Source organism: Rhea pennata, chromosome 6 (genome assembly GCF_028389875.1).
Source record: "Rhea pennata isolate bPtePen1 chromosome 6, bPtePen1.pri, whole genome shotgun sequence".
Lineage (NCBI taxonomy): Eukaryota > Metazoa > Chordata > Aves > Rheiformes > Rheidae > Rhea > Rhea pennata.
The window spans coordinates 2,672,600-2,920,724 of record NC_084668.1 but is presented as its reverse complement, the minus strand read 5'-3'; the positions used below and the strand labels follow the sequence as shown (position 1 = coordinate 2,920,724).

The 248,125-nt window shown below is 39.9% G+C and overlaps 3 protein-coding genes and 1 long non-coding RNA gene across 8 annotated transcripts; 3 read left to right on the top strand and 1 right to left on the bottom strand.

Moving 5' to 3' along the window:
- Window positions 1-8,448: 8,448 nt before the first annotated feature.
- Window positions 8,449-100,622, top strand: KIF5C (kinesin family member 5C). Its single transcript, XM_062578456.1, has 26 exons — window positions 8,449-8,574; window positions 33,731-33,821; window positions 41,615-41,688; window positions 45,609-45,713; window positions 48,608-48,656; window positions 49,487-49,542; window positions 50,444-50,531; window positions 52,489-52,613; window positions 54,011-54,115; window positions 54,469-54,617; window positions 61,636-61,784; window positions 64,217-64,392; window positions 67,205-67,273; window positions 71,480-71,686; window positions 72,882-73,028; window positions 75,459-75,647; window positions 79,869-79,986; window positions 80,994-81,070; window positions 82,465-82,574; window positions 83,477-83,578; window positions 84,222-84,282; window positions 87,139-87,210; window positions 88,375-88,479; window positions 90,631-90,847; window positions 91,538-91,645; window positions 99,054-100,622. The coding sequence occupies exons 1-25, from the start codon at window positions 8,449-8,451 to the stop codon at window positions 91,636-91,638; spliced, it is 2,868 nt and encodes a 955-aa protein (XP_062434440.1). The 3' UTR covers window positions 91,639-91,645; window positions 99,054-100,622.
- A 4,836-nt stretch (window positions 100,623-105,458) lies between these two features.
- Window positions 105,459-160,681, top strand: LYPD6B (LY6/PLAUR domain containing 6B). Of its 2 annotated transcripts, none has more exons than XM_062578943.1 (5): window positions 105,459-105,533; window positions 153,665-153,815; window positions 154,937-155,035; window positions 156,414-156,544; window positions 158,998-160,681. In XM_062578943.1, the coding sequence occupies exons 2-5, from the start codon at window positions 153,701-153,703 to the stop codon at window positions 159,160-159,162; spliced, it is 510 nt and encodes a 169-aa protein (XP_062434927.1). In that variant the 5' UTR covers window positions 105,459-105,533; window positions 153,665-153,700; the 3' UTR covers window positions 159,163-160,681. The 2 variants fall into 2 exon arrangements, with proteins under 2 accessions (XP_062434927.1, XP_062434926.1); XM_062578942.1 differs by lacking the exon at window positions 105,459-105,533 and adding an exon at window positions 152,318-152,369.
- A 33,852-nt stretch (window positions 160,682-194,533) lies between these two features.
- LYPD6 (LY6/PLAUR domain containing 6) lies at window positions 194,534-236,933 on the top strand. 4 transcript variants are annotated; one of them, XM_062579230.1, is made up of 6 exons: window positions 194,534-194,596; window positions 223,071-223,259; window positions 226,220-226,318; window positions 231,734-231,864; window positions 233,447-233,512; window positions 236,543-236,933. In XM_062579230.1, the coding sequence occupies exons 2-6, from the start codon at window positions 223,142-223,144 to the stop codon at window positions 236,555-236,557; spliced, it is 429 nt and encodes a 142-aa protein (XP_062435214.1). In that variant the 5' UTR covers window positions 194,534-194,596; window positions 223,071-223,141; the 3' UTR covers window positions 236,558-236,933. The 4 variants fall into 4 exon arrangements, with proteins under 4 accessions (XP_062435214.1, XP_062435212.1, XP_062435215.1 ...); XM_062579228.1 differs by lacking the exon at window positions 236,543-236,933 and having other exon boundaries at window positions 233,447-235,192; XM_062579231.1 differs by lacking the exons at window positions 233,447-233,512; window positions 236,543-236,933 and adding an exon at window positions 232,296-232,323.
- LOC134142312 (uncharacterized) lies at window positions 227,426-230,605 on the bottom strand. The gene is made up of 3 exons (XR_009958822.1): window positions 230,446-230,605; window positions 229,080-229,400; window positions 227,426-227,896 (listed from the first exon to the last, which is right to left on the bottom strand). It is a non-coding gene; the product is annotated as an uncharacterized LOC134142312 (long non-coding RNA).
- Window positions 236,934-248,125: the final 11,192 nt, after the last annotated feature.

Here is a 248,125-nt window from a genome sequence, read left to right as displayed (position 1 = left end):
GGAAGGGAACGCACATAAGCATCGAGGTGGGGCACTTCTGAAGGGAATTACTTGCAACTATTTTCAGTTGGAAAGCTTGCTTCCTGCAGCACGTACTTTGGAAGAAATGAGTCTCTTGCTATTCCGTCACAGCTCAGTTATGGGAGACAGTGCAAAGGGAAACCTGCAGATTAATTCTTTCTGCTTTATGAATAGTTTATGACTCCATTTGTGAGATTTGAAACAAACTGAAATCATGTCCTATCAAGAGGTGACATAGGCAAAGATATGCGCAGTGTTCTGATGGTCAGTTTTAGCTGGGCTACAGTTAATGCAGCTTTTTTCTCTTGAAAGCATATGAAAGAAGAATTTGTGCCTTTTCTTAAAAAAAACAAAAAAGGTATCATTTGTATTCCATGCCATCAGCGTATTCCTCCTCTTAGCTATTTCTATAAAGAGCTTTTAATCTGTTTTGTATAAATGTTGTCTTATGTTCAGTAAGTTGTAAGTTCTGACAGTTAATCGTTTGCAAAGAAATTCTAAGAGCTTGTCAGAAAATCAGATGACTAACTATTTTAGCTTAACTGATGTTTTATTTTCTTGTCACGATAGTTTTATGAAGTCCCCAAGGGGAGATAATACTAAATTAAATCTATTGCAAATAATTAAGGAAACCCTTGACACTTCAGCGTTACTGCTGTGGTCAGGCAAAATGTGGTGGTGGGGATTTAGGCTGCCTGCACAAGGGAGAGGCACCTGTGCACGGCATGTACATGCCTGTTTGTCATTCTCCCTGCATCATGCCTTTATCAGAATTACTGCTGTCTGGTAAGTTCTTTACAAGTACCTTTTTTTTTTTTTTTTTTTTTTTTTTAAGAATTAAATTTATTACTGTGAATGACTATGATTTATGTAGTCTGAAATCAGTTTCTGTTGTGAGAACTTCTGTTGCAGGAACTGTTGCAAAACTGAGTCTGAAAAAGAGGGGAAAAAAAGTTACCCTCCTTGATGTATAAAAATAGCCTTGCTTCTCTCTCCAATTTAGACCCCAAACCCTGTTGCAATTTAATAAAAATATGAAGTCATTTCTTCTGAAGAGTGAAAGCTATACATTCAATAAAATACCACTATTGAGCTCTGTAGAACAGACTCTTCTCACAACAAATTTGGATAAATTTCATGATAAATTGGACTTAAAGCATCTTTAAAATTGCTATGTAGTGGTGATTTGTTTGTGTGTGTGTGTGTAGTTTAATCCTTATCTAATTACTAGAAGAACCTTTAGCTAGAGTTTCTAACTTTAATATACAATGGAAAGATGTTAGGTAGAGAAAAAAATTCTTTATGAACTCCAAAGGCTATACTCTGTGTGCCGTATGTTGAGTTTCACTTAAAGGATTAGTAATGATGTAGCTTTTCTATAAAGTAGGCCATAATTTTCTTCTTAGGGATTTCTAGCAATAAATTAATACTCTGCCTCAAGTGCCAGAAGAGTGATATATAATAGTGAAGTCCATAAAATCTTCTAAAAAAACAATGCAGGTGTATTCTTGTTAGAAACTCTTCTACTTTGTCTTGGTGTTGAAATAGTTAGGAACGCCAATGATGGAGTTACTTGTGTGCTATATTAAAGGTGTGTGTGTGTTGAGGATCTTTTTTTTGAATTTCCTTATTTGAACAAAATACACAGCTGCAATATAATCTGAGCAGTGACTTCTGTTTTCCTATACACTAGAGAATACTTGGTTAAGATTTAACCATGGCTCTCTTCTTAGCCATTAAGTCACAGTCTGTATTGTCACATTGTAACTAGAGTTTAAAAAAAATCGGAAGAACAAAAGGAATTTGGAATTGGAGTAAAATCTCAAAGCTATATGGGTTATAACAGTGGAATAACTGAACTACTTCCTGAACATGGGCTATGCCTGTTCCTCAGCTTTCCCCTTCTTTGGAAAGAAAAGGTGAATAACTTGAAGCCATGCAGCCTATCTTCCCCATTTTTGCCCCATGTGTAGTACTGCCCAAGGCACTGGTCCCACAGAACTGTGTACTGCGATCCAGCATCCTTCCCCAGTGTCAGGGCAAGTAGGAGCGCAAGAATGGATGAAGAGGTGATGGCCCAAAACCTCCTAGAGGAAAACTCTTGAGCCCTGTCAGTGAGGCAGAACAGCACTTTCTGTGTATGCCAGTTACAGTGCTGCTTTTTGTTTCAAAAATGGGATTGTTCCTGTGACCAAGAACATGAAAAACAGTTTTGTCCAATCTTGGGGAAATCCATTGCACACTGAATTTAATCCAGTACAAATACAGTTATAGAGGGAGGGCAGAGGGGAAAGATCCTTTAGAGGGAAAGGGACAAATGAAGGGGGGAGGCAGTTGACTAAGACAACAGATACTGGTAAGAGAAAAAATTTAACAGGAAATAGATGTATGAGCCTCAATCCTCCTGTCTGGCAGGAGTACACCACCACTGCCTTAGAGTTCTGACATGCAAGACTGGCCACCGGACCATATATATCATACATATTCTGGTGTGGATTTAACTATCCAGGAATGTATGTAACTAGTACTGTGCATTTCAGCTGTTAAACTCTCATAAGGACAGCAGAAAAAAATTAATGGGGCAGAAGATAATCATCTAACCAGGACTGGGCACAACTGATAGCATTTTCAAAACTCAACAGCGGTTGATGCTGCTTTCTGGCAGAGATGATACTGGCAACTCTGGCAGCAGGGCCCTGCTTCAGCAAGCTGTAATGTAGCCCCATATGCCCTGACTTCACCCCTGGGGACAGGCTGGTGGCAGCTAGCTGTGAACTGATGGCAGCCAAGTGCTTCCTTTCCCACCATCACTGTTGATGCTTCAGTGACTGTTCTTGAATTAATGTTATTTCATTGACCCTTGCCCTGGGGATAGAGTGATGCTTAAGCTAACATCACCCCCCATCTCCCTGATGATGATCTGACTAGACTAGTCATTGTGTTTTAAATCAACAGTTTGGGAAATGACACCAGAAGATGGCATCATCTGCCTGTGATGTTATTTAACTCTTTCTGGACCTTACTGCACGAGGTAAGATAATGGACATGTTACTCTCGCACAATAAAATTCAAGGTGTGGAGGGTTTGGGGTTTTTTTAGGGGGGAAAGGGGGAGGGGATTGCATGATTGCCTATAGAGTCCTATAGTTAAGGAAGAGAAATCAAGCTGAATAGATATTTTCGAAGTTATAACTGTATTACGTGGGTTACTTAAGGTATCATATTTTGAGTATTGAATAATCAACTAACAAACATTTTTGGATTTATACAAAGTGATAAAGATCTTTAAAGATCATTTTTTACAGACAAGTCAAGCACATTAAACAGTCATATATATTGTGCTAACACACTTAGATACATGTTTGAAGTAAGCATATATTGAAGTGTTTTGCAAATTGGAAAAAATGGCTGCTTTTAAACTTCTTGCTAGCATATATCAAACATTTTCTGATCAAATATCTTTTGATTGGCAATATTCTATTTCAAAATCTAAACCTTCCATGGAAGCATGTTGGTTTCAATTCCTTTTTTAAAATAACTAATCTGCACTACTGTAAGGATCCTGTGTTCTCTTCCACTCTGAGCTGTACTAAAATTAACTACTCTGTTTCAAGTTTTGTTTTCTACATTATTATATAAAATACAGACCAATATTGTGTGTGTTTATATATAAAGTTATATTTTGATCTGAAATTTTTCCCATTCTGCAGTGAAGGAATTTTAAATTACAGAAATTCCCTTGAAACAAAGTCTTATAAAAATCTAGTGTAAATCTTTGAACTGCATTACCTTCTTAGTTCTTCTGAAGTATTTCCTATTAACTGTTTTAAATCCTCTTCTATGATTTAGAGTAGGTAACATACCAAGATGCTATTACACAGAAATAGCAGGAAATTATCTCTATAAAACTGCATGCTAGTGAATATCTTAGGAGGGCTGGCTGTAATAATAGATAAAATATTAAACAAAAAGAATGGAATACTGATCGTGATCCAAGGTTTTTTTTAGCTAAATTCAGCCCCAGGTATTATGTCTCACTGCTAAATGATTGTGCAACACTTGAATCCAGTCCTGCCAATGTGCTTTGCCTGTGAGGCAAAGAGCAACCTGTATCTATTCAATTAAACATTGCCTTTTATTGCCTTTTGTTACACGCGTCAGATGGCACATGCCTCAAGGACTTTTTTTTCCCCTTTGTAAAATAACACTCCTATATATTATGTTTAATTAAATAACAATGTCTAACAACATTAAAATTCAGGAAAGAATAGTGTGCAATGCATGAAGTGCAAAAGCAAGATAATAAATAGCTACTCAAAAGCTTCCAGTCACTTAAAAACATTGTTTTACATGTTCATGGCCATTTCTTGGATTAAACTGCCAATGGCTACCAAATAAGAAGTTCCGACTGTGAGCCGTGAAATCCACCTGCTGACTCTACTCTTGGTAACTATTACTGCAAGCCCTGGAGCTCAGCACTTCTTAGATTAAGTGGTGCAAGTGTTTCAGTAAAAGGGCTATGACTTGCAGAAAAATTATGTATGTATAAAATCAGTAATTACTGCAGATGTTGTTGGAATATGAAATAAAGAAGCATGTGTTTTAATAAAGACCTGCAAGACGGGAACTACAAGAAAGGAACTTGGGTGGTCAAGATCACTCAAGAAATTATCACCTGTCTGGCCAAGGGAAATATTGCTTACAGGATAATCATCTTGGGTGACTGTTGGGTGTTGGTTATCCAGATTCTATATTTACGCTTTTAAATTATTTGCCTGGACAAATGGTCTGTAGCCTGGTCTCTCGTGAAGTATGCATAGACCGCCTTCCCTTTGATGCATGCATATGCAAATTAGATTAGTTTCTGTATCGCAGTTCCTCCCAACTGTCTTCTCAACATTTCTTTGTTTATTTTGTTGCCTATTCTTCAGTCTTTGGTTTCCTAACTTTTTATTCCCTTTGAACATGTTCTTTTGGCTCTGCAGAAAAGACACAGGTTTTCAGTTGCCCCATGTACTTTATTTCTATGGGATCATCTCTCCGCAAGAACCTCCATTTTGCTGTTGTTTTACCCTGCTATCACATAGGCCTTTTTTGTTGATGTTAGTGTTTTGTTTTGTTTTCCTACAGCCTGAACAGTTTGGCTGTAATGGTGGCTCATCTATATTAAAAAAAAAAAAAAAAAAAAAAAAAAGGAATCTCATTGTTTTTCTTATGGTCAGTTCCTCACCACCACCTTCAGCCTCAGAGGAGAGGATTTATTGTTCCTTTTGGATCTCTTCAACATCCTGGGCTGTTTAGTGAACTGTCACAGCTGAGGGTAGCTCAGCTTGTGAGTTTCTTTAGGAGCAAGCAGAACTTATATAACCCATATATAACTGTGTCAGGGTCATCTGAAGGATGGACTTTGAATGTAGCTGAAGAAGGTGCCTACAGTCTTGAGAAAAGGAGATGATATCAAAACTTTTTTTTTAACTTTTGTGGTGTTGGTAGCATGAAAATTCTCTTGTATCCAAGTGTAGTGTAGCTTAATAAAGCCACGCAGACTCTAATGGTATTTTCTGGAAGTACACCATAAGCTTAAAAAACAACAAAAAACAGTTTCAGAAATGCAAAAGAGATCGATAATATTGAAGATTATAGGAATAGGGTATGAATACTTTCCTGTATCTTCTGAGTTCATGTTTTTTGTGGCAGTTTCCCAATAAGCAATAAATCATAGCTTCCACCATTTACTACTCTATAAGTGAGGTACCAGGGCATTCAGATCAAGGTGAAAGCTTACAAGCTCAGAGACTGCCTGGAAACTAATGTTCCTACTAAGTTGCTTAATACTCTATAGTTCAGTAATAAGTAAAAAGAGCAGATTTATGACAATACAGTATTGTCGTACATTGACAATACAGACAATATATTGTGACTATTGCTAAGAAAAATGTTCTGTGGTGCATTCTTATTGGCTGCACATTATGCCTACTCTAGATAATAGAAATTTGCCTATCGTGATCCAAAATGAGCTCCTGATATTGGAGAAAAATACAAATGAATTCATCGGAACAGTTGTCTTTTATGACTAAGCCCCTGCTTGTCATGAATTATGAATTTGCTATTCAGAGTAAAAGCCTTAAACATGAAAAGAAATAAAAGAGCTAGATAATTGTTAATCCACGGGAATAAATCACATTATATAATAATGTCTTATCACATTCTGCACATTGCTAACTCTCTTTGATGTAATTACTTTTAAGAAGGGCATGAGAGTCTTTTTAACTAGCCTGCTCTTTTCATATCCGCATCAGGTAATGAGGACAACCACTGGGGCTAAAAGAAAGAGAAATCTCCTTAGGAATGCCAAAGAACTGACCATTGTCATCGTAATTATATGACTGAGGCTAATTTAATGCAACTACAACGTTGGTGTTTGGAGGAAACTGATTGCAGGAATTGCTTGGAGTGGCTATAGTCCAGGGAACATCTCCTACTTTCCAGAAAACCTCAATGGTTGTTGCAGACATCTTTCAGCAGTCTAGCTTGCTGGGAGAAGAGGATTGTAGTTTAAAGTATTTCAGAGAACTCTAATCAATTAAATTAACTAACCTTGGTAAAAGTTGGAGGTGGGAGGATAACTTACATGTACTTTCAACAGGCAAAGATGTATGGCCATACTCCTTATCAGAAAGTGAAGAGAGACAACAAGTGTGAAGAGTAGGAACAGGCACTAAGACTTCATTTTTTTCTCAGATGAATGTTCACAATAATGACAAAGTTCTTGTTAATTTAACAAGGTCAAAGCTTTGCTCAGAGGTACTATTTTTTCTGCCCCTTTTCACAAAGATACTTAAGGGTAGTGTAAAGAATGGAAGCACTGACATGACATCTGAGGAGGAGTAAATAAGCCTTTAATGTCTTTATGGATCTGACTTGTATTAGAAGCAAAGAACAACAGCCTTCTCGTCATACCACTTTGCTCCTGCTTTAGTGTATGAAATTGTCCATTTAATGTACAAAATGTCTGCAGAAGAGAGAAGCCAATCTGTGGAGGCCTAATCCAGAAGAAGTACTCCCAGTTGGAGTATAACTGAGATTTGCTTTTTAAGGGAGCCGTTGGGGTGGGGGAGCCTTTGGGGGAGAGGGGAGCTGTTGGGGGAAAGCCACTGAGGGAGAGGAAGCTGTTAGGGGAGGGGGAGCTGTCAGAGGTAGCCGTGGAGGGAGGGAGGAGTGGTGGAGGGAGGGGGGCCGTTGTGGGGAGCTGTTGGGGACAGCCGTTGGGGGGGGAGCCTTTGGGGGGGAGCCATTGAGGGAGGGGGAGCCATTGGGAGTAGCCGTTAGGGACAGTGGCTGAGGGAGAGCGAGCCGTTGGGGGTAGCCGTTGAGGGAGGCACAGCCGTTAGGGACAGCCGGTGAGGGAGGGGGAGGCGTTGTGGGGGTGGAGAGCCGCTGGGAGTAGCTGTTGGGGGTAGACGTTGAGGGAGGCACAGCCGTTAGGGACAGCCGTTGAAGGAGGGGTAGCCGTTGGGGTAGCCGTTGAAGGAGGGGGAGCCGTTGGGGTAGCCGTTGAAGGAGGGGGAGCCGTTGGGGTAGCCGTTGAGGGAGGGGGAACCGTTGGGAGTAGCCGTTGGGGGTAGCCGTTGAGGGAGGCACAGCCGTTAGGGACAGCCGTTGAAGGAGGGGTAGCCGTTGGGGGTAGCCGTTGAAGGAGGGGGAGCCGTTGGGGTAGCCGTTGAAGGAGGGGGAGCCGTTGGGAGTAGCCGTTGAGGGAGGGGGAACCGTTGGGAGTAGCCGTTGGGGGTAGCCGTTGAGGGAGGCACAGCCGTTAGGGACAGCCGTTGAGGGAGGGGGAGCCGTTGGGGTAGCCGTTGAAGGAGGGGGAGCCGTTGGGAGTAGCCGTTGAGGGAGGGGGAACCGTTGGGAGTAGCCGTTGGGGGTAGCCGTTGAGGGAGGCACAGCCGTTAGGGACAGCCGTTGAGGGAGGGGGAGCCGTTGAGAGAGGCACAGCCGTTGGGGGTAGCCGTTGGGGGAGGCGCCGTTGCGGCGCGCGGCGTTCCCGCCCGCCACCTGCCGCGCGGACTACGCCCCCCAGCAGGCCGCGCGCGCGGGGCGGGGCTGGCGTACTGCGGTGCAGCCACAAAGCCCGGGGGTGCGGGAGCGGCGGCCGGCGCTGGGCGGGCATGGCAGCGCCGCGGCTCTGAGCGCTGCGGGGCGAGGGCTCCGAGCCGCCTTCCCCTGGCGGCGAGTGGCGATGGTCGCTGCGCGGGGGGCTGAGGTGCGCTGCCGCCGCCACCACTGCCGTGCGTGAGCCGGTGCCGCCGCCCGCCCGCATGCCCCGCTAGCGGCAGGGAGGCCACCTGCAGCGCCCGCCTCGCAGAGGGCTCGGTGCGGCAGCCGCTTGCCGCAGCTCCCCGCGAAGCAGCCGCCCGCCGCCGCCGCCATGGCGGATCCCGCCGAGTGCAGCATCAAGGTGATGTGCCGGTTCCGGCCCCTCAACGAAGCCGAGATCCTTCGCGGGGACAAATTCATCCCCAAGTTCAAAGGCGAGGAGACGGTGGTCATCGGGGTAAGCGCACCTCCCCCGCGCGGAGCGGCGAGCGGGCGCCCTGCCGGGCCGCTCGCCGCGGGGCTCCTTCACCCTGAGCCCGGCCGCGGAGGGGGGCGGCTGGCGGGGCGCTGGGGCGGGGGGCGCCGCGGGGCCGCTGATGTCATCCGGGCGACTGGGCATGCTCGCCGCCCGCGCAGCGCTCCGCGGCGGCTGGGGCAGGGGGCTCGCTGCGCGGCCGCGGCCCGCTGCGGAGGGTGCCCCCCTCCCGCCGCTTCCCGCTGCGGCGGGGAAACCCGCCCGGGCGCCGCTGCCCTCGGCCCGGCCGTGCACACAAAGAGGAGGCAGCTGTTACCCCCCCCCCCCCCGCCCCGTTTTGCAGCTTCCCCGCTGCAAATGATTTCGGGGGCTGCGGCTGCGGAGCGTGGCTTCGCTGGGCTGCGGGGGTGGCGCGGCGCCGCTGGTGTGCGGCGGGCCGCCCCGGCCGGCGTGCTCGGTACCTGCGCTCGCCCGCTGCCGTGGAGGGAGCGGACCGCCGTCAGAGCGAGGGCCGAGCGCCTGTCCCTGCGGGAAGAGACCCGCGCGTGGTGCAGTGTTTTAATTTTTTTTTTAAAAAAATAAACATCAACTCATTACCGTGCTTCCGGAGGCAGCCTGTTCCCCAGTAGGTCAGTTTATGTTTTTTTTCTCACCACTTTATAAGGGATCGACTACTTGTAATACAGTAAAAGCTTTAAAATCAACAAATCGGGTCCCTTGCTGGTTTGGGATGCGGCTCCGTGGCCGGCTGGTTAATATGGCGCAGCGTGCTTGTCAGGACTGCATGGCTGTTCCTGGAGCTGGAGCTTCCCCAGACTGCCCTCAGCAGAGTCTGCTTTGGAACCAAAAGGCCTTGGAGGGTCTAGATGTACAATACTGGACATGTTAAGGTCATGTCAGCTTGTTGTCTAACTAGTAGTGTCCTCAGTGCTTTGTTTTATATATGCCTAATTTGGTTAAACTAATAATACGACCATTATTGTACTATAATAAAGAGCCCTTAAAACTAGTAATATTAAAAATGTGCTATTACTTACATGTTTTGTCAAAGTTCTTATTGAGGCTATGAGTTAGCAGAAACTTTAAGGTGCTAAATAATTATGGATAAGTGAGGAAGAAATTGAGTTAATTTTGGACATAAATGACTAATTTCTCTGTATTTTTGCTTAACTAATCTGGCTAGAAAGGAAACACTTATTTAGAGGTTATAGTTTTAACACCCACACCAATCTGTTAGAGATAAGAATCTGTTATCAGTCCCAATCAACAGTACAGGGCAATCATTTTGATCTGCAAATGTTTGGAACGATGGAGGAGGAACTGTACCATAGTCATTTGGATGCTTAAAAAGTAAATGTCAGTAAATCTCTTTCCTTAAATAAGGAAATCCTCAGATGTATGAAAAGTAGATTAAAGTGCATCAGTTGAATATCCTTTAATATCATTTTTCAGAGAAGTAGAGTTTAGAATACTCCCCCGCCCCCCATCAGTGAATGTGCAGGTAGCTTAGAATGCATTGTTGTTTGTTAAGTGTCTGTCTAGGAAAATAGTAACTGTGATGTATTGAAAAGGGTATTAGTATCTTGCAGATAGCAGATGCCTTTAGGATAAAGATTAAAAGAGAAAATAACAATTTCAATTTCTACCATGAAAGTTTAGTACGTACATTTCCCTTCTCTCTTTAGTAGTATTCTTTAAAGTATTTTTATCCTTACATATGTATTTTCAGTTTGTCAGGATCATTCTTCAGAGTTGTTATTAGTCATCTTGAAAATCTGGTCTTAAGCTTAGGGTATGCTTTTCCCTTCCGTACATAGGGCAAAGTACATGTTCTTGCTTAGATGCACATCTTGGCCATCGTAATTGGTGAAAAATATCCTCAAGCAGAGCTGTTTTGTTTTTTTTGTTTTTGTTTTTTTCCCCCTTCCAAGAAAAAACATCTGGCTAGGATTCCATAGGGATATTTGTAGCTATTTTCAGTTCTGTAAATATAAACGAAAATAAAAAAATCTTTACATACTCATTGTCATCTTTATTCACATTCGTTGGCTCATGGAGATTTGATGCAACTTGATCTACAGTAGCTGCCACTGCAGTATATTAGTGGAAAGCAGTACCGGTTGTTATTACTTCCTCATTCAGAGTTACTGCTTAGATCCAACAAATAATGTTTAGCTGGGAGAAAGAATATCCTGATTCTGATGCAAGGTACTATCTGAGTGAGCTCCCATCTAGAAAACCAGTGTTTTAGTCTCAAAAAGTTCTTATAAATATTATGTAAAACAAAACAAACATACATTTGTGTTTTATTAAAGCATTTGGAAGAAGACTGCAATGCAGCTTTATTTCAGAAAATATTGGAAAGGAAGATGTTTAAAATTCTGTTTAACATAATTTCTATTGAAAAATGAGAAAATACAGAGGAATTTTTCGTCACAAAAAAACCTGCACAGTTTAGAGGAAATGTCTTTTTTTTTTTTTTTTTTTTGAGATGTCAGGAAAAATAAATCCAAATCTACTTCCCAACAAATGAATGTGGGAGAAAATGCTTTTTCTGGACCTTATACCATCATCTCCTGTATATTTTTCTAGGCCTTAAGCAGATTTTCCAGCAAAGAAATACTAAAGGTCAAGACTTAATGATCTTAGTGTTTTGAAAATAAACAGCAAGGAAGGAGCTTAACAACTTAGGTTTGCCTCGTCTGTCCAGTTCTGGGCTCCCCAGTACAAGAGGGACATGGAGGTACTGGAGAGAGTCCAGCATAGGGCTACAAAGATGATCCGAGGGCTGGAGCATCTGCCCCATGAGGAACGGCTGCGAGAGCTGGGCCTCTTCAGCCTGGGGAAGAGCAGACTGAGGGGGGATCTGATCAATGTGTATAAGCACCTGAAGGGAGGGTGTCGGGGGACAGAGACAAGCTCTTTTCAGTTGTCCTGTGTGACAGGACAGGAGGCAGTGGGCAGAAATTGAAGCACAGGAAGTTCTGCCTGAACGTGAGGGGGAATTTCTTCACTGTGAGAGTGACAGAGCCCTGGCAGAGGTTGCCCCGAGAAGTTGTGGAGTCTCCTTCTCTGGAGATGTTCAAGGCCTGCCTGGATGCAACCCTGCACCATGCTCTAGGTGACCGTGCTTGAGCAGGGAGGTTGGACTAGATGATCTCCAGAGGTCCCTTCCAACCTTACCGATTCTATGATTCTCCAAGATATCTTTTATATTATTAATAAAGCTGCATCTCTACAAAGCTCGTGATTGCATGTTTCAGAATTCTCTGTCAGAAAAATCCTAAGGCAATACCCTAACTCCAGGTAAACACATTGGGGTTGAAATTTGACCTATAGTTTTGCATTTTAGCCTCTTCCATGAATCTCTGTGGTCAGGGCTTTGCATGTGCAGTGAAATATAGACAAACTCTGTGTTGAGCAGTAAGATTAAAATGTCTTAGCTCAGTTTTCCCTGTGGTTAAGAAGATAAAATCCAGTAAATTTTCATTCTACTTCAGTTTTAAATAAAAAGCCTTTTATAATATATCTTGTCTTTAAATGTGAATAAAAGGCAAAAATGATAAATACAGTGCTTTTTCTTTCAGTGAGCTACATAAGTCTCAGTAAACTGCAGTTTCATTTTTGTATTTGTTGGGTTTTCTGCAGCCTCAAGGTGACTCTCTAATTTATTGTTTTGGCTGACATACCTAGAAATGCATTTTCCTTGCTAGCTTACTACTTACGGTCTTGTCAGAGGGTGTGGAGCTGTTGGCTCTAATAAGCCAGTAACTGCCTCAGTTGCTTATGGTTTCTTCTTCCCGTAACCTCCCATGTCCATTTATTCCTGAGCACCTGCAAAGGATGGAGAGGCTCCCTGCCTTGTGGGATTCTGTGCGTGAGGAGACTCTTCCTGCTCAAATGTATGGGGGGACAATGCTTCCTGCCTTTCCCAATATTAAAAAATAGAGGAATTTAATTCTAAATGAGGTGTTTTTTCACCTCCTTTTTCTGGCAGATCTAGAGTGACCGCTTCCAATGTAATTTAGTAAAAGGCTTATCTGAAGACTGATTCTTCAGAGGCAAATGTTTCCTGTTTAGAAGAAGAGCATCTAAAACTAATCTTTCTAGCCAGCTCAGAAGCCTAAGTATAATATTATCAGGAAGAGGATAAAAGGATTTTTCATTTTGGTTGTCATTTGCTTTTTGAACTGTAACGTGAGGGCACATTTGAAGCAGAGCTTTGCCTGAACTTCTGAACGCTGAGCTTGCTGAGCAGTGCAGTTCTCTGCCTGCCTGACACCGAATACACAGTGGAGCAGAGAAGAATGATTCTAACAACACGCGTTCTTGCTGACTGCATTGGTAGGCTTTACAATAATTTTTCCAGTGCTCTCAGCAGAGGTTTGCCTGGGAAAACCGGCAGAAAACTACAGGGTAAATGTGAATGTCTTTACAGGAGCTTGTTTTACTCTCATAGTTCTTCTTGGTTTTTTTTTGTTTTGCTTTAAAAAAAAAAAAACACAGCTGTTTCGTCCCTGAAACATTATACATACCTAGTTTATTGTGCTTAAAGTCCTTTGATGCTCTGGTGCTGTTAGGTGGTTGATGCTGTTTTGCAAGGTCATATTGCATGAAGTCAAATAAAGCAAAAATTGAGAGTCTCCTTTGCAGGGGGTGGGGTAGAACCTGAGCAGTGCTGGGTTTCTTTGTTGGTTTGTTTTTGTCATCTAGCCTTTGTGGCAGACAGTATAGATACTATTTGGTGAATTGTCTTCTGGAGGAATTCTCATTTATTTCCATCCCTGGCATATGAATGTGTTTTATTTGATCTATCCCGGTAAAGTCAACAGTTCATACTATTGTAAAAGAGTCATATTCTTAATTTGCTGTTGGACAGAGATCTCTGTAGCCTGATATGCAGTTGTCACTTGTGTTCAGAGATCTTGAGTTGCTATAAGAGAGACCTACCAAAAAATGTAAGTTATGGGTGAATGACTGATAATTTTAAGAGTATAAAAATTCCACCCTATGCTTTAATAATGGTAAGCTGCGTATTTTTTTCTGTGGGGTGTGGCACACTGTGCTTCCAGCAAAAGCTATACATCTATCTCAAAACACACTACTTAGGTATGCTGGAGTTTCTTCATGATGTAGTCTAGAAATACGTTTTTGTAAAATGACTTTCTGATACCAGTTTGATGTAGGATATGAAGTGGAGATATGACTTCTGTTAGGAAAGCTGGCTTTATTTTACAATTGGAAAAAAAATCTTTTCCCCTTTCTAAATAGCATAAATAGTCTTGATGTAAGAATTCAGTTGATATACAGCATGTCATTTTCTTAGTGGAAGACTTTTTCTGGGAGCTTAATGCTATCTTTGTCACCAAGCACTTTTGATATGTTTTCTGGCTCTGCTTAATTTTTCTATTCTAACAAAGATTAGGTGTGTTTTGTATAAAAGTCTTCTTTGAAGGACTGTTGTGAGATTAGATAAGCATGACTTCTGTATGGAACTGATGACCTCCAAAGACATCAAAATCTGACAGGTACCTGTGTGGGAGTCTTATCTTTCCAAAGTGTTAGGAAAATTTTATGACATGGGAAGGCTACCATGCTCTGACAAAAGCTGGAAACCCTTTTTACCTGCTGTGCTTTCGTGCTTTGTAGGTAAGACAAACCATGATGTGCTGTGCTCATTCCCTTGTGACATTGGACTAAGTTGCTTTTGGGTTAGACTATTTCCAGAGAAGCAGCAGCTCAAGACTGACAGATCTGGCACTTGCTTTTTTTTGTGATTTCTCTCAGTAGTTTAAGCCACTAGGTAGCTCAGGAAGAACAAGAAACTCAGCTTACAGTGCGTTATATATGGTGCATTGTTGTTTATTTGAGTACCAAATACAACAAATGCAGGATTGTTCCACAGAATTAGGATGGCTTTTCTATACCTTGCTGAACAAACTATGTGGTAGCCATCCAGGGAATTGCTCATGTTTTTAGTTTCTAAAGTAGTAATTGTTTTTCCTAAGGCATACTGCTGTGCTTCATACTTATTTTCAGGAGCTTGTTTAGAAGATTAAAATTGTGGGAGAGACAGGATGACTGACTGAGTAGTTCTTTTGTTCTGTTCTTGTGGTGCATTGGCTAAAGTACAAAGCAGTTTGGGATCTAGTTATTAAGAAATAAAATATACTTCCATAAAGCATTGAAGCAAATGGAATGTACAATATTAATTACTTTTCTGTAATACAAATTGGTGGAGAAGATCTGTCTTGTTAAGGACTTGCAAAAGTTTCTCCAACATCTAAGTGTATCTGCCTCTCTATTGTCAGACTTTGTATCTATCCAATCCCGTAATCTAGACTGGGTCTGTATGTGATGGGGGGGGCAGCTTTTTGAGAAATTTTAATACCTCTGCAGTGATGCAGAGTTTGCATGGGGATTTGGTGCACGCAGGGCTTTAAACATTGCGTATGTTTTATTGTGTATATATTGTCTGTGCAGAGGATGACTGATCTATACTAGAATTATCTTTATCCTGCATAGCTTTAGTTTTCCCAAGTTATACAACAGGTGTTCTGGGAAGGGCTGCAGCTGATTCTGCTGCTCATGGTGATCTGCTGGTGTTGAACTAGTTTTCTAGTGTTCAGTTAATGTTCAAAAGAAAATCATTATCTTGAAAAAACATGGCATGGCACCTTCTTTCTATATTTCAGCATGGATAGTTACTTTTGAATGAGTAGAGTGTTTTGGGGGCTTTTTGTCTGTTTCTCTGAAAGTTCCTCTGCTGTTTCCCTTTTGGAAAGGATATTCTTTCAAGCCTATTTTGAAGTGCTGAACTTGAGGGAAAATAAGTAAATGTACACTTTTTGATGAAGCTCTACTTGTATGTGTTTTTCTGCAAATGAAGTGAGCTGCAATTGCGTATGAAGGAATATGGTGTGAAAGTGGCATCTGTTTATTTTTGGTGGTCCTAGAAAGATGATTATTCAGCATATAAAGTTCGTTATTTTCACCAAAGCAATATCCCTTTTGTGTTTCCTCAGGGCCTTGAAGACTTTTTGCATCTTTTCCCAATCCCATTGAGATGTCTTTCTCCAAAAGTATCTTCATTCGGCATCCCTATGGTTATGTCAAAAATATGGATTTGTAATTAAATCTTTGAAACTTAGTGTGGATAATCTATTTCAACAGGGTAGGCTTTAAGACAATTGGGAAATGAATCTCAAACGGCTGTCTCAATGGTGTCCTTATCTTCCTATTTCCTACAAAATTCCTTTCTCTTGAACCAGAAGACGCTGGATTTATTCAGCATCTTTACTTACTTGCCTTCTTCTAGTTTGTTGTGGTCTGTTTTCTTATCCTTTGAAGCTGTTAGTCATTTATGTTTGGATTCATTTCTGGAAATGCCAGTTCAGTCTGGTACAATCAGATATATAAGTATTTGGGGAAGTCTGGGAATGCTTCCCCCCCGCAACCCCTGTGTAGTTTGAGATAACTTCTTATGAAGCTTCCTGCCCTAAGCAAAGGCTTAATTTGCAGAAAAAGAAGCTGTCGGGAATTATGTGTACTCATCTCTTCACGTGTTGTTTCCTTAATATTTCTATTTTCTTTCAAATTGACTGGTTCTTTAATACCTCATGTGTCTCCAGACACCAACATACCTTCCCAGCTCTGTAAGAGACACAACAGTCACTCCTAGAACAGCAAGATGTACTCATAATCCTATACCTGTAGATTATACTACTATATTGTCTTAAAGGTAGGGGCTTTTCCCCTCCATTGAGGGCAATATTAAATGAAAGCTGAGTATTTTATGTCATCAACATTTGTCACTTCTCTTGTTTGAAAACCTGAGTGTGTATAAACTGAGCTCTGTACTTTCACTGGTAATAGAGAAAAGGTGAATTTGATGTTCGTTGGAGAGGAAGTAATAGTACAGAAGAAACAAATGAGTTGAGCTGTCTGTTTGCTGCTTTGGGAAGAAGTATATATAATCCAAAATGGCATCTATTAGCTTTCTGTGTCTTGGAACATTATGGTTGCTGATGCTTTTTTTATTTCATTAAATTCTGGCTGCTTTAGTTGAATACAAAAGTGCATTTGGCATTTCACATTCATGTTTTCATCAAAATTTCTTTTCTATGTAAGAGTATTTATTTAGTTTAACAAAAAAGTCTTGTGCATAGGATTCCTCATGTCCATTTTCGCTAGCTTTCTGAGGTTGAAACGTTGTGTCTTAATGTAGCCAAATGCAACCAAACACAATTATCTACTGAATACTTTTAGACTCTTTGCTTTCCCTCTTTCCTTTACTTCTATGTTGCTGCAGCCTTTTAAAACTCAGATGTCATGCCAAAGTAGCACTCATCCTAAAAATATAATTAGCAAGCCACTCAGATTGAAAAGCAAGTGTGGAAATGAGTCTTGGTTCAGGGTCTGCTCTGATTTTTATCTGTTGCTGAGAACCAGGATGCAGCAGGGTGAAGCAGTAGATTTCTGAGTGCATTCTTTGGCAGTGGGCAGAAAACTGAAAGGACCCTGAGTGCAAGTCATTTGAGACAGTAGCCTGGATGACTATACACTGCGTGTATAGAAGCTAGAGTTGCTCAGTCATTACTCGACACATGACTTGACGGCAGTGTTGCCAGTGTGTGTGGCACATGCTTTTGCTCCCACAGTTCCACTGAAAAGTATGAATTGGATATTGGTACTTTTCCATGGGAAGGTTTTGTGAACTGGGAAAATGTCTTTCTCCAAACTTGCTGGGTTGGGAGTCTGTGTGTGTGTGTGTGTGTGTGAAAACTCCGTGTTTAAACAAACACAACGCTTATCTCAAAACATCCAAAATGGGTTCCTTCAGCAATCTAAAGATGTGGAGTCAGAGGGATTATGGCATTACTCTGATAGATTCTACTTTTATTCATCTACTGGAAACAGCTAGATCGCTCCTAAATATTTATGGCTTTTTCTACCCTTCTCAAAAGGCTTCCTGTAACGAAAACAAGTTCGCTTTATCTAAAATAATGCAGCATTTAGTAGAGGCAGCTTTGGATCTTGACTTTCTCTGGGATGTTCTGGGAATGCATGTGACTGTTATTAGATTCCCCTTATAATGTCGATAATTGGTCCCATGACAACCTCCAAAAATGCGTAGACCCTAATTGAAAACGAGAATGTTGGAAATTCTTCCGCCTTGAGAATTAAGTATTCAAAGATAAGACTTTAAATATTTAATAGTAATCCTCTTCAATGTCTTCGCAGGAAGTGACTTGTTTTTTCAGAGCTTCACTCAGCTAAATGAAATCTTAGTCCACTACCTGGTTATAAAGATGGATAGAAGAGGCAGTTGGTTCATGTGAGAGACCATCTCTGGGTCAGAGAGTAGTAGGCCTCTTGGAAGAACTGGATCTTTTGAAGATATTCTTTAAACACTTCTGTTGCATGAGAAAGATGTGATATTGAAAAACACATCATCTTATTGTAAGTCTTTGGGCCATTTGATAAGTAACTTGGGCTGTATTCCTGAACAAATATTCTTGCATTTATCTTAAATGTTTATAGTTACTCACAGTGGTTGCTGTGACACAGTCTCTTCTATTTAATTGATCTTGCAGCATCCAATGAAGTAAAGAAGACCTGTTACCCTTGTTTTAGGGGCTGCAGATTGACTTTTAAAGTCACACTGGGAATCTGTGGAGAAGCTGTATCTCTTATACACAAGTAACGCTCTTAACTGCTAAATTATTCTTTCAGTTAGTGAAGAATGTGCAAGAGGCCATTATCTGAATTGAGATAACTGGGTTAGTGAGTATTTTTAGCAAAGCTGTTAACAGAACTCTGATTTTTCTGCATTTGTAATCTGTTTTCTTGACGATGTAGTTCTCATGAATTGCTTGTATCTCTGTATTTAGGCCAGTGGTGAGATGTGGGTAATAATGCTCATACAACTTAATAAAGAGCTTTGAGATTTTACATTGTTCACTTATTTGTTTAGAGCAAATCATTATTACTAATGAAAGTTGTGTGGGTGTTGGTTGCTTTTTGAATAAAATGCTCTGTAATACAAGTAGTTGAACACCTGTACTTGCCAGCACTACAGCCTATTGAGGGAAGCAGAGAATACAGCTGGAAGATCTGTAGATCTTGGAAGACTGGAACTAGCTCAGAACGCATGGTGATGTTCCAGCCAAAGGTGCTTGTGGCTAATTCAGCTGGAATGGTGCCTTGTTTGCTGCATACCTGATAAGATTTGTTGATGGCTTGATCAATGCTATGTGCCCTTCTTAAATACAATGACTTCTATAACACTCTGAAGCCACTTTACTTCCAGATTTTACTGCTGGTGCTTTTAGTAGCTGACCTGTTCCACTTGCACTGTAAACCCAGTTGTCTGCACCCATACCATCTCTTTGCTCTCTGCTGACAGCAGTCAATTCCTTGTTAACACCCCAACACTGACTTTACCACCATGCAAATCATGCAAGGTGCCACTACTAAAGATTGACCTGTTGGTCTCAAAATATTATCCCCTTTTTGTATCCACCCTCTACTTTGCACTTGTTTTCTATTAATTTTATAAATTTACTTTTATTCTCAGATTACCTCATGTCTATGTGCATTTTCATTTTCCTACTGCTTTCTGGGTCAGCTATAAATACCCAGTAGAAAATTCTACTGTCATTTGATAAACACATTTGCTTGATTATTTTTCACTGATGGTATCTTTTAAAATTTAACTCCAAAAAGAAAGTAGCTAAATCATATAAATAAAAATCTTAGAATTAATCTTGCTATCCTGAAAGACATGTTTTATATTAGACAAAAATATTTGCTTATATTGGTAATACAGGGTTTATTCTATCCATTACTTTATGTGCAGCCTGGAATTTGTAAGTATTATAGAATAGCCTTAGCCATAAACTTCAAATGAAACTCTTGCCAGCATGAACAGTTAATCATGCCGCATTTCCCTGTTGAGGAGTTCTGAGCACTATGCAGGAATTGCATCCCTGCTTTCCTGCAGAGGGACAGGTAGGACTCCTCTACGAAGAACTGAAGGAAAACAAACCACAGAAGATTTTTATGCAGAGCATTCTTTTTTTAAGCCAATGTCAGAACTAGGAGTAAGAATGAGAAATAGAAAGCACTGGTCTACAGTTCCCACCTCCTTGCTTTGGGCTAGAGTGATGCCCGTGCTGCCTTCCGTGCCTTCGTTGCTGCATGCCCCCGTAACGGGGGTGATCCTGGTGCAGCCCTGTCTGCAGGTGCGTAGCTTCCTCTCCAGCTCACCCGGAATGGCATGTATGAACATCCAAGGCTCCTGCGAAACTGCTTCCCTTTGAAAAAATGCCAAGATGAGTCATTGCAGTCTCCATCCTATCATCTAAATTTTTTGAAGGCTACTTATCTGAAATGGTTACGAATATATCTAAATGCAGCAAATTCAGAGCTGGCTACCTCATTTGCTGCAGTGAAAAGTGCTGTGTTCGGTAGACCTCCAAGCAGTTAATCATCATGATGGAAGGATAGAAGCTACCTGATGGAGAAACCTGTTTCCTGTGTGTGTGCAGTGGGCTGGGCTTTTGTTGTTGTTTTGGCCTTGTTTTTGTTTGGAAGGCTGGTGAGGTCCAGAACTAACAGAATGTGGTTGTTTTCTAGCAGCAGACTGAACCATTACCCTCGTTCTGTATTCACTTTCCTCAGAATTGATGAACAGCCCTATTGTTTGAGATAGGCTTTTTTAATATTAAGTGAGCTCTCACTTTCTTTTATGGTGTGTATGTGTTCTATTTCGATGAAGGCAGTGCTATGCACATGCAGAATTTTAACTCAGATGAGTTCATTCTTTCAGCTTGACACAGATCTCAATCTGTTACATTTATTAAAACTTTGCATTTGGCCTTTTTATATTCAAATGTTGTAGTGGAACTTATAAGAGGTCAGTTGTTTGGTCACATGTTTATACAAAGGAAATTCTTCTCCCCTTCCCCTTAACTGTTACTGGATTTGGTGGTTTAAATTTTAGGGTTTTCTGTACAGGGTTTTTTTCCTTAACTAGATAATATTGTAGTATCTGTGGTAGTTACTAAACTCCCCTTCAGTTTCATTGCGAGAAATTCATTTAGAATACAGCTCTTAAAAAGCTGAAGACTCAGAAGATGAAACAGCTAGTTGTGTGTCTGTAGTCTTGCTAATGTACTTTGCAATTAAGAGTAAGTATTCTTGACTTGGAGAGAGGTGGCTCCTGTCTCTAGGATTGAACTCCTCTGTTGATCTGTCCCTCTTTTCTAAAGAGTTGTCAGTAACTATATATAAATGTATGCTGCTTGCATGCCGTACGCGTGCTCCGGCGGGGCGAATGAGGTAGCCCCTCTGCTCCTCAGACACCTGAGCAACAGCAGGAGTTCCTGCTAACGGCCGTGTGCAAGGAGCAGTGGCAGCACTGCTGCCCAGCTGATTGTCTCTGAAACATCGTGTGTGTGTTTTTGTTTGTTCTTTTTTCTTCCAGGATTAGGTAAGTAGAGAACTGCTAATAAAAATACCTTGTTTGCTCTGGATGCATGCAGTAAGCAATGTTCAGCCTCTCTAGATAAGCAACTGTGAAGGGAAAGCAGGCTGCACATTTTGTTTACTTCTGCTTGAGAGAAATAGAAATCCGAATCATGATTATATAACAGGTAGATGCTGTGTTTGTGTGATTAATATATGATAGATCTTGGCCCTTTTTTAATCTATTTCTTCACCCACTATGGCAAATAAGCAGGAATGCTTTTACTTGCTTTGGAAAGTGTTTAACATGCTCTCTTTTTGTGTCTCGTGACCACTATAGAGAGCAGTGTGGCAGACCAGAGCGTACCAAAATGAGGAAGTAATACATCAGCCTTACTAAATCTGATGATAGAATTACTGCTAGATAATTATAGCCAGACTCGCCTGTGTGTTGACAGTTTAGTGGAAAGAGGGGCCAGCACGCTGATCTCATTGCTGTTCTTGAAGAAGAAATGATGTAAGCTCTATGCATTTTTATCTGCAGTGAAGTCACAGGAAGGGATTATGAATCAAAAATCCATTTCTGCACTTAAAAGAACAAAAATTACTAAAGGAGATCCAAGCACTGTATTTCAAAACGAAATTCCACAGCTCTTTGTTCTTACAAGGTTCATAGGAAGGTATTTGTGTATCTTTTTTTCCAACTAATTCAGTAGTAGTAATAAAAATGTGAGATCAGTAGTACCATTTTTATTCATGTTGTTTGTGTAACTGCTTGAATTGCAGTTTGTATAGTAACTTAATCAGAGCCCCTTTGTCAGCTGTCCAGGAGAGTGCAATTTGTCACTGCAGGTTTCTTAGTATGGGACAGGTTGGCATAGACATTCTCTCTGTACTGAATGCAAAGCCATTTGGAGTCAGTGCCAATTGAATTTTGAATGAAAGCTCAGCAACTCTGGATTTCCTGACCATTGCTTTAAGTTAATGCATTACTGGTAAATCATCAGAATTGTGAAAAACAGGTTCTTAAGCGGTCCATTTTCCTAATGGTAATTGATGCAAAATTATGCAGGAGGAGGTACTTCTCATTTGTAAGGGTTTCAGTATTTTTGTGAGTATGGTATTTATCTCTATACTTATTTCATTACCAGCTGTAATTTTTATGAGCTGAAGGTACATGCAAAAATGCCTCTTCTGGGATAGAATTGCTCGATACTACCAAACAAGGCATGGCAGTATTGTGACTGTGGGGCCACAAAAGCATTGCGATTTACAAGTAACATTGGGATGTCTGCTTAACAGTTTCATACTTAAGCTTCCCTAGCACCCAGTATGTCGGAGATGAAGTTTTTTATTTTTCTTATTAAAAGCTGTGACCCAAAATGTTGGGTCCTGAGAGAGTCTGGATGGTTGTCACCCAAATTATGAGACTTGGACGTACTAATTAAAATTGGGGATTCTTTTTTATTTCTCCAAATAATAACAGAAGATATATCAGGAAACTAGTTTATCAGGGTGTGAGGAATTTGATTCCCCTTTCTACAGAGGGCACGTATCGCAAGGACTCACGCTCTTGTAGATTAGAACTGAAGCTCTACGTGACCTGGTTTGTGCTTGGTAAGTGCTGAGAGTGCCTCGTTCCTCCTGACAAGGATGCTCCTTTCTCTGCCCTCCACCCCTGCTTAGAGAGAAAGGCTCTCTTAAATAGGGTGAAATGACGGGAGGAGAGGAAACTGGCCAAAATGAGAACAGAATCAGAAGAAATGATGACAAATCCAATAAAAGTATTACAGAAGTGAAGAGAGGCCAGATTTTGAAATTGGAATCAAATACCTATAGAACACTGCAGTTCCTGTGCGTTCCTTACTGGATGGTACCACTCGTTCTCCCTAGTTCTGTTTAATAAGCTTTTGGATGTGCATTTTATTTCTGAAGCAAGTACCTCGCACTAATAGTGCGTTGCCCTAAGCAGCGCTTAGTTATCCCAGGTGCCACAGAGTCAATATTACCAGAGCAGAGAGAAATGGCAGATGTACAAAAGCTAATCAAAATGGCTGCACTTGTACGGGGGGGTCTCCTGTGAACGCTGTTCTCGGTCCATGTTTGAAGAGGATTGTTGCCAGGAGCAACTCGTCTGCATCACTTGGTGACAGGGTAATTGCTCTGTCTGCCTTGACATCTGAGTTTCTGTGAAGGCCCTTTCATGCTCAGATTGTAGCTATTGGTATGGTTGTTAAGGTGCAGATCTTGGCGTTCCCAATATGCAACACAGCTGGTTCCAGCTAGCTAAGCAGTATGGTAAAGTTGATACTGGTGTAGCCATGCATCAGATCCCGCTATGGACAAAGCTAGATGAAGAACTGCACTGCTGCCCTTTCAAGTGGGCTTTCTTTTTACACTGTCATTTTCCAGTGGAAAAGATAGAGCAAAATACCTAAATAGTTGAGCTGTAATTATCCTTCATTAATCCTACTAATATGTTTTGAACATATAGCTTTTGATTACATAGCATGTAAGGATGCTGAGGCACACTAATGATAAAAATGTTTCTATTACATTACATGCTTTCAAAAGTCTGCTGAAACATTAGGTTACTGAAACTTCAAGCTCCCAGCACTACTGGAATTTAGTATCTCAATTTGTAGACTGAGCGAGCCCATGGGTTTTTGTTAATGGTTTCCGCAGTGAATCAGTGATGTGATCAGCTACCAATATATGAAGGAGTAAGACTTACTTCCTGGTCTCTGGGAGTATAGTTATTCCACGGGGCAAGTATTTTCTCTCTCTACTTTCTTCAATCCTGCTGGCTTTTGACCACTTGAGACTTCTCAGTTCTGTAAGGGCAGAGGAAAATAATCAACATGCACCAATTTTCACTACTGGTCTGTAGTTTGCTGTTTGTAATTACATGGTGAAAAGAATTCTACCCTGCTTAGTGGCACATGCCACCAAGCTGAGAGCCTCAAACCTCACCTGTACAGGTGTGCTGTCACGCAGGTGGTGTTTTGGCTCCCCCCGGCTTAAGCTTGAAGGGAGTCGCTTTGGGTGATACAGGTGTGCTGGGACTTGCACATGCACTAACTGTTGAAGTTGGGGCTCATTTCTGTTGTGATTGCTGGAAAGCTTTGAGACTCTTGAGTAACGCCATCTTTAGAGTTCAGTCGCACAGTAAACTAGTGGCTTTGAATTAATATATAGGCCAGTTGTAAATGTGGCAGTCGTATACTTTGTGAAATGCTCTTGCCACAGAGCAAATACAGTTCAGTGCAAGTGGTGGGAATGCAAGCATCTCATTTGTTTCTCTTTGCCCGTGTATGTCCAACCTCATGGGACACTCCAGGACGAGTCTGTTCTCTAGTTCCCTTCAACCCTAATTTTTTGTGGAGCATGCTGAAAGGAAAGCTGTTGGAGGAGAGGGCATCGCTAGTCCATATAACTCACTTTGACCTCCGCTGACCTGAGCTGGATTTGAATCGACAAGTGACAGTGCTCGGTATCCCATTACTAATCTTCTAAGCTGTCTAGTTCCCCCATAAATCTGTAATTGATATCTTAAGCAAAGTGAAGATTAACACTATGCTGCCACAGTAGAATTAAGGTGTAGGAATGCCTTGAAGTAGGACTGTTCTATGTTGCACCTTTGTTTTTTCTTTAGGTAGAATTGATGGTTAGCAACTTACTTGAGATTTTTACTTCACTAAAAAAAAACTTTAATTCATATTTTGAAATATATCTCTGTTTTCTTTTTATGGCTTGTATAAATAGTATTATAAAATCCCATGGTAAGGAGAGGTGTCATTCCACTCTAACTTATTCCCATAAATCCACATTCCATGAGACAACGTTGTCTGAGCCCTGTTCCATTGAGGCTGTTAGGAGCTGCCTGAGGATATTTCTAATGTTAAATTATTTTCTGGCTACATGATTTGTTTGTTTAAAAAAATCATGTTATTTAAAAACTTATAGATAGTACTTTTAAAATGGCTTTGGAATAGAAGTTATCTTATGTGGCATTCTTATGAAATAGACAATTAATTGCACTTTCTTTACGTTCTCCGTTGCTATTAAAATTATAAAGACCTTCAGCTAGTGGAGGTCTCAGTCTTCTCGGAAAGTTACACACACTACCTTTTCCTCTATTTCCTTGTACAAAGTGAGTATTTTTCTGTCTCTTCAAACTATTGATTTATATTAGTTCTATATGCAAAAGGAGTTATACCCTATTCTTCAATTCTTCTACCCCATTGATATAACAGAGCAGTTTAGGTTTGGTGAAATGCTGGTTGAACTAGAGAAACTTTGGAAATTTGAGTCAAAAGTCTTTGTTCTGAGTGCTTCTTTACCAGATTTCTATTACTTAAGAACCTGGAAGGATGTTTATCTGAAATGCGAATGTGATAGCAGTATTGAAAGCAGTAGGTTTGAACAGGCCTGAAAAGATCTATTAGATTTCAGTATATTAAATTAAAATAATATTGATCTATTGTATATAATACAGTAATGCATGCTACTGTAAAAACGAGGGATGGAGCTGGAGAAAATTCTTGCTGCTTGCATTGGGACTGTTAAAGTAGCAGATACCTAATTCTTTGATAGGCTGTGATACACATAACAAAGCTGAGAGGTCTGCTGAACTGACAAGTAAATACATAGTTTATTATATATCTAGAATAATCATGAATTATTTTACTTGATTTTGTGAGAAAAAGATGAGGAAGGATGAAATAAACATTTATAACTTACTCTCGCTTACATTTCTTTCACAAAATTGTCTTAATTTCTGAGTCCAAAAATGGAAGCATGACATTCATTCTTGACTAAAGTTATACTGAGCACCAAAAGAAGTCAGTCGGTCTTACCATTCGTTGTTTGATAGCTTCATCTTTTCAGAGATTAATTTAAACTGCAGTGCTGTCCAAATGCCCATTTCTCTACTGTTACGTAAGTTGTTAAGTAATCAAGGCCCAAATCTACAAGCTGCTGTGTGGTGCAGAGTGCCAATGGGCTGGCAGGATATTGATAACCGTCACATTGATAGCATTCACAGAGGAAGCGGTACCGAATGATATGCAGATTATTAAGCGCTGCGGGGAGCGCAGCATCCTTATGCGTTCTGTGTCTGGCTGCAGAGCCCCCAAAGCCGGGAGCTGCTGCACAAACTGCTGTGGTGCCAAGGAGGTGAGAAGGGGGAGGAGCTGAGGAAGGCTCTGTCCCAGGACCTTTCCTCCTCCCTGCCAAAGCTCTGCAGTCAGGCCACTCTGGCCTTAGGAAAGGTCTGTGAGTCCCAGAACAGTCGGATGAGCGAGGCAGTTGCCTTCAAGTAAGGGCCCCCCTTCTCTTACAGTATGGGGGAGCTGGTGGCAGCTCTCAGCTTGTACTGCAGCTTCCAGCACAACATGACCTCCAGCAGTAACAGCGGCTCTAGGGCTCTGGCTGCAGGCCAGAACATTGCTTCTCAAGCCATTAGCCCAAACTTTGCTGCTATCTTCTAAGAATTTGTCAGCTGGGAATTTATTATGTGATGACAAGGCTAGAGACTGGGAGGTGCTTTGCACTGCAGTTTTTGTGAATAGTGTTGTGCTAGTAACATCGCATCTTGCAGTCTGAGAAATGCCGGTTAGAGCTATGGCTCGGTCTGAGCTGACTGATGACTGAGTGCGTCGGCTCCATCCCTACCTCAGGACAGTGGTGACAAGCTTCATGATATTAAATAGCAATGGGGAGCTGCAACTCTGAGAATTGCTGTTTCAGAGCAAATACACATTGTACAAAATACTCTTCAGTAATGTTTATTTGTATATTATTTAATAGTTGGCTTTGTATTGGGAGATTTTTGTAGAAAAAGAAGTTCAAGTGCTTTTTCTATGAGTGAATTTTTCAGGTCATGTGTTTAGAAATTGTTCAACAGCTTTTCTTTCATCTAAAACTTCATTTCCTAAATTGCAGATGATCATATGCTACCAACATAAAACAATACTTTCTGCAAACAGAATTTGTTATGAGGAGTTAAAGATTCGTTCCACTGAGAATGAAAGTTAAAAATGGAACTCTGACTGTGTGCCACATTCCATCCACTCTACAGAAATATTCATAAGGTGGATCAATAATTAAGCCTGCTATGCAAAAGTAATGTTGTGTTCTGTCAGATGCTATTTCATGACTCAAATTGCTCTGAAGTGCCTGTTTATATATGAGTGCTTGCTTTAATTTATTTTTCAGCTGAATTTTAGGAGCATTGCCAAGATTTAGGAGTTTCTCTTGGAGATACTTTGCGATCCTATGTAGTGTATTAAGATTATTCTGAATAAAGTTCCTTAATTTTTTTTATATACCTACCTGCAAGTCTTCTGAATTCTTGTCCACTGGGTAAATTGTTACTGTAATGTTTTTAAAGAGTGAGTTAGAAAATGGCATGGATGGCAGTAGTGTTTCCTTAGCCAGTATAACTAAATAAATAAAAAAGAGAATAACCAAATTACTGTTTAGCCAACATGCACTTATTTTCTGTTTTTAATGTTTTCAGTCTTCTCTAGAAAAAGAGTTTCAGGAGAAAGGCATAGGTCCTGTTCATTTCTTTTGCCTTATCAATGAAATAGCAAACAGCCTTGTAGTTGCATAATCCCTGTAAATGATAAAGGGGGAAAAAAAGAAAACCCTGGATTTTCTGATCCCAGGGCTAATTTGCAGGGGCAACTGTTTATCCTATTTGTGAATGGAATGTTTGATGCAGCATTCAATAAACCTAGTCTCTATGTTTTCAACTGGAATAAAGATTTTATAATTTGCAACTAAGGCTAGAGAGAAGAAATATATTTTATACTACCTTTCAAGGAAGAAACTCGGTGCTTGTATGAGGGATAGGGTCTTGACTGAAAAATTGAATTACCTCTGGTAATGTTTTGCTTTCTTCTCTTTGTAAAATTCTGTCTACCAGGCTTGTAATTATATTTTGTGTTTGTAAAACATCTACAAGAGCACTTGAGGTAGTGAAAACTAGCTTGGAAATAATTTCCCATTAATTAAGCCCCACATGTCACATGATTTCATCACTTGTATACTCATCTATTACATGTACTAGCAATGGTGTTTTGTGTGATGTGTTAAACCCAATTATAGATGATTCATTTTAACTACATCAATAGAACTCTTTGACCTGAATTAGCAGTGAGCCAGAATAATAATGACAAAGTTTCAGCATAGTCATGGTTTGCCAAGTAACTCATCTGACAAAAAATAAGCCACGTGATTTGAAATGGTTTGGCAGTTTGTTTCTGCAAGGCCCCAAAGTTTCCCTGAGGTATCAGTTGAAGATTACATGACTGGAACCTCCTTTTTACTTGGAGGGCAAGAGGATGCCTTTATTTGAACAGGTTGTGGGTAAAGGACAGCGCTTCCTTTAAGGCTCCTGTTTATCTACACAAGTGAAATTGGATTGCAAGAGATGACTGACACACATGGTTAGCACTGTGCGCTAGCCTTCGAGTGCAAGGCAGGCATAACTGGAGAGCTTGTACCAAGAGCCTGTGAGGGAGCCCGTGCAGGTGTGGTGGAGCTCTGGCTTGTGGCCGGTTGTGTTTGGTGTCAGACCATCAGGCCTTTGAATGCCCAGGTGTGTGTGGGTAGTGCAGAGGGATCTGTTTGTTCGTTGCATTTTGAAAACACAGGCAAGCCACCTCTGAGCTCTTACAGTTGCTGGAGAAGGAGGACAGGTTTGGAGCTTCTCTGGATTCGTCAGGGAAGGATTTAGCCATGCCTGTAGGGATTTACATGGAGAGACCTGACATGCTGAAAAAGATAAACTGATGTCTCTGTCTGCAAAAGCTGATTTCTGTGGTTTTTTTCCTCAACATTTTCTTAATGTCAAGGGTGTTAAGGCGAGACAGAAATCTGTTGCCCATTTCAGTGCCCTAGCTATCAGCACATACCTATGCTGACTTAGGAAGTCTTGAATTCTGTGCCGTTGCACAGCTACAAAAGGAAGATAGTGCTGTGCTTTGTACCCAAATACAGCCTATGGCCTCCTGGCTTTCTTAGGAGGTGGGAATTAAGGTTGAAGTCTCCTTACACACAGTGTCAAATCTTGAACTGCTGTCTTAACTGCTGTGCTGCCTTAAATCCTTTGTTAAATCATTTAAAAATGAGCGTGTGACCTTCTTGAGGCTTGAGCAAAATGGTGTCCCCTCCCGAGGATGCGTTGGCCTGAGATTTTGCAGGGAAGTATGAATGTGCTTCCCCTCATATCAGCAGAGCTGGTATGTTTGGGTCAGAACTGTGCTGGTCGTGTTCACAACCACCTGTTCCGTCAGAACTCGCTCACGGCTGCCCTCGCTTGAGCAGAACAAACTTGCATCTGTCTTGAGACGGGTCTGTGTGGTCGCTCTGATTCTGGGAGATGGAGTTGGGCTGTGATTCCTGATCTGAATCGAGAGTCTCCTTACAGCCTCCCAAAAGCAGATCCTGGGGGTTTCCTGCCTTTTGAGATGAGCAAGCAATTGATTCAATCCTAAATGTCTTATCCAAGATAAAGCAATTTCATGATTAGCTCCCTGTTAAGGTTCCTAATTTTTACCCTGTTCCCATAAGCACTGAATATTTTTAATTTCTGTCTATATAGTATTTAGGAGACTTTTTTTTTTTTTTGGTAATAGGAACTGTGCTTGGTTATCTTTAATTGGGACTGTACTAGCTTCAAGCATATTGCTCTGTGATGTTGTTTGTAGAAATAATAGTTTTGATGGTGCCGGGGCTTATTCTTAGAATTATCTTTTTTTTTTTTTTTTGCTTATAAAATCCTCTTTGATTCAAAGATGTTTTTTCTTAAATGCCAATTCTGTAAACTCAAATGCAAACTAGACATTAAGCTGGTGAAATAATAATTGGCAATATGTATGAGTAGCATCATTCTTTGTGACATCCAAGGGCCAGAAGAGAATTTATCTTGCTGTCAATATAACTTCAACAGGAATTGTGTGGGAGTATCTGAGCACTTATCTCAGCCATTATGCAGCAGTGGCATAAGTTAATGGAACAGACTGTCAGAGGGACTGTAGGAAGTAATCACATAGGAAGGAAGATGTGATTTATGTATGAGATAATATATTGTATATAATAAGAAAACTTGAAAAATAATGTGTGGAGAAGGTGCACAGATAAAACTGCTACTATCAGCTCATAAAATAACACTTTATTTTTAGCTGCTTATTTCCTTCCTGAACTGTAAGTTCTAATAAGGCTGAAATCTTTCCTGATTTTGGTATTTAATTCATGTTAAATTGCATTTGGAAAAAAAAAAGTGGTTGTCTTATTTCTGAAAATGACAGTAGGTAAAAATGTACCATTTAGGAACATACCGAAAAAAACAAGTTGACCTCCATACTTGCTCTCCCTGGGTCTCTGTTCTGGAACAAAAGGTTGGGCTTTGTCAGCTTTTTTTATGATGGATGTGCCTTTTGTTAATTTGTGAAAAATTAATGAGCTTATAAATGTTGAAGTGCAGGGGAACACCTCAAGCCCTGCGGTTTGGTCAGGACAAACTTCTTCTGTAGATTAAATGTATTTTAGCAGCTAAATTGCACACAGCTTTCCTTCAAGCTAGATGTATTGCCTTGGCCTAAGGTGCTGAAAAGTGACCCAGCTCCAGGTGCCCGAGAGAGCAGGACGCCTGTTCCTGCACGCCGGCTGCGAGCTCCTGCAGCACGAGTGCAGGCTGGCTCTGCAAGTGGCCCAGCTCAGACGTGGAAAGGTTGAGAGAGAACCCCGTGGGAGAGGTGCCGGAGGTGACAGATTGGGACGAGGAGCCTGGAGCCGGGATGGAGTACTCTGAGACGGAGGGGGGTGGCTGGGCTGGCTGCAGCCTTGGCTGGGCTGCAGAGAGCTGGTGAGATGGGAGAGGGCTAGATAGCTGAACTAGGGTGAGGGGGGAGGCACTGAAAGGCATTTCCCCAACATCAGAACCTCAAGCAGGTTCTTTCTGAGCGAAGGAAGGAGGAAGATGAGAAGCTTGGGGAGTGGAGGTAGCTCTTCACCTGGTGGGAGGAGCATTTGGGGCAGGGGACTGATGGTAGTAGAACAAAAGTCATGTGAACTCTTAAACTGAGAATAGACCACGAAGGATCCGTGTTCACTCATTGTACTCTCCTCTGTGCACTGGAACAGGAGCGCTGAGTTGTCTCTGTCCAAAATCAGTGAGGAGATTGCACACACGTGCGCACACACGTACTGGCTGGGTAGTGAAGCTCTGTCTTGTTTTATGCAGTTGGTGGTAACGGCTTCATGATCCTTCATATTTATTTTCTTTAGATATTGATTGGTGTTCCAGTCTCTTATGTTTTTGCTTATCTGCTGATGCTCAGCTTTCCAGGAAAAAAAAAAATCCAGGAGAAGAAATCTGACTTGTGCAGCACTTCGAATTGCGGCTTTACAGTTGCAGCTTTTCAGTTTGATGGATAAATAACAGCCGCAGCTAGTGCCTTTGTCAGCTGCATGCAGCACAATTATGATGGATTGTTTTTTAAGATTCTTTGACGTTATAGTTGTTGAGAGCTCAGTGGAAGAGCTGGATTGATTGCACTGGAACAGAGTTTGCCTGGAGTGCTGTTTGCCGTGGTACAATGATGCACTGGCATCGCTCTCTACCAGCCTCTCCTATTGCTTAGCTGATATGCCTCAACTCAGGCATGAAGGAAGTGCACTGGGTAAGTGGATAGCTGAGGTTGTGTGTCCATTTGTTCTTTAGCCTCTTTGATTAGGGCTTCTTATCTATTATTTGGAATAAGTGAAACAGGGGTAAGTAGGTAAATGTCCTTTGGAGGAATTATTCCAGAATAATTATGGCAGGGCTGGGGAACCTTTCTAAGCCTGTGTACTAAAAGCCTTGTATAGCTGAGGGCTGCAGAACGTGCATTCGCTGCGGAGCGACAGAATTTGGGGTAGGCGCCGTGTGGCATTCTTCAACGGCCCCGCTGCTCTCCTGGGGAGCAAGGCTGCAGTGGGTCTCGGGTAGCAACGCTGGCCTTGCCCTCTGCAGCCTCTTTGGCTGGCATCTCACCAAGTGCTCGCCCCATGCCAGCAGGAGACCACACGTAACTGTTACCTCAAATTATTTTCTAAATGGTTTAAGTTGTTTTCTTATCCTTGATCTGAAATACTTAGAATCATAGAATCAGTAAGGTAGGAAGGGACCTCTGGAGGTCATCTAGTCCAACCTCCCTGCTCAGCAGGGTCACCTAGAGCATGTACTTGGATAAAGCATTAAGAAAACACATGGCAGGCAAATACTTCCATCTTATCTTTCCCTGTGGCTGTTAAATAGCTGAGTTTTAAGGAGTAGGCAAGTGTAAGTTTATGATCATCTTGTAGTAATATCAGTGTGACAAGAAAATGGCTAGTTGAGCCCCGTGTGTGAACAGCTGGCTGCAAACTGCAGAAATGGCTCATTGGCTGAACAGTGGGACCACTGTGTCGGGCAGAATCCACCCATCGGTTAGCTCTGAGGTCCTGGTACTGCTCTGGGAGCCACTGTTGCGTCTTGGAAGGGAAATCCACAGGCTTTGCAAGATGAGGAAGAAGACTTTCCATATGTGCTTATTGTAATTAAATAAAAGAATCTTATTTTAAACATAAATGTCTAACTTGTTTTTACTGAGTTGTAAGGAACTGAACTGCTGTCTTAAACTGATTTGTCTTTTAAGTACCTTTCAAGCTTATTTTTAGGATTGCTAGTATGTGTTTCTTTTGTAACTGATTATAGTTGCTGCAAAGAGCAATCAGAACTTCCTGGAGTGCATGTGCCTGTTGTTGCATACTGTATTTATGTGAATAAGTACTGCTCATGATGATATCTAGGAAGAGGGGGTAACTAAATGGCTATGGTGAGATTGTGCTGGTTCAAAACCTGGAAATGGCCTTGATTAAAATTTAAAATGTCATTGGAGAGCTCTTTATGTAAGACATCTTGTTGTTTGTTGGTGTTAAGAATAAAAAGCTTAATTTTTGGGGGGAGAGGGGTACCTTAAAATTCAAGTTCAGGACAACAGAATATCCTGGCTGGACTACGTCTTTTTTGTGTTTATCGTATGATTTTACCAACATGCAAACATATTTGAATTTTCTAGCACAGAAAGGAAACCAGGCTGGTTCTGCTGAAGTAACACGTAGTGTGCTGTGCTGCCTCAGTGTCAGCAGAATGGAGCTTCAGCACGTACAGAGCTCTGAATATCTTTGGTTTGAAACACCCTCGCCTCCCCCCCACCCAGACTTTCACTGTTCTGCTGTAATGAACTGCTGACGTCTTTTGCAAATATTTATATGGAAATTTTCCTTTAAATCCTAGTAGAGGGAGAAAATAATCAACTTTCCATTGATATTTCAAGTTATTGTTTCCTGCAGCTGCAGTGTACTGACCCAAATGTGAATACACAGAAAACACATGCTGCTTTTTATTTGCTGACTACAGAAAAGATGTTTTTGGAGAACATGAGATGTAACATCTGTTTAGTCGATGAAATATTGTAGCTTTCATTGCATTGAGTGTCTTCCTTTGCAATAAAGTAAATTCTGTATTTCAGGTTGCCTGGTGTGTGGGGGGGAGGCTGTATAACTTATCTAAAACAAAACATACACAAAAAATCTTTTATCTTATAAAATTTCTGTTTTGTTCCCTTTTCAGCAAGGGAAGCCGTATGTCTTTGATAGAGTGCTACCTCCTAATACAACCCAGGAACAAGTTTATAATGCCTGTGCCAAGCAGATTGTTAAAGGTAGGTGTTGTTCTTGTATTCCCATTTTTAGTGAGGAAAAGAGTACCCCTGTTCCCTAAAGCTATTTAAAGGTAAGATAATAGATGTTCGGTTGTCTATATTGGAGTTTAGTAATTAGTAATTCCAAATGCAGGTGTTTTAGGGGCTTCTTTTTTTGCTGTTTGTTTGTTACTGTTTCAAGGACAAAAACTTGTGTGGAAAAATAATAATAATAAATAGCTGTAGGAACTGGAGTAGTTGTTTCTGAATATCTCCTTCTGTATGACTGTTATTCCGTACTGTATTTGCTTTTGTGGTATATAGCAAGTGACAAAAAAGCACATTTTTCATAAGAGTGTTCAATGGGGTATTAATGTGCAAAAGCTGTGTCTTTGAGTGGAAGGATGAACTACTAAAAGAAAATGTAAAAGGTGCTGATTTTGCAGGTGCTTTGCATGCAGATAGCCTGCCTTTAAAAATGAAATGAGAGCAGAGATGCTTAGTGGATAGCACTCTGAAAGAAAACTTCCATAAGCTTATTTCAGTTTTAAGATTTAACTTGAGAATCAATTTTTGAAGCATTTTAATTGTCCATCATATTTCTTCCCCCCCACCTACCTGTCCCAACATCATCTTCAGATCATCACTGATTCCTGACTGATAGTCAATCCATGATGATACTACAACTGCCACAGCATCTCAGAGGTTTCTAGTAGTACTTGACCAAGTTGTTCTCCAGTCCTATGTGGTATCCCTGTTCTCCCAAGATATGATTATTTGGTTCTCTTTTTGTTTTTAAATCAAAATATGCAAAATAGCAGAGATGGTGTCAAAGCTGGTTGAAGTTGTGCTTTAATAGCAACACAAGGCTGTATATTTAATGCTGTGGGATTTGTGTGGCATGAGAGACTTGGGGTAGCTCAAGGGTGCCAGGGCTACTGGAATAGTGTTGAAGAGCTCTGTAGCATCTTCTGCAGGAAGCAGAATCTCTTGAGACTTTGTATGTGCTGCCTGTGGGGAGGCGTCCCTGGAGTGAACAGTCTTGATGAGAAGTCTTGGATTTTGTTTTGGAGGAAGTTGGGTGGCTTGCTCGGAAAGCCTTAAGCAAATTAACATGCATGCAGTCTAGATGATCTGGGGATCAGGACCAGAAGCTAAATTATTTGATGTTGTAGAGAGAAAAAGAGTTGAGTTGCCTGTTCTCAAGGGGGAGCCTAATGACAGTAATTCTGCATTTAGATGGATAAGCCTTTATTAAAAATTGGTGGAATTGGAACTGTAGAGCTTAGAAATCATTAGTTTCAGATGCAAGACATGAAGCAGTTTCCCAAGCTTCTAAAAATTGAGCTAAAATATTGAAAGTATGTACTAACGTACAGTTGGTGTCAAATAATTATTTTACCCCCCCCCCTTTTTTTTGCCATGACTGCTTGCACAGCTTTTACAGAGAGTGTCTTTGACTTAGAGGCATTGGAAGCCAAGTACGAAGCCACTGTTGCTTTTTGTGTTTTAATTGCAAACGACTGCTGGGGTAGCAGAAGCAGCACGTTGCTATATGTGCACTTGCAAAGGAGGGCATTTGTATCTTCTGTGGAAACTGGTTTCCTCTGAGGCTGCTGAGAGAAATAAAACCCTATTTGCAATCAATTAAAAAGACCTGAATCAGTGTCTAAGTCTTCTTTCATTAACCATATAGAACTCCTAAATTTAGGTACTGGAAGCTGAAGGATGTTTCAAAATTGTATTTCAAGATATGGTTGAAACATACTTTTGTGTGTGGGTTAAGCTTTGTAGATACTTTGAAAGGCAAGTTTGTTATTTGTGTGTGTGAAAATGGGGAGAAGCTACTGAAATGAGATACTTGAGAGCTGGGCTCGGTTTTCCCAGCATGAAAGACTTTTACTTTCTTGGTGAATTTAGGTTAGTCATTTTAATCTCTTTGTTCCTCATCTATGAAACTCTGATAGAAGTACTTCCTTTGCTGTCCAGTCTATTTATATGGTAATGGTTCTTAGTGATTTTGTATACCACTTGCACAGTGGTTATCTATATAGGGCTTGTCTGAAGTTTTTTTGTTTTTTTGGAGGGGAGATATGCTGTTCTAATACAAATATCAGCAGTGCGATCTATACTTAAAAAAAAAAAAGTAGAATTATTACATTATTACCAAGAACTATACCTTGTGTAGACTTTGTTCCTTATATCTTAGGCTTTTTTAATTTAAGGCCTAATAAAGTTATAAATATGGAATTTATGGGCTTATTTCTGTTAGTCTTGAATGATGGAAATATCAGCTGAGTGCATTACACCTAAAACCTTTGAAAAGTTCTTTAGCTAGAGCTTTGATTTACCATATGTTATCAACATTCATTATACTCCCATAAAATGGCTGATGGTTTTACTGTGATTAATATTCTAAAGAATGCCCGCGGGCTTAACAGTCTCTGAAACAATGGTTACAATAACTACGCTGACAACACAAGCGATCTCATGGAGTTAGGAGTAAGCAAATGGCTCAGTAAGTGAGCTGATGCTTTTCATATTCCATGTATGAGAAATGGAAGGAACAAAGACTTTTAGAGCTGGGAGAAGCAACCTCTGTATTAGTGTGATTGCTGGTGGGGTGGGTGTTGGAACTTTGCTCAGGGCAGAGGCTGCTGGGCTGGCAGCTGCTACGCTCAGCCAGCTAACTCCATTTCTTACCTGGCCTTGCTCCTGAGAACTGATCCAGAAGCCTGCATGCTCCTGCTCACTGGTTTCTGCAGCAGGTACAGGGTTAAGGCAGGCTGGGCATCTGGTGACCGGCGCTGTGCTCTGTGGATGGTTTTGCCGTTTCATCTGTATTATCCACTGATCAGCTGAGCAAATGTGTGCCTTTGTGCTGATGCTGCTCTGCGTGTTCTGGGGAGTGGAACTGCACTGGGGAATCACTGGTGCATGCAACCACAGCTTAGGAACTGATGCTCAAAAAAACAAAAACACTCCCCCCCCCCCCCAAACCTTTAAACAACCAACCAAATATTGCTAAATATAAAAGACTATGATAGTGTGTGATTGCAAAATCTGCTGCTATTCTTGCTTTGCTTCCCATGTGAGTCTAGGAAGGTGAAACTGTTTCATGGCACTAATCCATACAGATGGATGTCTGTATCTGGATTTTGCTTTTTTCCTACCTGTAGAGAGGGAAAATATACAATGGCCCAAGCTATTAGTTAGTGCACATGTGAACATCTGTGCAATTGTGTGTTCTGCAGGGAAGAGAAAGTTAATTGCTTTAATGATTTTTTTGGGTGGTGGGGTTGTGATTGATTTCAGAGGGGCTCTCACTGGTTAGCCTATTGATTTTTCTGCTCCAGTTACAAATACAGCACTTGAATGCTTAATCATAGAACTAGAGAATTTGGACATGAGAAAGGTAAGTATTGGACTAAAGTTGGTCATAAAAACAAGGCTGAAAGGACTTGGGTATGTCCATTTGATCTTTCTTCTTGCTCTTACGACTCCTGTACTCATCAGTGGTGCACTTCAAAGGTCTCCAGTGACGGGCTGCACAGGCTTCCTTGGCAGTTTGTTCCACCCCAGGGCTGCTGCTGCTTGATTTTTCTGAATGCTGAATCCAAGGTTGAGTAGTTGGCTTTTGATTTTTGTGGGAAGAAGGTAAATTAAAATTAAAAATCACTGTGGAGAAAGTTCGATCAAGAATTAAGCGCTTGGGCTTTTTGTTTGTTATGAATTAAATAAAAATACCAGTTGTTCTTTATCTGATCACTTGTTCATCTTCTTATTGTTCCCCTTTCTTTCACTCTTTCAATTTTGTGGAGACTATTTGTATTAGGGACAGTCTTCTGTTTTATTCAGTTGGTAGTATATTAATGATCTTAAGGAGGAAAACCTCTCAATAAAAATCCTCTTCTTCATCTGAGACCTCTGACCTTATTAATTGCGGATGATACGAAGGCTTATCGAGTGAGAGAAGGATCATGTCTCGGACATAACCTGTACCTGGCTCTTTGTAGGTGGATTATGCTATAATGCTAAGGATTATTTTGAAATGAATGCCATATTTCACTTCGATTCTAGAGAAGGCTTTAAAATACTAATGATGTTTACAGCATTGCTTTACTTTCATGATATGGCATCTGTAGCAATGTGCATATGCTATTCTAAGTGATGTAAAGTAGTCTGGTGACTCTGTGGTTTGTGGGATGGGAGTTCAGAGTCCATCTCTCTGGTTGCATTCCTCTTTAATGCTCTTTTTGCTCCCAAAGAGCTTTGCCCGAGCGGTGCTGTCTTGTTCGGGAGCTGTGACCCCCTCTTTGCAGCTCCCCCTTTTCCATATCGGGAGTTGCAGTTGACACGTGTGTGGTGTGCCTGTCTTCCGGGCTGCTTTACAGCTCCTTGCAGCCCACTCATTATTAGCTGCTCATCAAGCAGCAGCCTTTATTCCTGACTACAAAAGAGAGCTGTGGAGTTTTCAGACAGCTGCTTTTCCTGGCCTTGTTGGACCTTGCAATAATCTGTGCTTTAACAAAAGTCAGGGGGAAAAAGAGGCTAGCAGGAAAAATGAGGGCATCCGTCCAGGGTGGATTGAATTCTAAATCTTTCTTTTAAATTATTAAGTATTTACGCTTTATTTTCCTAAACGGATAGATTTGTATACCTTATTTTAACCATTAAAATGATGACTTGCATCAAAATGGCTTTCTTTCCCCTTCCCTTAACTGCTGCGTAGCTGCTTGAAGATAGGTAAGAAATGTATCCTAGTATACACTGATACAAATGTTGAGTAATTTCCTTAGGTGACAGTTGATTAATTAGATTGAATGCCAATGTATAACTGGCCCTATACTTTGTGCTTACCTGGAAGATTTTTTTTAATTGAACTATTTCAATTCTTCTTCTTCCTTTTTTTTTTTTTTTTTTTTTTTTTTTTTAAAAAAAAAGTTAACCATGTTTGGCCAAAGAAGAAATCCCCTTAGTACTAGTGAACTCCTAGATTATTTATTAAATGTCATGGGGCAGGATTTAAAAGATATTTGGATTCTAAGTGATAATTCAGAAGCAAATTGGAGTGGCACATATTTATTACTGGAGGACTTTTGAAAATCACTCAGAGAAACTATTTGGTTTTTTTTGGTGCCTAAATATCTTTGAAACTTTGGTTCTGTGTCCCCTCCAGACACTTTAGATAGAAAACAGAAGCTGAGGAAGGTTAGAGGCAAACCAGTAGTCTTCCTAATCCTGTTTCCAGTTGCATTTTAGTTTAGAATTAAAAGTACAAATACATATAATGTAGTATGCAATGAAAAAGTATAAGCTTCCTATTCAAAATATTTCAAATGCAATTGTATTAAGTATTGCCTTGCTATATGCTATTTTGAAATTTAATATTAACCTGATCAAATTTTAAAAAGGAAAATGACAGTATGTATAAAAACTAGATATGACTTTTGTCTGCTGTGAAAGAAGCTAGTAGGGGCTCACTACCCTGCTTACCTGCAGATCCTTGCTGCCTCCCTGATCCTGCACTCCTGTGTTTCTGATGGTTCACCCAAGTGTTACAGTTAGCAGGATTCTTTTTAAGGTTTTAATGATTAACATTCTTCAGGAAATTACTAAGCAGCTAATTTTTTCTTGTTAATACTCCTATATCTTTTGAAGACATTGCCTAATAAACAACAGGGGTTTATCAGGGCAGAGGGGAAAGCCATTAAAATTGCACCCACGAAGCTTCAGCCGAATTGTTCTTGAACGTGGTGAAGCTGGATGATCAGCCTTGAGGCTCGGTGACAATAGGTGGCCAGCTGCAACCGTCCCTCTGGGAAATGGTTTTCTCTGCTGTGTTCAGGCTACTCTTGCTGTAGCCCTTTCTTCCTGCTCAGGTTCATTCTGTGTTGAACTACAAATTAATAAGATGTTCCCTTCAGAAAAGAGATGGTGAATGAATGTTTTGAAATCCCAATAACATGAAACTTGGCTCTGTTTAGGAGCTTGTTGGTGGATATAATGGGTAGAAGGTGTGAACTCAATTCTGTGTTGCCTCTAAAACTTTTCTCCTTGTTTATGAAATTATTATTTATTATTACTTTTTCTAGGCCTTCCTCCCTTAAAGCAAGTATAAGCAATATCTCTGTTTCTGTAAACAGATGAAGATGTTAAGTTCATACAAAATGTTAATAATGGAATGACAGTAATTAGAATATAGTCTCTAACTTTGTCTTTCTCCTAGACTTCAAGGCTTGAAAGATTTACCCAACACTACTGTTTGGAGGACTACACAAGCTCTGTTAATATAGCTCTACGGTCTGTCCTCCTTAGCTCTCCAATATCGTTCCACCACAATTTTAAAAACTACGTTCTGTATTTAACTGTAATAATTTTTTAAAATGTCTTTGTTTCAATTTTAGCCTTATTCAGTCCTCCTACATAGGAAACAGTTGTGGGTCTATGTTGTGGTTGGCTTAGCAAAAGATCTTTTTCTGTTATTTCTATCTACTTACGTTTTCTTTCTAACCTTCTTTATGTATCATTCTGCCCTGCCCCAGCCTCAGATCAGAGGCTGAAGTTGGGATATGGTGCTGCTTAGTGTTGCTCAGTTGCTGGTTCATGTTAGGATTGCAGTCGTTTTTGTAACTGCCTTCCAGCTTTTTGGCAGCTGATGTTTGGTGGCTGTTCTCAATCCCCACTGGAGGCTGGAAGAGTCGATCTTTGCTTTTGCTTTTATTTCTTATCTGTGCCGCTCCCCTCTGCAGCTTTCATGCTTTGTCTCTATCCATTGCTCCTGCTGCGGAGGCAGATGGCAGAGCTTGGGTGCTTGGTACGTTACTGCTGTCTCCTGGCAAGAAGAGTCAGGCACAGTGTTACGTTGTATGTGCTGGTAACCGGTGGAGGGGGAAAGCACACAGCTGCAAGCTGAGTAGCCTGCTTAGCATTCTTACTACTGCATTTAGAGCTCTTTCTGAGGAGGCCGATGAGAGCAGCACAGAGTTATTGCCATGCGCTTTTTTGATAAGATTTTTTTTGCATTCATTATTATCAACTATAATAATGTTACACCTTTTTTTTACATGAAAGTTGCATAAATAGATGGCTCTGTTTAACACGTTCTGAATTCACGTGCCTGGAGAAGGTCCACCATGGCAATCTTTTCAGATGTGTGGGAGTGTGGCAGGCTTTTGATAGAGAACTCTGGAAAATACCAATTGCTTTAAAACGTTTTCTGATCTGCCATTTCCTTCCATCTTTTGAAAGCTTCTATAGACACTATCCTTTGCTAAATTAAAAATAGAAAGTTTTGGTATCTTAATGTAGTATCAAAAATTGTTTATTCTGCCTTGATGGAAGTATCATTTTAATAAAGCAGCTCCACGTTTGTCTGACTTCCTTTCTGCTTTGCTTTACCGCTTTGCAGACAAACTTGGAAGTTACTAAAGCCATGAACCCCGCCAATATTATAGTAGCAGAGAAAGAATAACTGAGGTTATTGAATTTTCTCTTTAGTACTTGATTGTTTTAAATGCAGGTAGCTAAGTCTTCTGATTTCCATGTCAGGCAGATATATTGGATGATGTCTGGTGTCCAGAGAATTTTTTTCTCAGGAAAGTGAAAGGGATGTCACTAATTCTGTAATTATCTAATTCTGATCTTGTTATGAGTAAATCTTTTTGTCCTGAGATTGTTAGATGCATTATATTTTTCTTTCTTAGTGTACAAGCTATTTTTCTAATTCAGCTTATAAGCAAAAGACCTATGAAACTGATAATACAATTTTAAGATGGCAATATGAATTTTAATTATTTTTGTTGTTCTTGCAGATGTTCTTGAAGGCTACAATGGTACAATCTTTGCTTATGGACAGACATCATCAGGAAAAACTCATACTATGGAGGTACAGTGACAAAATTAATTCTGTTCAGTAGTAGCAGGAGAACTGTGTATCAATTGTTTGAACAAACTAGCTCTCTGGAACACTGAACTGTGAGTGGCATATAAAAATCTGTCTAGCTTTTAATGCTTTTTAAGCTGTAATATTTTTTTGATGTGGAATTTTTCCAGAGATATTTAGATATGTATCTCAAATAACAATCGGTGAGTGAAAAGTACTGACTTTTCCATAGCATATTTGTCATAACAATTTAAGTATGTGTGTAAAAAGAGTTGAGTGTGATATGTTAATCCTCAAATTAACAGCAATAGTGATCTGCAGAGATCCTGCCTTGCATGCAGGATTGCAAAAATTCGTGCCTTGGTTATTGGTTTTCTCATTTGCACCCCTCTTCTGGGAATTTCTCTCACATGCTGCAGAGCAGATAAATGAATTTGAGAATTGTTACCCTGGAGGAAAGGAATACCAAATTCCAGTGTCTGTTTGTATTTCCGGAACGCAGAGTGTAACAACGTAGTCCTCTTAGCACAAATTCTCTTAGACTGTTCAGATAGAGACATTTAAGTGATATTTTAGTTTCCTGCTAAAAATGGAGGATTAGCCAAGCAGTAATTCTTCAGTGGACCGCTGTGTAACTATTAGCCTGGGATTATTCAATCACAAACACTATACAAGCTGGGTGTATATATTTTAGAACATCGTAGTTCAACTATGAATTTTAAATAGAAAGTCTAAAACAACATATTACTAAATAAAATGAGAGAAGATAAGAATAAGCTGTACTTCCAGTTGTTCAGCAGTGGCAGACAAATTCACTGCATGATTAACATGGGTGACCTACCTGACCTGAAGGTTAAATTAGAAAGAAAGCAATATTCTCTTGAGCCAATAGGCTCTGGTGAAATCACTATTCAGTTGCCACAGTTGTTCCTTTCCTGGAGGATATAATAGCTGATGCCTCCTGTCTAATTAAGTCTGTCCTTGCTTTCTTTGGAGAGTGAGGATGGAGGAAATCACTAGTTCAGTCCTCACAGATGGCACAATGACTGAGTAATCCACCAGCTCTGAATATAATTAAATCAAAATGTCTGCAGGGCTTGAGCTGGTGCTTCCACATGGCATGGGGAAAGATCTCTTAAAGCCAATTTATAATTAGAATTACAAGCTGTGATAAAGAAAATGACTATAGGAAAATGGCCTTTTTTTAAAAAGCTGTCATTTTAAAGAGGTTTCAAGTCTATATATTGAGTTTTTATCCCCCTTTTAACCCTATATGTTCTTGTAGCACTGCTATAGTATGCTGTGGAAGAAAAAGCTCGTCTGAAGTTGAAGAAATATTAAATCCTCTAGGTAAAGCTGTTACGGAGGATTTTCTGTGAAATGCTTCATGGTATTAGTGTTAAGCTTAAGCAATACATAATAGTATAATATAGCCAAGATAGACTCTGACATACATGGCTCTTTCTCCTGCTAGATAAAACACTTGCCACCCTGTACAGCAGGATAGATACATTCTTAAAACTACATATTTTTTGTCCATAAGGTTACACTGATGGGCTTTGGCCGTTAAATAGTTTGTCCCCGCAGGTTGTAGTTATTACGTCAGCATTCTGAAATAGAGCGCTGTCTCAGCTCTTACACTTCACTAGCTACTGCCTGCTGTGGTTCAATGTGGAAACTGGTGTTCTTGTTAAAACGAAAGTCTTTAATGAGTAGTAAACTCTGTGCTGGTGCTTTAGAGGGGGCTGACTAACTGCAGTATCATCGTGGCAATAGCAGAAGCATGTTTCTGCAAACTGTTTCTGAGGTCACACCTAAATCCATTAGGCGTGGAGTGAGATTTTGTTTTTTTGACTTCAGCTTTCCAGTGAAAGAAAAGGAAAGGAAAAGTGTAAGTATTATATAGAGCTCACTGAGATGAGAATGTTTCATTAAATTCTCTTATATGTTGTCACTTACAGAAGCAATTATTAGGGCATATGTTTACAGAGTGCAGCAGAGCATAGTGCAGACATTCCACAGTTGACGTGCCTCTATGCAGAAAGAAGTCTTTATGGGAAAGCTCAAACTCATACTGGGTTTTGACTCAGCTGATAACTCAGCTTGATTAAAAGTACTACAGAAAAAGGGGTATTATGTAGCTCTGGTTCTGTAGCTACATTTGTCATCATCCTTTAGGGAAAAAAACTGCTTTATGCTCTGGGAATACTGTCTCCAGTAGGGTAACTCCGTGCAGGGTAGCCAGTTGACTTCAGTGAGCTTTTTGAGGACTTTTTCAGTGAGAAGAGATGAATAGCACAAAAACTGTGTTACAGTGTCTGTTCAATAACAGCTGTGAGTGTGTAATAAAACTAAGTGTTGTGCAATGACATCTTTGCTAGCAAGATTTAAAAAATAAAGTAAGTTTTGTTCTGCGTGTGTGTGTATGTAGTTTTTCCCTTCCATTGAGGATTCATTTTATTTGATCATTGTTCTTTTTCATTCTCTTGTTATGAAATAAAGTGTATTGTACAACGAGGACTTTTTAGTTTTTGAGAAGCTAAACAAGATGTTGTATACAGTGTAGCAGTTAATGCTCCCACAGCAGATTGAGTGTTTTGAAGGGAAGGCAGTTAGCAATACAACTGTGCTCATTCTCTATTTCCCCCTATTAATTCCAAGATGTGTAATCCAAGGTCATAAACCTAGTAACTGCCTTGAATTCAAGCTTTGAGATATTGTTAATTCTTCATATTAAGTCTTCATCCAAGGTTAATGTATAGAACCAACTTTAAAATGAAGAAAGTGGTGTCCAGAAAGACTACATTTGAATATACTAATAAAGGCTGACTAACTGATTAAATGTGTGTGTATGACCCACTGCTCAGTCAAACATGCATATTGCTAAGAAAGCCATGCCTGTTGGTATGCTTTTCTTCCTATTTTGCTGAAATTGTTCTGTGTTCAGTAATTCTACTTCTGGAAGTTACTGATCAAAAATAACTTCCCTTGATTAGGATTGTGTGGTCATCCATGATATTTTGAAAATTTCTGTACCAGTATTTGGATTAAGGTGTTTGGTGTGCTGATTATCAGCAGTTACACTTAGATGAGGTTTGAAGATTATATGTTTTCTAGACCATATGCCCTGATGGTGTCTTATGGCTACTGACTGAAATGCTTGCTATGACATCTTTAAGCAGTTTTGTATAGTATGTGGAGGTAATAATACAGAGTATGATTCAGTCAGAAAAAGGTTTTTATTTCATATTTGTGTTTTTTTCAGTACTTAAATAGTGATAGCATTCGACTTCCTCAAAAAGAGGAATGCAACTAAAAGGAGCTATGCAGCCAGGAAATTATTTTTGTTTCGTATTTGGTTCCTCAAAGAATAGAGAAAGGTAGTTGTACAAATTGGTATAGAGAACAGTAATGTTTGTAAAGCACTGCTCTCTGGCAGTAGGCCCAACAAGCTGAAACCAGAATATATTACTCTAATTCCCCAAATCCCCACAACTCAGCTTTCCTTTTAGCTTTCTAGTACAGTGATGAAAGAGAATCAGAATGCTGTAAGACTTTTAATTTCTGACATGTTTTCAAACATTTGTTTTTTTACTTCGAGAACCAGGCCGTAATTTGTAAGTGTTTTGTTTGTGTTTGTTCATCTACCTTAAATCAGGGAGCAACCATGTAAATAGCAGCAGGACAGCACTCTTTACAACTGGTAGGAACTGACAAAACAAATAAGTACTCTGTAGGGTGAAGATTGCTAACATGTTGAGTCATTCTGCCACCTCTTGTGTGCACTTGTATCAAGCAAATCCCCACAGAGCAGCAGACATGTTCGTAGGGCCCATTGCATGAAGATATGTTTGAACACAGCCGCCTCTTCTCCTGTGCCTGAGTGATGCTTTCCAAGTTACAGTTTGCTTTTGTGTCTGTAGGGGAAGCTGCATGACCCTCAGCTAATGGGAATCATTCCAAGAATTGCACATGACATCTTTGATCACATCTATTCCATGGATGAAAACCTGGAGTTTCACATAAAGGTAAATGCAGAATGGCATGTTACGTAATGGGTCAGATGAAGGAAAGTGAGCTGAATGTGAAATCTGCATTCTTTTAACATTTTGCTGCAGGATTTTTCCTTTTTGTAATTCCTAAAACTGTTACATTAATGAGGACATTTATTTGAAAAATCTGATAGATTTTTTTAGCCTAAGGAAAGGACTTTTGACAGAATTTTTGGGGTTATTAACTCAGGTTGGCTAGTCTATCTTAGCTAACTTCAACTAAGATGGCAGTCACAGCAGAATAACTTGAATTAACAGATTAGTTGATCTCAGGTTTCTCTGTAGCGTTTCTCAAGTTGATTGCCATGTCTTCGTCACCTTTTGCCAAAACTGATAGACTAGCCAACACTGTAAGGATATTCTTACCATATCTTCTTACTTTAATGCAGCTTCTCCAAAAGACTGTGCTGCAACCCTTCTGGTTATAACCATAGATGTTACTAGATCACATGGCATTTAATACAATATTGATATTCTGTTCTTATTTCAAAGATATAAACAGTCATCCATAATACAAGGGTTTGAGATGGAGGAAATCACTTTAGGCAATTTTACAGAATGTTTACAGATGTTTAGAAGTCAGTTTTATCTCGGGAGCTTATGCATGGGTTTCAAAAGTTGTGATGGACTAAATTACAATTTGAACAACTAATATGTTTTTTGACCTATCTCTGTTGTGATCCCATACATATGATCTCTCTCAAATTCTTCAAAGTGACCTTTAATTCCTGTCCATCATCCAGTCTCCTAGGGAGTGGCTGCAAAATGCTATCTCAGCTGTCAGCTGTGGGGGGGGATCTCAGCCAGTCTGGCAGAGCTGGAGCCAGGACACAGCTTTCTCCTAAGCAGATATCAGTAAAATTACCCAGTGGATTGCAGGAAAAATGAGTACTCCTCTGTCATCCGTCCCACAAAACACACGGTATATAACTAAAACTGTTACCAGAGAGAGCCAAGAAGGCTTTGGTAAAGCTGAGTAGCTGTGCTCAGCAAATCAAGGTGAAAACTTCTCCTGCTGTGACCTGGTAATGCTCCCTTAGAATGGGATTCTGCTCCTCTGTCCCCCGACTGGTTTGTCTTGTGCCTAGAGATTAGACGATGAGTGACTTTTCGGCACTGGCTGCATTAAAGCCCTTGAAAGTACCTCTGAGTATTATTTTTTTCTAATAATGCAGCATAATCTAACATTTTTACACATCTCTGAACCTGTTACTGTCCTGGAAGTCCTAGATCATTCTGTAAGGAGAGCATTCTTAGCAATGCCTGTTCTCAAGTGGTGTATGCTGAAGAAGAGTAGACAGAAGCATCTTTACAAAGTTGAAATAAACCGTCTATTATTTTAGTGGATCTTGGATTGTAAAATTTTGAGCTCTTTAAGAAGAGACATCTTTGAAGTTGTACAGAAATAGCTTCTGCAAAAGTGAGAATGATTTGTTTTCATGATCTGCAAAACACTCATGTGGCTGTTGCTACTATATGATAATACTTTGATACCAGCAGATGGAGACCCCTTTGTACTAGACACTAGGTGTAGTAAATTCCTGTCCCAGCGGAAGATTATCACTTTATAAATCATGTTCTGCCAGCACTGAATTGTTTCAGTGGTTTTCTATCATAGTTGACACTTTTGAATATTGTAACAGAAAAGCTGCCTAAATAGCAATGAATGAGTGAGTGATTATACAAGAAGCTGTCATCTAGAGAAATGCATGTTCTGTTGCTGAGACCAAGAATTTAACCGAACTGTCAGTCTTTTAATAACGGAGCCAACTTTGAAAATGAGTGAATTTTTTTCTTTTTTCTTTTTTCTTTTCTCCCCTTCTTTTATTAGAGACCCATTAAGAACAGGGACGGGAACATCTCCAGTGCATGTTGTTCCTCAGTACTATGTTAATAGGATAATACAAAGCATGTGAAATGAGTCTGGGTAAACTAGACTGTTGAAACAAGCTAGTCCAGAGGATAGCTTTAAATAGGACACAGCTTAAGTAAATGCACAAAAGCTAAACACATCTGTATGTAATAGCAGCAATCATGAAAGAAGAGCAAATCATCAGTTTTTTAAAAAAATAATGTAACTTACTTTTTCTCATAACATAAAATGATGCTTCATTATCTAGAATTTAGCTGCCTAGTATTTGGCTAGCTAAATAATCCCTGGATAAAACTTTTTTCCAATATACTTAGGCACCATCCCCATAACACATTTCTGTTTACTTCTGTCAGAGTTGGATAACACTTTTAGTCATTCATTCTCCCTCTCCTTAAACATTTTTTCACTCTTTTTTATTTATTTATTTTAAGAACAGTTATCTGTCTTTTCTTCAAGTTCCTCTCTTGGATCTGATTCAGGAAAAAGCTTTACATATGCTTCACTTAATTTCATTTAATGTGTATTGCTTAGGCTTACATAACAGTATGTTAAACCACTGAATATGCCCTTTGGTTTGTGCTGGTGAATATCAGTGCACCTCTTAAGGTTGCCGGATTGCACCCTTCTAGTGATGCTGTAGTGATAAGATTATGCTCAGTACTTTTTGCCCATTTTTCATATTTCAGAAAATATGTAGAATATAAGCTTTGTCCAAAGTTGTTGTTTTCTTTTTTTTTTTTTTTTTTTTTGTTTTGTTTTTTGTTTTTTGTAAATCTTTCCTCATGAATCAATGAGAGATGGAGAAAGACTAAGGTAGTGTCATGTGTAAGTCATTCAAAATACAGGTATTTTTACATGAAAGAGTTGTAATTAAAAATATTTGTGAGATGAGTCTTCATTTTACTTTGGTGCTTTTTATTTTGACAAGCATGGAAATATAAGTACAGTAATTTTTAAATTGCCAAAGTTTAAATATGTACCATTTATGATTAATTAGGTTTCCTACTTTGAGATTTATTTGGACAAAATAAGGGACCTACTTGATGGTAAGTTTTTTCATTTCTTTTACTTAAGTGACTAAGTGGTTTTGCGTTTGTAGTGATTTACACTAGGGATTTAAATTTAAGCTATTTGACTGAGTTTACCAAAGAAAATTTTGCGTTTTAAGTCGTATGATTCTCTGGCTCTTGTGCACCTACTTCTATGATGCTTGATCATAAGATTAGTGAGTATAGAGTTTTTTTACAGAATGGGCTGAATCATATAAACCACCACGGAATTTTAGTGCACCCTGCATGTGTGAGCCTCATTGGTGATGCATATTCTTATGGTGAAATTATAACTGAAAATAAGAAATGCAATGTTTTGTTAAAGTTTTTGGTTAAATTTAGAGTATGTTCAGCTCAAGTTTATTTTTGCTTTACTTTTGCTAGATAGTTACTTGAGCGTTGTCTCTATTTTACCAATTGTGTGTCTATGCATGCTTACTGTATGTTGCAGAAAGCAATTTGTGCTTGTTGATTCAGTCTGAAGTGAGAAATACGTACTAACAGTAACATAAAAAAGTAATGTGCATTGGAGTGGTTTGAGTCCTTGTTCTTCTGTACCTTTTGAAATTCTTACAGACCAATTTGGGTTTCTTTAAAGCAGTATTTAACTTACTGATCTCAGCATTAAACAAAATCTCTGTGCTGTAAGGTTTCTTTAAAGAAAAAAATCATGGTTTCTGTTATGTAAATTTGTATACATAAAAAGTGTAGTCACTTCCCACTCCTTATAAGTTACAAATTTAATACATTCAGATTATCTGTCATGCCTGTAGTTGACACATTTTTACTTGTGGAATATTTATAATGAACTGCATCTTTCTTCCTAGTGTCAAAAACGAACCTTGCTGTACATGAAGATAAAAACAGAGTTCCATATGTTAAGGTACAAGAGAACTTTGATGCTTGTTTTCTGTTCTTTCTCAGATAACCAATATAGGCATTTATATGCAGCTCTCTGTTTGTATCCTGATGTGTTTGAGGTGATTCATCTCAAGCATTCAAAGTCTTGGATGTTGAAGTAATATTAATCCCTGAATTTAGAGTTTCTTGAAATATTAATGGGTTTGAATCATTTATGTTTGCTTTATTTTCCTGACTTGAAACACTTTTGTTATAAAGGTGTTAAGATTTAAGTATTCATATTTCTATTTCATGTTGGTTATGAAAGAGAACATCTTGAAGGATTTTTTTCTTTAATATTATGTTGCGTAGATGCTGTGATCTTACAACATTTTAGAACAGATTTGTTGGGTTAGGAATATGTCAGTTGTTTTATAGCTTCCTGTGCCTTCACTTAGATTGTACATGTAAATGTGAATTGTACTTGTGAACATATGTGACCTTTAATACACATATAATATTGTTTTGTGTATTCTGATTCTCAGGAGAGGGGAAAAAAAATTCCCGTGGTAATACCGTGTTAGAGAAGGAGGACAGTGCGTCTTGTCCTTTAGATTGAGCGAGAAGAACTAATCTGATTATGTTATCTAATCCAAATTAGTAGTCTGAATATATAGTCTTATTCCATGTGTTCAAGTAGTGACACTTGCTTCCACTGCGTATTTGGATTTGACTGACTCCTTCACCCTGTGAAAGAAAACGTTCTCTTGGGTTATCTCAGCAAGTCCTGCTGAAGTTGATACAAAGGCATGTTTTGACCCACTGCCTTACTAAAATTCATATTAGAGGTTACTTCTTTTTTTATTTGTCAGCACTAAATGTTATTCTTGATGGCTTTTGGAGTAGTAGTACACTTACTAACCTTTTCTGTGTTCAATTTTTAGGGATGTACAGAAAGATTTGTATCTAGTCCTGAAGAGGTTTTGGATGTCATTGATGAAGGAAAAGCTAACCGTCATGTAGCTGTTACAAGTAAGTAATCTAAGGAAGCTTTTCTGTCTACTAAGCACTGGTTATTGTTGCTTTGTAATGGTGTATTGATTATTAGCATTCACAAAGTACATAAAATTAGTGCACCATTAGATCTTTCACTCAAGTATATTAACACTAAAAAATGACTAGAACTATATTTATTTTGCAGCAGCTTCACAGCATACAGAAACATTCGTTGAGTTTCATCTTCGAGAACATCCAAATTTAACATGTGCCACTAGATATAAAAAGTCCATTTCTGTTGTTACGCATAGATCCTGAAAAAATATGTATAACCAAACGTGTATACACACACGTACATATGTATGTATATTAACATTCTTTTCTGTGCTATACGTCAAGAGTTCTGAGGAGTTCATTGGTCAAAGTGGCAAGCAAAGATTGCAGAGAAATTACTTTTATTCCAGAACGAAATCCTGTTCTTTGCTATTGTCATACTCCGCCTGTATATCTCTTGTGACTTATCCCAGTGAGGCAGTGGCTTGGGCTGAGCTCCAGTGATGGCAAAACAAACAAATCTTTCTATGTAAATAAAAATCACTTCAGCCTGTGTCAAACTTGTGTATAGCCTAGCTAGCTCTATGATGATAAAAAAGGGCAGATGTCTTTGGCCTTTTGCCCAGTTTATATTGCAAGATGTATTTGATCTAAGCAGTGAGCTTAGCAGAAGCTCAACTTGAAAAGAAAAGAACGAAAAACCCCACAAAATTTGAGTTTGATGATGCACTTGGTAACTCCTTTCTCTTTTCTCTAGTTTTTTACTTTGATAAATACCACGTTGTTTCGGTTTTTCCTTGCCTTTCTTACCATATTAATAGAAATGCAGTCTCTCTTTTCCTGGGTAAGGTTTACTCCTTTGGGTTTTGCTATTGTCCTTAACAAAAAGAATCCAAATCTGTCTCTTGGTGTGGTGTTTATCTGCTGCATTTGACACACACAAGTTCAGACAGAAGTTCGTCAGAGAATGTGCTCTACCAAGACTGAAATTGAGGAGTGGCAAAAAGCAAATTTGGAAGTGCAACAGAAAAACTGAGTTTGGAGATAGAGGAGAAAAGGGGAGTTGAGACTGTGGATTGGGAAGGATGGCAGTGGGTCTATGGTAACTGAGAAAACAGAACAGAGGAAATGGAGGAAAAGCTGTTTTCCCGGTTCTTAATGTTTTTTTCTCTTTGCTGCTTTTTGAAGCTTTAAGCATAGTATGGTTACCACTGAATTTAGAATTTTCTGAGCTGCAGAACACTGCAGCTGCCTGTGTTCTACCTGCCATGTGGGTGAAGGAGGAATTTTTGTTTGTTTGTTTTAACTTACAGAAGCAATAAAAATCACTCTGAAATTCTAATTAAAATCGTATGTTTTTGATGAAAACATTTCCTAAATTTTGGGGAAAAAATCAGTCTCAGTCCAGGATGATGAAATTAATTGCTAATTGTAGGTCTGCATTCTAAATAGCCTCTGTTATATCATAGATGCATTTTCTGTGCAGTGTATCCTTATTAGCAAGTACAAAAGGAGAGAACCTTTATTTTTGCTTGTACCCATGAAATGGCATTTCATTACACTTAATGTTCTTTCCCCTGCCCCTCCTCCCTCTTCTCTCCCCATAATTTCTAGTTAAATTATTAGTCATTTTATTTTCCTTCGGGGAGAAGGAGGAAAAAAAAATCCCAAAACACAATTTAAAAGCTTTTTTCCAAGGCTGTCATTTAACATGAATCTAGTTAAATTGCTCATGTCAGGAAAACGTAAGAGCACATTCTGTAGTGTGCAAGTGTTAGTTGCTGCTCTTGGTGTGGACTCTGCTCTCAGTACAGTTGTACTTATAGGTGAACTCCTTTATTTTTGAGTTCATTAGTCTTCGGCTTGTTAGAATGAAGTAATTTCTTGGCAAATTTAAAAAGTATTTAAACAAAACATTTAAAATGTGATTGCTCTGTAGATATGAATGAACACAGCTCTAGAAGCCACAGTATCTTCCTCATTAATATTAAACAAGAAAATGTGGAAACTGAGAAGAAACTCAGTGGAAAGCTTTACCTGGTAGACTTGGCTGGAAGTGAGAAGGTAATCTTTCTTTTTTCCTAAGCTGTGCTCGGAGATATTAGTGGGGTCACTACACTGAAAATGCAAGTGTGTGTGTCACTGTAAAACTACGCTAAGTATAGTTACAGAAATTTTACAGAAGTCTTGAGTGTTATCATTGGTATGCCTTTTTCTCCAACTCATTTAAAAAACAGAACACCCCAAAAAACAGATCAGAAATGTTTGTGAATTGCAAAACCATGATCTGTAATATCATGAAGTGGGTTGAACTAGCATACTTTCATATAACTGTTCAGTTATACAGCTGAGGTCTACCTGAAGCCCCTGAATAACTCTCTCAGTTGTAGTGACTATTTCTGCTTGCCATTATGGAAAAATACTAACCAGAAAATAATTTGTATCTGTTTATCACAAAAGTGATTCACCTTTCAGAAATGCTCGCTGAGGTGTGGTAGTTAAGTCACTGGTAGAATGTGGAAGCCATTCACGACTGTAATTAATCATATTCATTTTCAATATTAAATGGTAAATTAAAAACTGTTAGTAATGTTTAGAAGATAATACCTAGTCAGATTCTGTTCTTCACTGAAACTTGCACTTTTGCAATTCATTATGTTGGCTTGGCTATTCCGCTGAAAACCCAAAATAAGGATTTCGTTGGTAGATTGTTTTCTTAAAACGTACAGTCATTTTGCCTTTTGTATCATAAGTCAGTCGTTTTTAGAGGAAAGCGTAAAAGTCTAGTTGCAACGTAAAGAAAACTATTTGGCTTTGTCCTATACTTCTGTATAAACCCTACCACCCCTCCTTTCCCCAAGTGGCTGGAGAGAGTGAGAAGGGAGAGAAAAGGTTATTGTCTTCACTGCTGTCTAAAGGAGCATTCTTCGCAGGACACTAAGCCTCTGAACTGGGTGCTTTGGAGTCCAGTTTGTGGACCAGCAAACCTTGCATTCAGTATGAGTAAGATCATGCTTTTTCTGTCCTGACATTCTTGGTCCATGCAAGCAAATACAACGACAAAATACTTGTTTGGTGGCATATACTGTGCCACTGAGCATGCCCTGAAGATATTTGCAAATAATATCGTTTGCAAGTTCCTTGTCTATGTGGACAATCTGGTTTTGAAAGTGGCTTTCAGGTGTCCTCACAAGAGAGCACAGACTTAACAGCTTTTTCTCTAGTGAAGTAAAGGCATGTAGATGAACTTGCTCTGAAACTGGAAGAAAGTCAGAAATATTGCAGCCTTCCATTAACAAAAAGGTGCATATTAAAAACTCACTCTTCGTATTGAGGTTACGTTTGTTTTGTTTATTCTCCAAGACTGTTAATTGTTGTGCTATCTCCATTTGCATTATAACTGCATTTGTACAGGATCTTGCTAGTAGCTGAGCCTTATTGTGGTGTATTCTCTTTGGTAGGTCAGCAAAACTGGAGCAGAGGGGGCTGTTCTTGATGAAGCTAAAAATATCAATAAGTCTTTGTCTGCATTAGGCAATGTGATATCTGCCTTGGCAGAAGGAACTGTAAGTAATCCTGTTTTGTACTGTTTAAGAATGACTTCTTATTTATCTGTTTCTTTGCCATGTGCATAAGAAATAAACCAGCATTCCAATTCAGGAAGGAAAAAATACTGGCTTTCCTACCATAAACCAATGACAATTTTGCTACTCTGCTAAATATAAAGAACCAAATTCTCAGTGATTTCACTTGAATGGTTATCCAGTGTGGTACATCTTAGCACAATCAAAACAATTACACTTCAGAATTATATGCTTCAAAATCTATTAAGTCTATCACTGTAGACTTATAATGAGGGAGAACCTTGTATCATAATTTTTATAAATTTGTTCTTGTATCTGATCTGTATTTTGATTAGAAAACCCATGTACCATACCGAGACAGCAAAATGACCCGAATACTTCAGGATTCCCTTGGAGGAAACTGCAGAACCACCATTGTTATATGCTGTTCTCCTTCTATTTTCAATGAAGCTGAAACAAAGTCTACACTGATGTTTGGACAGCGGTGAGTCTTAGTCATCACTAAGCTAGATAATTCTTTGTACCCTTCCATATGTTCTGAAAGGTGCATTCTTCTCCTTGAATGCAATCTTAGTGATTATGGTTGCAAAAAAATGTCCTCTCAACTGTTAATTAAGCAAAATGTAGAATGTGAACTTAGTATAATATTGACAGCTGTTAAAGATTGCCATGACAGCTCACAGACATTTTTGATTTTAAGATCTTAACAATATAGGAACAAGTCTTCAGAAGCAAGTAAGGAATATACAAATGTGGAAGTGGTCAGGAAAAAATTTCTCTTGTGTGTGTCTTCAGTGGCAATAGTCACTGAGACACTTGAGAGGTTTGCAAAAATAGGCCTAATATAGGCTAATTTAAATAATTACTGCCTTTGTTGTAATTGAACTCTGATACTTTGGAAAATTACTGCATGTAAAATGCATACATACCTGCATGCATAAATGCATGTATATTCGTAATAGGAAAAAATGCTAATAACCTGTGGTCGTTTTTGAGATATAATTTATTTAATTTTGTACAATACATTAGATATGTCTCTGAAAATGGCTTATGTGTTCTGATGTGTGTGATTTTACACTGAAGCCCACACTATTAAGGAACATTTTATATTGGAAAGTAAAATCATGTGTAAGAGATCAATCTGAGAATCTTTTTTTTTCCTCCCGTCCTCATTTTAGTCCTTAATGAGTCCTTTTCCTTAGTTTTTTAGTGAGATAAGGTGATCCCTTCAGTGCGTACCCAGAAGAGTACACAAAAAACCAGAATGGGCAGTGGGGGACAAATAGATGCAGTTGGGTGCAGTCTCTCTTAATGGACAGTTGTGAGGATTAGGGATGATGCAATAGGTTAAAGCTGGGAGGCAGCTCTACAATGTTTTCCCCATCTGGCATGCCAGAAATGGTATTAACTTGTCTTTAACATCTGCTGGGATTTATGGAAGGTAGGGAAGGACCTACATGCTGCAAGCCATGTAGCTGTAAAAAGCATGAATTTGTCTGATCTCTGCTTGCTATAACATTTTCTTCCCTCGCTGTGCAACCATAAACTACTTCTTTAGAACAAAAGTTTGCAGAGAAAAACTCCCCAAAGGGAACTTTGCAGGTCTCTCCAGTAAGGTTTTATAAGAAAGGGCTATGGAAAGAGGAAATAGTTGCTAACCTAACCAGATTAAGTTAGGTTGCTATGCTTTTTTTTTTAATTCACTTTTTTGTAGTGAGTGAACGTAAGATGAAGTTACTAAAGATGGAAGCTTTTAGTGAAATTCCATATATTGTGTGTCAGAAATTTTGAGTAGATGCAAATATTAAGATGCAATAATTATTAAATACAAGGTGTTGCATAATTCAGAAATCTAATGACTTGTGCAGTTTTGTTGACTGTAACAGCTTAAATGTTTTGATAGCTTATTTTTAAATCTCCACCCTTACAGTTTTCTGATTTCAAGTTGATTTTAGTCAAAGGTAAAGCTTACACCTCTGTAAAACAAAATGACAGTTCCATTGCTGCAGCTAACTAATTCCAGATCAGGCTCCACTGCAGTAAAACAGCTGAAGAGACATTTTATTTTAAATAGATGAGTAGGTGTTGTGTTAGGTTTCAGTCTGCTTGGAGTTGTGCTGAACTGTCTCTGTGTCTGCAGGTACAGTTTGAAATGAAATGTAAGCAATGAAATGTAGCAGTTTAGATTAAGGGGGTTGAAAGGTAATGTGGGTTGCTTTTTGGATTTTTTTGTTTTGTTGAGGGCAGGTTGTAATCTCTGGAGTCAAGAAGGGGTTTGCCCTCTGCTTTCCACAGGATAATCACAGTGGGAACTCGTATGCATATGTGCTAAAGGAAGTGTCCAATTTCCATGTTACTTCAGTCTACATTTCTTTTGGCTTCATTCATTCTTCAGTAATCAGCCTTTCAGCTTCTGTTTGGAAGGCAAATCAATTTTGTAACTGACTCAGCACATCCTGGCTGGCAGAGCTTTGACGGATGTGGCATAATTGATGAGAACAGCAGAGTGAATTTATTTGCAATCCATGAAACTAGAAACAACTGAGTTGCTTGCTAAAAATAGTTAATACCTTTCTAAGAGGAGGAATGTTTTTATCCTTTTTTTTTAATCTGTAAAACATTCCTTGTGGGGACCAGGATGTCAGCTGAAAGAATTGGGAGAATAGCTAAGTACTTTGTGAGCATGCTTGTGGTGTGTTGCTGGGTGTTTATTTGCTTATGAGCTGTGGAACTGTCCTCATGGAAAGCATTTAATTGTAAGGAATGAACTACTAGTGAGGCCTATTACTGTATTAGGCCTGCAGAGCAGCACACAACCTTTACATATGTAATGATTGTGAATATTTTAAAAATCATTAAAATCTACAGTCTAAATCATTTTACAGGCTCTTGTGATATTTCATTTTTCTAATGTGACTGTATTAAAGGCTGACATAACATATAGGGTGGGGGGTGTGTGTGTATGTCTTTTTCCCCCTATTAATAAAGAAATGTCATCATTAAAATAAGTGCCAGGAATAAAATTCCTCCTCATAGACCCACCAAGGCTAATAAATATGTGCATGTATTTCTCTCAGTAATGAGTCACTTTCTTCTCTTCCTGTTCCATCTTTTCTTCTATTTCTCTATTGTTTTCTATTTTAGAGCCTTCTGATAGGTACTTCACCTATCACTAGTGTAACGCAGTCAATAAACTTCATCATGTGGCTTTCTCCTTGCACAGTACAGTCAAATGAGCAGAAACTTGAGCTATGTTTCTATTAGAAGAATATGCTAACCATTAGGCATCTGCATATTTTAAGAATATTGTTTGTTTTTAATTCTTCTAAAGTAATAGAACTCTAGCTTGCCACATAGTGCAAATTACCAGAGCAGAATTTGGAGTATGAGGCGCAGCTATGGCAGAGCTTTCTTGCTGACATGAGAACTTCAGCATTTTTAGTAATTGGTCATACTTAAAGTATATTTTAGAATCAATAAGTGGGACCATGAAGAAAATAACTTAAGATCATCTGTCCTCCCCAAAGAACTGTTAGCCACTATATCTGTAGCTGATTGCTAAGGGTAGGTTTTTTTTTTTTTTTTTTTTTTTTTTTTCCTCATGGGCATTTCAGCCTGCACACTTTATGAACTGGTAGTAGGTTTGTTTGTTATTCTGCTACTTAGCCTGTTTTATTTGATAACATTGGATTTGTTTGGAGGGGCTCGGTGTTTGAGCAGTTAAGGGCAAAGATCCAAAGCTTTCTTAATTTGTATTGACTCCTTTTTTTTTTTTTTTTTTTTTTTTGTGGATTTGTTAGAGTAGATGCTATTCATTTTTCTTCTGCTTGCTTTGCATTTTCTAATGCAATCTTTTAGGTTCTGTCGCAACTAAGCAGTTTCACAATAAGAAAATGATAGTTGTTACCACTAGAAGGATTTAAATTTTATGGTTTTGCCTAGAGATGCAGTGACTAGTGAATGTGCGTACGGTGGTACAGATGCAAGTCCAAGCTTTGTTCTTGCTGACAGTCCTCCTCAGCCAAGCAGTAACCCAGTCAGCCAGGTATGCGGTGGAGAGAGTGACAAAGAACCAGCTTCAAGGCTCACCACAGCACTCCCTAACTGGCTGTAGATGGTGGTGTGTTTTTAGCCCTGTTAGCACTGTGACTTTTCTAAAGTAGCAACCTGAGACTGATTCAATTGTGATTTTAGGTTTATAATCAAGCTGATTTTTACTGAAGCACTCGGGACCTTTAAATCACAGAGTCACAGAATAGTTGGCAGGGACCTCTGGAGATCGTTTAGTCCGAACCCCCTGCTCAAGCAGGGTCACCTACAGCACGGTTCCAAGGATCATGTCCAGGCACCTTTTGAATATTTCCAAGGAATAAGAATTCACAACCTCAGAGTAACCCATTCCAGTGCTCTGGCACCCTCACAGTAAAGCAGCTTTTCCTCATGTTCAGGCAGAGCTGTTTGTTTTCAGTGAAGCCTGGGGATAGGATGAGACACAACAGGCACAAACTGAAACAGTCTGGTCCCATCCTCTTTGCACCCTCCCCTCAGATACTTAGACACATTGATAAGATCCCCCCTGAGCCTTCTCTACTCCAGGCTAAGCAGGCCCGGCTCTCACAGCCTTTCCTCGTAGGAGAGATGCTCCAGTCCCAGAATCATCTTTGTAGTCCTCTGCTGCTGGACTCTCTCCAGTAGCTCCATGTCTTTCTTGTGATGGGGAGCCCAGGACTGGACACCTTACTCCAGATGCAGCCTCACTAGGGCTGAGTCTCTTCCTAACGCACCCCAGGATATTGTTGGCCTTCCTGGCCTCAAAGCCACGTTGCTGGCCCATGGTCAACCTGCAGTACACCAGGTCCCTCTCAGCAGAGCTGCTTTACAGCAGGTCAGCCCCTAGCCTGTACTGGTGCATGGGGTTATTCCTCCTTCAGTGCAGGACCCTGCACTTGCCCTTGTTGAACCTCATGAGGTTCCTCTCTGCCCATCTCTCCAGTATGTCCAGGTCCCTCTGAATGGCAGAACAGCCCTCTGGTGTATCAGCCACTCCTCCCAGCTTGGTAACTTCAGCAAACTTGCTGAGGAGGCCCTCATCGAGGTCATTGATGAAGAGGTTGAACAAGATTGGAGCCAGTATTGACCCCCCCCCCTCTCCCTCCCCCCGGGGACACTGTTGTCTGCAAGCCTCTGACTAGACTTTGAGCACAGTGCTCTGAGCTCTGCATTTCAGTCAGTTCTCAGTCCATCTCACTGTGCACTCATTTAGATCCCACTTCCTGAGTTTACCTATGAGGATGTTATGGGAGACAGTGCAGGAAGCCCTCCCGAGGTCAAGGTGGAACACAACCACTGCTCTCCTCTCATCTACCTAGCTAGTCGGCCCATCACAGAAGGCGAACGAATTGGTTAAGCATGATAAGATGGCATCCCAGATAAGCTGTTCCATCACCTTTCCAGAGATGGCAGTGAGGCTGACTGGCCTGTTATTTCCTGGGTCCTCCTTCTTGCTGTTTTTGGAGATGAGTGACACTTGCTTTGAGAGTGACTTCCACCAGCTCCGTCAGCACTCATGGGTGCATCCAATCAGAGCCCTGAGTAGCAGTACTCCAACTGTCACAGCATTTCTGATGATGACCTAAAAATGGAAATTTTGGAATGGAAAGGGAGGTGTGTAGGAGAAAGCATTCATCATATACGTGTACTGGCAATTTTGAGTCAGTAATGCTTTTTGGAAGCGTTGAGATACAGAGGAAGAATTCTAGCTGAGATGCAAAGTCTTTGTTCCTTCTGTTCGTTTGTTTAATTTTGGTTTCCACAGACTATCCTCTTGAGACATTATTCTTGGCATCCAAACCACAGTGCCATTTCCTTCATTTACATTCTGACTTGTTCAAATTTCGCCTGAAAACTTACCTGAATTCCATATTTTTGTGTTACTATGTACAGTTTTATTTTTTATCATCAAAAGCAGTAGATAGCTTGAAGTGTAAATCTGTTACTGACAGTACAGCTCCCCTTGTTTAGGGGAAGAGGGACCAAGAACAGCTAAAGGGAGGATTTTCAGACTGCTGAGATACTATGGTTGTCTAACTTTGTAGAGAATTAAGGTAAGAGGTCTCTAGCTGCCATAGGTTTCCTGGTCAGAATGACATTGTAACTTACAAATTGGATTACATGCATTTTGGATTAAGTTTACATTTTACTTTTAAGTAGCTATAAATATTGGTGATTAGTAAAGCAGAACACACAGAATGTGTTCTTGAACACAATACATGGAGAACCTGTAACTGCATGCTAAGATCTTGAATTTTTCTGGCTTGTAAACTGTGGAAGGCTCCTGCCTCTGTTCTAGACTTCTTCTTTGTGGCACCAGTCTCCTGTGCCAGTCTGTCATGCACTTTACTGCTCTGTATATTCATTCCCTTCCTTGCATACTGCAGAGCAGCGCTTTCTTGCATCTCCAAGATAGACCATAGATAATACTGCTTTCTCATAGACGTTTGGTTGCCAGCAGCAGAGGCATGACAGAGTCCCTTATGGAATATCCTCCTTTATTTTGAAGGTCTTGGATGTGAGAGAAGGTTCAAACCTTTCCTGATGTAGGTTAAACATGAAGGAATTCAAGACTGACCTTTAACTTCCCCCTACCATGTAGAAGGTCTCCAACTCCTCCCAAGGATGCAGGCTGGCGTTTAAAAAATTTTTCTCATTTCTTAGTGGCAGAGGTAGTAGCATTTAGGCCTTCTAGCAGCATAATCTGGTCTCCTTGTTCTCTGCCTTTTGTGGAACTGAGACTTGTTCTGAAAAAAATCATAAAGTTTAGAAAAGCCAAGGAGCCATTGCAGAGCATACAAACACAGGCCACTGCCTGCTTGTTCTGCCTAGGCCCCATGGTTAGATGTAAATCTGTGTAGTTGCACCGATGGTGGTTCTTTTTCCTTTCTCTCCACCCGCAAAGATGTATTTGAAAGTGCTGTTTGGCGTTCCTGAAGGATAGGGTTCTATCCCTCAGCTTCACTGTATTGGCATGCTCCCTGCTGTAACGTGTGAAATACAGCTTAAGTTTTGTTGATAGAACTTAAGGAATGGTTTTAATGGAGTTAGCCTGTGGCCAGACACTTGTATGCCATAGTGTGCAATGAGTCCTAGGCCAGGGGAAGCTGAAAGAGATGACAGGTTATTCAGCGGAAAAATTATGACAAGAATTGTTCTTGCCTTAAATCTAAAAACAATTTCCAGAGCTGCTGCTCTGCTAAAAAATCTCAAGCAGCAGAGTGATTCCTGACTGGCTGCTGGATTTTGATATAGAAAGAGCATTTTAGGCTTGAAGGCCTAAATACTGCTGAGGTTTTGAGAGCAAATTGGATTGTGACATTCCACTTTCGAAAATAAATTGCAAACTTTTATTCGTTTAGCTTTGTGTTACTGAAAAACTTCTGAATCCCTACTGCTGTATTGAGATAAAAGCTGCAAAACAACTGATAGCTTTTATTTTTGTTACACAGAGCTAAGACTATTAAGAACACAGTCTCTGTGAATCTGGAGCTGACAGCAGAAGAATGGAAGAAAAAGTATGAGAAAGAAAAAGACAAAAACAAAAGTCTAAAGAATGTTATTCAGCATCTAGAGCTGGAACTGAACAGGTGGAGAAATGGTAGGTACTGTAAAATGCAATGCGTGTATGTCTTGGTATTAGAGAGTACCCAGACAAGATACTGTATTGCAAGACCACGTAGTAATCACATGGGTAGCAAGTTTGACCTCTGATGTGATAATCTTTGGGTACCTAGTCAAAAATTGTGTTGGACAGATAAGTCTGTTTTTAAACATTGTGGGTGAATTCTCTACTGTGCATGCTTAAGAGGTAACAACTAACCTTTCTAAGAGCAAAAAACTATTCCCTTCTTTCAGCTAATACTCCCTGCCTTGCTTTACTTGCCTTTCATGTTAGGTAATTACCTAGTGATTGCCTTCTGGTGCCCTTCTCTGGAGACATGGACCACTTTAGCACAGGGAATATTTCTCTTTCAGCATAGTAAAATTGCTATGGAAACAGTCTGTCTGTTGTTGGTTTGTGGAGTGCTGGGAATTTGTAATCCTCTAATGTTCTGTATGTTTCATTGTGTTTACTAGATGTGACTGCTTTAATTTCCTTCCCGTTCTAGAAACATAGCTGTCTTGTTTGTTTGTTTTTTGTTTTTAGAGAAGACCATACAGATTCCTGGTTATATGCTGTACAAACAAGTCTTGTAACATGCTGTCCCTATTGTTTTGTCTAAATACACGTACCTCCTTTTCCCCTCCCTCTGTCCTGTTCTCTTCATTAGTGTTACTAAACATTATATTAAATACATTCAAAATGCTATTGATTTCTTGTCTTAGAAAATAGCATTACCTGGGATAAGAGTATGGCTCTTTCCAAATGAAACTGTAGTGGAAACTGCATCTAGAAAATAATGTACAAAATAAATGCATAGATACTCCATAAGCATAGCTTATTCTATAAACTTAGAAAGTAAAATACAAAATGACTTTGTAGTAGAAACTGGATGTGCCTAGTTCTTGTTAAAGTAGGAGTTCAGCAGACTTGCATTGAAATGCAAAATTTGGCCTGTGTTTTACAGTTAGGTTATTGTTGTCCAAGCATTTGTATCAGACTTAGGCTCCCTGCCTCCCTTCATGTGTACTAGACAGAAACAAAGCTTCTGAGTTAAGCAAAACGCAGCAATGAAATGGCAACTTTAAGATTCTTCTTTGGAGGTTACTGAAACATTCTCCGGGGTGTGAGGAGCACTGCCATGTGTGCAAGTTCCCAAAATCTGAATGAGCCCACCTTTCTTGTTCTGCTCAAGTGCAACAATGAAAAATCAATTTGTTTTTCTCATTAATAATAAAAAAATGACATTAAGCCCCTAGTAGCAGGGCAGAGTATTTTGAATTTAGTACTTTTATAGAGGTGCTGGTACTTGATTTGAAGTTACTGTTTTCATGCTTCAAGCTTGAAAAACTTACCTTCAGTTTGCTGATCATGCTCTTTCATGTCCTGTTTTGTTTTGTTTTCTTTTGCTTTCAGGCCTGAATTAGTCTGCCTTTTTGTTTTCCATATTTGCCCTCTTTACTTGTTTTCCTGCCAGTATGATAAATAGTGCCCACGCAGTTTTGGCAAGAGGAATGGCTAGTTAAACTCTACAGGACAAAAATACAGTAGATTTTCACAGAAATGGGCGCAGGGCGGAGAGGGAGAGGGTGTTTCTGCAGATGGGTGGAACGTAACCTTCCCACACCTTGAACAGTGCGGGAAGTATTCAGCAGCTAAGGTCTCTCGGCAGACTCTAATGAATGTAGATTCAATTTTTGGCATGAGCGGCTTGCCTGTCCCTCCTCACTGAACTGCAACAGACTAGTAATTGCAATGCACTTAAGTTATTGAACAAAATATTCCTCAGAGAAAATTATTGTGAAAGAAAATGTGTAGGGGTAGCATCCTGTTTGGTATGCGTAGGCAACATCTGAAAATTGGTCCATGCTATTTAATTTTAGATGTGAAAAGGTAGGACGTGAGTATTGTTTTAAATGCATCTGTCTGCTTGTTGTTCTAATGCTTTAGCAGCTCGGTATGGGGGAGGGAGAGTTGATAAGGCAGTCTGAAGTCTGGAGAGGAAGGAACATTTGATTGTCTGTGGGATTTAGGTTGAAAGTCTGATTTTTTTCGTCCTTTTTTACACTTACATTAATCCACGGAGCTAATCCATCTCTAAAGCGCTTGAGTGAAAGGGGAGTAATAGGGAGTTCAGTCCTCTTAATGTCAGCTGCTTGAACTGTTGCTACAGTTTGTTTATTTGTTTTTCTAACTGTAGGGGACTGAATGGCCATCTTTCTGTACCTGACTTTGTCACCTTCATTTATGGCAGTTGCCTGCCTGGTACCAGATAGCAGGCCTGTAGCTGAATCACAGTGTCAAACAGACATCCCTTCTTTACTTTTCTGAGTGCCTGTCAGCAACAGCTAAGGTCTGTCCTGGGATGTTCCATGTTTCAGTCTGCTCTGTCTCTTGGATTATAATGACCATGAATTGTGTACCTGCAGGAGAAGCTGTGCCTGAAGACGAACAGATCAGTGCAAAGGATCAGAAGAACCTGGAGCCTTGTGATAACACCCCAATTATTGACAATATAACACCAGTTGTTGCCAGCATCTCAACAGAGGAAAAACAGAAATATGATGAGGAGATTGCCAGTCTCTACAGACAGCTGGATGATAAGGTGCAAACACTTGTTTTAATTTCATTTGCTGTGTGTGAATTGACACCTAAGCCTAAATGAATGGGAGGGTCTCCTATTTTTTTACTAGTATTGTGTCCTGGTTATATGTTTGAGCTGTTCTTCCTTCTCCTCCAGACTGAGTACTCCCTTGAGGGCAAGAGAGGCATCGTCCACAAGGGATTTATGACAGCTCAAGCAGGTTATCAAGACAGTGATGTGGTTTTTGCCAGTGTTACTCTCCTGGTCTGCTGGAAGCTACTGTTCCTGTTGCACAGGCAGCAGCGAGTGAGACGTGGATCTTGATCTGAAACGAAGTGGCTAAAGTTAAGATCCTGTTTCACCAGGATCTTCTTCTGTCTCTGAGGATTGTTGAACCCTCCTAGAGAGACCAAACAGATAGCTGATAGCAGCAGTGCCTTAAAATGAGTGCAGTATAGCTGGGCCTCTGTCCTTGAAAAGTGGTCTCATCTAATATCTAAACTTTGCATTACCTACATAGCTGTCAGGAACGTTTTGAAGATGTATCAGAGAGAAATTTCCAGTCTCTAAGTGCTTATATAAGATTTTTGCATGAGGAGCTTGCCCTTCAACCCTGTAACAGCTTCATACCATCCAGTGTAGGGTGCTTTACTCACAGAGTTTGTATGGGAGTCTCAGATTTTGGGTAGCTGTATCTCTTGAGCCCCATAGAGTTGGAAATGCCCCAAAATTCTAGTAATTCAAAATACTACTACTGCATAAAGTTGGATATTGTCCAGCCACATCAGTTACCTGCTTCTGTTCCCTCTGCAGGTATAGTTTATTAGCATTCTCCCTGAAATCAGTGGCAAGTTCCCCTTTCAGGGTCTGATGCAGACTTTTAAACCCTTTCTTAAGTCATTTTTTAAATACCATACCTGCATAGCTAACTGTCATGTTATCTTTATAAGTTATAAGGGGGGGGGAGGGAAACTCTGTCTTAATATTCATTGTATCTCAGAATTTTAAGGAAAAAATATAAACTGTCTTTTGGGTCTCTTCTGTTCATTCTGTTCTAGCAGTGAACACTGTCTAGAGTCCAGATGTCTTAGACACAAGTAGGCTTTTTTGATTAGTACGACTTGAAATATATCATTGGCACTTACAAAAAAGCTATAATCAGTAAGTGTATCAAACACTTGTCATTAATAGCCTTGGCTTGTGTTAAGGTAAAATGTGACAAAAAGATGTGTACAAAAACTTTAACAATAAATTCATGGATGAGAACAGCTTAAAAAGGCTATCTAGCAATAGCTTTAATCTTAAACCTTTTTTAATTGTCAATTCTAGTTTGCAGGAAAATACCAGATGGAGCCTACTTGTATGATAATAGTTGAAGTTTCTTAATAACGTGGGGTGGGGTGGTGGGTAGTTGTGGTAAGTTGTCTGTGTAAGTAAGTCTGACTGCAAATGCAGAAAGCAATATCTGTATCTCGGTATATCGATGGCAATCAAAATAACAGTTGAGCTCTTAAAGAAAATTACAGCTTTTGCCTAATGGAGAACATGTTCCCTGTAGCTCACAGTACCTTCTAGCTGTTGATGTAAATAAAAAAGGGTCAGTCATTCTTTCACTTGCCCTGTCAAAAGTAGCAAAGCCTATCCTGTTATTGGAGGAACTCACAGCACATTTGAGTTTTACCCCAGAAGACACAAGAACCATAATTTGGTACATTACTGTAGTACTATAGGAAATTAGAAGGTGTTTGATCTCCGTGGTACAAGCACAAGATTCTACCTTTTTACCGTGTGGCCCATTCTTTCGCTGTATTTGGCACTATTGTAATATTAGCAAGCAGTTCAATGTATTCTGCTTGATAGCTAGCTTTGGTATGAGAAATCAATCTACTTGCCAGTGAAATAAAATGTCATTTGGCTCTGATAGGATGTGAAAGCAACCACTTAGCTTCTGTGAGCTTTTTTGAGAGAAGGATATTTTTCTCTAAAAGAGCAGAGGAGGTTGACTTTGTCAGTTGTTGCACTTGGTATGCCTCCTGCGCCTTTTCAGAGGAAGGATTCATACAGTGGAGTACGTGGTTTCACTTCTGTAGTTAATAACAGTTCTTAACCCTGAGGATGTTGTCTTAACTATGAAGTTGAAATACCAATAAAATTGAATATTTGGATATATGTTACCAGGCCATATTTCCATCATGGTCTTTGACAGAGGAGGAAGGATATAACAGATGAGGTGCCCAAGTTTTATGCTTGGTTTTCAGCTTCCTCTTTCATTAATGCAGTTTAGAGCTGGCCATAGTTTTTTAATTAGTAAGCTGGTTTCTGATCATCTGTCTTCTGTTGAAATTAAAGGCCAGAGTTTGTGTGTAAACATACATAAATAATTACTGTTACATATTTTTGAAGTTAAACAGCTATAGTGAAGCATTGGACAGATCATTCCCTATAAGAGTAATTTCACCCTTCTGGTACTGTTGTTATCAAGGTTTTGGAACTCAATATGAAAAGGGAAAGACTGGATGTACACATACATCAGAAAAGTCATCTGAACTTTTACAAGTTATAAGATTCAATTATTACCACTTAGTGTCTTATATACGGCCTGGGGTGCATCTGCTTAGCTGTACCCTGCGGACAGCTGGTCATGTATGCATTGCTTTTACTATGTAGCTCTGTGCACGCGTGTGGTTTCTTCCTCCCTCCCCACTTTACCACTCAAACTTGGGCAAGTTGTGCTGTGGCATTATACTTGCTCACTTTTCTGGAAAGGGGAAATAAGTGTTCAAAGCAGAACTATGAGAAGAAACTAAAACCACCCTACCTTATTTCATTGCAGGATGATGAAATCAACCAGCAGAGCCAGTTGGCTGAGAAACTGAAACAACAAATGTTGGATCAAGAAGAGGTAAAAAGAAGGGGGAAAAAAAAGATCTGTGTTTTGCTTACAGAACTCTTATTTTGTGATTATGTAATAGTTGTTGGCTATCTATGGTTGTATTAATTGGCTAAATCTCAGTTGCGAAGAGCAACCTGTGTGGCAGGTAGGTTTGAACTTAAAATTTGATGTGATCTCTCAAGAGTACTAGGCCTTGATAACTCATTGTATTTGCTGAGAAGTAAAGCTGGAGATGAGATACCAAGGAGTTTGGCCAGTATTTTTCACACACACAAAAAAGTGTTTCAGTATGCCTATATCCTCAGAGGTACTTGGGTTCTGTGGATCTGTACTACTAGTACTAGTTAATAGGCTTCCTAATTTGACAGTATAAAAAATACTGCTTATAAGAAGTTACCAGTGTCCATCATTTTGATTTTGCTATGGGTAATTAAAGAAAATATTATCAAAAGAAATCTGTGAGATTGAAAAATGACATACTGGTGCTGCCACAGATTTGCTCTAAAGTCTTGGATTACTCAGTTTAATTATTTCACTGCTTCTATCCATAAAGGGGATATTTTTGCCTTTCTTTTTCTTTTTTTCTTTTTTTTTTTTTTTTTAAGATGGAGAAAATGATCATTCCACTTGCAAATAAGGGAATGACTTGACTATCATTTGTTTGTGAAGATTTTGAAGACACAAAATATGGTAGAAGTGCTAAATTGCTGAGTTCCCCAAATTGTGCTGTGATATTTCTTAGAAGAAGATTTTATGTTGTTTGTTAACCTGGGAAATACCAGAGGAGAAAATTTCAGACCAAAAATATAATCCTGGTGTGGGAGTTTACTTTTCATTAGTGTTCCAGAATATTGGTTTCTTTAGCATGAAAAAATGATTCTTTAAAAGAATACCGGTCCCAGTCCTAGTGCCTGGGACAGTGTGCTCACTTGTGGCTTTTTTTTTTTTTTTTTTTTTGTTATTTTTGGGGGGGTGTGTGTGCGTGCATGTGTTTAAAAAACACTGTTGTAATTGAAAAACTAATATGAAAAATGATTTGGTGTCTAATTCCTCCACTGAGGATGATCAGCTTTATTTTTCTCCTTGGTTAAGTTCTTACTCACTTAGGATAAAGTTGTTCTAATTACTCTCCATACATGTTAGCGTTTTCATGTCCATTAGTATACAAATGTGTCATAGCATTGTAATGCACAAAATATCATTATGCATTCTCAGCCATGTTTTTTTGATGTGTTATTTAGGCTATCTCACTTCTCATATCTTTTCTGTATTGGTGTTCTGATCTGAATCACTTCTTTCCCTCACTTTTTTTTTAATTTTGTCTAATTCTTTTGGAGTATCTGTTGGTGAGGCTTTTTGAGGGGAGAGTGTGGTTTTAATCGTATTTGGGAGCGTGCAGTATGCTAGCTGATTCCCATCTCCCTGGTGTTCCATGCTCAGTGCTTTCGCTGGCCTCTACGCCTTGCCTTACTGAGCACTTTCCCCATTTTGCGCGTGGTCTAGCTTTGCAGTCTGACTGAGCTCTCCGAAGCTAGTGCTATATCACTTGCCCAGAAGGTTTACTGGTTCATCTGATAACCTTACCTAGCTGTTACCTCTGAAAGCTAGTGCAGTGTTCTTATTTTCTCCCTTTATGGGAATTGAATTAAATTTTTCAAGGTGGTGTCTTGTGTGTGTGACCACCAGCACTGTAGGAAGGATCTACCTACTCTCTGTTAGAGCTTGTGATTACCTCTGTGGTGCATGTGCTGCGGAGCAGCTGCCTCACTCTGCTTCCCCCTAATTAGCCAGAGTATTTTTTTCTGGTTGGTTAAACTAGCAAATTAACTGTAAATATAAGGCCTGTGACAGATGGCATTGTAGTGCTGATGTTGGTGTCTTGATACCTTTTTCACTACTGGCTGTTCTTAACCCGTGTGTTGCAGGGGGAATTCTGAGTCTTCCACGCTTGCTTCTGGCGTGTCTGTGAGCCCTCTGCAGCAAACAGATGCGCGAGGTGCTGCAGCTACTGTCCACCTCCTGGTGCGCCGGAGGCTCGAGTGACTTGTCACACAAAGCGCCTGCGCTTTTGGTGCCTCCACTTCAAGCACTTGTTTTCTAATAAAATCCCATTCTCCCTTTGGTTCTTGTAAGGATTCATGGATCCACTTGCTTCTCAAAAGTGGGGAGCAGGGAGACAGAACATGGGAAACTACTTGGAAACAGCTCTTTGCCCAGGAGTTTGGGGTCAGGTTTAGCTCAGTTGGTTAGAGCGTGGTGCTAATAATGCCAAGGTTGTGGGTTTGATCCCTGTACAGGCCACTCGTTTGGGGGTTGGACTAGATGATCTTCAGAGGTCCCTTCCAACCTTACCACTTCTATGAAAGTATTCTATAAAAGCTTTCAGGGTGGAGGGGTCCTCCCTTTCCCTCCCCCAAACCAACCATCAGCATTAGGTGAAATTCCTGTGTTTAGGATGATCAGTAAAAAGTTATGAAGAGCCTGTACCAAGCCTCTTGGTATGCTTTCCAGCAGTATGTCAACAAGAATCTTCCAGGGAGATGTTTGTGCTCTAGGTGGTATATAACACTTCCCTTTCCTGGAAGTCACAGTAATAGTTACGCAGAAATTTTCCTAAATAAATGTAAATAATATTTCCATCTGTGTTTAGTAGAAAGATTATTTTAAGCTATTTTGTTGTTTAAATATTTACATGCCATCTGGCTTTGGTAATTCAGTAAGGTTTTTTTTGTAACTTGAGTGCACTTCTGAGGCTGAATTATTACCAGCTAGATAAATTTCCCTCACATCTGAATCTTCTCTTTGCTACTTTGGGAATGTGCCAGTGCTCACAAGTTGCTTCCCTTTCCCCATTAGCATTTGGCACCTAAAAGCAGCATCTTCTGATAATCTCTTTTTATGTGATCAATTTTAGATGTTTCTGGTGGGGTTGGGATCTCTCACAACTTCAAGGCTTGGGGAGGAAGAGCTAGTGGGCAGCAAGAGGTCGGATCAGGAAGATTCCACCTGATTGTGGTTTTCATTTTGCTCTTCCTGAAGAAAAGCCCTTCTGTCCAGTCATGCTTTAACTGTTATAGTCACTCCTTTGGTGACTAGTGTTCTTCTGGCTAGTTCAGCGCACATCAGGAGTAGTGACTTTGTTCTGCTGTCTGGGGAGGCTACAGTACAGTAACATTATGCTCATCCATATGTTAGAAGGCTTGGAAATAAGTGAGTTTTTTTGGATGATCATCCAAACTTTGCTTTTAGGCTTACCATTGAGCCTGAGAATCCCTTCTTGTATCTCATGCATACAGTGACTAGGTTTTACATGTTACAGTGTTTAAAAACATAAATCATAAAAAATCAGTAAATCCTGATTTTGTAATTATTCCTATAAGTATAGTAGTGTATAATAAGTTCAGGTAGTACCTTTTATTTATTTTGACATTGTTCACTGGTGTGTGACAGCTGTTGAGTCTATTATCCTGTTAAGAATCTCTTGAATTCTTGAGACTTTTTTCTTTTCCTAGTGTCTTTTATGAAGATAGAATGGCATAAGGGCAAAGCAGAGCACCATCAACTGACCTCTTACAGTCTGCACTGTCATTGAGATTTGAACATCTCCCTTACTAGCATGTAAAGAGTGAATTTAATAACTTTTACAAATTGGAAACAATCACCAATATGTGTGCAGTCTGCATTTTCTTTTTTAGTTAATAACTTGCTTCAGCAAATATGAGCAGACAGTCTGTCTTCAGAACCATATTTTGACTGATAACTTAAAACAATCATCATAGACTTGCTTACAAGATATTTGAGACTGCCTCAAAGAGCCTTTCTACTTGGCTCATCTCGAAATTGTGATTATGAGTTTGGTTTTTTTGCCCTAGCTGCAACATTGAATTCAGGGCAGAAAATTTGTTTGGAGCTTATGATACTGCTCAAAATAAGCTTCTGTGCCTCTTTCTTGTGTCATAATAGGATTTGATTAAATTTTTTCTTTTCATTGAAGTGCAGACCTTTTTTTGCTTGCTTCAAATCTACTTGTGCTGAAACTGATACTGTTTCTGGTACAGTACCAGGATTTCTCTCTCTCTCTCTCTCTCTCTCTCGCACACATTTGCTTGCTCATGCTCTCTCTCATGGTCTATTTTTTGCCCTTTTTAAAGTTGTAAGTCTTGAGTGAGTATTTAGAACGTTTATGCATCTGTGTTCTGTGGCATTTGTTTCCAGCTTTTGGCCTCCACTAGGAGAGATTATGAGAAGATTCAAGAGGAGCTGACCCGTCTTCAGATTGAGAATGAAGCTGCAAAAGATGAAGTGAAGGAGGTCCTTCAAGCCCTCGAAGAATTAGCTGTCAATTATGACCAGAAATCCCAGGAAGTGGAGGACAAGACAAGAGCCAACGAGCAGCTGGCAGATGAGCTGGCCCAGAAAAGTGTAAGAACAAGCAGTCTATAGTGCTGGTTCCCTTCCCTCAACCCTCACTGTGCACCTCTTTTAAAGACTTCCTTAGGCTAGCAATTGCATAGGAAATTATATACCATTTCAAAAATCTTTTATATATTTCTGCCAAGTATATTGTTATGTAGTTTAAAATTTGGAGTAACAGAGAAGCTCTTAAAAGATCTGTACTGATGGTACCCTCTACCTTCTATCTTAGTTATAGGATGAAATTAAGACTGCCTCTCTGATAGTTGATGGCAGGTTTTGGCTCTGTTGCAACATCTGTTTTGTACACGAAATCAGCTGCTGAAGTGAATGTGAAGGATGGCCGTTCTTTATTTTGATCACTTTAAAACTGTATGGTACCAGGAATGATGGAAAACCTGCCTTATACAAATTGCATAATGTTGTGTTTCTCTAGACTCTGTGCTGTGAAACAAGGATTTTTATGTAGAGTCAGGGATTCTCAAGGAAGAAATCAATATAATATATTTATTTCAGTTGATGTATCAATCTGAAGGAAAACATCTGATCTGAGAAAAATCAAGATTGGCTTACTAGCTTGACATACCCCTTATTTCTTAATTCTTTACACAAACTAAGAAAGCTGTTGGTAACAGGTCTGTTTTCATGCATGTCTAGCATATAGGACTGTTATCCAGTTCAGTAGAACAAATTTGTATGAAATCTTTCTGAAAAAAAAATGAATTTTATATTCTTGTACACCTGGTTCTCTGTGATTAACTATATTTGACATGTATTATGTGAATAAGATTCTTATAGGATTTACTACCTTTAATAGATCTAAAGTAGCCTTGTTAGGTAGTGAATTGCCAAAGTGGATTATGGCAAGGCTGAGCTGTAGGCTGCTGGAGTAAGTGCTGGTACATTGAGCCAGTAGGCATGTTCAGAAAAATATAAAATACTATCTAGCCTGATCATTGCAGAAGATCTGCTGCCCAAAAGTGGCACTGCTGAACTTGAATAAAGCATGGAGGAATTAAGTATAGAGCTAGGACTATCTTGCAGCTACATATTTCTTTTGTTTAAGAAAAGATACTGTAGACAGTGAGCTGTTTGGTAGGTTTATTCTGTCCAGAGAGGAAACTCAATTTTGTTTAATGAATTTGCTTATGAATAAAGAGAATCCGAGGAGGGGATGGTAACTTTTGCTTTTAAATCTTTTCAGACTGTCCTGACAGCTACCCAGAGGGAGCTGGGCCAGTTACAGGAACTCAGTAATCATCAGAAGAAAAGAGCTACAGAGATCTTAAACTTGCTGCTTAAGGACCTCGGAGAGATTGGAGGAATCATTGGTACTAATGATGTTAAAACAGTAAGTTGGCAACTTTTATTGCTTCCCCCCTACACCTCCCATAATATTTAAAAACTAACAAAACAAAAGTCCTACCAGCTTAATACGGAAGATATGTGATACAGAATTCCTTCTCCTAGGGCACTGCTGTTTAAATTCTAGTTAGAGCGCAGTGTAAGATACTGAAGAGATCTTTGGGGTCAGAGATGCACAGTATCTGTGTGCACAAATACTGTTCTCATTCCTGGCTGGGTTTTTGGGGCCAGACTAATGCAGCCCATCTGGGTAGTGATGCATTTATTAAAATCTACTTGCCCAGACCTGGACTGGGGTTCTCCCAAAACAATATGTACATAGCATTACTCCCTAGTTAAGTGGCATGAGCCTGTATTCCTAGAATCCAAATAGTTGGCTTCTGGGCTGCTAAACCATTGTTTGAAATTTGTCCTGCAACTGTCATATAGCTGGACATGAACTAGTCTTAAAGCCAGAGTTCTTTGCTGTCAGCTGTCTGGTACATCTGGGTGAAAGGATCTGCATGAAGTCTGTTTTCTGCACTTCGTTTTTTCTTACTTTTGAACAGGGTCTGGCTTCATCGAAGAGCCCAGACTTTCTGAGCATAATACCTTCCAAATACCTTCCGAACATAGGATACTTAAATACCTTCCATAATACCTTCCAAACATAGGATGCTTGAAACTACTGCTTTTCAGCACTGGTGCTAAATAACATTTAAATATTATGTGATAGCAGACCAGACTTAACTTTTGTATATTGGCTAATGCTCTTAGAGGAAAAATATTCCAGAAGATCACTTTCCTCTGAAGAAAGAAGGTGAGAATAGGAGTGAATATTGCTCAAGCAGTAGAAGCCTTGGTATCTGAATGCAGCTGAAGATGATGGTGCAAATTTTGGCTGGCTTTGCTTAGAAATTTGCTTTCAGTCTGGCTCTTAAGTTTACAGATATGGTAGAGGAGGCAGCTGCTCACTTTGTCGCACTTATGGTGTAGGTGAACAAAATTGTAATCCTTGGAGAAGGTACTTAGGCAGCCATTGCTAAATGGCACATTTAGAAATGTTCCTTGTGTCATTAATGTTATCTTCTCTGTTCATTCAAAACCATATGGAAAAGAGCAGTTGTTAAAACTCAGTAAGAAGCTTATTCTCAAGATATAAATATCTATAATAACTTGCAAGTTATTTACAATGTACTCTTATTTTCTTACCATTAGTCCTTTTCTCAGTTTTGGAGCTATCTTCTTTTCTGAATTCTTATTTCATACTTCACAAAGGTAAAAGCAGGTATGTGCAGCTGGAATCCTTTGGGTTGATTCTGAGAGTTGCTGATCATCTGCTAAACCCCCATTAGATATACAGATGCTCCAGTCCACTGTTACTACAGGGGACATAAACGTCTCAGAGAACAGGGCTTATGGAGATTCTAGGACCACAAGAACATACTTTGCTAGATGTTACAGCAACCTCTGGTGGCCATTTTAATTGGAAGGATAAGAGGAAATTTTTGCAAATGGAGGCCGTTTGATACAAATTCTTACAGTAAGAAAGATATCAGCATTTTACAGGGACAGATGTAAATGAGGCAAGACTGAAAAGACTTTCGTAGAATAGTTTTGAATTTATTGGCAGTTAGCAGCTTCTCAAAGTGTGTGTGTTGGATTAAGGGTTTTGGAGGCAGTAGCGTTTTTTCAGGCTGTAGGGAAAAGGTGCAGAGCCTAGCACTTTCTCCTTTGCTGTGCTGAGAAAAAGGTGAAGGCACATGAAATACATTATTACCCATATGCTTGTTCTAGGAAAATCATCATGTCATCACAGCAGCACTATGTGAATTATATAGTTGAAAAATTGTGAAGAGAAAGACAAACAGCTAAAAGGCCCAGTGTTAAACCAGGAAAGGCAGTAATGTGTATACATAGAATGATGTTAATATTTACAGAGAGGAGGAGTTGCATTGCTGTTGCTAAATGAGATTTCCAGAACAAGCTCTGTCCTACAGTTCCTTATTGAAGGAACATGAGCCTTCTGGGGAGAAGGGGGGAGGGGGAGAGCTTCTTTAAGGAGTAGTTTGAAAATGCACTTCAGCTTTCAGTTGCTTGAAGGAAGAAAAACCTTCGGTGGTGGTGCATGAGAACGTTTTGCCAAAATATGCTCTCGCCAGGTGGGCTTGATTACTTTAACTGTTAGTCACTAAGTTAATGAAGCACACTGTGACTACATGTCTTAGTTTCTTGCTTTTGAGGCTTAGCAGTGAAAATTCTGAGAAACAGAGTGGTGTAACATCTTTAAAGGTGACCTGAAGATCCATAACAGTGCTGGAGCACTGTTGAGTTTCTGTAGAGGTTATCTAGCTCTAGACAACTTAGAGGCTGCTTTGCATTGATTTGTTTTCTTGAAGAACTACATCTTAAGGATTGCAATCTTCTGTGTGTTTAGTTAGCAGATGTGAACGGGGTGATTGAAGAAGAGTTCACCATGGCACGACTTTACATCAGTAAGATGAAATCTGAAGTAAAATCTCTTGTGAACCGCAGCAAGCAGTTGGAGAGTGCCCAGATAGACTCCAACAGGAAGATGAACGCCAGCGAGAGGGAGCTAGCAGCTTGCCAGCTCCTCATCTCACAAGTATGTTTGTTTTTTCCTTATCCCTTTGAAGTCATGTTTGTCTTTCTCAGCCTCCTTCTCTACAAAATGTGTGTGCAAAGAGTGAAAGATGATGATACAGGGAGTAGAGCAGTGCTTTTCTTTTGTGTTTTTACCTCTCTTCTCGTTTTCCTCACCCTGAAAGTGTTTCAGCATATTCTGTGGTCAGATCATATTCTCCTTGTTGTAGATTTCAATGTTTTCTATGGCATAACACTGAAAATACTCCTCGGAGCTATTTCTTCAACACCTATTTGTATCTTGTACCTTTACTTTAAGAGCAACCTGAGAAAGGAAGTGGTGATTATTTGGTTCACTAGTAAAACATTGAGAGGCCCCAGTATCTGGACTACTAGTCTGCTAACAGATAGCTAGGCAGTAATATGTAAAATAGTACTTTAAAGAAAACATAACCATGTAAGTTAGAAATCCAGATGGTAGGAGGGCTTCACAGTAGGTGGCATGTTAGAAGCAGTGATGCATGCTGCTGCATTCTGCAGGGAGAGAGGGGGCTCACTGCTTTACCCTGCTTAACTTCTTTGATCAATGTGCACACACAGTGCAGAGATGATCTGGGTTTACTATATTTCATTTGCTGCTTGCTAGCCTAAGAAAACCTCAGGCAGGGATAATCTTTTGTCCTGCAATAGAATCTCTGTATTAAGTTCTACAGTAATAGCTGTAGTGATAAGCATGCTTCTCAGGGAGACTAGAATCCTGAAGATATTGGCTGTCCAAAAATGTTAAATAAAACCTACAATTTTACTGCTGTCTTGAGGTATACTGTGAGCTGGTATAACCATTAAAGGAAGTCATCCTTCCATCCTATGATGCTGCCTTTCCTTGGGACTTGCATCAGTAAAGCAGATTAAGATGTGACACACAAAGCAGCTGTATGTATGTGTCTGTTGGCAAGAGTACTAAGTGCATAGAGCTGGAAATAAATGACTTGGCCGTGGATTGGTGGGATGGCTTCTTTCGGTCATGGTGTTGGCTTATGCTGACCAGTGAAAGCCTGACTGCTTGTCTGGGGTTGATGTTTTTTCCCTCTTAGACTGTAGTCATACTGAAGTCTAAGCTCTTCAGTTTTTACAGAGCTCTTCAGTGCTCAACTTTTCGCAAATGTTACTTAACTGTTGTCCTCAGCACCTATTTGCAGGTAGGGAAAGTTATGGAGGTTTGACTTGAGTGACTTATCCAAGGCTGTGGAAAGAGGTGAGAGATAACATCATAGAATCGTAGAATGGGTAAGGTTGGAAGGGACCTCTGGAGATCATCTAGTCCAACCTCCCTGCTCAAGCAGGGTCACCTAGAGCACATTAAACAGGGTTGCGTCCAGGCGGGCCTTGAAGATCTCCAGAGAAGGAGACTCCACAACCTCTCGGGGCAACCTGTGCCAAGGCTCTGTCACTCTCACAGTGAAGAAATTCCCCCCTCACGTTCAGGCAGAACTTCCTGTGGTTCAGTCTGTGCCTGTAGCCTTTGTCCTATCACCTGGCACCACTGAAAAGAGTCCAGCCCCATGCTCTTGACACCCTCCCTTCAGGTACTTGTAAACATTGGTAAGATCCCCCCTCAGGCTTCTCTTCCCCAGGCTGAAGAGGCAACGCTCTCACAGCCGTTCCTCACAGGGCAGATGCTCCAGCCCTCTGATCTTCGTAGCTGTAGGCTGGATTCTATCCAGTAGCTCCATGTCTCTCTTGTCCTGGGGAGCCCAGAACTTGACACAGTTCTCGAGATGAGGCCTCCCCAGGGCTGAGTAGAAGGGCAGCATCACTCCTCTGCACCTGCTGGCAACAGTCTTCCTAATGCACCCCAGGAGACCATTGGCTTTCTTGGTCACAAGGGCACATTGCTGGCTCATGGTCCACCAGCGCTCCCAGGTCCTTCTCTGCAGAGCTGCTCTCCAGAAGATCAGCCCCCAACTTGTCCTGGTGCCTAGGGTTATTTTTCCCTAGGTGCAGGACTCTACACTCTCCTGAAGTCCAGGGTTGCAGTCCTGCTTGTTGCCTTACTTCTTTCCTGCAGTATCCTGAACTCCACCATCTTGTGGTCACTGCAGCCAAGGCTGCCCCCAACCTTCACATCTCTGACCAGGCCCTCTCTGTTGGTAAGGACAAGGTCCAGCAGGACACCCTTCCTTGTAGGCTCCTCCACCATTTGTGACAAGAAGTTATCATCAATGCATGTGGCCCTGCAGTCTTAACCTTCTTAACAAAATTTGCATTATATGTTGTTGTGGTAAAGAAAAAAAACAAACACTCTTAAGCATGTGATCATCTTGTCTTGGCATTTTGGAAGCCCTGCAACTGAGACCACATTAAGACCCATCTATCTTCAAAACCAGGAAGAAGTTGGGTGGTATTATGCTCAAAAACTTGTTTATAGGCAAAGGGGAAACACACTTACATATAAAGCCAAGAATTTATTATTACTATAATTGAAATCTTAGCAGTCTAATTATTATTAGTCCAGCTCAAATTGTTACAGAAAAACAGAATACTTCTATTCAGAAAAAAAATTCATTAGCAAGCCATGTAAAATTGCTATATATGTGTTTTTACATGCAGGGGGTAGTTTCTTCTGCTTTTTCTAATGATATGCTCACCCCCTGTTCATTTGGATCCTTATGTTGATAGCTTCACTGGTGGTGTTGGTGGGGGCATGAATGGTGAGTTGTTGCGTCTGGAGTTCTTTTCCAAGAAGGATATGATATTTATGTTAATCTCTAAGAAAGAAGGAGCATTTGAGAATGCTCCTCACTCTAGGATCCACTTGGGGTCGGTTTTGTTTGCTAGTATGCTTTTACACCGTGCTGTTTTCACTGGTCTGCAGCTCTGCCTTACAACCAAATTTATTATATGTGGTGTCTTTTATATGAGTTAGATACTATTTCTTTGTTCTCTTACCCCTAAGCTAGTTTTATCTAGCTCCTCATCAGCATTTCTTTAACTGACTGTTGATGACTTGTTTACAGACATGGTGTCTCCAGTGCTAAGCCTGTTCCCCATCTCTTATCATCCCCTGCCTGTACTCTTTTATGTTGCATCCTGTATCTCCGTTTCTGAAGGTCTCTGTTATCCTACTAGGCCGGTATTTCTCTATACTATGTTGTTATCTTAGCCATAAAAACATGGTGGTACCAAACAAAAAAAAAGATAAAAACAAAAAACAAATTAGCAATAGCAATCTGGTCAATTAGGAAAAAAAAATATTACAGCTAAACCAAGTAAAACAAAGCTGCAGGTAGATCAAGAAAAATTCAGATAGAGAAAGCCTGACAAGCCTCGGACCTGAGGCTTTGTAGACTCAGTATAAGTTTATGGTCTGTTACTAGCAATGGCAATACCGTGTCACAGGACTACGCAGTTTGCGTTAAGTGGACCCATTAAAGCAGTACCTGCTGCTCAGTACTGTACCAAGAGGCTCCATTCTGGAGCCCGAACATTTGGAAGCGAGCATGGAATGACTACGTTTCTTGTCAGCTTTAGAAATGTAGTGGGACACCTGCTGCCAAAAGCATGCAATTTAGGTGTGTACCCCTCCCTCTTGAAAGACTTGGTGCCAGTAGGGTCTGAACTATTTTAATTTCTACTAAGGATTACGCCTCTCTAAGTCTAATCTTCAGTGCATAGAAGTAACTCTTAACTCAAAGGTCTAAGCCTCTCTCTGCTGACCTGAATTTTTAGATCAGTGAACCACAAATCTTTCAGTTGTGTTATGAAGAGGCTGTAATAATTCCCAGGCAGAATCATAATTTAACCCCCAAATTAGAAAATTTTAAATTTAATTTCTGATGTTTTAGTATATTATTCCCTTGTTTCTATTTAATCAAATGCCTTTCTCTTCAAAAGGATGTTAACAAACAATTCATCAGGATAGCTGATGAAAGTTGATAACTTTTGCCTTATTCCAGCACAGTGTACACTTGGTTCTAAAATGCTCCTGGTGCTCATTTAACACTGATTTCCAATGATGTTATAGAATTATCACTTCTGTTCTTCAGTGTGTATTTTGGACTATTGTGACCTTTAAAAAATTCAGGCTATTTTGATCTGTTAACTTTTTTATCTGATTTTTTTTCTATATTGTCTCCAGTCACCAGCTTTTTCTGTTTTTCTTTCTTTATGTGAGATGGCACTGGAACTTCTAGATAACAGGTGTGGTACTTGCATCTCATTACTATTCCCTATGTTTTTAAAGCATGAAGCAAAGATCAAGTCCCTTACAGACTACATGCAAAATATGGAGCAGAAGAGAAGACAGCTAGAAGAATCACAGGACTCTCTCAACGAAGAACTTGCCAAGTTACGTGCTCAAGGTACAATGTTGAGTCTTGTCTTCTACCAACTATCTTAGAAAACTCTATGTAAAAGCAAGTGTCGTTTATCCAATTCACCAGGGATTGCTCTGTTTGACTTTCCATCCTGTTTTCCTCCTTTATCATAAAAATATCTCAAAATGATAGAAATATGATTGAAGAGACAAGATTTTAGTTCATTTAGCTAACCCTAACCATTACAGTGCACAGATGGACCTGATTGTGCAAGTCATGATTAGACATTGAACTATTTTCTTTGTAGTCCTAGAACATTTTTCTGTTTGTTTAGTATTTTGCAATGAAATAATGAAATCACAATTCAGAGTACTTACCATACTGCATGTGTTTGTAGTTTACACTTAAGATAAAAATGATTAACCCTTTCAGCCTAGTCCATTCACAGAATCCAGAAAAACTTAATTTTTCAAAAGAATGAAAAACTATGTGATGAACTTCACTTTACACTGTAATGCTGTGAGAAATATAAACAAAACTGGCAAAACAGTATCAAAGAACCTCAAAAACAATTTTTCTAGTATTAACTCCCTATTTACTGTATGACCTACAAGTTTTAATGTTATTCCAGACTTTTTGCACAAGGGATCTTCTGTGGCTCCAGGAGCAGCAGGTGGTGACAGAACTTGTTTAAACATCTGCATGAGATTTGAGAGACTTTTTATTCTATCTCCTGATCTTCCTACACTATTTGTAAGGAATGATCCAACTCTGGAGGTCGCTATTTCCCTGCAGAAGGCAAGGAGAATTGCTATAAGGAGGGTTATGAGGAGATGAGCAATTCAGAAAGGTGCTGGGTGGGTTGTAAAGTGTGAGCTGATACAAAAGAAAAAGGTTTTTGGTTGTAGGATGCTGCAAAACTGGCTGTTTCTGTTCCTCCAAAGCTGCTTGTACTTGCCCCCTGAAAAAAAAGGAACTTTTTTTTGAGTGTCTTGATGTAGAATGTTCTAGAGCTGTTTGGTTAATTCTCATCTCTCTTAAACTGTAAACAGAAAAAATGCATGAAGTCAGCTTCAAGGATAAGGAAAAGGAACATCTGACCCGGCTTCAGGATGCAGAGGAAATGAAGGTAGTATTGCATGCTGCAATTTTAGAGTGCATTTCATGGTAAGAGTGTTCATTAAGCTGGCGATTAGGGTGTAATTTTGTCTTCCTGTACACATGCTGTGCCCTTTAAAAAACATTTCCAGATTTTATCAGAACTGCCAACTTCCATTAGAAAACCTGACCTTGTGTAATTGAATGACCTTCTTGATTTGAAAGTATAGAACTTGCTAGTGGTGGTGTTGGTGACCAGATTATAGAAGAAGAGAGGAAATTATAGCCAGATTATCTGAGGTGATTATGTCTTCTGAGATCAGTTTGTAAATTGAGCCAACCTCAAAGAGTGAAGCGGTTCTGTGGAGTGTGCACTTAATCAAAGATATTTGGGTTCCTCAAATCATCACGAACAGAGAACCAAAATATAATACCCGGTATATTACATCCACATTTAGGAACAGTTTCTTTATATGTGATTGAAAAATGACACTGTTTTGTGTCTATTACTGTAATTTTATGCCAGTAGAACTCTGCTGAAGTTAATTAGTTAAAAGTAGTGAATTTGGGACATTTGGGTTGATACAATTTAGTACTGAAATTCAATAAAAAGGCTAGACCATTCCCAGATTTTTTGGCAAGAACTTTGACTATCTTATCCTAGAAATAATAATGAAATATAAACTTGCTCTCAGATATTTTCTGCTATAGAATGTGAGGAAGAAATATTAGGCAATGATATGCGAGTTGTGTTTCTGATGAAAATACAGTTGCACGAAAGGAAAAATAAAGCTTTATGAGGGAATGACAGAGGTTGTCATCTTAAGAAATCTTTGTCTTCAATGTATAAAGTCAAAGTTAGTAAAATAGCCACAAACTTACCACAATTGTGGTGAAAAAAAAGATCTTCAGATTGCTGTTAAAAGAAATGTATGTTTTTCCTACTACTTGAGTTATTTTTAGTCTTAAAAGTTAAAGAACAAGACTGTGGATAAGCTATTCTCTGGGGGATATTTTTGGTTTTTGCTTTGGATTTGACTTATGTGTACAGATAAACTTGTGACAAGTTTTTATTTTTGGTGAATAAACAGGTGGAATAGAGGAGACTGGTAAGAGCAGTTCAATTCTTGACATGCTAAGACCACTGATTTTTGCATGCTGTAGATTTTGCAAGAAATCAAAAGTAGGAATTGGTCTACTTCTATTGCTTAAAAGCTGCATCTGAATCAAATGCTTAGATGAGTAGATGCCTCAGTTTTGTAATCATAAAATGATGCACCAAGCAGATTCATGAATTAACCAGATTTGATAATTTCATTCAAATTCAGAAAGTTAGGTTGATTTAGCTGGTATGTAAAGAGAAAGCTTAGCTGTGAGTTACTTGATTTCTGTTTCATGTATGGCTTTTTTCTTTGTAATCTGCAGAAGGCACTGGAGCAGCAGATGGAGAGTCACAGGGAAGCCCATCAGAAGCAGCTGTCCAGACTGAGAGATGAAATTGAAGAGAAGCAGAAAATAATTGATGAAATCAGAGAGTATGTTCATTTGCTTTGTGGCTTTCTCTGTGCCTTTACTCTTCTGTGACGCTGTAGGACCGTTCTTTTTGGTTGATTTTGTTTGTTTTTAATTAATATCTATATATTTCAGAGTTTTACAGACACTTATATCCTTATATTCAACAGTCAACACTCTATTTTGCACTGTGGATTAAAGTGCCTAGTTCTTTACTGTGAAGCTATTATAGTTCTGTAAAATTATAGATATGAAGAAAGAATAATATTCTATCTACAGGTTGATAGATAATAGAATCTCTGAGGGAAATGGATCTAAAAACCAAAGGTTTAGAGGGTCCTGTCACAGGCTTTCTGAGGGTCTAGGTGACTCAAATGTATCCTGTTTTCTCACCTTGAGAGAGAGAAAATATATTTCCTCCTGACGTGGAAATATATTTCCATTAATCAGATACCCCAAAATGTGTTCAAGTTAATCCTTGCAACTCTCTTGCTAGACTTGCTGGTAGAATATGCTTCGAAAACTGAGATCTTTATTACTACTCTCCTAGTTTTTTAAATGTTTGTCAAATCCAGGCAATTCCAATGTAGTGGTTATTCTTTCATCATATTTATAGCGTGACTGACAACTAATAAGAGGGAAATGAGAAAGCAGGAAAGAACAATTGCAAGAAGGATTTGTTTACTTTAAGATAGGAGAGACAACAGAGGAAAATATATGGAGGACTATTCAATTACCTAATGTTTTTTAAAACAAAGTTACTGCTCCTCAGATTCTTTATGCTTAATTTCTTTCAGAAATGTTCAGTGGGGAGTTACAGCTTTACTTCCTTTGTTTAACCCAGTTCTGTGTATGTAGATTTACCTACCACTTTTTGTGATGTTCAGGACTGAGTTGTATTGACTTTTGTCCTTTTGCATTCTAGTATGAATCAGAAGCTGCAACTGGAACAAGAGAAATTGACTGCTGATTATGATAAATTAAAAATAGAGGACCAGGAGAGAGAAACGAAATTGGAAAAACTCATGTAAGTGAACAGCTTTCTCATCTGCTGTCCTTGAATATAATGTCTTTTAATGTGTCCACAGGAGATGGCCTAGTGAGAAGCACTTATATCAAAATACTCACACTGAAAATAGCATTTTGGTAAAATGCAACCATGCACTGTTAGTAAATCCTTACCAATTACTCCATATGATTGGAGCATAGGCTTATTTACTAGTAGGCTTGGTAGCTCCTGAAAGATGTAGAGATGTTTGTGTGTGTGTGCACGCGCACATATATATACAGGTATTTTTTTTAAGAGGTCCAATTTGATGAAATGTCATAGCAATTCATCAGTCCTCTCTTCCTTACTGCATAATAAAACCAAAGAAGAAAAAAGGTATTTCTGTTTCTAATGAGCTAGATGTGTGAGGAAAATGCTTTTTTGGGGAATGAAAGAGGAAATTTCACATGTGGGCATAAATGCTTGCCAAAATGGAGGTGGTAGCTCAGCCATTATTTGTGAGAAAGCTGCATATCAGTGGATAGTCAAAAGAATAATTAGAGGTGCAAAGAGAGGTACAATTTATTCAAATCAGCAGATGTACTCAAATGTTGGTTGATGTTCTTCAATTTCATATGACTTTCGTACTATTGATTTGTGTTTAATATTATGATCTCTCTAGATTGCTGAATGATAAAAGGGAACAAGCAAGAGAAGATCTCAAGGGTCTGGAGGAAACTGTGGTATGTCTTAATTACAAGTTATTGAGCTACCTCTCAGTCTTCATCACTGATATGTTGCCAAAACACTTGTCTCTGTGCTCAAGAAAATGCCCAACTTATATCAGAATGGTCTAAATTTGTGCATTTACCAAGTTATTAAATTGAACCTCAGAATTTAAGATTAAATATTACTAAAATCTCACCTAAATATTGTTGCCTCCCATGAATAAGCTGTCACTATTAAATCTACTGGCACTATTTGTTTTGCTGTTCTTGTTCTTTGAACTCACCTGGAGTAACCAATGTACTGAATACAGTGTAGCTATAATTACCTGATATATACCTGTCTCTAACAAGACTAGTGTAATGGCTTATAAAGGAATACAATATTGTGCTGGCAGTTTTAAAAGGACACTCTTTTTGATGGATGACTTTAGTCTCAATTTTTGCTGCCCAGTCTTGTTGGAAGCTGTGTTTCTCTGTCTGTAAAATATACAAGCTTTCTGAAAGGTCTCAAAAGTTGGTCAAGAATATAGCTGTTTTATTTATTTATTTGTGCTAGAGTGGTGTGCTAAATTCATGTGTTGATGCTTCAACCTGTGGGGAAAAAAAAAAAGAAAATGGATTTTTCTTCTATCCATTACAGATTTCCTGTTGTACAGGAAAACTTCACTCAAAAATTAGGCTATCAGTTTAGAGCGCACACTGAGAACTGAATGGTGAATTATGTTTAACATCTGCATTTACTTCATCAGTATGAGAAGACAAACTACCTTTATTAAACCCTAATTTTTATTAATAGAACTTCATTTTAAAATAACTATACCTGTTACTGTAAGGCATCCTGATTAAGTATCCAAAATAACATGGTTGTAAACTCAAGAACAGCCTTTTCTCCTCCGCATGATACTTCAAAAAAAAAATGAAGCTCATAGTGGCCTCAGGGTCAATAGGAGTTCAGCACTTACAAAAATCTGATTATTTTTATTCTGAAGCTAAACAATTCTGGTCCTTTCAGCTTTGGCTGCTGATGGCTTCCCCAGACATAAGCCCTGTTTAAATAAATTCCTGTGAGGGAGAGATTTAACTAGCCTTCTGGAGTGAGCAGTGTTCTTCAGCAGCTCATGTAGCTTACGTGTTTTGAAGCCTTTTTCTGACCTGTACACTGAGTGAGTAAGGCAGCTAGAAATCAGAGTTAGGCAGTATGATATAGTCAGTTTGCAGAAACCCAGACTTTTTTTTTTTATTTAAATAAATATCTTTGAACTATCTTATATTCAAAATTTTATTCAATTTGTTAGTGTTTTATTAATTACTGAAACAGGGACAGAAATTGAGTATAACACATTGCAGGGAAACAGGTGCCATTCTAGGTGAAATAGTAACTCACCGAACACACTTGCATAGGGAGGCCTCAGCCTCCTGTGGGAGTTGTGTGTCCTCCAGATCATCCTTGTGAGAAGAACAGGAGGAAGAATAGTTTCTGTGGGGCTGCAAGTGCTGATCTTGCTTTGACTTGTCCTCTTCCCACCGCTGGGCTGGTGAGGAACGGCACTGTCCTTGGAGTCCTCCCGTGAAGCAAAACCAAGGGGGCCCATGGGAGGGAGCTGGGTTCGGGGACCTGCTTGGGTAGCTCATCTGAACCTGAGCTCTCTGGGGGATTCTGTTCCCCAGCTTTGCTTGTACGAGAATGGCCCCCATTACATCTTCTGAATACAGAATCTTTTGTAAATAAATAAGCTTAAGTAAGCTGTGCTTGTAATGTATGTTTTTTCATCATACTTTGTACTCTATGAAGGAAGCTTCTCTTCTGTTCCTATCACAATACTGTCTTTTTTGGATTAGTTTTCTCTTTTGAGATAAAGATAAAAAAAAATAGGAGTTCAAAAGCTTGTAGTCCTGGTGGTGCTTATTGAGTGATGAATTTAAATTCCTGTATGTGAGTAGATAAGAATAAAATGGAAAAGCTGAGGTTGCTGTTACAGTCTTGAGGAAGATGGTTCTGTTCAGTACGGCATCTACAAAATATGGGATTAGAGCGAACTGTTTAACCAAATGGTTTCCTTTCCTGCAGACGACTGAGCATTTTTCGTCCTTCTCAGTGTGCAGGTGGAGGGTTCCTAACTGTTGTAACATATTTCCAATGTGGAATAAGGAGGTTATTTTTGGTGAGCCTGAGAGGTAGATAAAACTAAAGCTACGAAAGCCTGTGTTTTTCCCGAAAGTACGTCAACATCCTAAGTAGCTCTGAATAAGCCTGCAGGCCTGGTCAATGAAATTGCCGTCCAGTGAATCCAAAGCTTTTTCACATTGCTGGATATGTGTAACCACAGCCAATTTACCAGACTTTTGCTGTTTTTTCTCCTTACTGCAAAATACAGTTGATGTGTTTCTGGAAGTAGGCTTGGTGTTGGTAAAATAGCTTATGACAATGCCCTGGACCGTATGGGAGTGGATCTATGAAGAAGAGCGTGTGAGGTACCCGGTTCCCCAGCTCGTGCTTGTTGGACCCATAATACAACGCGGTGGCCTTTTGCGTAGTCATGGAAGGTTCTGCTGATGTGGAAGTGTAATATACACAGGAAGTATAGTAGAGAGGACAGTGTTGTGCACTGATGGTTTCTGCTGCTTTGGGGAAGGTGAACAATATGCCTGTTAAGTCTGAGCTTGTAATTTGGGTCAGCAGTTTTAGCAGCTTTTTTGTAAACTGGTCAGCTGTAGGCTGCTTGAAGAGTGAATGCATACACATAAAGCAGAAATGTATGTGCAGGTACACTACTCTAAGTAAGTCGCATTAAAGTCACAATATCTACTCAAGTCTGAAGAGGATTTTTACTCCACGCCTTACTGTTTGTTTTCCTCTACTTTTGATTCCAGGCAAGAGAACTTCAGACCCTCCACAACCTACGCAAACTGTTTGTTCAAGACCTCACCACTCGTGTTAAAAAAGTAAGTTTAAATTTCATTTGAATTTCATTTTAACAGAAAATACTGTTTTGAACATGATTTTATGCTTTTTTGCTCTTTTCTCATGATTCACTGGAAGCCTTTAGTGCCTGTTGTGCAAAATGAAATGCTGTCTTTTTCAATAACAGTGAGTAGTAAGATTAAGATTGTTTTGACGTTTATGCAGGCTTTAGCTCTTGGTGCTAATTTGTTAAGGAAAAGTCTTAGTAATGAGCTGAAACGGTCTGATGCATTTCAGTTCAGTTCCTGAATTCTGAGAAACAGTATAATAATGGATACCAGAAATCATTCAATAGGCACCAGAAACTTACACTAACATACACTATCCTGATGCCTGTGACTGCTCAGAATTTTCCTGGGCAAAATTGTTGTTTGGCCTATCTCTGAGACGATCTCGGAGCAAAGTGTGCTCTTCCTCAGCAGATTTTCATGTATTTTTAACTGTTGAGGAAGAGTCAAAAGTTACATAAACACTGAAAGACTTCACAGTGCTTTTGAGTTCTTTAGTGTGGCTTTTGTGAAGAGTTTTTGTACCTTCCGTGTAAATGGTTGAAACCTCATTTGGTTTAATTAAAAAACAAAACAAAACAAACGACCCAAAACAGAACTGTTGACTCGGGGCAGAGTCATGCAAGGGGGGGACCACTAACTAGCAGTTGCTTACCTCTGTGCTAGGCACTCCAGTACCTGCTCTGTAACAAGCTGGTGCCAGAGCTCACACAGCCCTGCGGCAGGAGCAGGACGGAGGTAGCATGTGCCACAGGATTACAGAACGTGGGGCTGGAGCCTGGGGGGGTTTAAGCAGGAGCCTGGCAGGTAGGAGCCAAGGGAGTGCAACTGCAATCTGGAGATGTGGGTAGCAAACAGGTGTACTCCAGCTGGAAAAGAGAGAAATTATTTTTTTCCCTTTTAAATCTATCATTTTTCTTATTCAAGATCCTCACGTAATTGTTCTGTAAGAAAGTTTATTTCTATGTAGAGGGGAATGTGGCTCTCTAAATGCAAAATCAACAGGTAAAATTCTTTTTAATTTGAGGTTCTGGAAAACTTTTTTGCCTTTGGGAAACTAAAAATTGCAAAATGTCTGAGTTTCTGGCTGTGTTTCGGCATGGCTTTACTTAACTCTGGAGCGTTCTGTCTGTGCAGAGTGTTGAACTTGACAGTGACGATGGAGGTGGGAGTGCTGCACAGAAGCAGAAAATTTCCTTTCTTGAGAACAACCTGGAACAGCTTACAAAGGTTCACAAACAGGTAGGGGCTCTGTTTTCTTCCCTTTACTGCCTACTTACTGTTAAATCAAAAGCCACTGTGCCTTTTTTTTTTGGACTTAATAGTATAATAATGGTTCCTTCTGAAAATTCAGCCACAGGAACATCTTATACCGTATCATTGTTCTGTAGTGTAAGAAATTACCTTTTATTTCAGCTCATGTTTTTGTGTGTGCAAGAGGGTAATTCTTGATGGTAACCTGTAGTTACTGTCTAAGGAAATGGTACCTGCAGTTCTCCATTAAAATTCCTAGCATTAAGAGTTGGTATTAGAAGTGCTCTTCCCACTACCCCTACTTCACATGAATGTGTTACTTCTTTCGCTAGGATAGGATCTAGCAGTTTTGACAACTGTCAGTATATTGGTGTAATGCACAAAATACAGAACAAAATGTTTGTTATTGTGTTATGTAGTGATTCCTGGGTTTAGGTGCATTGTAATACCCCCAGTTTAGACTCCTGGTCAAAAGCAGCTTAGAGGTACCCTAGGAGCTGACATCAGTAGAGCAATCAGCGGAATATGAAAGCAAAGAAATAAAGGTTCTCTGTGCAGTATAACGGCTGGTACCCTCCAGGAATACTGAGGATGGTTGGCCTGTTCCAGGCACGTTTCTCTTCATCTCCTCCTGTTTCTTATCGTTTCTGTTTCTTTTGAAATTTTGGTCTTTAGAGCAACCAAGGGCTGTAGAGAGCCTTTTGCATTATATACCGACCTAACAAGTGGGAGGTTATTAGCAAGACAGTGGTCTCCAAGTTTTGCTTTATTTATTCCTGTAGAAATGACAAAAAAGCCAACACTACCAGACTGTAGCAAGTGTCCGTTAAGGTTCAGTATTTTAATATTCCTGGTTATCCTAGGTAACAGATGGTTTGAAGACCTCGCTTCTAAATGTGGAAATCAATACTTGTTAATAATGTTTTTCTTTTTACTGTTTTACAGTTTTGCTCATTAGCATATATTTACTCAAAAACAATTAGGAGTCCATCTCTCATAAGAAACTTTTATGATAAAAAGATATCAGACTTGATTTGAATATGATGTTCTACCAAACAGTTATGATTTGAGTTAAAAGCAGGATAAGTGTTCAACACTTTCAGAATCAGCATACTGTGACTTTTTTTAGCTTTGCTTTTGCTTTTCTTCTGGCACTCAGCCTGGAATAGCAGGTGTAAAGCATTTTGATTGTCAAACAATGTGTGAACGTTATGTGCTGCTTTACTGCCCTACTAATAAGGTAGCTTACTACTACTACCTTACTAATACGGTAGCTAAACCACTTTCTTCCTTTCACCCCAGAAAAGGGAGAATCACTTCATTGAAAAAGTTATCTCCCATCTTTAGTAGCAATATTATCTATTCAGTACAGGTTGTACTAGATTTTTCCAAATGAAATTCTGTTTGCATGAGAATTTTAAATTTATCAAAAAATCAGTCTTCCCTTTTGGCTGTTGCTGAAGGCAAAGTTAAGATTTTTCTGACAATCGATAGACTTTGTTTAGGTTCACGTAGTAAAGATATTTCCATAAAAATGAAGTAGTACTTAGCGAGGTTTGAGACACACAAAATTTCCATTTTTTCTGTATGCTTGAACAGGGAAGTGGGTGGCAAGAGTGCCATAACCATTGGGATTGATGAATTTTTGATGATATTCAGTATTACCTGTAAGCTGTATGTTTAAACAGTGAAGTTCTTAAATAATGAGATGATCACAGTACTTGCAAAATGCTGAACACTTCTGCATTCTGAAAAAAATGCAGAGTTTCTGCTATGGCTCTTGGAATCTGGAGAAGTTGATATTATAGTAGTGCCCTGCAGCGACAGGGCTTGTCCTGGAGCCCTCACCCTTCAGGACAGGATCTGTGAAACTTTACATAATGGAATAAACTTTCTCTTTCTCTTGTTCTTTGGTCTTCCTGTAAGATTTAATTTTAATATTGTACCTCAGATGGACAAATATATGACGTTTTTAAAACTGTATCACTCTCACAAGCTTTTTACAGTCATTTCTGGGGAGAAAAAAAAATGTTTCTTTCTTTTGTACTAAATGCCTACAAGGCATGAAAAGGAATAGTGACATGGTAAGGGAGATTTCTCATAGTTTCTCAGACTGTTTTTGAAATTTGTTTCCTGCAGTTGGTACGTGATAATGCAGATCTTCGTTGTGAGCTTCCTAAGCTGGAAAAACGACTTAGAGCTACGGCAGAGAGAGTTAAGGCCCTGGAGAGTGCACTGAAGGAGGCCAAGGAGAATGCCATGCGAGATCGCAAGCGGTACCAGCAGGAGGTAGATCGCATTAAGGAGGCTGTGAGAGCCAAAAACATGGCACGGAGAGCACACTCTGCTCAAATTGGTAAGGACATGGAGCTAAATGGTTGCTGGTTGTTTGCCTACTTCATGGTTGGCTTATTTCTTCTCTTTTTCTTTTTTCTTTTTTTTCTTTTTTCTTTTTTTTTTTTTTTGATGAAGAGTGCTTTGAAAACAGCTGTTCAGGGCAAACCACTGGATGTTCCTCTCTGATGTACAAGATTCTTCAGAGACTTAATTTTTTAATAGAATATGCCCCACCTAAAGTTTGAAGCCCCTCTGCTATTTAACTTGGTGAATAAATGGCATAATGGGTCTGGTGTAATGACCTGAAAACTTGTCTCTTCAAATTAATCTTTCTGCATTCTCCCTTCCACTCCACCTGCACCACACACTCTTGTTTGGCTATTCTTTCTTTCCTTGCCTTTTTGGTCCTTCTATCTCTCTTCCTGCTTACTCCTCCCCACGTTTTAATTTGGGCTTTGTAATTGTATTTTCCTGTGTAACCCAGATGCTTGACACATCTGTGTGTCCTTTGTAGAGGAAGAATGCATGAGATGGTGCATGAGAGCCACGAAGAGCAGTGGAATGCATTTGCTGGCCAGGGCGAGGAAATGTTATGTTCCATGTACCATGTCTTTTCTGGAAAGAAAGGGCTTTGTACTAGAAGAGTAGGTGAGGTGCAAATTTTCTTTGAAAGCTAAATGTCGTCTTGTTTCCCACTTTTATTCCGCAGCCAAGCCCATCCGCCCTGGTCATTACCCAGCGTCTTCTCCAACAGCTGTTCATGCCATCCGAGGGGGAGGGATGTCCAGCTACTATCACACCACCAAATAAACAAGAAGTAAGACCAAAGTAACTTGTTCATCTGTTTTCCAGTGACCACCAAGTTTTCTTATTTCAGTCTCGGTTTTAGAAGACCCAATTTTTTTTTAGTTTTTAGTTTTAGTGGGATTCTTTCCTGCTGACAGCTTATCTGTGAAAATTAGTAGTTTGAGTGCCTTGTTAGAAAGAATGTTTTGCAAGCTGCTGCTGCTGAGACCTCATTTTAATGACTCTTATCACTTTGGACTTGATAAACCGAAATGCTATCGCAAATCTGTACTGAAATTCGCGCATAGAGGCGTGAAACTCATGTAGTAAAGCGAGAGTTCTTAAAAGATTGCCTCTGAAACTACTCTTTTCTACTGCACATAACATGAAAGTTTCCCTCTTTATGATATTCACTCAGAGGTTAGAGAATTCTAGTAAATAATCTAGTACAAGGCAGTAGCCCTATCTAGTTGAAGAGTCACCAGCCACTTCTGTGCTAATGCAGGAGCTGCATTTGGCAGACTATACCTGTGAAGTTGTGAGGATTTCTCCTGGGCCTGTTTCAAAATTAAAAGCATTAGAAGTTCAAATCTTCATGGTCTCAGGGTGAGCTATTACTTGAGAGATGGAGCCATACAGTAAACACGTTTCTTCAGAAGCATGTGCATTCCTTAGGGGACTTTCTGTAAGTGACATTGTGTACAAAGAGGCAGTGGTCATACTAAAGAAAACAGGACAGTTTTGCTTCCAATTGCTGCATCATACATTTCTGCAAAGGCCTCTTTTGTACCTTTCTGCAGAGGTTTTTGTTCCTGCAGCAAAATGGAAGGAAGTGAAGTAGGGCAGTCTGCTTCTTGATGAAGCCAAAGCTAACCCATGGCAAGATGAAGATGGCATTAGATCCAGGCAGCTTGCAAACAGAGCATCTTGGGGAGAGCCGTTCTGTTTAATCTGCACCTATTCTTTAGTAACTTTTTCTTTTTTTTGGCACAATTAATGCAGCCGGCATCTTGCAGTAACCAAAAAGGAAAGCATCATGGCTGTGGACCACTGTCTTGGGCGCAGTCTGCAGTTTGCCTCTGAGAAGGCAAAGACAATCCTAAGTGTGGTCCTTCATATTGAGACTAGCACCATGGGGGAGGTAACGGATGGCAGATTTTAACATTGATTAGGAAATAGGTTTTCTTGTTTCTTTATTTAAAAATGTGAGTGAAGTATTTTGAGGATATCCACTGCTACTCAGAATGTCTGAAGCGGTTTTGTTTTTGGCTGAAACTTGCCCTTTCTAAGTTAATAATTTGCTTCTCTGAAAAACTGTTTAAAAGAAAAACTCTGCAAATTATGCCTTTTCACTTTCATTGGTACTCTAAAGTTTTTTTGTACTGTCATTTAGGACACAAATTGGAAAGAAAAGACAGTTTTTTCAGGTGAGCTGGTTTTCTATACAGCCATAAGGTATGTAAAAACTCAGGATATTTGGTAGACTTGCTTCCCTGCAGTTGTGCTGCAGAGTTATCTTTCATGATTTTTTTTTTCTCCTATGATATGATTCTACCTCTGACTTGTATGTGGCTCTTCCTAAATTCCCCTAATTTTAAACATTTTGAAGTTACCACAATTTGCAGACTTGCTTGTTAGGCTATGACATATTTCAGTTTAGAAAACTCAGTGCATAAAACTAGCATCAAAGCTTTTTTTAAATTTTCTGTTTATTTTCTCTGGTTGAGACCTGAAGCCCATAAGGCATTTTACCTTGTTGTCCTGGAGTGTGCGACAGGTGCAGCCGTGAGGGCCAAGCAGGGAGAGCTGCAGGGCAAGCGAGTTCCCCCGCTTCTCCCTCACCCTCCCTAGCGCCCCCACCCCCCGTGAAGCACAGACCTGCAGCAGCTGTGTTGGTGAGGGCAGGCAGCAGCACTGAGTATCAGCACTTGGCAAACTTTACTTTTGTTTCTTTTACTTGGTACTCTTCTTCTTCTTAGCTCTCTCTTGCTAAAAATTGTGATCATTTTATATTAATTGCAAGAGGCTTGATGGATTTTCTTCTAAGCCAAAATCTCATCCTGAAAAGATGAGCAGCATATTTCCATGAGACTGCTTTATCTCTCCCCCATATATTTCTTTAAATGCTCATTATTTCTGAGATATTTTACCTCTGTTGTTATTTTAGATCATAGCTTGGTTTATCTGCCTTGTTAGAGCATGCTAACTAGCATCCATCTCTTAGTAAGTGGCCTATGAAAAGCAACTACTGGACTGCTAAGTTCTCCCTCCAAGTTTGGCTTTTTTCTGCTCCCAAAAGATTAATTCTGTTTTATGACTCTTTTCTGATAGTACGTTGTTTCCTCTAGGCATTCAGTATTCTTGAGTTTTTTTTCTTTTGGAGAATGTTTCCTGTCATGCATGCAGGCAAATCATCCATCATATCCATTCAGGCTTTCATTCCCTTGTGTGGATTGTTTCTGTTGATTGTGTTTTCCATGAGCCCTGTAGCTGCAAGCAACATATGTTTCCTGTGGATGAATTAGAGTAAGCCTTCGCTGAGTGATTCTGTGCATTAGTTCATTCTTAACTGAAACTTACTTCTTGGTCTCATAAGCAAGATAACCTGTGTTGATCTATTTCATTGCTCCTTCATAGAGGTGAGAATGCAAAGGGAAAAGAGTACAGCAGAGGCATGTTAACTATTTCCAAACATGTTATAACTGCTCTTTGGAGTAAAGCTGCTACCTGCCTGAACTGTGTGCACCTTTAAGACACCATCTACTGTGAAAGTAAAACTGTCAGAATGCAACACACCACCTGTTAGATATAGGCATGTGTCAGGTGAACAACTGTAGATTTTTAGTAAGAGCTATTAACAAAATAGATGAAACTAAAAGCAGATGGGTATAAAACAAGATAGGACTTAAAATGCCAGGAAAGGGCAATCAGAAGATGTATGTCTCTCAAGTGGTTTCAGGTGCAGAGCTTTATATTTGAGGACAGTGGAAGATGAGCAGGTTCAGATACCTCTTGGAGCATGTTGCTGATTAGTTTAGAGATGAAAGAGGTGGAGGAAAAAGAAGGAAGATCCTGGAAGAAACTGACCAGGCGTAGAGATTGATGGTTTCGGAGAAAAGTGGGGGAAAAACATGAAAGCCAAAAGAAAGCACGACAGGTTGGAATGAAACAAGAGTGCACGTGAGGAGAGTGAGCAACGACTGGAAATGGTGGCTTGTAAGAGCAAAGTCTCCATGTCTCCTAGGGAGCTGCCAAATGTCAGCTGCCATTGTAGATCATTAAGTCACTGAAACATCCCCAGTCTGTTGATTGAAATTTTCCCATTTGAATTCCCAGGTGATAAGGCAAGCGTGTTTTGCTCTTCAGCAAAAGTTGTAGCTTGCGTTGGCTTTGGTTTTCTTAATTGAACGTAAGGTTCCTCTCTTGCTTTTATCAATCAGATAGCCTGTTTCATTTCTCACCAGAAGCCTTCAGAGGAGTGCTGTTGGTGGCAGGGGTGACAATGAGTGTAAGGTGTACATATGTATTGCTTTGATATAGAAGTCATTTTAGACTCCAATTCTAAATGACCTGCTGCCATTGTGGCTTCAGAGGACTGTGTCTTAGGCTTTATAATTAGGTTTTTCACTTCAGTCAATGTATAGATTTTTGCACAAATCTATGAAGATTGAATATGTTGAATATAGTAAATTAAGAATGGGCAGTGATTAAAGTCAATTCTCCAAACAGTTTTGGTCCTTCTGCTAAGGAGACTGTTTGCAAATTGCAAATATTTGGTTGCCAGATGATTTTGGGCCTATCATAGTGATCTGAATTTTGACATTTTTGGATAAAAGCCTAGGGGCCTTAGTAAGAGTGTTAGTGAACACTACTTTTGTAGGGCAACTTTTACACAGATTATTTTCATAACTTAGTTGAGTGGTCTTACACTACATTCTTTTGAACACGAAATAGAGCAAGAAATAGAACAGAGCTTTGCTTTATACTCATTTAACAGCAGTGAATTAAAAAATGGGATTTCTAGATAGGGTATGTTATCTGACAGGAAACATTTATCTCTAGAAGGAAAAAATTATACTATAATGATGAGACATTTACCTTAAGTTCAGTCATCATTTCACAGTGAACATGATGGCCATTTATTGCTGTTACTGTTAGATAGTCAGCAGACTACCCATCAGTAACAGTCGGTGTTGCTTTTGCTGTTGACTAAGGTCACTGGTAGATTTTTTTTTCCTGCAAACCTGTGCAAGCCTACAAAGCTAACCTAGACAAAGTTCAGACTGCCAGCTATGGTTGTATTGCTTAGGAGCAGTGCGCATGAAATAAGATTATGATTTCTACCCCAGATAACTTAGTGTTTGATGAATAACAGCAACAGACAGGGAAAAAAAAAATATGGTACTAATAAAATGTAAATTGCTGGTAGCTGGCTTAAACGAAAGTTTCTGTAGGCAAAGGAGTGTCTGTAAATATCTTAGAGAATTATTTACTCCATCCACATTGCAGAAATTTTCACAAATACAACTGCAGTGAAATTGTTACCTGGGGTATATACCAAATCTACACACTCTGAAATTATGACAAAGGAAGTTCACATTGGTGCAGCTAACAGGACACCTGCTGCAGTACAAGTCCTGTTTGACACGGATTGTGGTGTATTTCTATGAGAAGATGGCACTAGTGTTGCTACAACATTGTAGCTGAATTTATGCCAGGATTTAATGGAGATAGTCTTAGGGATTTGAAATGTGTGTTTCTGTAACACAGTTCTGAGCTCTCATAATTCATCTATTTTGTTTTAACAAAAATAGTTGAAATATACTTTTAGCGTAATCTTTTAATGAATTTTTGAAATTTGTGGGGAGAACTGTACTAACAGTATTTTAAAGAACAAATTTGAATTCTGCATAGCTTGCAAATCACATAATGCAGATGAATTTACTGATTAACTAGAGAACTGAATATTATACTGTCGTATTTATGGGACAAAATACTTGGAAATAGTTTTGATGTGTAACTAAACACAATGCAATTTTGAAAAAGGTTAATATTAAGGATTTTTTTCAAATAACATCTGAAAACAGCTACAGAGTGTGCTTGTCTTTAGGCAAAATGAATCATTTTTACTTTCTGCTTCTGCTAATGTGCCACAAAGTTTAGGTCAAAAAATGCACAGAATTGTCAAAACCACTATGCAATCTAGTTTCACATTTTTATATATTGAAGTACTATAGTAGTAATGAGTTTTAGAAATGTAAATAAGCATAAATGCAGGATCTGTGAACTTGAACATCCCACTATTCTAGTTAGTAACTGTCAGACTGTTACTAAAGCAGGGAGGGAAAGCAGATTAAGTGGCACACACTTAAGTTGAATTATGCTTAAAATATGTGGTCAGATTCGTGTTAGTATAAATCTGCTCGTTTTGAACTTGTCCGTACACTCATAAAATGACCTGCTCAGAATTCCCCATCTAGAGGACATGCTTCTGTTTGTCACCTCACTAATGCAGAGGTGAGCCACGGTGGTGCCGTATTTCTGCATCTCCTGATTTAACTCATTCTCTCCAGACTCCACCCCACTCCCCTCTCTCACACACCTAGTCACTGAGTATGAAGAAAGAGACAAAACGTGGATGATACCATTAAACATTTTGTCAGTGCTTTTTCAGGTGCTTTATCCAAACTTACAGGTTTGCCATATTCATTTTTGCAGCACCTTTCTAGATTATTGAACTGTAGTCTGCAGGATGCTCTCCTGGTATTTATATACCCGTAAGCAAACTGGCACAGTGGCTGTGCTTAGGTGCTGTATGGCAACATTGGAGATGTAGACCAAGAGCAGACTTAGACACATCGTCAACATATTTGGTTTTCTACACTATGTTTCAAATCTCAAGGAAGCTTGTTACCTGCCTATCCTGTCCTTCTAATATTTGCTCAGACTTGTCTGATACCTTATTTTGAAAGAGAATGAAACTATTGAAATGAAGATATGCTAACAATATCACTAATGCTCTGTCATGGTCTACTGAAATTAAAGCTACTTTCACGGGGATCTGTATGCATTAATACACTATGCAAGCAAGCTCTTCTCCTGTAATGCATTCCTTTATCCTAAAGTCTCTGGTATGTTCCCAGCACCTCCCCATCCTTGAGCAAGATAAATATCTCTATTTAATCTAGCCAGGCTACAATTAAGTTAGTCAATAAGATACATGAATTAGAAACCATCCTAGTTTTCTTAGAGGTGTTAATGAGGATGACAACTAGGAGCTAGCTACAAATCTCAGCATTAATTCAGGGTAAACTTTCTTAAAAAAACATTGACTGCATTGTGTGTGGGTTTTTATTTAACTTGATCCTGAATGTTAGCAAGTTTTGTTTTATATAATCATACAAGAAAATGAAGAAAATGGTTAATAGGGCAAAACTTTGCTATTTTTATAATGCTGATTTTATATTAGCTAATTAAACTAGTTTTAAGAAAAATACTAGGCAAATTCAGTTACTCTTGTGTCACAGAATCACAAAATATAGTAAAGGTTGGAAAGGACCTCTGGAGACTGTCTAGTGTTGCTTTCCATATGACTAATGAGAAATGTGTAGTTAAAATATATTTAGAAGTCTTTTTCAAATGTTTTATAATCAACTTTAAATCGCTTTTGTACTTAGTAAACTAGCTTGATCTTTGCTTCTGGAAAGAATTACCATTGTCTTAGTGGGGAAGATGTCTGTGTAATATGAATACAGAAATAGATATGTGCACCTCAGGAAAGCACCTCTATCAGGAAACATGTAGAACTGAAGGATTGCTTTGGTTTGTGGGGATTCTTTTCGTATTATTCCCTTCATCTTATAGTATGTTTGAAATGCACTCAAACTCAAGTGCAGTTATGTTCCCTACTCATATTTTATATGTAGTTATTTACAGCTGCTTAATGTTGCATATGTCATTGTGAAGATGCATGTTTAATCGCCAGCATATCCTAGTGCCTTCCCATGAAGAGAAAAATCCTATTAAAAGAATATAGTGATAAGGGGGGGGGGGCAAAGAGAAGCTAGACCTCTAGGTAGTCTGTAAGGATGTATTTAGACAAGCCATAATGCTGTTTTACAGGTGATAATTAGCTTGATGAAACTCAGTCTTTCTTTCATTGTGACTGTGCCAATTTGTGGGCTGGTAACTTTAAAGATAAATTTGACACCATTTTCCTTCAAGAATTGGCAACAGAGACCGTGATTTCATGTCAGTGTCATGAAAACATCAGAAATACACTACACTTGAATCTAGTTTCACTGCTGTTATTGTAGCTATCTAGTTGCTGCATATCAAGTTGCTGTGAAGTACAAGTATTTATTTGCCATGTTGCATATCTGCTTTGTAATCTAAAACATCCACTAATTATTATCACCTTTCTTACTCTCTTTTGACAGGTCAATTCCACTTAGCATGTTAAGAACTGTCATTAAGTCACTAGTTTCTTTTTTCCTCTTCAACTTGATCCACATTCTATTCATCATGCACTTCCTACAGCCATCCGCAATGCACTGGTCCCAGGTACTTTGAGCTTCGTAGGATCTTCAGGTGTACAGAAGTGCTCAGCTCAACTCTTCGACAAATACTTGTACAATGTATTTATCATAAACATCTAAGTAACCATAGGAAGTCTGCCATTCAGAATATTTCACTGACTGCATTTGACTCTTGGCGCTGATTAGGTTGGGGCTTCTACACTCAGATTGATGCTTTTTGAAGTACTCCGTTGCATCCATGAATCCCAACTTCTGGCATCAAAGAATTAATTATTCAATGATCAAGTGCCATCAAAGGCAGGTGATTGTGCTCTGTCATGACTGATTTACTGTATAATATACATATTATTTTATATTTTTAGGGGATGAAAATGTGCTGCTATATGGCTTAATTTTACTGCTTACACTTTCGGAAATAAATTTCCCCAAAGAACCATTTGTAATATCCTGTTAAAATCCTTGGATTGTATAAAATAACCTATATTGCAGTACTTAGTAAAGATCAAATGGGATGCAGAGAAATCTGTTAGTATAGATCTAGATTTTCGAAGTTTGGTAGTTACATGAATATATCTGTGTGACCTATCTTAAAATTAAGATCTGAGCTGCTTATAGTTCTCCCTACGGTGGTGGGTTTTCCTGGAATGTGATGGCTAGCCACATGTTTGTAAGCATTGTTTTTGATGAAATTTTGAAAGCTTTCAGAATGCTGCAGAAATCTTGCCCCTGAAAAGCTGACAAGCATCCCCTCCTTTCCCTAGCCTGCATGCCTTTGGCAAGTCCTGATCTGTTCGCACTGGAATTCAGGTGCATTAGTGAACAGTCTGAGACCCTACCTTAAAAAAAATTATGTATAGAGGGTCCAAGAGGAGGTGAGGGTTATATACTCTAGCTGTCCTTTGCAGACCAAGTTTAGGAATATTTGTTAAGAAATAAAGAGCATATTGCAAGGGAAAATGAATGTATTTGTTGCTTGCATATTGTCAAGTTATAATATGCAAGTTGTTTTATGGATAGTATACTTATGCTCATTGAGTAAATGATGTAACCACTTGCCTTTCTTGGATCTCTTTAGTGCCAGATATAAAGTTTCCACCTTCTCAGCAAGGGGGCACTGGGATCATTCTGGGAAAAGTTACGTCAGCAGACCGAAGTTACTGCCCTAATGTGTGCCTACTGCTTTTGTCACACATACATATCCTCATTTTCAAATGTGCTTATTATGCAATGTTATGTCTTAAATGAAGTGTGGATTTTAGGAAGGTTACAGCTGAGTATACCCCTCTAGCCTTGTTTGGCAGCTGTTTGCTCTTATTTAATTCGAGATTTTTTTTTTTTTTTTAATTTCTGAACGTGGCTATCTCTTAGTAGACATAAAAGTATTTAATCTTTTAATTTAATTGAAATCTTTTGATAGATTGTTAATTGACTTTAGATATTTTTTCTACTGAAATTATTTAAGAGCTCTCAGTTGTTGCCACGTAAGTTAGAATTAATTTAGTTTTTTTTAATGTTGCACTATTTTGGGGAGCTTTTTGCTAAAAATATTTAACAAAATTGCAAATTTGCATGTATTTAATTTATTTTGTATCTTCCGAAGTTTTATATTTTTCTTTCTGTGCATGTGCACTGCCAGAAAAATGAACTGTGAACTTGCCATATGCAATCTTTAACAAAATTGCTAATCCAAAACTATTCTGTACTATCTTATCAGCTGTTCATGGCTGAAATTTCTATTATGAACTAAATAATCCTCTTTCTTTTTGGTTCTAGAACAGTTATCTTAAGGAACACCAAACTGTTACTGTCAAAGATATTGTATTGTTTTCTTGCACAATGAAAATACAAGACTATAAATTTTTGTTCTGTAAGCTGAATTCAAAGTTTATTATAGAATTGCATTTTAAATGCAGCATTAGCTTAAAAAATTTCATGAGTTCCCCATATCATCATCATTAACATCTGAGAGTTCAGACAGTTATCTTGAGCTTGAGGAATAAGTTAGCTTCGACATTTCTTAGTTGTGCTAGTGCTGATCAGCCAGTCAGTTCATCTAGCCAGAACAATGTAAGTTTCTCCAAGCTAACTTCAGATCAAGACTGCAAGAGAACTTCCTATGACTGAAAGGTTGAAAAGATCTGTTATACTGAAGTTCTCAAAGGAACACAGAAGGTATTTACTAAATTGGAAATAATTGTCAATTATGCTTACTCTACTTATAGATTATTATTTTATAAGCCTATTTGGACTAGGCAATTTAAGTTTGTATTGTATAATGTATGTTCAACTTTTCTACCATTTTTTAGTCTTAGACATTTTATATGTAGAAATGAAAACCACACATCTGCTGTAGAGTTCAAAACCTGTCTTGCTATTTTCCAGTACTTGATGCTAATCTTAATTTTTCTTTCTTCATTCTTTGAATGTTGTCTTGTATTTATTCTAGACTTAATTTTAAAATTGTGATTTATATAGTGCGAATTAAATTACACGTCTGAAATCATGCATGGGACAAATTTTGTTGGAAACACTGTTCACAAATAGAAAACTTGCTTAAGATGAAACTAAAATGTATATTGATCTTTTTGCTAATAATTAACAACTACTTCCTGCTCACATAAGCTTCTTTTATTGAATTAGTTCAAATATCTTGTGTTTGTCCTTGAATTTCTCTTTCATTGACTTTTCTTTAAAGCAAGTTTTGTTGTTTTTTTTTTTTATAAAAAAATGGAAAGATCTTGGCTGACACATTTTTAAGTTTTGTACTTCAGTCAACAAGGGTGAGAGTTGATTATCCTGAATATATCTAAAAATAAGAAATAAATCGTGAACTTTATTACAATTTCTGCCTACAGAAGCTGTTAAATAAACTTAATTTGATAAAGCCTGATGAATTAAGAGTCACATTTGCCTGAAAAAAATGATAAATAAGGCTTGGAAACAAATGGTTGGAAGTTATTTTTTGCTTAAATTTGAATAAGTCAAAAGTTAAACCAAATGGTTGTGCAGGTCCCAACTGAGCAGGCCTAATCAGATTTCCACTATTGGAGGAGACCATGAGGTTTGGAGGAGAAAGACTTTGTGAAAATGAAGTAGATATCAATTTAAAGGGCATGAAAAAAATAAACAGGATAATCTTAATCTACCCTTGCTTTGATGTTCACCTTTTAATGTGACTGTATGAATTGAAAAATGCATTGGACAACATCTGCTATACAGGATGGAACACCACTCCACAAGTTTGTGTCTTGCTCTCACAATCTTGTCAATTTGAAACACTTTTCATTGTGGGAGAAATATGGGGGTTGAAGCATTCTGTAGAATTATACATGTCTAGTTTGTAAAGTGTGTAATGTGTACTGCAGATGTGTATTCTCTGGGCTCTATGTATCTTTACAGTAGTGTTCATTTTAGGAAAAAATAAATTGTGGACACGTTTTGGTGGTAACAAGGGGAAATTTTTTGCCATTGCATCAAATGATGCTGAAATGTATTAAACTCTTACTAGCAGATCTGAACCCTTCTTTCCCCCTTCCCTTGGAGATAAGTCTTTTATCTTCGTTCTAAAATTCTATCAAAGACGGATGGATACACTGGCAGACTGCATGATGTATCATTTGAAAACTGTTACAGTGGAAAATAAAATTGAACTAAACTTTCTGTGTGCATATTTGTGACTGGCAGGTGGGCATGAGTGGGTCAAATACCAGTAGAAAGACACTCGGGTTCATTAAAGGTTAAACAGGAGAGGTTTAATAAAAGACTTACTCTCCAAGTTGCACAGGGAACCGCAGGAACCACACTGAGGGGTCATCAGTGAGCATGGAGGCACACAGGTGGGACTCGACTCATATCCTAAAGGCCCCTTAAGTCTGCTATAACTATTTCCTTACTTCAGCTGTGCTAACCTTGAGAAACTACTGTCTGGGAAGCAGGTAGATGGTGATGACAAAACAGAATATGCATGCCTGATCCTCACGGGGAATTTGGTCAGTGTGTAGTTTCACACGCTGGACCTGCTGCCATGTACTCTGCCAGTCGCTGACTCCTTGCTAGATCTTCTGCAGGTGTTCGCATTACAGTGTTGTATGAATGCATGTACAGCATCTTTGACATGGGGGAGTGCTGCCCATGACTGGGTAATGTAAGAGTTGACCTTTAATGGAAACTCTTTAAATGTACTGGAGTCTCCATTCTCAGATCTTGCTTGGATTCTGGCCTCTCCCTAAATATGTGGAAAATAATTAGAAAACCTGAATGACTTGCTGGGAAATGAACAGAAGAGATGGGTTTTATTTTGTGTTAAATAATTGCATTGTCTTTACTACCTTTTCATTGAAATCTTCCTTTTTTCTTTTCTCGGTAACTTAGAGAATGACAGGGAGATTCTTCTCATCCTTTGCATACATTTTCATAGGAATGTTATTTTATACACAGTGTAATGGAGTAGAATTTCTGTATCCTCGCCATTTCCTTAAGTCATGCAGGAGCTTTATAAACCGATTGTTTTCAGTAATTATCACTTTGAGGATCTCTCAATTATTTTCTTGTGTATCTCTACTCAACAATGAAAATTCATGGAACTCCAGAATTTCTGTAAAAATGTTTGTTCAATTTTTACTTTTGAGTGGCTTTTTAATGAGCATTATGTGTTTTTTGCATCATTACTTACATTTGCTCATGTTGTTTTTGCTACTATGAGCCCAGAAGCATCTGAAGCCACTTACAAGTAGGCTCTATCAGTTTTTTTCTTTTTTTTTTTTTTCTGACAATAGGTAGCTGTTGCCTATGGAAGCCTCATGGTCAGCATGACCAATACTGGTCCTCAGTGGCTAAATAAATGCCACTGAGCAACCAGTCATTACACAGATGTGCTTATTTGTTCCTGTTGATTAACCCAGTATTTCTGATATGATAGATCACTTTAAGAGTGGACATGGAAATTAAGTCTGTTTAATTTTGGAGAGTAATGGTCAATTATTTATACAAGTGAGTGTTTTTGATCTTACTATTTTCAGTCCATAGAAGGCACTTCTGTATGCTGGCTGAGAAGCTATTGCGTACAGAATGAAGACCAATGAAAACCTTTTCCTGCCTGCTAGAACTAAATTTACACAGTTTGTATCAGAGAAGCAGCTTGGGAGTCCCAAGCGTTCTGCTCCAGTTTTGCGGACAAAGGCAAATACCATGGAGTGCTACACCACAGAGATTTTTTCCATGACTCAAAAATGCATGTTTCAGATCCCCTAGATAAAGACTGTGCCTGGAGGATGAATTCAATTACAGAGAAGATTATTTGCAAGTGGATCCGAACAATTTCATTTTCAGGACGCTGGATTGCATCAGTTAATTAACTCTGTATCAAAACACAAATTATTGTATCCATTCCAAGCTTCAGCTTACACAAAAGTACAATAAAAAGGATAGAGGTTTGCATCTCTAGAACAATAGTGAATGCTACAAATGAAAATCTATTTTTCCTAAAACTCAGACCTTAAATTTATCCTCTAGTAGTGCAGAACTTGGCCTAAGGGAATTTTATTCATTTGGTTTAAGATGCTTCAATGAGCTGGGGATTGTACTCCATCAGCTTGTTCTTAAAATGCTTTTTGTACTTCAGTCAGACCCCCTCCTTCCCACAGCAGTCCTGCAGCAGGGGTGTCTCAGCAAGCTTAATGCCCAAAAGGCAAAGTCCCAGCTGTTAAAAGCAGCTTCAGTGTCTTCTGAGCATGAGGTGGGTTCTTCACTACCACGCAGGCTCCTGGATGGTCAGAACTTCCTTCTCAAGCACTGAATTCACTTAAAGCCAGTGTTTTCGAGTTACAGTGTCCTTAATGCAGGCACTCAACAGCTTAAGCACTATAAAGCTCCTTCAGTATATGTATATACTAAGGAAGGTGTGTGTGTGTGTATATATGTATCGCACAACTGATTTGCATCTCTTACCTCCTACCTTACAGAAGGAACAGAGCGCCCTCCAACAGACTAGTTTTGCTGCCTGCTTTGCGATGCGCCTTCGAAGAGGAAGGGCGAAGGGGTTAGAGCCTGGCTTTCCTCCGCTTGGCGCCGGAGCCGCCGCCGCGGCAGGGGCCGGCGGCAGTCTCCGTCGTGGCAGGCGGGACGGCGACCGTCGCCTCAGGTGCCCGGCGGCGGGAGCAGGCGCCGGCCGCGCTCCGCGGCGCTGCGCTACCACCGCCCGCGGGGCGGGCGCGGGGCGGGGGTGTCCGAGCCGCCCGCCCCGGCCCCACCTCCGCGGGCCGCAGGGGAAGGGGAGGGCCCCGCCTCAGCGGGCAGCGCCGCCGGGCCGAGGGCTCCGCGCGGCGGCTGAGGAGAGGGGCGCCGCGCCGGCCGAGGCAGCTGGCCCTCCGCGGGCGGCACCAGGTGAGCGGCGGCGCGCCGCCGCCGCCCGCTGCCTCCCCTCAGGGGCGTCGCGCCCGCGCCTGCCTGCGCGGCGGGAAGGGCGCGTGCGGCGGCGGTGCTCCGCCAGCTCGGGCGGGCGGCGCGTGGCCGTGGACCATTGGGCGGGCAGCGGGCGGCGCGCGGCCGTTGGCCGTTGGGCGAGTGGTGGGCGGCGCGTGGCCGTTGACCATTGGGCGGGCAGCAGGCGGCGCGTGGCCGTTGGCCGTTGGGCGAGTGGCGGGCGGCGCGTGGCCGCTGACCATTGGGCGGGCAGCGGGCGGCGCGCGGCCGTTGGCCGTTGGGCGAGTGGCGGGCGGCGCGTGGCCGCTGACCATTGGGCGGGCAGCGGGTGGCGCGCGGCCGTTGGGCGAGTGGCGGTTGGCTCGAGGCCGTTGGGCGGTTGGCGCGAGACGTTGCCAGTGTGGCGGCAGCCAGGCACGGCCTGAGCTGCCTGCCCGCCCCAGGGACAGCTGGGCTCGGCTGTCCTTCACCCCCGTCCCCGCTCCCAGGTAGGCGATGAGGGCGAGCGGAGCTCCTCGAAGCCCCCGCCAGCCAGCCTGGCAGCGGGAGATTAAAGCTGGTTTGCAGAGGGAGAAGTGGTGACACTTAGGAAAAAGAGCGAGAGTGAAATTGTGGGAGGCGCTGGCTATCTGGGGTTAAGTGCTTAAGGCCCAAAATGCAAACCAGGAACCGTGTTTTCTTAAGGTGTGTATATGAATATATGTGTTGCAAAGTTGCAGTTGTTACAAGATCGCACTTCATGATCATGCAATTGTAAAAAAAAAAAAAAAAAAAAAATGCTCTTCATTCCAGTAGAGAAGTCAGTGGACTTCCAGTGTTTTTAAAAAATTATTGCATCAGTCTTTGACATAGAAAATAATAAAGTGTTAAAATGTATCCATGATAAAGCACATAAAAGAAAGTAATAACAACTGTAAAGTTACGAAAACAAGTTTTCTGATCATGCTATGGAAGTTGGGTAAGTGTTACTGTTCACACGGCGTTTCTCCTGAGAACGAGCACCTGCCTCTAATGCCCAATTTGTATATTTGAATATACTTAGGCTGAATTGGGCCATAAAGTCTTTAAAACAATACGTCTCTGTGTCTGCACGGCATGTGGCGCACTGACGGCTTGGTTCTGTTTAAGGCCTATGGGTACTCTGGTAATCTGGGTAATAAAAACAATCCCGGGGTTGTTGATGAGTGTGTGCAGTTCACGCGAATAGACCGGGTTTGCAAGACTTGGCTGGTTGATTCCTGAGGGCAATCTTAGGAAAATATGTTCTTATGCTTTCCCGTCTGTTGGTGGGTAATGCGTGTAGAACTGGGAACCACAAATGAAGAGATCAGAGCAATTGCAGAAAGTCATGTACTGCAACCTCTTCTGTAAGTACAGTACTGGTAATCCTGGATGCTCAGCTAGTGAGTCAAGTAGTCAAGTTTCCCTCCCTCAATAAACACGTTATTGTTTTAAATAGCATTAAATGCTGAGATTGCTGTTTCTCATATAGTTTTTGAACCTTTAAGGTTAAGGTTTTAAAGCTTTCTCCATAATTATGAGCTGAGCTTCCCACCTATTTGTAGAACCCCCTTTTGTCTCTCCCCAGCTGAATTTTTAAGAAAAGGCAAAAGTTTGCAGTGACAAGAAAATAAAGCAAGCCCGTGTTCACATTTGATTATAGATTTGCAAACTAGGGGAAAGAGAATTCAGTGCTAAGAAAAGTCCTAGTTTTGTGAGTTTGTCTTACATAGCTAATGCCACATAGAAAGGGAATTCAGAACTAAAAAGTAACATCCTAATTTGGTGTGTTTGTTTTGCATAGCCAGTGCCAGTTGAGTATCACCAGATCACGTACTAGCAATATAGTTTTGCAGGTGAATTCCAGAGATAATTGCAGATGTATGTTTTATAGTAGGGAGGGAGTTGTCCTGTATTTTAGAGTTGGAAAGGCTTAGTGAGTCATGAATCTTTGCATGGTAATACTTCTGCTCTTCTAGTCAATCCACAATTAACTTAGCTACCAATGTTGCTGCTGAGAGTCATTCGCTCTTCTCATCATGCATTACTTGCTTTAAGTCAATTAGCATTTCCTAGCGTGATAATTGCAGCATGCTGTTCAGAGCCTGCTCCATCTTCTCAATGACATCCTTTCCAGAGGGGATAATCTCAGGGCCTTTTGCATTAGCCTGGTTTTATCAGGGCTGTATCTCCAGCGTTTGACATCTGGCATTCTAGCTGTGCAATGTTAACTGTTGGGAGTCTGGTAAATCCTGTAAGCAGCTTATACAGGATGGGTCCAGTGTGCTGATCCGTGAAACGCTTCTGATGAGCTCCATCCCCTGGCTGGCACCGGATGCTGGACGCTTTATCTGGGAGAGGGGAAAGCATAGTCAAGGTGAGAGTAGGTACAGTTTGTTTGTTGGAGAGGCATGAGGTGCACAGTTGACAAGTGCAACCTGCACCAGGTGCTGCAGGAGAAAGAAGCTGTATTACAAGAATGAGCTCCTTTTTCTGCAACTTGGGAATGATATAGAAGAGACAGCTTTATCCTCCTTATTGATAACTTGATTCATGCCACACAGTAAACTTATCAGGGCCTTTTCCTGCCCTATTTTCCTTTTGTCCAAGCTTCAGATGTGGCAGAGGAGATGGGGAACGTCTCCTTTTACAGTGTTGATGCTGTTGATGTAAATTGCATCAATTATGTACGTTGTATCAATTATGTATGTCTGAAATCAGGAGTTGCTAATTTAGGTCATAAAATGAAAGTCATCGAGACTGGTGCATGAGCTCGTCCCTGCAGAACACTTCCAGTGCAGATGCTGGGCAAACAGGAGAACTGAGGGAAAGCGAATGGTGCTTTGCATGCCAAGGGATGCCTGATGTCTGTGAAGGAGTGGAAGATACTTAAAGTTTGAAGAATTTACCAGAGTTTTCTCTCATTTCTCAACCACAATGGGCCCCAAGTTACACACAAAAACACCTTCCTATCTATCAGTTTGAGGGATTCTTTAGTATGAGATTCCTCCATCTTAAAACAAAGTCTGCTGCACAAATTTTGATGCGTCAGAAACTTTCCCTTTTCTCTTTTTAATTCTAAATTTCTCAGTAATTTGCTTTGTTTGCATCGAGCATTTGAATTTTGTTGATTCAAAGGAAAATAATGTGACAACTATTCCTGTGTGTAGTTAAAAGGCTTTCTGGGTTAGGTGCAAGTCTGACAGTTTAGAACTGGTGAAAAAGTACACATGATAGTGCCACACCACTTAGCTTTAGATGGAAGTTCAGATTGTAGCTCTCCTCAAAGGCTGAGTTATGCTTTATGGTGCATATGTTGCTGGCTTTTGTTTTTCCTATTAATTGTAATGCAAATCTTTTTGTCTAGATGAGAGATTTCATCTTCTAGGCTTTGTATGTGCTTTCAGGAGATTTCTGATCATTGTGCTGGTTTTTCTGAGTTCAAAATGTGAAAATGAAGGTTCGCATTTGATGTTTTTATCGCTCAGTCTCTTATGCCTGTTAGAGGCCAGAACACAAGGTATGAGGCACAGTCCACATACGAGATGGCAGCATGTGTTATCTGCAAGGCTTCGTTTTCTCGCTACTGTAGATAAGGATATTTGTTTGTAGTTGGCTCATCTGAATCTCACGGTCCTTTTACCTCATGATCTTTATGATCAGGCGATTTAATTCTTATGATAATGATTACAGGATTTGCAGTTTTTGAAAGAGAACCATATTTATTTCTAGTGTGAAAAATCAAAGTAAGAGCTGTCCCAGGGGAGTAGAGTGAGAGAAAGAAGAATCCAGTTCATCACTACTCTTAAGAAGACTGTTCTATGTTAGTCGGGGAAGTAAACATAAAATTTCCTAGGACATAGAGCATAGCTATAAAAATTCTATTGAATATAGTCACAGATAACCTCACTTGAAAGATTTCTACCATTTCTTTTTGAAGCAGCAGAAAATTACCTGATGCATTTTAGCACTGAAATGGTACTGCCATTACAGCTGTGCCAAGAAGACTTGATTTGAATTTCTTGCTTGAAGGTTGGGGCTTTTTGATGTACCTAGGTTGAACTAGAATGTTTGGAGAGGAACCAGGTTATAGTAAAAGGATGTTCATTGAATGGTTTTTATCTAGATGTTGCTTTGGTACTGAAACAAATCTGATCTGCAATGTGCAACATGCTGAAATAAACTAAGAAAACCTATTGTTAGTATTTCTTTACTGATTTGGAAAAGGTGTAGTAAAGGTTTCCTTATTCTCTAAATATTTTTGTTGTTGTTAAAAGAACTAAGTTTTGGCTATGTTCTAACTTGCTGAATGGTTCTGGACAAGTTATTTATCTCCTGTTTCCTGTCTTGTTAGTTGGAATACTGATTACTTCTCTATCTCAGAGGATTGCTGTGAAATTGCTCAGTTTGTAAAGAACTGTGAATGCTATCAGCACTGACTGATAACATTGTTAAGGCTTCTCACCCTAAGAATTCAAACATACTGAGCTTTCCAGTGTTTGAATCTAACCATGTACTGTAACCCATATGGAAGGTAGAATTCACTCCCATTTAAGTTGACAGTCAATCCAGTGGGAATCCTGGGAAAGTCTGAGATGAAGATTTAAGTGTGAAAGATTCTGTAAACCCTGTAGCTTGTCAAGAAAAGCTTATTTTCAGTGTCAGGCAGCGTCCAGCTTTAAACTAATTTGCCACAGTATTTAGAAGAATTCCTTATTTTCAGGTTATCGTAGAATCATAGAATCGGTAAGGTTGGAAAGGACCTCTGGAGATCATCTAGTCCAACCCCAAACGAGTGGCTCATACGGGGATCGAACCCACGACCTTGTCATTATTAGCACCATGCTATAACCAACTTTAATTGTGAACTTTACTCTGTTTTCTCAGTTTTCTGCCTATCCGTAAAATGGATTTGATAACAATTCCCATCTCCAAAAAGTGTGGTAAGAAAAAACTGCGTATTTGAAGTGCTGGGATAAAAAACGTGCTGCAGTACCAGTGGTGTTTATTAATCAGTAGGTTAGCTGAAGTCAATCTATTGTTGGGCTTGGACCTTGCTAGCAGTCATAAATATTATTTTGAAGTTTACACAAGCGATATGTTTACTCCTGATTTTACCCCATCCTGGCTACAACTGCTCTTGGACTCTTAGGTCTAATTGCAGGACTGCATTTTGCAAATGTTCCCTAACCCATTGCAGTCCAAATGCACTGGGGTGGCCAAGACTGCTATTTATGTGTTGCAGTGACTTAGGGATCAATCAGATAACCAACTATCTGAGGTGGGCAGTGAAGGTGATTGCTGCTGCCAGGAGGGTGGCCTGGGCCCAGAATGGCTCCTAACAGCAGGTCTGAAGCCAGAGGAAGGCCTGCTTTGTCCTGCTGAATGTATCTGCTGGCTAACTTCATGGAAAGGAGTCCCTGTCTGTCTTTTTTTCAATTAGCAGCACATGCTAATAAGCAAAATGGCGGGAGATGCTTGCAATAAGTACATGAGAAATCAAGTATATAAATAGGTTGAATGTATTGCTTATTCAAAATTTGAAAATACAGTTATTCAGTGTATCTGTCAGGGTCATTTTGTTGCCTATGTCTGTCAAAATGGTTTTGATGTGTTTCTGTAAGTCAGGGCATCTTCCCTGTAGTCTAATAAGACTGTACTTGTATTTCCAAATAATAGAGAAGCCAAGTCTGAAATCCTTAGTCATATCTTGAGTTATATGGGTTGAAAACTAACACTAGTGGTAGGAACAATATTTGATTTGATTCTGTATATATTCGCCCTAGGTTTAAATGTAAGATACTGTGATTTCTGTCTCTCATTTAAATGGAAATTTAACACAAACTTTAAAAAAAGTTCCTTAAAATGCTCACTGTTTTTAGGAGATTGTAGGTCATTGATATAACAACATTCCATTCTAAAATTGCTCCATGAAATCCTGTGGTATATTGGTAGACTACCTCTAATCTGTAAAGGCCTGCTGCCCTCAAACAAGAAGAAAATTACATGTATCTGAGGTATAATGTAGTCTTCAAACTTTGCACGGCAGAGAGCATTTCAGAGTTTGAAAGAAAGGTTACCATTACTAGACTAGTTCATAATCTTAGATCTGTAAAGCTGCCTCTGGCAGTGATGAATAACTAATGCTTCAGGGAACACTAATATCCTCTATTTTGCACATACCCAATTGGGCAATGTCAAAACCAGAAAGATGGGAGTAAGATTATCTTCCTGACCCCTGCAGATCATGCCCTGAAGTGTGGTGATTACCCTTCTCGTAGTCTAAACATGCATAAGTACAGATGGTAGTACTTACAGTCATCTAATCCCTTTTCTTGAAAAATGCTGCCCCAGCTTTGTCTTGATGTGAATGAACCTGTTGTGGCAAATTGCACTAATTCAGAGCTCAACTTAATATCCAGAAAAGGGGATAAAAGCTTACGAAACAGAGGGGAAATACAGGCGTACCTTGTATCACTGAGCTTGCTTATATGGTAAGCGCTATCTGTATTGCCTCAGTGATTAAAACTTTATTTGCGGGTACTGACCTTTTGCCATAACCTGAACTTCATTTAAGGGCAGATACAGAATTTTGGTGTCTGTATCAGAAGTCCTTTGCATGTATGAACACAAGTGTTAATGTTCCTTCTTTCAGCTGGTAACCAACTGGTTAGGAAAAACAGTGTTGCCTATAGTTTCTTGTGGCTAAGTTTTCAGGTAAGGGCACATCTGCTTAGGCTCCTTAGTACAGTTGCTTTCAGAGCTTCCAGCTCTTCAGGGTTGCAGGATGGCGTGGTATTATCCTCTATTTGGTGTTTCATCCAGCAGTGACAGGACAGGGACTGTTATCAGATTCTTGAGCTAAGCTGTCCAGAGTAATGTGGCTACTCCAAAATTTGAGTTTATTCAAAGGATAAGTCGTGTCCCCGTCCTTCTTTAAGTCTAAGCCTACAACTCAACCGTTAAAGTATTTACATTACTGTAGTTCGTCTCTCCTTTGGACCATCAAAGAACAGACTGTTTTCCAGACACTAGTGCACTGGCATTATAGAGTAAGTGGTGAATTTTATTTTTTTGTGATATATCTGAAAACATAGCCCTTTTCTTATGATCTTCTTTTGGTAAATGACAATTTAATATTCAATTTGCAGGGTGCAAGTTCAAGGTAATGGGATCTTGTATGCCTTACATGGTTTATAGGATCAAATTAGATGATATTTGTTTAAATGTGTGAAAACAGCGTTTTTGAAGGATCCCAAAAAAGCAACAATGCAAATTCTACAGAACTGAAGAAGGCAATTTGTCTAAACAAGCTGGAGGTGAGAGATACTGGTACAGCAACTGTTCTTCTGGGATATCAGTTATTAAAACACCATATGGTTGTAAGTGCAAGGGAATCTCTCTATGCAAAGCTAATTCTGGCTGCTAATTTTGGCCTTGGACTGGTTTATCTTCCTCTTAATTATTTTATTTTTTAAGATTATTAGAATTAGGTCTTTTTAAAAAATCAATCTAGGATGATAAAGTTCAAATTCTGTAGCACAGATGAGAAAGGCTATTCCTGTTTGCAGTTTCAAGAAGAGCCCTATCAAGGACGATTGACATCTGACACTCTTCCTCCTCGCTGGCCCCATGCTGCCATCTTCCATGTCATCCTGTCATCTTACAGAAAAGTGGCTTTTGTTGTCCTTTCTGACAGATGATAACCTGTGTTTAGGCCTCTACGTGCTGGGAGCTATTTGAATAGTGATCTTGTAATAGCACCTCACTGAAGCTAAGGTAATGACTACTTGTCACTGGGCAGCTACAATGTGATAATATCATCTGTTTCATGAACAGTTGTTCACTTGGCTATTGGATTTAAGCTAGTCTGATTCTTTTTTGCTTTATAATACAGCATGAAATTACTGTGTGTCTTAATAATTGATTCATATCAAGTTATTTGGGGTTAAAAATAGATCTGAAGGATTTACTGCTTTAATATGTGTATTAATAAGGCACAAATCAAACAGTATAATTGTAAGCATTGAGTTATGTACTATAGTTTTATAGGAGCTGTTGTTAAACACTAGAATTTGATTTGAAAATTATCATCTAGTGTGTCAAAAAGAAAAGAGTAATAAAGTGTTAGGCTTTAGAGTATCGCTGTTAGGTGCAGGAAAATTTGTGACTTTCTTTATAATATTTCAGAATTGATTATTTGCCTTTATTTGTATTAGAAGAAGAAGGTAGAAATATAGTATTGGCTACTATCTTTAGAAGACAGCTGACCAGAGAGAATGATGAGTAGTAAAACATACAAGGTTATGCAAAAAAGTAGGCTTATTTGAATGAAGTACTGATTACATTGTTTTACTTCTTCCCTTTCAGCTTGCTGGATCCAGAAATGTATTTTTTTTACTACCAAACCTTTCAGTCTGAGTAGTCTGAGACTGGGCTCAGCTGCTAATGGCTATATTCTGCTAAGCTTTTTGATAAACTTGGAGTGTGTGTATCTAAAACTGTTTTGTGATTTCCACCTTTCTCTGCTCAAATGGTTCAGTACGTTTTTGTGTGTGTGTGTGTGTGTGTGTGTGTGTGTAGGGGGTTGTTTTATAAACTGGATTGCTGAAGTGATCCAAGTGAAAATGACCCTAATCAGAAAATAAATTCGCTGCTTCTCTTTCGCTTTCTGTAATGAATCTCCCATTTGGGGAGATTTCAAGATCTACAAGACTGTAGCTAAAAGGAATTTATGCTAACACAAATTTTCCAGTGGAAAAACCTAAAATAGGTGTTTCTTAAAACATTAATGAGGTATAGGAGAGCAGCAGATTTATGGCAAGTTTGCACAAACTTTTTCTGTGAAGTAACAAAATGAAGTTAATAATTATAGTATAATTAAACAAGAAAGATGTGTCAAGTGAGGTAGGATTTCTGCTTCATTAGTAATAGGAAATGAGAAATTCAGTGTGCAGAACAGTATGCGTACGTTTTGTGACAGAATTAGTATAGGGCTGAGAATGTTACTTGAATTGTTTACAATAGTATAGGTACTATATGCTACTTAAAATAATATATTTTTGTCTGAAGCATTCCGCTAATTTAACTAAAATCTGAGTGTTTTGTTTGTTTGTTTGTTTTATAAAGAAGCACAGCTGAAAGGCTATCATTGCCTGCCTTGGCTGTAGAGTGCATTGAACCCAAGTACCGTGTGTTGTGTGCTTAATCAAATTGGAATTGAGGGCATTCAGTGTTCAGGCTCACAATAGAGTCTCTATTTTTCCTCCCTCAATGCTGCAAATAACTAGTTTTTTGAAGATCTTGGGTACTGAGACTTTCAGCTACTGGCACTTTCTGAGACTACTGTACTATCTTAATTTATAAGTATGTAATGTATGAACTCAACCCCACATCATCTTGATCAGCAATTATTATTGTAGGGTAATTAAAGTAATGAGTGGAGCACTTTTCATAAAAACAGTATTTATTTATCTATTCATTCATGTTATCACTGTTGTCTCGTTCTTCCTCATGTCTAATTTAATGGGTTATGCTCATATTATATGCTCCTTTTTGACATGGTTTGGGTGATAGTATATTCGATTATAAGAATGTGCAAGTGCTTCTAGGGTTCTGAGGAGCTAAGCAGATTATATTTGCAAAATAAAATATAAGCATGGTATCATTTATGGATTTGGTTTGCACAGAATCAAAATACAACCAGTTTGTGTTAATATAATAGCTACTACCTTGAATGGTGTCATTAATTTTGAACTGGAGGCCTCTGGGGCTGAAAACATGAGCTTGAGTTAAAAAACCTGTTTTAGAGACATGAGTGAATTCTCCTTATGTGGCCTGCAGACGCATAGCTCACTGGTGCCACGGGACAGTAGTGGCGTTGACTGGGATGCTTAGTGAGCTAGGAATAGCAAGGGGCATTTATTGAGGTGTCCACCAAGAAGAGCACATCAGTCTATATTGTAGGCTGATGCAGTTTGAATCTTTGGTTATATTAGCTTGTAAGATTTGGGGTTTTTCCAAGTAAAAATTTAGATGAGACTTGCAGGTCTTGAATAGCTTTTGCAACAGTACGAATACTGAAGATAGATGGTGGTTGTTGTTGCTGTTGTTCACTTATTCTTATTGTGAGTCTGGCTGTACTTGCTTCACCATGATGTGTCCTTCCTTAATGATACTTGCCATTGGTAGTCATTCTGCCTGTTCGCATTGCCTTGGAATCTGGCTGCCTGTAAGTGCATGAGTTAATACTACTAGAAACTTTTTAAAATTAGTAAATCTGTTGTATTTATTCTCTAGTCAAAACTAAATCAATGGATGGCAGCACTAGTGTTCTGAAAATGTTCTATTTTCAATTAATAAGTATCTTTTTGTGTGCAAAGAATATTTTCTGTGTATTTTTACGTATCTGTTGGTAACTGTAGCATTGATTCTTTTGTGTAAACACGCTTCCTTAAAGTTGTATATTCCACCTACTTGTCAGGATTTAAAATCTCAGTTCCTCAGCTGCTGTAACTATAACGAAGGAAATGCTGGAGTAGATTTTACTCCCTTTCCAGACCAACATTGACTTTAGCAATGCCCCAGTGATTTGACAAGTATTTAGCTGTCTGACAGGAAAGAATTGTTTGCTATAGTTCAAGGCCAAATTTCATAGGTATAGCAAATATTTCAGTAAGAAAAGGAAGAAAGGCCTTTGACATACTTTATTTTCACAGGATTTATTTTTCCCTTGCTAGAAACTAGCTGCCCTACCAGTCCAGCAGGGCAAGCTTTAAAAAGTAATAGTTAATAGTTTTGAATTTTTTGATTAAAGACATTTCTTACCTTTCATTATTTGTGCCAAAAGGTACACAGAAAGGCTGCATAAAATATTTTAATGTATTGCATTTTTCTTATGTTGTGTAACATATGTAACTACAAGAATTTGTTTCTCTGCCTCAGTTGTTCCTGAGTTAATATTTAGAAAGAAGTATTTACATGCTAGTGCTCCTATAGGAGCCTGCTGGTGGGGCTTGAAGGAGGGAGAGGACAGAAGGAGGGCGGAAGGCCATAGAACCTAAACTTCATGTTACTCTATGTATCTAATTACTTGGCAGAGTAAAAATTCAAAGACTATCTTCTCTGTGTAAGGTAGACACAGCTTCATGTGAGAGCCTTGCACTATTCCAAATAGCTTTTCAAGTCTTACTTGCTCTTGACTCTCCTTCCATTTGTGTGGCCCACTGGGGAAAAGAAAAGCAAACAAAAGTAACAGTTTCTGAATGAGATTTGTAAAGGGACCACTGGTGAGAAAGATGAGTAACCTATAGTGTTTAATCTCTTACTTTCAGGAAAGAAGCAAGTGACTTTTTTGGCCATTTCACTTCTCTTTTGTATTTTCATTTAAGCAAATTTAAAAGTGATTATGGCTTTCTGGAATGCTAGACACAGAATAACAGTGGATAACCTGAACCTGCTGTACTTTTTATATTGTTCCAGCTGCTCTTGAATTTTTAAATCATTAGTTTCCACTGCTTGCAACACAAGACCTTTTAAGCCTTTAATAATTGTAGTTGTAGAGCAGAAAACTGCCTTCCAAAAACTTGAATAACAAAACTACCCTTGACTTGAAAGAGGCTGTGTTTTCACTTTCCAGAATTGCACAGAGCACCCAGCAACTCTTCTGATGCTTTAATTCAATAGCAAATGCTTGAAGAGCTACAGTATAGGTCAGATTTTTAAGCAGAGGTCAGCTGTGGAAGTCAGATTTTCTGAAAAATCAGTACAGAAACATAACAACAGTAGCCACTGGCAATCAGAAAGTATCAGGACCACTTTAACGTGTTTTTAAGAGTAGTTCTTTCTTGGAAAATTGTCCTGTAATGTCCTAACACCTGAAAATGCCATTGGACAAATGAAGAATTTGTATATGGATGTTCTTAGTGTTCCACTGTTATGCTAGAGTACGTATGATTATAGGTACATTTTAGAGTTTTGAAGACCGTGTGAATGTGTTGTATGAAATCTTCATAGTCCCAGAGATGCAAGTAGGATAATTTGGGGCAATGTAGAAAATGAAGGAAGTGTGTTTGCTTTCCTTTCTTTGCTTTGGGCATCTTTGCATTATTCCTGGGGACAGCTCTGCCTTGAGCATTCAGAACTGAAGGAGTGAAAATGTTTTTAAGGTTGACCTCAAGACCTAGAGGTCTCAGGACAGATGCACTCTGAGCCCATCTCAGGCTCTGGTCAAGGCGGTAGTATCAATAGACTGTCAGACTGGACAGTTAGTGCTTGTAGTTCATATTCTCTTAGCTGGCTGTCACTGTGGTGGTTCATCTGGCTGACGGCCAGTGGAGGTTACAAAGACACGTTCAGAATAAGAATCCAGGGTATTGCAGACTTTTTCCGGATGTTTACTCAAGAATAAAGTAGGAAAGACTTGTTACACTGACATGGTATTTTCTCATTGCTTTTTATAATTTTATTAATATCCTATGTGAGTGTTTTCAATTGTGGCATTCTGTATGAGCTTGAAGACCTTTGATCTTTTAAAGCACAGATCAGTTAAGCCTCTAATTATTGGCAGGCTTTTGGTTGTTTTTTAAAACTTATTTCCATCTTCTGTAGTATTGCTAAGAATGCAGTATTGCTTCTGTGATAACAAGAAAATCTAATTTGTGTCAGTCTTTTGGCAGGAAGATTATTTTATGTAAACATAAAACTTATACCTAGTATCTAATATATAGATATCCTATCTATATATTACCAGAGAAAAAAAGTTTATGAAAAATGTACTTCTGTATCTTGCTTTATGAGTTGTCATTGTGGTTTGACAACCATACTGAGGTAATTAAGGAGTAGTCTGTTTGAAGAAAAATGTCTAATTGCAAGAGAAACCTTTGGTTGTACGCTTAGTTGCCAAACTACGAGGAGTTCAGATCTGCTCTGAATTGTCAGAATGCATTCTTCCCTAACTTAGTCCATGTTTACAACCCTGCCTGTGGTTAACCGTCACTAGATAAGATCATGAACTGTCTTACCATGAGTGCTAACATGCAATGGCGTAATGATACAATTCACATTTAAACTAATTTTCTTTGTGCTTTGTTTATTTTTTATGATCTTCTGTTTTAAGAAGAGCTTTCTGTGCTGTAATGGATGTAATCAGTTCAAGTGACTGTTCCTTAGAATAAACTATTGTAGCTGGAGAGATAATGATAGGCATGCAGTAATGATGCACTGTACTGCTGTTTTCCTGCCGTGTTTCCCTTCAAGAGGCTTCGGTAGTGGAGACTACTCTGATATAATGCAATAAATCACATGTCTGGACATATGCAAGATATAAGTTGAAACTTGGTAGAATACATGCACTTTTAAGTCAACATAACTAAAAGCAGCCACAGGCCAATGGCTCTCTTGATTGCATCTGTGCATTTATTCATTTATTACTTGCTGTTACTGTTTCTTAGTTATGATGGAAAAGCAAATAGGATTTATTTCAAGTGTTGCCTTAATCTGAGCCTTGCCCCAGCTATTAGCATACATAATCTTCAACTTCTGTGGTTAACCGTGGAGCGCCTTGTGGCCCAATATCTGCAGTTAGTAGCATTATTCATTGGTGATTTTAATGTCAACACAGTGCTTTTAGTAGGTTGTAGGCATCAGTGAGAGATGAGCTTTCTGCTTTTGAGGGAATAATTTTGCATGCTGTGAGTATGGAACAGCTTTCAGTCTGAAAGTTTCTACTCTAGAGAAAAGTACTGTGTGATGGGAATAATAACAACAGTAACAGTAATTGTCTTTATTTTTTTAAAGATGCCTGCTGGAATCTGATCCACTGGAAATTAGAGACTTACTCCTGCAGAGAATTTGCATGTCTGTAGTTACTGCTTAGCAAGGGTGTTCAGCTCTACCGGCACTTAAATGCAGCCTGGCATGAACTTTATTATCTGTTTGGGTTATATATATATATATATATATATATATATATATATATATATGTATGTATATAAAAATATGTATATATACACATGCACATATATATATATATATATCCTGTCTTTATTTTACAGTACCTATAAAATGGCCGTTTAGTGAGCCTGTGTTTTCTTAGAATACCATTTCCATGGTAGCTTACATCTCTGTGTCTTATTCATGCTGTGTTTTCTCTTCCATGCTGTGCTTTGTGCCAAAGAGCACATGCTGAAGAAAGTCTTTGCAACACCATATGGAATTTGGCATTCTGCTGCAAGGATTACTGATGGGAGATGCTTGGCTAATTCCCAGCGCATACTGTTCCCACAGACAGCCTGGAAATGGGTGCGGCTGACGTGAGGAGTAGTAACAAAGGCATGAAGCTAAGATTGCCTTCTGGAATGGCAGCTCATCAAAGAGCTAGCAGAACCTATAAAATCAGCAATAAAATTACTTTGAAAGTTTCAGGTTTACTGACTTCAGTACTGCAGGAAAACGCTTATAATGTATTTATAAGTTAAACACATTAGTTTAAATTGTGAATATAGTAAGTATATCCTTTGAAGAGGTAGATAAGGGTAAATCCCTTCAGAACTCCTAAAACAGCTTTGCTCTTGTAAACTGGTCATTCTCTTCTGGGAGAATATTACAGTTCTGTTTGTTCAGGTTTCTTTAACTAAATTGTTTCCCTTTTGTGTAAAGGATGCAGTAGTAAATCAACTTCCAATCTGCTTGGAACAGAATTTGTTAACCACTATCAACAATACTCAAGTGTCTGAGCTAATTTGATGAAATGCAGTTTGCTGTCAGCAGTAAGTACTGCATGTTTTTAACAGTCTACTGTAATAGACATCAATTGTAATGCTTTGACACAGGGCTAAATCCATAGAAACTTTGATATATGTTTTAAAAATAGCCCTGAAGTGGTATTGAAATCAAGACAATTGTACATGGGACTATAATATCAGTGTAACAGTGGTTACATTCTATGTCTCTCCCTAATGTAAGGGAATTCACAGCAGCTGTTAAGGCCTACATTCTACCTGGAGGAAGATGCCTGAAGGTATGCAGAAGAGAGAGGTTAGGGAAATACAGGTTTTTGAACAGTGACTGTCTTGGAAATAGAGTGCGTTATTCTGGCTAACTAAAGGTGTTTTTCACTAAAAAATCAGATGTTTTATATGCCAGAGTTGTTGGATAAGAGTTGGTAACTGAGATAAAATGGAATGCAGATCCTCCTCCTCCCAGGCTGTGCATGTGCAGCCTTTTTGTCTGGCAGGATGGACCTCTGATGTTCCAGATCTCCCATATCTGGAGAAGTGCATCAGTTACGCCAGTTGAATGGAGCTATTGAGTGGGAGAAAGCAGCCCTACTTCTAATTACTTCACCCTCCACCAGCCCCCCTCCCCACAAATGGAGTGTGATGTGAGTGCCAACTGGATCAAACCCCCAAGAGCTTTCAAGAAGGGCTTGTGAATACAAGGGAGACTAAGCTGCAAGATCAACTGGTAAGCTGATAAGGCCTGCCAAATGTGAATGTGCCTGAAAGCAAAACTTCACGTGACTAGAGAATGGAACACTTCAAGGTGCCGGTGGACTCTTGGTAGCAGCAGTAGGGGAATGTGAAGGGGGGATTTTTTTTTTTCTCCCAGACATGTAAATTCCTTTGGTGGATCTAGATGTGAGTGCTTGTTAAGGTCACTTTTTGTTGACCTCTGCAACAAAAATATTGCATCAGTCCATCTCATCAAAAGCAGGTTAATTCTCAAAAATCCGATGGGAGATACAACTTCTGATAGTGGATTTACATGTCTGAATGCCATAAAATTAATAGCTGATACCAATTCTAACACAGGAATGGTTCAGCTAGAGTTTGGTGTACTTTTTGCTGTTCTTCTGTGAAGAAAGATTAAAATTGAAGGATTAGCAGGTTGTGCTTGGATCCATTTTTACATCCTGAGTATTGACAAATCACTCAGATGTTTACTCTGCTGGACATACTGGCCTATGAGTGCAATGACCAGTGGTTTAGAAAGCAGGAACTTTTACATTAAATTTTAATAGTAAAGCCTAAGGCTTTGAATATGTATTCTGCAGTGCAATAGCCAATAATATATTAGATACACAGGGACGTTCATTGAGTCTGTAGCTCTAATAGTGTGTTACATAGCAGGCATATAAATCTTTCCTCAGCTCAGAAATTTGTGTCCCGTGTATTAATGGATTTCTATATGAGTTGTAATTGCTCAGACATACAACAACTCAAAATTTAAGATCCTTTTTCTTACTCTGACTTGAATCTTGAGACATTGTTTCTATTTGAAAGCTGAAAATTATTTTGAGTATGCTTATAGTGATTATTCCTTGTTTCTTATTGGTGACTCTTTCTCTGCTTTTCTAGTGCAATTCTTTTTGTTTTGACTTCTAAATAAGCTGGATATGACACTCATGACATACTCAGATTGTATCCAGTGCAGTAATGTTCAAGTCTGTCCTTGATTATGTATGTAGTAACTTGAATATTGTAGCAAGTGTCAAATTTGTAGATGTAGAACAATATCTGGGCAAAGGAAAATGAAGGGGTTTTCGTTTTAAGTGTAGCATTTTTGCTGGAACTGGTACATTGGTCTCTTTAATGAAGTTTCTGAATTGATGTCAAAAAAAAGTTCCAAAGTCGGTGCTTACCCATAAGTATGTAATAGTCCAAGGTATGAACCTTATCAAAGACACCCTTGGTGTCTACTGAAAGATGGCAGTTATGGCTGGAAGTTTTCTGCCTTTTGCTCTCTGTATTACTCCTTCCCAGAGTAGTATTTTGTATATGACCTGCTAGTACACAGACTGCTTTTCTTCTGTAGGACTAGGAGGCCCATGATTGCTTATTGCTTCTCTGGTCAGAAAGCCCTTACCTCAAGAGCTGTGTGTTTTCTGGCATGGCTTCAACTGAAGTAAGAGATCTTTGAAGGAGGAAGACACTTTTCAGAACAGATAGAATAGACACTACAACATATTAGAATACTCTGTGAGAATTAGCTACTGGGTGAAGATCAAGCAAGACTGAAATACGATTCTTGTGAGAAGGCCAAGACGTTTCTCCTAATTCCTTAAAGAATGAGCTTCACCTTAGCTGACCTGTCTGTGTTCAAACAAGTGCAAAGCTTGCCAGCTCCATGTGATTTCTCCTTAAACTGTGATGCTCGTATACTAAGAACTCCCCCAAAAGCCTCTCTTTACCTACAGCTCTAGAAAGGCAGCTTTGTTCCAAAACGGAGCTGTGAGCAATCCTCAGATGAGCGTTTTGGAACTCATTTTCAACAGCACACGAGTTTGCCTGTGCTTGCTCAGAAGGTTAAATTTTAATGACAAGTGTTTGGTGGCCAAGAGTAGATGCATGTTGTATTTAGGCAACCCCAAAAGCCTATTGCTCTCTCTATCTCTGTCTCATCAATGTGCCCTTGTGGCCAGGAAGGCCAATGGTATCCTTGGGTGCATTAGGAAGACTGTTGCCAGCAGGTCAAGGGAGGTGATCCTGCCCCTCTACTCAGCCCTGGGGAGGCCTCATCTCGAGTACTGCGTCCATTTCTGGGCTCCCCAGTACAAGAGAGACATGGAGCTACTGGAGAGAGTCCAGCCTACGGCTACAAAGATGATCAGAGGGCTGGAGCACCTGCCCTGTGAGGAACGGCTGTGAGAGCTGGGCCTGTTTTGCCTGGGGAAGAGAAGCCTGAGGGGGGATCTGATCAATGTGTATAAGTACCTGAAGGGAGGGTGTCGAGGGACAGAGACAAGCTGTTTTCAGTTGTCCCATGCGACAGGACAAGAGGCAATGGGCACAAACTGAACCACGGGAAATTCTGCCTGACCGTGAGGGGGAATTTCTTCACTGTGAGAGTGACAGAGCACTGGCAGAGGTTGCCCAGAGAGGTTGTGGAGTCTCCTTCTCTGGAGATCTTCAAGGCCCGCCTGGATGCAACCTTGTCTAACATGCTGTAGGTGACCCTGCTTGAGCAGGGAGGTTGGACTAGATGATCTCCAGAGGTCCCTTCCAACCTTACTGATTGTATGATTCTATGGTAAGTATGTTAATACACAGAATGTTAGACCTTCTGTAAATGAGCAGTTGGGCTGTTCAGTCTAATGTCTGTTCTCCAGATCAGGTAGATGCCTTCCATGGAGTTTTCTTCCTTTCTTGGATAATGCAATAAACATAATACTCTAAGAAGAAATTACTGTTTTTGTTAAACCAGTAGAACTCATAGAGCAATTTGACATCATACCGTTAAGTAATGTTAGTGAGCTGGCAGACATCTGCAAAGACACTAGCATAGGTCCAGGAGGCTGCGTAGCAGCATTAGTTGAGCCACTCAGCTTCCTCTTCTAGAGACAGCTCACTAAGTGTTAACTTGGGAAGCTTTGGAGTGTGATGCATTGTGTGTAGTGGCCCAGTTTCAGTGCTTGTAATTTTGCCTTGAGTTCATTTGAAAACTTCTGGGATAGCAGAATATATGATGTCTCAGTAAGAAGTACTTCAGCACATCATTTCTCTATGGGGATGCTGCTGTAGCATTGCTGTATCTAGAATTGCATGGTGAACTGAATCTAGCTTATTTAAACCATATGTATAAATTTAATAAAGTCAATGCCTATAAGCTTGTGGTAGAATGGTTTGCTGGTGTGGGATCTGAGTGAGCCTGGATACAGAACATACCTGGGAATTTACAAGAGAACACTGATTAGTGAAAAAATAAATCCTTTCATTGGATATATATGGTGTACATCAACACTAGCCTTGAAGGTAACTAAATGTTGCACAGACAAGTAGAGCCTGAGCCACGGAGTAGTGCAGTGATTTGCCAGAAGTCAGATAGCAGCCAGGGATGATGCTGCGATGGGAGTTCCAGAGTTCTGGCTTCCAGCACTTCACTTGAATTGTGTCAACACTATCATTCACTATCTTAAAGAAGTTACTACAATAAAACATGGTATTTTTTTATGTTAACATAGTAGAGAAAGATATTTCTTGCAATAAAATATGATTAAACCTGTAGAAGAAATAATAGTCTCTAAACGAGCTTCAGATGAAGGCAAAGTGTAATTTTTATTGCATGTTTTTGGCTTTTGGGTTGCATAATGATTATTTTAAAAAGTTAGAAAAAATTTAAAGGGTTAGAAGAATTTTTAAAAGGTTATGACAATCAATCTGTCACCGTTGTCTTCTCAGGAATGTATGCAAGGTTTAAAAGAAAAAGTAAAAGGACTGGGCTTTGTTGAATAGCATTGATCTTCTTTGGAGTTCTTGTTTGTTTTTCAGTTCATAAGGTCCTGACATAGAAACAGACCTGAAAAGGCTGAAAACTATGACATTAGATACTGATTTTTGGGTATAATATCAGGTCTATAATATGTGATGCGCTAAAGTTGGTGTTTTCTACAATAAGAACTAATATTTGAAAGTGTTGCTTTTCTTTTGTGTTTCTCTTCACTTTGAATTGCAACACCCAGCATATCTTCAGAAGATTCATAAAATAGCTTACTGCCACAGTTTCACCTTAATCTCAAAAATTAGTTTAGCTTCTTCTAGTCTATACCAGTATTGTCATGGCTCAGTGCATATCATTAAAAAGTGCACAGTACAGGAATGTAAGGAAGAACAGGATAGAAATTCATACTTGGAGAACAAACTGGTTGATGTAAATGAAAATTTTTGTATTGAATGACAAAAATGATAGACTTGAATCCAAAAGGGGTGAAAAAGTAATGATAGAACAGTACAGGAGAGGTAAATCACGTACTTCTTTTTACCTTTTCTCATAAAACAAGTATAAGGGACCAACACTGTAGTGCATATAGTTCAAATGCTGTTTATAGTACACAAAACTGACAAATTCATTGTCAGAAGTCATCACTGGACAGTATAAAAAGGGGAAATCATTTATTTTTATCATATAGAATGTTATAAGCATTGCGAGGCCTCACGTTCTCAGTACAATAGAGCAGCTGATGTGGGCTAGGAAGGAAGTGCCTTATGGGCCAGTTGCTCCTCTATGGTGTTTGCAAATTATTTTGAAGTATTTGGTAGAGATTGTTGTCATGCAGCCAGATGGCCTATTAACAGGCTATACCTGTTTGCTTATATGGTGCCTGTGGTGGCAAAAATGTCTTGTATATGTACGAGTGACACAGTAGGAGGGCTCTGTGGCTTTTTTTGTTTGTTTTTGGTATTAGCTGAACTTGCTCAGAAATATTTAGAATACCCCGTTCTTACACAACTATCTTCTTTCTTTAATACAATTTTCTAGTGCATATTTATATCCAACCTGGAAGAAATCGAGGTATGTTTTTATACAGACCTTTATATTTTGGCTTCTGTAGCTGGAGGCAATAGAAAGGCCTACTTTAACTGCTGTGCAGATGAAAAGTACCTGTTTTTTACCAAGTTCCCTGTGACATTTACATGGTCTTCTATGGGGACAATATTGGAAGTATTTTACATGCTTGTCACGATGCTGTTTGTGAATAGTTTTTCTCACTCTTCCATGCCTTAATTTGTATTACGGAAGTGAATTGAGGTAATTAAAATATTTTAAATACGTGACTTTTTTAATAAGTGAAAAAAAACTTTTTTGTTTCGAAAGGCTAGCAAATATTTCCTGCAAAGTAGATTGTGTTAGATTTTTATTATAATATAGTGTCTAGAGTTGGACTATATCTTTGTAACCAAACTCATTTTATTACAAACTAGAAACTCATTGGTTTCACTGGAGCTTGCCAAAGATGAATGGAACCCAGTGAGTGTTTAGATGGAAACTGTGAAATTGGAAGAGGCATCTGAGAGAATGTGCTGAAACCCTCACTTTAAACTAGTGCATGTTCCCTGCAAGACTGCAGAACTTGTCTGAAATAGAATTGTGGCCTTTCTTAGGACTAGCAATCAAGGGTATGCATTTATTTATTCATGTCTTTACTACACAATTCTTGTTTAGCTTCATATAAAATATATCAAGAGGCTTGCAAAAACTGCAGTTAGGCTGGTCTGGGCTGTTGTTTAAATCTATGTTGAGCCTTTCAGCATTTTTGCCCTGCATTTTCTTTTATTGTATTCAGATTTATAATGATTCGAAATGATGGAAAAGTTTATAGCGTTGATATTATGCAATGCAAAGAGTTGGGCGTGTTTCTGAATAAAGTGATGAAACTGCTGTCACTAGGTATTACACATAGGTTTTGCAAATACCTATAAAGAAATAGCATGCTGCTTATGCTTTGAGATAAATAGCAAGAGCAGGTCCTGGTGGACAGCAAGGTAAACACGAGTCAGTGGTGTGGTCTCGCAGCAAAGGCAGCAGCCACGTCCTGGGCTGTGTCAGCACGCTGAGGGAAGTAATACTTCCCCTGTGCTTGTCCCCCGGTACAAGAAAGACAGATAGCCTGAAGCGAGTTCAGCAGAGGCCACCAAGATGGTGGACAGGGAGCTGGAGCGCAGGAGAGGTTGAAGGACCCAGGATCAGAGGAGGCCAACAGGAGATACTGCACAACCTTTTCCTCAGCTGGAAGCACCAATTTATTAACGTTCACACAGACAGTGAGACTCTGGAGAAAAACTTGGTGATACAGGAAATACATAAAGTAATTGGCAGACCCAGGGAAGGGGAGAAAGTATGTGCTAGTTGAGTCTGACAGGCTGTGCAGCAGGTTGTCCAAATCCAAAGGCGTATGGCAGGAAAGAGTTCTTTGCTAGGAGTGTGTATGCAGAATTGAATTGCAGATGCACCCAGAATTTGTTAAAATTGATATACATGGGGCTTAAGTGGATTCTTCTCTGCTCTGGGAAATGACATGCAATTTAGGCTTTTCTCTTCCAACTTTTTTTTAACTGAGTTTCTTGATCTCTCTTAATTCCTTACACACTATTTCTCACCCAGGATCATTGCTCAGTGCTGCAGAAGACTTTGCTTGAAAACATCTCTTATGAAAGCCACATTCATAACTGCACTCCTGTGTTGCAAATAATATTTTTCAAATTGGAAGTACATCTTTTACTTAATAACTAAAATGTGCAGTCGAATCTTTAGTGGATTTTCTGGGATATGAATGATAGCCCGGTTTGCACAGTGGAAAGGCATTGTCCAGAAATAAATTTTAGAGTTCATAGTATTTTCAGTTACTTGTATCATCCCATCCTGCTTGCGCTTGGTTATATTTTCCTTTACTTTTCTGTTAATCTCAACTTATTTTACATAGTTCATGCTTTCATCACTTAAAACCCCAAAACCAAAAAACAAACACTTACTGCTTTTGCTAGGTAACTGAATGTCATGCTCCTCTATGAAGAAGGCTTTCTTGTCAGTTGTCTGCTTCAAAATGTAGTTCCAGATTATAAAAGCAAAGCAATCTTTCCCCAGAGTTTAGTAATCCTGCATGGACTTCTCAGATTCTTTAATATGTAGTCGCTTCAAGTGCCAGGAATTGATATGAAACTGTGCAGCTGACACAGTTTGTTTATTATCTTGATCTTTGTTTTCCTAGTCAGAGAGAAAATTGAGAACTTGTTTGTTTTAATATGTAGGGTTTTTTACAACTGTAAACAATTATTTGCCTTAAGTGAGCATTAGATACTGTTTTACTTTGCATAGAACAAGTATTTTGTCTTTCCTTGTCTAAACTGAAAAAATTTCCTTGCCTAAAGTGAAAAAAATGTTCTTGAATTCTCATTCTCCTTATTCCTGAATAAGAAAATGAGGCTCTAATTTAAATCAATAACCAATAAAAATGTGTATTTTAAATGAAAGGCATTCTCTGGTACTGGAAAAAGAGGATCCTTATGCTTGATGTGTTGTAAGTGCAAAGAGTATGAACTGCAGATGTTGAATGTACAGTAATTCTACTTGGCTTTAGTTCATTAAATTAGCCACCTTGCTTTCTTCAGCTTGCTGGGAAAATTGCAAATGTGCTGGTTCGTGTCTCCTTGGCAGTTGGGAGTTTTAACAAGACATTGATTCATAGTGGACTTCCAGACAGAGTGCCACTGTTTGTCATCAAACTCTGCCAAGAACTTACCAGATGCAGTGTAATGAACTCCTTTCTTTTAGAGATGCTTCAGAAAAGAAAAAGAAACTACCAACAGTTATTGACTTTTGTTCCATAGTAGTCGTATGGAAGGAGGAAAGCTTATTCTATTTTAATCTCTCTCTCTTTGTTTGTTTGTGTGTTTGTGTGTATGTGTGTGCAGTTTCACGTGGAATAAAAGCTCTGGTGTATCTAAGGACACTTTACTATTCAGTGAGTTACTACTTGCAGCATTAATGAGTTAATAGTGGGATTTTTCAGTCATGAGCATTTTAAGCATCTGATAAGTGAATGGTAAGTATTCATTTGTTGCTGCTAGTATTGTATTTCTGAGGTGTGATGTGGTTTGGGGATTTGATGCCTTTGCAAATACCAGTGTGGTTTCTCTACATCAGTGTGCCAGCTGCTTAGGTAGGAATTGGGTAAGGGAAAGGATTTGGTCAAAAAACCAAAACAGGGTGCATGAAGATGTGCATTACATGCCCTTTTGTCATAACCGATGAGATGGATTAAAAGCTCATTGCTGCCAAAACAGACTTTTATTTTTCCCCAGCTCTCAGATTCCTTCTCCCCCTTTCCTTCTCCTGCAGGCTTCCTACCAGCTCCCTGTTTTCTGCTGGAAAATACATGTTCAGGGGACCCATCAGGAGACAATTTCCCAGTTGTACCCAAAGATCCCCATTAATACTGAAGCTCTGTGCACACATGTTGTCCCTCTATTTCATTAAGTAACACACATAGGAGGGGTGATACAGATGCTTTCTGCAACTGCTTGTACTTTCCAGTAAATTATTTGAGCAATGTGGCTCTGTGGCAGGCAGTAACTCCAAGAGTGCAGCAAATGGTGGCCAAGATCTCCCTTGTGCCCTTGCTGATCCAGTGGCCTGGTTTAACTCTTCCTCTGCCTGATGTCCCCAGCTACGGCAGCAGCTTGACAAGCGCATTGAGCTGGCACTGCTGCAAAAAGGCAGTGCTGCTGTTGCGGTAGTGTTGGTACAGGTGTTTGGGAGGCTGCATGCAGAGCCAGAGCAGGTTAAAACCTACCTGGCCGAAGAAAAAAAAAAAAAAAAAAAAAAAGAAAAAAGACTCATTCGGAACAAGGCAGTTGAGGACTGAGGAAGACCTCCGTCTTCTTTCAACACAGACAGTGTTGAAGCTTATCAGGCTATGGTGTTAGAGTTTTGTTATAACGCTTTGTAAAAATGGTGATTCCTACCACAGCTTCTTCCTCTTCTGCCTGACTGCCGTGGCGGTATTCTCATCTTAGAGATCTATATTTCATCAGCTTTAAAATACAACTCTCCCAGACAGTGTCACAACAACTGCAGTTGTAAGTAGTTTCCAAGACTGGAAATGAATTAGGCCTCTCTTATTTTCATTTCGCTTCACTAGGTTTTTTTAGAACATAGTGGATAATAAATTCAATGTGTGTTTATGGGTATCCATTTTGTTTTTGCAATTATAGATCAAAGCACAAAGGACTATCAAATTCTGAAGTCCTAAAACTTTTTAAAAGACTATCTTAAAAATTATTAATTGACAATATCCTGTAGGAAGTGTCCCATTAGAAGTCCTAGAAGATGCTGTGCTTTACTGTAAAACTTTACAAGTGTATTGGTTATAAGTAGACAGATAAGATGCTACCAAGCAAACCTTTTTACTCATTTAGCAAAATATTTTGAACTACTACTTCCTTTCAGGGAAGCCATGACTAGTGAGCACCAAGTAAAGAAAATTATTCTGTAATGATGAAAAGTTTCATTGGTGACACCACCTGTCTTCAATGCCTTTTACTAAAACAGTGCTGCTGTTCGATGCAGCAACTAAGGGAAGATTCTTGAGATGAGAACTGGGCTCTCATGGATAATTTAGGTTCAAATAGACTTCACTGGTAACTATTTGCTCAGCGTATGTTTTCACTGAGTCCTGTAATAGCTTCATCAGTCTCAATCTGTGCCCAGTGCTTCAGTCTCCCCCTCATCACCTGGATTAGCTGTTTGGATGGCACAGCAGTTACATCTACATCCACAGAATTGATCTGTATTGCCCGAGAGCTCTCTTCAAATGCACTGGCAAGACTGTATCTGATGTGTCATATACGCCTAGCGATGGCATGCCTATGAGAGACCTGCTAGCAGCTGCTGCGGAAGGAGGACCAGAAGTGAAAACACTAATTTTTGTGATGACATCCTGAGAAAGGACTCTTAACTGTATTTCCATACCCAGATGCTCATCTGTTCTGTGGGCAACAGTTTCTGTTCTATTGTTTCCTTGCTTGTTTCCCACTTCAATATCTTTGCAATACACTAGACTCGTGATTATCGTCGAATGCTTGGGTTTTTAAAGTTCTTTAACACGAAGAGATGCAAACGCTGTTGGAGGTCATAAGCTAGTATTCAAGCTGGGCATTTAAACTAGGAAATATATTCTGTTTCTTTACTACAAATTTATGGCCTAGCCAGGAGATGAGAATTATTCAGTCAGTCTTGCTGCAATTCCATGGCCATCTAAGCCCAATTTAACTATTGACTTCTGTGGAGCTGTCTTCTTTCCTGCATCTTATGCCCTGCATTCTCAACAAACTCTCTTGCTTCAGTAAATCTGCGACTTACTGGATCTTGTGTGAGCCATTTTAGTGTGCTTCACTTGGCAGAAAGGTTATCTGCCAAAAAGTTCGCTCAGTATGCAGAACGTGGGGTCTGGTGGGCGGAGGGCCAGTGCCAACAAGGTAATGAGGCTTCTGTGGTCCTTCTGTGTTTTGTTTTGTCACCAGCTTAACCCAGGGAATGTATTATTACTACTACTACTTCATTTAATGCCAGAACTTATCTACATATTCTCTTGAGATGAAGGTGATGGCTGTGGAAGAGGGGGTCATAGCCCAGCACTCACACTGGTTTAGCTCTGAAACCAGCAAATCTTTGGGTCACCACTTTTGTTTGGGTATGTTTTATTGTGCACAAAGGCTAGAAAGCAAAATCATACCTCAACTTACCATATAAAACTGTTGCTTTGTTTTCTGGCTAATACACCTAAAAATGGACGAAATGAGCATGATGCTAGGTTAAACATTAAAATGCTTGCTCTGCCTGGTGAGTGACCTGATAGTATTTGGTAGTCAGGTAGGCATCAGTCAGGTTGCGAACGTCAGCCTCCCTCACTTACCCTTTGAAGAGACTGATCCTTGATCTTACTGAATTACTTTCTAGCTCACCATTTCATCTCTCAAGATTTTATGCCTTTTCATGTTGGTGTTTTTCCTCTGAACCTTTGAGCTACTAAATTGTTACTAAACCGACAGCTTCATTTCTCCATCGTGTCCTTTTCTTGTGTTTACTTTCTTATCTTACCTGGCTTAGTAACCTGGGTACCGTCTTGCACATGTTCTAATGACAACAACCATGCTCAGCAACAAATTTTACAGTACAGTCAGGTCAAAATTATAAGACTGGGCCTCACAATACTGTTTATTTGGCCTAGGCACATAGCTTTCCATAAATCTGCAGCCATAACCTATAGGCTTTTGTACAGTGCAATTTGCATTCATCTCTGTCTTGTATTTATATCATCTAGGTGTCTAACTGCAGACATACCTGCTGAGTATATATTGATCTATTACCAAAGCACGTGAGGAATGCAATCCAGCTACCCGAGAACCAGCTCAGAATAGCAGTGAAAGAGCATAGTTTATTTTAAGACAGACTGCTTAGGGGGTGGGCTTGTAGGTAGCTTTTTGACAGCATAAAACAGTAACCACATTGTCTGTTCCTGCTCATTCCTGTGCTGTGTTTGCATAGGCATTTGTACAGCTGCAAAACAGACCAAGCTATGAAAAGTAATGTGGTGAAAAGCGATCTTCTCTGCGTTTGTTTTAACCTGGAGCAATTTCTGAGTTTGATTTGTGGTTTGACTACAGACGGCTTTGTGGGGAGCAACTGGGAGGTGGGCACGAGCAGCTGGAGGTTGGCAGCTGGCAGCTGCTTTGCCTGGTGGAAGAAGTAGTGCTGCTAAGTATCTGACCTGCACTCTCAGGACATGGTTTCACACACTGCTGCCATGCTGGGCTGGCCACTGGCTGCAGTCATCACCTGAAGGGGAGCTGGGTTTTCCCACTTACCTTCCTTTGCCTTTCAGCTACTGTCAGGATATGAGCTCTGGCACACGTCTGACCTCACGAGGAGCTACTTTAGGCAGAGAAGGGGGCTATATTTTTGCTTAGATTCTGGAAATGTGGTTAGTGTTAAATAAAATCTAATCTGCAGTCCAGACACTTTTTTGTTTAAAGTTCATTTCATAATACTAACCTTTAGAGAGAGATGTACAATTTGATTCTTGCATTTTTTAGGAGAAAGACTTTTTCCTCTCCATTGTGCAAACAGTGTTAAGAACATGGTGAAAGAACAGAGAATCACAGAATATAATCTTGAATGTTTTTCCCCCTTTTTTCTTCTGGTTTTATCTTCTATTATGTTAGATTATGTAAAATTAGATCCTTTTGGTATTCATTAAAGCATACATTTAAAAAAAGCAGTAACAAAGTGTTGAATATAGTTACAGGCTAGTTATAAATGGAGACTTACAGGCAAGTTTTATACTGCAGGCTGAAAAAAAAGAAAAAACTGTCAGCAACGTAATGGGAGAAAATGTCACACTTGTACAAGGTACACAGCATAGAGTATTAGTTTCTTAGCAGCTGTGATACTGATGGTGATAGCTAAACCTTGAAACTTCTGTTCAGCATTTTTACAAGCCAAACAGCACACTTAAAGTGGATAACCCTGCCAACAGTCATATATTCCTGTAAGTAAAGGGATTATGAAACATAAGCATTTGCACACTGGTTTTATATTGTCCGTCAAACCTGAGTAAGCTGAGACTGATCAGCTATACCATTTTTTATACTTTTATATCCAAGATTAAGTTTAGAATGACTTTCAGAATGGAAGCTATGTGGGATATGTTTCTAAAAAGAAAGTTTTAACAAACCCTTGCAGTGATGCAATGTTCAACAGCAGCTGCTAAGCAGAAATTTTTAGCTGCTGAAACTATTCAGATGTCAGAGGAATTAGATTCACTCTCAGAAAAATGAGAATACTATTTCCATGGTTTATATAATATCATGGTGATATAATGTACAAGAAAAAGAAATGATTTGGCCTTAAAATCTATGATTTGTGTGTTCTATCAATGCAGAACGCAAGTTCAGCACAGGCAAGAGTCGTACGGTATCTCCTGACCTTTCTGGAGGTGTGGTTCCACTGTAAAATACACTTATTTCTGATTTAGGAGCAACTATTTATTACAGTGTGATCTGCTGTAGCCTTGTAGGCTGAGCGCAGCATGTGATTGGGTGCTCTGGGAGAGGGGAGCGCTGTAGCAGCATTAGGGAGCACAGATGTGACCATGCAGAAGCCAGTGCTCTCCAGTGGTCCCAGAGCTGTTCTCTCCATGGCATTTGTGCCCTGAAAGTAGGGAGAGAAGCCCTGGGGGTGTGATGGTACCAGGATTATGAAAAATGCAAATGCCACCACCCATCACTACCTAATGCACCTGTTTTGTTTTTCAGCTTTTAGTGAGGTTTGCATGTCATATTTGCTGTGTCTTTACAGAAGTTATAAAGATAACACAAAAAGCTTTTATGAAAAGTCATGTAATTCGTCAGTTTGCACATGTTAATGCTCTGCACATTAACTATTTTGAAACCTTAACTTCTAGATCTCTTCTGGTGGCATAGAGTTATTTCAGACATTTTTGCTATCCCTTACCACTTCAGCAGATGTGTTGTTTGATGTTGGTAGCAAGCCTCTAGGGTGACAAGTGTTGAAAGGAAGGTGAAGAAGCAGAGTAAATAGTTTCCAAGACTTGTGATCTTTTTTTCATCCAGTTTGTGAATTAGTCAGATCTGCAGTTGTCACACTGTGTATCTGTGATTCAGAAGCATCCAAATGCATCCTGCTACCTTGTCTTGGCTCAAGTAGCAGTTGTTTATGATTCAAGATATTTTTTTTCTAATAAAGCTTTCTTCTGGGTTGTGAAATTGTAGTTAATTTTGGGCTTTTGTTCTTGGTGTAGTTTATAACAGTTCTCAGAGTGAAGTAAACCATATTTTTTTTCCTCCCCCTTTGGTATATCAATGTCTGTACTAACTCAATGTTAACATTAACTGATACTTAAGAAAATCGTAATTTATATGTAATATAAATTTAAAACTTAGAGCTAAATGATTCTAAAAGTATAGATCCTAGCCTATGTAGTTAGGTCTATGTAACAGATCACTTTTGTTCACTAGTTAGAGCCCACTGGCTAGTCTTTTGTTGGAAACAGTATTTTTGTTTGCAGAATGAGAAGCTTCAACTAATCTCTGATAGTGATTTTTCTTTTTTAAGAGGAATGGAATAATAAATATTTTTAAAATATTTTCTGTTTAATAAATGGAGTGAGCTTTCAGAGTATTCACAGAATTGTTCCAGCTGGATGAAACTTTTAGAGTTGCTGTGATTTATACTCTCTGGAGCATCATCTTGAGTCATCTTTCTCCTCCAGCCCTGACTGCTGCTTCTTCCTCTCACCTGTTCCCTAGAGGAGTGGTTAAGAGGGCTGAACCTGAACAGATAGCACCTGACTGCAGGAGAGAGTGAGGAGAATATGGGAAAGAGAGGAGTGACACCAGAAAGCACAAGTGGCTTGATTTCAGAATCACATAAGAAGGGGAAAGCTTTTGGACATTGGGACAGCACAGCAACAAAGTGCTTTATGGGTCATTTACTCCTTATTGGCTGAAGTTGCTTGTGGGCTAGGCTAGTATGTCAATATGGACTGCAGGCCTCCAACGCTGAGCAAAATAACTAATAATTCTGCCTGTTTGTTGAAGGAGCACTTACTAGGAGATACTCCCTTGTCCTCTTTATGTGTACAGCCACTTAAGAGCCACTCGCAGGAGAATTATTCTAAGTGTTTTCTATTCCCTGGAGGTATTCCTGATACAAAGCAGGAGCGCTTTCACGTGGATGAGATTCTTAAAGCTATATTTATAATTAAGTTGGGATTTTTTTTTTTTTTAATCTCTCCACACCTCTTTTTCCCACCCCACACTTCCAAGTGTTTGAAGAGAGGCCAGCTTTCTGGCATGTCTGCTGTAGTTCTCCTATTTCTGGAGAGCTTCCAGGGGCAGAGATTTCTGGCGGGTTGTCAAATGTATCAGGCAGGGACCACAAGATGCTCCTGTCAGTGGCATTGGTGCATTCCTGCTCTTCTCTGCATGTCACTGAGCAAAAATGCAGAAGCTCACCTCTGATCTTTTGTATTCTCTTTTAGACTGAAGAGTTTCTTTTTAGGCTGAAAATATTACTCACCATGTGTTTATGATAGTTATTTGTTGTTGTCGTGCTGGCTGACTGGGTTTTGAGTTCTTTGGAAAACTCAGTGGGCTAATGAGTGTTCATATTGGGATTTTTTTTAAGGACTTTATGCTAGATAAGCTCACCTCTAAACTCATTTCTTAGCTGCAAAATGGAAGCCAAACTGCTAATAGGAACTGTCTACCTTAAATTTCTGTGTGAACATGGGTATATGTTTGAATGTGCATGTAAGCGTGCAGTATTTCAGCCTTCTCTGACTCCATTTGCTGAGGTTGTTGGATACCCTCAGTGTGTTACAGCTGAGGCAAGCTGGTGGATGCCCCACTTAGATTTTAAATTTTTTTTACGTAGAGCAGCTCAGAGAACAAATGGAGAAAGAGACTGATACTGGCTTTGATAGAATTTTCTACCAGTGGTGAACTGTGACTAGCTATTAAAGGCAAGCAGCCAGCTGTGGTTAGTTGGAAGGGCATATCTGTTTGTAAATCTGGGTCCCTGTGATCACCAACTGGATACTTTTGCTTCTGTTCTGTAGCAATACACCTTGATACGTCATTTTTCTGTATGTAAACTGTGGACAGCTTAGTCCTTTTTTTCTTTTTCTGCAGTATGCATTAGGGCTGGTTATTTCTGTTCTTTAAGGAATAGAAGTGATCACACTAAATTGTGTAGCAGATTTTGAATAGGCCCTGATGTTTGCTATTTGGCTGTGGGTTTCATGTACCCTGCTTCCTTTGTGATTGCTCAGAGTAAAATCAGTCATAGCTACAACGATGCAACAATTCTGTCTGTAAACGGTGAGTATAAGATTAAATATTTTTAAGGAATGCAGTTATTATCATTTTTTATGATGAAAAGAGAAAAAGACTGGTAACTTGCTTTAGATGCTAGAAGTTTGTAGTAGACAGAAAATTAGACCTACATCTTCCAAGTCTTTGGCTAGTAATAATATGGTCATTCTTCCTTGCTTCATATTCTGCTGTAAGTCCGGTTAATTGATTTTTGAGGGTACTTAGCTTCTTATTATTATAAATAACTTTTAAAAATAATGATAATACTGGATGATCCTTGGTTTTGGAATCAATTCTGGAGAGGAGGATAGCAGTTCATTATGATTTTCTTGTCTCTAGTTACTGATTGCTCAGCTTTGAGAAAACTTTTCTTGGTTCAGCTTAACTAGTCCTTTATGTTACCTTATCTCTTAACTTTGATTGACTCTCCTACATGCACAATCTTCCCCCCCCCCCCCCAGATGAATAGTAATATGGCTTTATTCTTAAGAGGCCTAAGCTGTAAAAACCTCATGCATAAATTGGGTAAGTTAGCCAAAATGGGGTCAAAAGTTAACAGTATCAACCATCAGCTGATGGAGAGCTTTATCTTTCCATAGCAGTTTATAGTGTTTACAGAATGTCAGATTAAGAGCTGGAGGAGTTTTGCCCCGTTGTAGTATCACTCCACTGTATTCAGTGTGAAATCCTTTTGTAGGAATAAAAGGATACTTAGAATGGTATATAGGGCAGAATATGCATTGCAGTTTTTTTTTCTCACACTTTACCTGATGTAGAAAATTTAGAATCTTTCGTATTCTCTTTTAGACTGAAGAGTTTCTTTTTAGGCTGAAAATATTACTCACCGTGTGTTTATGATAGTTATTTGTTGTTGTCGTGCTGGCTGACTGGGTTTTGAGTTCTTTGGAAAACTCAGTGGGCTAATGAGTGTTCGTATTGGGAATTTTTTTTTAAGGACTTTATGCTAGATATGATATGTGAGCAAAAAACCTTGAATAGGTTTCAAGTTTTATCTCTACCTTTGTCCTGGAAACTGTGGGATGCATGTGGAGTTGGTACTTTGCTTGCTAGGGGGAAATTATTGCTGCTTTCTTGTTTTCAGGGAGTAGTTTATTTTGTGAATTGCTATTAGACTTCTGCATAAGAGATGGTAGAAGCATGTAATTTCCATGATAAATAGGCAATGTGAAGGTATTGCCACTTCTTTGTACCTGTGATGAGAACAGCAGCTACCAGATGTCCCTTATAACAGAAATCAGAGACCTGTCTAGTGAGGGAAACATGTTTAGTTCTGTCCCCAGGCATGTGGGTTGAGTTGTATGTGTGTGGTTAGATCTGTTGCAAGTGTTTTCCTAACTACATGCTTGATGTCATCTGACTCTACTTCAAACTTGCAATCCACTCGTCAAGGCTGCAAAGAAAGAGTGCAAATTAAAGGTCAGGCACAGACATACACATTTCTTGTGGTAGAATTACAAGATGAAGGGTGTGGGGTGGTGCACTGCTAGACTTGAAACTATGAAACATCAAGGAGGTAATTCACAGTGGTGTGGCAAGTGCAGGAAGTGACACAGAGATAATAATTACAAATTAGCATAATGCTCTTAGGCATTTGAGTTAGAGCCTCTTCTGCAGCCTTTTGTATGTCAGAAGATCAGGGTGGATCAGCAGTCTTCCCTGGCCCTGGGAGAATCTGAAGGTCATTCATCATTTAATGTTTTCTGAGTGAAAAGTTTTCTTTGCATTTAACCTTTAATCTTGTTTTCCATTTGAAAATGCAGTATACTGTATCTTCTTGATATTTTGGTGGCAGGAGGGTTTGGAAAAAAATGTCACTGTGGAAATCTCGCTACAGTTATCCCCAAAGCCTAATACAACAGCTTGTTGTTTCTAGGTTGTAGTAATTGAATGATAGAGGAACTAGATCTCTTTTTCTGTGCTATATTATCCTGCTGCAGACCAGGAACTCTGAACTCTGCTGGACCGCTTTGTGTGCTGGCAGGCTCGTAATCCTGAACAAACTGAACACTGGGGCTGGTCTAGCACCTTAAAAGTGATCTTGAGGAGTCAATCCCTCCAGCTGTAACAGAAGTACGCTTATGATAAATAATCTATTGACAGAATGAATATGTGTGAGATATCTCATAACTAGATAGCATAATTATCCAGATGATTGCCCTTCTTGTTTCTTTAACTGGATAGAGAGCACTAAAGAAACTAAGGATTTTGGGGAGAAAATGCAGGCAAGGAGACAAAGAAGGAGGAAAGTAGTATCCCTTTATGTAGTGTGCTTTATCTTGGTCCGTGTTCAAAGTGTTTAGTCTTTCTCTCTTCTGCTAACCTGCATTGTCTTTTGTACATTTTTTTGCCTCTCAGCACCTTTCTGCTCAGCAGCTTCTCAGCTGCTGATTGATTTTGTTTAACAAACACCTTTTATGCATGCTAATCAGTTGGTATGATCATATGGCCTGTTTAAATTCTATTAAGATCATGTTAATTAAGTTACAGATTTATACCTGTTGTGCAGGCAAATCATGTGTGCTGTTTTGCATTAAGTTGCCCTCTGATACTTGTACATGATGAATGACTGCATCTACCAACCAGTATAATAGTAACTGCTTTAAAAGAAGAAATTTGATTCCATCAGAAGTGCAGTGACCAGATGCATGTTGTGACATTTCTGTCCTTCAAGCAATGACAGTTGTTAGAGACATGTCCCTGTGTTCCCTTCTGTTGGTACATTGCCAGTACATTGCGTATATGGCTAGGTTTCTCTGATAATGTATAAAGATACTTCCTGTGAACAGGAATATGTTTGAGAACCTTTTGATGATGTGGCATCCCTTTATGCTAATAATACACAATTAAAACATCAACTAAGAACTAATTAGGAATTAAAACATCTGGAAAGAAGAGAAATGAGATTGTGGGACCTGAATCTCTATGCCAGCATGAAAAATATACGGAAGTGTTGCTGTTTTTCTCTGTCTTCAGTCAATGTGCTTTAACTGTGGGATCTGGAGATTTATGCCAGTTGCCAGGTAGAGATGGGCAGTTTGGCCACTACCTGAGCTCATGCCCGAATGGCATCTGGCTGGAAAGCAGTTATGTGAGCGCTCTGGAGGCGGCAGCAGGGCTGCGCAGCATCCCTGCGCTCCTGGCTCCCTGGTGGCTCCTTGACAGCTGCTCTTAAGGGTGGTTGCTGCGTAGGCTGTCTGTCTTTTCTCTGCTGCGGCATTTCAGTCACTCAAGCTCATTCATGATAGGTAAGTGAGAACGGAAAACTGCAGCAGGAAAGTTCTCTTATTTCAAAAGACTGTTGAACTTCTTTTTTCCTGTAATAAACTTAATTGCTTCCTATGCATTTGCATGGTAGCATGGAAGGGATAGCTTACCATTTGCTGTGTAATTTAGTTTCATAAAATGCTTTGGGACGGTAAACTTTTCAGTATACTGAGCATTTAATTTTTGTGGGGGTTTTGGAAGGGAGGGGAAATATACGCACTTAGCACTTCTCATTTTTTTCCCCAAACCTGTTGGACACCTCTTCCACGCTGCTTTTGAGATTTCACGTGCACGCTGGGAAAAGTGCTCCTCCCATCCCTTTCCCTTCAGCATGGTGCTCACAGAGGAAAATGGAGTAAAGGGGTACTCTGGGGTGTGGTGGGGCTTTTTGCCCCTGTCTTTCTTCCTGTTTTGATTGACTTTGCAGTAGCAGCAGCTGTGAAAGCCAGTGGGGAACCTCCCCTTGTGCAGGGAGATGGGATATGGACAGGGAAACAGCCAGGGCACTGGAGAGGCATGACAAATGCCATCTCCCTGGGGAAAGTCATAGGCTGCACAAGTGTTCAGGGCTTGCACTGGTTTCTGTTAGGGTTTGAGCTGCATCTGAAGGTTGCCAGATAGATCAGCTGAAGCTACCACATGGAGTGGCTAAATTTGTTTATTGGAAGCTCATGTTTATTTGTTTATTGGAAGCTCTCCAGTAAAGAACTAAAAGACAAATGCTCACAATTCTCTTCTGAGGATTATACTGAGATGCAAGATAAAGTGTAAAAGGCAGGTAGAAAGACTCAGACAAACCAGAAACAACTCCCCTCCCACCCCAAACTCCTCAAGCACTAGTCAAACATGCTGATTTTTGTGATTGTCTTGGTATTATTTTTCTTGTGTTGGAAAAATGGACTAAGGCCTGGGCTTTCCATGGTGTTTCAAGATTTCTGGGCAGCCTTTTTGCCATTTTCGGGGTCTCAGATCTTGGGAACTCATATGTCTATGTTTTGCAAGGAGGAGTTGTAATTTTGTACCAAGATTTGTCTAAAATATATGCATATGTATATATATATATATATGTGTATATATACATATATATATATTTCTTGGTCAATATTTCTGACAGATTGTCCTATGGAGATAGCCGTACTTGTGAGTTTGTTGGAAAATATTTTTTTTTTCTGTTATAGTGCCTTGTTACTGTTTAAAACAGTTTGAGAGAGCTTAGGCTCAATAGAAACAGGTTACTGTTTGGGTAGTTTTTACACCTGTGAAATTAGACTGGAGTGAGTTCTTTTGGATTGGTCTATTGGCAAGGCATTTAAAATGTGTCTGCTGAATCTTCCTGCCTTGGAGTTTGTATTGTGGCAGAAGTAATTCAGACCCTCTAAGATGACACTGAAAAAATGAATTAGATTTTTTAAGTGAAACGAGATGATCTCTGCTGCTCTGAGCTAGCTGTTCCGTCCGTTGTTTGGCAAGGGCATGTCTTCATGTTATCTGCCAAGGAGCCTTTCCTCTTGCTATCAGATAAAGTTTTGCTAACCTCGGAATGGCAGGACCTGATTTTGAACATTGCAATAGAGAGACTCTTGTCAAATTATTTCTTAAGATTAGTTGAGAACTAATCTTAATTAGTTTGAGTTTAGAAATGTTTCATTTGTGGTCTTATTTTGTTTACACATGCCTGCAGATCTTTGAAGTATGTAACCGATTATCTGTTTGCGTCGATTTCTACATCATCCGTGCAAATATCATATTAGAAGTATCAGGATGAGAATGAAAGTCATAAACTCTGAGTTTGACTCTGAAACTCTTCATTCCCCACGTTGACGGTCCGAGGACACATTTTGAGGAAATGCTGGTTGAGTAAGTAGGACTTAATCAAGTACTGAGCAACTTTGGCAAGTTTTGCAGTCATTTAACCCCTAGAAGATACATTTCTAAACTATGGATGAGTGATATATTGAGTGCCCTATGTTATATAACGCCGCAGGTGAAAATGAGTGTAGAAAAAATGGAAATTTAGTATATTGTAAACAGTAAAGAAACAATTTTTTTTTCACTTTAGATATGAAGTGTGATCTGCTCAAGTGTACAGCACAAAATATGTGTATGCTCATATATATCCTTAAAACATACCCAGGCTTTGTTTAGGGCTGATCTTGCATCTCCCTTGATTTCAGATTATATATTATGAACCAAAAACTGTGCAGAGGACAATAAAGATAAACAAAGGTCTTCAACTTCCTATGAAAAATGTTCATGCTTTTCAGCTAAGAAAAGGAGACAGCTGAATGAGGGATGTGGCAGTGGTCTATGAAATCATGAGAAGGTGGTTAAAGGAAGTAGGGAAAGTTACTCACATTTCACACAGTGTAACAACTGGATGCCATAAAATGAAAGACAACTGATCTAAAACAAACAAAAGGAAGTACTTTTTCAAAAGGTACAGAAATGTATTTTGCAATTTATTACCTTAGGATGTTGTGGTGTCCAAATTCTAGATGAGTTTGTAAAGTGACTGGATTAATCTATGGGCAGACTGTCAAGGCAATTGAACACCAAGAATTCTGTTACTGTCTCTGCCCTAGGAAGTGTCTGGGTTGCAGATTGTCAGAAAGGAGGAATACTTACAGGAGGAATTACTGCTGTGAGCCGTTATGTTCTTTAGTCCTAAAACATCTCATTATGGGGAAAAAAGGAGAATGTCATAACTCCTGTTTCAAAAAAAAAAAAAAAAGAAAGAAAGAAAGAAAAGAAAAAAAGAAAAGAGAAAGAAAAAGAAAGAACCATCTCACAATGGAAATAGCTAAATGAAACATATCCTTGTTTACAGAGAAGAAGTCTGACATCAGAAATGTTAAAATGTTAAAAAATGTCGTATCTAGCTTCAGAAAAATGAAGTGAAAAATCTCATGCACTCTTCCATTAGGAGAAAGTATTGAAAGACATGTTGAAATACTTTTGTGTTGTCCATCCAAAGAGACAATAATTAAATTATCCCAAATGCTATAAAATCCTACAAAATGAAACAGCCTAACATTAGTGTTCCATTATACTGCTGCTTCTTGTACTTTCTGCATAATTTTTGCAAGTACTGAGGAAAACTTGTATAGCCTGGTGAAAAAATGTAAAACTGAGGAGTTAAATAATAAAAGTTTGGAATATTTTTTGTCAAAAGATGTTACATTATTTTTCTTACTAGTGTTGTTTTTCCTTACCAGTGTATTTTTTCCTTGTGTCTTTATGTCTAGCTTACTCTATCATTAATTTAATGATGACATATGTGCCTGAAATATACCCAATGTTATACAAATAACTTCTGCAAGACTCTGAATATCCTTATAAAAAAGTCCATGATACCTTTGATTGTGAGTTAGCAAGCAAGCTTGCAGACACAAAAGGAATAAGATTTCTTTTTTCCCCTAGTGAATTACCTTCTGTTTAGAGCGAAATAGTAGCAAGGTAAGTTTTCATCTGTGTTCATTTATAGGGATAGCTTGCTCAAATGGCATCTGATAGTTTTTGGAACTGGCCTACAGTGTGTAAGAAGCATACTAAACAGCTACAATAAATAATTTGTCCTTTATGTTGAATTGTGCACCTATTTTGAAACCCTTACGTGTGCATATGTTGCATGGTTTGCACATAGTATTTTATATGTGTTCTAGCTAGTAAACTTTATAGTCAAAGAAGTTAGTTTTCTGCAGTGGGTGCAGTGTTGGGTGTCTGCCCCTATCTGAAAGGGAGAATTAGCAGGCTATGTGGGAATGCATGGGAGGATCTGAAACAGAAAAAGGCAGACAGAACATCTGGCTCTTGACTTTGTGAGTAGTTCACCCATATCAGTTCATAAATATCTGAAGGAATTCTCATGCAAAACCACGGATGGGATGCAGATTTCAGAACCAGAAACCTCATTCACTTCTAAAATACAGTCCTTAATTTTACATTTTTATACAGGGTTGCCTTTAGCTGACAGGGATTTTTGGGGTTTAGTAATCTAAGAAATATTTTTCCTACTGATAGTGCTTTCCTGTTTATCGTTGCTCTTCGTTTGTAAATAGGAAATGGAGGAAACAAAAATTGCCAATTTCAATTTGCTGAATTTAGTCCTGCACATTGCAGGCAATTTATATAGTAAATGTATTTCACCATACAGAGGCATTGCTAACGTACTTGTTACAGTGCTTTCAGTTTGTTAAATTCGAGAATATGTTGTTGTCTTTAGGGCAGATAGATGCAGAGCTGGAATGTGCTCTCTGTCTCTTCCTATTGCTCTTTTAATTGGATGAAAATTATCTTTTGGGTGAGATTATAAACTACTTCCTATTTTTTGTTTTTATTGCATTGACTTGAATTAAAGGAATAAGCAGTGAGACTTTATCAGGCATTGGACTTTCAAAAGTACAAGCCTGTCCTTGCTCTGTAGGCATATTCAGAAGCGAAAGATAATTTATTCTTAGAGAGCAGGACTTCAGAGATGTGAAGGTAGAAGCACAGCCTTACTGTGCTTGGAGAATACCGGGGAGAACTGGGATAGTATTGCATAAAAGCTGTTCAGTCCCTTTAATTAATTATAAACTTAACAAGGCTGGGGCTGCATTTTTTGACAAGAATTTTGTTTGATTTCACTTAAAAGTAAATGGCAGAAAGGATAATAACTAATTGATGAATCACTTAGGCTGTTTTATTTGCCAAAACTCAAGGTGATTGAAATAGTGATTTATAATACTCTGTTAAGGTGATAAGTAATACATTCTGCCTTTCTGCACTTATTTATATTGTTTTCCCATAGGCAGCTGTAGTATACAATTTTGACTTACAGGTTCATAGAAAAATAAAGTTCAGCTCAAATCTAGGCCCAAAATCCAAAGTCCATATTATGAGGAGTGAAAATAACATGATTTATAGTTGTGAGTCTTTGTTTGGAAAATAATTTATAAGGGAATTCAGAGTACTTGTAAATTATACCTGAAGAAAGATTCTTGCAAGTCGAAGCTGCCAAATTTTCGAAAATACATAACCTGACTAAGGCTTAAATAGTCATAGTGACTCTTAAAAAAAAAAAAAAAAAAAAAAAAAAAAAAAAAAAAAAAACCAAAAAAAACCCAACTTTTTTTCTCTTTGAGACTTGTAGTAGCTGCATTTGTTGTTGAGAAACTTGGAGATGGGAGGCATGATCCTACTTTTTTATGCCTCAGTTATAGAGTCTCAATACCCTCCAAGAATCCAAAGTTAAGTGAAGTTGTAGATTACTCAGTTTTTCTCTTCCTGTATGGAAGAGTTCTCATGATGCCTCAATCTCCAAAGAAGGAAAAGCTTTTTCCACAAAGATGTATGGTGAAAGTGAGTTCTTAACATTGAAACAAATACTGCAGATGAAACAGTATCTTACTATGAGCACTCCTAATAGAAGGCTTTTCCATTACTAGCAGAGCCACTTTTTGTAGGTGTCTAGATGAGGAACTGTATAGGCTGGCTCATTTTTTTTTCTAGTTTGTGAGGAGGAAGCAGAGCAAGCAGGAATTCTTAGGTACCTCCTCTAGGAAGTGAGAAAATTTTGCTGCCTTGATACCATCATGGTGAAGACAGAGGGAAAAATGAAACAGCTGAGAAATGGGAAATGTGTGTCGGGGAAAGGGAGAGCTTGCTCTAGAGAAAGCCAGCATGTTAGCTTAGTTTCTTCAGAGCGAAGACATGAATTACACATACAGTTGTGGTGTCTTCTGCTGTGTGTACGGATTATGTCCTTTTGGTAATAAAACAGGTATTGATGTTGGATTTATACAGGCAATAGACTTGCTAACTTTCCTTCCAATACTAATATGCTACTAAGCTAAGGATGAGACTATTCCGTATCATAGAAATCATAGACTGGTAAGGTTGGAAGGGACCTCTGGAGACCATCTAGTCCAACGCTCAGCATAGCACTGTATGGGGATTGAACCCACAATCTTGGCATTAGCAACACCATGCTCTAACCAGCTGAGCTAATGGTTCATTTATATTTATATTTAGTGCTTTTACTGAATTGAGAAAACAATGGAGCTAAGCAGGAGCTAAAGCTGCAAGGAGTGAAGGGGCTAGCCTGTCCCTCTCCCGACACAAAAGCCTGGCGATGGAAGCGCAGGGCTCCCTGTCTTATGGCCTGTTCCAGTTCAAACTTTAAAAAAGGGTAGTGACTCTGTAGTGAAAAATGTTAACAAAAAATGTTATTAAAAAAAGGATACCTGTTCTTGATAATAATGAAGAAGCCAGAGGTGGTGGCAAATAATAAGAGTGAATTTTCAAATAAGAGGAGTTGCAGAAATGAGAGTATTGCAAACAGAAAACCTCATTTTGGAAATGGGGTCAGCATTATCTTTCCTGCATTAATTCCTCAAACAAAAGTTTTCATTTCTAATTTAAAAAGTGATACTTGGACTATCCGTTGCTTCAGGCCTACAGTAGTCTGAGACTTTAAAGAGAAAACCAGAGGGAAATGCATGATTTGAGCTGAGAACTACATCTGCAAGACTGTTTGCTTGAGATGCTTGTAACCTTTGTAGGGTAAGGCAGAATATCAGGAATTACTAAGATACTAGGTCGATTTTCAGTGACTGAAAGCATCTGCTTTAGAAGTGTGGAAGAATAATGTAGAAGAGGTTTTTGTACCCTCTCCCCCCCCCCAAAAAAAAAAAAAAAAAAAAAAAAGTTTGGAGAAGTGTAATCAGAGACAGTGTGATTAATGATCTGTTACACTGTTAATCAGTAAACTGGGGTCCCAGTAGTGCATGTACAGAGAGGTGGGTTTGTTTGCCCCCATCTCACCGTTGGTACTGAGGACTGACTAGTTAATAATGTTTCTGATACACTGTAGACAGTGTAAAATCAATATTTCAAACTGATTTTTACAGAAGTACTTGGATGCAAGAAGTCATCAAAAAGCCTAAAATGTTAAATCAGCTTTAGTATGTATTAATACTTTGGACTCCTATAGTGCCAATCTTATTAAAATGGGTAAATGAGATAACTGACAAAAGCATAATCTTGTTAATATTTTAAATGTTGTCAATTTTAAGATTTGTGAAGTTAGGGGAATGTCAAATGCAGAAGTAGGTAGGAAATATATATATATGTATATATTATATTAAAAGGTGGAAGCAGTTTTAAAAGTGTAGATGAATCCTTTCCTCTGATTTTTTTCAGCCAGACAGAAAAAAGGCTGCTTATTCCTGTGATCTCTTTTCACAAAAGTTCCTATTTCCAGTCTTGCAGAGATAGGGGAGAGAGACTTAAAACCATTATGTATGTGATACAGGTACGTAGAAGTTGTTACAAACTGAAGTGTAAATCTTTCGTTCATCCATAGCTTTGACACAGTGCAATTACTTGAGGAAATTCTATCCTTGCAGAAGGGAATAGGAAACTTAGCTCTCATTAATAAATGACTCTCTCAGAATAAATGATTTTTCAAAGATGATCAGGAATTTTGAAGGTAAAAATGAATTACAATGCTCAAGACTAGTCTTTGTGAAGCAGTTTTGACTATAAAAGGAATGAGATGTATCATCATGTAATGCAATTTTCATTCCATAGAACTTTTTTTGTACAAGCATAAAAACAAATACATGCTTTATTCTTGCAAATAATTCATTTTAATTGGACTTTTCAGATTTATCATGTTAATCATACGTTAATTCTTTCAAAAATTGTTGCTGTTGTGTATATTGGATAGTCAACGTTCAGACACCTACCTGTGTGTGTCTCGCAATTGGTTTGCTTCAGGACTTCCCATGCCAGCATAATACCCCAAGCTAAATGGTGGTGTCATTACCAGATGTCGACATGTTTTATTTTTATAAGAGTTTCTTAGATAAAGAACCCTGTAATTTCTTGCAATTACCACCAAATTTAATTCCAGGCATGGTTAAGTGTAACATGGGTGAAGATTAAGAAATCTTTTTTAAAATAATATTAATAGTTTAAATTTTATTCTGTCAGTTTTGTTAGTTGCAGATGTTTCAGTGTAATGTAAAAACTGTTTTCCTATGTTATATTGGACTAACACTAACATGTCATCAGGGAAAAAAAACAGAACAGAAACTAGAAATTGCAGCTTAGCAGGTAAAAGATAGAGCTTGTATAAGAAATAGTTTTACTTTTTGAGCAGATCTGTGATAGAGTGTGTTATTTTTAATCCTTGAAAGCATTTCCTCTTCTATTCTAAGTGTACTTTACCTATTTCCCAAGAAAAAGGAAAAAGTTTTCTCTTATTCCTTTCCATCCATTTATTCACCTGCTGAGTTTTGAAGTGGGACGAATTGTGACTTGCAGATCAAATTAAACAGTCTCTGGAGGAAAACATGAGAATGGCAACGTTTATCTAAGAAAAAGGGAAATGGAGAAGCCGAAGAGCTGTTTTCCTTGCATTAGATATGTCAAAGTGCCTTTTTGATTTGTTGGGGGGAATACCTCATGACTGTCAAGTATTGGTTACAGTTTTTTCAGCCCTTAACATACATACCTTTCCCCCATGTGTTTCTAACTCTTATGACTTCAAGAGGTATTTAATAAGCTTCATGTAAGCATTTACAGTTATCTAATAGCACCTGAAAATTGCTTACTAAATGGCAGGAGGAAGTTTTATTTGCATTCCGTATCTGATGTTAAATCTGCTAATCCTCCGCGGAGTCTGCGAGGAAAAACAATGCAGACAGACTTGAATTCTATTAAAATCAGAAATCAAGCACACTGCTTCCCTCTGTTCAGTTACACACTGCAAATAAAGTTTAAAACCTGGAATGTATTGTTTCAGTCATTATCTTCCTCAAGACTTTCTTGAAATGTTATTTATAAAAGTTGTTTATAAAGCTTCTGTCAACAGTCCTTCGCTCTTGGGCCTTTTTCCCTTGCCCCACGAAAACTGTGATTCCTTGTTTTCTCTTGTCTGCGAGAAGGTAATCTTCTGTATTGTGACAGTTTTTTCTTTCACTAATGAGAGTTCTTAATTGCTCTTAATTAAATGTTTTCTCATGCTACTGGATAATTTTTTTATGAAACTATGGAGAAAATATGCATTTTAAAGATTTGGGGTAAGATATGAAAGCCAGTTTTTTTGCTATTTCAGCATTTTGCTGTTCTGTTTGAAAATGACCTTTGGTGCAGCTGTGTAAGTAAGACTATGTCAAACAGCATTCATTATTTATAGGCCTTGTTATTAAACAAGGACGCTTTTGACTACAGTAAATCGTGAGGTCAATTGGCTGTTTCACACTAACTGAGGACTACACTTTTTTTTTGTATTATATTCTCTAAAATTTTCCATGTGGCGTGAGCTACTCTGGGGAAAGCAATAGGAACTTGGGGGAGGGAAGCAGGCTTGAACTGGTAGAAAGCTGGCACAAGTGTAATTGTGCTTTTTATTTGCTCTCCAGGTGCATCAGATCAAGTTACAGACCAGTTTTCCCTATAAAGGCAAGGTTTTCTCAACCTCTTGTAGAAATTACAGAAAATACGTGTTAAGGAAATAAACTTTGCAACTGTTCTGCATTGAAGTGATTCAATACTCCAACTTCCTACAGCGTAAATATAGAAGAACTAGCTGCCATTGACCTGCGTGAGATGCACTGAAATTTGCAATCATTTGATTGAAACTGGCTTTACCGATTAAAAGTAACTTCTTTTTGTGGTATTCGAAGAACGTAAATAGAGCTATTTTGCAAGGGGACCAAAAAGAAGGATGTTGACATTGGATGCACAAAAAAGACTCTTCTTGTAGTGCAGTCAAAAAGGCTCATTGCAGGCTGTGGACATTGAGAGCCCGATGCTCCTATTGGAGTGGATGGAAACTTTCATCTGTGGTTTTCAGGGAACACAAGAGTAAGCAAATTAGCAGCAAGAACATGTGCCTCTGAAAACTAGTATCACCTTCCATCAGAGGAGTTGTTTTTATTGTATAGGAGTTGCTTTATTTTCAGCTCCACATAGCATCTGCGGGTCCCTTTTTGTCTTATTTTGTTTATAATAAAATCAAATATGCATCTGTTCTTATTTTTGAGCAAAGCACTCATTCTGTATATACAGACGTTTATTGCTGTCCTTGCAAAGGATGCAGAGAATGAGATGGTATCAAAAATTTTATCAGTCTCCCCCGGGGTTTGGTGGCCAGTTTATCCTGGCACAGGTAGCAGTAGCTTTGGAGCAGGCTTATTTTAGTATTGTGCTGATGGCTGTGACATGCTCTGTCAGCTGTCGTCCTCCGAGTTAAACGGCTGGGCAGAGGCAGGTAGGAAAACAGGGCTCCATACAGTACAATTCTTTATTAAATACAGCTTTAATCCCCTTCTGTGGGATGAATGGACTGAATGTAAGAATGGCTGTACTGAATCAGACCAAACATTTCACTGTTCCATATTTTGACTCCAACAATGGATGACAGGAGATACCTATGGGAAAAAACAGGAAAGGGCAACATTTAAATAGAATGACAGGGAGGATGTGTCTTCTACATATGAAAAAAAAGGGGAATTATAAAACACCTGGCTAATTCAATTGTGTCTAATTAGGTTTTGTATTCTCCCATGTTTTGGTATGTTTGGTTTTTAAATCACTATATCAGAATATGCATGAGAATTCTCATTTAGGTGGGAGAGGAAGAGCTCCCACATGGGCCTTCGGGCATCTTTAGTTGTTAGGGTGCTTTTAGGTGGCTCTTTTCATGGAAAGTATATTTTTGTAGGAAATAATAAAGAATTTTTGTAGGAAATTCTTTATTGTTTCCACTACCTAGGACATTCTGTAGTTATATTGACTGTAACTTTGCTCATCCATAGTAACAGTTGAGATATTAAAGAGTTTTGGTGCCATGTAGTGATTCCTTTCCTTGAGTGGAGCATTGAAACCTGATCCAAAATGTCTTAAAGTAAAAGTGTTAGCTGGAGTAATATGCAGGATTATTGTGCACAAAGAAAATAAGAAATTTGTCACTTGGAAGCTCTCTCACCTATTGACACTGACGTAAAAGCCTATTCTGTGAGCAAAAATTGATCTAAAGAATCTTAGATACAGAGGATAAATAGTATAGCTTTAAGGCATGATAGTATAAAATAGTATAAAATAAACTTCATGTAAATTAAACTTTGTGTAAAATAGAAGGAACTTGAGGAGAGAGATGTTGTCTCTAACATAAACTGTTAAGCTAAGAATGCTAAAGGAAGGAGAAATTAAGTTGAATAGTACTGGATCGTTCATCATTTGTCTCTTCTTCCACTTCTTGTCTTTTCTTCCACTGCATCTTCCTTTCTTTCTTTTCCTTTTTTTCTATCATGGATAATACCATATTCTACTAATCCGTCTTGGAAAATATTAAAAGGTTGTGGGTAGGCTTTGGAGCCTGTGCAATAGCTCTGTGATAGAGAATGGCCTTGGTTAGCTTGTCAGCAGCAAAGCAGCAGGTCATGATGCGTGGGCTTGTGCGTCTCAACAAATTTTAAAAAGCACTAAAGCTAAGAACACATTTGAAATGCATCTTGGGTGTGTAGGCTAGGCGGAGACAAGTCAAGTGGTTTATAAACAGTCTGTATTTAATGTTGCAGAATATTACCATGTAAACACTCAGGCTTAATCAGAAAGAACTGTAACTACATTTTAGAATAACTATGGATTTTGTTGGGGTGTTAAGGGACTAGACCAACGCCTTTTTTTCCAGTTTCAGTAAGGAATGAACTAAGGGGAATTTGTTTAGCTCATACCTTGTTATTAACCTCTAATCTGGAAGTTGATAATAATCTTTGCTCTCTCAGAATACCTTGCTGCTGATGTGTGCTTCTATTTTCATCTGAGCATTTGTTAATAGTTTTGATAAACATATGCAGAGTGAGAAATACACGTTCATCTGGTATAATCTGGTTCCCCCGGCTCATTTCCTGAATAAGGTTTTTGTGTTTACAGAAGGAGTAAGATTATCCTTATGAGAGGACTGAATAATCTCACTGCTTTTGCTTTTGTCTGTCATTTGTCTTTTATGATACTAGTGTGTCACAGGAAGGGAGAAATCTGTAGATCTGTATTAGGATGGTACTCAAAAAGGCAGAGCCACACTGTATAGCTCCAGTACTTTTTTTGATACTTTCTTAGAAAGCTAGAAGTGTGGAAGTGTGGTTGGCTGTATATCTTTATTTTCAATATAAATAAGATCATACGTTATTTGAGCTAGTTATTTTCTTCTGGACAGAATTATAATGATTGGTTGCTATTTGTTTTCGCATTACTCTTTTTCATAATCCTTCTTTAGATCTTGGACTAAGGTCAGAAGAAATCTAGGACGTATACAGAAAATAGTCTTGGAGGTGCACTGTAAGTAGAGGTATGCTGTGGCAGTCTCAATAGCCACTGAAATACATTTTAAAAAGCATGATTTATAAAAGAAATCCTCATGAGGATTGCAAACCTCTCAATGCATAAAGTTAAATTTTCAGTTGATTGGTTTGTTGGCAAAAAAGTTTTTCAAATACTTTTTTTTGTCTTTATTGAAAAAGAGAAAAAAGAAAGAAGTCCTCTGATTTCTCTACCCTTGTTTTGTGAAAATCATTTTCAGTTTAGTGTTTGGATGTCTTCAGAACTTGCCAAGCATGCATAGCATATATCTGCATGGCCCTGTGCACGTGTCTGCAGAGAGACTTCCGAATGCCAAGTGAATTCACTTGTCACCTCCGAGTGCCGTGTCTGGTTGAACATGGCTCTCCACTCGAACTTGTTCCCGCTGCTGGGAATTTACATGGGCGGAGTGTCATTTAATGTGATCCTACTCTTAAAATATCAGAGTTAGGTGCAGTATCACTGCGTTTTGCTGTATATACATGTGTGCATGTGTGTAATCTAAACATCAAAATTGATCAGAACGTTCATGGATTAGTCTTCCCTATAAAGCTTTACTGCAAAGGACACAGAGGGCCCCAAAGAAATGTACAAAGTATGCCCAGAATGCATCTCTCGGCTCTCTGAATGTTTTGTTTTGGAATACTCCACCGTGTGTGCATTGTCACCAGGCACCTTCTGTGGCATTTCCTTGGTATCCCTCTTTTAAAAAAAAAAAACTAAAAAAAGCTAAAAAGCTCATGATCTTTAATGACAAACCACTGAAAAGTACACTTACGGTTTGGATGATGTATTAGCTTATCTGAAGTCAATGACATACATTGTTCTATATCAGTTAAGGAATTAGTCTTGAGTTCCTTTAGGTTGTCAGTGTTAAAAAATGACATTTGTCTGCATTTTTACTTCAATGGTATTGTAATCCTGACTACATTTCAGGTAGGAAATAAAGGAGCTGTGTTTCGGTGTTGGTTATCATGAATGCTTAAAAGCAATCTGTAAGATTGGCATTGCTCAGAAGGACAAATAGATTTTAAAAAGTTAACTTTAGTGTTTGTGGAAATGTAGCTGCTTTGTACAGGATCTTGGCCAGCAGAAGGCAGTAACTGCTCAGCTTTGAGTGGTTCATCATTGTTAATGAGATAGGCTTGCTTGCAGTAGCATTCTTCAGAGTGTAGATCTAGGGATTGAATTTTCCAGATTTCAGAAGTTCATAGGAACTTTATTGTTCCACATGCTCAGTTCTCTGTGGTTTCCACTTAATGATGTTCTCCCTTTCCTTCCTAGGCCTAAGAATTTTGTTTCTGTACAGTAATATTCAGCATGCTGTTACTCTGTCACATGCTGATCGGAGCTTTTCTTCAGTTTTTCATCCTTTCCTGGAACTGGGTTTCATCTGAGAACATCAACTTCTATAATGTGAGACCTCCACTAGACCGTAAGTAGACAGTTACGTTTTTCTTATGTAAGCAATTGTAGCTTAACATTTTACTCAATTGCCCTGTGGTTTTAGGGGGTTTGTAGTAGAGCATTTTCAAACATAAGGGATGCAAAATTTAAAACAAAACTTTTGCTTTTCAACCCTTGGAAGTTTTATTTTTTAAGATTTTATAAGTTGACTAAGTGAAAACAAACAATTGCATGCATTGCTACATTAAGAGTGCATCAGTGCATTAGTTTTCACATTTTGAATGCTTTTATTGTACTTTTCTGTCTCTGAAATGACTTCCTACAGAGCAAATTATGCAGTGGATTTCTTATAAATAATACAGAACAGATGTGTTTGTCTTTTATCTTGCTGACTTTTTTGTAGAGGAAAGAATAGGTGTGCTGTATGCAGTTGATTCAGACTGAAGGTAATTAAAAACCCTGTGAGACCTGTGAAGTCAGTTGTCACTAATAGCATCATATTTTTGCCTCTTATCTAGCATCTGAAGTATTCTCTCTCCTCACTGAAGTGGAGAAGATTTTCTTGCTATATGATTAAAACAGTCAGGACAGCTTGGTATAATACGTACAGAGGAATCTCTAGGGGACCTTGTATCTTAAACCATTTATATATGCATATAATGTAAATAAGCTTTCACAATAGCCTTTTTGATCCCTTTGTCAGTAACTTCTTAAAGTTGGCAATCAATATCTGAAGCTGTTTTTTAAGACGTAGTTGTTTTATCGAAGGAATCAAAAGCCATTTGAATGTAGATTGTGTTTTTGTACTGAACAGACATACATGTGAATCTATTATCATGTGCATATATGTAAGATGTTCTCTCTTTCCTTTCTCTGCCATCATTACTTAAATAATATTTCAGTTTGTGAGAGAATGAAAAGAAGAGGAGATGTTTTGAAGTTCAGGTATAGCAAAAATAACTTAAAATGTAAAAGCTTTCTATAAAACTTATGTCATAGCTTTTATTTATCTAACAGTGATGTAGCATTGAAAATATGTACATATAGGTAAGTTTTTGTAAGCAGGTGTGTGCGCAAGCACTACAGTATTATTTTGAATATTTGAACTTTTTATATTTGCAAACTTACTATATTTTAATACTTTTAAAGCTACTCCATTTCCAAACAGTTTTAAGTGCTTTACCTGTGATAATGCAGTGGACAATTACAACTGTAACAGATGGGCAGAAGATAGATGGTGTCCTGAAAGTAAGTGTGTCTGTACTAAGGAGATTCTTTATGGCGGTTAATACTTGTTTCTCCCTGACTCAGTCGTCTTGTACAACTCTAACTGAATAGGATTAACATACCAACACAGTGATGCCCTTAGTTATATAATTACTAATAGTGAGTCATATGATTTCTACAGAGGTGACTGATCATTTCAGTGTGCAAAGCAAAAGTGCAATCTTCTTATGTTCATATGTGTATAGATATAGGTATCTATAGGAATAGGTAAAAGCCGTCTAGTGACATCCACACACTAACTGGAAAATATAGAAGCTGAACTTAGACACTAATTCAAATACAACTCCTTCTCACATTTATCTTCTAATCTTGTCTCTTTATGTATCTATAAGTGAAGTTATTCTAAAAGTATCATTAAGCTGTGTAAATACATGTACAAATACATTTTACTTGCTTTTGTAAAGAAACATGATCTGGTTTTTATGAGATTGCGTTTGCAGTTCCTTATGTTCTCATGCTCACATTCCAGTGTTACTCTGCTTTGTATTTGCTCTCAACGCCATAAATAACTTGTTTGAGACTAGGACAGGGCTGAAAATTTGAACTCTTTCACAAGGGTTTCATGATCAGTTCCTTTTACTGATCTTGTGCTTTTCTAGAATATTTGATTCTTCAATTTTGCATCAGATCATTATAAAGTTCAACTTATTGAAGTTTAATATACCAAAAATGGCATCTCTTTCAGAGTTAACATAGGTATTGAGATAATGGTTGTTGACACAGGTTTGCCTTGTGCTTTCTAAGAAGTAATTGTAAGTGAATTGTTACCAAATTTAAGAACTGTCTTCTTGTCCTTGTGGTCCTCCTCCACCTGGATACCATCCCAAGGGATAGCAGTCCATCTAGGTTATAGTCTTGCTTATGAGCAGCAAGGCTTAAAGTGACTACGGACTGTACTTGTATGAGAGAAGGATGGGAACATAGAAAGCAGTAGAAATACGCTTGCTCTTTTTTCTTTGCAGTGATATTCAAAATAAGAACAGTGGGAAAGGGGAAGAAAGGAACTATAGGAATGAGGAAATATGTCTAAAATAAAAAAAAACAAGAAGGTGGGGAAAAAAAAGAGAGAAGTGGAGAGTGAAAGATGTGTAGATTATAGTGCTAGTAAGTAGTTTATATGCCAGCAGCCTTTCTGGTGGTTTGAAGGGGCAATTAACCTTAGATTTCACCCCTGATTAATTACTTAATGAATGGGATTTTGATCAAGTTGAAAAATAGCATTATACAGCCTGGACAAATCCTATTTTTATAAGAATATTTTGTGAAATTTTGTGAAATTTTTGAACTCGATAGAACTCGTATTCTATGAAAATAAACCTTTTTTTGATTTATTTCATAGGTACTCGGTACTGTTTGACCATTCATCTCTTCACAGACCATGGGAAGAGTATATCAGTCACCAAAAAATGTGCTACTGGAGATGAATGCCATTTTGTAGGCTGTCACCATCACAGGGAAAGTAGTCATAGAGTAAGCATTCTTATTTTGCATTATTTGCAAAAAAAAAAAAAAAAAAAAATAGTTTTAAGGTTCTCCATCTCCATTTCCATATTTGTTTTTCATATGGTTGAAACTCCTGCTGAGCTTGAAGAGGATGTACCAAGAGATACTATAGAAATCAAATTTCTCCAGGGAAGCGTGGCTACCCCCTTCTTCCTACTTTCCTATTTGTATTGCTGTGGTACAGTCAATGATGTAACAGCAGCTTGTAAGGAAACATCTGAGCTTTCAGGGACATTGCGGTGTGAATCTGATGTATGAGCTTTGGCTTCTGGGTGCTGCTGGTGCTTGTGGTGCTACAGCTGCATCAGTCAGTGCTTGGGCAAGCCGGTGAGGGAGTGAAGTACTCCAGTCATGTCTCTGGATAACATAGCTTGGATAACATTACACAGTACATAAAGCAAGGCTGTAATTGTCCATGAAGGTCACATTTTTGTGCAACATGTGGTTGAGTTACTTTGTTCCAAGACAGAAAACTAGGACTCTGGCCCTCTCAGGTGGGATTTGCACATATAGCCTTGGTTTGCTATGTAAAAGTTTCTGTAAAGTTTCTGATGGCCTATTTGCTGAAATACTGGAATTCACACTACAGATTGGTTGTCTTCCATAATCAGGTAGCCTCCTCGTAGAGCAGTGGGTTTCCTTTTCTGCTTCTGGCTCCAAAAAGACTTTGGTGGCTGTAGTCATGCTTGACTGTCTTTATCAGAGAATTGATTTCCTTAGTGGTAAGTCATGAAAAAAGAGCAAGGCTGGCAAGAGGCTTGGAACATACTCTGTTTCATTCTGTAGTAGCGCCAAAAAAAGAACTGTTGTGCTAAAAGGAAATTTTATGATACAAAGAGCCATGCCAAATAAACTGTAAAAGATGGAAGCCAAATTTGTGGTGCCTTTTATCTGAGGAGAAAAATTTCCAAATGGAAATTCATAAAATACTAAAAAAAATCCTGTAGTTCACAAGAACTAGTTGGCAAAAATCTAAAGTTAGGTAAAAAGTAGTTTTCTGTAGCATAAAACTTTCTGAACTTTCTTTTTTTAAAAAACTTCTCAATTTACCAACCTATGAAGCCAATGTCGTTGGAAACTTTCACGGAGAAAAAGCAAGGCAGTGCCACTAGCAGGCAGGCAGCACCCTGGTGCCATTTCTTTGGCACAGGAGGAAGTCATAAATGTCTGCCTCAGCTGGTCTTTTTGGAGCAGTTCTGTACTGTTCGTAGGGTGAACTCTGTGAGTAAGGACTGTAACCTGGCTGTCTCATTTTGTAACAGAGGTTCTGATTGCCAATCTCCCGGATAAATCTGTCTTCCTATTCACTTTGCAAAACTCTTGAGCTTTTTCTAGAACTTCTATCCTTACCTTGAGAGAATTTCTATGAAGCTAATATGTTCTGCCAAAAAATTCTATTTTGATAAATTGATATGTTTGATCTTTCTCCTAAAATTCTTCACAATTGTAGAAATGCACGTAAGTCACTTTTTCTGTCCTAAACCATTTAAGATTTTTTTTGGTTTTAAAATATACTGCTAAAATATTTTGAGGATTAATGCAGTCTAATTTTTTTTATGTTTTTGCAAAGAGATTGTATAGAGTAGTTCTGCAATGTTACATAGTACTGAGAGAATTTTTAAATATCAATGTTTTCCTAAAATTTTTAGGTTGGAATTATTTTTAATATGAAAGATTTCAGATACCTAAGAAGAAGCAGACAACACATGTTAAAATATAAATGATTTGAATGTTATCTGAGCAGATTTTCACTGATTTCAACAGGTTTTGATGGATTGAGGGTAGGAAGTGATGATGCAGCGTTTGTCTTATGCTATATTTTATCTTATAAGAACTTTTGTTCATTTGTTTAACAGGAAAAATGACATTCTCCTGGCTTTTCCAGTAAGGAATATTAAATAAAGAAAATTACTGTTAAGAGTCCCTCCTGAAAATGAGCTTTGTCAATGGTTCTGTGGCACTAGAAACTGATAAAAAGGAGGTCTGAAGTTAAGCATGCAAGGCTACACTGAATACAAAAGCTTGAGAGGAAGAATAAACGGGAACAGAGGTTTTACAGTCAGAATATTTTAGTTTAAAAAGCTGAAACTCAAAACATTCAAATGTGCTTGTAGTTAATGTGTTAGAATGGGAAAGGCGTGGAAAGCTTTCTTTATTTTCTATAATGTGCCATATCATGTCCCAGTTTTGAAACCCAGTGACCACCCTGGGTGATGAGCTACTGTCAGAACACCATGCTGCATGATTTTGGAAGAGGTGTTGTAACTGATAAGCTCTATCTGCTGACCTGGGTTGTGGCTGCCAGGTGTAAGTGATTAGTGTATTTAGTTGTAGCTTCTGCAATCAGTTGAAAGAACATACAGCTCAAAAAACCACTGCCGAATTAGCCTATGTCCAGTGATCTGTTTTTTTCTCAACAGGAATGTGTTTCTTGCTGTGAAGGTATGATTTGCAATGTAGAAATACCAACCAATCACACAAATGCAGTTTTTGCTGTATTGCATGCACGGAAAACGTCAGATGGCAGCAGGTGGACAGTCAATACTGCATTGCTTGCATCAGTCATGATGATTCTGTTGTCCTAATGCAGCATCCTCCTGTTACATCTGCTTGAGAGGGTTTGCCTTTCCATGGACTCATAAGAAGCTGTCTTCAGGATGTGCAAGGTGAAATCAGAACTACTTCTCAATTTACGTAAGAATTTAAGAAACCAGTGGGAAGACAAGTGTACATCATGAAGTTGCTGGATATGTTAGTGAAAATACTTCAAATGGCTTGCAGTATTTAAAAGAAACTGCTAGTGATTAGGCAGCACAGTGAACTTTTAAGTTCTTATAGTTCACTGTTTTATGGTGAAAATTCACATACACTTGGCGTCTTTCTTGAACAGAGAAAAGAAGTGTCTGCAGACAATCACTTCATTGTGTGAAATGAAAGGGGACTTCTGATGGACCATGTGCCAGCAAGTGTCTTGATGGAAACTGGTTATAAACTATTTTTCACTGTGTGTAAATAACATGGAGTGTCTTGTCTTGATCTACAGGTATATATAAGCTCATCTTTAGTTATGGCTTTCATAGAGTACATATATGAGATTTTTTTCTGTTTTGATCAGAGCTGTCATATCTATTGGAAATAATAGAAAATAATTTTTAAACTGTATCTTTTCTGTAAAACATTGTCATACCCTCAGATTATAAAGTAATGTGAAATTATGCGAAATTTCTGTCTAAAGATCACCTAGGTCAGAATTCTTATTTCTCCCTCCCTCAGGAAGATGGTTTGCTTGTAATAGAGTCCCACCTTAGCTGCTCATCTCCTCAGCTCCAGAATCTTCATCCTTGTGATATATTTAAAGTGTTGGTAATACCATGACTTTTAAATTGTAACTACAGTCAAGGCATTACTGTATTATAAAAATTATAAATAGGCATTTGATGTAAATAAGGAAAAATCTACTCTTTGTTAGCAGAAGACTATCAGAAATGTTGTTGCCCTTGAGGGATCTTTACATTGTAAGCACTCAGCGCTTTTGGATATCCTAGAACTCTGGATATCACTTTTGTCTAGTTTATCACATCTGAAAAGTTTGGGCCAAGATTCTGCTTCAGAGGGGGTTTAATGTGGTTTATTTGCCTAGTTTGACTTTGGCTCTTTGTAATTTAGATGACTTTGTCAGCTGCGTGGAACAGCTACAAATTTGATGACTTTGTCAACTAGATGGAACAGCTGCAAATTTGACAGATAGAGTTTAGTTACTGTTAGATGTACTGAAAACTCTTTCCTTTGCCAGTTCTGTGCTGCAGACCTGCATATGTGAGCTGCTTGTCTGAACTCTCACTTTACCCCCTGTAGTGCAGTACAGTACATTTCAGGACTTTTGACAGATTGACCTAAATACAGTCTGTAATAGGTCACACTTACCCTGTGCATGTTGGCTACTTTGTTAATAGTTCACCTTAAACTGTTTGGAGTGCAAACCCCCTTAATTGTGGAGGTCAGCAGGCACTGACGTTGTTTGATGTTTCTCAGGATGGTTTTAATGTGACTTTATATCCTAACAAATTCCAGGTGTTCCTATTTGTGTGACTGTGTTTTCCATCTCCCTGCCTTTTTCAGAGACTTGATCTGACAACTCTAATATATTGCAGTATAGCTGAAGATCTGACCTAGCAAGGTTGAAGAATAGCAATTCATTTTGTTTCTTTGTTTAAACAAAATGTCTTTTTCTCTTCTTAAATGAGTTACTTAAAAAATTATCATAAATTGTCAACATATTTTTCAGAGAGGAGAAATCATTAAAACTTACTCTTAAAAGGAGATTCAAAACTGATCTCTGAAAAATTCAAATAGCCCTAGAAATTGGGAAAATTTTTTGTTACATAAATATTGACTTAAATATTAGCTATTTTAAGTCACTAAACTAGTGAAAATACTGATTTTGAAATGTTCATAGTTTCGATCACATTCTAAAATTGCAACATATTATTTTTAGAATATTTAAATATGTCTAGAAATTAGCCTGTGGTTTGATGACAGGCAATTGCACAGTTCTAAAAGTTGGATGGAAATGCTTTTTTCTTGCCAATACGAGAAAATCTTTTCTGCCTAAATCAAGATTTTTTAGGCTCTGGGTTGTGATGGCCACTGCTGTGCAGTCCTGCTGGCCAAGTGGCTGAAGATGTTCTGAAGAAATTTTTTCCTTTATTCAAAGATCATCCCAAGGTAACATGTCTGCAGCGTTAATCTTGGCGTCATACAGAGTAACAGACCTAATTAAGATTATTCAATATTTTTCATCACTAAACATCATCTTTTTGTTTTATGATCTATAGGATTCTTGGATGGTTTTTGCTGTGGAATAATGCCAGGTTTTCTTTCTGGTTAAAGGGAAATTCCATAGTAAAGTGAAAGCAAGTTGTCTTCCACATTTAAGGTCTATGATATTTTCTTCTGTTTTTGCCTCCAGCACTAGGTGCTCCAGTAATTGTTTCTGGGAATAATTATTGCAGTCTTAACAAGGCCTTAAGATTGCTTATGGTCTTAAATGAGTTTACTGTAAATACTTTATAATAATCTAAGCACTGACGTTTGTTTACAGTACAAATGCCTTTTCAAAGCGTTCAGGAGCGCCAGGGAGACCCTGCAGTGCTGTCCAGGAAATGGGCTGAGGTTCCTTGTGACTTCCAGAAGAGCTGGGCTCTGTGGGGATGCTGTTCTTGGCTGCACTGAAACAATTTTTTTCAGTTTGACACACTGAAAAGTTAAGAAACTTGCTCATAATTGAATTCTGATGAAATTTCTAAGAATCATTTTGAGTTTAAAGGAAAAAGAAAAAAAGCATTCTGCTGAAGTGCCAAAGTAGTTTGTTTGATTTTAATTTTCTCCTTTTTAAAATAAACAATAAAGCAAGCAGGCTAGACTTGTGATGGGATTGGGTGTTGCCAAAGGTTTATTTTTTTAACATAAAAAAAATCAGTAGTGCAGGATCTGAAGATCAGTTCTGTTCAGCCTTGATAGAGCAGTATCTTTGTTGGTACAGAATTTAGGGCTATTGTTTCTTTAAAAGGAAAAAAAAAATATGAGAAGCTGTTGATGCATTGTAAATACTGCACAAATGCTGCACAAGTAGGCACTTGGATGTGGAAACAGAGAATTTGAAAGTGCCTTGTGCCCTTTGTCGCTTTTTATGTATGTGAAACCTTTACTTTAGGCCAATGTTAAATAGTAACTTTGTAGGAAAACTAATATGTGCTGGTATTAGAGAAAATAGTGCTAAAAATCAGCACAGTGCATATTTTTGAATTTATAAATGACTGCATAAATCATGTTAATTTATAGTAGAAATTTGTATTTTATTAAATAAATTCAAGTATCGACTGTATCTTCTCTTCAGATAGCTGTCTGAAATACCCACTGGGGAACTTGTAAGACAATTTCTGACTTGAGAGAAATAATCTTCAGGAGCTCCATGATGTATGTATTTCATGCACATCAATTTGCTTCACGTATATATTACAACTTACAAGTACATATTGCTGGTTAATGCCTACATTAGCTATGTAACTGTGCAAATGAAAGTTGTATAAATGCACATCCATCATTTTATATGCAGAACAGGAAAATATTTGCTAATGCTTTTATGTCCATCCAGCTTCCAACAATAAGGCATTAAATATTGCATTCTCATTCAGGATTGGGATCAGTTTTATCTTCAGAAACAGCAAGCACTGGATAGCAACAGTAGGTGCCACACTCAAGTGCATTCATGGGCAGAATGATCCCTTTGTGTTGCCCTTTCAACAAAAAAAATGAGAAGAATTTTATGCTTGTGTTTGATAATAGAAAGTAAATTACTTTGTGCAATTGATAAAAGATATATGTTGTTTTATGATCTATGTGTATAATGATGCATTTTTTTTACATTGCACTGGACAGTCTATGGAAGATTTATTTTTAAAAGCTTACATACTGAATACCTTTTCCTCTGTTCAGTGTTGGTTTGTATGATACTTTCTTACCTCTATATCATTGTTATATATCTTCTTCAGAAATGGCACTTTTAATTAAAGGTATTAACAACTTGGTGGAAAATATTTGTGGTGACAAAGCAAAAATGATAAAAATCCTTTTACTCTTTAAATCAGCAGAACCAATTATGAAGATGATTATTCTATATTATTGATTCTGACCATTTAAGGAAAATCTATTTGTGAAATTTTTTAGTTTGATAAAGTTGGCAAATTGGGGAATATGTTGAACTGAAATTGTACTGAAGCCAAATTCTGCTACTCCCTCTTTTCTGATACATGCTGGAAATTCACTGAGAAGGAGGTAAGGAGCTATCCTGAGCACAGCAAGATAGGAGGATAGGCAGCACGGCAAAGCCACAGAGTCAGCAAGCCTAGGCAGGAGAACATTGCAGCCCTAGGGGGAAGAGGGGAATGAGATTTTGACTTTTCCAGCTGTGATGTAATTGTTTCCAGGGATATAATATTTTTCATGGGGTGGAGATTCCTTTTTCCCCAGGCAGTTTAAGTGAGAACCCTTTTAAGGATGTGGAAGAGCTCTGCCACTTCAGAAAACTCAAGTAATGAGAAACTGTCTGTGTGTATGTGAACCAACTACTAAGAGATACACAGCATGCCATGTGTTTCTCATGTATATGCTAAATAGCACAAATACGCTGAAAATCAGCACTTGGGGTTTTAATTTCAGTTTCTGGGTGACAATGGTATCTCTTCTTCGTGACCTCTATGTGTACCCTCACAGAAGAAAAGATCACAGATATGCCTGTGTCCTTTCAAAAGCCATTATGGATAATGTAGATGTGCATATATTGTATATTGGGGAGTGTGATTGTTAACCACCTGCAAAACCTGAGGAAACATGGGCAAAATCTTAGTTGACGTAAAGTTTTGTCATGCATTCAGTATTGTTACAATTTCATCTGCTTTGACTGTTACAGTTAATGGCTTCAGGAAACTTCATCTGTGCTAGTCCTCCCTTCTTGGAAGACAACTTACCCTGAAAGACAGGCTCTACCCTAAGGCATAGGAAACTAGATGTTTTGTTTGTATTTCTGAAAACTTGATCGCTGCAACTATTAGTAAAGTAATTCCGCACTATAGTTTTGCAATGAAAATATATTTTCACTATTGCATTTAATCAGAAAAGCATCAAAGCAAGAACTACGGATCTCCAGTGGCGTCTGATTTATCAGAGTTGAAGCCTGAGTACAGATTAAAATTCCAAGAGAAGAAAACTATCAGCATAGTCAGCTACTAGTATTTTGAAAAAAAACTCTTAACTTTCTCATTTAAGCAGGAAAAAATGCTGTAGGGATTCTTTCTGATTTCTCATTTTTTTAAAAGCAAGTGATACCAAAATTAAGATATGGAAAAAAACACTGTAGCTCTTTCAGAGCACAAAGCCATTTCTTCAGAAGGTATTTGTATGTTTGTCACAGTGTAACTCTGACAAAAGCCCATCCCATAAGAAGTAAATGGTTTTACATCCATAGCATACTATTTGAAGATGTTTAAGAAAATAAGAGCATATTTCCCCCTCTGCACCTGAATAACACTGTTCCTGTACTCGATGAATTAAAGCAGGTTAATCTGAAGTAGGAGGAATTTACTGAGTGCCTGAGGATCTTTCTGATGTCTATGTCTGCTTTTCATGGATGCTGTTTCTGCTGTTTCTCCTGTTTCAGCTAAGGGAGAAATATTGTCAGCTGTGGAGCCAGCTCCAATTTTAGATTAATGAACTGCTTTGTTAATCTTTAGCATAGAACGACAGAAGGAGGAGTAATCCTAAATCTCCCCAGGTAGGATATTGCACTGTATGTTTCACAGTTTTCTAACAAGAATAGTCTAATCTAAAATTATTAACCTCGTTTCCTGAAACAAGTGGGAGAAGCATCAGGTTTGACCAGTCCACAATTCTATTCATTTTGTTCTTGGCCTGATTTTTTTCTACAGGTTGTCATGAAATAATGTGTTACAATATTACATAAGGATTCCTATGAATATCCAGGCAAACCCAATCCATTCCCTTTTGTTCTCCTTTCTGAATCTTGGGGAACTGCAAATTGTAATGTTTATTTCCTGGGATAACTGGGACATGTGGGATTCCTCAAGCTTATGCTCAATAAGATGATATATTCAATTAAGTAGGCAAGCTCAGAGGAAAATTTAGGGACATTGGTGCCCACTGAAGACTTAAAACTGATAAATGCCTGTTTGGATTAAGGGAACAAAATGTATAAGCAGTGATAAAGATTGGTGCAACCTTAATTGGAAACACCATGTCACATTCTCAGCTGTGACAAATAACAGCCTGATTTGAAGATCAGGACAGTTTAGCCTGTAAGAGTAAGGCAGGCTTCAGGTAACTAATTAGTCCATATTATCTTTCTGCAGAAAGTACATATCCGATGTTTTGTATGAACTTTTAATATCATCTGTTCTACTGCTGCTATTACCTTCAAGAAATCAAGAAGATGCAGAAACAGCTGTAAGTTGGGGGAAGAGGGTTGAAGATACAAGAGAATGAATATATTTAGTATTCATAGCTTAATATTTTAGACTGCTTAAATTTCATAGAGATTTGGCAAGGTTATTTTTAATGTCATTGTCAGTACTGTATTAAACTGGAGTTTTTAAAGGAAAGAAAACTGAAGATGTTCAGTGTTTGAAGGATGGAATATATTTGTACAAGAATAAAGCCAGTGTTATCATAGAGAGGTTGAAAGGTCTCATTACATAGTTCATTTGTGTTAGTTTGTTCCAGCCTTAGAATTTATTACGGGTTTTCTGTTCCCTGTCCTTTGTCCTTTGCACCACTGTGAAGAGGGTGATACGGTGCTGTTCTGGAGTGGGAACACTGTGGTAAAGTAGATGGTGTTTACTTAGAAAATGTGGATGACTATGGAGTGGAATAAACAGAATACCAATTAATGTGAAAATTAAGTGAATGACAAATTAGATTAAACTCCCATTTTCTTTTGTTGAATTCAATCAAAACGTTGGATATCATTGGAAGAAAGTATGTGTCTGTTAGCTCTTAAAAATTGTCCTAGTGCTTTCTCAAGGTTTTTAGTTGCATACCTTTCATTGCCTCTTCCCCTACTGTTTGAAAATTGAGGGGGAGGAAGGGAGAATAAGAACAAACTCCAATTTGTGGTCATTATTAAGTATTTTCAAATCAGTTAGACAGATTTACTTGTCCTTTTTCTAAAGGTGCATCTTAAAAGATGGTAATCTGTCTCTTGAGCTGTATCTGGAGTCTTAAGTAGCAGACTATCCACCTGTTTATTTGTAGTTTTGACTACTTGTCTTATGATGCAGTTGTCAAATACTATTCTTACATTTTGCAGTATTTTGGCTTTTCTTTCTGTCTGTATGTTAACATTGTTGCGTGTAATGTCATTTGTGCACATTTAAAAGATAAATACTTTAGGAAATGCTTAAGAGTTTAATAACTGGCTCAAATTCAGGAATGAAAATTAAGTAATCTGAAAGCAAAAAAAAATCTAGAAGATGCGATGAGAATTACTTTATTGGAGGTTAATGAAGGTGTTCTTTTACTTTTCTCACTCATAGCTGTCATGCTGTGAGTTGTGATTCTTGCTTCAGAAAAAACTGGTTCTCTTCTTAATTGCCGGATCCTTGTTGGCTGTTTCTTTTTATTCTTTAATTCTGGGCCCTGACAGTGTGGAAGTCTTTTCTCCAAACTGTATTCTCTCGGTGTGTTCTGTGTTTCTTTGGGATGGTAAATTTTTCACTACTTCTGTTTTTATCACTCTTTAATCAAGGTGACAGGTCTCTACATGCAGTTAGACCTTGGTCACACCAGTTGGCCCATGGACTCATTATAGCAAAGCTTCTTAAAATCAAGCTCATAGTTTCTCTACTTCTGCTTTTGTAATTTGAAAGAAGGCATTTTACCTTCCTGTGTTTTTCCTTTCTTGACAGTCTCCCTTCTTACTGTGCTTTGAAAAAAAAAAAAAAAAGGAGTTATTTCAGCATTTTGGGAGAGATTCTTATAATGGTATTGTAACTAATTTAAGAGACTTCAAGTAATTGTAATAGTTTCCAGTAACTGCACTTACATATGGAGGAGAAATAAAATTTAGAGGAACGTACTGTATTTCAGTTCACTTACTATCTGGTTTCACGGCCAGGCGCTCATACTGTGCTTTCTGTGAGGACTCATCTCTATTTGAAAACTAATCCTCATAAAGGTAGGCCATCAGGTTAAAGCACAGCCACACTACTTGAATAACCCCATTTTGGGGCACATCTTGTCGTGGAATAAGCATGTGGTAATCTTGTTTAGCGAAGTTCCTTTTGCTAGATATAGGTAGATTATTCGAGAATAGTGTGGTGTATCCACAGCTCATCCTAATCATCAACAGCTGATCATACTCTTGTGTAGGCAAGTTGGCAGCCTCACTGGAAGTGATTCCCAGTTACTTATTGAGGAATGTGTTCCCCCATTGATACTTTTCTTAAAAGTACTTGTGAAAATGGGCCGATATATCCCATATGCACATTGTGCTGTGAATTTGGGTTTTGCTATTCTTCACACCATAGAAAAAAATGACTTTCTTAAATACATAGGAATAATTTTACATAAATGATCAGGAGAATACAGTTACTCTATCCTTTTTTTTTTTTTTTTTTTAATCTTCTCATAAACTATACTTAAGCACTTTGTAAGTGCTGTTCCTGGCAGAGTAGCATGTTGAAGGCCACTTTAGATGATATTTACTATCCAGATGTGCAGCACTAACTGTGGATCTGTAACTTCTCAAAGAATCTCTGCTGTTTTCAAATTTCTTTAACACTTCACTTCTGTAAAATAGATTTTCAGTATAACACTTGTGGTGCCTAGGTAATGAGATGATTTGAAACCCAAGGATCTAAAGATGAACAGATGTTTAAAATCCAGAAATGAAAGTGGTAGCGTTATTTTCTCTATAAAGCGCAAATATAAAATATTGGATCCAAGAATTTTAAAGCATCTGATTCCTTGATTATATTGTTAAATCCACTTTGTCTCATATATTCAGTGCTGAAACAACTAGAATAATGCCTATTCACTCACTTTGCCTGTTATATCCCCTGATGAAGAGAGTCATATCCATAGTTACATTTTACTTTGCTAAACTCAGCAGTGGTGATTCTGCGGAACCAGTCTTGCAACTGTGCACATTTTCTTTGTTTCCTGAATGCCAGTAAACAGGCAACAGGCCTTTCTCAGAAGCTGGGAAGGTGTCATCTGTTCAGCAGTAGAGTGAGGTCCTGGGTACTTGAAAACAGAAAATTTCTCACAGTAGTTGATTAAGAACTGTGCTGAGTCAAGTGCTTTAACTTGGTTTGAGAGGGCAATGGTCATGGTTAGTTAGTCTGCTCGTATTGGCACTGAATCAAGATCTTTAGAAATACATCTCATGGATAACATTCTGTTAATGAGTTTTCCAAACAGAAACCCCCCAAACTTGGATGTTACTTCTCTGCTCTGGAAAGTGGCCCATGAAACTCATCAATGAAAGGAAATTCTTGGTACTTATCCTTTTTCTCTTTGTACTTGGGTCAGAACAAGATTGGTCCATTCTGTAGGTGATATTTTGAAAAGAAGATCATTTTGCTTTACTGGAAAATGTGGAGGCTGGTTGGGAGGAGATCAGAGAAATTGCTGCAATGCCTCTTCATGTTCTTAGTTTGCTTGTGCATTGTTAAACAGTGTTGGGATTTGAGAAGTAGTATTGGGGAGAATAAAACTACGTTTTGCCAAACAAAGTCTACATGTGCAAAAGAATCTAAAATATTTTTTGTATAACATGCTAAAGAAATAAATTAAAATTTTGCTATTTTCTTCATAATTACTGTTGTTTTCTCCGTAAAGAAAGCCAGCTCTAGGCCTATGAATCACTTTATTCCTTTTGAAGTTGTCAAGTAAGGATTTAGGGACAGCTTAATTGGTGCCTTAGGACTTGTACTGCCTGAATTGCTGGGATAATACATATGCAAATACATAAAACTCAGTCATTTCAGGATCGTCCTTTGGTTCAAAAGGGCAGTTGCTATGCCTAGTTATTGTGTACATATTGGCACTTACTCAAGTTTGTAAAAACAATACAACTTCCCCCCCCCCCCCCAAACAAAAATACTTCTCATGGAAACCATATTTTACTAATGAGCTTTTTCTGTTGTGTCATTGTACAGTATTGTTTACTAGCTTTCCATTGGTGTCTTACATGCTAGTGCTTTGCGCTACAATAAATAGAAAGAATAGATTGAGCTGAAAAATCCCCCCTGAAATTCCAGAAAAACGTATCAGGATGTCAAGAGTTTTAATGACTATCTGGTACTAGAGAAAAAGCTGAGTTTTGCTGAGTTTTTCTACTCTCTCCATTTCAATCCTTTCCAAGAATTCCTTATTAAATTGTTTAGAACTAGAAGCAATGAATGTTCAAAGGAAAGATGTTCGATACTGCTATTTTATTCTTAATTCCTTGGCTAAACTAATTTGTACATTTGCAAGGAATTTTTAGAGGGTAGACTTCAACTTAATTTTTATTTTCCTCCAGTGAATAGTAAGTTGACTGTAGGATAATTTTCTTCAAATTGCCATCTCTAAAACTGTAAATGGATGTATACATGCTAGAAAACAAACAAACATACAAAACCCTCCAAAAAAACCCAGCAAAAAAAACCCAACTCCCACCCACCAATAAAGCATGTATAAATTAAATGCTGCTCCATATTTTTTTGTTTTCCATTTGATTCAGAAGTTCTGGGATATGTATATCTTGGCTTTTGGTTAAATACAGAAATACAGCCTGCCAAATTTAATAGATTGTATCTTTAAGATGAGTATCAGGCTGCAGATCCTGATATTGGAGATAGTCTAAACTTGAAGCTGTTGACTTTCCACCTGTTTCACTTTCCATGACATCCAGGAATCTGCTGATCTCATATACTGGGTTTGAACTACATTGAGAAACTGTCTTTGCAGGAAGAAAGGTTTGAGGAATATACCTTTCTCTTCCACTCTAGAGCTACTTTGAGCAGGAGATTGAACTGGGTGACTTCTGGAGGTCCCTTCCAACCTACGCAATTCTGTGAGTCTTAATAGAAGATTGGCGTTAGGAACATCTTGTCATTCTTGAATGGAAATCCTAAAGGAAGAAAATCTGGATGAATACTTACCTTGCTAGGGCAATTCAGAATGACTATAGTGACTTATAATTACTTCTGTCAGGAAATTCTTTGCTTAGCCACATCAGCCACAATAATACATAGCTTTAAATCATTCCTGTCATAGCATGTTAATTATAGGTGGAATACTTAGTACACGTTATGACCTCGTATCTTTGCTTTAAGAGCATTGATGTTCTTAAAGGTCTGTAAAACAACTCCTTAGACAATGATCTTTCCAAGTCTTTCCTAGAGAACAGCACAGCAGACTCTATCGGAAGTTCTGCCTACTCCTCCATAAAACAAGAGCTCATTGAATGTTTTTATTGATTTGATTCTCTTTGAAAATGAGTTTCTTCAAGTCTAGGCCATCAGTTAGAATATGTTAGTGCAGACAACATTTTAATAGAACTCAAAACATTTGATTTTTTTTTCCCCTTTATTCCACTTCGGATGTACAAATATTATGGTTAGGCTATCTTTTCTTTTTATATCACTTTATCTATACCTTGCTCTTTTATGCTGTGTTTTAATGGCTAGATATTACCTAAATGAATTTAAGGGGAATGTAACATTACTTTAACTCTGTATTTGAAGAGTTAGTATCACTAATTAAAAGTAATGTAAATAAAGATACTACAGGATAGCAGATCTTCAAGCTTTCAGGGAGGTTCTGCAGCTGAAATTTAACAGGAGCTTGGCCAAAAATCTTTTTTTACAGTAACTGCAACAGAAGACAAGTCTCTTGTTTTTGATTGTTTTTGTTTGATTTTTTTGGTGATTGTGTTATATTTGTTTAAGTTGTTTAATATGTGCATAATGCATGTATATGTACATGGGGTTGGTCACGGGGTTGTAGTGTCAAAACAGGGTTGTGGCTGATTCCTGTCTACAGCTGGAGTTGCTCTTGGCATTAGCTTCTAAGATTCCCGAGTATCTTGTTTTCCGTGACACTGCCCTACAAGTGAACTCTATCTGTCGCTGAGAGGATTCTCCATCTCTCTGAAATTTCTTTCTGTTGAATCAGAAAATGTTTTGACTAAGATTATGATAGATTTCTCTCTTAAACTAATATAAATCTAATATAGATCTTACCCTGTCAAAAATCATCAGCACTAGGGGGTTTAGTTGAATGACATTTGACTCACAATTTATACTTTCCTGATTGTGAATTATTTCCAGAACCAACTTTTTCTGTCATTGCAGCTGTAAGTAAGTATTGTATTTACATGCATAAGACATCTCAAAAATCCCAGACTTGGTCCTGACATGCAGTTATTATTCCTTTCTTCACTTATACTCTTAATAATTTACTAATGAATGAGAGCTCTAAATCACATTTGTACACCTCCGAATCTGAAATTTCACATGTTCTTGCATGTGTAGTTAAATTTATAAGAGCATAAAGGCACTTCGGAGTGGTGAAAGTGCTGATGTTCGTTCCCTCCACGTGTACGTATGCATACCTTTAAACATTTGGCAACTTTATACCATTAGTTAAGATTTACATTGTCTTAACATTATGTTTAAGTATCCTTTATCTCTCTCTCAATTGTCTATGTTGCCTATGTTTGCCAGCAGCTACGTATTTCGAGTTTCTTTATTTGAACTTCTGAAGAATACTGAAGGTTCCTGGGGTCACCAGTTAGAAGAGTTTCTTTTAAGCTCTGTGTACATTTATGAAAAGTTTGAGTTTATTTGAAATGTCATGATCAACATCCCTTCTAATTTCCCTTCTGCTTTATTTTTTAAAATAAAAAATGTCCTTTCCTATTAAAAGTTTTCCTAATTCCATTCTATTAAACTGTTTTGAGGCTAGACAGGAATCACAGAATGGGTAAGGTTGGAAGGGACCTCTGGAGATCATCTAGTCCAACCTCCCTGCTCAAGCAGGGTCACCTAGAGCATGTTAGACAGGGCTGCATCCAGACAGGCCTTGAAGATCTCCAGAGAAGGAGACTCCACAATCTTTCTGGGCAACCTGTTGCAGTGCTCCGTCACTCTCACAGTGAAGGAATTCCCCCTCACGTTCAGCGTTCAGGCAGAACTTCCTGTGGTTCAGTTTTTGCCCATTGCCTCTAGGGTATGGGACAACTGGAAAGAGTTTGTCCCCATCCCCTTGACACCCTCCCTTCAGGTGCTTATACACATTGATAAAATCCCCCCTCAGTCTGCTCTTCTCCAGGCTAAACAGGCCCAGCTCTCGCAGCCATTTCTCATAGGGCAGATGCTCCAGTCTCCTAAACATCTTTGTAGCCCTACGCTGGACTCTCTGCAGTAGCTCCGTGTCTCTATTGTACTGGGGAGCCCAGAGCTGGATGCAGTAAATGAAAATAATCTCCAGAAAGGCCAGTGCTTTGGATCAGCAGTTGATCTCAGCTTGTGGCTGTGCCCCTTGAGGGGTCTGTGGATTCTTTCTAAGGAACCACTGAAAGATAACTATGTTTTAACAGGGGGACAGGACTGGGCTGGACTATTTTTCATAGGCTCAAATTAGATCTAGAAGTGGTTATCTCTTTGGAAAATTTAAAATACTCAAAAGATCAGAAGAGGTTTAAAAATGCATCTTCCTCTTCAGTAACCTGCTTTTCATGCAGGTTTGCGATGTGTTTTGAGAGAGAGAACTGCTGGTTGCAAGATTTCGCCTTTGGGATGAGCTGCTAAACAAGGTCTGATCATTGGAATTTATTAAAGATTCTTTGGCTATTTCACTTTTTGAAGGAGATCATTAAATCTTTTTGGCAAGTGAGAGAATCTCTCATCTTCTCTGCCCAAGAAGTACTCACTACATTTGTTTATCATCTTTATCTTTCTTATGCCCCCATTTTAGGGGGGAGCTCCCCATTAATTCCAGGTGGAATTTCTTCCTTTTCAGTGCTTGTGAACATAACATGCCTTTTTCATATAACGTTTCATGCTGTCATCTATTTTCTGAATGTTTAGCATATTAGTTTTTAAGTAACAGTTAGACTTAGGGAAGTTGCTAAGAATTTTTAGGTGCCTGTGAGGAAAGGAGTGCTGTTAAGAATACTGTTTGATCAAAAAGATTAATATTTTTGCTGATAGAACCCAAAGGCAAACTAAGTAGAACACAATAATTTGTTGTATTAGCCTTTTTACAGTAGATGCTTCTAAAAAGGCTCAATATAACCTTATTAAGGTTGTTGTGAGCTATTTTAAATGATTTTGCTTTCTTGTGTAGATTGTAAATATAAGGAAATATAAGCAAGAAAGACTGGTGAGAATGCAGTTGCTGAGATACTAGTGCACAGCCAGTTATAGGGAGGGAGGATGGGGCAGCCAGCTGTTCTTGAAAGCAGTTTAAAAAGAAATAGAGTGCTGACATAGTGAAGGAAAGACAAGAAACCATAGCAGCATGAGAAAACTTGACTTATGGAAATCAGCTGTGTAGAGAAGGATGAAAGAGCAGTCTATGACAGTGAAACAGGTAGCTCAGCAATTCATAACTGCAGAGTGAAAACCTAAAACCACTGGTCTGAAACCTAAAACTGTTTGGGCTAAGGCAGATAACTCTTGTGTTAAAGTATGAATGTCGCAGTTGCAACAATGGTTACACTGAAGCTGCCTGTTTAACTTGGAGAAGTGGAAATTGCAGATGTTACAGTGAAGCTTCTCAAGACACCTTGCTTCAAGATGGAAGGTTATCAAGAGGAAAATTATACTATGTGTAAGGATATTGGCATTGTGCATGTAACAGAACTTCTCCATATGTCATCAGCTCATTCAAAGTAGTTATTATGCCTGTGCTCTAGTGCAGCTTCTTTGGAATTTGCTGTCCTAAGGCAAGTAATTTCAGAGCCTCTTTAACTGACCTCCAACCTTTGCTGCCATTAAGTCCTGTAAATCTCTCTGGTATAAATCCAGCATGGGTAGATAATTTTGGAGATAGTAAAGGCGACTGAATTAGAAGTTTTCTGAAAAGAGTTGAAAGTTTGGACCTTGGGAGAAAGATAACCATTCCTGACATGGATTAAAGAATTATCTGATAGATTAAATGCTTGATGGATTCAGAAGCTAATATCCAGTGTAAAATGGTGAAGACAATAACGAATTATTTCAGGCCTTAGTATAATTGAGATGAAAAGATTCTAGTAGGTGTAGGCTAACTAAACTAATTGCAGATCAGACCCAGAAAACAAAGATTTATGTGGTCCCTGTAGATTTGTATGCTCTTGTGCTTTTTTTGATGAGGCTATAAGAACAGTACTGGGATGTAAGACCTACACCATAACTTCAACTTACTTTGTCAATGATTCCTTTCTGCAAAGGGGGTACAAAAGCCCCTCTTCTCACCCCTGCTTCACTCTGCCTAGGTTTTGGGGGGAAAACCTGTTTAGCCTTAGTGATCATACGAGACATGCTCCCTTTAGGTTTCAATCTTAGAGAAGCCATTCAGGTCATACTTTAATAATTTGAACCACAGTCTGGGGCTTCTTAATCTTTATGAATAATTATGTTCTCAGACTGAAGACTTTGTGTGTTGAGAGTATGCATATAACATTTCCCCCAAAATGACCTGCTTTTTATCAGCTCAGAGCAGTTTTACTTTAACACAAATATGCCTGAGGTGTTTTTGAGACATTTTGAGACATCAGTTTGCTTTCCTTGATGAAGCCTCTATTAATAGCAAGACTGCTGTTGACTGAAATGGGGACTGCATTCCCTTCAGAATATCTCTTTTGTTCATTTGGTTTTCCCATACTGTCCTTTGCCTTATTGCAAAGTATTTGGGTGCTCTTCCTCCACACATGCTTCTGGTTGGCCTGGGCCAGCAAAGGATCTGCCAGTATCAAGTTTTAACCTTTCAGATAGCACCCTGTGCTTGCCTTAGTAACATGGTCAGAGGCACCTGCAGCTGGAAAAGGGAGCAAGATTCATTGCTCTTCATTTCTATACCTCATTTATGTTTATCAAGTGGTTTTTCTTCTGATTTTGAACTTTGAGGGAACCTGTGGACCCTGTCCATTTAATTTTTAATTGAAAACTAGCAGAAATCTTTGTAGGATGTCATATTTAGGCTCTGTGGACTTTATTTCCAAGGTCCATTCGTTGTGGCCCATAAATGACAACAGGGAGCCTGGGAGTGGAATACTAAGTGGACTTCATTCCTCCCCTCCTCCCCTCTCCCTCCCCCCACTTCTGTCTAAAAGCTGGATACATCTATCATGTAAGGCAGAATTTATGTTGGGCCTTAGGCTAGAAATACTCAGGTTTCCCTGTCAGTTGCAAAGTGAAGCAAAAGGATCCATCTGACAACCAAACTTTCTCCCTGAAAATAAACCATAGAAGTGTGTTGTGCAGGAAAATCATTTTGCAGAGAAACATCCTTTTTTATGTGTTTTTGTTTTTGCATAACTTACTTTCATTTTTGACAGGCAGGTACCCCTACAGAAAGTAATAATGTGTCCCACTTGTTTCTCCAAACTGCAAGTTGCAGTAGCATTTTTGTGTCCCTGACTCTTATGAGACCTTATTAGTTATTGGTCACTTTTAGCCAGATTACACAATGCATGTGCACTAGAGCTGATTGCACATGGCCACAGCTTGCACTGATATCGTCCAGAACTGTGCAGCTGTTTAAACCCCTTGGCACTCCCTAGGATTATGTAGTAATTAAACCTCTAGCCATAGCTAATAAAGTAGCACTGAAAAAAGGTTGCCAGTCAAAAAGGATTGGGGGGGAGGGCAAAAAAAAAACACAGGACTGGGTGTTTTAAATGTTTGGGTAATTCTAATTCTCATCTCACATAATTACATGTGTATTTTTTCCCCTGTCTTTGCTCTTCTGTAACATACGTAATTCATGTATGTCAGAGGTGTTATGATGGTATATTAAAAGAAATCTAGCATACTGAAGATTTTAATGCTTAATTGTGTAAGTATTCCTGACCACAGCTTTTGAGCCCCTGAAAGCAGTGTGGAGAGAATCGATTCCAGGGCATGCAGTGAAGTGGAACGTCCTCGTCATCTCAGTCAGTTTTGTGTGAACATGCAAGCGAGTCATAGGCATGATGCAAAAGCTTCTGAAGTTCTGGGAATACCAATGTGTCCTTTCTGGGGGGGAAATAACAGAAGGAAGATGATGGCTAAAGTTCTCTCTAACTTTTCCGGGCCAGATTTTTAAAATCACTACTTAATACTTTTTTAAAAACATCTGTACTCCAAAGGAATTTTACAATATCTTTAAAAAATGGGCCAAAAATACTCAAGCCAAATTCTTAGGGCAGGCACAATTCAGTAAGCATGCTTCAAAATATTGTCTGTGGTCAATAATAGCAATAATTATTGCTTTGTGGTTGTATTGGTAAAGCTGCTTAGAAATCTGTTAAGGGACAGATTTTTTTGAGTGTTTGAATCAGATGAGTAATTCTGAATGAATTTAAATGGCAAACTAGCATGAATATATATTTTTCAGTGTGAATAAAGACTGTGTAATTTGTATAAGTGAAATGCAGCCTCACTAGTTTTTGTACTCCTCCCTCTACTGAGCTGGCTATCATCAGCTGTAATTCAGAACATCAGATTTGTCTAAAAATCCATAAAAATGTGCTAATAAGATCATTTGTAGAATTTGTTTTTTCTGGATATTTTAACTGAAGATCAAATAATGCTACATGATTAATACGGATGCACTGAGATTGTCCCAACTGCTAGATAAGATGACTGCAGGTGACTTAGCATGCTATACTTTGGTTTCATGCCTTGTAAAGTAACTAAACTTGAAATACAGTCTCCTCTGAAGCTCTTAAGTGCATAGCAATTACATAAAATTTGCTCAACTCTTTCTTGTATCCTTTGAAATCTAAGCGAAGAAGAATGTGGCATTAGACATTAAGATTGATAGAATCTTTGATAGGCTGTAGCAGCTCAATAGCTCTGTGTTTCCTCTTTGGATTTCTTCAGTATTCCCATTGTTAGTTTAAACTTGATAAATGCGAAGAGATAATGCAAATGGAAAGCAGGGATATTTTGTTTTGTCTGGAGAAAAGACAGTGTTTTACCTTCTTGATAGCTACTCAAAATACATATTTTTAATTCTTGAATAAAAGCTAGAGAGCAATGCAAGATTAATTCTGTAGTGTTTGCTCAATATGCTGTCATATTTCTTAGAAAATTAAACACGATACTTGGTAGGAGGAGCAATCCAAAGGCTACCGATTTCCAGAAGTAATGTAACTCTAGCAGAGGACACTGATATGTACGTAACAATGGTGTTATTCATGCTGGTCTTCAAAGATTGAAAATGAGTGAATAGTCTGCCCTTCTGGGTTTGAGAAAACCAGAACAGTTTCCCTCATTATATAGGAAAAGATATTGGAAAAAATGCTATTTTTCATCCTCAGAAAAGAGAAGCCAGGTCCATTGCTGGCAGTTAAAAAATTTTGTAAGCACTGGGAAACCTGAGGATTGGATACAGAACCTGCAATTTGCAGCTGGTATGTATCAAATAATGTACTGGACCAAAATACTGGTTTTGCTAAATGGATCTAAGCAGTCTACTGGTTTGAAGTCCTTTGTTCTTCTAAACAGTGGGAGTTTTGGGGGGTGGTTGGTTTGTTTGTTTTGTTTTTTGCCTTACCATTTGAGATCATCTTTTCTGTGATGTCCTATGTGAAACTACTGATTTTGCTCAGGATCAAGTCTGAGTGCTAAGATACCTCGCCTGACTGTCCTCATACTGTCAGTGTTTGAAATTCAGGCTGATCCCTGAATTTATGAAACCCATTTTTGTTTTCTAGAAAGCAGCAAATGATGATGAGAGATGCCCAAAGTGAGCTTACACAGCCTTCAGGTAGATTGTAGAGTAGCATTCAGAGGCACCAACTGATATTGTAGAATGGATTTCATTGAAAATAATGAGGTTTGTATTCCCATTTTATCCTTTACGTTTGTGTTTCTGAGGCTAAAATCTAAGTCTCTGATTCAGAAGGCTTTGAGTCATCTCCAGCAGCATTCAGCATGTTCTGTTTAGTTCAGTCCTGTCCTGTGTTGTGCTCATAATGCTTTCAATCAGACTCTGCTTTTCATGCCTACTTTTCACGTATTCTTCATATGGTATATACCTTCCCAGGCCTATATCTATACCTGATGATTTTAACCTTACTTTCTATGATTTTGCTTCTTTCATATGTGACTTCTCTGCTAATACTACATCTTGGCATATAAGAAAGAGTAAAGTTACCTTTCTGATGATCTGAATCTTAGAAGCATTCCTCCTCAAAATACTTCATTGAGTTAAGAATGATCCCTTGTTTCACAGTAATGCCGGGCATTGCGCAGGCTCTCAATGTATTGGGACCTAAGTTTAGCAGAGAAAGCAATTTGTCCTCCCATGTTATGCTTTGTTTTTTCGCTCCTATTTAAAAATACACTTCGGTTTTAAGAACCAAGTTGTGGATTGCTTTATTTTTCACTGCTTAAGATGCCTTTAAAGATAGGCTCTTTGGGTACTGTAGCTGACAGCTTAGTCCAAGTGAGAGAAGCTTGCTGACACAAGAACATTGAGAAATGTCAGAAAGCCTATTTGCAGAGATGCAGAAAGGCAAAGGCACTGAGGAGTTTGAGGTATATATGGCATAGTGCAAGTTAAACATATTAACAGCAGTAAAACAAGCACTGCAGGAAAAAAGAGCAATAAGAAATACAGGCCTGTGTTCTCAGGAGAGCATTGAATAAAGGATGTTATGTACAGCTATGAAAAGAATTACACTGAGTAGGGATATGAAATCTGAAGACTTTGTAAAAGACAGATCTAATGTCTTCATAGCAAGTAACTAACTATCGGGAAAGACTTCCTCTAGGCACAGTTTTCCTCTGGTTAGAGATTAGCAGGCTGTAAGCAAAGGCTTTAAATTAACAGAAGTGTTGTCTAAACACCAGTGGAAAGCACGGGCTTGTTACAAGGCTTTCAAAACTAGAGGAGCCAGCATAACTGAAAACTGCAGCTTTTACAGGCCTTGGGCCTCAAGAAGCAAAAGACCTAGTGATATGGGGAGATTGGGTAGAAGGGTTAGAAGACCAACTCTGAAAGGAGCTGAGATCCTAAATTAATGCCATGATTTAAATGTGGGGTGGAGCACTGATGTCTATCTTGCTGCTGCTGAGAAATCTTGTTGAACTTTTTTTTTTTTTTTTTTTTTTTAACCCCGCTACATAAAAAACATTAAATACCTGGAGCCCACAGGATGGGACACTCTGCTCTGAACCTGTTAAAATGCCTTGGTTGTTTTGCATTTGCACAGATGATTCACTAGACGATTCACTGGCCTGTCTGTAAGATCAGCACTGGGAAATTTGTACATATAAAGAGTTTGCTGATGGTTTTACATGTGGCAGAGCAGAAGCTACCTGAAAGCATTTCTGCTGCAGTCTAATGCACTGAAGAGAACAGCCTCAGGAGAGCAGGAATGGACCTGAGGGGAGCAACAGAAGGGAGTGCAGCTGGGGAAGGCTGCAGGCTTTCTCAGCCACTGGATATTCGTACTCCTGGCCACCTCCTGGGCATGGAAAAGCACCTCCTCCTCTGCAGCCATTGAGGGCTTCATGGGCACCCATGAAGTATGAAGGGAGCTATGCCTACCTCCTCAGAGGTACTTGTCTAACTTGGACTTAAGGACCTCCACTGATGGCAACCCCAAGGAGACCTGTTCCTGTGCTTCGCTACCCTATTGTTAGGTTTTTGCTCCTGTCTGGATTGTGTAGCTTTTTCTATAATGGAAGTGTTTCTGTAACGGAAGTGTTTTACTTCTCACCCTAGGTATCCTGAACAGGCTGAATAGATTGTCCATTGGCAGTCTTTAATGAACTTACTGTTTCATTCTGTCGGAAAACTTCCATAGGTTGAATAGCTCCCATTCATTAAATCTTTTTCTCTAGGTTGTGGTTTTAGACCTCTGTTCTTGTTGCTCTCCTGGCACTTTTCATCCTCTGCTGATTAAGCAGAGAAGGAGAGTTGTAGCAACCTATTTTGTTTGTCTCCTGTGGCGCTAGCTTCTTCTGCAGCACTACAACATTGATTCACATTTGCTTGTCCTTAGGAGCTTTTGTGGAATGCAAGTCTTGAACCAGGCAGTTCCCTGTGTGGTCAAGAGCACTTAGAGTGAAGCAGCCAGCTGTGCAGCCTGTCCCCTCTTCCTGTTCCCTTTTCTATCTCAGCTAGTCACAAAGTGAAGATGTGGAAGGACGTAAGAGTGTCTCCAAGGCAGGAGGCGAGAGACTGAAATGGGAGTGGAATGCAAAGATGAGCAGAAGTGAGATGACAGGGGGAGGCTGGAGCAGAAGGGTGGAGGAGAGGGTGTGGGACCCAAGGGAAGGGGCAGGACACAGGAGACCCTTTCAGGTGGTGCCTGGCTTCTGGTTAGTGACTCCCTGAGTGCCATAATAACATACCTTATTCTTGACAACAGCTCCACTAAAGCAGGTTTCCTTCAAGAAAGCACAGTGGTCAGTTTAGTAACGATGTCCAGTACATCAGAAGGGCTACGATTGCACTCTTTGGGCCTGTTGTGGAGCTCCCCACGAGCTCTCTGCAGGCTGCCAGTACCAGAGCAGCAGCTCGGCAAGCTGCAAACCGATTTGGTTTTGGAGTTCTTCGCCTTTAGGAGAACCAAGAAAGCCTGGAGTTAATTCTACCTTTTAAAATGTTGTTGTAGTTTTTCTTGTCTGGTTATCTTTGTTTTTTACTAGAAATGGAGATTGTTTGCTTTTGCAAACACTTGTACTGCCATTATACTAAGCCACCTTCTGCATGTTTTGCTGCTGCTGCTCCCATTGTATATCGATTCTTTAACAGTATATGGCTTTGCAGCATTTCTAGTGTTTTACCCTTAGCTCGTTTCACATTTATCTTTTGTTAGTGGTGATGGACTTTCTAGTTAACTAGCTAATGTGGAAGCGTTAACTGAGTGTTGCTTTCTTTTTTACTGCCTGAGGTGCGATGCTTGCCACCCCTGTTTGTTATAGTTGTAGATACACAGTACCTTCTGGCCTTTCAGGATGAGTACACTAAATCCTCAATGTCTTGTGTAACCCACATCACCACAATGAGAGTCTTTATCCCCCTCTGAGTCTGTTAGAGTTGCCAGCTGGATTAGATCCCAACTAAAACTTTTTTAGGCACACATGTAACTCTAAGCACATGAGTAACTCTGCTGAATTTGATTCACTTTTGGGGACTTGACTGTGGAAAAAGAGATGGAGAGCTTTGTGAATGTGAATGAGGCACTCACTTATATGTTCTTGATAAATGTGCTTGGCTTTCCCAGCAGCATGAGTTCACTCTGAGCTATAGCTGCCACTATTTGTTAGAGCATTAATTATTCTTGAATGGAGAGTTTGTTTTTGGTTGTTTTGTGTGCAACTAAGCAGTAGTCTCAGTGATGAAGACTTCTATGATGAAAATAGGCCGAAGATGATCATTGTCATTATGTTCTGTTTGTGAACAAAGTGGTTCAGGTGATAGCCAGGGAAACTGAAGAACACACAGAAAGTGGAAAGTATGTAGAAAGAAGTACTGGATAACTCCAACTGGTTGCTCTTCCACCAAAGCAATACATCTTATTAAATAGTATTTGATGTTCATAACAAAGATCTGGAGAGAGAACCTGCATTTTCAATACTCAGGGAAGAAATGCACAAGAACATTTCATATTTTTAAAAATATCTGTGTATTCCAGTGATTTGGAAGTATTTGGAAAACAGCATTTTGCAACCTGTTTGCAAGCATTTTGCACAGCTGTCCTTCCCTATGAAAAGGACTAGATGTGGTTGGCCATTTTCTGATTTTTACAGTTTAGGGGAGTGTTCACGTGTTGTTCAGTTACTATCATTGTGGCACTTTGAGGCAGATCTCATCTTGCATTCTTTTCTGTTCTCTGTGGATCCCTGTCTCTCTCAGGTGAAGGCATTTATCTTTACACTGATGCAATTTTAAAGCTCCTGATTTCTGCTGAGAACCAGACTGCTTGGCTCCATCACTGTTAGCATAAGCTGGTGACATAAAAGTAAACAGATAGGAGATGCTGTTAATTTTCCACATTCTTTATAAATCCTTCAAAATATTAGTTATTCATAGATAAGAAAATTCCTAGGTCTAGCTCTAATCTCACTAACTAATTTAAAAGATCCCTGGAAATTGTTACTAACTTTGCTTTTGCTTTTGTACTGGCTTATTTAATGACTGACAGGTGACATCTGGTAGTATTTCTGAATGGCCTTATCTTCCCTGTGCTTATGTTTATGAACTAATGTATTGATCATGTGTGTAGTGTTTTTTCTCCTGTTGAAGTGAAAAAAATAAATCATTGCAGACCTATCTGAGATGTTTTTCCATGGACTTTTGTGCATACTGAAAGACAAAACTTGTGAGTGTGTTCAAATAACTGATGTTAGGTTCTTCATTCAATGTGAAAAATCTGTAAATCCAAGTGTTTGCTGAGTAAAGGGAGTTCTGCAGTGAGCATTCATAAATGCTTTTAGACTATCACTCTCCAAAGAGTAGATTGAGTTCTACAACTTTTAATTTTATTGATGAATAATAGCTGAGCTTTTGCCTTTAACTTATTTTTAGTGTTGATTTCAGAAATGAAAGGAGCTTATAAAGAAGAATCATGACTCTAACCAGAATTAAATGCTGAACAGCAAAAAGAGGTATTTGGAGGGAAGAGACGTAGTTAAAATGAGGTGTGTGCTTGGCTTTCCCAGCAGCATGCTGCTGGGGAGTCCTTGGGAGCTGAGTGAAGACGTGGATGAATAAGGGGTCCAGGATGTAACAGTGCTGGAGAGGTTTGTTGCAAATAATTCAGCTCCATCCTTGACTGCTTCCTGGCTCCCTGCCCTGCTTCTAGTCTTCCCTCTCTGGTACCTGCCTTCCTGCTGTGTTTTGGAATGGAGGGAGGAGACTAGCATAGACCAAGTCCCATGGTTTGTGAATACATGAGGGAATTGAGAGTTGCTCTGTTCAAGGACAATGTTGGCACAAGAACAAATGGGACCTATTGGAGTCATGCATGGACAAAGAAGTGCTGCCTTAGTCCTTCAAAAGAAGCACAAGGAATAACTTGAAGGTCTTTCTTCTTGATCACTTCCTTTTGTGCATGAGCTGAACTAAAGAGAAGGCCTGGTTTGAAATGCCTGCATTACTGACCTTCTTTCCTGTGAATCTTCACAGCAGGGAGCAATCTAAACTGTTGCAATACAGAATATGATCCAGCCATGGATACGCTGAATCTGGGAGAGTTTTTTGATGGTGAGCAGGTCAGTGAGATTCTGGAAGAGCCATCCACTTGGAGTAGCTGCATTTTTTTAATATGGAAGTCAACGCGTTTGTGAAAGGCATTTGATCAAACTGTTTGCAATGGCTGAAGACCAGGTTTGCAGGCGAGGAGGTTCTGTCTAATCCCAAACTTCTGCTTGTTGTCCTTTCCCAGGACTAAGGAGAAGTACGGTTTTGTCTGTTCACCTCCTTGGTGAATGTGCCACCCACTAGAATAGCTACTCTTCTTTTTGTCTACTTGAACAAAATCCCAACATTCAGCAGATAGTAAATGAAAGAAACTGGCAGTCCAGAATCCAGACTGCTGTAATACCCTAAGAGATGTGGGTTATAAGAGTAGGAAGCGGTACGTTTACAAAGCCCTAGAAGAACTAGTCTGTAGTTACCCAAAGTTGTATGCATTTGTGAATAGACACTTAACGCAAAGGCCTTAGAGCTAATGAATAACTGCAGGAGTTGCTTCATACTGTGTACCCCAACTCTTCATTTTGAGCATCTTCTTGATTTTCATGTGGCTCAGTTTTTGTTGTCCATTTAGGAAATGGCTACTCTTCAAAAGATTTTACTTAATCAGATGAGAAAATTATTGAGCAGAAATAAACTGTTATTAGTGGTGAAGCAATTTTCAAAACATTTTAACTCATCTCAACCATCTATTTAGAAAGAAGCAGCCTTGCTCTGCAGGGCAGCTGTCCAAACAAACAGCCTTGGCTAGCAGAGTCAGTGAGCATGAACTTGCAGCTACCCCACAGAATTACAACAATTGCTCAGGAATACCTAGTAAATTCTTTGGGAAAATGATTACAATTCTGGGGGGAAAAAAAGAGAACTCTTCAAACAGAGGAGAGGGCTAAATTTATAAAAATAATGTTCACAGTATTTGTAGTAACCAGGCGCTCTGTGCTCAGCCCAAAAGGATGCTAACAGAGTGAGAGAAAGATGTAGCCAGGATTTTATAGCTCTGTCTACAGTTTCTCTTCTACAGTGACTGGTAGGCTTATTTCACTCCAGGTCACCACAACAGCAGAATAACTGGATCAGCTCTGGACTGGCCATCTTTACATTCAAATTGTTGAAGGTTATCTCGTCCTCTCTCATAAAGGTTCTTTTTAGACAGCTCGGGAGCAGCTTAAAAGAAAATTAAGAAAACAAAGATGCAATCGTGGAGCGATGTGCCATAATGAGACCTTTCAGTCTCTCCAAACTTTCTCATTAACTTGCACCAAATGCAGACTTCAAAATTACAAAAGGATTTTTCTCTCTCATCTCATAGTCTGTGCTTAGAATATACCACATTGTCTCGATCTTTTTGGCTTATTCCCAAAGCAGCTTCTTTTGGCATGCTACAGTTGATGGGAATGATATTGTCGGAAGAACAAAATACAATCTTTCCAAAGGAAATAATAAATCTGCTCTGGGCTTTCAAAGCAAGCTAGCATAATCAGCAAGTGATTTCATTTGAAAATGTAGGAAGAATACAGATGTTATTTTGGACCATTTAACATCTAAATTATAATGACCTTGCAAAGTATTTCCCAATGTTTTCCCTCTTTCTTTTGTTTATTTTATTATGTTATTAGTCTTGGAGCTTTTTTCATCTATATTAAAGATATGGCCACATCACGTCATTGTTCTGCCAAACTGCCAGTGTATTAGTATGAGCAATTACTGTTTCTCTCTGCAGAATAATTTGTATCAACTTGCTGTTCCATTATTTCATATTTTAACTGCATAAGGTACAAGCCCAAAGAAGACATCCAGCTGAAAAGCACCTCCACCTGCAAAACAAGGGAAACGGACAGTATGATTAGATTGCTGATCAGTGGGCACTGGATCAGGTGCTTAATATAGTTGGGTGTCTAACTTCAAACCAAACCAGAGTTCTTTGCTTTGGGGCGCTGAACAGATCAAATGGTCCTAATAAAGGCTGGAACTGTCTCAAAACTGAAAGAATGTACATGTGATCCTGGCAAAGTGTGGAGGTTTGGGGATATTTCTCCTGTTCCCAGAATCATGCAAAATCCTTTTGAGAAAAATTGCATATTAGTTTCTTCTTGGAATTTGGAAGGAAAAGTCAAGGCAAATCTGTACACATACTCGTTTAACACCTTTCTGAACTGGAATCAGTGAAATAATTTAATGATGCTCTTTAGTAACACAGACAACTGGTTGAAAGAAGATGATAAAAAGGATGTAGCCCATGGCTGCATGGCTCACTGGGGAGAGGTGAAGCAGATCTGAGGCTAGAGCTAGGTTTCTACGTTCAATTTGAGTTTCATTTATGAAGTTACAAAACTGCTTTTTCTGCACAGCTCACTTACGCCATCTGAAACCACTTCCACAGAAAGAAGGTTTGATTGTATTGCATATGATTTTTTGCAATTTCTTCCACTTTAATTTGCCTGCAGAAGGGGGAAAAGAGTCTTAGAACACCAGTGCAGATTACTTAAAATTAGCTCTTGAGTATGCTTCAACAGACAACTTGACTGCTGAACAACCATGCTTAGCAACCCTCAGGTACCCCTTGCTGCCAAACTTGCCGTGGCGCTACCCTCTGCTTGACAGACCGCGTCCTTTTTGCACCTTCTGCCTCCTGCTGCTCGTCTCTGCACCTTCTTCAGACCTCTTTTCCTCAGTAGGAATACAAACCATGTTGTTTTAGCACCCTTTGGTATTTTTTTAATCCATCTTTTTAGTTCTGTCTGGGTTGAGCTCTCTGCCTTGTTATGTGAACGGTTATGGGCTTGCATATGGGTGCTTCTATTGCACTGGATTAAGGACCCCACTGTTAGTCACCAGGAATACCAGAAATTATTGGGAATCTTCTTTGAAGCATTTTTTTTCTTCCTAAGAAGCCAATATGATCATGTTCGGAAAACCTTGTTGTTCTGCATCTGAATATTTTGGTGTGTTGGAAGATGGACATGATATTCATCATGTAATTTTTACCCAGAGATTGTACTTGTTGTTAATGGGGATTACCTAGTTTTTGCTTGCTCCTGTAGAAGGAAGGGTGCGACTTTAAAATAAGTAAAATATAGGTATATTAAAAGTGTTAGGTTATTTATCACACAAGTGCTCCATAGGGCATGGCACGCTTATGTGTGTATATACACACATATGTATATATGTGTATATGCATGTCTGTCTATACACAAACATATATATACATTCATATGAATAGGATCTGTAATGAGCAAATATAGGCCCCCTCCCTTCTTGTTTTAGATTCAGCGGAGGAATGCAAATGCATGGATTCAGGAGTGAGACTTCTGGTTTTGACAATGATTTAAACAGGTGTTAGTTCCTAAAACTGAAAGATGTGCTGCTTCTATTTACCAAAGCCCACCAGAAATTAAAATATCAAGCAGTCAAGAGATCTGACAGCAATATCAGAGATAATATATGCATGGAGACATTGTATGCACATGAGTACATGGAGGAATTTAGAGGACATGGCCATCTCTTGTAAATTTGTAGCTACTTGAGAAGCAAATAACATTAGAATACATAACTGGCAAAACCACTTGTATTGTCACCTTAAACTCTGGGAAAAGTTTCAATACATCTTTCATGTTTGCTTCCTGTTTTTTCTAATTTATCCAGGAGGAAAAAAAAAACGGATTTTTTAATTTCTTTGTGAATTACTATTTTTGTATTCATCCATACTGGCATTTCTAGAATATTCATGAAGCAAAAGCAATCCATTTGGTTTCCTTTTCCAGTTTCAACACATACTGCATTTTGCCGTGTTCTTCTAGATAGCATTTATCTGTATGGAACAGGTTACTGGAGGAATTAAAGTTTCCGTGCACAGTGGAACAGCCCAGCAGATCCGGCTGCCTGCATGCTGGAGAGGTGAAGTGATTCCGCTGTATCCCCCTGCTGACCTGAAAAGTAGTGGGAGGCTTAATTAGTTACATTTTGTGATACGCTTTGACAGACTCTGATCAAAGGCACAATAGGAATATAAATTATTGTTATGTTGATGGTAAACTAATTTTACTGTTGTAATACTGCTATGTTAGACATAAAGAGGAAAAATAGCAAGAAGTTTTCTGCTGTGAGGATTAAAGTTGTCAAAAAGTCATCAGGAGCTCTCCTGGTAAGTAGGATGGAATACAGGCAAGGGCGTTCGCATTTTCACACAGATCCTAGAAAAAGTTAATCGAGTTCAGAGCTATGAGATTCACTTCCAGTTTTCCACCAGACAGTAATGAAATGCCACAATGCCTCAAACTAAATCTCTCATTAATCTCCTTATTAGTTTTCACTCTAGTAAATAAACTAATGGTGCTACCAGCAGTTAATAATAGGCAATCAGGGTCTCTTTAATGGCTGTCACTTTTCTCCCTGCTCTTTACCAAAAAAGAAAAGTGTGTTTGTGAGGGGATAAGAATTTAACCTGCTTTTTATTCCACTAACTTTTCTTTCCTTTTAATCCTTTATTTTATGATTCCATGCTTTTTACGGCTGCCATTGTTCCAGAAGTGCACTTTCTACGAGGCATACTCTGTCTGGTAGAAGGACTCCTGAATATTGTTTTTATGGTTGATAGGTGCCTCTAGAGTTTTTTTGTACTGAAGCAGAGGTGTGTAGTGACTAAGCTTGGCAGTGAAGAAAAACATGCTGTAAGTAGTTTGCTAAAATATTGTTCTTGGTGGGTATAACAGGCATGCCTAACCATAGTTCATAAAATGTGCAACATGTTGTTAAAACATACCACACACCTTTAATAACTTCTACTAGGAAATATAAAGTTACGTAGTTGAGTATGAGTATTTTGGTGGTTACAGTTTGGCTAGAACTTCTGTGTTGTATTTCTTATTGACTTAGGCTTTTTTTTTTTTTTTTTTTTTTTTTTTTTAAACAGTGTAATGCAGTTAATTTGCTCATGGTCTAAAACTTTAAAGAATTTTTTCTGGGTGTATTTCTGTACTTTTGCTGTGGTGCAGAACCATATGCTGGTTAATTAATCTGGTTTCTTGGCAAGTAGAGGACGGTGGTCCTTTGGGGATATAGGGATTTTCCGAGTCACCTATCTGTCTTTCCTGAAGTCTTCTGTTCCCTTTCCCCACACACTTATTTTTCTGTGTTACACTTCCCCCTTGTCCTTGAATGGTCCTGATTTTTTTTCCACCGATTTTTGTTTAGATCCTTTTCTTACTGAAAACCTTATCTCATTCCTTCTTATTTTCTTGTTTAATTGAAGTGCTCTTTTGTCTTACATCAGACAAGTTAGTTATGTTTGGTTTCTATTAAGCCACAATCTCTCCAAGGGAGAAGAGTTACCACTGAAAATGAAGGGATGCTGAGTTGGTAGAAAATCCTTTTTGCAGTTCCTCTGCAGATTGGGGAGTGAGACTGGATGCACTTAAAACAATAATTCACTAGTTTTTTTTTTTTTATCTTTCTTAAAGTGATATCTAAACCAAGAAAGGTATGAAGTCTAATGAATGACACAAGAATGCCTGCCCACTGTGTCCTTTGTTCTTCATAAAATGCCGTGATCTGGGAGTGTTTCTAGTTTTATGACTGGGAAAGTCATTTCTAAAACCTCGGGATTGGAATGATGTAGATATTTACCTTAATTTCCTTCCTAGGACTGGAAGATTCAGCCTTTCTGAAGTCACAGAAAGGCCCCATTTAGACTGCTTATTGAGTTTTCTGGCTCTGAATATCTTTTAAACATTATTAAATGTTGTTACTTATGTCACTAATTCCATGTGAAATCAAGGACTGTTTGGGCATGCAAGAACCTAAGCCTTATATCTGTAATATGATTATAAAGTAATGATAGCTTGGCACTTATCTCCAAGCTATTGTCCTTGAATCTTCTATCAAATAAGATAAATGCAATTAAACCTGTATAAAGTTTTGAAATGTAGTACTTTCAGTCTTGTTTCTGTGGCATAAGGTATATTATCCTTGTCACTGATCTTTGATTTCCTCTTGCTTTTCAAGAGCAGTGCTTCCTGGATTAGCACACGCACTTGGGTTCTCTCAGGTTTGTAGGAAATGAGTAATCGCTGGAGATTATCCCCCTGTGTCCAAAACTGTTCCGTGATGCCAGGTTATCAACTTCTACTACTCTTTTAGAAATACAGCAATGGGAAAAATGAACCTGTGTTACTCCATCAAGTGTGTTATGTGTACCTTTCTCTACCGTATCTAAAACACCTCAGTTTGCTAAAGCTTCCAGCTTAGCTTATAGGCGAGAGGCTGACCTGGGTGAGGTTAGTGGGACCAGGCATTCTTATTCTCGGACTGAGATTCTCAGACAGTGGTAGACTTGCTTCTAATAGCATGAAAGCTCCTCACGCTGTCCAGACAGTGGACCTGTGCCCGCACATAGCTGCTAGGTGCTGCTCTCGCTGCAGGGGGATGCTTCCTGGTCGAAGTGTGTTCAGGAACCTGTGATGCAGAATTTCTTTCTCCTGCATCCCAGAGGATGTTGGGATTTGGTCCCCGTTAACAAGCAACATGATTTTAGCATATACAGGCTTAGGATGCGTTGAAGCACTGTATATATTTCACCATCTTTTTATTGCCTTTTTGCCCCAAATCATGAACAGCCAGGAGGATTGGAAAGGCTGCTCAGAGAGCAGTAGTGCAATTTGTGAAGTATGTTAACATCTATATCATGCCCTGGCTTTTTCATGAAAATCCAGCCCTAACTCCATCAAGCCCAAAGATTAATGACTATTAATTAAAGACTTTGTCATCTGAAATCTTGATCTTAACGCAGGAGGTTATATATAAAATGTGCCACGAACCTTCTGGGGACTATCTGATATTGCGATAATCAAACTGTTCTTTCAGAAACGCAAAATGATGGATGCTGTTGGCAAGGCTTCAGTAAAGATATAAAGCTGATTAAAACTGGCAGACAAGGCTTTTAAAAAGGATATAGCATCATTTTAGACAGACATGTTGCATTTGATGCTGTTAGAAGAGAACTATAAATAGTGATAAACACACTTTATAGGGGAGTTAATGTTCTCTGAGACAAAGATGCAAAGTTCAGCCTTTTGCCTAAACGAGACTAGTTTATGAAGGACACAGAAAATTACAAGATAATAGCCCCAGTTTAGCTATATTCCGAGTGCTTACAGGAAACTTGAGACATCTGATCCAGCAGTACTAAGAGCCATAGATGCATACTGCTGTTTGTATGAAGTATTGCAGCTAAAGAAATGGCTTTCCTGTTCTGCAGCTATGAAATGAACATTCATAGCCATTGCAAACAAGCGGATGAATAAAACACATTGAAAGTTAGCAGTGAGTAGCGAGCTGCACTGACAGTGCTGTTACATGTAGTGTGTTTTCACAGCTAGCCAATTAGAATGTGTCGGAAGATGCATGAAAATTGTAATCTATTTTTATAAAGTGTGCCCAGGCAGTGTCACAGTGTTTAAGGCCAAACAAACAAACAAACCACCAAATATAAAAAAGAGGATAACCCATTTCTGAAGGAGCAGATGTTACTGATTCATGCACCTTTAAGACACAAGCAGGATTTAATATCAACAGAACTAATATTGCGAGCCAGTTTTGTCTGATTGGTTAATTCTTTCATTTAACCTTTTAAAATAATGAACTAAAAGTAATGACTACAAATTGCTGGCCTATCATGCTTTAGGATTATCAAATTTAACTTGGAGTTAGCTGATGTAGCACTTAGTTGGAACAGTCTGGGTAATTGTTGGTAGTGAGCTTGCCTTAACGTATCGTGTGTCAACATTCAGACTCTCAACAAAAGGCTACATTTGATGCCTTGGCTGTGGTGAGCAATTCTCAGGAAAAGAAATACAGGTCTTTCATTATGAGTTACCTGGATGTTTTGTTTTGTTTTGTTACTGTCGGTTATTTGTTTAATCCTCTTTAATTGCTTTACAATTTATTTCATAACTTACATAACTTTACAAGTCATTTCAACAACAGTTTTATATATGAACTTGCCATACTATTTGAAATAACTGTATTTAATACTTACACATACAGTCAGGTAGGTATATCTTTTACGGATAAAGGAATTAGTGGAAATACACTGATTCATGCAAAACCCTTTTCATTTACACGTTTTGACCTCATTGTCTCACTTCACAAACCCAAGGCTTTTATAGCCTTCGTAAGACGCGTGGTTTTTTTTATCCCAATGCTGCTGTTGGATTTCTTTCCTGTCCTTTTAAACTCCTTTCATCTTCACCATGCTGCCCCATAGCCTTGCTGCTTCTTTTGTCTTCTGATCATTAAACTCTTTAGAATAGACAGTCTTTGTTGCAATTGATTCACTGGGATGATTCATAAATACTAAGAGCTCCAGCCAGATGAGTCTATTAATAGTATTCATGGGAATAAACATGGAAATAACTATCTGTGTTTTGTTAAATCCTATGTATCAGGCTAACCTGTGTGGAGGGGAAGGGTTTGGGTTTTGTTTTTAATCTAAAGGATGATCTTTGAGATGGGTCAGGAACTCAGTCCTGGGGTGTAGGCCCTCTGTTAGTGATACTCAACATCTAATCCACTCTTTTAAACTTGTTTTCTTGTTAACTCATCAGAAGAGGAGATTTCTCTCTTCACCTCCTTATAGTGGTAATGCTGGCTACCATCTGTAGCTATTTAGATAGGACTACATTTGGCATTGAATACTTTGTGTGCCACACAGCTAGCAAGTTCTAGAACAACCCTCTGATGAAATCTGTAAGTAGCAAAAGCTAATAGGTAAATCTAGCTATTTAATCTAGGTAAAACTAGCTCCATCAAAGTAATAGTCTGTAGGTAACTGGGGATTCCATAGATCTCCTTCTCAGCTGGGCTTTCGTACTCCCATTCCACTTGATCAAAATGCCTGCCTGCTCAGCTGCAAGCTCCCTGGCCCTCCACAGTCAGCCCTGACTCAGGTCTTACAGCCAGAGCTTGCACCTGCCTTTTAGATCCCTTGCCACATCTTCTGATCACCTAAATCCTTTCCAGGTGAGTCTAGAAACCCCGTTCTCTCTGGGCCAGCTGCAAGACAAGGAAGGTGATTTTGCCCTATGCATGCAAAGCTTTGGTCTTGGGTCCCTTAAAAGGTTTCCTAGACTGGTATTTATTACTGGTGCCACTACAGTATTTCTCTCTTTCCTAGTCACCTCTTTGAGACTTTTTTTATTTTTTTAGCCTTTACCTGATTTCCATGAGACAGATCTAAAGAGACCACTTGCACGATGCCTTGCAGGTAGTAGTAAACAAATAATTCAAAGACTTGGTCCGACTTTGCAGCCTTTCCAGTAAGTCTGGAGCTCAGAAATCAGAAAATCGGAAAGCTTTGTGAATGTGAATGAGGCACCCACTTCTTCGTTAAATACATTCTTGATTAATGTGCTTGGCTTTCCCAGCAGCATGAGTTAACTCTGAGCTATAGCTGCCACTATTTGTGGTAGAACTGTTTAAGGAGCTTATATTTTGTTGATTATATTCCCATAAACTTTCCAACAGGAAATACCAGCATTGCCAGACTGGACTCCCGTTGGAGTCAATGGCCCTTGATCTGTGTAAAACCCATCCAAGACTGGAATCAGGGAGAGGTTGTATAGCTTCTCGCATCAGCAAGAGTGTTCCTGGGTTTCTTAACAGCTTTCAACTGGGAGCCAATGCTGACTTAATACTAATGCTTTTTTGATGAATTGTTCCATATTCTCTTTTGAATACTTTCTACATGACTAATAAATGCACCATTAATGTCATTAAACTTTACAATAAGATGTACAAACAAATGGTTTGTAGTCATAGCTATTATTCAGTATTTTATCTAATCGCAGCATTCTCAAGGACAGGGTGCTGCTGTTATCTAAAAGCCATGTAACTGAGCTAAGATGTGATGTCATGCTTTTCTAAATAGCTGTATTTATGTTCAGTCTGTTGAGAAATGGACTTAAATATAGTGAGGTGCATGTAATTACATTCTTCTAGTGATAACAAACCCCGCTTGGAATTGGCAGGAGATGAAAAACCTAGAGCCTCGTGTGTGGAATTTTGCTCTGTAGTAGTACAGCGTCCTGTAACAGTGCGCTGGAGGGAAGTGGCATGATTCACTTCTGGAAAGACGCTCCCCTTTGGAGCAGACAGCGGTCGTTTGCTGTTGACCCTTTCGATCAGTGGCGTCAACCCGTCCAGAAGGAGAAGCGCTGGGACGCAGTAGCCGGTCATCCACGAGCACGGATACTTCCTGTGTCAGTAATCCGGGTTGGGTGCTGCGCGGTTTGTCGTTTACCGAGGGTAGCAGCAGCGGCGTTGTGCTTAAGGGCGCGATTCCTCTCTCAGCGTTTGGACAGACTCGACCGTTTGGCAAACTGGAAGTGGAGACTGGGTCGCTGGGCGTGCACAGCGTGGCTGTCATTCCCCGTGGCCCCTAGCCTAGGATTTACCTGCACGGGCTTTCTGCTGCCGCGTCGGGTACAACCACTAATCTCTGCCCTCAGGTGGGACTGTCATTCCAGTTCTCCGTGGTTCTGAATTTATACTTTATCACATGAAAAAAGGTTTTACGTGAAATAAGGAAGACTTGACTAAGAGAGTAGAATAATAATTAGTTTGTTTGTTTATATATATATGGAAAATAAATATATGGAAAATTATGTAGGGCTCAGCTCAGTTACAATCCTAATCCTTGCTTTCTAAAGAGACCCGGTTTAAAGCTCCAGTAAACCCTTGTTCCGTGAAAAAGCAGCTCGGCGCTGGCCCGGAGAGCCGCTCGGTGCCTCCGGCCGCCGCCCGGGAAGGCGCCAGCAGAGGGCGGCGAGCCGGCGCCGAGCGCCGCCCCGCGGGGCCGCCGCCGCCCGGGACGCGCCGAGCCGCGGAGCCGCCGCCGCCCGGGACGCGCCGAGCCGCGGAAAAGCGAAACCCTGCTTGCTGCCTCGCAGCTTTTTTTTTTTTTAATTATTTTTATTCTTATTTTTTTTCTAACTATCGTGGGGAAAGCGATCTTTCAAGTGTGGACGTTCAGCCGATACAAAAGTATCCTACTTAACTGTATGCAAGTACTGGCGGTTCCCGTGGCGTGCGTGCGACACCGGGCTGTGCCAGCCGCGCACGTTTCTCGGCGGCTGCTGCCCAAGTGGCTGGAGGAGCGGGAGGGGTGCAGGGGAGCGGGCGCCCGGCCCGGCCCGGCCCGGCCCGGCCCGGGGGAGGCGCCGCGGGAGCAGGGCCCAGCCCGCCGCCGCCTGCGCCGCCGCGCGGAAACGCGCAGCCGCGCGCTGAGCACAGCTCCGGCCCCGCTCGGTAACTGCGGGCACAAGCGCGCACCGTTACGCACCTGCCTGACTGCTGCTGTCCCGCTCTCAGCGGCGGTTATTTGAATTTTGCACGCACGTTAGGCTGGCAGCCGTGTGCGTAACTTTGTGTGTCCGTTTGTGCAAATGCAGTTTTCCACAAATTATTTTCGAAATAAAAGCAAATGGAATCATTGTATTAATAGTCTGCAAAAGAGGACTGATCCCTGGTGAAAAAAGCTTCCTACTCTTTTGCTGTAAAAAAGGTATCACTATCTAAAAGAAATTAACTTAATTTCTCAGGGAAATATTTTCTTTCCCAATTACAACCACTGTAGTGTTCCCTTTTCTGCTCAAATATGCTTTCCTCAGAGGAAATGTTGATACTTTCTTAATGGTAGTTATGTGCAATAAGTAGTGAGGTGGAAAGCACTAGATGATGCAGCTTGCCGCTATAATAGACAAGCTATAGAATTCATTTGTATGCATGTATGACTTCTTTTATATCTTGCAAACATTTTTTTAGGAGCGAATATTGATAGGTATGAAAAGCTGTACTAATTCTGGGACTCTGCACAAATGCCATCGTGCCTGATATAAGGTATTGCTAGGTGCACATTCGTTGATTTTACAGCATTAGAAGCGCGGGTCTGGCAGACAGCCTGTGGTTAGGCTTTTCTGTCCGTATGAGTTGCGTTATAAAGCCAAGCTAGAGCATGGGTCACAGGCTAGAACGGGCACAATAATCAGTTTTTAAAGAAAATACAAATAGGTAACCTCAAAAACCTTGCTTTGTAGAAATTAATGGCAAATGACAAAGACCTCGATGTGCACTGGATGAAGATCCCACACGTTGATGTTAAAGTACCTTGACAACTATCTCTGTTAAAATTTCTTACTTCCACTGCTGTGGAAATTGCGTTTCGCACAGTGATAGGAGTATCTAGACTTTAGGAGATTTTACAGTCGCTGTAAGGATGTGGTGTCGGGAGGTCAGGCTCGCTCCCGCTTGCGGCCCCGGTGTCATGGCTGTGGAGCTGCAAGGATTTCAGAGTCGCGTATTTGGTTTTCTAGCGTGCAGACATACTGGTGCTGGCCTCTGTGGAGCGGGCACAAGCTTAAGGAAGGGCAGCTGAATGGAAACGTTGATATTTCTGCTTTAGTAAGCATTATATGTACATACTCTTAATGTGTTGGCAGAGGAGTGTCACAGCTAGGTTGCTTCATTAGATCTACGTTCGCTTTGGTCTTGACAAAGTAAAAATAAAGCAGTGGTAAGGCACTTACGGGTGGATGATCAGAGCAATAATAACAGAGATTTAGCTCATTAGTCCTACTCAGATAAAATGATTCCAAACACTCAGCTGATTAGTTATGCAAACACCATGGACATGCTTTTAATCGGGCTTGTCCTCTGGTCTAACCCTGCTGGCTCCTGTAGGGCTCTGTGAACTGCCAATGGAGAAGGAATTTGACCCTTTGATTTCCACTAGTTTTTTAGGGTAATGCTTACATAAAAATATTTGAAAAGTCATCTCTGTCTTACTGAAATAGAAGATGTTTGCTGTAAATATAAAACTTTACGAGTTAGTGATCCATTTGTTTAATTACATGGCATTCATGTCAGATCTTGAATCTGGTTTCCTCAAACTCTGTGACATAAAAGGCGAAGTATAAGTTACAATTTAGTTTGAAAATAGAATACATTCCTGCTTTGTGAGTGGGACTGGGGTTTTGAAAGGGAAAACCAACTATGAATTCCTGAATTTATCCCTGCTTCCAAGTACAGTTGGAAATTAGCTTGATCAGGAAGCATGGTGAACAGTTTAAGAATGTTAAAATAATTGCTGAACTTTCTTTGAGGCTTTGCTGGATAGCCGTGTATGAACCTGACCACAAGTAAGCTATGATTTCCCCCCTCTCCCCTTTCCTGGCCCCCACGTTGTATGTAGTTTCTGTCAAATTGATGTGATGGAAGAAGCAGAGCAACTCGCAGAGGTCAGACGATACAAGAGCAGAGCTTGGGCTGTGGTGAACTTTGCAGAAAAGATTGGAGGAGGTATTGATAAGCCTTATAGCTGGTGCAGTAAAACTTGGACCTCGCAAGTCGTATTTAGTTACAATGAGCAAACTCTTTCAGTCCTCGCGTGGCTGACTTGGTCACTGGGTAAAATGTGGTGCGTCTGAATTGCTGATAGGTATCTTCCTTCTGTAAGAAGACGTTTACTAAATGAGAATAGAGCAAGGTAAGTAGTAGTTAAGACCCTGCAAAAGCTGTACCAGCAGTTCTGGATAGATTGTTACGTTGGACAAGACTTACGTTGTAACTAGAGAAGAGTGGTATTAGTACAAATGTAGGTTGTGTTTATTTCATTTTTTTTAATTTAGATTCTACAAGTTTTTGGGAAGACAGGTTAGTTTGAGTGATAGGACTGCTTATTGGAAAGCTTTCTTTTTCTTATAAAACTAATAATTCTTCACAGTTTTCCCTTTTGTTGAGTGCCAGAATAGTTGTATGGACCTTATGCCTATTGTGTTCCTTGTTGCGCGGGGTGACCTACTCACAGAAGAACGTAATTCTTATCCCTAAGTCACCATATGTTCACAGCAATAAACATGGTTTTCGGTAAGTGCCAGTATTTGTTTTGTTACGCGTACTCTGTACTTTATTGTCTCTAATACAGTTTTTATATTGCTGATGTGGAAATTGTGAGAGCTTTTCAATAGAGATGTACATGGGCAGGAGGCACTATTTCATCATGGACTGTGTATCACTTTTAACCCTTAACGTTTTCTGCATTGGCAAAATAAAACAAACGCAGTACATTTTCAAAAGAATTTTTTTTCACTTGGCATGTACCAGAAGTAAAACGTGAGATTGCTGTTTGCGTTGCTGTTTGTACTTCGCATGGCTTTGTGCCTGCGTGAGCCACAGCTGACGTCCGCCTCGCTGTCGCGGGCTGAGATTTGCTCTGAATCCACAATATTGTTGTTGATTTGGATCACAGTCATGCCGAGCTATGCCGTTAAGACTGAGTCTCTCTTAGAAGAGCTCCTGCAGATGCACACAGTAGGAGCTGTTCCTCTGCCAGGCGTTTGGTTTGCTGTCATACTCGGAAAATTCTTCCTGGAAACCTTGAGATTAAGTACTGCGATATATTTAGAATGAGTATCTAAAATATCTTCCATGGTCCTGTATTTCCAAGTAAGCTATTGTGGGGGCTTGCCTTACTGCTTTTATCTTAAACAGGAACTTCTATTAAATATGATAAGATGGGATGAGAGGATGGGAGGAAGATAATAAGCAAATGTTTTATTTTCTCCTTTTCCCCTATATATGTTTGTCTAGTACATAAAATCCCATGTGCGTGATATTTAAATTCTGGGGATTTTATTTGACTTTTAGTTTCTTTCCTATGCAACTGCATTTTTAAACTAGAATTACATAAATTTCTGTCATCAAATTCTGTCTGCAATTACTTTGTATCAGTCAACCTACTGCTTTTGTATGTATCTCCTTTCATCTCAGTAGTTGTTGTACAGATGAATTACGGCGTGTATGTAGTTGACTGACTAGCTGTCAGATAACTCCTTTGTATACTGAATGAATTTGGCTGGCAAAAAGTTAGTGTAAATATTTTAGCATTAGGCAGGATATAAAATTACCTAGTTTTGTATTGACATGGTGTATTTCTATACTAAGGCATATGCAGTGCAAAAGAAGAAAAATATGTAAACAGGTTAACAAACAAAAATATTGGAATTAGAATATTGGAAATTAGTTTATACTGACATGAGGAAAATGATTCTGGTAGGCATGTAAATGTATTTTCTTGGAATTTTATATTCAGAAATGCTGAAGGCACCATTCCCGTGGTTTTGCCTAAGTAAGAGCATATTAAAAATTGATATTAAATACCCAAAGATACTTTTAAACATTCCTCAAAAAATTAAACTTAACTTGCATGCTTGAGTTTCATGATTAGTTTGTAATTCATCCCAGGGCCTTACATAAACTGCCTCTGTGTTAAAATGTTTGATTTTTTTTTCCCCCTTCAGTAGTTGGAAATTGTTAATTCTAGTCCCAGTTCCCTTTTGCTATTATCATGCCTTTCTGCACTCATGTGAAATCCCTGCCCAGTGTGATTCCCTGTCATTTTCCAGGGCTCCTACTGCGGCGCAGTTGGGGCTACGACGCCTGGCTCCTCTTTCCTGCGATGGCAGTCACGTTACTGTTAGTGGAAGCGGTGTTTTTTGGTTTGGGTGGTAGAGGGAGAGGCCCAAAATCCTCGCGTCAGAAGCGCAGTCAGCTGCGGGAGTGCAGGACGCATGTCTCTATGTAAATAACGGGTGCCTGTGGGTGTGCTTTGGGAGCCGAGCAAAGGTACTCCGTAAAGACTTCAGTTATCTGAAAATAAGATTGGAGAGAAGAAGGGGAATTGAACCAAAGCAATCTTCACTTAAACCACTGGATTTCGTAATGTTTGCCAATTCTGAGCTTTCTTGTTCAGGTTTTTGTTTGTTTGTTGTTTCATATGGGCATGCTAGATTTTTGCATTAAGTAAAGTAGATTCAATTAAGTTATTTTGTGAATGTTATTTTTTTGAATAATGACATCTTTGTTCTTTTTAATGCTAATTTGGAAAATTGTGGGTTTTTCCGACACACCTAAAAAATAAGGATATGTCTATAACCAGGTTCCCCAAATAGCACTGATATTGGTAGAAACCACGCTCTTGTCTCTAGAATAATGAAAGTACTTCATAAAATTTTAGAAGTCTTAAGACAGCAATCTGTGCACGTTATTGTTATTGAAGATGTACAGTCTTGCTGACCTCAAATGACCAACAAATTGATTTCAGAATCTCACGGAGCAGCAGCTGATTTCAGAATCCCAAATAATCTAAACCTTTTTGTCTGGCTTGCTGTCTTCCAGCGAGTGCCTGTGCTTTGTTTGAATGCAGTAGCAGAAACAATATCTACTGCAGTGGCCAGTGACAAGCTGTGAGAGGTTTAGGTATGCGACCTGCACATGCTGTTGAATGGTCAGGAATGACATAGAGCTAAACTTGACATTCCCTAAGCTTCAGCAAATACTCAGTTTGTTCTAGTAGATCAGCAAAGTATATTTGGGCTGGATTATCAATTTGGTAGTTTGATGTGCAAATGCAGTTGATTTAAATTGGATTCATGTGTAAGTACCCATTTGCGATGGTAATTGCATGACTGCTATTGCATAGGATTTATGGCACTTCAGTTAAATACATGTGAACAAAAGCGACTGATTTTTCATAAACAAGGGAAACTATCAGGATTTCAACATGACTACTAGTGGATTTTCAGGTCCAATTTAACTAATACTACAATACAGTGTATGTCTAAATATTTAGTGGAGCTTAAGTTATTTTTACATGTTTTATTTTTGCTGCATCTGTCAGATTGCTCATTTTTGTGGAGGGTGATGAGAAAGATGTCAAAAGCATTCTCGGGGTTTTCTGATCTTAGATACTTAGTCAAAGAAGTTTCTTTTCCTGAGATTCTTGTATTAGTGTAACAGTCTAAAGGTACACCAGTATGGGGCAAATCGAAAAATTTATATGAAAACCTACTGACAAAAAAATGTACATGAAAGTTAGAGTGATTGTGGTTTGCTACAGTTAATATCTCTTTTTGTAGAAATCCCTATGGGTTTTAGAGCGGTCTCCCCAGACAAACGTTTGGGGTTAAACTGCCGAGGAACCAGATGCCAGTCTGCAGATATTAAGAGTTAATATCGCTTTAGATCTGTTCATTCTCTTAAGGAGCTTCCAGCCTGCAGTGAAGCTTCTTGTGCTAGTAAGTGAAGTAAGAAGGGTTCGCGCAAATGGTGGTCAGCATGTTTAATGAGGGGTGCAATGGACCCCAGAGCAAATGGTGTTGGGTGGTGCTTGGGGAAGAGGCAAAGGAGGACAGAGTAAGCTTAGAGTGTGGAAACATTTTTTCTTGTGTGGAGCCAACTGTAAATATTCAACTTGAATCCAGTATCATTTCAATACCGGTCATTACTTTTGGACAGGTTTACGTAGCTTCTAAGCAAGTTCACTTGGTGAGTAATAGTTGGAGCGTTTCACAGAGAATGCATCCAAGGGAGTCAGAGAGATGAAGGTCTGGGGGGAGTGAGAAAGCTGTTGATTTGCCCCACCTCAGGAAAAGCGTAAGTGACTGTGTCCTCCTCGTTTTAGTTCCGATCTCTGCCGAATGTTAAGTGTATACATATATATTTCCTTAGATGGTCTTTAAAAAAATGCAGAACTCCACGCCATATTACATGTTAAAGTACTGTACAAGCTAGAATCTTACAACATAATAGCAAATAAATTTTCATATCAGGCTGCCTAGTGCTGACAAAAAAAAAACTTCCAAGTCTTTTCAGTCTTTAATGTTTTTAAAATGCTTATTTTAATTTCCTGACTCTTAGCTCTTTCCCAGATAAAAAGAGGTGCCTTCTACTTCAATATACATTTGTGCTAGAACTGATAATTGAATGACAAAACAGCAAAATGCTTTTCTTGCTGTTTTGTGTTCCAGCCAGTGTTTTTCTGTGGAACTGCTTTGTTGCACAAATCTCTGCTGATGCAGCTGCAAACACTCTTGAACCAAACACTTTGTACCCTACTTAACAAAAGTAAAAATGTATTGGTTGTAAAATAGCTGGGAATGATCCTGTGTTTAGTTTGGCGTTCAGAGTTACAAAGAAAACAAACCTCTGGCTTTCTGGAAATGATGAAATAAAAATGTTTAAATTTGACCCATGTGTACTTTGAAAGCAAGCTAGACAGCCACGTGCATGGCTTCAAGTCCTTCAATGAGCCATATGTCTGATGAAGCCCACTTTCTTATGGCTTTGTGCCTTACATGCTTGTGGTCTGCAGCTGAAACTCTTCCATAGTCAGGTTCTTAAACCACTTAAATAGTTTCTTCTTCATTCTCTCTCTCTCTTTCTTTTTTTCTTTCTAAGTGTTTGATGAGGTACTAATAGAAGCTGCAGTTTCTCTCCGGTTGAGGCACTTGGAGGATGTCTTCAGTGTGTATCTGCTTTCATTAGATTTCATGACCTCCGCCTCTGTGTCCAGCCTGACTGAATTCAGGCGGTAAGCCTGAGAGTTGTTTCAGATTGAAGAGGAAGAGGAAAAGCACTAAAGAGACACACCCTGTTATGATGACAGAAGCTTCCTTTCCTTAGGAAATCACGCCAAAAATATGATCAAAGGGAGAAAGATTGAAAAAGGGACAGATGCAATAACACAGATTGTATCAGGTTGCTTTTCTGCCTGTCTCCAGGGAAAGGCTACTGCAACGCCCCACACGTACTGATGCCTGTGGCTGCTTTGGTGGCGGGGTGGAAGCCAGGAGCCAGTCATGGGTGGCTTTCAGTGCGTAGCATTGCTCTAGTGCAGTTGTGTGGGCTTTTGCTGGCAACCAGCCAAGACTGTTACTGGCCTAGTTGGACTCAGCTGTATCGATGATAGGAGGCTGGCAGCACAGGCTTGTGCCAGAGGTCCACAGCCCGTTTTCCACATAGTAATTCATAAGGAGAAACCAGCTGAAGAGCACATGCTCCAAGGATGGCGTGAGGTCTTTATTGGTTCAATTATGACTGTGATCCCAGCGGCTGAATGAAGGGAAGAGGAAGAATAGTGATCTTGCAGTGGGCCATATTTATGGGTTGAGGGCTGGCTTGCGCTTACCTACTGGAGATGCATGGATGAAGGAAGGTAACAACCCGGTAACTCAATGCAGTGGTGGGGTTTGAGGAGGGAAATCATCATGTATGGAGCTAGGTGTTCAAAGGAAAGACAAGATGAATGACCGACTGGTTCCCCTCACCTCGAGGAGGCTGGTGTCGTTAAAACTTTTTACCACTTCTACTAATATAAAAATGCTTATTTCCTAGCTGGCTTCTAAATGCCTCTTAGTGGATTAGTTTGGATTGCATCAACTAAGAGCTTGATCGTCTGCCAGCCGCTAAAGTTGGGCCAAAGCTTTGTAAATTAATGAGCTCAAGGTGATTAGTACAGGTTTTGGTGCTTTGGACTTCATGCACCAAATTGCTTGCCATGCAAGGTGTGTAGGTCTGTATGTCTGTCACTTTTTACTTATGCTGTGAAGGTTCTTGACTGTCTTGGCTATCAAAATAAACCCAAATATCTAAAGCAAAGCTCCGTCTGTGATACTCATGGATGAAAATTATATTGAGGTTCCAAAAAGTAGGTTTGACGTTATAACCAATTCTTTGTTACAGACACGCGTATATTGCTGTGGTAGTTCTAGCTCCAATACTGGTTCAAGTGCTGTGTATTTAGAAGGCTCGTACCTGACACCCATTCACTGGATGTGTTATCAGAAGTTTTAAAACCTTACAGTAACGCTTCAGGCTCATTTATGTTCCTGTTATGAATGGAAAAATATCTTTCTTGTACAAGTATGTTTGTACATGTAAGTCCTGACATGTAAGTCCTGTTGTGCAGAGCTGTGGAAAGCTGCACAGATGTTCTGCGGACCTGAGCACTTCACGCTGAATAACTGTTGATCGATAATCAATGATGAATCAAGGCCAGGAGCCGAGCTGTTGCTGTTACCCAACAGGGCAAATTCTAGTGATGTCTTTAGAGGACTCGTTATCTGTAGAACACATTTAAATACAGTAACTTGCATTAAAATGTAGCTTTTTTGTAGACGGGAAAGGCTATCACATGTCATAAGCTCTGAGATGGCTTTGGATACTGGAAAACCAATGTGCACTGGATAGCCAAATTTGCTTTGGCATTTGTTGTTCAATGACGTTTTGATGGTTTTGGCAGTGAAAGCTCACATTTCAGACACTCTTCCCATATCTGCTTGAGAGCTTGCCTATGGTATCTTCAGGAACAGAGACCACTTCCACAGTGAAAGCCATTTAATTGATTTTTTGTGCTATTTGGGCTGGAATACTTGGTAACTGCATTCATTGATAATTTCAGTTGTGTTTTTAAGCCTCAGTATTGCCAGTGCCTGAGTCCCTGTGGGTATGCCGGCACGCGTCTCTGGTCTGTTTTTCTCTTCGATCTGTGTCTGTACTGTGCAATTCTGGTCACTTTTCTGAGATCGTTACAATCCTCCTCTTTCCATGGATGTCTGAAAATGGTTTACATTTGTTGGATATCGTAAGCTTTCTTGAGAGAGGATTACTTTCAAGGTGATTTGCCTTGAAATGATTGCATGTGCTTTCAGTAACTGTCAACAGCATCTGGCAGGGCTGGCCCGCCAGTTAAGTCTTAGCAAGATCTGCCTGAGCGGCATTCATTTGTTGGATTTTTCACATTATTCTCAAGAATTTCAAGTCGGACTTTAATATCTGCTTGTTATTTTCAAATCCTAAATACTGCAGGTCTGTGTCAATTAACCTGGAATATCTCACAGTAGTTTTATTAAAAATAGTTCATTATTCAGGAATGAGATGGTATGTACTGTAGTCTCCAGCAGGGAACTAAGTCCCCTTATACCTCCTGGAGATATAAACGTCTTTATTTTCATAGTCCTCAACTATCTCATCTTGTCAGAGACTCAGGGAACATGGGGTATAACGGTGCGCACAGCTGCTTTGTGCTGCTGGGCAGCTGGAAGAGCAGCTAGATGCCTTTAAAATACTTGAAAAGTGATGTGCCGTGGAGTGGCCCTGCAAGTCTTGAGATCTGACTGTGTAATGCAGCACTTTCTATGTCATCTGAAGTGTTTGTCAGTCCTCTCACACTTAAAATTAAGCACTGAACCTGGTGTGCAGAGGGCATCACCTTCACCATGTCTATGGCCATTTTCTGAAGTGAGGCTGCTGGCGGTGAGCCCAGCCCAGGCTGTGCGCGCTAAACCTCCCGAGCCCGTTCCCCCAGGGGTGCTGGGCAGGGGAAGGCCTCTGCCGTGGCTGCTGGGACAGCAAAACTGGCTGGCAGTGACATTAGATTATGGTCCAAAGGGTTTCTCCTAATTCAAAGCAAATAATAATTCTTTTATCTACAGCTGGGGTTGTAGTTTACATCTTCTAAGCCTATGCGATGCGTTCCAAATTTGGAAAACGAGCAGCTAGGCAGGAATGTCTTGTAGTGGGTAGATCTGAGTTGGTGATTTGTTGCCTGCCACTGTTCCGAAGTCTATCAATGTCTGTCTGCATTGACTTAAATATAGCCATGTTATGTAATATCCCCCATTGTATTTCTGTTCTATGCATGCAGAAGCTGATAATGTGATAAGATGGTAACTGTGTCTTGAATTGGACATATATATTTCTGTTAACCCCTAGGGCAGCACTGTAGAAGTGCTCTTTTGTTTCCAGTTTAGTGCAGGAAGCTCATTTTGGCTTCATTTAATATTACTGCTCACACTGGCAGAGAGTCAGAGCTTCAGTCAGATGACAGCATAGCTCTGGCACAATAGCGTGGTTTGAAGCTTCACAGAAACCAACCCCTCCCATAATAAATCAGAAATTGAAATGTCTGTTTAATTCTGTCATAACAAAAGCTGACTATGTGTTACCTTTTATTTCTTCTGCTTCTAGAAGCCAGCGTTTTCTGAACTGCTGAATGATGTAGGTACCTTAGTATAAGCAAGCTCTTAACCCACGAGGTAAAGCCAAACTGGAAAAAAAAATTTTAAAGAGTGTAAACGCAGTTTGTGTGAAAGTGTTTATAATGCAGCTTGTGCTGGCTTGTGGCATAATCTATATTCCTTGAAGCACTTCTAGACTGCAGGTAGTGTGTCTGCGTTACTGTATACTGCGCTAGCAGGTGCAGTGATTCGGACCAAACTTGTGAATGGAGATGCAGCCTAAATCTGAAATTCGGAGCGTGTTGACAGTCCGCAAGAGGATCCGCAGCATTTAGCTCTTCTGCCAGCACCATCGCTAGCTGCTGGATCCCAGAATCCCAGAATGGTTGAGGTTGGCAGGGCCCTCTGGAGATCACCTAGTCCACCCCACCCCCTGCTCAGACACGGTCACCTGGAGCGTGCTGCACAGGATTGCATCTAGGGTTTTGAACATCTCCAGAGAAGGAGACTCCACAACCTCTCTGGGCAACCTGCTCCAGGGCTCCGTCACTCTCACAGGGAAGAAATTCCCCCTCACGGTCAGGCAGAGCTTCCTGTGCTTCGGTTTGTGCCGTTTGTCCTGCTGCTTGGCACCGCTGAGAAGAGTCTGGCCCCATCACGACTGAAAATTCACCTTCTCTCCTATATGTGGTACCTTGGCTTTGACCGGAGTCTGCAGATTTATTAGAGAATTTTAATCATCAAGATTGCATGTGTTTCCACTTAGACTTAAAAAAAAAAAATCATAAATCTATACTGGCTGATAAGAACATATACCAGCTTAGCTTGCAAGAGTTATAGCCACTTCATTTCTGGGGTAGAGCTGACTTTTCTAGTCGAAAGAATATAAAGAAAAGACTTAATCCCCTGATTATTTTGTTTTCTCAAGTGAGTAGTTTTCATGGCTACAGTGCATGTGCAAAGTTTTCAGTTTTATAGCGGGCAGGTCTGGAAGAGACAAGCCATTTGTGGAGGGGGGAGAGCTGCTTTACTTTTCTGTTAGATTTAGCAGACGGAGGAGAAAGCATGGAAGGTTTCAGCTTTGCACAGGGATTAAATGTGAGAACAGATTTTACAAACTGGAATCATTTTTGCTCTCTTGGTTTTTTTTCCCCCCTTTCGTTTTCCTAACATTTTTGCCTTGAGCAGACGAGTTTCTAGGTGCAGCCTGTCCTGGCAGAGCCAGCAGAGGTGCCGGGCTGTCTTGTTAACAAAGCTGGTGCAGAAAGAGCAGATACGTGATCAGACACTGAAACCTGCTTTCTAATTAATTCCCGCTGCTTCTAGTGCTGCTGTGTAACTTTGTAAGAGTCCAGAGAGATAATGTTCCCCTCGTTCTCGAGGCTTGGTTACTGTCTTATCCTGCTGCATCTTGGCAGGCCTCGATTTCTTTGGTTACCTTTTGCTCCTCTGCAGGAAGGTGTATTTTAAAAAGCACCTCTATTGTAGCTGGTTTTGCATGTGGCAAACAAGGGACCTGATCCTGGGCAAAAGCAGGAAGATTTTGCAGACACCAGGGCCCGTGCTCGGCTGAGCGGACACCTCCGCACGCCCAGGCCGTGGCCCCGCTCCCGCGGGAAGCCGCGCGCTGCCGGAGGCTCTGCTGGCGCCGGACGCGGTGGCACGGAAGCAGCGCTGCTGCCACCGCCGAGCAGTTTGAACGCGGATGAGTGAGGTGGGAGGAAGCTATTTTTACTGTGCACTTGTAGCAGTGGTGCTTGCAGCTGTGGTTGCAGTGCCGGGCGACAGCACAGCCGCTGCGGGCCGAAGGGCGGGGAGCTGGGGCGGGCGCTGGCCGTGCTGCGGCCCTTCCAGCGGGGCAGCTCTTGGCCCAGCCTCTGCCTGAGGGAGGACGTCTGGCCGTGCAGTGCAGGAAGGGCTTTTCGGAGCAGTTACGTGAAGTCGATAGGAAGCTTTCTACTGACTTGAAAGTCACTGCATCCAGCCCCAAAACAGCTGGTGGAACAGTAGCTTCAGAGGTGTCTTCTCATGGGTGCCTGTATACCTTTCACACGTTTTTGGAGTTAGCAGGCTTTATAAATACCTGAAAAGAGCCAAACTCTGCCAAACCTCCAGAGAGAGGTGTTGCACACGTAAGACACTGTTGCAGGCTGTTCATATATATATATATATATGTATATATGTATATATATGTATATATGTATATATATATGTATGTATGTATGTATTTTAGTCTGGAACTCTTAAATCCACTGATTTTAGCTTTAGGAAGAATAATCAATTGAAATGTTATCAAACAGTGAAAGAGTCATGGATAATGGAATAGTTTTCATAGGAAAAAATAGGAAAGGGGAAGGGTCAGAAATGTCGCTTCAAAACTTATTTGAAGATCCAGGATACTCACACGTATGTTCTCTGTTCATGTAATTTTGAATTTAGAAAGCTCTGTAGAAGCCAGTGAAGGTACTTGGGAATTACAATAGTACAAACAAGGGCAGAATTTGTTTGCTTAATAGTAAGAGAATTTGAGTGATGTTATTTGCTGAATAGTAGTTTAAAAAAACATCAAACAAATCTGTTGGAGCACTCCTAGGAGAGTAATCTATAATTTAAGGGAAAAAATCACGGCAAGCAAAACTTTTAAGTTCTAACGAAGCGCTGGGCTTTGTCCAGCGGTTATGCTTTGGATGTGCGACGCTTAGCGGGCAGCCACACCGCTGAGCGGGTGCAGCGCAGGAGCTCGGCCCCCGAGCGCCGTCCTTCGGCCCGTGGTGCCGGGAGCGGCTGCGGCCCCGAGCGAGCGGCGCGGGAGCCGGCGCAGGCGGCCGCGGGCCGGGAGGGCGCCGTTCAGAGCGCCGGCGCTCGCAGGAGATGGGAAATGAGGATGTAAAATTTTATGGGACATATTTTAAAAGGTGCTGAGTATTTACAGTTCTTCTGGGCTGTGCTGATGTTGCAAATGACCTGCTGCCACCCCCCTGCCTCTTCTGATTTTAGGAAGTATTATTCAGAAATACTTTCTTTTAAGATACTATTTTTAATGCAGCAGGGATAAATATGATGAGGTCTGCTCTGGGTCTAATAAGGCCTTGCTTTGCTAAATGTACAGATAGTTTCTCAAGGGTACGACATTTTTGCACTGAAAGCCATGTATAGAACTTGTTTAGAAGTTGGCAGCCGTGAGGATTAGCCCGCGGTGGATGGTGAGCCTCGCTGGCTCAGCACTGCGTTTCTTCCCGCTCCGGGACCCTACCACATTGCGTCTTCACCCCTTGTGTAGATGTGTGTGGCTTTTTGCTGTGTAAGCCTTGGGCAGATGATCTCTGTTTTTGCAGGCAGAGAATCCAAGGTGCAAAGTCAAAGTGGTTAAACTCAAGGGTTGGAAGCTGGGACTACCCGCTGAGGTGTGCAGCACCGCTGGTGTCAGCGTGGGGACGGTCACAGCATTCGCTCTGACCTGGATGCTTGGGTCTCCCACCACCCACCGAGTGGCCCAGCTGCCAGCTTCCCACCTCTCAGCACTGCTCCTCCCAGCACAACGGAGTGGTGTGGGGATGCAGGCGAGGACAGAGAAGGCACCGGGCTCGTGTCAGAGTCACCTGTAAGTGCAGTCACTGGGCTCTAGCCCAGCTCCGAGTGCAAGTACACTCACTTTATCCAGTGACCCGTTCTTAATAAGACACACAGTCGTTGAAACCAGCAAAGATAGGTGAGCAGGTGGAGAGACAAACACTCAGCTAAGTAAAAGGTGGACTACTTGCTTTTACGCCCTTTTCCAAAATGCAGAACAGGTCTTGGTCAAAACAAGACCACCAGGTGAGAGCCATGCAGGACCCCAGAAGAGCTCAGAATGTCTGTGGACAGCATGATCTGGAATCATTGAAAGAGTAATGAGAAGTGTTTCAGTTTTGGACAGACACCGAAGGGAAAATGCAGCCTAATTCTTGATTTCAGCCTCAGCGGTGTCCTTAATTTCCAAAAAAACCTCTTCACGGAGATACAGGGTTTTCCATAAGCCCTGAGGCTTTCTGTTTGAAATGCTTCTTTAATAGTTCTGCAGCCTTGCATTTTCTTTGGGATGGAAATGCTAGATGGAAAAGACCATTCCTGGTGGCAGCTCTTGATCTTTCTTTAACTTTATAGTCTGCATAGAATGGCTCTATTCTGGGTAGCATCAAAGTTGTCAGCATTCCTGAGTCCCGTGGAAGCTGTCTGTGTTCAGAGCTTGCAGAATGGCCCCCGTGCTGGAATTTCCTTGAAGTGCTGCAGAAACTGGGACTTCTTGTCTGGATATAATAGATTTCTGTTGCACTTTCCAGTGTGGACTTTATCAGATACTCTTATTATCTATTTATAATATTGCTTTGCTCCATAATGTATTCTCACTTCAGGGTTTTTATAGTTCTTGCCTTAATGTCTTTCTTGTGTTGTATGTTTGAGATATTAACAGTTAATGCATGTTTCACCAAATGCTTTTGAAAAAGAGAACAGAAATTCCTTCCAGCATTTTTCTATAGTTAGAACTCAACATGAAGTTAAATGCATAGATGATTTTATAGTCAGTGAATTGTGATATAACTGGATGTTAAGGAATTTAAATCAGTCAATTATTTAAAATGCGGGAATGTATAGCTTTTGGTAGTTGTTGTGGGGATGATTATAGATGTTGTAATCTGTTTTATATGAAATATTCTTGGAGAACCCATCATTCTCTATAAATATTGGTTTCAGTGCCTGCTTGTGTTTAAGCCGGTTTAATTGTTCATGAGGTCACAATTAAATATAAAAGATAACTTAATTAGAATAATACAGTGGAAACCAATTTGAAATTCCTCTTATTAAACATATTCTAACGTATTCTTCCAGACTATTAGGATTTCTGAATTTTCAGTCCATTTGCCAATTAACTTCTCTGCAGATTTTCAGTGAGTAAACATTTATACTATTTTTTCTAGGTCAATTTAATAATTTTTCTCCTAATTTTTAATGATCTGTGCCAATTTTCAAATACCTAGTTCTTACTGGAGCTTGACATATAGTCTGGTTTTAGATTTCTTTTTTTTTTCTTTTTTCTAAAACAATTGTGTGGACCACCTTTGCTGTCCTGGTTGTGCTGTCAGCTGTAGTTGTGCTCCTGCAGCACTGGCCACGCTGACTCCTTTGCAAAGGCTTGTTAGTGCAAAGGAGCCTGCAGCCTTTTGGAGGTGGTTTCTCGATGCTTAGAGAGGCCTTTGACTGGGAAGGAAAGAAACGTGATGAAATCAGGGTGTCCTCAAACCAACCAGGACTGGTAACTGTTGTCAGACAATACAGGTTAGTTGATGTGACTTGTGCTAGAGGGCTGGCTCAGTCCGTGGTGGCTCTGAGGAAGGAAAAACACAGGATGTGTTACCAGGTTTGCATGGGTCGAGGTTTCTCGCTCCACCAGCGCTATAGTCTTCAGTGCTCAGGAACATTTGTGTTTACAATTTGTCTCAATATAATTTGTGGATAAGGAAATTAGAAGAATGTTCTGCTTTGCAGCTCAATGGTGGAAGAAGGGACAATTGCTGGAACCAGGCAGTATTCTGGCAGGTGTAGCTGGCAGGTGATTTTTACCACGTATTCGGCAAAATTGCCGCAGCGTTATGGAATTGCCCAATTGTAAGTGTGTATATTAAAGAAACTGGAGTGAGTTTAAAAGTTGAGGTGCTGCATTTTGGACTTCGGGAGCCTTTCAGATGATTTGAAATACCAGTTTCAACGAATACAGCCTTCTGGGAAGTAGCACTTCTTCTGGTAGTATGAGTCCCATTGCCTAATGCTGATATAGGCTTGGTGCTTAAGTCTGAAAACAAAACTGTACAGAATTTCAGTTCAAATGTTTAAAGAAAATGATTTTCTTTAGTGTTAAATATTCTTCGGTATTGATTGTGATGATAAATATAGCAGTGCTGAGGCTATGCTTCTGGCAGGTCTTTCCTAGAAGCCCGTTTTCTCTCTAGGCCGGAGGAAAGGGATATCCTGTCACAGCCACTTTTCTTACAGGTATGTGCTTCTTGTCAGCACAGGAAGTAGTTGTCAAGAAAGGTCAGCTTTAAGAGAAATTCGTAGATGCAGAGCAATCTATTTTCAAGTCAGATGAAGGTTTCACTGATTAAACATTTATTCTTCAACAAATTGAAGGCACATAGGACTGATGGTGGAGACTGTGTCTAAAGAAAACCAGTAAATCATGGTATTTCAGCAGTGAAAATGGCAGCTGTGACATAAGGAAAGCTGTATCTCCCGACTTGTGGAATGCCTGATGTCTAGTATGTGAAAATTAAGCAAATGGTCAAATCAAGGAGGCAGAGTACATTTTGAAAAATACTTCTGCTTTTAGGGTATTCTTCAGGTGAGTGGTTAAGGCAGATGAGTTGGAGCACAATTTTGATGTAAATTCTTCTCCTGCATTGAAGATAACGTCTGTTAATTGGCAGACATTTGCACTACTGATGATATGCCATAAATGCCCCATAACTTGGGAAACTGGACTTTGTAATGGTAAGAAGCAGCATTGCTCTAGCAAAAGGCAGTGCAGAGGAAGAGAGAAAATGGAGCAGCAGAGAAGTCTGCAGTGAAGCTGGTTCCTGGGGAGATGGGAAAGTTGTACGGACCAAAGATCAAGCAGGAGGAGGTCTGGTTTTGGGATCACGGAAGGGTGGAATGTGTTGACAAAGGCGCTAGGGCAAATATTTGAGAAATGAGGGTATGGGGCTGCCTGTGACTGCAGGAGTATGATAGCAGGGAATCGACAGAAGGCAAAGTGGTGACAGGATGCCAAAACAGAGCTGCCTGACCATGGTGCACAGCAACATGCCTGAGCTGCACTTATTGGAGGCACCAGCTCAGTACAAGAACGAAGGGTAAATGATTCCTACCTTGCAGAGGTGTTCCAGGAGGAAAGGAGAAATTATCTTTTGAGATTTAACCTTAGCTAATGCAAGCTAGGCAATATGTTTTTATTTGTGAACTTGTAATTGGTAAAGTTGCCAAACAATACGTACTGACCCAGTAACCAGCTGCAGAATGATCTATTTGGCCCATGCTTGGATTTATCCCAGCTAACCAGATCAATCAAAACCCATACCTGTTTGAACAGGTGCGTGTTTGTATGTGAGCAAGGCCAGGGAGGCAGAAAAGGATCCAAACAGCTACTTCATTTACTTACGGGGCGAAGTGTAAAGAGACAGAGTAAAATAGTTCAATGAAAATATGATTCCTAACATATTTAATCAACAAAAGGGGCTATTTTTGCAGAGAAATGGGTTATTTTAACTGGGACTACCTTCCCACCAAAAAAAAAAAAAATCATTCCCACTTTGCCTGCTCAAGAATACCCTTCCGGCCTTGGCTTCCACACCCATGAGGAGGTACGTGCTTCGTACTTGAAATACTCTGCTCACCCGCACCTACCCCGGTTCCCCTGCTCTCGGTCACAGCTGCCGCGCTGCCTGGTTGGGGTGCCGTTCCCCTCCTTTTTCATACTTGTTTCTGAGTCCTATCCTACCATCTCCCCCAGCACCACATGGTATTTCTCTTTTTTCCCATGCAGTGGAAGAGCTTCAGAGAGAGGAGTTCTCTGCTCTCACCGTGCCCTGTCTCTGTTTGGAAAATAGCCTGGTTTGGGAAGGTGCAACTGTATCCACCCAGGCAGAGGAGGAAGTTGAGTCTGGTTTCTCTCTGTCCTGGATAACCGGATGTTTTTGTGCAGGTAGAGTGGGGCAGCTCCCACCATGCTGTCCTCGCTGGGTCATGTTCCTTCTCTCTGCTGATGCTGGGCATCTCCCAGCCCAGCAGCCTGGCTCTGAGGCGCTTGCTTTAGTGTGCTTCACTCTCCTGGTCCGTTTGCTCTGTTTCTGTTACTAGAACCAGGATCTACATGTGGTCTTCCTGCTCTCTGTTCCCTCTACATTTTTTGAGGGTAGCTTTTTTCATGTATTCTTTTTTTTTTTTTTTTTTTTTTTTTTTTTTTTTTTTTTAGGAGACACAATGAACACTGAAATAGAATTTTGTTATTTTGGGAAGATATCAACTAGCAAGACTGTAGTTTCTGGGAGATTCACTATTTGTATTCTTGCACAATATTATTATCTGAAACTAGTAGTGAATTAACACACTAAATAATAGGGAAACGCACTAGCTAATTATTTCTGGCATATTAAGGTAATAGCTGTAAGTAATGGCAGAAGAAGGGATGTTTTTCAATCGAATAGGTCTGCTTTTCTGAGAAATCCGGGAGGATCAGAATCTGTCTTTGTGTTTACAGTGGTTCTAGTGCAACAGTGTATACCTTTGTGCAGTGTCTTGGTTTACTATTTTTTTTAAAGAAATACTAATATATATACATTAAATTTATGACATATTTGCAGATAATTAGCATAGGAATGTTTTTTTTTCCTTCAGTGATATCACATTTCAAAGTATTTTTGATGAAAATGTTGCATTATGCCTGTATCCTTACTTATGATATTCGTACATCACAGTAAAATAGAATAATGGTTTATAGATTAGTTATAAGTGAAATGTAGCGAGGGTTCAGAATTTATATAAAAATGCAAAACCAAATGTAAAAGGAAGCTGGTGCAATGCAGAATGAATTAGTTTTCTCTCTACCAAATTGAACGCTGAACAATAAAGTGATTCAGATCACTGTAGCTTCAGGAAGATGAATTATAACTGGGATTAATTTGGCTATTCAAGTTGTTTTATGAATAATAAACACCCAGGCTAAACAGATTGTACAGAATGTATTTAATACATGATTACTCTATTAAGAGCGTTTATCCTCCCTCCGTCTAAATATCTGGCAGCAGAGCGTCTGCTGCCTTGGATGATTCCAGGGATTGCTTAAACTACGTTTGAGCAGCAGGTCTGCTGCTGATGGCTGAAGAACAAGGAAACAAATCACAGCCAAGTTCCGCAAACAGCTCGTCGTCGGGTTTGGCCTCGCAAGTGGAGCGGGGAGAAGCCGGGCGTTCCCATGGGACGGCAGGAGGGGGGCTCGTGTCCCTGCACGCTGTGCTTCCTTGCATCCGTCTGGGTCTCCGCCGTGGGGCAGAGCCAGCGAGCTCTTCAGGGCACGCCAGGATTTGCTCAGGCAAACGCGGTTCGACTCAGGCTGCAGGGTGAGTGTTTCGTCCTTCTGAAAATTGCACTGGTGTTAGCAAGGGAAGAAGGCTGTTGCAGAGGAGTTTGGGGCAATAGGGGTGGAGAACCTTCAGGAGGGAGGCAAGCAGATATTGCCGCTAGCTTTGCGGGTGGTCTGTATGCGGCCACATACCATGAAGAGTGGTTGGGTCTCTAGCCCAGAGGAACATCAGCTGAAACGCACTGGTGGGGTATGAGCTTGAAGAGCGCGCAGGAGTGGTGGCTAAACTGAAGGTAACACTTCATGGCTTCCCATCATGATGGAGATGATAGTTTTCTTTCAGTTACCCCTTTTTGCCAACAAATTAGAGAAATGAAGGGATTAAATTGCTTTTCGTAGGAAGGCAGATGTCGGATAACTAATTGGCCATTGAATTCAAATAACCCTTGCAATTCTTTGGAAGCAGAGGAGTTGTTGTTTGTTTTGGGCTGTGTTGAGTTTTGTTTTTTCCAGAAAAGCTATCGAAGATCTAAATGAATTAAGAATGCTAAATAATAGAGTTTGTTTACTCCATGGGTGAACTGGCCAATTGGAAGTGCATTAATTGGTCGATTCTAATTTGGGTGTCTTTTACTTAACTTTAATGATATGTAGCTTTTGTAATGTTTAAACCAAATAAAATGCACATTTAATCTGAGGGATGGCAGTTGAACAACTTTGTGTAAAGCTTTATGAGAAAGGTATTTGAATTTCAATAGCACATGATAGAAAATATGAATTAATTTTGCCTTTTTAATCAGAATAAAAAACCAAAGTTTGACTATAGAAATTACTGCAAAGGTCTTTTACTATGAGGTCTTTTAAAGTTCTTGAGGAACAAAAAAAGGCAGTGCTAATAATAAAGCACTGCAAGAAAAATATCTTATTTATTTAGATGCACAAACCAGATTTCTGATGCCACTTCTGGCTTGTTGTCTAGACATGGATGAACCCAAATGGGAGCTGATTTTTTCTACCATGAGAAAAAAGAGAATGAAATACTTATTCTAGAAAATTGTTGTGCAAGGCTCAGCTCACTGTTTATAAAACTTCATGTAGGTGCTTCAGGTGTAGAGCTGGACACGTATTCGGTCTCCTTGCAATCGCCTTAAGAGTTATCTGCGTATATCCGTGTGTCATCTGCTCCCCTCCGGGTCAGGTGTCCTCCTTGGGAATCAGGAGGAGCAGTCCTGGCCTCCAAATGCATGTCCCCTCGCGCTGTGTCTTGCCTGTGGTTTTGGGGTTTTGTGCCAAGGGAATTCTCCTGTAGGTTGTGAAGTAAAAAAAAAAAAAAAAAAAAAAGGCATGAACTCTGAGTGAACTGCCAGAGCAGCAGAACATTTCTTTAGACTAATCTATATGCTGGTCCCGAGTTGGAACAATACCACCTGGTGTTCATTAACTACTGCAAAAATATGTTAAATTGTTTTGGAAAAACACATGGCAGTATAGCATGAATGGGCAAAGCAAGCGAGTTCATTAATATCTCTCCTGTCTCAAGGACTATTAATGGCCTAATCCTATTTACATTAAATTCGGTGACAAAGCTCTCATTTGTCCTCAGTGGGGCAAGGCTCAAATTCAATATTAGTTAATATAATAAAATCTCATTTTCAAAATATCATAATTTCAGAGCTTATCTCTTTTATAACCTCACTTTGGGTTGATACAGAGCATTTGGTGATTTACTGTTTAATCTAGCGTGTCAAATGTGTGAGGTGATGTACAATAAGAACTGTCACAAATAGCTCTGACGGTGAAGGCATGAGCAGACTGAAGACACAATGATGTAGATTGATGTATGGTTTTATTAAAGCACAGTTTGTTACGTTATCGACAAGCATTTCGGCGCACTCCTTAACAGTAACGTCTTTGACTTTGTTTAATACTGCACGAATGCCTGTGTTCTCCGCATGTTTTGGCAGCAGAAGACGGTTATTATTGTCAAGGATGTTGATTAAAAAAAAAAAAAAAAAAAAAAAAAAGATTTTGAACTAATCCTTGCAGGAGGGTAGAAGAAAACCTAAAACACTAATTTAAAACACTATTTTTGATTTAAAGCTATCCTTTTTACCAACTGGATTTTGAGATGTTGCTGAGATATTTTTTTCATTCTGCCAGAGCATGCTTGGTTAATTGGGTAGAATTCATTTTTGTAATCAGAAGGTTTTGGCTGTCTGTGTTGGTCTCTTCACCAATTATTCTCTGCAACAATCTCCTTTCCCAGCCAGAGCCATAATCCTGCCTGTTCCAAAATGCCACGTTTGTTTGAGACACGTTTTCTACAAAATTGTACTAACCGGCTTGTTGCAATTTTTTACAGCTTGAAGTTTTTGTTGATGTAGAATGATGAGTTTATCCAGGAGTGACCTTAAGGTAAACAGTCATATGTTTGATCCTTTAAAAACAATGAATTTCTGCTGATGATCTTTCTGGTCTCTAGACCGTCCCCATTTTCTAGTCTTAATAAAAATGTAAACTTAATAGGTCAGAAGGGTAGGATAATTCTTTTAAAACTCTTGGATAGATGCTAGCCTGGCTTGTAGACTGGAAAACTATTTTAGGGAAGAGTTGCATGTCTTGCTTGGTTACAGATAAAATAGAGTGTTTGCCAGCTGTGCTGTGCTAAGAACGGGATACTCTCTCCTACTTTGTTTTGTTCCTCCTTTAAAATTTTATGACCTGCATTTTGCAGACCTGCGAGAGGCTTAGGAGTTTTATTGTTTCTTACATGTCTTATTAGACATATGCTTCTTAAACTGCATTAACATATTAAACTCTATTAGCCATTGTTATTTCACTCATCTCTTTGGCATCTCTTACCCTTTGGCAAGGGTTTTAGTGGGTAGCACGGTGTGGCTTGCATTCCCCTTTCCCTGCCCAAAGCATTCGGGCAGAGCTGTTGCTGATGCTTCCCCAGATCCTGGCTGGAACGTTCCTGCTTCTGGCGACAAAATGCAGCCAGCGTGACCCCAACTGCTGTTGCTATATAGACTCTCACAGAAATGTAGTTTTTTCCATGGGCTGAGGATCTTGTCTTGATTTTTCCCTTGAACAGCCATAGCACCCTGTCTGCTGCCACTGTTTTGGGGTAGAGCCACCAACCCTGTGCTTCGTGGGCTTTGCAGGAAACCTAGGAATTCACATGGAGCCTTCCAGCTGCCCCAGTCTTTTTTCTACACCGCTTTTGCAAGGAGCGTAAAGGGGCCACAAGCAACGCGTGGTCCACACAAATAGCATCCCTGCCTTGGAGACAGGAGCCCTTGCAGTTGCCCCGGTGAACCTGAACATTTATTTAAGAAAGAATTTATTTTCCCCTCACCCCGCTTTGCAACTAGAAGGAGGCCCAGGTGCTGGAACTGGCAGGACTTTTTTGCTTCTTATTAGGCAGGAAAATCCCAGGATTTCTATGTTCGCGCATGGTTTCCTGATCCTCCGCCCGCGCGGCGCGGGGCTCCCTGCGGGCCCCCTGCGCCCTGAGGTCAGCCCGCGCGCCGCGGGATGCGGAGGGGCGAGCGCCCGGGTGCTGCAGCCGCCCGCCGTAGCCCCGGCGCAGCTCGGCCGGCCCAGGCTCCACCGCTCTCAGACTCCCCTTGAACTGAATCCTGCCCCGCTATGTGGCCCGTTGAGTTTTGGGCTCGCCGCCCCGGCTGCCACTTTGCATGCCGCTCAAAAGCATGGAATATAGGTCTCGAGGTGATTTATCAGATCGTCCATGTCCGTCTTTCTGCTAATTCAGAATTGCTCATAGTCACAGGCATGAATACTATGTCTAATTTAAAAACTAGCCAGGGCCCTGTGCCACCGCTCCCCAGTTTATTAGACTTGCAGTGTGTTACAGGCAGTGGAGTGAAATAGGAATGAATTATGTCTAACCTGGAATTTTAATTTAACTTTTTTTTTCTGTCCTTTGTGCCATTTCCCATACCAACGTGAAGTATCCGAAATGTGCAAGTGATAATGAAATATATCTTTTTCGGCTTTCTTCTCTGATTCTCTAAAGCCGATTTATCATCTGGAGGTTTATGTCTATAAAAGCTATTTTATTAAAACTCATTAAAACAACTGGGCCTAGATCAGGTACCCGTCCTAAGAAAAAAATTAGACTTCGAGGAGTCATACTGGAAATGGAAGTAATGCTTGATGTGGGACTTCTAATAAAAATAATCTTGAAAAAGCATCTTGTTAAAGATTAAATTGTATCAGAGAAAAGACCGTGTGAGAGGGGAACATATTGTAACCCCCCTTCACTTCCCCAAGTCCTAGGCTTTTAGCTCAATGAACTGCAGGCTTTGTAATTAGCAGCAGGGAGATTAGATCGTCCACATTTATGAGAGTAATTTGTACGCTGATTGTGTTTGATTGTTTAGTTGCTCTGGCTTACTGTAATTGGGGGGTGGTAGCGAGCCCCTTCGCGACGGCTCCTGCCGGGTCTTTAGAGAAAAATTGCATGCGCTTCACTACACCGCACGCTGCCGGGAGGCTAACGTGCTGCTAGCAGTTCCCAGGGCTGCACACCAAAAGGCAGGCAGGAAGGGGCTACATCTGAAGGGAATTCAAATGAGTTCTAGTTTCCATTCAAAACCTTTCTGCCACGTGTGCGCAAGAAACGAAAGGACAAGAAAAAGCAGAAAAGACAGAGCAAAAATTCAGCAGGATATGGTGGAGGGAAAAGGGGGAACAAAAGTAAGATTATTTTTTTTTCTCAAGTTGATTCAAACCTGCAAAAGGTATCTGCTAATAAGCTGGTGATGTGACAAAGGAATCGAGGAGAAGAAAGCGTAATGGTCTCCGTCTTGGTTTTTGTCTGTTTTTAAAGGCATGGTGGCTGTAGCTTGGCTGTCCGTAACAGAGGAGCGTTGTGGAAAGCTGCACAAGGCCGCGTGCGGTGGTGCCTGGCACCAGGCGTCGCGCGGCTGCGCTCTGCCGAGGCGGCATGCCCACCCTTCTAGGGATGACAAATAAAATAAGGATCCAAGGCTGCGAAGCCACGCGCGTTGGCTTCCTCAGAGAGCCTTGAATCCAAAGAGATTAAAAAAAAAAGTTTGTGAAATGAGGGAAAGGTGGATAAAGGCACTAGGGAGAGCAGAGCCTTGTCCTGTGCCGTGGGAAAATTACAAACCGAACTGGCAAGACTGGGGACCGTCTCCTGGATTGCTGTGCAGGATGCTGCTGGTCGCACCACCGGTGCTGATGTTTCCCTCCAGCTGAAGGTTTCCTTTATAATCAAATGTTAACATGCAGTGTCAGAAGGGAAATCTTCCATTGCAGTTCAGATTTGTCTTTGGATGGTGGTAACGCTACAGATACAAGTTTGAGGTTTTGTTTTTGAAGCTGTAGAAAGATGCAAATGAACACGTATTTTGTAGTTTCAGTAGTGGAAACTTCTATCTGTAGTTTTTGTGGGGACTATAAGAAGGGCAGGAGGAAGTATAAGGAATGGTGAACTAATTCTTGTAACCGCTCAGAAGGTCACGTTGCCAGTGTACATAAGCACTGTTCTGTAAACTTTGCATCCTGGAACAGGACATCGAGTATTGTTAACCTGGTGGTAGCTCCTCTGACTTCATTTATCACTTGGGAATAATCATCAGAAAATAGCCTAGATGGCTGCAGCTGGTTATTCCTGGTGTAATCTGCAAGAGTAAATTACACGTAGTGTGGCTGCTACAGTTACTCACAGACATTGCTGGTTTGACATGCTATGCTTGCTATGTCAAGGCTGATACATGCTGATACTGAGGGAGGTTTTATTTGCTTTTGCCTTTTTATTTATCTGAAAGGAGAAATGTTGCTTTATGGCATTGTGAGATGAAGGATCTTCCAAGTGGAAAGATATGAGAAAATGTGCTCAAGATGAAGGGAGGTAGTAAGCCATAAAATTTGGAGATGGGGCCTGGACCGTGAGAAAAAGGTATAGGAGGAAACTGGAGTTGGGATGTAGGCAGAAGTATAGCATAATCATCTTGTATAGCATAGAAGTATAGCATAAATGTGTTGTGAAATGGGGCAGCCTCCATCTGCGCCTGACCTCCAAAGAGCAGAGCAACGTTTTAGTTCCTGCAGCACAGAGGCACTGAACACTACAGCGCGTGCAGGACTTGTATGTGGAAAGAAGGACCACAGAGATGTCTGTAAACCAGGAATTCCTTCATAGCTTGCTTTAGCTGAGTGTTTATATGGGGAGACTTGAAGTCTGACGTTTTTTTCTTCAATTTAGAAGAAAAAGCTGCAGAGGTCAATCAGCAAAAATGGGGACAGCACTGCCCTTCAGCTGGCAGTAGCCCAGTGCCTGAATCGCTCACAGCATCTAGGCGGAGGCCAGCGAGGAGATACCTCCTGAGCCTGGGAGAGGGCCAGGAGGGCCACGAGCAAGGGCTAGGTCACAGGCCTCACAAATAATCTTTGTCTCTGACAACTTGTCTTCCGGAGAGCCAGACGTTTGATTTTGGCGCTGCCTTTGCTTGAGAACTTCCCGGTCCTCTGTCGTCCGAGGACTTTGACATGCCATTGTCTCCGCAGCAGGTGACAACCACGGCGACATGTCGCCACCCTAACGAGATCTGACAAATGAGCAATTGTCCTGCTGCTCCGTGAATCTAATGGTTCGTTTCCATCGTGCAGTGTCAGGGCAAAGGGCAGGAAGAAGTAATCCTCCTCTGCAACGCGAATGGAGATGCCTTTCCATCTGAAAGGTGCTGCTGAAGCTGGAAAGATTGAGTTAACTAGGATTTCTGTGTCAGTGCCCAAGACCTTTTATAAACAGACTGTATGATCTAAATACCATGTGACTATTTCCCCTAACCGCGATCCAGGGCCCAATTCAGATTAGTCCATGCCATTTTCTATTACTTTGGTGCATGCATGCTGTTATGCACGAGAGGCAACTAAAATTTAGAAAGGAACGGAGTTAATTCAGAAGGAAAAATGTGTCGCCACACTCTGAAAAGTAGCTCTGTTCTGCAAATACTGGTTTAGTAATATAATGGCCGTTACACCACCAATACCTGTTTGAAAAAATATGTTTGTATAACATATGGCTGTTTTGGCTGAAAACCGTAAACTAAGATGGTCTTGCTTGAGAAATAAAGTCTTCAGAGCCTTAATGAAGCTTTTTAGGGCTTACGTGGCTTATGAAGAGAAGCCTTCTTTCTAGAAAAAAGAACATTTTGAGAGGAAGAAGTGTGGTTGAAGCTTTTTTCTGTCAAAAGTCTGTAGCTTATAAGTAAAAGACAGTTACATCCGTGATGATTCTTACACCTTTCCTTTAAACACCAAAAAGTGATTGCATTTTCTTTTTGTGTGTTTGCATAAAAACAGAGAGAATGAGTGAATTGAACAGTAATTACTGAATAGGCTTGATTTTATTGAAAATAGTTGTTGATATTTCCCTGGCTGTAATTTGAATGTTACCTTAAGTAGCAACAAATATTTTCGCAGTTGGAAGGAGTTCCTTTGTACACGCGTATGTGAAAGGCAGAACTTGTGCCTGCGTGCACACCCGTGTGCGCATGTTCAGAGTATTTGTAAAACACGGTGTGTGCAGATTTCTGACAAAAGCTACTTTCTGTGCACTTTATTAGACTGTGCTGGATGTGAAGAGCTGCTTCCTTTAGGGGTGTGGGGGTCTGATCTTGTTGTACAGCAACTCTCTCTTGCTGCTGAGACCACGGGAACCGATAGAGAGTTTCAGCTGTAGCTCACTGATTTCTTGAAATGAACAATGAGGTTCGTAAAATCTGCCTTGTTCTGCTTGGGGCAAAACCCCTCCAGATCCCAAACAAAACAAAAGCCATAATCTTTGTTATTCCACCAGCATGACTTCGGAGCGATTTCCCCGTGCGGACGCGTGGCTGCCGCGGAGCGTCTCTGCCCGAGGAGCACGGAGACGGGCTGGACGCCCGGGTGGGAGGGCGCACGCTCGCCGAAGGGCTCTAACCGCGTCCTGCTTCGCGGTGCTGGGGTGCGCGCGCGGCTCCTGCTCCTGCCAGGAGCTGGCACGAGAGAGCGGCCGCTGGGCCTGCCGCTCGCCACCTTCTCCGCGGTTTGCGCGAAGTCCTGCGGCGCGCCTGCGCTGCTGAGAGGCGCCTTCCGGACAGGCGCAAGCGTGCGCGAGAGCCGGGCCGTGCCGTGCCGTGCTGCACCTCGGAGGAGGCTCCTGCCTGGGCGCTGGCCGGTCTCCGGCAGAACAGCTTCCTCGTCGCCAGCAGATCTGAGTGCCTTTCCCCCCGTCTCAGCCCAGAGCTGCTTCTCGCGGCTCTCTCGAGCTACGGCCCGGCAGAGGGCTTTTCGCCAGCCTGCTGCCGGGGTGCCGCTAACGCTAGCGGAGCCGAGGCCGGCGCAGCCGGGGCTGGAGCCGCCGAGAAGGGGTCGCGGAGCCCCCGCCGCAGCCCCGAGGGCGGCCAAGCGCTTCGTGCCGAGCGTGGTCCCGTGAGGCGTGCGCCGAGCTGGCCGCTGCTCCTGGCTGAGCTGTCCCGACGCGTTAGCACCCATACTGCGCTCACTTTCGTTTCTCGTTGTTTCACAGGTGAATTTTTCTTCCGGATTTGGAGATAACTTGTTCCCTGGGAAGCCGCATGAGTAAGGCCTCGCTTGGCCATGGACTCAGCGCCCATGCTGGCCTGGGTCCTGCTGCTTGGCCTCATTGCTGACTGCCTGAAAGCTGTTCAGCCCAGAGACTTCACAGTGAAAGACATCATCTGTCTTCATCCTTCAAGTAAGACGCATTTGCATGCAGTATAAGAACACTGAAAGCCATGGCATGAGGCTTTCCGTGAGGACGAATACAGTGTTAAGATGTCAAGAACTTCAGAGGGTTGAGTTGAATGCTGAACATGGATTTAAAAAATCCACAGTAGTCTTAAAATCAAATTGATGTAAGATGGAGCGTTGCTTCCCGAAGGGATTAATGGGCAGATGCCGTTACAGTTGCTGAACATACCAGAAGTTTTTTGGTTTGCTCACTTTCCCTTACGGAGCTTCTGACCCTAATGCCCAAGTGCCACCACAGCACAGTTAACTTGAGCACATGGAAACCTGTTTGCAAGGGCCAAACGCGATTCATTCCCAGCTGTGGCACCAACTGTTTGTGACTAGTTTAGTAACTCGCTGAAGTAATAATATAGTAGTGTTACACATCTTCACATCTTCCACGGGCTCTAATTTCGCTAGCTTCTTAACTTTATCAGATATGAAGACATAAAATTTTACAAGAAAAGAGTACTTGCAAAGCTGTGCCTACCATCTGTTCCCAGAGAAAGCTTACAGTCTTTCAGAATTTGGCTTAAAAATGCATATTCTATGCAAGCAGACCAAAATTTGCGTTTTATATCATAACAAACAATTTTGTATGTACACGCTTTGATGCAGGGGGTAAAACAAGGGAGAAGAGTCCCTAAAGAAGTGTTCTCGAGTGCCTTGCTCTCGTCTGAGTGGCCTGAATTGATGGAATTATTAATTCCACTGTTCTGCAGTATTAGACAGACTTGCATCGTATAAGTAAAACCATGTGCTGTGGAAAAAAAAAAAAAGCCCTATTGAAAGAAGCTGGAAGACTTTCTATTTTCAAGTCAGATCTAGTCAATTGATTGTAGCTAGTCTCCAAATATTAGTGATTAGCCCAATATTTTCTTGCATTTCTTGGATATTTAAGAAAGCCTCACTGAAAATCTCCTTAAATCTGCTTCTCAAACTAATACCCTTTTCCAGCATGTATATTGCTGGATTTTTCCGTGTTGACACGAGTACTTCCCATTCCATTACTGATCTCTGATCTTGGGAACCAAGAAAGTCAGGGAATGCAGTACAAATCAGACATACAACTTAGCTATGGTGCTAATATTGGATGTGTGATGTTTAAGATTTTATAGTTAATGGAAAAGAAAAACAATATACATCCATATTCAAAGGTCTACTTTAACATTACGGAGTGGCCAGGCTGTTAGATAATTTGTATAAAACTTCTTTCCTAAGTTGAGAAACGGTTTTGAAGATAATTTTGGAACATTTGGAGATAGGGACTTCAGAAAAACATACTGCTCTTCTGCAGGCACCAAACCTGTCTCAGAGTAAAACATCTTTTGTTATTGTTACAAAATTACTTTAAAGTATGAAATTTAGTTCTATTAGTAGCCAGTTATCTTAGGTCACTCCATATAAAATACCTAGATACTTTTAATGATACTATAGCATTACCTTATGACGTATAAGGTAATAAATATATATATCTGTTAATCTTTTTTCTTGATCGAGTTGACTTTCTGACCTCTGCCCTTAGAAAGCCTGAATTTTCTCATCTCCAGGGTTTTTTTGATTTTTCCTTGTAGCATAACTAGAGCTAAGCTAAGCTTACACTATGATCTGTTCCTGTGTTTAACATTGTCATGCAGTTTCTAATGTTATTGGTATTTAATATGCAGAAGCTTACTAGGTGGTTGGTCTGTAGCATATGCAAAATTTACTTAGTAGCTCTGCAGATGCTACATGAAGTTTAATGGAAAAACAAATACAAATTGTGAAGACTTGCTGCTTAAAAAAAAAAGCTACACAAGCCAAATGTAAATTCTGACAGGCTAGCATATCTGGTTTTAAAAAAAAACAAAGGGCAAAATACAGTCTAGTACAATGTCTCTAACATCACACACATGCATCTTTCTCTATTGAGAGGAAACCTTGTCTGCTTCTCCTGTCTTTGAGGTGGAGCACTTGCTGTTGCATGTGATGGTGAACACCATGACCTGCTAGTTGTCTGGTGTGAGATGGGTGAATTCAGTTAGTGCTGTTCATGTTGTGTTGTGCACCCCAAACTCTTCCATTAGGGCAGCATCAAACCCTACAAAGATGCTTCCATCTGACTCACTAGGTTTTACCTGAGGAGACTGGGAGGATAGGGAAAAGTCCACAGTTAGCAACCCCCACCTCTGGTACCTGATTGAGGTCTAGCAGAGCTGATGGGGCAACTGCTGTGCTCTGGGGGTGGGAAAGAGAGAAGCTGAGAGGGGAGAGAGGTGAGCCGTGGCTCACAAAGCTGCTGAGGTTCAATTTACTGCATCTTGTGAAGATAAATGTGATCCAGTCACTGGCTGGCTTCTGAGAAGGTGGCAGCGTCTTGCCGAATCTATTAAATGTGTTAAAGAAGTCCTGCCAAGAGACCACTTACTTAAAATGTTATGTTCTTCATTTGGCTAGATAAATTAGACCTGAGGCTCCTGCAAGCAAGTGCAGGTTCAGAAAATTAATTTTTCTTTCCTTTAGGGACACCAGTCTGCATTCAAAAGTGCTAGTTCATTTCTTCAGTGGGACAGGTTCCCGAAGTATTTAATTCATCTGATATTTGGTTATCAGCACTGATAAAGTAACAGTATTGGATGTGAGCTGTGATGCTAAGAAAGAAACCAGCTTACTTTTTTCACGTTAACGCCCTTTGAAGTCAGTGGTAGGCAATTTTACTTGGTAAATACAGTTGAGTTGAACCCTTATTGTATATTTATGTGTCTTCCCTGCATTGCTATTGGTGATAGGATGTTCAAAAATCAAGACCAAGTTTTGATGAAATTGGCAGGTATATTTCTAGTAAGATATACGTAAAAAGAAAAAATACTGCTATGTACATTTGAAAAGCACAGCAGACGCTGATTAAGGGGGTCATTTTAACTGAATGTTGTTTATTCCTTCCAGCCACACCCTATCCTCATGGATTTAAATGTTTTACCTGTGAAAAGGCGGCAGATAATTATGAATGCAACCGATGGGCACCGGATGTCTATTGTCCAAGAGGTAACGAGCTACATGTTAGCATTTCAGTTAAACCTACCTTGGGACAGCTTGCCAGTACCTTCACTGAGTGCTTGAATGTTGGTGATTGCTGTTCACATTTATAAGCCTCTTCAACAAGAAAGATGTGTAAGTGATACGAATAATCCCTTAAGCTTTTGTATCTCTCTGGAGTGGATGTAGTTTAGAACTTCCATGTACTCCTCTTGCTCAGTTAGAAATTAAATCAGTCTGATATTTACTTAAAGTTTATATTTCTTATTGGTGAGTCCTGGACCAGTTCTTGAATCCCTGCGGTTATAGCATAGCACTATACTTCAGGAACACATGTCAGTGCTACTGAAACTACTTCTTTTCAGCCAGCATCTATATCTTTCCAGGCATTTAGGTTCGTAACTCCAAGCAGAATCTGAAAGTGGGTGTAGCCTTAACAAGGATTTAAGTGTCTATAGCCAACATCTAAATGTGACTGAGCTCCTCAAATCTTTTGCTCCCTTGGTACCTGTATTTTTTGAGAAAAACAAAAGACATTAAGATTGTCTTACCTTGGAGTGCTTAATTAAACATCTAAAAAAACACCAAATCCCCAATATAGCCATAAGTGAGTTTTGTTGCATTTGAATTCTTTGCAAGGATCCACTCTCCATGGCTTCCTGCCTGGGCTGTGTTCATATTTTTTCATTCACTTCCTTGTGTTGCTCGGTGTGCATCTCTAATCATCAAATTAGACCAATATTTATAGACCTCCCTCTTTTGACAGGAATAAAAGATATTAGATGATTAATGACGGTGTTACTAACAACAGTTTGTAGATGGCTATTTAAGGAGATGTGAGCAATTCCAAGGTTTGCATTTAGTAATAATAAATCAAACTGACTCGAAAAGAAAATGCTAGTCTGGAAAGAGAAGTTAGTACCGAATGTCTGTTTAGGGAAGGGGAAAAATCACATTTTGGTGAGTCTCTGATTCATTAGCTGTTTTCCTACAGACCAGAACTACTAGTAACTGCTGCTAGTTCTTCAACCTATAGATAAAAATAAGAACAAATGCTTACATTTCCCTTACTATAGATTCAGAAAATACAGGATTTCAGAGATGAGAATGGGCTAGTTGGAATTCTGAGTCTATCTTTAATCTTTATAACAAAGGATTTCTTATCTCCTTAAACTGATGGTATCAGGTAACGTTTTAGGCAAGGCACAGTGTGTTCCTCGCACTGGGAGCGTTGAGACACCCTGTACCCTGGAGCCGTGTCCGAAGCACAAATCCATTGCGTGTCCCTGCTTTCTGGCTGTCGGGGCAGACCAAAGCCGCGTGTCCGGGCTCTGCTGCGCAGCCACCAACTCGGCCGCAGGCGTCCGGTCCCAGCGAGCGGCAGCAGAGCACGTCGCGCGCCGCTTCCCAGGTCCCGCCTGGAAGCGGGAAGGCTTTACAGGGCACTCGCGGAATAACCCCAGCTTCGTGTCAGGTCGGGCACGTTCCTCGTGTTGAGCAAATCTAATTGCAAAGGCCGGAGCACAGTGTTCTTTCCCTTGGAGCAATTTGGGTTCAGACTGTCTTCAAATATAGCTAATGAGTGACCTAAAAACAGAGATTTTGAACAGATGAGAAGGAAGATGCAGACCATAAAAGCATTCAGAGTACACACACTATATGATTTTACTTAACAGAAAGGAGAATTATGTTTGTCGTTAGTTAAAAATGGTTTTAAATGAATGGAAATTTGTTGGTCCTGATGATCTACACTATTGTAATTAAGGAGTCACTGGAGACAGTGTTACTGTTTTAAATGAATAGGGAACTGGGGAAAGGGAACAGGCACCTGTGGCTCTAATGCTCTGTCCTACTCTGCTATTGCAAGGGAAGTAAAACTAGAAGCAGACTGATAATTTCCTCTGTTCCTACTCCATAGAAGTCATTCCTTTTGGATGCCAAATTACTGAGAGCTTTTGGTTTGATGTCTTAGCTTTACAAGCTACTAATATATTTGAACATAAGAAAGTTGTTTATTAAGCTAACTTTCTCTTTGTTGGTTTAATTTTCAAAAGTAATTTAAAGTTCTAGTAAGGAAGCCTCCTAAATATAACCTCAGAGTTGAAGTATGACTCCAGGAGTGTTCTGGAGGCCTGAGGTTATCTGCTCAGCTAATTACCTTATCTATCTCTAGGAGTCAGGTGGGTACATCTATGGTGTTGCCTCCCTTGCTGCAGTGATCTGAAGCCTTGTTGATTTGATTGTGTTAGATGGTGGTAGAAGATGAGAAAATTTCATCCTGACATTTGCTATAATTTTTTTTAACCAGAATGCTACTAAAAAGAAGCAAAACAAAGCATTTCCAGTAAACTATAAAGTAGGACTTGCTAAAAGGAACCATATTTTGTTGTATAACAAGATTTATTAAAATGGCTAGTTAAAACATTAATCCCTGTATTGAACAGACATGCGAAAAGGCATGTCCTAGAAGAAAAATTTCCTGCTGTGCATTAAGCTTGTTTTCTTTTATTTATTACACTCCTCTCAAGCAGAGACTGTTAGTGATCTAGTTTGTATGGAAATACTGCATGTAAAATATCCCAGTACTCTATTTCTGGATGTTTTGTAGGCAAACTGACAACTCGTGAGATGGATGATTGCTGCTGAAGTAGCAGCCGTTTGGGAAGTCGGCTCTCAAAGTCAGTGTGTGACTTTGAGCCAAATACCAGATTCAGAGTGTCAGTACCCAGCTTAAGGCAGAGAGATCAAATTTCTCCTGCTGGATGCTTACCAGGCCTGCTGTGTCTCAGCATTTGGGTCTGGTTTACTTAAATTTAGCCTAGGTTTCTGCCTGTGACACGACTCCCAGTTTCTGTAGCCGTCCTCCCTTTAATGCTCCAGGAGGAGGCCCACGAGGTGGCCCACCGGGAGCAGGCGGGTTGAAGCTGGTGCGTTTTGCTGTAGGTCAGCACTGTTCTGGCAGCCTGGGCTGGGCCGGTCTGTTCTGTATAGTTTCTTGGAGCTACCTCATAGCTGAACCACATCGAGCAGTTTTTGCAAACGATCGCACTGCAACCTCCCTTGATATAGATGGCACAAAAGCTTTACACAGCTGGAAGGGAAATAGAAAAGACAACTTAGGTCGGCACCGTTACACGGGGGTATTTTGCTCACTGGTCGCTGGGAATCTGATTTACGGAGCCGTTTCAAACGGCCGTTTTGGTGCACGTGGCGCCTTCTCTCCTCCCCGCGGCTCGCTGCCTGCTTGTGCTTTCCTTCTCCTCCTTGCTTCAAAGCAGCTAATGAAAAATCATTCTGTGCATCAGGGAAACTCACTGCCTTTCGGAGATAAAGCACTTCTCTGGCCAGGTGACCGGTGCCTGGAGCTCTAACGAGGAAAGCCAGTCTTCCTCCTGGGCAGTGCAGGCTGACAACCCTGAAAATCTGTCTGTCCTCAGGCAGTTGGCATTTCGGTCCAGTGTGAAAGCAGTGGGGGAAGCAGACCAGATGAGATAACAGCAAATTTACCATCTCAAACAGCAACCTATAAATTATATCTACATCCCCCAAATAATCGCGTAGCACTAGGATCTCGTTTCCAAATGCTCAGCTAATGGAAAGTGTTGGAGAGCCTTAAGTCTAGCAGCATACTCAGCCTGCCTCTGAAGGGCTGTTACAGAAACACTGGAAGGAAAAAAAACAATCCCTGAGTTTTTGGTGTGATACAACAGAGGCCAGTTTTCGTCCTCCATACTGTATAGAAAGCTTTTTAAAGAGGAAATTGCAGTAGAGCAGAGAAAAAGGTGAGTATTAGTCTGTCCTTAACTCTGTGGCAGAATTCCTGCCCGGCTTGGACACCACAATACTTAGCAACATTGAATTTCATGCCACAATGTCTTATTTGAATTGCTCTAAATTTCTGTATTATTTTAGTTAAAAGTTTTACATTTGATGGGCCCATCTGCTTCTTAGGCTCAGCTTGGAGGCCCCTTCCACACCTCCCCAAGACCTCACCAGCTCCAGAGCAGTAATTACAGGTTACACTTGCCTCTCACCCCCGCTCTGCTTTGCCCCCGGGCCGTCCCGGGGCCCTCCGGACCGTTCCTCTCCCTATGAGCTGGGGGAGCCCAGCGGCTCGGGGAAAGCCCGGCACGCACCTGAAGCGCTCTGCGTTGCGGCCGTCGCGCGTTGGAAAGCCGGCAGCCCGCCGAGCAGGTCACCCCTCCGATGATAAGTCCGTTTGCTGTGGTTATCAGGCTTTTGTTAAGAGCAGGTCAGAGATACGACAGACGTCTGAGTGAATAGCACGGTCACTCAGTAATCTCCCGCTGCCGCCGCCGAATGCCTAAACGTGGGACATATGCAGGGCTCTGCCTGCGAGAGAGAATTGCTGAGCAGCAATGGTCACTTCAACTTAACTGAATCCTTTTTTTCTGCCCTGTGAAAACAACACTTGCATCAAGAATAATGTTGACTAATATGAAACAAGGTAGAAAATTAAGAAGAAATACAGAAGGGAATGTTTCCCCTGTTGAAAATACAGCGTTTTCATCTGGCACTGCTGGGAGGCTGCCAGGGGAGTAGGACCTTCAAGTTCCCTCTGAAAGCTAAAGAATGAAATAAAACCAAATTCCTTCCAGCCTGAGGACAACCACAATATTTGTTGCTGATCCTGGTTTGGGCCTCTGGGCCTAAGGAGGCTGCAGGAGACGCAGAAATGAAGCTGCAGCGGAAGTATCGGGGGCACAGTCACAGCAGAAGGGCTCCTTTCCAGAACCTGAGCACTGCACAGATCACCCCAGCTGTTCTGCTAGTCCTTTGCCACTACTTTGAGAATGATAAATTGAGGGATAGAGCAGCTGACTGAGCAACTCAGGGCTGTGTAGGAAGCTCAGAGAGCCAGGGTTAGAGTGCAAACATTGAAGGACAACTTGCACAGTCCATTGAAATAGAGAAAAGGGATCGTCAGTTTACAGTGCGTTAGGTATTTCTAAGGACTTAATGGTCGCACATGAAGCTAGGAAAAAAAGTTAAACTTATGAAAATGAGAAGCGTGAAAGCTTCGGCTGTAAACAGACACTGCAAGCTTTCATTTTTGAAGGTAATTCTTATAAAACTAATGACATAAAAGGTTTTAGAGGTTTAGCTGCACCTCACTGTAATTTGTCTAGTGCATGTGTGTGCACACATTTAATTTATCTGTGAAGTACACACCCACATTAGTATTAAAACAAAACTTCCTCCCGGTTCCAGGTAGCAGTGTGTGCGTGTGTACAGCTGTGTAATTACTTAGGCTTGCTTACTTACTGTAATAGACGCATCAAAATTCTTCCTGTTTCTTGAAATCTTAAGGTTTCAAAAAGATTTCTTTCCTATTTCTTTCCTATTTGTAGAATATCACCAACTCTGAATTTGCTGGGAAAACAAATTTTTTTCTGTTTCTAGGTACAAGATACTGCTTTAGCCAACACATAATGAAAGTTACTGGAGAAAGTGTATCAGTCACCAAACGTTGTGTACCATTAGAGGACTGTCTGTCTACTGGATGCACATACGTAAAACATGAAGAATACAAGGTTAGAATAGAAAATACTCCCTTTTTGTTTTTCTAGTGTAAAGCTGGGCAGAATTAGCCAGAAGTCTGACTTGTTCAGAGGCTCTATAACCATTGTCAAAAATGGCATTTCTGTTCTTGATGAGTTCTAGTGCTGTATTTACGAAATAAAGCCAAAAAAAAAAGAAAGAAAGAAAGAAAGGAAAAAAAAAAGCCCTCTTTAAGCAACTACCCTGCCAGCACCTTAGAGGAAAAAACACTCTCTTCTCTTTGAGAACTGTTTTGCCTTTAGTATTACACTGTGTTTATTCCAATCTATTCAGCATATTATTCTATACCTGATGCCCTCTGACAATCTGTTGCTTTTCTTATTGAAATGGGTGGGGGCAGGAACCCTTAAATTTAGGAATAGACACCTTATATCTGAATGAATACTTATAATTTTTTTTTAAGGACAATAGTCAACCTTTTTGAACATGCCCAACAGGTTAAAATAAACAGCTTTCTGAATTACCAGAGAAACTGCATTCCTTTTTGTGTTTTTGTACATTGGGACCATTAGTATCCTTTATGGAGGCTCCACAAAGCACAGCAACATCTATTCTGGAGAAACTCCTGTGCCCCTTCCTAACGGGAGGAAACAGCAGAGAACTTTGTTCAAAACCAGTAGTGCTCCTGGCATCTAGGGAAAGGAGAAACTAGATGTGCCAGCCTTGCACGCTCCCCCTTCCTGCTCCACAGCGCTCCAGCTGATGGAGGAACCAAGCTCGCACGGGCGCCCTTTGCAGCTGGCAGTCGGCAAGTCATCTTCATTCCCACTCGCAACGTAAAGGGGGAAAAATGGGAACGACAGTGGCAGCTGCTGCATTTTTTTCCCCCAAATGCATAGAGAGAAAAATGAAATCGTAAGATGAACCATGGGTCTGCAAAAACAAAAGGTTAACTTCATGCCTTCTGAGTCTTTGGTACATGAGTGGTCTTGTTGCGCTAAAACCCCGGCACTCTGCTAGAATATTGTAATAAGCCTTGAAGTAGCACTTCTGAACTGACACAAGAATTGCTTGTTAGTCTGATGCCTAGGTACTAGGTGACGGGCAACAGAAAAACAGTCTATATAAATAAATACTGATTTCTTTGAGTTCTGGCCTGTGAGCTCTACTTCAACCAAACTTTTTTTTCCATCCATTTACTTTTTGAGGGGGTAAAAAAAAAACTGCTTTGAAATGGATGTCTTCTTTGCACTAGACAAAATCTGATCTAAAGAAAGCTTGTAACAGGGCAGCTTCTCCCCTCGCACCCCATTTTGCCTTAGTTACTCTTGACACCGATGGTGGTGAACACATTCAGAGTCGTCAGCCTGACCAGACTGAGGCAAGGGAATCGTAACTGCACGCTGTCGTTCCTCTAGCGCAGCTGGCAAGCGAGGGACACCCATGGTCAGCTCCTGTATAGGTGGATGTGCTCGTTAAATTGGTGTCTAAATTAATTAAAAAACAAAAACAAAAGTGGCCTCTGCTGATTTGCAAGTATCATTATTTCCACTCTATTCAATAGAATTAGTGTTTTTTCAAAGAATAACTGAGTTAACACCTTATTTCTTTCAGATCTGTACTTCCTGCTGTGAAGGAAGCATCTGCAATTTGCCACTGCCAAGAAATACAACAGATGCGGTATTTACAACACTGTCCCCCATAAACAAAACAAAAAGACTGTCACACCATGCAATACTAACAACAGTGTGTCTCTTGTTGGTATTTATGTCATAGCATTGGGTTATGCTGCCACATGTGTCGAGTCAAGAAAGTTTAACTGGAGGAAAACATTTGCATGAATGTTCAACCTTTTCATACATTCTCAGGACTTACTTACTTACATTTTGGAAGTGTCTTTGAAAAACTGGTTTTCCTTTATTTTTGTCAATGATGACCTAGTGACTCTGGTAGGTAGCTGTATCTGAAGGGATTAAAAAACCTAAGTTTCTTCACTGTTTTCTGTAGCAACTCAGGCAAAATGTTCTCACAATCTGTGGCTTAGACCAATGCACACCTTTTTTTTCTTAACATCTGTCTTTTCTCCATGAAAAAAGTTTTATTTAAATGTACTTTATCCCTGCCACTTACTGTTATCATCCATTCATGAGACACTTCCTTGTTGCGATAATTTGTTACAGCAATAGCTCTGGTGTCTTGTTAACCTGGTTTGAGAACATACAGTAAATAATATAGATATTGTGCCTTTGTAGTCTCCCAAATCTCCCCTTATTGCATTCTCTCAGAAAAAAACCCAGGGATTTATGGCAATGTAGAAGGATGCTGGAAGGAGAGGCAAGTTCAAATGGAGCTGCTGGCAGTAACAGCTCGAACCAGGCCATGGCAGCACCAGCTGCTTTCCCTGAGGTAGGCCAGGACCCGCAGGAGGAGTCTCTGCCCCATAATAACTCAGTAGAACAACATGAACTTGCATCATCAGACATATACAAGATCTGTTTAATTTATAAAGCAAAGCAGAAAAAATATCTAAGCACTTTGCTCTTGAAGCATAATCTGCAGGGGTAGATGGATATGCAGGCTCTTAACCTCCTGGTAGACGGAGGACCGTGGGTTAAGGGCTGTCCACGTGTCAGGTTTGGAACAGCACTGCACACCAACCAGCACAGGTCTTTCTTTCAGTGTATCAGAGCTTTATGGTTTCACGTTTTGGCATCCAGTCAATGCAAGATGACACTTTGGCCCCAATCCAGCAAAGCAGTTAAATTTCAAGTATAATTACAAGCATGAATAATCCTGCCAAAGGCTCCAATGATGGGTACATACACACTGCCCTGAGTCTGTGTACGCACTTCCTAACGGCTGTGTGTCAAATGTCAGGAATTAAAGGAAGAAGAGTGACCAGATCAGCTCAGCTCAGCTTTTACAATAGTGGTTTTAAAATGGATTAATACTAGTCAGATTTGTTTCCAAACTTGGAAGCAACAATTAACACAGAGTTCATATAGTCCGTATTCCTGTTGACTTCAGGCAGATACACATGTGCAGAATAAGTGAGGTTATTATTAGGAATTTTAAACTGAAACGGTCGAACTGAAAGATATGAAAGGTGATAACAGTCTGCATGAGGAGACCGATAGCCACAGTATGTGGAACAGAGTTGATTCCGAACAGCTTCTGTTGTTGTTATTATATTTTCTTTAACACACTCCCATTTTGTAATATGGGATATTACTAGCTATGCCTGGTATTTCTTATTTTGCTTGGGAATAATTTCTACAGTATTTATTTTTGTATGTTGAGTAGGATCCAAAGTGTTTTTAAAAATTCTTAATATTGATATTGCCAAAGTGGTTGTTTTGCAAGTCTGTAATATATAAGTTATTAAAAAAAAATGTAATATTTTACTATTGAAAAAAGAACCAACTTTGTTTTGCAAGATCAGTAATAAAAGCAGGGAGTCCATGGACTTGTTTTAAAGAAAGTGAAATCAAACTTTTTTTTTTTAGAGGGATTTTTTTTGAAACGCTATAGTTGTGAATTGTTCTTTTACAAGCTAGGCTCTGGTTAGTGGTTTTCCAAGGGAACGTGCACTTTATCAAGTTATAATAAGCTTATGCTCTACAGTTATACAGTGAAACACACAAAAAGGAAGCAAATCTGGGATCTAAATGCTTTGTAAACATCTCTGTCTACGACCTCTCTGTTAGGCTTTCCTGTGCTCGAAGCTTAGCCCATAGCGCACGTGGCCGTTTAGCAGCAGGGCGCCGCAAGTTCCCGAAAGCTGACCTGGTGGTTACAGCGGCCAAGCTGGACGTTTGGAGGATTTACGTGTTTGGATTTTGGGCCCTACAGTTAAACGCGTGCATTTAAGGGGCAGTCGTTAAGGTCCATTACCAGCAGAAATTCCCTCCTGATCGCACCGAATGCCCTAGTCAGTAGTTTACAGCTGGGTTTCTGCTTGCTTGTTGTTTCCCATCAGATTTCTCTGCAAATGGTCTCCCTGTATTTCTCCACGTACTTGCCAGTTCAGTTATCTAACACAAGAACACTTTAATACAACTCACTAGCTGTAACCTGTGGTATGGTAACTCTGAGCTAGATACGTATAACCACCTGGATTAGGCTGCAGAAACGGCTTTCCTAACAAGGAAAGAAAGATTAGACTTTAGTCCTACTAACACCGCTGAAAGGTTTGGTACCTACAGCGAGGTGACGTGTGGTCAAATGCTATCTCACAGTTTGTGTGTGCACTAATAGCCCGGCAGAGGCTGTCTTCACGCTGGGTCTAGATTAACCTGAGGCAGAGCAGAAACCTCTCCTGGGCACCGTAGTGCGCTCTACCCGCAGAGACTGGGACTCCACTGATCAATGTGGTTATCTGTCTGCATAGAGGTATGAAACCACGCTAGTTATTTATCCTTCCTTTGTACTCAGTGGAGAAAAATAGGTATTCAGAGCTGTGGTTCATTGTATGCTAAGGTAGATGGCTAAATGCTGTCTGCTCAGGCATAGGATTAAAAAAAAAGAAAAAGCTAGCTTGCCTGTGAACACTACGTCTCACCTGAGGTATTGGCCAGCTGCTGCTCTTGGCACAACTACACGTTGCAAAGTAGCTGAGCAGGAGCCATTCGCAAGCGTGTGACAAGCATTGCTCGGAGCTAATGTGGTATTGCTGCAGCTGGAGTGCGTCACGGTATTTCTGCTTTGCAGGTCCATCTCCCCTGACTGAGCCCACCGGCGAGCCAGAGCTATGCCCTGCAAAAAAGCCGCTAGCACTGCCAGACAAGGCTGCCACCTCCGGCTCCAGCCCTGTCCCAGAAACAGCCTGGCCTGGTGTCCAGCAAGGCAAGCAGCCGTCCAAGTAATCTGCTCCGTCTTACCTGGAGTATGAACAACTTAACTACTTACTTAACTGAAAACAAGTAGGGAACCTGTACGTGGTTCAGGGTTCCAGAGCGCCGGTGGCCCCAGTCTGCCTGCAGATTTACGGCTTTTTTTTTTTTTTTTTTTTTAACATATAAATGCTGAGCTGCACCATATTTATTTGTAGGCTCTATATAATGTTATATTTCTCTTAAATGTCTAATTTTTTAAAACTATTGTAAATGCTGTACATTTGTATAAATAAATGTTTTAAATATTCAGATGAGGTGTGATACGGCTAATAACAGTGCAGCTTTACAACTGCCTTCAGCAGTCCTGCTGTTTGGTGAGCTGTTATCCTCTCCTCCTGCTCCGAAAAACCACCCTCTCCTTCCCTTCCTCCCTTTTCCATTTCTGTGATGTCCCATTAACAAGAAGGAAAGAGCTGTAATTAGCGTATTTCCATTTCTGTTGTTTAAGCTTCTGCTGAAGCTCCCGTGGGAGCAGGACTAGACTCCCTCCTGTTTAGCTCCCATGGCAGGGGAGAACTGAAGTCTGTAGCCGAGCAGCAGGAGCACGTGCGTAGCTGCGCGCGTGGCCTTGCAACGCTTCGGACCCCGCGCGTCCGGAGATGCCCTCGAGCAGGCACGTCTCCTGGTTCTTCGGTATCCCCTTCAGCGCAGTGCCACAAACCCCAGAGCTTTGTGGAATAAAGCGCCAAGGCAGGCAGCTGGGAAGTTTGGTGCACTTACTGCTACGATTTTATATATATATATATATATATATATATATATATATATATATATATATATCATATACACACACACTATGCATTTAAGAGAGTTAAGTCTGAGGTAGTTGTTGCTGTCTTGTGTGTGACCCACGGGGCCTCTTTTCCCTCACCTTTTCTCAACAAGCTTTAAGGAAGTTTTCTGTAACTCTGACAAAGTTATTACAGATAATGTGAAGAGGATAAATCTCAGAGTTAAAGGTCTAAAATAGATAAGTTAAAAACATACATAAAAGAATATATATGTAGTATGGGGCAACACTGAAAAATCCTCTGTTCCTCTCTCACACTCACAGTGTACAGAAGTGAGATTACTAGTTTTGTCCAGTTTCTTCATTTCTTAGGTATAGCAGTTTGTTCTTGAAACTTGAAGTACAAGGGTTATCGACAGGTTTTGAGACAGCTAGAAATCAGTCAGTAGCAACTAGCTAATACTTAAGATCCTAAAATATCGTGAGAGCACTTATCTTTCATATGAACAAATACAAAAATCTCAAACTTTTACATCATATGTCCAGCTGCTGCTGGGAGCCAAAACATCACACAGAGGCCAGAAAGGAGGAAAAAAGGAAAAAAACAAAACAAAACAAAAAAAAAAAAAAAACATAGGTTTATCTTAGCTAAACTTTACCATCAGAACAGTTAATGAGTGTCTTGTTTACAGCACATCGGAGACCGAGGCGAGAGAAGGCTCCCTCAGAAGGGGTTTGTCTACAGGAAAAATCATATATTCAGTGGAAGATTTCCAGAAATTCTTAAAGCAGAACCTCACTAAGAATATCAAGCTTTTTTTTCTTTTTTTAAAAAAGTCCCCCTCCTGTAGGCATTTCTAACGGAGCTACAGAAGGCAGTTTCTCCTCTTTTCTGCTATGGTTTACCCTAAGAATGGACCTCAAGGAGCTCCAGGTTGCTGTTGGCACCGTTTCCAAAGACTCTGCGTGGCCCTGTGCAATGCTCGTTACTCGTTATCCTTACAGGCCTGGCAGGCAACTAGAGAACCTGCCAAAAGCGGGATCACCAACCACTTCAGCAGAGGGAAAGGCTGATCTTGGCTCTCCTGGCAGCACAAGGTGAAGCTACAGCAATGGAGGGGCCCAACATTTACAAGGATATCACAACAAGAAACCAGTAAGGCAGGCGAGAGGCCTGCAGAGCATAACTAACCCTGTACACTTAGCGCGTCAGGAAATGTACTCACGTGTCGCGATGTCAACAGTTCGCTCCTAGAAAGGAAGGAAAAGAACTGATGGCAGCTTAAACTGGAGGTTCGTTAAGAATTTGCAAGCCAGTAACACAAACTTCTCTAGGACATCCCTGCTCCCCCAACGCCCCCAGCTAGACAATAATGGTATTGGCCTAGCCCAAGGCAGCGCTTCACAACAACAGGCATAAAAAAAGCTATTTTAGTGCCTCGGGTGCCACAGGGCACAGTCAAAGATGACAGAGGGACCCAGAAGTAGCTGAACTTGAGCAAGGGCATGTGGAAACAGCCCTTTCGAGGCTTACAGCCCCAATTAGCACAGCTTTGGCCGAATAAATGCAGTTTACACTACTGCTGTAAGCTGACTAGAATACGTTAACATACCTCTCCTTAATTTCCCCCAAACCCCGCTGAATCTTCAGAAATCTCTGTGATAAGAGCCTTAGGTCTCCCATTTCATCGGTGCATTGAGGGCCACTGCTCCATACTCACGGACAGCTTAAGCCTCAGGGCACCCCAGCCTTACAGCACTTGTTTGAGCTCATTCCTTCAATCCTAACCGTCCTGGGCTGCAGCCCAGGGGCCTGAAGGCAGCTGTTAGTTCACGAGCGCTTTGCTTCCATTTCTGCAGCGCATTTGAGCTCGGTGATGCTAAAGACGGTTCAGCTTTACTGCGTAGCTCAGTTGTCCTCGTCTTGGCCACCACTACACAAAGCCTCTGGGTGTTCCTGTGACCTGCACCCAGACCGACGGGGTTGTGTCAGTAGTTGTAATCCTTGCCGCTCGTAACCTTGCCTGTTACAGTTTCAGTCCTTGCCAGCCCTGGGGTTTATCTGTTGATTTATGACCGCCAAAGTCCCCAGCAAGCCTTCCCCTCCCACCCCACACTGGTGCCCTCCGTGCCGAAGCGCCGCGCACTTCTGCTCGCCTGGCTGACGCACTCTGCGACGCCAACCTCCGTAGGCTGTCGGATTGGTTCTTGCACCAGTTATTCCTTGCTCTTTTCTGCATGGATAGAACAAATTTAATTTCCTTAAACTAATCCCTAAATCCATTTAGACTCTCCTTAAGGGCCAACCACTTTCCAGACTGATCCAATGGAATTATTCCATTAAGCATTCACTTTATACATTTGAAAGCATTTTAAATATATCTATTCCAACATCTATGTATTTAGGGGGATTAAGGTTTCTATCCGTTATAAAGATTTTGTCAGGTGTTAGACAAGTAACATTTACCCACTTCACCTCAGGGAGCTCCAGCCTACAAGGTTTAGGCTAAACCAGCAGGATGTCTCCAACGTCGTCGCGCCTATCCCGTATCAACGCAACGAAATCCCCATAGAGCCGATGCCGGAACGGCGCGCAGGAGGCACCGAGACTCGTCTTCTAACGCTTCCTCCGCTCACGGCACGCGTGGCGGCGGGGACACGGGTGAGCCCGGCCGGAGCGAGCTGCCCCCGCGGTGGTGGCAGGGACACGACACCCACGGATCCAGCGGACAAGATGCTCACGGGTTGAAAATCGCTCTTCCTACCCAGCACCGGAGAGAAAATTCTGCCCCCAGTAACACACGTGTCTCCCCAGGGCTTTCTCAGATCACGCTAATAAGCTTAAAGCCCTAATTGGCAGCACAGCAGCCAAGAGAAGAATACATTTTTTTTTAAAGTGGATTTGGATGTGTGTGGGGGGAACAACCCTCACTTTGAAAGTATTTTTCCTTCCCCCACCATCTAAACTCAGACAGAAAACCATTTAACACACACGTATTCAGACCGAAGGAAGAGCTGAGGCATGTAACCTGTCTCCTACTTTTAGTGGGTAACTTATTAGGGTTTTTCCTGTAAAAATCTAAGTAATCCTGCTGCTGGGAGGCTGCATGCCATGCAATTCCGTATCTGTACGGCCAAGAAAACGATACACACCTAGAGCCTGCACTGGGATACAGAAAAGAAGGAAAGAAACAAATCTGGAATTGATTTTTCTGACCAGGCAACAGACCAGCTGAAATTGGTATTTCTTCCTGTTCATACTCAACCAACGTTAATTAGAGGAAGAGTTTGATGAAGGCAGGGCGCATGTTAAGGAAACTAACGTCTGGGCTAGACGAGCGGTTCTGCACGCACGCGGTGCTTCACAGCCAAAGCTGTCATCTGAAAGTGTTTTACCAAACCCAGTTCTGAGCCTTTCCTCCAGGGAAACCGTAGACCCGCAAGCTCCAGCTCCGTTACTCGTCGTCCCCGGCTGACACGTGCTAGCAGGCACCCGCAGCCGCCGCGGGCGATCGCCATCCCCCTTTCAGAGCATCATGCGAAGGGCTAACCCAGGACAAGGACTTGCACTGGTATCAACGGGCTGCGAACCACAGCTGTGCCAGCACTCACCTCTACCAAAATACACCAGAAATAACCAAAACATTTTTGCGTGAGGAAAACAGGCCCATGATTACAGATCTATCCTTGCTCTGCTGCAGCCTCATGACATGAACTGGGGAAGTGATTTCAGAGAACAGCAATATTTGCCTTCCAGAAGAGCTGCGAAATTTAATCGCAGTTTTTCCTGAGCTGAGCAAGCTTCTGGGGTGAAACAATAATACGGGCGATCTAAAATAGCTGACACTCGGCCAAATCCCTGAGCAACACATCACTCATTTCTAAGATGACTTTTACAACAAGATTAAATAACATTACAGCTTTCAAAAGCACAGTCACAAGGAATAACGTCCACCTCAGGTATTTAGTTTTCTGACAAAATAGCATCATTCACAAGCTAAATATGAAGTCTGCTGTTATAATTCAAACTAATACTCTCCTGTAGCATTATGTTTTCCATTTCTTCTAAAGGATGATCTTCAATTCTGTGTATTTTCCCCTTCATACAATGTAGCCAAGTTTTCAGTTAAGCACAGATCATATTCACACTTCCTACTCTGATGCAGTAGCTTAATTTTAATCAACAGCTGAAGTCAAAGCAATGTATTTAAAGCCAAAGACATGCTTGTATATCTCACTCAGTCAAGGCCTGACTGCAATTAACTTTCCTAAACCTAATGAAAGATCAGTCCTGTTCTTTGACAGGTTACGTAGCTTTCGTTAAACAAAGCCCATCTTCTCTATGTAACTTGATAAAAATATCCTTTTTAAAAACAGGCATTAATTACAGCATGAATACCTTTATTGAAACAATATGGCATTCATTAAAAGACAGAACCCTTCCTAAAGCTCAGGCCTCAATACATTTGCTTTCCTTACAGCTTTTCCTATCTGCTGGACTCCACAGTTTTAGTGGCAAAAGATTACTTTTTCAGTGAAGCGTAACACCCAGCTGCATGAAATCTCAGTCTCATAATCCTGTTAGTTTTCCCTTGTAAGAATCCACAGTGATTAAACCTTTGTATTCGTGCAATTCCTGAAATAGTATTCTAAGTCTTAATTCAAAAAATACGAGAAGAATTGCCATTGCCGAGGTGAAACGCCATTACTTTAAGCACTGCAGCGTTTCATGGGAGCTACAAGCCACCATCGGTTTGCAACTGTTACTTGGGCCGGGGTCTTGGGCAGGTTGCAGGTTTGCGTGTCGGGCTCAGAGACTGGCCACCGGCCCTCGGCTTTCGCCCGGGGCCGTCGCGCGTCTTCCGCTAGCGGGAGACGGCAGAGCAAACTCCTCCCAGGGAGGGCTGTCAAGAACACAAAACTGCAACGTTTCCTCTCCATGCTGTGGCCGCTGGTGGCTAGGAGAAGACTTCATTTGTTACACTGGAACCTCGGCGACAACGGAGCTGCTGAACAGTTAAATCTATTTTCACTGGTACGTGACAGGTTTTCAGAGCCATTTTTTTCGAAGGGGTAGGTAGGAGGAAGGATGGGAGAGGTTGATTTTTATTACTGAGTTATTTTATTATGGGTGTTGATTTATTTTATTACTGGCGTTCTGGTTATTGACATTTCATTGAACCGGCATTTCTAGATGACCCTGCAATACGCAGGGGGGCTGGACCAGACGCCCTCCAGAGGTCCCTTCCCAACTCGACCCCTCAGCGAGCCTGCAGACAGCTCTTCAACGTCCGCACAGTCAAAAACCTGACCAATAAAGGAGGCTGGCACACAGAGGAAACACTCCAGAAGTCCGAGCACCTTCCCAGTGAGCCTGACCAACTATTCTCGTTCGTGAAAATACCCGTGCTTTGACCGCTCGTTCTGAAACGTTCTCGACAGGACGCCAGCTCTCCCAAACGAGGCGCCACAGTCCGCCCAAGACGGGACGGGGGAAATACCGCTCACTACAAAGCCAAGAAATTCACCTTGATACAGGAGAAAACGTTTCTGGGCTCAGAACCAGATTTTTAGTCTTTGACTTACGTGCACACACATCAATCCTCAAATTGAGTACGAGCCAGACAGGCATACCACTACTCATCTATCTGTAAATACCATACAGATTTATACACAGCATGTACCACATCCTACATATATATCACTTCAGAAAAATAACAAAAAACATCACTACCACCACAGGATGGGACACCCATATGGAGAAAAACAAGCTGACCACAGATGGTTGTTGGATCTGCACAGTCTTTAGTGAAAAGCTGCTGTCCAAAAAGCCCATGATACATGCATTTAATGCCAAATAAGCAGAATAACTACATTAGAACTACTACCAAGTAGAACAACTACATAGGAGGTGATTTTTTAAAAATCTGTTATTTACCATTAAACAATAGACTGACTGAATGAACTTAATTAGACGAATCATTAAAAAAAAGACATAAAATCTGATTAGGCAAAACAGCCTGATCTAAAAATGACTCTATCTGTTGCACACAGACTATGCTATTCATTTCCCTGTTGTTTCTGGCAGACAGACTACATAAGCTTTCCACTCTGTCTCCCCCCTCTTTTTTTCCCCCCCCCCAAGGGTATTAAATTTCTGTCAGAATCAGCCCATGATAATTGTGGTTTTGTTAAAAAAAATGGCAAAGGCAACATGAGCTCTGTGGCTGGGCTAGAGAACACAAATATGTTTGGATTTCTAATCTCATCCTGCCACAGGCATTGCACATTCTTTAACAAGATTAGCTGGAAGAGCCGTGGCCTTGGAGGATGGCTAAGATCAAAACCCGTGCCCGGGCGGGCCAGCCCACGTGTTTGTTAAGTTGCTATGGCATACACGGGTCGTCAAATGGGACGCCCCCGAAACGGTAGCTCTCTCTTGGTGAGGGAAAAACCCTGGAAAAGGATCGAGTCTGCATAATCAGTACTTTTCTTCACTGAGCTATTTTAGGAATCCCATTTTCACATTTCACGTTGATGATAATTACGAGAATGAGTGCCAGTACGGGAACAGCGCGACCAGCAGGTCCTGTTCGTCTGAACTTTGTAGGGCAGAACCAGGAAGGATGTCATACCACGGGTAAACTCCACTGAAGTGACAATCATGCTTTGCTCTGAAACTTTCACAAATAACAGGATGGAGTTAACTAATTGGGATTGATTTGATTCTTACTCTAGAAGATCGCTGTCTGTAAGAATTACTAATATAATAATACAATAATTATAATGTTTCTTCCTTTCTATGTCTCAAAATCTTGACCTTTTCTGATCTCTTTCTCCCCTCTCTCCCTGACTCCTCATGCTTTAGTGGGCCAATCAAATATGCAAGAGTATCAAGTTAGCAAGGGTACTGCTCTCCCCCTCATATACTAAAACCAAACTTCCCGTTTCACTTCTTTACAAAGGTTCCTGCCTTGCATCTCTAGGCCTTCCTCTTTTACTACTCACCATCATCTTTGCTCTCTTGCTATCCTCTATTTTTTGATATTCTTGAAACTTTATAAACTTCTGGTTTTAATATACTTTAGCTGCACAAACACTCCCACTTAGTCAGAGGGAGCAAAGATCAACAAAATCTTAACAAAATTAAAGGGGGTTAAAAAAAGCAAACAAAAAACCTTACAGACCTATGTAACTCCTAGAGAAGTAAATAAAGCAGTCTTGAAAATTGCTAAATAACTATGTGGATTTGAGCTTGTTAGCTCTACTCTGAAGCTGAAGTTCTGTTCAAATTAGTAAAGAATTTCATCTAAGATTTTCCAATTTCAAGCTGTCTTAAGTAAAAACAACATTATAGTTTATAAGCTGCACGGTATCTGGCTGATCAGCAGCCACATGGTTTATGCAGCAAAATCAGCCCTGAGGAAATTCCAGCTGGTACAAAACCACCCAAATACTTCAGCAACATAAAACTTCACTGAATGTCTTCAGGCTTTTTCTGCTCCCACCATATCAGCTACTCAGCAAATACTGCATCAGATTTCATGCTTGAATCTCTTTTTTCAAACTGCTGCTCAGACAGAGACAAATGAGGCTTGCAACCATTTGCAGATCAAGCAGGAATTCATGCTAAAAACCTGGACTGCCCCTCTCCTAAGTCCCATCTTCCCCTCCAGCACAGCGTGTAAAGACAAGCGCAGAAGAACTCACTCCCCAGGGGATGCTCAGCACTGCTATTGCAATGTACAGTCCCCCAAAAAGCTTTAGGATGCTCATGCAGTCTTCATTTCCTCGAGAACTGAGTGTTCATACAGCAATTTAAGGTGTCATTCAGACTTCACAGGATTCAGAACTGAGCAAAACTCATCTAAACCGAGGCAACACCATCATATCAATCACATAATCTCCATAGAGAGAGGATTAATTTACCAGCTCAGACAAAAAGGTCCCACAGCAGATCCATGCTCCAGGAACGCAAGCAGAGCAGGACAACAAACAGCTCCAAGGAACCAGCTGCAGTGCTGTGCTCAACCCCCGATTACCCACCTGAAATCCATCCTGCTGGGACCTTGTGGTAACGAGCAGGGCAGGGAAGGGGTTTTGTTTAACCAGAAAACAGGTTTTGTTCAGCACTTTGCAGCAAATCCAGCTTCACTGTGCTGCTGCTAAAATTTGTTATTTTAAGAGTTTTTGTGCTCCAGTATGTAAGACTTAGGATGTGACCAAGAGCAAACAATTTGGTCTTAGTCACCTGATAGCCACACGTTAGCACACGTACGCTGAGGATAGACCCTGCGTATCAACAGGGCACAGCAAACCCTCACGTGCCAAATGTAAACACTGCAGCTCTGAAACAGATCTGAGTGGGATATATAACGAGTGCTGCGTGCGTCCCCTTGCAAGGCTTTGCTCCTCACAAAGAGTGCTGTCACATGCCATTATTCTCTTGGAAACAAAGGGAGTTATAACAGAGGAGATCCTGTGAAAAAGCCAATACAGAACTTATTCTTGCAGCTGATACAAGATGTTATTGTTGTCATCAAGCAGCTGCTCCCAGCTTTGAGTGCGCGGATGTGTGTGTGTGCATATGCGCATGTGGCTCCCCGACAACATCCAGATTTATGGCAAACTTCCCCTATGCCAAGTGTCAGCCTGCACGAAAACTGATGAGCACAAAAGGCTTCAACTAGCTGACCCGGCCCAGCAAGCAGAAAGCACTCACGCACGGAAGTGCATACTTTCCTTATGTGTTTAAGCATGCTATATCTTTTTTTGGTGGGCATTGAAATAGGTCTGCTGGCTTCAACAAAACTGTTTAAAGCAGTTGATGACTGGCCCCCAAAAGATTTTAAAAAAAGTTCATATTAATGGCAACAATTAGTGCTTAAGTGTAAGCAGATGTCTTTGAATGCTGATGGAAGCTCTTTGGCCAGCAGTTTATATAACGGTCAAAACTTCACTACTTCACCACTGCTGTTAATATTAGATAGTTAGCCCTGCTTAAGTTATGCTTGACAAGCTAACGAAAGGTAATTACTTAAAATGAACTGCAGGAATTTTACTGTATATTAGTATCTTTTCTATCATTATGTTCCTCTGCTGGAAAATACTGAACAACCTTATTGCTCGTTTCTGATACAACTGAATATCTGAATACATTTTTTGCAGCTACCATCTTTATTTTTACAGCACACCTATCTATAAACAGTATCTGCCCATCTGATACATTTTCAAGCTAAAGGAATCAAGAAATAAATCACAACCTCTTAGAAAAAAAAATGACATAAAACAAAATATTTACATTAAAAGGCAAAACAACATAGCCACCAGTGCTGAAGCTCCAGGATTTTGGAAAGTCCAAAGTGAAATTACATGTATGTGTGTTTAACGTAGCCTCAAGCTCAAGGCTGTTTTCCAGTGCTTTCATCTTCAGTCGTACCACAGTAGCACTATTTGATCTGTGTTCTTGTCTAAATAGCTGGTTCTTTCATTTCTCAGCCTACTTTCTACATTTAATTCCAACTATTTCCCCTGAAAAAGTATCAGAAGGCAACAGAATGCTGAATGCCAACTGCACTACAGATTAGTTTCTTTTTGATCTTAAGCTAAGTATTTTACCACCTTAGGATTAAATGAGACGATAAAGAATGGGCTATTCAGAGGAGCTATCACAGATTTTACAAAGAGTTGTTAGTGCTGCAAATGAATATATTGGGTTTACTCTATTAGCATCATGTTCTGAGAACATTTATTCAGAAGGCTGAGGGACTGCAAATCTGGCTGTATTGATGATACCTCTCCTCAGAAGACCAGTATGAAAACTTGGCAAAACATACACAGCAGCTTGTGCAGGAAACACTCAGAATATCCAGCTATGTGCATTTGGCCCTACTAATAAGTAAATGCATTCGAGCATATCTTTTTTCCCCCTCAGGGACACTGGAGTAGAAGCATTAATGCACTCTGCCTTGTCTCCATTACAAAATAATTTAGATACATTAACTTGAATTAAAGTCTTAGTGTTAGCCCCAATTAACAACCAATTGAAGCTCTGTGATAACTAGAATATATCTTATTTTTGACATGGGTTAGCTAACTCAGGTTAAGAACACTGATACTGTTTGAACTCTTAATCTACTCAGTAAGGCATCATTAAGAGCCATGGATATGGATGCGTAAGCTATGGAAATGCAACTTTTCAAGCTTTGGGTTATCTCTACGGATTTCCTAAGGGACCCTAACAAAACAGCATGAAATTCACTTGTTTAAAAGGGAAGCTTAAAGTCCACCATAACTTTTAGGTATATAGGGAATAGGGACAGTTCAAGTAGGAAAAAATAATCTGATGCATGTGTGGCAAAAAAGCTACCCAGAGAGAACATCAATAATTGTACATAAATTTTGACTTTGTGTAAAAGTGCATTTCATTTTGAAATATTTCTTTTTGTGTGAAAATGTCAGTTTGCTAGAAAACAAATACATAAAAATATCTGTATATGAGATATTTCGAGTCAATTGAAAAGTTTCAGCTCTCTATTATCCGCCCACCAGGACTTCCAGTTACTCATATAGGCATGCTTCATTCTCCTTCATCAGTCAGTCTTTGATATCTCCGGCATTCATTTGGTATCAAATGCACTATCAGCGTCCACTAAGAACTCACCCGAG

Excerpts from the sequence above, each read along its gene's own strand:
- KIF5C (XM_062578456.1), top strand. The coding sequence starts at position 8,449 with ATGGCGGATCCCGCCGAGTGCAGCATCAAGGTGATGTGCCGGTTCCGG. Across the intron at positions 64,393-67,204 it reads ACAGACAGCTGGATGATAAG|GATGATGAAATCAACCAGCA; the intron begins GTGCAAACACTT and ends ATTTCATTGCAG. Across the intron at positions 81,071-82,464 it reads AGGATGCAGAGGAAATGAAG|AAGGCACTGGAGCAGCAGAT; the intron begins GTAGTATTGCAT and ends TGTAATCTGCAG.
- LYPD6 (XM_062579228.1), top strand. The coding sequence starts at position 223,142 with ATGGACTCAGCGCCCATGCTGGCCTGGGTCCTGCTGCTTGGCCTCATT. Across the intron at positions 226,319-231,733 it reads GGATGTCTATTGTCCAAGAG|GTACAAGATACTGCTTTAGC; the intron begins GTAACGAGCTAC and ends TTCTGTTTCTAG. Across the intron at positions 231,865-233,446 it reads TAAAACATGAAGAATACAAG|ATCTGTACTTCCTGCTGTGA; the intron begins GTTAGAATAGAA and ends TATTTCTTTCAG.
- LYPD6B (XM_062578943.1), top strand. The coding sequence starts at position 153,701 with ATGCTGTTACTCTGTCACATGCTGATCGGAGCTTTTCTTCAGTTTTTC. Across the intron at positions 155,036-156,413 it reads AGATAGATGGTGTCCTGAAA|GTACTCGGTACTGTTTGACC; the intron begins GTAAGTGTGTCT and ends TTTATTTCATAG. Across the intron at positions 156,545-158,997 it reads ACAGGGAAAGTAGTCATAGA|GAATGTGTTTCTTGCTGTGA; the intron begins GTAAGCATTCTT and ends TTTTCTCAACAG.